The sequence below is a fragment of the Suncus etruscus genome, chromosome 9 (genome assembly GCF_024139225.1).
Source record: "Suncus etruscus isolate mSunEtr1 chromosome 9, mSunEtr1.pri.cur, whole genome shotgun sequence".
Taxonomy (NCBI): Eukaryota; Metazoa; Chordata; class Mammalia; order Eulipotyphla; family Soricidae; genus Suncus; species Suncus etruscus.
The window spans coordinates 47,414,473-47,691,601 of NC_064856.1; the positions used below are offsets into that span (position 1 = coordinate 47,414,473).

The 277,129-nt window shown below is 40.0% G+C and overlaps 1 protein-coding gene, 2 non-coding genes and 4 pseudogenes across 4 annotated transcripts; 2 read left to right on the forward strand and 5 right to left on the reverse strand.

The window, feature by feature from the left end:
* Positions 1-57,908: 57,908 nt before the first annotated feature.
* On the reverse strand, positions 57,909-59,186 carry LOC126018418 (RNA-binding protein 25-like; annotated as a pseudogene).
* Positions 59,187-59,400: 214 nt separating this feature from the next.
* On the reverse strand, positions 59,401-61,774 carry LOC126018287 (RNA-binding protein 25-like; annotated as a pseudogene).
* Positions 61,775-78,640: 16,866 nt separating this feature from the next.
* Positions 78,641-178,625, reverse strand: EMSY (EMSY transcriptional repressor, BRCA2 interacting). Of its 2 annotated transcripts, XM_049780251.1 has the most exons (21): positions 178,539-178,625; positions 176,481-176,589; positions 166,302-166,401; positions 163,674-163,748; positions 162,423-162,464; positions 158,851-159,026; positions 156,992-157,144; positions 154,783-155,042; positions 143,461-143,737; positions 135,710-135,964; positions 130,996-131,145; positions 126,683-126,853; positions 114,347-114,483; positions 111,710-111,883; positions 104,844-105,042; positions 93,865-94,029; positions 91,266-91,421; positions 86,483-86,634; positions 84,400-84,957; positions 82,055-82,555; positions 78,641-80,621 (listed from the first exon to the last, which is right to left on the reverse strand). In XM_049780251.1, exons 2-21 carry the CDS (start codon positions 176,548-176,550, stop codon positions 80,427-80,429), a joined length of 3,966 nt encoding a protein of 1,321 aa, XP_049636208.1. In that variant the 5' UTR covers positions 176,551-176,589; positions 178,539-178,625; the 3' UTR covers positions 78,641-80,426. The 2 variants fall into 2 exon arrangements, with proteins under 2 accessions (XP_049636208.1, XP_049636209.1); XM_049780252.1 differs by lacking the exons at positions 162,423-162,464; positions 166,302-166,401; positions 176,481-176,589; positions 178,539-178,625 and having other exon boundaries at positions 158,851-159,067; positions 163,674-163,699.
* Positions 178,626-206,242: 27,617 nt separating this feature from the next.
* Positions 206,243-206,406, reverse strand: LOC126019732 (U1 spliceosomal RNA). The gene has a single exon (XR_007499357.1). It is a non-coding gene; the product is annotated as a U1 spliceosomal RNA (small nuclear RNA).
* Positions 206,407-251,807: 45,401 nt separating this feature from the next.
* LOC126018303 (protein archease-like) lies at positions 251,808-252,308 on the forward strand (annotated as a pseudogene).
* Positions 252,309-256,782: 4,474 nt separating this feature from the next.
* LOC126018419 (adaptin ear-binding coat-associated protein 1-like) lies at positions 256,783-257,474 on the reverse strand (annotated as a pseudogene).
* Positions 257,475-266,935: 9,461 nt separating this feature from the next.
* Positions 266,936-267,041, forward strand: LOC126019784 (U6 spliceosomal RNA). Its single transcript, XR_007499407.1, has one exon. It is a non-coding gene; the product is annotated as a U6 spliceosomal RNA (small nuclear RNA).
* The last annotated feature ends 10,088 nt before the right edge of the window (positions 267,042-277,129 follow it).

The window sequence follows — 277,129 nt, forward strand, 5'->3', positions numbered from 1 at the left end:
TAACAGTAAACTGATTCACTTAGAAGGCTCCGGAAATAGGCCATCTGGAAGATTGGTCATCGGACACATTTGCTGTCCAGCAAATACCTTTCTAGGAACTTGACCTGGTGCCTCACTGATTGGCTTCCAGCCACCCTTTCCTCACCCTGTAGCCTCGAGCAGGTTGACCAGGGCCTGGCAAACAGTGTTGTAGGCGCTGGTGAATTTATTGCTAACTAAACCACACTTTGTAACTTTTTCTCCCTGTTGTGATGTTCTTTTTAGGGTCATACCCAGTGGTGCTCCAGGGCTACTCCTATTCAGTGCTTGAGGTTCTTTCCCGGTGGTGCTCAGGGAACCATGTAGATCTAGGGATAGCACAGAAAGTAGGCTCTTGACCCCTTGAGCTATTTCTCTGGCAAGGATATGAGATTCTAATTTGGAACTGGGCATCCTCAAGATTTGAGGGATTGGTGGGTTAGAACTGGCCAACCTGGTCACCTCCAGACACAGTAAAGTAAAGGTGTGGGGAAAACCCCTCACCTTTGCTCTTATGACAAACATCAGCTTGGGTCATAGTTTCCACTGTACCCATGAACAAAGAGCAGCTGGATGCTCTCCCACACACTCAGGGGCTGGGGGGTTTCAGGTGAAGAAGAATAAGGTGTCTGTGTTTCTAACCTTTGCCAGATTGGATATCAGTAATAGAGCTGGACAAGATAGAATCCACACATGGGTACTGTATTGGCATGCTTATGTGTGTACATGCAGAGATGAACATATGCATCTCTGAGTGTGTGTAGCTGGCCACATTGTGTGATGTATCATCACTGATCAGATATAGAGCAGTTGTTGTTGTGTATTGATGACTGTGAAGGCTACATACACACACAGACTTATGTTCGTGTGTACACCTGGTGCTGGCTTGAGTGTCATTTGGATACACTTACCTTAGGGTTGGTGGGGAATGGAACCCTGGTTGCTTACAGCATGATTTGAGAATGGGGGCATGTAGGAACTTGCCCATGTTTGTGCTGCTTTGTGCTTCTTGTGCAGACACATGTTCATGAGTTTCTGGTCACCCAAAGGAGGGTAGCAGGCAGGTGTGTCTTGTATCGAGAATGGCTAGAAGCTAGGGGGCATCTCTGGTGCTGTGAGTATGTATGATGCAAACACATGTAACTGGGATTGAGTGGTACCCAGGTGAGTATGAGTTTGTGTGTGTGTGTGTGTGTGTGTGTGTATGTGTGTGTGTAGCTCTATAGTACATAAGTATATATAAGTATATACTCCCCCAGGGGGGTAATGTTTGTAGGTGCAGAAGAGCCGATGGTTCTAGCAGGTGGACACTCAGATTCATCCAGGTCATCTTTCTTTTAGGCCACGTCTGATAGTGCTCAGGTCTTACTCCTGGCTCACTCCTGGGATCACCCCTAGTGGGGTTCAGTGGACCATATGAGGTGCTGAAAATGAAACCTGGGTCAACTGCATAACCTCCATGCAGCAAGCACCCTATCCTCAGTATGATCTCTCTGGCTGGACTTCTTTGTCTCCTGGAGAACTTCTAAACTAAAGTCAGTCTATGGTGGTAGCTTTTCCAGTAACTTAGATTTCACATCTGGAAAATAAGACTGTCAGAGGTTATCAGTGCTGAAGAGTGAGGCTGGAACTCATCTGGGGTTTGGGCATGGGCCCCAGGATATTGCTGTGGACTCATAACGATGCAGGTATGACACCTGGGGTCCCATTTAGCCATTTAGATGGTGCCCTAGGGTGTGTCACTGCTCAGATCTCCAGTCTGACAGTCAAAGGCTTTCAGAGCCCCCTCCCCTTGTTGTTTTTTGCCATTGGGACAAAAGAAAGCCTTAAAACTTTTGGGGCCAGAGCAATGGGATAGCAGGCAGAGTCCTTGCCTTGCACACAGTTGATCCAGGTTCAATCTTTGGCATCTCATAGTCCTCCAAGTCTGCTAGGACTTATCTCTGTGCACAGAATAACCAGGAATAACCCCTGTGCACTTCTGGGTGTGGCCCCCCAACCCAAACCCAAACAAAACAGAAAGGTTTCCCTCCATAGTAAGCAGCTAAATACATGGGCAATGCTGGAGCTAAAGGTGGAGGGGGCGGCTAGAAGAGGAGCCTCAATGAGTCCCACCTAGCTGGCCCTGACCCCTTCCCTCTGCATTCTAGGGTTTGAAAAATGTACCTCAATCGGGCATCTCAGCTAATTTTCCTTGGCCTGTTTGGGGTGGCTGTGGGGGCTGTGAGATGGGCCCTGCCAATGGGAGTAGCCCAACCTGACCTCAGGGAATCGCCCTTTGTCGTCACAAGTGGGCACTTCTTCTTCCAGGCTGGCCTAGGCCAGAGTAAATCTCACATGTGGTTCTGTGGTTGCGAACACAGGCCTAAAAATAACCACCCGGAGCTGGGGTTCTCCTTGGGGTGAAAGGCAGGACGCCTGCCCTTGGCCCTCTGTGCCCCATGGAGAGCAGGTGTGGGCGAAGAGTGAACTGGTGTCCAAGGGTTATTTTATACCATGAGATTGTGTTTGAAATTCTGTGGAGTTGAGTTCATGATTCCTTAACAGATAAGGAAATGGAAGGGAGGCTGGCTAGAGGAAGACTCTTGACAAACTGAACTTTCTTTTTTATTTTATTTGTTTTTGGGGAGAGGCACACCAGACAATGCTTGAGGGTTACTTCAGGCTCTGCATTCAGGAATTACTCCTAGTGGTACTTGGGGAACTATATGGGATATCAGGGATTGAACTCAGGCTAGCCTCATGCAAGACAAATGCCTTAACCTCTATGCAATCAATCCAGCCCTAATTCTCTGACCTGAACTCTCTGACCCCCTAGCCCTGCTCTTCATCTTTTGGCCTACCACAGCTACTACATCTTGGCTGAAGGCAGCTGGCATAGAAGTAATAGGAACAAACTACCTAGACTTGCTTATGACCCCAATCCTGCTGTGTCTTCTGCTGGCCTTGCTAGCCTCCTCAACTCTCTCAGCCTCAGTTTCCCTTATAATGAAGTGGGGGAATCCATTTGTAGAATCTCAGTGAGGATCAGTAAAAATGACCTCAAGTATCCCTACACCTGGCAGGTATAGTCTCAAGCCTGGTTTGGGATCAGGCTTACAAAGTTGAAGTAAAGGGCAATGCCAATCAAGCCTTGGAAAGCTTCTTGCCAGGGGACCAAGGAGAAATCAGGGCAATGTGGTCCAGGGGCATCATGTGTCTTCCAAAAAGGGCTTCCAGGATGGAAAGAGAACAGGAGTTAAAGTGCTTGCCTTGTATGGGACTGACCCCAGTTTGATCCCTAGCATCACTTATGTCTCCTGATCTCCACCAGGAGTGATCCCTGAGCACAGAACCAAGAATAAGACCTGAGCATAGCTGGGTGTGCCCAACACCCCAACCCCCAAAACAAAACAAAAATACCCTCAGAAGTGGTCACAGTTCCACCTACAGGAAGCTGGTCACTCTGGAGTAGCACTAGACTCTGTAGTAAACTTAGCATGACCTGATTGATTTGTGTCACTCTCAAACAGTGCACCCTCAAACAGTCTCTCAATGACATTGTCAGGTGATTGCAACCAAAAATTAAAAAAATAAAAAGATGATACCTCTGACCTTATGGTGCTCCTTGAACAGAATGGTGGCATGAACATATTCACCTTCCGAAGTCAAAGTGTAATAGTCATAGGGTTTCTGCCTGGCTGGCTGGTCAAGGACCAGGCCTTCCCTTCCAGCACCTCTTTCCAGCCCTTCTTCTCCAGTCCTTCCCACCATCTTTCCTTCCATCACTTCCCCCACCCAGTGATTTCCTCGGGGAATTTCCAGGCTTCTTGTATGCTGGACTATTTGGGACTATGCCTTTCTGAAGGCTCCCTCTGCTCTTGCTTCTCATCTCAAACTATGGTAGATTGAAATGAGCCTGGAGGTTGAACAGGAAGCAGAGTGTTTGTTAAGAGAATAGAACAAATTCCAGCTGCCAGGGGGCCAGAATTAGCTGCTCTCCAAGCAGCCCCCATGCAGCCCTGTCTCACCAGCAGTTGGTCTGGACCCTGTTCTAAGGAATTAGTCAGCTTCCAGGCTACAGACTAGACCAGGCCATGGCCTGGCTGTTTTGCCTGCCTACTCCCTAGGCCCCCTGAGTGGGAAGAAGCGGCTTGCAAGGCCAGAGGTTGTCCCTCCTACAGCATCAACGCCAATTCCCCAGGAAACACCCTCAGGCCCCAACATGGAGATACAGTGGCTGACTCTCAGTGATCTCTGGAATTCAGAAAGGCAGCTGGGAGCAGAGAAAACATAACTCTCATCTGGGGCTTTGTACAGAAGGCATCTCCTGGAAGAATAGCCCACCACTGTGATTTAGGCTGAACTCTGCTCAAAGCCAGCCCTTCACAGAAACTTCTGACTCCAATGTTCTCAAATTTCCATGGAACTCACCAATTAGCCTGGGGGTGTCCAGGCAGATGAAAGAAGGGAAGAGAACAGTCAAGCCTTGTCAGTGTCAAGCTGTTATTGAAGCCTCATCACTTGAATCCAAACCTTCCCCATACCTATGCCCTTGGAGTCCTCAGCCTGCTCCTTTGGACCACTGGCTATTCCTTCTTCTCCTCTTACTTCAGTGAACTCCTACGACTTGGACTTTTGGCTTTTTTAACTGAAAGGGACTTTCAGCCACAGAACCTTGCATATACAATCCTCTGAGCTACAAGGCTTACCCCAAGCTTCAGTGCCTTTTCTCTCCATAGTTAACATGCTGTTACTCTTACATCTTCTTTAATGGTAGCTTTATTGAGATATAATCCATATATCATGATTCACCTATTAAAAGATATCATTTAATGATAAAACTACAGTTCAGGTAACCATCAACACAATCAGATCCCTCAAATGCTGCACACATCCCACTCCCACATATACAATTTGCCAACCACTATTGCAATCGTTGTCTTGAAAGTTGTCAATATTTCCTATAAATGGAATCATTTATAATTATAAATACAATTGTCAATATTTCCTATAAATGGAATCATTTATAATTATAAATACAATTATAAATGCTCTTTGTGACTGACTTTTTTCACTCAGTATCATCTTTTTAAGATTCATTACACTATAGGTCAGCACACTGTCACATATTAGTCCAAGTTATAGATGATACAGCATTTTGTTTAGCCATTCATCAGTTGAATCAATTGAATGAGTCATTCATCAGTTGAATGAAATTTAGGTTGTTTTCAGCTTTGAGCCATCATGAACAATGCTGTTGGGAGAAATCCTGTATATGTTTTTATATGGACAAATAGTTTCATTTCTCTTGCCTATATTTTCAGGAACAGACGTGCTAGATCTGGTGACTCAGTTTGATTTCTACACAGTCTTCCAACTAACAAAGTCTTCTGGTTCCCATTTCTCCACACTCTCATTGAAGTTTTTCCTGAGCTGTCTTTAGGTTTTGAGTAGGTGTGAAATAGTATGTCCTTGTGGTTTTGAATTGCAGTTCTCTGAACCCTAGTAAGTCAGAGCACCTTTTCCTAGTGCCTAAGGCCAATTGGTATATCTTCCTTGGAAAAACGCCTCTCCAGAACTCTGTACAATTGGACTGCCCTTTTATGAGTGAGTTGTACAAATTTTGGTATAGTCTTGATATCTGTTCCTTCTGAGTTATAGTGACTTATAAACCTTTCTCCCTTATGGTTCTTGGAAATATATTTTTATTTTGATGATATCAAATATATCTAATATTCCTTTTATTGTCATTTGGCTTGCTGATCCAAAAAATCCTTACTAAACCCAGGGTCATCACAAAGATTTACATTTATATTTTCTTGTAAGAGTTGTAGTTTTTATGTTTCACAGACATCTTTGATCTATTCTGCATTCATTTCTGTGGAGCAAAGTAGGGGATGAGTGTCCATGTTTTACCTGTGGATAGTCCATTGTCCCAACATTTGTTACAAGATTATTTTTCTTTTTCTTTCTTTCTTTCTTTCTTTCTTTCTTTCTTTCTTTCTTTCTTTCTTTCTTTCTTTCTTTCTTTCTTTCTTTCTTTCTTTCTTTCTTTCTTTCTTTCTTTCTTTCTTTCTTTCTTTCTTTCTTTCTTTCTTTCCTTCCTTCCTTCTTTCTTTCTTTCTTTCTTTCTTCTTTCTTCCTTCTTCCTTCCTTCCTTCTTTCTTTCTCTTTTCTTCTTTCTTCATTCCTTCTTTTTCTTTCTTTTTCTCTTCTTTCTCTCTTCTTTTTCTTTCTCTCTTCTTTCTTTCTCTCTTCTCTTTCTTTTTCTTTCTCTCTTTTCTTCTCTTTCTTTCTTTCTCTTCGTTTCTTCCTTTCTTTCTTCGTTTCTTCCTTTCTTTCTTCCTTCCTTCCTTCCTTTCTTTCTTCCTTCCTTCCTTCCTTCCTTCTTTCCTTCTTCCTTCCTTCCTTCCTTCCTTCTTCCTTCCTTCCTTCCTCTTTCTTTCTTTCTTTCTTTCTTTCTTTCTTTCTTTCTTTCTTTCTTTCTTTCTTTCTTCTGTTTCCTTCTTTCCCATACCTGGCCATGCTAAGGGCTTACTTCTGGCTCTGCACTCAGCGATTACTCCCAGCAGAGCTCAGGGAACCATATGGGATGCCAGGGATCAAATCCAATTTGGTAATGTGCAAGACAAGCACTTTACCCTCTGTTCTATCTCTCCAGCTCCGTGAAAGGACTTTTTTTCTCATGGAACAGCCTTATCACCAATATAAAAAAACTAATTTTAAGTGTCATTGTTTTTTTTTTTTTTTTTTTTACTCAAACAGCGCATCTGCATTCTGCTTTGCTAATGGTCCCCTAAACTCACATAACTAAGTCCCCTGAATCTACCTGCACCTGGCGTAGCACCATCACAAAAAACTGATCCATGTAGTGCCAGAGTTCCATATATACACTGTGCAATGGTATAGCCCACCTTCTGATACTGGCTCTGCACTTTGCAGCTCCCAGGTATTTTGTTTCATTTCTCTGCTCCCACTGGACAGAGCTGACTTTCTTATTTAGATGTTGTGAAAGTCCATAGGTGTGAAGCAAGTGCATGGCAGCTGGAAACAAGGTCAAACATGCGAGTGCTTAGATGTCCAGATCTTGCCTTAGAAAATAAGTGTGAGGATAACAGTCCTGTCTTGTCCTTGAGGTCTCCATGGCCCTGACAGAAGCAAGTTCTCAGGGCTGGCTAGAGGGTAGATTGGGCATAAGGCCTGTGGACAGACTTCCAAGCCCACCACATTGTCAGTGGTGACTTTCTGCACTCTAGACCAGCCCGCGGGACATAGGTTCTTTGCTCCCTTTTCGTATTTGGATGCAGAGGTCTTTTCCTTCACTGGAATTAAGAAGAGCCAGATCCATAGCACAAATAAAAGCAAAGACTGTGAGACCATGGGTGGGGCCCAGAGCTCCACTTTTTCCTCCTGGGTCTCCCCAAGGTCTCCCCACCCCCAGAGCCTTGTAGGACAGAATCTGAGACTCATTGATGGGGACATGAGCCTTCGTGCAGCCCTGGCTCAGGGCAGATGTGATTCAGAGGCAGCTGACACTCTTAATTCGGCCCAAATGCTGGAGGACTGTCTCTTGCGGGGGTGGGAGTGAGGAGGTGGGGAGGCAGAAGGCCACATTCCAGAGGAGAAAGCTCTTCTTCCTGTGCCCTAGGGAGGGGCGCCATGTACCCTGAAGCTGCCTGAGTACAATGAGCACATCCGGACTCTCTTGCCTCCCTTTGTCCCTCTTTAGTTACTCTCTCAGATCCCAGAGTCCAGGTCATCAGCACCCAGCTTCCTGCTGCCTATCCTCCCTTCCATCTCAGGCCATACCTTTGCAGAGACAACCCACTTGGGCCTTCATTTTTCCCTGGGCTTAGAGAGGTGCTCCCCTTGCTAATGGCACAAAGAATAAGTGACAAAGATTCAAATCTGAGGCTCCTAACAACCAGGCCAGTCTCTTTCCTTCTTACCACCTTTTGCAAGTAAGTTGGCACCAGTTCCATTTAACCTAGGACTAGGATCAGACAGGAGGGCCCAGGGCCAAGCTCCAGGTGTCTAAGAGGAAAGAAGGGGCCTGAGAGATGCCCTCAAGGCAAGGCCTCTGGCACGAGTCAATGCTGTTTGGGGCCTCTCTTCACCAACCTGCCATGCACAGATCTGCAGGCCAGACTCACTATCCATCCCTCTCTGAACTTCAATTTAGCCCTGGCCTCCTACCTTGACTCCAAGACAGAAAGATGACAACCCCCCAAACTGGGCTGAGGGAATCTTTGGCCTCCTCCACCAAGGACTTGCACTAAGAAATTCCACTGCGGAATGCTGCTTCCTATCTGTTCCTGAGTTGATGCTGGAAGCACTCAGCTTGGTCTGTAGGAGTTCCATAAGGCTCCAGAAAACTTGCCTACCTCTGAATCCTGTTGTTCTTTTCTTACAGCTCCTCCTCTCTCCAGGAAAGGTTTCACCTTCTAGCCATGTGGAGGGAAGTGTTGGGGAGAGTTTCCCTCTCCGGATTACCTCAGAGAGACTCTTGGGCCCCATGTTCTATTTTCCTTTAGGACGATATAGCATTTGTCATGAAGATCAAAGAATGAGAGCTTGCTTAGGTTCCAGTGTCCACATCTCCTTGCTCTCAGTCCTTCTCTGCAAAGGACCCAGAGCAACTTATCCAACTCTGGGGTCATCCTCAGTAAAGAAAAGAGGAAGCAGAGATGTCGGCCAAGGCCAATCTGAGCACTGAGCTGGGTGCCTAGGAGGAGCCTGTGGAGAGTTTGTGGGCCTGTCCTTCTGCCTTCCCTTGTGGTCTGCTCTTCGTGCAGGCTTAGGCTCCCAGGTCTGTGGATGACTTAGGGCTGCCTGCAGTTGACACAGCTTCCTGGCTGTAGTAAGAGCCAGGTTCCCCAAGACTGGGACTCCTGCCTCCTGATTCCTTCACCCTTCAACCCACAGAAGGGTCAAGAGAAGGAGGGTCTGATTCACACCTGAATTATTATTCATCCAACAGGCCCCCTGTTGTGTATGTAAACATTTTAATGGGATTATTATGTTACTGACCCTACCCTGATCGGTGATTGTGCCCTACCCTAGGGTGTGACCTGGCATCATGCTTCCACCCGAGGGTGGTACCTGATTCTGCTTCCACCATTGGGTGGTATCTGATCCCACCATTGGGTGGTACCTGATTCGGGGGCATAAAAGCAAGGGAATGTGGAAGGCGAGAGGCTTTTTTCCTATGGCCTATTCTTAGGCCTTTTGGCTTCGGCCTCTTCACGGAATAAAGAACTGTTTTCTTCGGAAGCCTAACTGCCTGTTGGCTTTCTTCCCGCCGCATTCACCTCAGAACCGCAGATTGAACAGGGTAACAGACGCGTGGTCCAAGCTGGAGGAGAAAGGCCTTATCCTCCATCCCTTCATCAGTCAACCTCTTCAGGGGCTGACTTGCAACAGCCCCCCAAAGCCAGGTATAGTGAGAAATAAGGTAACAATCTGAGAGGTGTTCTAAGGGGCTGAGCCAGGACAAGGCCTCCACACTCCACTGCATGTCCCCTCCTTTGTTATTGTTGTTCTTTTTGTTAGGAGCGGAGTTGGGGGGGGGGAGATGTACAGGTGATGCTCAGGGCTTTCTCCAGGCTCTGCACATAGGAATTATTCCTGACTATACTTGAGGAACCAAATGGGATTCTGGGATTGAGCCCAGTTCAGCCACATGCAAGGCATCCTAATCACTGTACTCTCTCTTCAGCCCTCTCCTCCTTTCTTGCAACATGCTTCTTTCTGCTTTTGCCTTCTTTTCACAGGCAGGAGCTTGAGTGGGGGGAGGGTAGTGACCCCTCAATCTTGGGCCCTGGTAGGCAGGGGCATCTGTGTGTATGACTGGGGGGGGTACCCTTATGGCAGAAAGGACCCAACACCCCCATTGTTCATTAGAAGCATTGAATTGGGGAGGATACAGGTAAATCAAAATGTAGAAGGTGGGAGCTTGTAGGTGCAGAGGAAGGAGGTGGGCTAGGTGTGGAGAGGAACAGGTCTGTAAAGTGATGTAATGAGGCATCTTTGAGATACTCTTGAGGTCTAGAAAAGGGGTGTTGTTGATCCTAGACTCGCTGAGAATGTTCTGGTCTTGTGGAAAGTGAGTTGCCCCACTCTGAAACAGACCCTTAGAATGAGCTGCCTCAGAAACACCACCCTTCCAGTACTGGGCCTCCCGAGGGACACCTCTAAGGGAGCAGTATGTGGGGGTGATTCCTCATGATGCTGGGTACACCTCATCTCCAGAGGAGCGCCTCCTTTGCCACACTCTCTATGCACAGTTTGCTCTAACCCCCAGCCCTGCTGGCACTGCTCTCCTCTTTGACCTCTGCTCTTCCTGCCTCCCAGACAATGGCAGGTCCTGGAACACTCCCAGCATATCTAGGTCTCGGCAGCCAGGAAGGACCTTCCTGTGTGACTCTGATTAACCGTCCTGGCTCTGTGCGACATCACAACACAGACGATCACCAGGGCAACCTCCAGCGCCCCCTGGGGCGCCAGTCACCTGGCACTGGCCTCTGGCACCAGTATTTCCAGGACAGAGCTGGGTGGGATGCAGGACGCTGCTGTAGGAGAATAAGGCTGGTGCCTGGCCTGTAGGAGCAGAGAAGCAGCTCTTCTTTCCCTGAGGAGGCTCCCTCAGGGGTCTCATGGATCGTGAGCCTGGCAACAGCCCTTATCCTGGGGTTCTGACTCACCTCGCCCCCTCCAGCCCTCTCACACCCCAGCCCTCACACCTGCCTTTTCCCAAAACTCTGGCGCTCACCCATACTGAGCTTGGGCTGACCCCCCCCACCCCTCCACTCCAGGTATTCATTTCCACAGTAACCCCCACCTTCTCTCTTTCACACTCTGAGTCAAAGATAAATCTCACCCTCTCCAGGAAAAGCAAAGTTCATGTGGTCTAACTAATGTTTGCATTTAATTATCCATAAAGTATGCCCATATGCGACCTACAAATACACTGGCTGAGGTTTATGCTTAAAAATTAGAGAAAAGAATGAGAGTAGAGGCCGGCGAGGTGGCGCTAGAGGTAAGGTGTCTGCCTTGCAAGCTCTAGCCAAGGAAGGACTGAGGTTCGATCCCCCGGCGTCCCATATGGTCCCCCAAGCCAGGGGCAATTTCTGAGTGCTTAGCCAGAAGGAACCCCTGAGCATCAAACGGGTGTGGCCTGAAAAACCAAAAAAGAGAGAGAGAGAGAGAGAGAGAGAGAGAGAGAGAGAATGAGAATAAGAGTAAATAAATGTATATAGCGTTCTATACACTTTTATTCACTTGATTAATGGTTAAAAAAATGTTCTTGGGCTGGAGTGATAGCACAGCAGTAGGGCATTTGCCTTGTAAATGGCCAACTCAGGATGAACCCAGGTTTAATTCCCAGCATCCCATATGGTCCCTGAGCCTGCCAGGATGATTTCTGAGCACAGAGCCAGGTGTAACCCCTGAGCATCGCTGGCTGTGGTCCAAAACCCAAAACCAAAACAACAAAAAAAAACCCACTTCCTATTCTAACTATATATATCAAGGGCCCAAGAGATAGTCCAGTGGGCAGGTTGCTCATCTTACAGATGGCATACACAGGTTCAATCCCCCAAAACCCCATATCATCTCTCAAGCCCTGCCAGGACTGATACCTTTCTTTTGTATGTTCTCTCTCTCTCTCTTCTTTGTGTTGTGGTGGTAACCAGGGGTTACTTGCTTGACTAGGGTACTGAGATCCCAAAAGTAGTGCTGATAGATTACACACATGGCATGCGAGGCCTCACTCATGTCATACCTGTGTGCATGTGGATGTGTATGCATGAGTGGTATGTGTGTGCATATGGATGTGTGTATGTATGCATGTATGTGAGTATGTGCGTGGGGGTGGGGTGAGAGGCTGCAGATGGAGCTTCCACCCTCCCACTTGCTTTCTGGGTGCTGTGCCACTGAGCCATCTTTCTCCCCCAGTGCTGCCACTGGGGTCCTGTAGGACCCAAGATGCATCACATCCTCAGACCCTTGCATTGAGCTGATGTCCACCTCATCTCCACCTGAGAAACCTTGGTGGGTCATCTTTAGCATCCCCAGACTTCCTGAGCACCACTTTGGAGGATCCTCTCAAAAAAATCCATGATTCTTCAGAAGCCAACCTTCCATGAAGTCTTTTTTCCCTCTCAACAATTTAATAGTGCTGACTGAGCACATGACAGGCACTGGGGTGCAGCTGGTACTCAGCAGAGAAACAGGCAACACACCCCTCCCTGAGAGCTTCTATTCTGTGGGGTAGATGACCTTATTCATGTACCCACAGATGCTTTTTCATTTATAGTTCTGTCACCCCAAGAAAATATTTGTTCCTAAAACCAAGGATCTCTAATAGGAAAATCTGAGCACAACTCCTAGTTCAGAGTTTGATCAATAACAGAGAGTGTTTACTCATAAAACAGGGTCTGGGGCTGGAGGGATAACACAATGGGTAAGGTGCTTGCTTTGCATACAGATGATCAAGGTTCAATCCCCAGCACTTCAGATGTTCCCCTGATCACCACCAGGAGTAATTCCTGAGTGTGGAGCCAGAACTAACCCCTCAGCATCACTGGGTGTGGCCCAAAGTCAAACAAAAACAAAGCAAGAGTAAAATAAAATAGGGATTAACTCTGCTGGAACCCCACAATAGATGAATTTGACAATGAATCCAGACTGAAGTTCTCTGGGCCTGCTATAGGCCAGGCAGCTGCACTCAACCTCACAAACATAGTTCTCAGGCCCTGTGCCTAGCAGAAAGACCAGGATGGCCCCCTGTGGCTGGCAGGAACCACTTCCACCTCCAAGTGTCCCTATATTTAGCTCTTCTTGACCCTGTGGCCCTGTCCTCTACATGGCCCCAGGGAACTGCCCGGTTGCTTTGATGGCCTGTTTTCCCAGGCCCTGCTTCTGTTTCCCAGACCTCTGACCTCCCTGGAGGAGGTCGAGTCCTTACCCCAAGTCCCACTCAACAGGCAGGTTCTGCATCCTGAAATAGCACCCACATTTGGCAGGGGAAATCACCACCTGTCAGAACAGAGCTGGCTGGGATTGGTAGCATTGGAGGATGGGGTGATCAGGATAGGAACCTCCTAGCAACTCTGCATGGCACCTCCTTGTGTTTCCTGATCCCTCGGGGAATTTATTTCTGAACTCAATTCTTACAGTATACATTGAACTAACTGTTCATCATCCCACCAAAGGACATGAAGCTCCAGTTCCCATTACTTCCCCCCAGCACAGTAAACCTAAGTCATAACCACACTATTCTCCCCAAGTCCCAAATGAGTGTCCTACCTCTGACATTGCCCTGAGACAGCCTCCCTTCACATCCCAGTCCAGGGAACACTGAAATCCAATTGGCTTTCAGAGCCCCAAAGCTCAGGAGGGTAACGGATGTTCAGTTACACTCTTCTGATTCCTGTGGTGAATCAGGAGCCCCTACTCTGATGGCTCTTGAATATAGTCTCTGTCCTGCTGTGTGGCTCCAGGATGCTGCTCCCCATCCCAGCCTCTGGAACCCTGTCCAGGAAACAGAAATGCTGCATCACATTACTCTTGGGGACCACCCAGCATGGTGATCCTATGATTCTCCATCTCAAGGAGCAAGAGAACTTGGATAGAGGGAACTTTCCCAGACCCTGAGCTATTGGAGGTGTGATCCCATCTCTGCTCATTCCTTCCTTACTGAGCCTCACTGGCCCTGAGGCAGATGGGGTCTCCAGGCTGCTGTCAGTCAGATGGGGTATGTCGGGAGGCTGATGTCCAAGCCCAAGAGAAGGCCTCCCCTTGGTGTCTCTGGGGAAGCTGCCATCCATGTGGTTTCTCTGTTTCCTCTCAGCTGGAGCACTCAGCCCATGAGTCTTGCCAAACCGAATGAAATGGTCCAATCATGGCATTTTTGGGTTGTTGACTGCAGCGGGGCACAGGCCCAGAAGTTTTTCACAGGCCTCTGGAACTCAGTGGGATGCAGGAGAGCCTGACAAGAAGGTCCCTTAGGGAAGGGTTATTTTTTCACTGCTTTTCAGTGAAGTAGCAGAGATGCAGAGGCCTTTGAGGAGCCTGCATTTCTGAAGTCCTCTCTCCTTTGAAGAGAGTTGAGATGGCCTCAAGAATGTTACCCTTTAAAGGGCCCATTGAAACCAGACTGAGTGTTCCCAGAGCCAAGTAGGGGAATTAGGAAATGGCCTCCATGTGCCAAGCACTATTCTAGGCAGAGGGGGCTGAGTGAGTCAAACCCACAGACCATGTCCCTGTGGAACTGGCATTCTCGGGGAGGAACAAACAGATATAAAATTATTCAGGTACTGTACAGGAAAATGAGTGGGTCAGGGGGCTCCAGAAAAACTAGAGAAGGGGTGAGAATTTTAAGCCAGCCAGTATGGAACATACTTCTCTGGAAGCTGACATTGGAGTTCAAATGAAAGTATCACAGGCTCTCTGGAGGGGTGTTGCTGTTAATGGCTACCACCTATCCAAAGGCCCTGTGGCAAATGTAAGCTAGTCATGATAAAGGGGTGTAGTTCAGGGGCTGCAGCAAAGGGAAGGAGGTCAGAAGAGAAAGAGAGGAGCAGAGACGGAGGGCAGAGCCTTTTTTGTTTGTTTGTTTATTGCAATCAAACAAGGAAAAAATTGGTTTTATCTGCAATTCAATCTAGATTAAAAATAAAATTGAAGCAAACTTTTCATGAAACGTACCTTCATCAATCAATGTGTGAACTTATATGTTTCACTCTATCTTACCTAAAAGAAAGGAGAACACCAGTTATGGCTCTTAGTTTCCTCACCTTCCACAGTTTGAAAAGCACTGATCTAGGTCTTCACAAACCATTATAAAGAGAGCTTAGAGTCTCAGCACTCTTTCTGTTTTTGTTTTTTGTTTGTTTTCTTTTGCTTTGTTTTGTTTTTAGTTTTTTGGGTCACACCCAACAATGCTCAGGATTTACTCCAGAATATGTGCTCAGGAATCCAAGTAGGTTTAAGGAACCGTATAAGATGCTGGGATTGAATCCAGGTTGGCCATGTGCAAGGTAAGCCTCCTGCCCACTGTATCCATCATTATGGCCCCAAGATCCTCAGCAATTACTGAGGCCTATGCTGAGTAGTGAGTTATAAGATCTGTTTTGCTTTAATGTTCCACATTTTTATATTAATACAGAACTCCCATACAGTGAAGTACATCCTTTTATAATACAGTTCTATGAGTCTGAGAAAATGCATTTTTGTTTTGTTTTTATTTTTTTAATTTTATTATAATATCATGATTTATAGGTTGATCACAATACAGTCATTTCAGGCATTAAATGTTCAAAAACCAATACCACCACTAGTGTGACCATCTCTCCAACAGTATCCCCAGTCCTCCACCCTCCACCATGGCCTACTTTCATGAAAGAAAAAACCAAGTTACTTCATATTTCTTTTCTTTTTTTGGGGGGGGGGCACACCCGTTTGATGCTCAGGGGTTACTCCTGGCTATGCGCTCAGAAATCACTCCTGGCTTGGGGGGACCATATGGGATGCCAGGGGATCGAACCGCAGTCAGTCCTACGCTAGCACTTTTAAGGCAGACACCTTACCTCTAGCACCACCTTCCTGGCCCCAACTTCATATTTCTTGTTACAACACAAAGGGCACTGGAAATATTAAATCTTAAATCAATACAGGTCAATTTGAAATGATGTTATATCTCTCCATAATAGTAAAGTCAGTATTTAAGGATTTACTGGACTGTGGTTGGTGCTAGTTGAGCTAGCCATTAGGTTCATTAAGGGGGTTGGACTACTATGTAACTTTCCCATCAGATTTCTGATTATACGACTACACTGACACTACAGAATATTAAAGTGTTGCAAGGCTGCTTGCAGTTGCATGGGTCAGGATTTATAGATATAAAGCAACTTAGGTGGGTTGGAAGGTTGACAAGACCAAATTGTGGAGCTTGGCCCTTTCTCTTAGAGGGTATGACAGATGGCATTGGGCTGAGTAATTTGGGCAGAAAGGGGAATCTGTCCCCCTCCTTTCTGAGAAGGCTACAGTGGTGTCAGTGGGACAAGACTACCTGGGAAATATTGGTGGACATTATTCTCTTCTCACAGTTTGCTTATGAAAGTTTCTTGAGTAGAGACCAGCACAAGGAGTCAAGGATGGTCTCAGGGACACCAGCCAGAGGCTGAGGGAGGAGATAGTGCTGAGGGGCAAAGCTGGATAGGTCATAACCCAACCCCACTAAGTCACAGAATTACTTTTGTGGTGTGTGTGTGTGAGGGACAAACCTCTCTGTACTCATAGCTTATTTCTACTCTACTCAGGGATCATTCTTGGCTATGATTGAGAAACTTTAAGATATATTTGGGATTAAACAGAGTTGGTTATGTGCAAGGCAAATGCCCTACCTACTGAATGATCTCTGCCACCCCCACACCCCACATATACACTGTATTTCCAAATGCTGAACTGATAGAATTGGTTGCTACTTGACACATAGGCTATGAGAGAAAGGAAGCCCTCAAAATTGACTCAGAGTGACAGTGCAGTGAGTAGGGCACTTGCCTTGCAATTGGCCTATCTGGATGCAACCCCCACCATCCCATATGGTCTCCTGAGCCCCACTAAGAGAAATTCCTAAGCACAGGGTAATTCCTGAGCATCACCCCACACATGCACACACAAAATAACTTTCCTGGGGCCAGGGCTTTAGTACAGCAGATAGGGTGCTTACCTTACATGAGACCAAGTCAGGCTAGACCTCCAATATCCTGGTGGTTCTCTGAGCACTGCCAGAATTCCTGAGGGCAGAGTCAGGAGTAAGCCCCAAGCATTGCCAGGTGTGATCCCAAACAACCCCCAAACCACATACACACAAAAATTAAGAATGACTCCCAGGTTCTTGGCTGCATTGAGGGAAATTGAAGGTGGGGCGAAGATTTGTGGGAGAGAAACCATGAGTTCTAGTTTAGACAATGTGAAGGTCAATGAGACAACTAGGTGGGGGTGGCAGGAAGTGGGATAGTGGTCAGCTTGGGGTGGACTATTCACTATCATACCAGGAGTGGGTAGAGGGCAAGGCCTAAATGTGACCACATCAAAGTAGGAGGTGGTATTGAAGCCTTTTCAGCAGGAGAAGGACAATCAGCAGGTGCAGGGTGGGCAGAGAACAGAGCCTTTGAATTTGGAGGCAGAAACAAAGGACACGCTGTGGCTCTAACCTAATTCTATAGATCCCTTTGGCATGGTAGGTTGTGCTTAATTGTTTGAGATTTGTTTTTGTTTAGGGCCACACCAGGCCTTATTTAGGCTTTGTACTGGTTCTGCACTTAGGAATCACTCATGATGGTGCTTGGGGGACCAGAAGATGACATAGGGGATCAAATCCAGGTAATACTGGGGATTGAATGTGTTTTGGTTGCATTCAAGACAATTGTTCTACCAGCTGTACTATCACATGCACTGGCCCTGCCTTGTAGAATTTTGAGCAGGGAGAGACTCAGGTCAAGCTGTGATTTAGGAAATATATAATACAATGTTCTTAGTATTGGGGGCTACACCCAGCGGTGCTCAGGAGCTACTTCAGGCTCTGTGCTTGAATGGGGGTGGAGTGTTCTAGTGCTGTTTAAAGGGCAATGCAGTGCCAGGGGATCAAACCCAGACTCCTGTATGCAAAGCATGAATGAGCTACTTTTCTGCCCTCTGAGAATAATTATTTTAACCACTGATTAAATTTTCACCCTGTTGATGGTTCTGTGCTAATGCTCTGCACATGTCAATTCAGAAAACTATTGGTGTGCTTGTGGGAAGAGGTTCAATTCTCCTGACTTTGGGGAGGACATGACACTTCACTGACTTGACTGGAAGAAGGGACACGCAGTTCTGGAGGGGAAAACAACTGGAACTTGGGAGCCTAGCTGGGTTATCCTTCCTACTCATGCTTTTTATCTTGATATCAGTGGTCAGTCACTTTGATGTCATGACAGAGGTCTGAACTAGAGGGCAGAACTTGGTAGAGGCCTTGCTCCTAAAATCTATGCAGGGGCAGACAGAGCAACCCTAGAGCCCTGTGTGGGCTAGGAGGTGCAGGATTGTGGGTGTCTCCCTTCCTCCAACCCCCGTGGGGAATTTCCTGAAGAATCTGTTGCTGACTGGTCCCATGTGTGGCCTGTGGGTCTGTCTGGGGCCCCGGAGGATCACATTGCAGGCCAGAGTAATCATTACCAGAGGTGGAGAGTTGAGTTGGAGCAGAGGGAAGTGGCAGGGCTTCTTTCCCGGGGCCTAGAGATGAGGGAATGAGACAGAAGTAGAGATAGATGATAGAAGCAGAGAAAGAGATAGGTGAAAGGGAAGCATCAAGATTGAATAAAGCAAGATGAGCAGCAAGGACTGAGGCTGAAGGAACAGGAGTTTGACGGAGCCACCTGGAAGAGGACAGAGAGCACCAGGGAACTCTGAGCAGAGAAGAAACTCCATGGAGGGAGCAAGAAAGAGCAGGCTCAGAAAATGCCCTGTGGCTGCAGGAGCTGGGTGGAACATGGGATGGTTAGAGCCCACCGATGTAAGTGGGAGCAAGCCCAGTGTAGAGACTGCCCTGGGCAGTCTATCCTACGGAAGTCTGCTGTTACCTGCTCTGCTCTGAGAGCCCAGCCCCTGCCCTGAAGATCAGCTCTGCATCCCTCCTCCTGCACTCCCCTGTGCATAGATGTTACCTGGGATTGCCTGGGGCTGTCCCTAAAGTTGCCTTCCCCATTTGATTCCAGAAAACCTTTTATCAGAGGGTTGGCTGAGATGAAGGAGTTCTGGCCCATTTTTTAAATGAACCCCGACATTGAATGTTTGTAACTATGGTGTTTAAATAAATTAATTTTATAAAGAAATAAAAAAGAGTGCTGGTCCATGAACTGTTCTCCTGTCCCTGCCTTCCTTCTTCAGTTACCCCAGGAATTTCCATTCTTCCTTCTCTGACTCAGTCTTCTCATCTGTAATAAGGGCTGCACCCGCCCCTCCAGCTCCATGCTAATAGTCAGCATAGAACTAGGTACACAAGAAAGGCCTGTCACACATGACCATTGCCTTGATCCATTCACCCAGTCACACTCATGTATCTTCTCCTTCAGCCCTCTATCCTTTTTCTCTTTCATTTTCTTTTATATTCTTTTATTTCCATTTTCTCCTTTATTTTTCCTTCTCTCCTTCCTTTCTCTTTTTTCTCAAAACCATTCTCCTTTTCTCTTCTTTTCCTCTTTCTATCTCCCTTTCTTTCTTCCTTTCTTTTTTCTTTCTTCCTTTTTTCTCCCTTCTCTCACTCTCCCTTTTTCCTTGCTCTTTCCTTTTTCTCTCCCGTTCACTCTTTCTCTCTCCCTTTCTTTTCTGTTTCTTTTCTCTCTTCTTTTATTCATTTCTTCCTTCTTTTCTCTTTTTTCCTTTGATTTTACTTTCTCTTCCTCTCTTTTTTCTTTCTATTTCCCTTTCTCTCCCTTTATCTCCTTTTCCCTCTTTCTGTGTCTCTCTTCCTTTCTTTCTCTCTTTCTCCCTCCCTTTCTTTCTTGCTTGCTTTTCTGCTTGCTTGTTTTCTCCAGATCTCATGTATGAATAAGAGATCTCCTCTTACTTCCTCCCTTTTTCTCTGGCTCACAGCCCCTATCTTCACTCCATGTCCATTCTCCTGCCTCCCTTGTAGGTCCAGACATCTGCATCACCCTGGGTTGGCCTGATTTCTCCTAGGAGACTCATCAGAGACCTGGGGTGTGACCAGTTCAGTTCAGGACTAAAACACAATGTCTGGGGCCAGTTGGGGCAGATCAGACTTCAGCTGGACCCTGGCCTGGCTGACCTGCTTCCTCACAATTCTGCCTGAGGCTCGCTGTTCTGGATGCTGCCCGGAAGTTGCTCAGAGACCAGTGACCCAGGGCCTGCAGTTGGGTCACTTATTTTCCTGCTAGTCAGGGGTTGCTTTAAAGGAATGGGGACTTGCCCAAAGCTTCAGGCAGTCCCATCTTATTCACTCTTTACTTAATTTGGTCTGCTGAGGGGTTCAAGGACCGTACAAATGGCCTCCCCAGAGAGAAGGTAACCTTGGCCAGACCTTTGCTGAGTCAAGGCAAGTCTGGTGATGAGTAGTCAAAGTAAGATCACTGATGGGGTCCGAGTATTCAACTCTGTCCCCCAGCTTTCCCACACATCATAGGGAAAGAGGAAGGCTCTGGAGTGTCAGCACTGAAGCTGAGACAGAGAAGCAGGAGAGAAAGAGGCTAGGACCTGTGCCATCCCACATCTGCTGTGTGAGGGCAGGAAAAATTAGTCTTCATGTTCTCATGTTCTTCAGCCAGATAACCAGAGTGAGTGCCGGAACATGGATTCTCTATCTTTAGCTTAAGAAAAATCCAGGAGCAAGGGTGATAGTACAGCTAGAAGAGAACTTGACTTGCACATGACTGACCAGATTCGATCCCTGGCATCACATAATGCTTCCAGAGCACCACCAGGAGTGGCTCCTGAGAGTACAGCCAGGAGTAAACCTTTATAATTGCCATGTGTGTGTCTCCAAAACAAAACCAAGAAAACAGCATAGTATTTTCCAGAACAGTAGCATTAATTTAACATTCTCAGCAATGGTGCACAAAGTTTGCTTTTCCTCCTTCCCCTCTTCAACACTTGTTTTTATTGCTGCTTTTGATGTACCAGGTGAAGATTTTCAAAACAGAGGCCTAGGCTTCCCCCAAGAACAGAGTACAACAAGGAGCAGCAACCCACCCTTCTTGCTCTCTGTATTTCATTTCTGCTTGGCCAGTCCTACCTGCTCTGAGCTGACTCTTAGCAATTAAGTTTTTACTGATCTCCTCCTCGATGGAGCCCTAACTGATGTCAGAAGATATGCACACATATATGAACAGTCATACACATGTGTGCCTGACAAGACCCTGTACACATATGCATATAAGCACATGAATGCATGTGCATGAATATACACACACAAATACCTGTGTGCACATGTATATACATACATATTCATGTATGCAAATGTGAGCATATGTCCCCTTCATCAGAAGTTCCATAGTATGATTCAGCTACCCCCAGTGAAGCATAGCCAAAATGATTGTACACAATCAAAGAATGAAAATATAATTTTTATTATTCTCCATATCTATAATCATTATATTTTATTTCTCAGTATTATTAATCTCTTATGGTGCCTGATTTCTGATTAAACTTTCTCATGGTTATGGAGTGAGCAGTGGATTGTGGGGTTTAGTACTTTCTGCTGGGATCTTGGAAGACTCTTGCTGTGGGTAAGGGACAGCACAGTTGGAGAGAAACAGGGAGAGACACTGGACCATCATGAGTGTCAGTGCAGAGCTAGAGATTGGTCTGTGTGCAAAAGGAGCGCCAGACATGAAGCAGAACCTACCCCACAGGCTTCCTCCCCCCCACCCATTCCCCAACATCCTTCAGACCCCTTCAACCTGGGGACTCAGGCATGGGGACAGTGAGGCCTACAAGTCCTAGGGCTTTCAGCTCTCTGCTGAAAGGGTTCTCAGAACTAGTTCTACACACAGGCTCTGAGGTGCCAGTAAGACCAAACAAGCTTTCCTGGTCTCTTTTCATCTCTCATGGTACTTCCTGGGGTCACCTCCTAAACAAACTAGCTACATCCAAGTCCTAGGCTCTGGGCTACTGTGGGGGAAGCCAATTTAGGATAGAAACTAGAGACACTTTCTCTTATTGGTTCAATACCCACTGCAAGAAAGGGGCAAAGTCGGTAATTTTTTTCCTAGCTCTCAAGTCTGGCTCATCCCAGAAACCATTACACAGTATCCTGGCTCAGTGCATGTAAGGGAGAGCCCAGGTTGAGGATACTCCATAGATATCTGTGCCAGTTTAGCCTCAAACAAGTCCCTTCAGTTTCCTCATCTGAAGATGAACTGTCTGAGCTGAGTCTTTCATACCACCAAGATTTGTAGGAATTTTGAGAGGCACCCAGACCTGCACCTTAGCACCTGCCTTCTAAGTGGCTGGCTCACCCACTCCTTCCTGTCCTTTCACCAACTGCCACTAGAAACCAGGCAGCACTATGCTGGGGGCTGAGGCCAATGGTGCCCTGTAGAACCCCCTCAATTCACCAAGCAGGTACAAGACTGCACATTGTAGAAGAGAGAAGACAGCAGGGCAGAGAAGAGAGGTTTGGCTTTGCAAGACTGAGCCAAAGCCTGGTTTGCTGTCTGAATCTCTGCTGCCTGGGACCCTGTTCTGGAATACCATGCAGCCTCCCCCCAGGAGCGATAGGGGATTCCTTGGAGCTGACTCAGACCTGGGGTGAGGAAGCCACATCCCTGGTGCCTGTGGGGAGGGAGAAAGTGACGCCAACAGGCTTTGATGTTCTAACCAGAGTGGCCCCTGGGGTTTGCAGGCAGTGTGGGGTAAAGGGGGGCAGTTCACTTGTCCTGGGTATAGTCTTTCTGAGCTCCATCTAAGCCTCTTGGGAGGTTATATTATGTAGAGAGAACTTGGGAGGAGGGAGGAGACCCTGCAGAGTGTGCAGAATCCAGGGCCATCTGAGCTCAGACATTCCTCAGTGGCCGAAGCTCAGTGGAATTCAATGAGAATTCCAGAGCTTGCTTTTCCTGGGAGCTCCCAAGAAGATGCCCTGCAAATGGCCTTTCTGAGTTCCAGAACAGCAGGACACAGAAAATGTAATGCAATTCCCATAGGCTCTCCAGAATTGGAGCGCCAGGAGGAGGGGTAATGAAAAGTGAAATGAATGTTCCTGAGACATTTCATCTGGCCCATCCAAATCGCACCACTTGAGCAGGAAGATCTTTTCTGTGCTTTTCCTATTTCCTTGCAATCCTGTGTGTACTCGGAACCTACCTCTCCTCCCAGATAAGCAAATTCCCCTATTCCCACAGCTCTGCAGCTCAACAGGACAGCTGAGAACATGGTCATGAGATTGACTTTCTTAGCACGGAGGAAGAGAGAATAGGGTTCTAGGAATTGTTCATGCATCACTTCATCCTCTCATTCATCCTCAAGCCCCAGAAGCCACACTGGTTAGAACCTCAAAACCTAGTGGGGATTTCCCGACATCACTTTCTCTCTCCTCACAGACCCTACGAAGGGATGTGGCTTCATTGCAACAGGCCCTGAGTCAGCACCAACAGGTCCTATGCTCTCCAGGGGGACTCTGAGTGAGAAGTGGGTCCTTGGGACATTTGAGAGGCAAGCATGGTTTCCCCTCTTAGTGGCATGAGGAAGCCAGTTCAGAGAAGTCAAGAGGCTGAAACTATTCACTTGTGATTTTTTTTTCAGAATTTTAAACAAGACCTACTGCCAATCCTTTTCAAGCTCTTCCACAAAATTGAAAAACAGAATACTCCCAAACTATTTTTATGAAGATAATATCACCCTAATACCAAAAGAAGACAGAAAGACACCAAAAAGAGAGAGAAAGAGTGAAAGAATTATAACCTGATAACCTCAATGCAAAGATCTTCAACAAAACACTAGCAAATTGAATCTAACAATTCATCAAGAAGATCATATTACCATGACCAAGTAGGATACATCCCAAGGATGCAAAGATGTTTAACATACATAATGCAATCAGCATAATATAGCATATAAATAATAGGAAAAATTATACAATCATATCAATAGATGCAGAGTAAGAATTTTCGTGACATGATACTATATTTAGAAAATCCTAAAGACTTTACAAAAGACCCTACCAAAAAAAAAAAAAAAAAACTTCTAGTAGTAATAGATTTAGATAGTAAAGTGGTGGGTCCGGAGAGATAGCACAGTGGTGTTTGCCTTGCAAGCAGCCGCCCCTGGACCTAATGTGGTTGGCTCAAATCCCGGTGTCCCATATGGTCCCCCGTGCCTGCCAGGAGCTACTTCTGAGCAGATAGCCAGGAGTAACCCCTGAGCGCTGCCGGGTGTGGCCCAAAAACCAAAAAAAAAAAAAGATAGTAAAGTGGCAGGCTACAAAATTAATATGCAAAAACTATGGATTTTTATATGCAAATAATTAAAAATTATTAGAAATTAAAAAAACATTGATAAGATATTGGTAAGATCCAGTACTTGTTTATGATAAAAATTAAACTCTCAACAAGATGGGATTGAAGGAACTCCTCTTAATATGTAGTCAAAACCATGTACCACAAGCCCACAGCAAACTCATTATACTCAATGGATAAAAACTAAAGGCCTTTCCTTTAAAATGGCACAAAACAAGGTTTCCCACACTTGACACTTCTATTCAATACAGTGCTGGAAGTACTTGACATAGAAATTAGGCAAGAAAAAGTATTAAGAGCATCCACATAGGAAATAAAGAAGTCAAATTCTCACTAATTTGGTGATATGATACTATATTTAGAAAATTGTGAAGACTCTACAAAAAAATCTTCCAAAAACAATAGATTTGTATAGTAAAGTGGCAGACTACAAAATTAATATGCAAAAATACATGAATTTTCTATATATAAATAATAAAACAAAAGAAAGAGATAGTAAAAAAATCCCATTCACAGTTGTGCCTCAGAAAATTAATTGCCTTGGAATCAACTTCACTAAAGAGTGAAAGACATACAAAGAAAACTAAAAAACATTTCTTCAGGAAATGAAAGGGGACACAGGAAAATAGAAGCAAATCCCCTGCTCATGGATTAGGAGGATTAACATAATAAAAAATGCAATTCTCCCCCAAAGATTTAATGCAATCCCTATAAGGATACTCCATTAAAAATTATCAAACACTCCTGAAATTCACATAGAACAATAAACCTTCATAAAAGCAAAAGAAATCCTTGGAGGAAAAAAAGATGGGAGGCATCACTTCCCCTAACTTCAAACTGTATTATAAAGGGTTAGTAATTAAAATAGCATGGTATTGGAATAAAGACAGACCCTCAGATAAATGAGGGATTGGAATATCCTGAGCCAGATCCTCAGGTATATATGATCAAGAGGTCTTTAATAAAGGGGCAGGAAATAGAAAGTAGAGCAAAGAAAGTCTCTTCAATAAGCAGTGTTGGTTAACTACATGCAAAAAAATAAATAAAAAATAAAGAAATCAGACTTCTCTTTAATGTCATGCATGGAAGTCAAACCAAATTGGATTAAATATCTTGATATCATGCCTGAAACCATAAGGTACATAAAGTAAAATATAGGCAGAACTCTCCATAACACTGCAGTTAAAGGGATCTTCAAGGATGAAGCACCACTGACCAAGCAATTGGAAACAAAGATAAACAAACAAGATTATCTTAAACAAAGCAGCTTCTGATCCTCAAAGGAAATGGTGACCAAGATACAAAGACTGTCCATGGAATGTGAGAAACTAATCACATAATATCCATTTGATAAAGGGCTAATATCTGGGCCCAGAGAGATAGCACAGCGGTGTTTGCCTTGCAAGCAGCCGATCCAGGACCAAAGGTGGTTGGTTCGAATCCCGGTGTCCTATATGGTCCCCCGTGCCTGTCAGGAGCTATTTCTGAGCAGACAGCCAGGAGTAGCTCCTGAGCACCGCCGGGTGTGACCCAAAAACAAAAACAAAAAAAAAAAAAAGGGCTAATATCTAAGATATATAAGGTACTGGTAGAGCTCAACAAGAAAAATATCTAACCCATCACAAAATAAAGAAAAGAGATGTACAGAAATTTCCCCAAAGAAAAAATACAGATGGTCAAATGGAATGCATTTGAAAAATGCTCCACACCACTAAGTATCTGGAAGATGCAAATCAAAACAACAAGGAGATTTTATTTCACACCACAGAAACCTGACATACATTTAAAAAAAAAGCAAAAACAAAAACAAAAACAACTATCAGTGCTGATATGGACTGGAAGAGACAGGGACTCTCATTCACTGTTGGTGGGAACATTGACGGGTCTGAAAAAACAATCTGAACATTTATTCCTCAAAAAACTAGAAATGGGGGCCGGAGCAATAGTGCAGCAGTAGGGCATTTGTTTTGTACATGGCTGACCCAGGACAGACCTCGGTTCAATCCCCAGGATCCCATATGGTCCCCTAAGCCAGGAGCTATTTCTGAGTGTAAAGTCAGGAGTAACCCCTGAGCACTGCAAGGTGTGGCTCAGACAAAACAAACAAACAAACAAACAAACAAAAAAACAGAAATCACCCAGAAATGTCCCATAGAGGCCAAAAAAAACATAACACAAAAATGTCCTATGTTCCTTGCAACACTATTCACAATAGCCAGAATCTGGAAAAACCCCAAGTTCCCAAGAACAGATGAGTGGATAAAGAAAACTATGATATATCTACACAATGGAATAATATGAAGCTCTTAGGAAAGACTAAGTCATTGGAGAGGGATAGACATAGAATAGATAGACGGGATAGACATAGAATAATCTTACTCATTTGTGGGATATAAAAAAAGATAGTATGGTAATAATTCTCAAGACAATAAAGATGAGGACCAGGAGGACTGTCCATAGTAGGAAGCTTGCCACAAATAATGAGGAGTGCAGTTAGGACAGAGAAGAGGCCATTATAACAATGAGTGTTGAAAATGATCGCTCTGGACAAAAACTGTGTGTAGGAAGAAATACAATGATATATATGATACCCCATCCAGTAATAATATTGCAAACCAGAGTATCAAAATAAAGAAAACAAAAAATGAGAGGAGTGTGTGTGGTAAGAGAAAGTGAGAGAGAGAGAGAGAGAGAGAGAGAGAGAGAGAGAGATTCCATAGAGGAGAGGGTGAGAGGAAAACTGGGGACATTGGTGGCAAAAAATGTGCACCCATAAAGGATTGAGTGCTGGGCATTGTATGACTAAAACTCAAAACTCAATCATGTACAACTTTATAGCAGAAAAAAATAAAAGAAAGAAGCAAAGAAAGAAATAAAGAAAGAAAGAAAGAAAGAAATAAAGAAAGAAAGAAAGAAAGAAAGAAAGAAAGAAAGAAAGAAAGAAAGAAAGAAAGAAAGAGAAAGAATGAAGAAAGAAAGAAGAAAGAGAAAGAAAGAAAGAGAAAGAAAGAAAGAAAGAAGAAAGAAAGAAGAAAAAGAAAGAAAGAAAGAAAGAAAGAAAGAAAGAAAGAAAGAAAGAAAGAAAGAAAGAAAGAAAGAAAGAAAGAAAGAAAGAAAGAAAGAAAAAGGAAGAAAGAAAAGAAAGAAGAAAGAGAAAGAAAGAAAGAAAGAAAGAAAGAAAGAAAGAAAGAAAGAAAGAAAGAAAGAAAGAAAGAAAGAAAGAAAGAAAGAAAGAAAGAAAGAAAGAAAGAAAGAAAGAAAGAAAGAAAGGAAGGAAGGAAGGAAGGAAGGAAGGAAGGAAGGAAGGAAGGAAGGAAGGAAGGAAGGAAGGCAGGAAGGAAGGAAGGAAGAAAAAAAGGAAGGAAGGAAGGAAAGAAGGGAGGAAGGAAAGAAGGGAGGAAGGAAAGAAGGGAGGAAGGAAGGAAAGCAAGCTTTGTCTTGGAATCAAGAAGCTATTGAAAGGACTAGAGCATGTGCTTTATATGTGGAAATATTGTAATCTAGGTCCCACCCCTGAAATAATAAATAGGAAGAAAAAACAACAAAGAACCCACCTCCAGGCTGAGAAACAAGAGCCACTGATGATGCCTTTCACTAGAAAGCATCCAGTAGGGCATGACTGGGTTGTATACAGCTGACCCACATTCAATCCCCAGAACCCCATATGGTCCCCCAAGCCCCAAAACCAAAACTAGAAAAGAAAAAAGAAAAAGGTGTCCAGGTTCCTTTCCGTACTGCCTGGTTGGTTTCCTGAGCAGCACTGAGCAACCTCCAGTCCCTGAACACATGTAACCACAAGCATAGCCAAGAGTTGTGCAAACACCAATAAAGCTCTGAATCCACTTTTTCAGAATAGCTGAAGTGCCTCTTTTTGAGCCCAGGGTGTTCTTTACTCAAACTGAAGAAGGAAGCGGAGCCAGTAATTCTAACATTTGTGCTTTTTGGTTTTCTCCTTGCTTTTTACTTTTTTTTTTTTTTTTGCAAGGGTCAAGGGGGATTTTAGACTCAGGGAATTATGAGGCTATAGAAATCAAACTTGTTCTGTCACATACAGACAGGTACTCAACCCATTGAACTCTCAGTCTTTACTCTAGGAATATTGCCCACTGCATCCAGGGCTGGTGTGAGGAGCCATGGTTTCAAAAGCTGCATGGTGTCCTGGTTTCTGGTCTGGGGGTTGTGTTTCTGGTATGAACAGTTGGCAGTAGAACATGTGGAGAAAGCTGAGTTTTAGGTGTGGATGGGGAGTTGAGGGGAAGAGGCTTTGTTGAGGGCATAACCTATAGAGGATCTGAGACAGCATCCCTGTAGAGTGGGGTCTTATCTGTAGCACCTGCCTAGCAGACCTGTTCAAACTCCTGCCTCTGCCCCTTCCTGCCTATTTCCTCCCCTGGTATTTGCATTATGCATGTACTAGAGACCTCAGTGTCTCTTTCCTGGCTATGTGTCTGCTCCAGGAGGGGAATATGTTGCATCTACAGCTTATGTTTGTGGTTCCCTCCCTAAGTCTATGTGCTTACAGTGTTGCCTGCATCCAAGATGCAGGGATGAAGAACGTCTAAAGCATTGGGGTCCTTGGATTGAAGGTTGCAGAGGAGAGGATAACACATTGGTGAAAGGACACACAGCAGCCAATGTGACCCACAAGAGGAAAAGTCACTTTATAATCTCAAGTTTATGACTTCTGCTTTAACAAAGCAATGAACAGAGCAGCCTGAACTATACCAAGATTTCATCTCTCATCTTCAGAGGATTAAGTCCAGGGTCAAGGTGTCTGCAGGGCTGATTTCTTTGGAACACTGTGAAGGAAAATCAGTAGTTTGCTGAAAATCTTTGAGGTTCCTTTACTTGTAGGTATGTCAACCCAGTATCTGTCTCCATCTTCACTTTTCTCCTGTACTGGCTGTCTCTAGCCCCTTTTTGTAAGGTCCTATTAATCCCATAAAGACTCCCCAAAAGGTTGAAAAATCTAAGGGATTTCAACATATGAAGTTGAGGGACAATAGTTTAGCACATGACATGGGATAATATAAAGCTTATTGAAGAAGAATTTGGAAGAAAAGCAAAGTCATTTCTCAGCTAACCTCTTCACCTTTTTTATTTTTCTTTACCTCTCCCCCTTCTGACCTATTCTCCCTTCCTCCCCATGACTGGTCAGACTACACAGGGCCTATTAGGATGCATCTTGCTACACAGCGAACCCCATTCAAATGATGCCTCTTCCTGAGCCCTCATCTCAAAATTCTGGTTTGATTAGTTTGGGGTATGGTCTGGGATTAGTGTGGGACAGGTGATTCTGACAGGTGGAAACAAGTGTCAATTCCATAGATCCCATTGCTTTATCTGTGACCTTTACCTGGTTTACACCCCCACTTCCATCCCTTCTCCAATCTAGGTTGTTTAGAGCAGGGCTATGTGGGGATGAGCAGATGTGGAACTAAAAGGATTTGGCCCAAGCCCCACACCCCAGGATCTCTTAGGTGTACCTGAGAGAAGAGGATGCTTCTAGATGTGGCTATGGGTGACCTGTGGTAACAGTTAACACATTTGGGGTACACCAAAAAAAACTGCATGACAGCCTACAGTAGGATATCTTCCTGTCCTATGGGATAAAGGGAAAATCTGAACATGGAGAGAAAACAGGGTGGTGAAAGGGAAGGGGAGGGGCCGGGAGGTGGCGCAAGAGGTAAGGTGCCTGCCTTGCCTGCGCTAGCCTAGGACGGACCACGGTTCGATCCCCCGGTGTCCCATATGGTCCCCCAAGCCAGGAGCGACTTCTGAGTGCATAGCTAGGAGTAACCCCTGAGCGTCACCGGGTGTGGCCCAAAAACCAAAAAAAAAAAAAAAAAGAAAAGAAAGGGAAGGGGAAAGAGCAAGGGCTCCAAAGAGTGAGAGGCCACATGGTGTGTAGCCCCTGGCATCACATGTATGGGCCACTCTCTGATGTATGATCATTGGCAAACCAAGCCTCAGCTTCCACATATGTGAAATGGGACTTATTGCTAATATGCCTGTTCAGGTGCATGAATATGGGAGGGTCACATGAGTATCATTGCCTTCATGGACCTAAACTGCCCTTTACTTTAGTTCCAGCCTGTCAGTCATCTGTCTTGACACTGCCTAGTCCTACTGGGGATCTGGTGCTGTGGTCCCGAAGCCGCATAGCCTGTAGTGTTTTCACCTCCCTTCTCTCCAGGACACCCAAGGCTCTGGAGGGAGGGGCATGGGACTGGGCCCCAGGTTCCTACTCAGCAACCCAGATCTGAGAACTGCAGCTGAGATAAGCATCTCTGGGTCTTCTCAAGAAGTGCCTCAGCTTCGTTTTAACAGGTGCCAGAGATGTTCAGCTGGTGGGTAGATGGACTGTCAGTGCAGCCTTTGTGCTGCTTATTTAGAGGGTGGTGAGAACCACACCCAGTGGTGCTCACGGCTTATTCCTGGCCCTGCACTTAGGGACCACATTTGGCCTGGTTTGAGCGACCATATGGGATGCCAGAATTGAATACTGGTTGACCATTGTGCAAGGCTAGCAATCTTTTCTGCTATACTATAGCTTCAGCCCCCAATGCAGCCATCTGGGTAGGGGTCACACATACACATGGGATGTTCTTAAGACCCAAACATCTAAATAGCTGCTTCATTTCTCTGGGTACCCATCCTTCATGCCTGTCAGCAAACTGAAGGACAGTTGCTATGATTCAACATTGCTTTACAGACAAGGACACAGAGCATGAATGCGACCAACATCCTAGCCCTGACCCCATGACACTGGCCTCCAACCAGACCAGGAGCCCCTGTAAGGTAGGCACTGAATCCCTCTTTACTCCACTTCATATCTGTGCACATTCACACCCATCCCTCATGGAACCAGTTTAGCACAGACCCAGTTCACTCCATATGGAATGTTCTGTTATAGTGCTCAGGTTCTTGTCTTCTGGCAGTCAAGAGTGGAAGCAGAGGACCAGAATGAGATGGTCAAATTTGGTAGAAACTATATTTGAGAAGAGGAAGGTTGGAGAGTCCTCAAGTAGGAAGCTCAGAAATGTGGAAAACCTTCTCTTTTAATATTCTCTTTAAGAACTGGATGCTAAAAGGGGATAAAGTGACATGCATAACACCTCTTCGTTAATAATAGTGCAAACCACAGTGTCTAAAAAGAAAAGAGAGAAAGTGACAGAGAGAGATAGAGGAGAGAGAGAATAGAGAGAGAAAAGTTAAATGCCTGTCAAAGAAGCAGGCAGGGGAGGGTGAGTGTGAGGGAAGAAGGCATCAGGGAGGATGAAAGGGAAACTTGACATTGGTGGTGGGAAATGGGCACTGATGAAGGTTGTACACTGTATGACTTTAATCAATCATAAAAAACTTTATTTGTGAAAAACAAACTATTACGAATAACCTTGTAACCATAGTATTAAAATATATTTATGTATATATATATGTATATATATATATATATAATTTTTTGTCAGGAGAAAATGAAAACTTTGCATTGGGCTTAAGAGACGCCAGATGGAAAGACAAAGGGTGAGGGGAAGGGCAAGATGTGTTAGAGAATTAGCTTTTGTATATCCTGGGTTCAATCTCCAGAGTTTCCCTCTGGGGCCATTCTCTCTAATTTTACCCATCCCTTTTCTTCTTGTCCTTGTACTGCTATTTCTAGGTGAGGGAAGGAGTTAGAGAAAGCTAAGGGAATCCAAGATCTTGTGGCCTTTATACAAGCACAGAGAATATTAGGAAGCTGGGAGTGAAGGGCCTCCTGGGTAGGTACCAGGAGACAGTTGGGGTCCCTAGGTTGGGGACTTAGAGCTAGTTTGAGGCCGAGCTGGTGTTTACCTTCCCAGGTTCTTCAATGATGCATTACCATCACCAGTACCATATCATTATTATATTATCATCATGCAAATCTTGCCCTTTAGGAAGTGTCCTTGAGGGGCTGAGCCGTGAACAATAGCAAACATTCCTGGGTGTCTCCCAGTTGACTGGAAGTGGGGCTCACCTAATTCTGTTTTTTGTTTGTTTGTTTGTTTTGGTTTTGGTTTTTGGGCCACACCCTGCGGTGCTCAGGGGTTACTCCTGGCTGTCTGCTCAGAAATAGCTCCTGGCAGGCATGGGGGACTATATGGGACACCGGGATTCGAACCAACCACCTTTGGTCCTGGATCAGCTGCTTGCAAGGCAAACGCCTGTGCTATCTCTCCGGGCCCTAATTCTGTTAATCTTGCAACTAGCAGGATGCCTTGGCATTCTCTCTGATGTGCAAATAACCATCCTGAGGCACTCATGGCCCAAAATGAGAGAAAAATATCACTGAAAGTGACCTTACAGTGATGAAGCAATTCTGGTAAAGGCTCTGGTTGTCCAGCTTTTACCTAATGCCACTGAATTTTAATTCACAAAGGATTGAAGTGGCTACTTTTATGTCAGGGGTATCTTACCATAATTGGGCAAAAATGGTCTCAGTGAGATCTGTGCCTAGGATTCTGGGCATCGGCCTGATTAGTACTCCAATCCTTGGAAACTGCCCTGTTCCCCGAGCATTTTTGGCACACTAGGCCCATCCTTATTAGCAGATTGTACTATAGTCTTCACTGCTTCCAGGTCCAGGCTGAGTGCTGGTCACACAGGGAAGATGCAATTGACTTTGTCATTTGGTGTTTTTGCACAGAAATCCACAGAAAACAGCTTCCCCCTGTTTACAAATCTGGGAAAGCACTGAAGCCAGTGGCAGTTTCACATCCATCTACAGAAGCAAAACACCATCAAGGATGTCTCAGTGAGAAAGTGGCTTTATCTTCTATTGGGGGTAGAGGTTTGTAGTCACAAGGAGCAGTACTCAGAGCTCTGTGCTCTGGAGTGGTCCCTGGCAGTGATGGAGGGACCCCGTGGTGCTGGGATTTAAGCCAAGGTCATCAGCAGGATGCCAGAGCAAACTCTTTAGCCTTGTTCTAGTTCTGCAGCCCCAGGAGAAAGCAGGAGACCAGAGTACCAGCTCTTGCAAAGGCTCTTGCAAACTGGGTGGAGCCCAGCTCTGTCTCTCTTGTAGCAGTTTCTCTGAAACTTTCCCTCCAGCCCCCTCCTCCATGGTTGTGTTTTAGCTTCTAGTCCTCCAAGACCACAGACCAGGGTGGGAGGCCTTGAGCAGCACCAGCTCCAAGCTACAAAGTGGACCATGAGTTTGCTGAGTTTGAATACCCTCTTGTGTGCCAAGTGCCTAAATCCTTCTACCACTGTGGCATCATTTTACCCCTAGTAAGCCTGGGTGCTTTAAAGTGCTTTCTACAGAAAAGGGCATCAGGCATCGGAGGGAGTTCAGAATGCCGCTTCCTCCAGTTCTTAGGGCTGCCTGATATGAGTATCATGGCCTCCAGCCCCATCTTCTAGGGAGGATAAGCCATGTTCCCTGTACAGGAGCTTTTGCCCTTTGTTCTGCTGTCACACCAACCCCATTACTGCACAGGCTCTGCATAGTTGTCCTGCTCTGGGGACACTGAGGACTTGTAGACAGACGTAGTCAACAGTGGCTGAGTGCTGCTAGGGCCTCTGCTCCCTGCACTGGCCAGTAAGTCCCAAGGTTGGAGGGCCCTCCCTGTCCTTGTCACACTGTATTCAGCATGGTTCATCCTTTGGGCCCATACCTGTTTGAGTGGACACAGAATAAGTGACCCACTGATATAGCCTTGCCACCAGCAGCCACCAGGATAGGAACTAGGTCCTGGCCCCAGGAGTCATGGGACAGTGTGTCCCACTGGGTCCCTGTAGGAGAGAACAGACTCAAAAGAAAGGGTGGGAGGCAGAGGATTCTGGAAACCACCGACAGGGAGATGAGGTGAGTGGGATGATTTCTAGAGGTACCTGGTCAGTCATTCATTCACTCATTTGCTTGTTCAGCAACTTTCCTCAGGGACCTTCCCCTGTCCAGGGGTCCAGGGATATCATCAACCTCTCCACCATGGACATCTTCCTCAGGGGCACTAGAGTGAGAACAGAGCCACACAGGGATCTCCTCACACACACAGTGCTGCAGCCAGGAGCGTGGTTGACATGCAGGGACAGGGTAAGGGATCCAAATACCCTGAGATGTGACAGAGAATTCAGGGAACAGTGTCATTCAGGGAACAGCTGCAGAGATGGGGAATACTAGGCACCTGAGGAAGAACATAGAGGCAAGATATGGTTATGGAGCCACAGGGACTCAGAGGTAATTGGACATCCAGGGGGTCTCAGGAGGAGCTGACAAATAGGCCAGGCTTCCTGCCAAGGGGGCCCAATATAGTCCTGAGAAGTCTAGAGTGCCAAGGCCCTGAGCAGCTGAGCAGGCCCAAAGCTGCACCAGAGGAGAATCCTGTTGAGAGGAAGCACCTCCTGGGGCGACCAAGCTTCTTCCTCCCTCTGCCCTTGCTGTTGTGGGGAGCTGGGTCTTCGGGCCAAGAGGCACAGGCGCTTCCTGTGCATGGTACAGCAGAAGGAGGAAATCGCTTTATTAGCTCCGTGATGAAAAACAGGAAGTGAAGGCTGTGCCTCTGGCACCGGCTGCCTTTCACTCACACCTGGTTTCTAGGAAACTATGTAGCCTAGGTTGGGGCTTTCTTAGTCCTCTTTCTGGAAATGCCATGCTTTTTTTCAGGAAAAACCATGGTTCACCTGATTTAGGGGTAAAAGTGAGAGAAGGCATGGTTTCCCTTACCAGCCTCTTGCCCCCCAAAAGACCTGACTAACAATAGCTGACTTCCTCAGCACCTTCCACTGTGATACTGTTGAAAAACATGAATATAACAGTAATCACAAAAACAGGATAAAGACTTGGACTTTATTTCTTAAAAATAACTCTAAGAACACCAAATAAGTTGAAAATCAAAGGATGAGACAGATAAATATTAACCTACAAAAAACATGAGGAAGGACTGGAGCGATAGCACAGTGGTAGGGCTTTTGCCTTGCACGCTGCCAATCCAGGACGGACCTGGTTCGATCCCTGGCATCCCATATGGTGCCCCAAGCCAGGAGTGATTTCTGAGCGCATAGCCAGGAGTAACTCCTGAGCATCACTGGGTGTGGCCCAAAAGAAAAAAAACAAAAAGAAAAAAACAAAAAACATGAGGTAGTTGTATCAATATTAGATAACACAGATTTGGGCCAGAGAGATAGCATGGAGGTAGAGCGTTTTCCTTGCATGCAGAAAGACTGTGGTTCGAATCCCAGCATTCCATATGGTTCCCTGAGTCTGCCAGGTGCGATTTCTGAGCGTAGAGCCAGGAGTAATCCTTGAGCACTGCCGGGCGTGACCCCCCAAAAAAATAATAACACAGATTTGAAGACAGAAAGAATTTAGAGTTAAGGCAGACTGTTACAGCATGTAGATATGACTTTGATTCTCATAGCAAAACAGCATAGCTTAGTATACATACAGACATACAGTGGGCTATCTAGCTATGAGGATTTGAAAAATCATGTAAACAAAATAGAACTAAGAATTTGGGGGGCAGTTCTCCCAATTAGTTTCCAGGAGCCATCACAACAAGGTACAGTGCAGGCATGAGCTGTAGTCCTTTGACCCATCTCCCAGATCTTATAAGTATGATTTTAGCAATACCACTCAGCATATATATATATATGTATGTATGTATGTATGTATAAAATATATAATATAGAGAGAGGCACCATTCATATGTAGCATTTACATATAACATTATGTATTGAGAGAGCACCACACAGGTCATCTTTGTACACTGTTCATGCACAAGACCATAAAACAAGTTACTACAAATTGCAAAGAATCTCTTTTAGCCTCTTTTCTGACTGGAGCCATGAAAAGCACAGAACAGAAGAAGAAGGTTCCTGATATACCAGAAATCCTTCAAAAAAAGCAAAATGGGGGGGGGGGTTAAAAAAAAAGGCAAAAGATCAAGAACCCAAGAAATAAGTTTTCTTATTTTCTCAAAATATACTTTAAAAGGCACAAAGGAAGCTTCTCTATGAAAAAGCTAAACATTATTGCAAAGACTATAGGAAGATGTACAGAATGGAGATGCAAATGACTGAATAGCAAGAAAAACTGACCACTTTTACAAACCTGTAGAATCCAAATAGGTATTTATCATTAGATCAAATGTATGAAAGATTTAAGCCCTAAGGCACTGAAGTGCTCCACCTTTGCCAGATCTTCAAATGGCATCTTTGTTATGCTCAACAAGACCTAAGTGAACATGCTGAGAATTGTAGAACCATATAATGCAAAGGGGTTCTCAAGTCAAGTCAGAAGTCAATAAATAAACTGATTGATCTATAGCATGGTTATGAAAAAAATCCACAAGAAGCAAATTGATTTGATGGATCATGCAATGATATTTCTAGCTCTTAGTAAATATGGCAAGATATGCATGTATGACCTGAGCCATGAGATGTATTCTATTGGAGGCAAACAGATGCTAAAACCATGTATGTCTAAAGCCCAACTATGAAGGACTTCATAAATCATTTCAATTTAAATAAAATAAAAATATTTTGAAAGAAGCAAATAACTTCCTCTGGTCCTTCTAGTTATCTTTTTTATGAAGCAGAATGAAGAAAAAATTTAGAAATTTTGTAGAAGGTAGAGATGTTGCAATAGGGAGACAATACAACTGACTGATTATAAGAATGAACTCAGGCATCTACCGTATTTTAGTAATCTGGTCAGTTAATAACAACTACATACAAATTGAGAAGAAAAAAAGAATTAATTTTATTCAAATCATGTTCTCTTACCACAGTGTTCAAAATTAGAAAATCTCCAAGTGATTTATTTTCCTTAACACATTAAAGGAGGAAACAATTATTACATCAATAAATATATAGAAAACATCTAAATATATATAATTTAATACGGCTTACAGTTGAAAATAAAACTTATCAAATTAGTAATACAAATATTTTCTAAACCTGATATCTACAAAAAAATAACCTATGGGAAAGATCTTATTAAATTCTGAAACATTAAAAAATGACAAGTTTTCCTTTTATAAGCAGAAATATGGGGCCAGTAAGATAACTCAAAGGATGGGAGTGATGCTTGGCATGTGGGAAATCCCAGTTTTTGTCCCGAGGTACATGCCAGGAGTAGAGCCCAGCATGAGTTGTACTTCCCCCCAAAAATATCAGAAATAAGAGAGGATACCTACTATTGCCATTTATATTTAACATTTCACATCTTAGAAGTTCTAGAAAACAAAATAGTAAAAACAGAAGAAAAAAATGTCAGGTAGTATATGGGGGTAAGATACTTGTCTTGCATGTAGTTGACTCTGGTTCGATCCCTGGCACCACACATGGTTAGAAGTAAGCCCTGATATAATTGGGTGTGGCCCCAAAAGAAATAATAAGGAATAAATAAAACTGTATTTGATGTGATTTGATGTAGTTTTCTTTTTTTTTTTTTTTTTTTTTTGGTTTTTTTTTTTGGGGCCACACCCTGTGACGCTCAGGGGTTACTCCTGGCTATGTGCTCAGAAGTTGCTCCTGGCTTCTTGGGGCACCATATGGGACGCCGGGGGATCGAACCGCGGTCCGTCCTAGGCTAGCGCAGGCAAGGCAGGCACCTTACCTCCAGCGCCACCGCCCGGCCCCTGATGTAGTTTTCTGCTTAGAAAAACAAAATAATCTATAGCCAAATGATCAACGCTCCTTCTTTTTTAAATTTAGAAAATGTACTCTATAATAGCTACACTGAGAACTATCGTAACAATGTGAATGAATGAGGGAAGTAGAAAGCCTGTCTCAAGTACAGGTGTGGGTGGGATGGGGAGGAGGGAGATCTGGGAAATTGGTGGTGGGAATCTTGCACTGGTGAAGGGGGTGTTCTTTACATGACTGTAATCATACAACTACAATCATATTTGTAATCACGATGTTTAAATAAAGATAATTTAACAATAAAATTAAAAATAAAATGTACTCTAATTAGGGTACAATCTGTATTAGCAAAAAGAAAATATACAATATCAGAGTAAACCCAACAAGAGATGTAAAGTTTCATTTCAATTCTTTTGTTGATGTTATACTCAGCAGTACTCAGCGCTTACTTCTTGTTCTGCACTCAGGGATCACTGCTTGTGAGAGCTGAGAGACCATATGGAGTGCTGAGTTCAGCCATGTACAAGACAAACACACGTGTACTACTGTGTGGACCCATAATGTCGCTTTTTGGGGGCCACACCAGGCAGTACTCATGGTTTACTCCTGATTATTTAATCAGGGGGTTAGTTCTGACTCAAGGACCATATGGGGTGCTAGGGATTAAACCCAGGTAAGATCCATACAAGGCAAGTGTCCTACTCACTATACTATATTACTTTGGCTCAATATGTGCGATTTTTAAATAAAAATTGAGTGAAAGATATTAGAAGACCTAGAAAATTACACGTGCTTACATTTCTGAGTGGAAAAACTTTCCATTTTGAAGACATCACTCTTCCCCAAATTGACCTGCAGATTCACTACAATTCTCAATAAAATCCCCAAAGACCTTTTCTAGGCAAAATTCTCATGATTAGATTCTGATGGGAGGTTCCCACTAACCAAATTTTGAATCATTGGAAAAAGCAATCAGCATAATAACAGATTGAGATATATACATATTAACTGCTTTGTACTATTACATTAAAATAATCCTATTGGCCACCTTTGAAGGATGCTAGAAAACAAATTTATTTTCAATAAAATTTTGGCAATATAAGGAAAATAATTCTTTGCCTTGAATGGTTATTTAAAACTATATCTTGGTGGCCAGAGAGATAGTTCAATGGGCTGAGTACATGCTTTGATGTGGGAGGTCTGATTTGAGTCTCAGTACCATTGAGTCCTCTGGCATCACCAGAAGTGAGACACAAGCACCCAGTCAGGAGTAACCCCTGAGCACTGCTGGGTATGGCTAAAAAAAAATGAACATGAAAAATAAACTGTACCACAAGAAATGAATTGGTGCAGCTGATGAAAAAATTATTGCTGTTTTCTTTTTCTTTTTTTGTTTGAAAAAAAAGTAATTTTAGCTTATAAATAAAAAAATAATATAATTAAAAAATAATCATTTTGTAATTTCTTGGAGAAAGTCTGGTCAGGAGGAGAGGAACAGGAAAAATACAAATATGCCTGGAACATCTTGTTATGCCAGAAAACAAGGAAATATTCAAAGAATGATGGAGACTGAAGGAATTCCCACTGGTCAAACTGGAGACAATTCTAACAGCAGAATAAATAATGATAGCAAAATATTCAAATCCATTAACTACATACCGATGCAAACATGAACAAATGGAAAGTTTTGAAGAGGAATGAGATATTCATGTAGTTTCAAAGTATCTCAATATAAAATCATGAAGAAAAAAACTAACTTCTAGAATTGACTCGATTGTACAGCAGATAGGGCATTTGCCTTGCACACAGTTGACCTATGTTTGATCCTTGGCATCCCATATGGTTCCTGAGTATTTCTAGGAAGGATCCCTGAGTGCAGAACCAGGAGTAATCTCTGAGCACTATCAGGTGTGTCCTCAAAACAAAACAAACCAGCAACAACAAAAATAAATAAGCCAACAAACAAAAACAAAAATAAAGAAGATTGGTGAGCATCTCCAGAAACATCTTCAGCCACTGAACTGATCAAAACTGAGGCCACCACAGCTGGGCTGAGGAAAAAATATGGGTGCCTTCTGCCAGTTTCTGCTAAAGGTGCAGAACCAGGAGCCATGGTAGATACTCACACTGAGGTAGATAGATCAAATACCTTCTATTAAGTCTAGGCTTTACAAATTAAGTAAAGGCTGAGGAGCTTCTAGAATGAAGGACGCTAAAGAGACAAGATAACAAAATATCCAGTCAGTCACACTTAAAGAACTAAGTGGTCTTTGTAATGTACTTGAGTGTTTTTCAGAAGTTCATGGTTGTTACCAAAAATTAAGAATATTAGGCATGGAGGTATTAAAGTGGTAGGCATGTTCCTGTCCTGATTCCCAGCACATGATGCCCCAGCATGTCATCAGGTGTGACCCTGAAGGCTCCCACCACCACTGGAATGACCCAGGTGAAACTGGCCCCAAAGGACCACAGAGCTCTGCAGCCTCTTTCCTTGCACTGAAACACCAGCTTTATTGGCTGAGAATCAGAATGAGGTCTTTGGATCTCCTGACCACCACTCGAAAGGTCACAAAAAACAAAACAAAACAAAAAACCCTAGGAATTGAACTTCCATATAACCCAGAAATTTTAGTTGGAATTTACCCCACTGGCCTAACACACAAAGCAGAAAAGGCATTGGCAATCCTGTGATCACTGCAACACTATACATAATAGCCAAAGTTTGGGAACAACCAAAGTGTCCAAGAACAGATGAGTGGCTAAAGAAACTATAGTACATAATGGACTACATCAGCCTTATAACAGAAAGATGAACTCATACAATCTACTCCTATGTGAATGGATCTGATGGAAAGTATGTTGAGGGAAGATAGTCAGAGAGAGAAGGTTAGACCCAGAATAATCTCTCACATGTGTGGAGTACAAAAAAACACACTAGGGGGTAACAAATGCCCAAAGGCAGTAAATACAAAGAGCATGAAAACTGGTTTTCATTAGGAAGTTTGCCATCGGGATGGAAAGTTAGGGAAGGAAACAATACAACATTGGTGAAGGGAAGTGGTCACTCTGAAGGAGCACAAAGTGCTGAAAGGAGGTATAAAGTGGCTATTATAGAGGAAGGCTGGAATGGGGGGAAGGTAATTGGGGACATTGGTGGAAGGAAGTGAACATTAGTGAAGGAATTTGTATTGGAACATTGTATGGCTGAAATTTAATAATGATAACTTTATAACTCAGTGATTAAATGAAAAAAATCTTTTTAATAAGAACAATCAGGGTCACAATCAGAGATAGTGCAGCAGTAGGGCTCTTGCCTTGCAGAAAGCTGACTAGATCCTATCATCGGCATCACATATGGTCTTGGTGGCTTATTGCCAGGAATAAGACAAAAACACCCAGCCAGGAGTAACCCCTGAACATAGTTGGGTGTGACTAAAAAATACAACATAAACAAATTACTCTAAAATACAATTTTTTTTGTTTGTTTTTGGGTCACACCCAGCAATGCTCAGGGGTTACTCCTGGCTCTACTCTCAGAAATCGCTCCTGGCAGGCTCGGGGGACCATATGGGATGCCGGGATTCGAACCAATGACCTTCTGCATGAAAAGCAAATGCCTTACCTTCATGCTATCTAGCCAGCCCCTAAAATACAATTTTTAAATATTATTATGACCTTTATTCAAATAAATACTTATACACTTAAGTATATGCAACTATATGAGGACAAGCAGGAAAATTTGATACTAGATTTTTTTTTTTTTTTTTTTTTTTGGTTTTTGGGCCACGCCCGGCGGTGCTCAGGGGTTACTCCTGGCTGTCTGCTCAGAAATAGCTCCTGGCAGGCACGGGGGACCATATGGGACACCAGGATTCGAACCAATCACCTGTGGTCCTGGATCGGCTGCTTGCAAGGCAAACACCGCTGTGCTATCTCTCCAGGCCCTGATACTAGATTTTTAAGATTAGAAAAATCACAGATTCACAATATGTGTGTATATATATATATATATCAGGATTGAAGAGATAGTACAGTGGGAAGGGTGCTGGATTCTATCTTTGGTACTCCAAATAGTCCCCAACACAGAACCAGAACATTGAGCAACACCAGGAACCACACAAAGTTAAAAATTTTTTTTTTTATAATTCTTCTTTTTTTTTTTCTTTTCTTTTTTTTTTTTATTTAAACACCTTGATTACATACATGATTGTGTTTGGGTTTCAGTCATAAAAGGAACACCACCCATCACCAGTGCAACATTCCCATCACCCAAGTCCCAAATCTCCCTCCTCCCCACCCAACCCCCGCCTGTACTCTAAACAGGCTCTACATTTCGCAGAATGGTCTCACTCATCTATGGGTTTTAAGAAAAATGAAAGACATTCTTGCAATAATAAATTTCAGACACAAAAGAGAAAAGAGCTGGAAGTTCCAGCTCACCTCAGGAAGCTCACCACAAAGAGTGATGAGTTTAGTTAGAGAAATAACTACATTTTGAACTGTCCTAATATTGAGAATGTATGAGGGAAACAAAGTTAAAATTTAAAAAAAAAACTGCATATATATACCAAATGCTCACTTTCTCAGATATACAAATTTGAAAATAAATTATAAAAATTAATAATTAAAATTTCAGTATTTTAAGAAAATGTAAACCAACTATACTAAGAAAGTTTTAATGACCATTGATAGATGCAAAGGAAAAAGTAAAGACTTCCCATAAGAACAGATGGGGATAGGAGAATATTATGGGGGGTTGGAACAGTGGCGCAGTGGTATGGTGTTTGCCTTGCTGACCTAGGACAAACTGCAGTTTGATCCCCTGGCGTCCCATATGGTCCCCCAAGCCAGGAGTGATTTCTGAGTGCATAACCAGGAATAACCCTTGAGCATCACTGGGTGTGGCCCCCCAAAAAAAGAATACTATGGCATTAAGACCACAATAAGTAGCAATTAAGACTGTGAGATATTGATGCAGAAAGTTATTGCAGACACAATAATTATGGCCAATTGCTTAATGATATATTTTTGGGCCTCCCCAGCAGTGCCAGTGGAACCAGAACTGCATTCAGGTGGCCATGAAGTGCTGGGGGCACTCAGGGCTCTGTGCATCATGTAGTGTTCCAGCCCTTTGAGCCATCTCTCCAGATCACTTATCGACATTTTTATGACAAAAGATGAGCAGCCTAGCCTACACAAAAATCAATTTCAGGTGAATTAAAGACACGTATGTGGGAGATGTATTAGATTTTTTAAAAAAATAAAGAAGTCTCTTATACAACCTAGAATTATTTAAAAAGATAAAGCATAGAGCATTAAACAAAGATGTACATGGATGATTTTTTTGTTTTTGCTTTCGTTTTCTTTGGGGGGGGGTCACACCCTGCAGTGCTCAGGGGTTACTCCTGGCTCCATGCTCAGAAATTGCTCCTGGCAGGCACGGGGGACCATATGGGACGCCAGGATTCGAATCAATGACCTTCTGCATGAAAGGCAAACGCCTTACCTCCATGCTATCTCTCCGGCCCCTTTGCTTTCGTTTTTTGTTTTTTGGGGCCACACCTGGTGACGCTAAGGAGATACTCCTACCTATGTGCTCAGAAATCGTCCTGGCTTGAGGGACCATATGGGATGCCAGGGGATTGAACTTCGGTTCGTCCTAGGTCAACAAGGCAAATGCCCTACCACTGCACCATCGCTCAGGCCCCCATGGGTGATTTTTTCAATCATTTACTTTATTTTGGCACTGTGATATAAAAAACTTTTAATAGCAGAGTTTCAGACATTCATTGTTCTGATTCCAGGGGCCAGAGAGACTGATTCCAAACCCACTACCCAGCACCATTGACCTGAAGATTTCTACACTTCCCTACCTACCTTCTTTTTTTTTTTTTTTTTTGGTTTTTGGGCCACACCCGGTAACGCTCAGGGGTTACTCCTGGCTATGCGCTCAGAAGTTGCTCCTGGCTTGGGGGACCATATGGGACACCGGGGGATCGAACCGCGGTCCGTCCAAGCTAGCGCAGGCAAGGCAGGCACCTTACCTTTAGCGCCACCGCCCGGCCCCCCTACCTACCTTCTTAGCAATTATTTTAAACAATATTTTATTGTTTTAGTTTGGGCCACACTGCAATAGTATTGACCTTTATGGTTTTGATGTGCAGAATTACCTCAGCTCCAAACCATTGAAATGCCCTGTCCAGTGCACTTACTTAGTGTTCTTGTCATTTTGCCTCCTCATTCCACCACTACCCCCTACTTCTTCCTTAGCATTGTTATTCCTATAATGCAGGGCAAATAAATATGGATATACTTGACATTAAAATTAAGAACCTTTGCTCAGGAATCAGCTTAACAAAGGAGGTGGAAGACAAAGAAGACTATAAATCACTATTAAAAGAAATAAAAAAGAATGCAAGGAAGTGAAAACATGTCTGTATGGGTCAACTAATGACAATCTTACCCAAAACATTACACAAATTCAATACAGGCTCTATAAAAATATCCAGGACATTTTTTATAAATAATTTTTATTGTGGCCAAAGTGAATTACAAATCTTTCACAGTAATATTTAGGTACATAGTGACATTGAATCACGGGCATTCCCACCACCAGTGTAGTTCTCCCTCTGCCCCTGTTCCCAGCATGCATCCCATATCCCCTTCCTTTGCCCTCTGGGCTGCCAGTATAAGTGGTCCCCTCTGTGTCTAGCTTGTTGTAGATTGGGTATCAATTCTGTTGTTGTTAGCTTTGGATTTGGTGTTTAAGTCTGATCTTTTTTTTTTTTTTTTTTGGTTTTTGGGCCACACCCGGCGGTGCTCAGGGGTTACTCCTGGCTGTCTGCTCAGAAATAGCTCCTGGCAGGCACGGGGGACCATATGGGACACCGGGATTCGAACCAACCACCTTTGGTCCTGGATCGGCTGCTTGCAAGGCAAACGCCGCTGTGCTATCTCTCCGGGCCCAGATCTTTTTTTTTTTTCTACTCAATGTTCATATGACTGTTTGGTCTTGGTACCATCCATTTGTCCCTGCCACAATTTATGAGGCAGAACAAGATGGTTTAAGTTATGTGGTTCTGTATGAAGAAAAAAAAAAGGGAAAAAAAAAACCCAGGTGAAGTCTATCTAGAGGTTATAAATATCAATTTAAGAGAAGAAAGGGAAAAAAATAGAAAAACATAAAAGACAAAAAATACAAAACAACAACAAAAACAAAACAAACAAAACCAGACAAACAAGAAGAAAAACAATGTCAAAAAATCAAATAAACTGAAAAATACCACAGCAATAAAGACGAAAGCCAAACAATAACTATGATCCCTAAATAAAAAATAAAATAAATAAATAAAAATTGTGGTTTTTTTTTTTACATAGGCACAGTAAATATTGGGGAAATTAGAAAGAAAATCCCTTGGCCTAAGAGATACAGGGTTTCTTCGCCCTTGAAGTATACTGTCATGGGAATAACTATAGGCTCCGTACACGCTCTTTTTTCCTCCCCTAGGTCTTTTTATGGTGCCAGGAAACTTTCCGCTCAGTTGTGGATGATGAAAATCAGGCCTCTAACTAGAGATCTTGTTATTTGCACAGGTCATAGGCTGAAGCCTAAGAGAGAGTCTTTGCAGCTCTAGAAGTACTGTTCCATCACTGTTGTTTTAATCAGTCTTCTTTTATTGGTGGTCTTGTTTTTTGCACTTATCCTAAGACGAAGCCTAGGATAGAGTCTTTCATTATGTTTCCAGAAGTTCTGCTCAGTTGCAGTTGTCTCAGACAGACCTCTGGAATTAGAGATCTTGGTGGTTGTACAGATTGTAGGCCAAAGCTTAGGTTAGGGTCTTTCTTATTGGTCCCAGGATAAGTTCTGCCTATCATGGTTGTCACAGTCAGTTTTCTGTAGTTAGTGATATTGGTTTTTGCACAGATCAAAGGACGAAGTGTCTTCTGATTTCATCTTATCATTAGGTGATGAGATAAAACAACCTGCTCTTAGATCAAGTTGTTGCTATTTCCTCATTGTCAGGATGTCATATCAAAACTATCGCATGTTGGTGTCATAGCAGTATTAAGAATGTCCAGGACATACTTTAAAGACATAAATAAAACACTCTTTAAACTCATTGGAATCATCTCTTTCCTACCAAAGAGCCAAAGCAATTTTAGATAAAAAGAAGATGGGAGATATCTCTTTCCCCAACTCAAACTGTTCTTAAAGTTGTGGTTATCAAAACAGTGAGGTATGGAAAAAAGAAAGACCAAGAGAATAAAATTGAGAGTCCAGAGATAGTTCTTCAGATATATCAAAGGTTAATCTTTAATAAAGGAGCAAAAAGTATGGAGTAAAACAAGGAAAGCCTCTTTAATAATGATGTTGGGAAAACCAGTCAGTCACATGCAAAAAAATGAGAAACCTGTCCTGACACTACTCAAAAGTCAAATCAAATGGATTAAAGAACTTGATATCAGACCTGAATCCATAAATTATATGAAAGAAAACATAGGAAGAACACTTCAGTACATCAAGAGGTATCTTGAATGACTCATTGGCTAAGCAAAAGAAAGCAAAGATAAACAAATGAGACTATGTCAAAATAAGGGGCTGGAGCTATAGCACAGTGGTAGGGCATTTGCCTTGCATGTGGCCAACCCAGGACCAATTCAGGTTTGATTCCTGGTATCCCATATGGTCCCCTGAGCCTGCCAGAGGCAATTTCTGAGTGCAGAGCCAAGAATGAGCGATTTCTGAGTTCAGAGCTAGGAATTACTCCTGAATGCCGCCAGTGTGCCCCCAACACCACCACCCCAAACAAACGAACAAAAAAATATGCTTCTGCACTGCAAAAGAAATAGGAACAGAGTAAAATGACATTACATAGATTGGAAGTGGATATTTTCGTATCACTCATCAGGGCTAAAATTCTGGTAGAACTTTACACAATAAAACAACAACCCCATCAAAAAATGGGTGAAAAGATAAACAGAAATCTCAAAAAAGACATGCAGACATACAGATATGGATAAAGGAAATATGGAAAAAATGCATCAATGATCACCAGAAATGCAGATCAAAACAACAAGATACCATCTCAAACCAGTGAAAATGGCACATGCTACAAAGAACAAAAACAACCAGTGCTGGTATGGATGTAGGGGGTAAAGGAACCTTCATTTACTATTTACTAGTTAGAACGTCGATTGGTTGAACATTTGGGAAAATTATATGGACATCTCAAAAACTAGGAATTGAAGCTTCCATATGATTCAGCAACTCCATTTTAGCATCTACCCTAAGAACTCTATATGTATATGTGTCTATAAATATATATATATATATGTATTCAGAAAATGCATCTGCACTCTCATGTTCAATGTAGCACTGTTCACAATAGTGAAAAGAGGGAAACAACCAAATTTCCAAGAATAGATGACTGCTAAAGAAACTATAGTTCATTTGCACAATAGAATACTACCTGGCTATAAGAAAAGATGAGATCATAAAGTTCGCTGCTACATGGATGAATTATGCTGAAAGAAGTTAGAAAGAGACAGACAGGGGCCGGAGCGGTGGCACAGTGATAGGGCATTTGCCTTGCACGTGGCTGACCTAGAAAGGACCGAAGTTCAATCCCCCAGCGTTCTATATGGTCCGCCAAACCAGGAGAGATTTCTGAGTGCAGAGCCAGGAGTAACCTCTGAGCATCACCGGGTGTGGCCCAAAAACCAAAGAGAGAGAGAGAGAGAGACAGACAGACAGACAAAACCATGAATTGTTTTTCAATTGAAAGCTCACAACAGGAAATTAAAGAGAGGAATTTATTTTTGTGTGTGTTGTTTTTTTGTGTCACACCTAGCAGCACGCTCAGGGCTTACTCCTGGCTCTATGCTCAAAAACCACTCCTGCAGGCTCAGGGGACCATATGAGATGCTGGGATTCGAACCACTGTCCTTCTGCATGCAAGGCAAACACCCTACCTCCATGCTATCAAAGAGAGGTATTTTGATGGAAAGAGGACACTGGGATAATGATGAGGGAAGTGGACATTCAGAAAAGGGATTGTGTTGTGTATGAAACCCTATCATTAACAATATTGTAAACCATGGTACCTAAATTTTAAAAATATATATTATTTTTATTAAAATAAACCTGAAAGAATATGAAAAGACAAGGCCCAAATCAGTAAAAAAAAAAGATCAACTAAGTACCTAATTAATGTATTATCAAATAGATTAATCTTTTAATAGTCCTATATATAGCCTATGTACATTTAGGAAATCCAAGTTATATGGCTCCATATCTTCTTCCAAAGGCCAATCTTCCTCCCCAGAAGTAAAGCTGGACTGTGACTGGGAGGAAGGGCTTCTCCTAAGGAGGCAGAGAATTAAAACTTATGGCCTGAGTCTTGCTCAGCTTCCTGAGGCAACCAGACCATATTCAGGAGTCAGAGTTTGTTCAGACTACTTGGGCACCACAAACAGAGGCTTAAAACAATAGACATGCTCTGCCTTATCGTTCAGAAAGTTAGATATGCTGGCAGAACCACTCTGGCTCCAAATCCATTGAAAGAATTGTCCCAGGCTTTGTGCACGTTCTGGTACACAAACAGGAAATTAAAAAGGGGTATTTAGGATGGGGGAGGACATAATAATGAGGAAAGTGGACATTCTGGAAGTTCCTGGTGGTTCTTGGTTTGAAGCTTCTGCTCGAATTTAAATGGACTCATGGCCAATTTTACAAAAAAGCCACTGTTGCTGCAAACCTAGAAGGCTCAAGACTCCATGTTGCTTAATCATCCTAGTGATAGAGCCATGGGAGCACACATCACTTTTACTCCCATCTTCAAACATCTCCAGAAAGTTCAAAAGATCAGACAGTCCAGATAGAAACACAGAAAATTAGACGGGGAAGTTATGTAGAAGCCCACTAAACTCAGTTAGCAAAAACAATAGCACAAAAGACTCAACTAGCCCTTAATAGCTCAGAAAATCCTCAGACAAGAACTTTAGAAACATCATTAAGAGATATATGTTGTAACAAGCAATATAAAGTAAACAATATTTTTCCTGCATAGGGGGCAGAATGGGGATGGTTTGTGTGGGTAACTTGGAACATTGATGGAGGGAAAGTCACACTGGTGATGGGATCGAATGCCTGAAATGTCTGAAGTATGAACAACTTTGTAAATCATAGTGTTTAAATCAAGTTTCAAAAAGGAAAAAAGTAAACTATTGTCAGGGTTGATTAGGGATCAAATGAATAACTTTGTCTGAACATCTGCAAATACCTCATTTCCCACCAAGGTCACTCACATGGGTGTGAAGGTTAAGGTATAACTTTTAAAGGGTTACATTCAACCTAGAATATCAGCCTCCTTTCTTCCTTCCTGCTGATGCAGGATGAGAGTTTGGTGCACCAAAGTAAATGTTTGGCCTAATTTACTACACCCTCTGGTCACCAAGGGACCTCTAAGAGTATGTAAAGCATAGTCTGAAAGGCAAGGAAGACCAAATTCATTCAGGGGTCACCAAGCCTTGAGCAGCCATACTTACATGTGCCTGTTTCTCCTTCTGCTTCACCTTCTGAGATCGTGTTTCCATCATCTCCCTCCAAAGCTTGTTGTGAGGATCACATGGTATGAAGTTTGTGGATATGCCAGTACAGTTGGCTTCTTGAAAACATTGATATCCTCTCTGCCCTTCCCAGAAGCCGATCAGGAGGGGGAAGCCTAACCTGCCATCTTCCTGGGCACAAGTCTGTGTCACATGTTTTTCCATCCCCATAACGCCCCAGGGTTGTCCTTTCAGCATTGCTGGGGTTAGGGTAGTGACCCCTGGAAAAAGGCTGCATGATATCAAGAGAAGCCGGTTACCCCTGGGAAAACTGTGGGAGTCTGCACACTCAAGTCACAAAATTAAGTCTTGAGCCTCCAGAAAGGAGCTAAAAGGGCAGCAAGAGGCTCTCAGTGGGAGGCCCCCACCCCATTTGGAGTCTGGCCCCGTTGGGATTTGGGAATGTTTATTTTTGGGGGTGGGAAAGCAGAGGAGGATAAAATATCTCCGTGCGTCTGGATAAAACTATTTTGAGTCAGGCCAGCCGGGTGATGCTCATGGTGGTGAACACAGGCTGACCCAGGCTGGACCTTGATTTCTTCCCTCCCAGACCCAGATCCTGGCAGCTACTGGTCTGGTTTCCCCGCACAGTGACGTGATTCGTGATTCATACTGAGGAGGTCTGGGAGGGTCTCATGCAACACACCCACCCATGCTTCCTGAGTCTTTTCTCTCCCAAGGGAAACTGAGGCCTGTGCTGCCCCCTACTGGGAGTTTTGCTCAGAGGCACTCAGATCTTGGCTGTGAAGTTGCTGAGATCAGTAACAGAAGGGCCCCCTCAACCTGGTCAGCACCACATCCCAGACATGAAAGAACCTCTCAGAGCTCCTCCAAACCCATCAGGTTCCACACATCTAGTTGGGTCCTCTCAGCCATTCCACTCCAAGGCCATACTGGGGTTTTCTGAAAAGTTGGTTTGGCCCCAAATTCGTCTGTTTCTTTTCCTATCTCCTACAACCTCTAGGAAGAAGGCCCAGTAGGATCTCTCAACCTGTAAGTTTAGTGAGAGGGACAAGGCCTTAGGAGCCCCAAACTTCTCTTTCTTTGTGCACCGAATCCAGGACCTTGTGCATATCTCTGTCACTCAAGGGTACCTTTCCTGCTATTGCCTCAGTCACTTGGGGGTTCACTTCCTGCTACTGCCTCAATCACTCAGGGGTACAGCATAACTCCTGCATCCTCACCGCACCCACCCCTGTAACAGCTCCACATAACCCCAAAAGGGGAAGAGTCCAGAGTCCTCCACTCTCATCTTCACCTACCTGAAAGGTCCCAGTATCTGAATAAGGATGGGGCTGTCTCCTGAGAGGGGTTTAGGAGAATCTCCCCAACACTAGGTTGAGCAGGAACAAAAGGGGACAGAGGACTTCTTGAGCCTAAACCTAGAGAAAGAGAATGTACCCAGGGAGTAGTTCCAGGTGCTTCTGGATTGCTCCAGGGGCTGGGTCAGGGGTTGGAGGGCAAGAGCCATCACCAGGAAGCTTCATACCCCTCGAGTGTCTCCCACTGGTTAAGATACCCCAACCCTGCTAAATGGGATTCTATCCATTGACCAGACCCCAGCAAGTCCTAGCACAGGAGTGCTGAGAAGTAGTGATCCTGGAAGGACCCTCATTCTATAGCCAAGAGCATCATGCTCTGAGAGAAGACCCTCTCAATTCACACAGTGCATGAGGGTACCCTTCCTGGAGTCTTCCCTGCTGCCATCCAGTGCCATGTGGCACCTCCTGTGATCCCTTTGCAGGCATCCTCCTGCCTCCCTTCTTCCTGGGGGCTCAGAACAGAAGGGGCTGTGATGACAAAAGGGAAGGAGATAGGGGTATGTGAGCCTGAGTTAGGCAGACAAAGGCCTAGATTCCAGTCCTGGCTCTGCTCATTTTTCCAGTATAACCTGTGATCTTGGAGCCTCAGTTTCTCCTGAGACTGGCTGAGTTGGGGCTAGCGTGGTACAAACTCAACCATAGCTCTTTTCTTGTCACAGCTGGTGGGGGCCCTACTCTGTCATCTGCAGAGTCTGAGCCATACCCCTCAGCTCAGCTCTCCCTCCACCGGTTCTTTCAGCTCCCCACAGGCCGGGGGGCACTGGGCCCACAGCCAGCACCACATTCCTGGGCTGTGACTGGCAGCATATCTAAGGCCCAGGCTGGGGGCACCCAAAGGGTTCTGCTTGGCTGCAAGAGCCAGGCCTAGCTGACTGAGGTATTATGTGCATCTCTTCACTGATAGGGCTGCTGAGAGGACTCCAGAGCTGAGGGCAGAGTGAGGCTGGGACAAGGCCAGCAGTGAGCAGGTACCTGAAGGTAGAGGCAGGACGAAGCTGGGCTCAGGCAGATTGTCTGAGATGCAAGATGGGAAACCATCAGGCCAGAGTTACATGGATGCTAAACCAAACTCTGAAGTGTTATAGCTGTGTGACTGGGGCAAGTCTTCTACCCTCTCTGACTCCAAGTTTTATCTTACTGCAAGCAGTGAAACACAGCCTGGTTGGCACAGAGTAAGTACCATGTGGCCTGGATAAAACCAGAGCCTCATATGGCTCAGCCTTATGAGCCCTTGAGGAGCTGAGAGAGACAAAGGACACTACCTGGACAAATATTTGGAGTGCCTGGTACTCAGTTCTCTAAGAGAGAAAGTGACTAAAACATTCATTTAAGGCTGTCATCCTTCCTTGTCCACATTTATCTCCTCAAATGCCATTAGTCTCCTTCTCCCCAATACCTTCCTATGTAATAAGCAAGGCCACTGTCCAGAATGAACACTGGCATTTCAAACTGTGATTGGTCATGGATAATTAGTATAGGAGAGTTCATAGCTTCTCCAGGGTGTCAGAGCAATAGTACAGTAGTAGGGTAGGTAGGGTGCTTGCTTTGCATGCAGCCAACTCTGATCCCCTAAACCAGGAGTCCTCAAACTTTTTAAACAGGGGGCCAGTTCACTGTCCCTCAGACCACTGGAGGGTCTGACTATAGTAAAAACCAAACTTATGAACGAATTCTTATGCACACTGCATAGATCTTATTTTGCAATGAAGAAACAAAACAGATACAAATACTATATGTGGCCCGCGGGCCATAGTTTGAGGACCACTGCAACCTTGCAAGGAGAGATCTCAGAGTGGTAGAGATCAGGGCGTAGAGTCAGGGGTAAGCCCTGACAGGGGTAAGTCCAAAGCAAAATAAAACAAGAGCTTTTCTTTTTTTTTTAATGTTTCTCCATGAAGACTTAATACACAGATATAAGGAAATGATTATACTAGATATGCTTAGCATCTATATTCTTGTAGAACTACAATTTTTAAAAAGGTGAGAATTCTTAATATTTTTCTCTCTTCACATGTTCCGAGGCATCTCAAGGTCATGGTAACTGTAGCCCTCTTATTGTACAATGCATCTCTAACAAGAGCTTTTCTTTTTTTAAAATATTTATTTATTTATTTTGAATAAAATCTTTACTTAAGCACCATGATTACAAGCATGATTGTAGTTGGGTTTCAGTCATAAACAAAATGACTGAAACACAAGAGCTTTTATTAACTCAGCCCTTAACTAATCTCATCTTTCCCTTCCAAGTCTCCTTCCCTGTCATCTTTTACTTTGGGACTTGAGGATGGAGTGGAGGGTAGGCCAAAGGAAGCAGGTCTAAGAGCAGAAGGAGCAGAGGTGAAGGCAGCTGACTTTATTAAGAACACAGGAGGGGCCGGGAAGATGGCGCTAGAGGTAAGGTGTCTGCCTTGCAAGTGCTAGTGTAGGACGGACCGTGGTTCGATCCCCCGGTGTCCCACATGGTCCCCCCAAGCCAGGGACAATTTCTGAGCGCATAGCCAGGAGTAACCCCTGAGCATCAAAACGGGTGTGGCCCAAAAACCAAAAAAAAAAAAAACAAAAACAAAACAAAAAAAAAGAACACAGGAGGAAGATTTGGCTTCTGCCCAAGATCTTGAAAGATGGAAAGAACATTGGTTTCTTCCTCCCAAGAAAAAGAAAACCAAAACCAGGTAAGCTACGGATCACAACTGTTGTTTCCTCTTTCCCTATTTTTATTACTTCCCTTCCAAAGTTTCCACATTCCTCCACCATTAAATGTTTTTTAAATTTAATTATTGTTGTTTAGGTTCTATGTTTACACAAGTGTTGGCATATATAGTTTGAATATACACAGTTGCCACACCTTACCATATGGAGGGTGCCCATGCCCTCTACCGATGCCCTTGGGTTTCCTCCAGTCCATTTTTTCTCTCCACCTTTAACCTGGTGTTCTCCCCTAACCTGATGTTCTCTGGGCTTGTCAACTAATAGTTTATACCCTTGGTTATGCTGCCATTGGGAGGTGTAATGCCTATCAAGCATAGGATTTCCCTGGACACTTATATAAAGTGAGAGGGGAGAGGTGGCAGTCTCGAGAAGAACGTCTACCACTTCCCTTTCTCCTTATTTCAGTCACCTGGGAGTTTCCTGGGGGAAATTTAGCTCTAATGTGAGAGTCTGCACTGAACTTCTGAGGCCCTGAACAACAGACTTTGTTGATGTATTTAAGAGAATTAGTCAATGTACCTTTTTTTTTTTTTTGGTTTTTCGGGCCACACCCGTTTGATGCTCAGGGGTTATTCCTGGCTAAGCGCTCAGAAATTGCCCCTGGCTTGGGGGGACCATATGGGACGCCGGGGGATCGAACCGTGGTCCTTTCCTTGGCTAGCACTTGCAAGGCAGACACCTTGCCTCTAGCACCACCTCGCTGGCCCCTGTCAATGTACCTTTAAGGAATGATGATGCTCCCCTTGTGATGGCAGTTGGACTGGGACACACACCCCTGTAAATGACAACTGTTCTACTCTAAAAAGCAAAAAGCCTGACAGTTGGGGGGGGGGGGGCAGGGGTAAGATAAAGACCAGAGCAGAGCCTGTGGGGAAGCAACATTGGCAAGATGTTGCTCACTCCACTTCTATCCCCCTCTCTCCCTCTTTCTTAACCCAGAGCTACAGGTCTAAGCATATTGGCCTGGAGCTACAGGCCTCCTCCTCCTCCTTCTCTCAGCTCTCTGGTCAGTGATCTCTCTCTCCTAACTTAACCTCCACCCCACCCCCGCAAACTTCAGACTTCAGGAGATGTGCAGAAATAAATACAAATATGTTTCTAACTCTCTCTGTTTCTGGCCACTCTCTTTCTCTAGCCTCTCTCTTTCTCTAGCCCCCCCCCCTCACTCAGTGGTATGGTTCGCTATAGATTTCATGTCTCACCAGGCCCACAAAGCAGTTATCTAACCACATCTGGGTTCCACTGGTTCTCTCTGGAGTGGAAATGATCCCTGTGCCCCATTTCTCAGGGAGTCATGAAACCAGGCTAGAGTGAGGAATTGTTTGCAGGTAAAGTAAGTCCTAAACCTAACCCAGGGTTTCCAGGCCTATTGCCTTTCCTCACAGAGAATTTCAGGTAGAGATGAATGGTGAAGGAAGACACGTTTAATAGAAACATAAAAAAGCAGAAAAGAGGGGCCAGAGAGATAACACAGCAGTACAGAGCACAGTACATTTGCCTTGTACACAGCCGACCTGGATTCTATTCCCAGCATCCCATATGGTCCCCCTAGCCTGCCAGGAGTGATTTTTGAGTACATTTTGAGGGTAACATCTGAGTATGCTAGGTGTGGCCCCAAAACCAAACAAACAAAAAAAATAGAAAAGATAGAGCAGAGTGATAGTACTGCAGGAAGGTTCTTTACCTTGCACAAAGCCTACATGGATTCAATCTTATATTGTCCCCTGAGCCCTCCAGGAGTAATTCCTGAGTGCAGAACCAAAAGTAACTCCTAAGCACTACCAGGTGTGGCCCCAAACCAAAAAAATAGAGGGATAAGTGCTTAAGGTTGAAAAAAAAAATGCACATCTCCAGAATGAGAAAATGTGCCCTAAAGTAAAAAGTAAATATGGAGGGTGTAGGTAAATGCATCTGTTTTCCTTTTCTTAGTTTATATGTGATGTAACCAAACTGCTCCCCACAAAGTCCATTGCTAGGCTGGTTGTGAAGGAGGATGAGCTTGGGGTTTTTGATGGCTTTTTGATATTCCAGTATAGCTTTTGTTTCACAACTAGTGTATTTTTTCCCAGGGAAATGCAAACACATTCTGGGCTTAGAATTCTGTGAGGTGGTCTGGTGTCTTAAAGGCCTCCATGCATTTGGGCTGGTTCAGGTTACAGACAGTGTATTTCCCAATATCTGTTACCAGTCTCCCTCAACAATTCTTTGCCTGAACTCATTTCTTTTTCTATACACCACATATGAGATGAGTGAGATCATCTGGCATTTGTCCTTCTCCCTCTGGCTTGTTTCACTTAACATAACACCCTCTAATTCCATCCAAGTTGCAACAAATCCTATGATATCATCTCTTCTCGTGGATTCATAGTATTCCACTGTGTAAACATACCACAGCTTTTTTGTCCATTTATCTCTTGCTAAATATCTGGTGTGCTTCCCTATCTGGGCTATTGTACTGAGCGCTGCAATGAACATAGGTGAGATAACTTATCTTGAACTTATCAGAGATTAGAGGCCAAGCTTTGGAGAGTAGCCAAGTCTACGGAGTGACCCAGCACCTTCATGGAGAGATAAAAATCAGAGACTAACTGGCTAGTGACAGTTTAGGAGAAAGAGGCGCTAGTAATAATTATGTAAGCACATAAGAAGAAAATAACTGGGAGTGGAAAGAAGTGGAGAGAAGTGAAGCAACATCAGGACCGGGGTGGTACGTCTTGGACACTCTGGTGGTGGTGGTAGAACAGTAGCCAAGTTCACTATAACACAAATGCAAAAATCTATTGTGACCAACTTACTTCTGTGACAATGAAAGAAAATGAAAACAACCACTTGGTCATTGCAAACAGAGCCTTTGGGTGCTGGCTAGCTTGTGACTATAAAACCTCAGACTCGATGAGGGTTGTCCCTGACTTTCAGACTCTATTCCAGGTGCTGACATAAAGATTGGAAGAAAAGGTGAGACCACAGAGTGCCACCTCAGGGAGTACTAAAAGGCAGGAAGCTCAGAAGTCACCAGGAAAGCCTTCATCTCATAAGGAAAAAAAAATCCTTAGCAACTTGGGCAGAGGCAGTAAACTACATTGCCCCAAGAAGAGGCAACCCCAATGCTGACAAGAAAGCAGAAAGATTAAGGGATTGCAGAGATAGTGAGTAGGGAATTTGCATGCTGCAACCTGGCTTGATGTCTGGCATCCATCTGGTTTCCTATGCCCACCAGGAGTAATACTTGAGTACAGAATAAGGAGTAACCCCTAACCACCGCCAGGTGTGGCCTAGAAGCAAAATCAAACAGAGAGAGGATGGTGGAGGGCCAAAAACTATGCTGGACTCAGAGGTCTAAAATAGTACCTTCGGGCCAGAGAGATAGCATGGAGGTAGAACGTTTGCCTTGCATGCACAAGGACAGTGGTTCAAATCCCGGCATCCCATATGGTCCCCTGAGCCTGCCAGGAGCGATTTCTGAGCATAGAGCCAGGAGTAACCCCTGAGCGCTGCCAGGTGTGACCCAAAAACCAAAAACAATAACAACAACAACAACAACAACAAAAAAACAGTACCTTGAGAAGTCTTTGACTGATGGAAGTAGGCAGGAAACTCTACAGTATAAGACTGTGGAGAAGGCAGAGAAGGCAAAGCTGAGCCTGCTTGTCAGGGAATGGGCAGGAGCATCAAGAGTGAGGAGAGAGACAGAGAGTGACAGAAAGAGACAGAGAGAAAGAGAGATAAAGAGAGAGAGAGAGAGCCCTATATCAGAGACACAACAAACAGGGCCCATCTAGACTAAGGCTGGAACAAGACAGGGAGAAATTCTCCTTGGAGCCCTTCCAGCACCATCCACAGCTACACAAAGACACAGCAACTACCAAGAGCACAGGCATGACAAGAGCTGAGGAAGGGTTACTGAGAAATCCCCCCATCGTAGTTCCAATCCAAAGCATGAGATAATTCTATAGGAATGTGAAGTTGTAATACCTCAAAGATAGCCACAGAAACAGCAAAACTCCAAAGGCAGCTCCACTCCCACACTATAGACTAATGGCAAAATAGAAGGGGGACAAGCTTATTCCCGGGTGTGAATATGATTGAACTCAGTCTCCGCTGCTCTGCAACGATTAGTAAATATCTGCCAATAAACTAAATATTAATAATAATCATAAAAACTAAGCATTTAAAATATAATTACATTTAAAGTATTTTTCATTCAGATATGTTCACTATAACCAAAATGACATTCAAATCTACACTTATTAGAATGACTGAAAATTTTTTAAAACCAGAAATATACTAACTATTGATAATGATACAAAGTAATGAATGAATGAATGCTCATTCATTGCTGACAGAAGTGCAAGATGGTATAGTCAATTTAAAACTCAGTTTTTTTTTATTGGGGAGTCATTTTAATATTAACAAGAAGCAAATCAGCAGAACAAGATTATATCAGATAGTCTGTCTACAGTAGCTGTGGCTTATAAAACATACCAGTTATTTGTACCTGGTGAGTATAAAGAGAACCAAGGTAGGATCAGATGGCTTTACAACAAAGTATACAGGGCATCAACAAATTAGAAGACAAAAACAAATCATATTTTCTACATTAAAAAATGACAGATATCACAACTGCCTTTGAGGACAAAGAAAATTAAAAGTCCACTGAAGAATGGGAAGAAAGATTCTGAAAAGGAACAGTAAATGTAAAAAGTTTTACTTCAATTTTCTTGGCTTCTGTTTCATATATCAATCATCTCCATATTTTAACTATAAAAACTTCTGCTTCTTCATCAAGTATCATGGCAACATCATCTAAAATGCTCTTAGGTGAACTATGAGTCATAATCTTAGAACAACACACAAAATCTACTAACTTAACTTCTTCAGCTATGTATTCTATGATTTTTTATTAATCCCTGGCCATCAGTATAGAATCCACAATAGACCAATCCAGAGGATAAGTGAAGAGTTCAGATTTAGTTGTAGAGTTTTTTTTTTTTTTTTTTTTTTTTTGGATTTTGGGTCACACCCGACGGTGCTCAGGGGTTACTCCTGGCTGTCTGCTCAGAAATAGCTCCTGGCAGGCACGGGGGACCCTACGGGACACCGGGATTCGAACCAACCACCTTTGGTCCTGGATCGGCTGCTTGCAAGGCAAACGCCGCTGTGCTATCTCTCCGGGCCCAGTAGAGTTTTTTTTTTCAATGAAACTTTTAATGTGCGTGCGTTTTTCTTCAGTGTTTACAGTGCCTTTGGCAGCATTTTTATCATCTTCACCATAATCCAATGGGTCCAGTCTCCTTTTCTGGGGTACATCGTCACTGTCTTCATCTTCAAATTTGTTTAAGACATTATCTATAGGGAGTTTCTTTTTCTTCACAGAACTGGATTGCTATTGAAAGCACCAGTTTAAGACTCAGTCCTATTTTTGGCCTATGCTCCTCAGGTTGTTGCTGATCTGAATTTTTATGAGGAATAATAATACCACAAGGAGACTCATCCCCAGGAGTATTGGGGGTTGCATTGCCACTGGCAGAGGAAACAAATGGAGCAGAACTGATGAATATCAGAGTTGCTTTCAGACAGGGGTTTTTGCTCAGGCTCTTCTTCCTCTTCAACGAGTTCCTCTTGTTTTTCTTCTTTTTCTTGTTTTTCTTCTTCTTCCTCTGACTCTGGTTCTTGCTCTATTTGAGATTGTCTATGCCTTTTAGTCTCTTGTTCCATCCTCTGGAGTTCTCCATCTGATTTGGGGTGTCCTTCTGCCAGAAGGTACTGCCTAATTTCTTCCAGTTCTTCTTTCTCTTTTTTCTATCCCGTTCATTTGCTGTTTCCATTTCCCTTTCCCTATTAAGCAACCTTTTTTGAAGAGCACTGCCCCTGTATACTTGGGATCATCTCTACCATCATCATAATCTTCTAAGAATTCATTTAGTCAGGGCCCGGAGAGATAGCACAGCGGCGTTTGCCTTGCAAGCAGCCGATCCAGGACCAAAGGTGGTTGGTTCGAATCCCGGTGTCCCATATGGTCCCCTGTGCCTGCCAAGAGCTACTTCTGAGCAGACAGCCAGGAGTAACCCCTGAGCACCGCCGGGTGTGGCCCAAAAACCCAAAAAAAAAAAAAAAAAAAGAAAGAATTCATTTAGTCATTTACTTTCTTTTGCCATTTCTCTTCTTTGTTCTTCTCTTTCTGCTTCTTTCTCATATTCCCTTGTTTTCTTCCATTTTTTGATTTCCCAATTCTTTTTTTTTGGGGGGGGGGTCCCACACCCGGCGGTGCTCAGGACTTACTCCTGGCTGTCTGCTCAGAAATAGCTCCTGGAAGGCACGGGGGACCATATGGGACACTGGAATTCGAACCAACCACCTTTGGTCCTGGATCGGCTGCTTGCAAAGCAAATGCCGCTGGGTTATCTCTCCGGGCCCGATTTCCCAATTCTTAAGGAGCTCCTGATAGCAGCTTCTTTCTCTCATAGTTTCCTTTCAAGTTTCTTTGTTCATTATGCATCTTCTTCATCCTCTTCTGCAACCTCCTATGGGAGATCCCCCGACCCGCGAGGGTGTGGAAATGAAGGTTGCTAGTCATTCGCGGGTTTGCCCGAGCAGAACCGACCTGTAAAGAAAAAACTTGAGAAGTTAGTAAAAAGGGCCCTCAAGACAACGCATGCTGTTCAAAAAGGGATTTATTGTCGGGGGGGGGGGGGGGGAATCAGCTTTTAAGGGCTGAAATACGTCAGAGGGTGTTACAAGTTTTCCACCAATTACAACTGTGAGCACTCATTAGCATAAGCTGGGGGCAGGTAATAGGGAGGGGCAAAGAGGTAGACCTGAGCACATGTTTATACTAAGAGAGTTTATATAGAAAACACAAGATCCAAACAGAGTCCCACAAATTCCACTCAGCAAGCACAAATAAAACATCAGCTGTAATCCTAGTAACCTTTTGCTAACACAAAGACTCTATATTTTTCTTTCTGGCTGGATGTATTGAGCTGCTTTGAATTACTTTAGTATTTGTCTATTTCCTTTGTTCTCAAGGCATGGGCGCCTTTGGTCACGTGGGTGACCAGATTAGAATTACTGAGGTGTCCTATGTTCTAGGTTTCATTAGCTAGGCTCCCCACACTCTTCCCAGTCCCACTTCTTGTGTATTTCTCCCACTCTCGTTCTCGCTCTTTCTCGTTCTTTCATGTCCCCGTTCTCTCTCTCTCTCTCTCTCTCTCTCTCTCTCTCTCTCTCTCTCTCTCTCTCTCTCTCTCTCTCTCTCTCTCTCTCTCTCTCTCTCTCTCTCTCTCTCTCTCTCTCTCTCTCTCTCTCTCTCTCTCTCTCTCTCTCTCTCTCTCTCTCTCTCTCTCTCTTCCCTCTCTCTCAATCTCTTTCTTTTGTTGGGTCATGATCCCTATCTCGTTCTCGCTCCTGTTCCTTTTCCTTTTCTAGTTCCCTTTCCCTATCCTTTTCTCATTCCCTTTTATGCTCCCACCCTCTTTCTCAATTTCCAGTCTTTCTTTTTCCTTTTTGCCTTTCTCTTCCAGTTTCTTGTGCATGTATGAATTTGCTGATCTCTCGGGATATAAGGTCTCTTTTATCTTCTTCCACTTCTATAGTATTTATATTCTCCTTAGTGATGAGTGGATAAGGGATCAATGGGACCTCTTCTGGACTTTGATGTAGTTTCATTTGTTTATTTTTGCTTTTGTCTTCTCTGCCAATAGGGTCAAAGTGTTGAAGCTCTAATGTCAGTTTCTTTTCCTCTTTCTTTTCCTTCTTCCTCGGATGAGAATCTGACTCTTGTGAAGGGGCATTGTGCTCACTGGAATATTCACGTATTAAAACTACGGGGCTGGAGAGAGAGCATGGAGGTAAGGTGCTTGCCTTGCATGCAGAAGGACAGTGGTGCGAATCCCAGCATTCCACATGGTTCCCTGAGCCTGCCAGGAGCGATTTCTGAGCGTAGAACCAGGAGTAACCCCTGAGTGCTACCGGGTGTGACCCCAAAACAAAACAAAACAAAAAAACTTCAATGGCTCCTTTGATCATTTGATTTCTTCTTTTTGTTTCTTCATTTAAGGCTTGTTAATCATCATTTTTAGTAACAGTTTCTGGTCTGGCGTTCCCATTAGAAGCCTTCTTCTTTACTTTTCATTCATCCAACTGTGTTTCTGTTTTTGCATCAGCTTTAATAAGTAGCTTCTTCTCTCCAATCTGCAGGTCATGCAATAATCTAAGTGCACAGAGAGTAAACTCGGGCTCCTTATACTCACAGAATCCAAAGGCTTGAAGTCTTCCAGATACACCTGGCACTCTCTTCCAGCTCAAAACCAAGCCACATTCAGCAAGTAGCTCTCTTATAAACATGTCTGAGGCTTTCTCAGAAATGTTGCCAACAAAAACTGTAGTAGTTGGACCACAATTTTGGTCATTTTCTTTAGCCTTTAAACCTAATTGCTTTCCAACCATGAACACAGTGGGTACTAAAACAGCTGGAGCAGGGGCCACAATGCTCATTTGTACAGGAATCATTGGGGTCCCTAGAGGTATAGGTGGAGGAAAGACAGGAAACTGTGAGGGTGGATCCCTGGTGGGAGTGCTAGGATTCCCATAGGAGGATGATTCAAATGTAGGGGGAAAGACTACCACTAAGGAAACGGCACTATCTTAGCGGCCTTCTAAGCACCAGATTACGAGCCCAAGGTTTCTGCAACCTTCTCCCACAGACTGCAAACAGAGCTGTGCTGCTTAAAACTCAGTTTGATCATTTCATTTGTAATTGTGATAAACAGGAATCAACTTAAGTATGGAGGTGAAATACATATAATAATAATAATAATGTAACTATTAAGTAAGCCACTAGGAATAGATAACACAAGAAAATGGGAAAAATTTCATGTTCATGAACTGGAAGAATTATAATAGTCAGGATGACCAGTCTACTCAAAGCCTTATTATAACTTAATAAAATATCTATTAAAATATTTATATGATTTTTCAAGAGCATGAAATATGCTACAGGACTTTGTGTGGGATTATAAAACTTTCCAAATAGACAAAACAATCCTGAGATAAAGAGTAAAGATTCTTAAAATCCATACTATATAAAATTATAAACTTTAAACTACACTATAAATATTTAGTAATAAAAAAGTATTAGAATAAAAGTAGACTCTCAAATTAATGGAATATAATTGAGAGTCCAGAAATAAATCCTGAGGTATTTAACGTAGAGTTTAATCTATGACAAAGTAGCTAAAACTATCAAGAAAATGAATGTAGAAGGATCTCCTTCCTTCCTGGGAGCCGGGAGTCTGCCAGCATGGATTTCGGCAGACCTCCGTTGTGCCAAAGGCCTTTTTAACCAGGCCTAGGGTCTGGGTGCAGGACTTGGGTCACCCCAGCACCCCTCTACCTCCATCCTCCAGACTCCAGGGCTTCTCCTGGGCCACATGCCTGGGCAAGCCATCAAACTTAATAAACTCCCAAGCCGGCTCCAGAGGGAGGCTTAGGGTGCGGGCTTTGAACTTCCGGCCTCTCGGCTCGGGAAGGATCTCCTTCCTTCTTGGGAGCCGGGAGCCTATGTCAGCATGGATTTCGGCAGACCTCCATTGTGCCAAAGGCCTATTTTACACTTGGAGGAGCTTAACTGAGGGTGGCTGATAGTTGCTCGGTTGTACTAAGGCAGTCACTGGGAATTTCATACCAGTCTACATGTTTCAATATATATATATATCAATAGTACTCCTTATTCTTAAGGTATGTTTTTATGTATGCAGAATGTCCATTTTGTATTATGCTCTTTATCACACCCCTACAAAATTCACTTTTACTCTTTAACTCTCTCAACCAGATCCATCATTACCCCACATTTACCCTTTTTATCTTCAGCACTGCACCATCCAAAATCACAGACCAATGTGGTGCACTGGATTTAACACCCACCCAACTATTTCAAAAGCATAAAGCAGACAAGTATGCCCTTTGAATATTTTATATCTATTTTCTTTGACAGCTACATCTCTTACTAAATATTCTCTTATATAGTGAAGATTTCCCCTACTTTTTATCTTTTCTTCTCTTTGTGAAATGATCAATAAGGAATTTGGTGAAAGATTCCCACAGTTTATCACTTCTATATGAACTAAGTCACGGGGATTGTTGGACCTGTTCTTGCAGCCCCCATATGTACCAATAATGCCACGTAGCATTGTTTGCATAAGCACATTAAAATGGTGAAATTCTATACATACAAATAAGTTCTTATCTAATAGAGATGGGAACACACAAAACTTGTAGTGCAATTGGACCTTACACCCTGAACATTGACATAATGACTTGGCGCAGGCCTCAGAAGAATGGGCATTCTCAATTCACCCCTGAACTAGGGAAACTACCTACGAATCATCCAACATTGTCTATAACATCACCTGGAAGCAATCCTCTACCAGGGAAGACCCTACCGCTGCTCTGATATCAACCTACTCAAAAGAGACTTCCCTTAACACTGAGAAGACTTAAACAACAATAATGTCCTGCTTACTGGACAGGGCTCTCTGCATTGCCCTTTAATTGTGAGGTGAAACTAGAGGACACTCGACACCAGCCTGACTTCAATGTAGGATATGCAGATTCCAGGATCTTTTGCCAACAGAGACTGTTTGAAGAATAAAACTGTATTGGCACTACAGACAAGAACTTGGATTAGACAAACTATTTTGCTGGAGCCTAGAGCTGGTCTTATGCCAGGAAACTTCAGGGTTAGGGTCTCCTTGTATTTAGGCCAAAGCTTTCCCTTTCCATGTCACCCATATTTTGGTGGGCTTATGCAAACAATAATTGCCACTCTAACACCGTTTTTACTTTGCTCCTTTGACTCTAAACCTTAAATAAAAAAAACCTACTTAAACTTTTGAGGCTAACATAAACTAATATGCATATGCATGAAAATGTAAAAAAATACTATGCCTTCAATGTTTCAGGAGTTACACAAATATTAAGGCTTTAAATTGCTTTGTGTACCACTAAGAAATGCTATATTGTACATCTGGAGACTTAAGGGACAAAGTAATTGTACATGGGTTCTGTTTTATTTCTTCTTAATGTTCCTTGACTGTATGTTCAAAATTAAGGTGTCAGCAACGGGATTTCTTCTGAGAACTCTGCTTATTTGTGATTGTCCTTCCATGGTAACTTTACCTTGTCCTCTTCCTTTGCATCATTGTTCTCATAATTAAAAAAAAAATAACAAGCCAAAAAAAAAATAAGTGTAGGAGAAACTTTCTAACAAATGGAGTTGAAAAAATACATGTAAAGAAAATGAGACTGTATTTCAACTTCACACCACACACAGACATTAAAATGGATTAAAGACCTTTATGTTAGACTCGAATCCATATAATAAAATGAAGAAAGTATATTAGCTTGCTACATGAACTGACATTAGAGCTTCAACACTTTGACCCTATTGGCAGAGAAGACAAAAGCAAACATAAACAAATGGAACTACATTAAACTAAATAATTCTTTTGAAACTGTGACTACATTTTTTAAATGCACTCTGCCAAATGGGTGAAATATATATATATAAAGCACTCACAGAATGAACAATAGCAAAAGCAAATTACTCCATCAAAAAAATGGGGGAATGAATTGAAGAGATATTTTTCCAAATAAGACATACAGAGGGCAACAGACATATGAAAAAGTATGCGTCATTACCAATAATTGGGTGATAAAAATCAAAATGAGACATCACCTCACACAGTGAGGATGGCTGATATCAAAAAGTCCAGAAACAGAAACAAACCAAAAAATTGAGGCAAACAGAGTAGTAGCAGAGTCCTCTTTGTGACTCAGAAGAACCATTTCATACCCAGGTCAGTGTACTCCAAGGAGAGTGTGGCCTCCGAGTAAAGTGGAGCAACCACACATTTCTTCTAGTCAATGAGTCACACCACAATACATAATAAAAGCCATCAACATACTGCAACAGCCACAATTGGAGTCAACTAAAGCTCAGTACTTTAATTAGTAGTGTTCTTTCTAGATATGCATATGAATAAATCATGCTGAAGCTACTGTATGTGTAATGAGGTTGAATAAATAAACACATAGTGAATTTTGGGAGCCAGATTTCCTACTACTGGAAGGTGAAGTTAAAGATAACAAAGTAGGAAGGTTAGAATGAAAAGGGTGTTGGCGTTGAAGCAATAGCACAGCAGTAAGGCATTTACCTTGCATGTAGCTGACCAGGACGGACCTGGATTCAATTCCAAGCATCCCATATGGTCCCCTGAGCCTGGAGTACCAGGAATAACCCCTGAGTGTCATCGAGTGTGGCCCTGCCCCCCCCAAAAAAAAGAATGAGAAGTGTCTATCATAGAGGAGAGCAGAAGGAAAGGCTGGGGGGAGAGTGGGAAGCAAAATGGCAACATTGGTGACAGAAAATGTGCACTGAAGAGATGGGTGTTAGATATTGTATGACTGAAATTCAATCATGAAAGAATTTTGTAATCGTATCTCATGATGATTCAATTAAAATTTTATCTTGAAAGAATGAGCAGATAGCATTAACTTAGAGGCAAAGAGTCCAGGTTAGCTTCACACAGATACAAATGGTGATTATAACTGTTTTTACAGTTATGGGTTAGCATAAACACATAGCTTAGAAATTCATTAAACTTAGAAAGGAGTTATACATCTGAATCCAAGAAATTCAAAGAGTTTCAAGCAAAATAAATTTTAAACAGATGCATGCCAAGACACACTATAATAGTCTATCAAAGATAAAGGGAAATTATTAAAGCAGCAGGACAAGAGCAAATATTTATGTATAAAGGAAACTCTGGAAGACTGTGAGGCTATTTCTCCACAGAAACTACAGGTCAGCTGGAAGTGACATGATTTCTACAAAATTCTGAATGGATGAGCCCTTCAAGTATATTCTACACAGATAAGGTATCACTCGGATTTGGGGAGGAATAAGGAGTTTTTTAGACACACATAAATTAATCTTCACGGAACCATCTTTCCAAGAAATACATGAGGGAGTTCTTTGAAAAAAAAAAAAAGAAAGAAACATCATTCAGAAGTAGTAAGATACCTAAAAAACTAAAATGTGGGAGAGAAAAAGGACTAATATTAAGATATTTTAGAAAGAGTTCAAGATTTACTTGCTTTAGCGCTAGAGAGAGATAGTACAGCAAGTAGAGAACTTGCCTTGCATACACCCAACTCAGGCTCGATCCCCAGCACCCTAAATGATCCATGAAGCCTGCTAAGAGAAATCCCTGCATGCTGAGTAAGGAGTAAGACTCTGAGCACTGCCTAAAGACAAAATCAAAAGTATTTACTTGCCTTGTGACTTTAGGTATCAATCTAAAGACAAAAATACTTAGGAAAAATAATAAAAGGTAAATGGAACCTCACCACTCATAAGACATATCAAAGTACAGGAAAGAGAATAAGAGAAGTTCCAAAATGAAAGGCATACTAAACTAGTATTCCAAATATTCATATAGAAAAATTGACAATAAATTTCTTTATTTCAGCAATCCTGTTTAATGTAACTGATCTGCATATGCCAACCAAAAGGTATAGAGTGACAAGATAAAATCTGAAAACAAAATCCAACTTTCAGTTGTCTATAGAAGATATATTTACATTCCAAGTGAAAAGTTGAAAACAGATTTTTTTTTCTGGCTCATAAGAATGATGATTGGATGTTTATGCTTCTATGTGGTTTATGCCTTCCTTAAACATTGTCAATACTACAAGCCTCTGATGTAAAAAAATTACCCTTTGATGTGAAAATGAGGGGGAGGGACTGGGAAATAATCATATAGGCAAATTGTGGCCTAGAAAAGAAGCAGAGACAATAATGATATGTATAGAAAAGGCAACATGAAACAGAAAGGATATTAAGGGATCATTTATCAAGAGACCCCAGTGCTTATTAACATACATGTACAAAACAAGAGAGCATCAAAATACATACAGTAGTTACTAATGGAAGTGAAGAGAGATACTGACAGCCATGCAATAGTAGTTGAAGACTATAACACCCGCATCAATGGACAGATCAACTAGACAAAATCAACAAGGAAACACCAGCCTTAAACAATGTGTTGAGGACTGGCGCAATAGCACAGTGGGTTGGGTGTTTGCCTTGCATGCAGCTGACCATGTTGGATCCCTGGCATCCCATAGGTCCCCCTAGCATCACCAGGAGTAATTTCTTAGTGCAGAGGCAGGAGTAGCCCATGAGCACCACCAGGTGTGGCCTCAAAACAAAAACAAAAACAAAAACAAAAACAAAAAGCCACAATGAATTGAACCAGTGGGTTTATCATTTACAGGAATCTCAACTCCCTAATGCTGAAAACGCATTATTCTCTGATGCATATGAACATTCTCCAGAACAGATGTTGGTATACACACAATAAGTCAATAATTCCTGAAAAATGGAAATCTTTATCAGTTATCTTTACAGATCACAGCGCTGTAAAACTAAAAAAATGGAAAAACATTAAATATGGAAACTAAATAACATGCTATTGAATTGGTCAATTAATTAAATTATTTATTTATTTATTTATTTTATTTTTGAACCACAGATGGTGAGTCAGGGATTACTCCCGGCTATGTGCTCCGAAATTGATCCTGGCTTGGGGGACCATATGGGATGCTGGGATTCGAACCAACATCAGCGCTGGATCAGCCATTTGCAAGGCAAACACCCTACCACTGTGCTATCTCTCTGCCCCCTTTTTTTAGTATAATATTTTTATAAAGGTCAAAATAAAACTAAACAAGATTTTATTGCAAAAACAGTTTCATACTCATTTTATTCTCGAGAGTGTGGACCAAAAACAAAAACAGGGAACTTAGTAATGGATACTGGAGAGAAAATAAAGGGATAAGTACATACCTTCTATGCAACCAATCCCGTTTCATTCATTGGCACTACATATGGGCCCCTGAGCACCGCCAGGAGTTATCCCTAAGCATAAAACCAAATGTAATCCCTGAGCACAGCTAAGTGTGGCCCCAAATAAAAAACAAATAAATGAAAAAGTAAGCAATGTGTGGAAAGTTTTGTCATTTTCAGGGTGTTCTTTTTCTGTCTGTTTCCCTTCTCTTTTCTTTTTTTTTTTTTAATATTTTTTATTTCATCATAGTTGGGTTACAGTCACAAACAGAACACCCTCCTTCACCAGTGTAACATCCTCCCCTCCCTGCTTAACCCCTTTTCTCTTCTCAGGGCTCCAGATGAGACAATTTGAAGTTGTCTTACAAATAAATGATGGCTTGTTTATTACATTTTTATCTTCTTCTTTTTTTTTTTTTTTGGTTTTTTTTGGTCACACCCATTTGATGCTCAGGGGTTATTCCTGGCTAAGCACTCAGAAATCGCCCCTGGCTTGGGGGGACCATATGGGACGCCGGGAGATCGAACCGCGGTCCTTCCTTGGCTAGCGCTTGCAAGGCAGACACTTACCTCTAGCGCCACCTCACTGGCCCCACATTTTTATCTTCTTACTCTTTTTCATATTGGATAACTCCCATTATGATCAGTAAGTGCAAGTTTTCTACTGAAAAGTCTAATCTGCTGTTAATACCACTAGATATTGATCAATAATAGGTGATAGCTCAGATATTATAGCTTTTGTCTAAAATTCAATTTGGGTCTTCTAAGCTACTTTTTAATATCTCCATTTTACCTTTTGAATACTTACAAAAATGCAGTTATAACATATGTTTAAGATTCTTTCTGATATCTGTGAATCCTACTTTTAGAAACACCAGTTTTCTTAGCTGTAAGGAAAGAGAAGTCTTGTCTTTGACAACATGATGCAACTGGTATCATAATAAGCTAAATAAGTCAGAAGGAGAAAGACACATAACAAATCATCTCACTAATATGTGGCATATAAAGAACTAAAGTGAAGGAATGGATGATGCCCAATGAAAATAAATCCTCATTCTGCCCCGTGGTTGCCAAGGACCAGAGTAGAGTGGGCTGACAGGGCCCAGTGGTGGATGATGCTGACATTCAGGTAGTAGATGTGTTATAGTAACATTGTTCCCCTTCAAACATAAATGTATACTCTTATAAGCCAATGTTACCTCAGTAAAATTAAACTTTAGAAAAAGAGTAAGTCTTTAAACAATAATTATTTTAAGAATAATTACTTCATAAGATATAATCTTAAGCTTGTTAATTTTAGTTTATTTTGAACAATTTATTTTTTCTGTGCTGGAAATTGAACCCAGAACTTTACATGTGCAGGCAAGGTGACTGCAGTCACATCCCAGTAATTCTACCTCTTTTGTATGAGACTTTTCTCTTTAATTTTGTTTGTATTTTGGTTTGGGGGCTGGACCCAGGGGTGCCCATAGCTTATTTATTGCTCTGCACTCAGGGATTACTCATGGCAGGCTAGGGAGCTATATGGTTGTTGGGGACCAAACCCAGATCAACCATGTAAAAGGTTGAGTGCCTTACCAGCTTACTATCACTCCAGCCCCAGGAAGGAATTGTCTTAATGTGGAGAACCTGAGACAAAGAATTATGTGCAGTCATTAATTTATGTGTCCAGGAAGGGCCAGAGTGACAGTACAACAGGTAGGGCACTTGCATTAAGTTGACCTGAGTTCATTCCCTGGCACTGCATAGGATTGATTCCCCAAGCACCATCAGTAGGCTGAGGGCAGAGTCAAGAGAAATCCCCGAGTATCACCAGGTGTGACCCAAAAACAAACTAACCAAAAACTCAGGAAATAGTTATTGTTCAGAAGGGGAAGCTAGGCAGCAAGTAAAGGCAATTTCCCATTGTAGGCCATTGGGTTTCCTGTGGACTGCATCCGAATTACCTCAGATGAAGCACTGAGAGCTGAGTTCTTTTCATTAACTTCCATCACCTTCATTTGACTAGGGCCCCATATTTTAACGTTAGTGCCTAGATGAGTCAGAACAGGCCCTGTGTACAAGGAATGGAATACGGCTAGACTGTCCTAAAATGGAAAGTTTTACTGACCACGGATGGCACCACAAGCATCTCAGCCTATGCATCAGGTGGCCACTCTGAGTCCACATTTATGATCCCAAAGTTTAGTGTTTCCCACAAAAGGAAGTCATGGGCCTTGTTTGAAGTGAAGATTTGAGTGGAAAAATACCATGCTCCTAAGTGAAATTGTAGGCCCCATTGCTACAGCCATTGATCCAGTTTTCAGTTTAATAGAGAGACATGTGTGTGGTATAAGCAATCATATCCCTGCAGCAACCCCAATCCATTCGTCTGCAGCACAAATTGAGGGAGACAAACGCTATGGAATGAAGAGAACTAAATGCAAAGACAAGGACAATGGTTTGGCCTCTTATCTCTCTATGATGACAGGAACTGTTTTCCCAGCTGGAAAAATTAATAATGGCAAAAATAACTTCCTGATACTCTTGAGAACAGAAAAAAAGGCAAGGAAAGTTAAAGGTCACCCTATAAAGCTTTGTGTACTATGCACATGAAGTCACTGCCATGAGGTCACCTGCATTTGTAAGATGTACTATATGACCTCCCCTACTACCTACCTTCACAAGGTCATAAGGAATCATTGGGGAGGTCAACTGAAGACTTAGTGAAAATGTGGTCTGTGGTCCAATAGGCTTGACAGGGCCTAAAATCTTGTTTAAAATGCAGAAGTCAGGTGAGAGATTTTGTACAGCAGGGAAGGCATTTGGTTGCATGTTGCCTACTTGGTTTAGATTCCCAGCACCACAAAGTCCTCTGAGCATCTAGAATGATCCCTGAATACAGACCCAGAAGCACACACTAAGGACAACTAAGCTCCAAACCAGAAAGTAAACAAAACTATAAAAAAATGAAACAGAACTGTTTCCAGCTGAGTGGAACATGAGCCTACCAGATCAGAATTTAACTGCGAATACAAATTGCTGGCAGTGTGGCTATGTACTGGGACCCGAGTCTCTCTGGCCCTAATGTAGAGGTTGGCTCCTGCCTCCTTTCTCACTCATCCTGATTTATGGGGAAGCTCAAAAGCCTCCTCCATAGACCTGGTACTCTAATTTCAACCTGCTTCAGGGACATGCTGAGCCTGAATATACTCCCCAGCTTCCCTACCTCCTTACTGCTGAGCTAGAAAAATGGTCACAACACTGATTGGGAAGAAATGAGACTGCAATTACTTGTGTTCATAAGAGCTGGATGTTGCCAATTATCATCTAAAATGGTTCAAATAACAACAATGTCCTGTGCTTCATTTATTTAAGCTGTAATAATCCAGAAAATCATCAGTGCAAAAATAACTCATCCCCTGAGAGTTCTAAGTAAGATTCTAAAATCACCATCTAGGGTTTTCCTGCACCTTTAAGAAAAAAGAACCAATGATAGCAAGGATGAGCATTGTCCCCTGGGTTGGGTGGCTTATACAGATACTGCACAATACCATCCTAATCCAGAAAACGAATCAGAAATAAGGGTGCTGGGACTGGAGCGGTGGTACAAGTGGTAAGGCATCTATCTGCCTTGTTCATGCTAGCCTAGGACGGACGTTGGTTCGATCCCCTGACGTCCCATATGGTCCCCCAAGCCAGGAACGATTTCTGAGTGCATAGCCAGGAGTAACCCCTGAGCATCACCGGGTGTGGCCCCAAAATCAACCCCCCCCAAAAAAAGGTGTTACTCCTGGAATATGCTCATGCATTTTAGTTAACAAGTGCATGTGTGCCAGGAGGATGAGCCCCAGGTCCAGGATACCAGAGATGGGTGTGGAGGGGGTTGCAGAGTCAGCCAGGGGCTGGAGTGATAATACAGTGGGTTGGCTGGGTGCTTTGCATGCACCCTGGCATCCCATATGGTTCCCCAAGCCTGCCAAGAGTGATTCCAAAGCAGATTCAGGAACAATTCCTGACGGTCCAAAAAGCAAAAAACAAAACAAAACAGTCAGGAAGTTTATTATTGCCTTCCTACCAAGTCTTGTTCTGAGGACATGGGGGTAAAGTTGTTTTGCTCTAAGAGTAGTTTTAGAGCAAAACACATCTAGAGCAAAAATTGGGAGCCATGAAGGAGATATAGAAGAACCATAGAGCTTTTTTAGGTTTGGTTTTGTGCTATAACTGGAAATGCTCAAGGATCACACCTAGTGGTCCATGGGGGAACCATACAGAAGTGTTAGGGGGTTAAACCAGGGTTGGCTTCATGTAAATATCCTACTCATTGCACTCTCTCTCCAGCCCTGACAGAGATGGCTGTGCTTAGGACTTGCTCTCAGCAATCACTTTGGTAGGGCTCAGAGGACCAATAGGGGTACCAAGGAACAAACTCAGGTCAGCCAGGTGCAATCTCATGATATGGGGGGGACTCAATAAAAGTCGCTCTTCAAAACAATGGGTAACCGTGGATCATAATATATTGCTGTGTTGGCTTCCAGGTGTGGAATAGTCTCTGGATCTCACTAGTTCTCAGCTCTCTTTCCAAAGTCACTCCCCACCAAAGACCAGGTTCATACTTCATGTTTGGGATCTCTGCCAATTTCATCATTCCACTGCCTTACCTTTTGAGAGGTCTACCATCTTTCAGTCTTAGCCCTATGTTGCCTTTTTGTGTAGGGCTCTACTCTAACCCAAAACTTTACCTTTCCTTTCAGAATTGACTCAAAGACCACAAAGAGGTAGTAATACAGCAGAATGAATAAGGAAAAGTGCTTTTCTTATCTTAGTTTGGGAGAAGTTGTGGCTGTAGGGATTAAGTCAGGGATGTTTTAAGGCATGTAGAGCAGAAAGGGACTCTACATATGGAGACTCATCAGAATAATAAAGCAAGTGCCTCTATTCACTACCAGCTTCTGAAACTGCAGGGCTTTTTTTTTTTTTTTTTACTGTAATGAATGAATCATTCTGTCCCCTCTATAACAGCTGAGTTCAGTTCACCAACAGGCCTCTATCCTACATCTTTAATTTTCTTCTCTGCTGGACCTATCCCATAAATAATCCCAATTTGTTATTACACACACACACACACACACACACACACACACACACACACACACACAACTTCTCATTCCCACTTGTCTTTTCAGCAATTGCTTCATTTCTCTGCTCCTCTTTATAACTCACTGAATGTTTGAAAAAAAGTCACTGGGCAAATGGACATCTTTAACAAAATAAATAAGCACATGCATATGCACATATTCACACAATAATTATAACCATAAAAACCTGAGTCAAAGGAAAATATTTCCAATGACCATATCATATTTAAATGCTCACTTTCAACAATCAAGGTATCAAAACAGTCCAAGGGGCATAAAGAAAAAGAAACATGAGCACAGTGGTAGGGCATTTGCCTTGCACACAGCTGATCCAAGACAGATGGTGATTCGAATCCCGGCATCCCATTTGATCCCCCGAGCCTGCTAGGAGCGATTTCTGTGCAGAGCCAGGAGTAATCCTTGAGAGCTGCCGGGTGTGATCCAAAAACCAAAAACCAAAAAAAAAAAAAAAAAAAGAAATGTGAATAGAACCTAAAGAACTTGTGGAAAATCATAAAACAGATCAATCTAAACATTTATATGAGCTCCAGAAGACTGCACTAAGAATATTTAAATACAGTGGGTAAAGTGCTTCCCTGATCTAGAGTGCCAGATTAGGTTTGGGTTCTTGGCACTTGATATCACACACTCAAGCCCAACAGGAGTGATTTCTGAGTGAAGAGCCAAAAGTAAGCCCTGAACACTACCTGATGAGCTGCCCCACTCCACCCCCACTTAAAGGGTATGAGAGAAAAAGAACAAAGAAAGCTGTTTTTTCCACTTCAAGCTAATGTTTCAATGATTTCCTAGAATATTATATTCTAGGGATTTTGAAAGGCACATTGCAGGCCATTACCAAGGAAATCTCATATCATGTTGATGGGGTATCGCCTTACCCCAAAAGATGATCTTTATGCAAATAAATTCAATTGTAATTTATGGCAAATGTTAAGGAAATAAATTTCTTCCCCAAAGCTAAGAAAAACCCAGCAGTGGAGTGTATTGGATTCTCACTGAAAGAGATCTGGACCATCTCAGCCAAAGGTGGAATTCAAAAAGGACTGTGAGGAACGAGACTTTCAAATGTAGACATAATATGTGTATAGCAGAGAAAATTGGCAGTAGATAGAGAGGAAAGGGAAACAGACTATTAATCTGGAAATGTAGGTTTGGCTAAGACATGAAATCAATGAAGATGTTTGAGTAAAGAGGGGTAAAAGATCATATATTTTCCTATCTGAATGGACCAAGATAATTCGATGTTTTGTAATGTATTCATTTTTCCAAGTTCCAATGGCTTAAACTTTTTCAATTTCTCATTAAAATACACCTGAACTTTGATCAGAACTGATTAAGATCCACAGAGCTGTCTCTACTCCTATGATGCAGACACAGTGGTCTAGTCTAAGTTCCCTTCCACAAGAAGTCTTTATACTGCCATCCATCTGCCTAGGCCGCTCCCCCATTCTCTCAGCCCGGTTAAATTCTCTTCCTTCTGATCATTAAGCATTCATTCGTGAAACAAACCCCTGATGTCCTCATGCCATGCCACACTGCACTGCATCACACAGCATTCATTACTGAACATGTCCAATACGACCTTGAACATGTTTTCTGTGCTAAGATGATGCTCCCTGAGTAAGGCTTTCCCCTCTTCCCTCTATTCTTAAGTTTGAACATAGAGGGGACAGCGAGGTGGCGCTAGAGGTAAGATGTCTTCCTTGCAAGCGCTAGCCAAGGAAGGACCGAGGTTCAACCCCCCCCCCCCCCGGCGTCCCATATGGTCCCCCCAAGCCAGGGGCAATTTCTGAGCGCTTAGCCAGGAGTAACCCCTGAGCGTCAAATGGGTGTGGCCCAAAAAACAAAACAAAAACAAAAAACTTTGAACATAGAAAGTACCCAGTAATTACTGGTGAAAGAGAAGGAAAGGAATCATTATCAGGAAGAATTGTGGAGTAAAAAAAAAATATTTTCACTTTACTCTGCTGTAAACATCTTCTCCCAGACAGGGCCACCTCAGAGGTTGAAGTCAGCAAAACAGCTTTGTTTGCTGTAATTTTTGCTCTGTAATAAAAAAAAAAATTCTAGAAAATACATGGTCCCAGACTGTCATATTTACTAGCTGCTGGAAAGAGCATCAATAACACTCCTCACATACAAGGGCTTCTTTATAATGTCAAATAACTTTCGTTTCTTACATTTTCCCACATATACCTGACTGAATCAGGAATCACCTCCTTTATCAAGGATTATTTCCTTTATCAATTAGGAATACTAGAAACTATTCCTGAACTGAGAATGTTAGAAAATAGCTAGTCTTCTTTGTTGAAGAAAATTACATATTTACTCTATGTATAAAATCACCTAATCTGAGTTTGGGGGGTAAGTCATTCAGAGGTATCAAATGATGATTACACAAGCTTCTAAGAATGCTCCACCTGAATATTTCTCTATAAAACAATGAAGCTGTAAGGTGTAGTAATATAAATATTAGAGTAAAATAAAGCATGTAACTCTGTGCCAACCTTTAAAAAAAACAAAAAACACATGCTTGGGGCTCAAATTCAGGCATGACTCCTGCTTTCATTGTACTATGTTCTTTTTTTTTTTTTTTTTTTTTTGGGTCACACCCGGCGGTGCTCAGGGGTTACTCCTGGCTGTCTGCTCAGAAATAACTCCTGGCAGGCACAGGGGACCATATAGGACACCGGGATTCGAACCAACCACCTTTGGTCCTAGATCGGCTGCTTGCAAGGCAAACGCCACTGTGCTATCTCTCCGGGCCCTGTACTATGTTCTATATCAACACACTATTAAGAAAATGTATTTGTAAGCATTTTCACTCATAAACTATTACACAGTTTAAGAATGCTAAGTGGGGCCGAGTAGTATATATAGAGAGTAGGGAGCTTGGCTTGTACATGGCCAAGCTGGGTTCGAAACTAAGAGCCCATAAGCTTCCTGAGTAATTCCTGAGTACAGTCCCAAGGATAACCTGAGCATTGTCAGGTGCGAGTCCTTCCACAAAAATGTTAACAAATTTGTTATACTAGAGAGTAAGAACTAGAACCAATTTAAGAGTTTAAGTTCACACAGATTACTTTTCTCTGAAAAGTGGCTCCTTAATTTAAAAGATCCTTAATTTAAATGAAATTAAAAAATTCGACTTTAAAATGTGCAAGAGGGGCTGAAGAGATAGTACAGAGGGTAGGGTGCTTTCCTTGCATTGCCAGGTGTGGCCCCAAGACAAAACAAAAAAACAGAAAGTGCAAGACCTCAACAGTTTCTCCAAAAGAATACCATCAAATAAGTACATGAAAAGAAAATGTCGATCATTAGTCATTAGTAAATGTAAATCAGAACATTAAATCAATGCCACTTAACACATTACAGTAGTACACTATAAAGATGAAAAAGATAATAGAAAGAGTTGACAAGACTATAGAGAAAATTGAACTCTTCTGTACTGTTGGTGAGTATACAAAACATGGCCACTGCGAACCAAGTTGGCAGTTTCTCAAAAGGTTAGTTACCCTATGATCCAGCAACTGAACACTTAAGACATATACTCAAGAGAAATGAAAACATACAAATACCCAGAGCAGCATTACTTGTGAGACAAAGTAGAAACCATTTAAATATTCATCAACAGATAAATGAAATGTGGCACAATGACACAATGAAATATTACTGAGCTATGAAGAGGAACAAAGTACTAACCAATGATACCACAGGATGAACCTTTAGAAAACTATGCTAAGAAAAAAAGCCAGTTACTAAAGACTGTCTTATTTGACCCCCACTTACATGAAATGTGCAAAAATAGGCAAACCCACAGAAAAAAAGGTAATTATTTAATCGTTCTCTAGGGGTAGTGGTTAATTGAGGAGTGAGGTTGACATGGTAAGGGGTTTTATTTGGGGGTTATACAAGTTTTTAAAATTGTATTGATAGTTGTTTAACTTTGTACAGACATGAAAAACCACCAAGCTGTATGCTTGGAATGGATGAATTATATAAAAAGCTGTTAATATTTTTAAGTCCTCAAAATTAACATAAACACACCCACAGGACTGGAGAGAGGGTACAGGAAGAAAGGCACTTGCCTTGCATGTAGTTCTGACTGATGCAACCTTGATTCAAATCCCTAACACAACAATCCTTGAGCACTGGCAGAAGTCACTCCTGAGTACAAGAACAGAAGAGCCAAAAACAACCTGAGCTCCACTAGGTGTGGTCCAAAATTCCCAGCATCTATCCAACCCATATATATATATACATATATATTTATATATGTACATATTTATATATGATATAAAGCATACATAAAATATACATATTTATATATGATATAGAGCAGCTATCAAAATCACTTTAAATCAGAGGGTTTGAGGATTTTTTTCAGTATTGTTGGTTAGGATTCTAACAATTTTGTAGTAATTGCCTTGTATCCTCCAAATGTCTATCTGTGACATGACTTAGAATTTTATTTATGAATTATGTACAAGCAGATCTAATGCTCTTTTCATTACCTGAATGTCTTGGGAATCTATATATTTACAATACCATCCATCATTTAACCAAAAGAAAACTGCCGTTCTGTTTCTTCAGTTCTTCTTTCAGCCCTCACATTCGTTTCAACAGTAGGAAACCCTATGTAAATTTTGTTATAGATAGAATTTATCTTTAATTATTCACAGTGATGTTCCTGGTGTTTAGAACAGAACATGGCATGTAGAAGATGTTTAGCTAGTATTTGTTGAAAAGGGGTTATGTTCTTAAAATGAAACCCTCTAAGAAAAAAACAACAGGGCTACAGAAATAGTACAGTGAATAAGGAACATAATGTGCATGCAACCTGAGCACCACCTAAGTCAGTCAGTTTCCTGAGGATCACCAAGAAGAGCACAAGCTCTTCACACACTGGGTGTGATCCACCCATCTTGCCACTCCCTCCACCACCACCATGCCCCGCAAATTCATAGAACCATATCTCTAATACAAAGTAGCAATCAAAATCAAACCTAAGGTATTTTTTAAAGTATCATTGACAGTTAGGATTCTAATAATTTTATAGCATTTGCACTGTATTTTCTAAATATATAGTAAGGAGCAAGTCCTGACCACAGCTTGTGTGTGGCCAACTCCCATCCCCCAGATTAACTTCCTCATCTGACAATTTTTAAATTTATTTCTTCAAATGAAGACTACACAGAAGTTTTATTCGCTATTCCAATAGCTGAAACATATTGTGTAATTCTGAAAGGAACAGATATGCTATGCTGCTAGAATAGGTAGAAATAAAACATAATAACTTTATTCAAGTTTGCTCGTTACCTGATCCACAAATATTTAAAAGATATTTTATTTTATAAAAACTTACATTTGTAAGCAATGGATTGACCATAACAGAGGGCTTAACCTGGAATACATGGATAGGCTTAGAGGTTCATGGCCCCTAAGACGGTATGTAATGGTATCTTAGATGCATATTGGCAAATGTATCTTTTTGGTGAGAATTCATAATGCAATCATATTTTGAAAGAATTTTATGACCCGAGATTAAAAAATTACTTAACTAGAAACAGAGTCACAAAGTTTTTTAAACATGAGTTTGTACAATAAAATAATAACCAACAGCTCCATCTACGGGTGAGTCATTATCACCTACTAGAAATAATGACAACTACCAAAGATCAGTGCATCTTATGAATGCTTGTGTTTAAATCTTCAGTGTCACTCTAGTGGGGATTTATTAACTATAATATCACAGTTTTTTCCAGATACAGATGCAAAAATTAGGAGGCTGTTGATGAATTCTACTTACAGTACTTCAGCACCAAAAAATTGGGCAGTTATGCTGATATATGTGTATACACAGTTCAACATGTCAGTCTTAAAATGCTTATTTATAATGAAATCTATATAAAACCGTTAAAAACTTTTTCTATTTACATTTTTTAAAAAATGAGTATAGTTTCCTTTGCCATTACTTGTCAAAACTGACTCTTAACCTCCCACCCTCTTTACCCTCATCACTACTTGTGACAGACAAATCACAAGACCCAAACATATTGCTTAAACAAACTCTTCTAAAAAGATAGATTGCGTAAAAACATTCAGAACTGTAGATGAACTTTCATTTATACATTCCAAAGGGTGGTTCAACAAAAATATGGAAAGCCTTTTTCAAATTCTCAGTCCAACATGAATGTGCAATTTCAATGTAAAGATAGCATAATATGAATAATCTGTTTTCTTGAACATAACTGACACTTTTCCTCTGGGTGAGAAAATGTTTCTTCTCTGCTTCACAAGGAAAAAAATTTTAATAAGTTATCTTAAAGGAGGTGGAGGTGGAAGGAGGTGGGAAAGGTAGATAATTCTGGCTTCAGGAACTTTGTTAATAAGAAATATGGCCTGCTTGAAATGTTTACATTTAAATAAATAAAAGGCAAGTATGCTGCCTAAGCACAAAGGAACAACAATATAATAAATTAGCATATAATTGGTGAGAATGTACAAACCACCCAAAAAAACACTTCCTACCTACTGGTTAGTTAGGTTTCTGATTTCCACTATCCAACAAGAATTCTTTAATGCCAGTATTTTTCTAGTTATTTTATAAACTGAATTGAGCAAATGTTAAATGTAAAATGTTAACCAATTCAACACTTCCAAGGATCTTAAAAAACATTAAGATTAAAACAACAACAAAACTGTTCCTGACACACCAATTCAAAACACAAACTATTCACATTCTCCTTTTGGATGGTGTTTTGCTTAGTAGAAATCAGCGGAGGAACATTCACAGGAAAAGTCTCTTTCCATTGCAAGACAAACTTTTCCATTGGCCATGGTCCAAGAAAGAATTTCAGGTCTTACATCACTATAGATGTGCATTCTCTCTTTTTCCCTTTCTTCTTCTTCTTCCTTTTTTTAAAGTACATTCCCCTGTGAGTTTTATCTAGTTTTAAAATGCTGCTCCTGCAGCAATTGTTGAAACACTGCTGTTTCGAGGTCCACAACTTAAGTATGGGCAAAGTGCTCTCTACAGATTCCAAAATACAAGGGCTTCCCAGGACACTTGGTAACCAAGTAGGCTTTTAAAGTGCACTCCTATGTGTCCCAAATACTAGGATCGTTCAGCGGAACTCTGAGAGGGGCTGAGCTCAGTTCCATCCTCTGTGCTACTATCTATGTCCTGCTCCATTGCAGTCTCATCATCATCCAATTGCTGACTGGTGAAGTTATTAAGCTCAAGGAGCCCACTAGGCTCTACTACCACGTTGGAGCTGGCATGACAAGGAATAGCATATTGGGGAATAGCCTGGAAGAAAAAAACACAGAAGAGATTTTATGGTAAGAAAAGGCAATGAAGGAACTTTGTCAACAAAATTAAGAAAGGAAGAAACATTTATTGAATAATCATTACGCAGCAGAAACTGTGTTAGGTTCTTTTACATAAATCCTTCTAACTTAATTGGGTCACACCTGGAAGCCCCAGGCTTATTCCTAGTTTTACGCTCAATGGTTACTCCTGGCAGACTTGGTGGACCAGATGGGGTCTGAGGACTGAGCTCAGGTTGGCCATAGGAAAGGTAAATACCCAGGAGTTACTCCTGGCTCTATGCTCAGGCATCACTCCTGGCGAGCTCATATGCTATCCTGATAGCTCCATTTTCCAAGGCATTATCAATTTGGCAAAAAAAAAAAAAAAAAAAAAAAAAAAAAAATCAAGAAAACAATCTGCTACAATGCAAAGAGAAAGGGAAATAAAGTCTGATTTCTAATGGTCATTCTAGACTTAGTAATTCTTTAGTTGTAATCTATTTCTATGCATGGTGACAAATGAGTTTTAGAATGAAGAGAATACGACACACAGAAAGATCTGCTGCAATTGAATGATACTTCATTATGTTCACTAGCCTGTACTTACCAACGCAGGACAAGAGCTGCTACAAAGATTTTTAGTAACATTGAAACAAACAAACAAAAAAGCAAAATTTTATGGTTAATTCTCAAGTTAGATATAAAAATTACTAGTTAGAAGCATTCTCTTATATAGCATGCTTCTTTCTGATAATTAAGAAAGATCTTACTGATAGTCCCAGAAGCCATAAATTTGTATCAAGATTAGATGTGAATTTTCCTAAAAAATGGTCTTGAAGTTAAATTTACATAGATGTGAAATCTAATTATATATCATGAGTTTTTATTTCTTTGTTTTGGTTTTGGGGTCATACCTGGAGGTGCTCAAGGATTACTTCTGGCTCTGCATTGAGGAATTACAACTGGCAGTGCAGAGGGGACCATATGGAATATAGAATATTGAGCCTGGACTGGACATGTGCAAAGGCAAGTCCCCAATTGCAGTACTATTGCTACAGGTCCTCTCAAGAGTTTTTAAGCAGATTGGGGAGCCTAAACCTTTACCCCATAAAGTTGCTCAATTTTTGAGAGTTATCTGCTCAAACATGGGTAAGTATGACTTCCATGTACAAATAAAGCTGACATATGTTGTGTCAGCTGGTGTGGGGCTGATGACTACCTATCAAATGTGATATTTAGCAACAGCCAGTAATTTTCTATATAAATTTGCATATTTGTAATAGGTATTATGTCAAACTTGGCAAATGCCATCTTAGAGATATCTTTTTGCTATGTTAAACTGACTCTTCTTGTGATGTCCTAAAACACATCAAAATCCACAATCGTACCCCCACCCCTTCCAGACTTCTCATGTTCCTTCCAAATTCTTACCTGGATGATAATTTCTGCTGGGCTTTCTTCAGCTTTCTTTTGGCCTATATTCTGAATACGCATGAACTGGCCTGTCGTAGGCACTCCTGGCACATCGATTTTCCTTGTTGTTAGAGAAGGACCAACAGCAGATGGACTTGAACAGGACTCTCTACATTTCTGTTGTTGGGGAGTAGAATTCGCCATACCTGCTACCACCACATGAGTAGAAGGCAATGATCCTGCTTCACCAGCGAGCATACTAGTGGCAAGAGCCTTCTTTGGGGGATCCACTACCATATGCTCTACATTTGTATCGATCTGAGCTTCCATCAAAGACATTTTCAAAATGTCTGATACTGCTGTCTTCTCAGAGGACTGAATGGGAGATATGCTTGTGACTGGTGATGTCAGCTTAGGCACAGAACTGCCACCAGTTATCTTTGTAACTGTGGGAGGCTGGCGCCCCTCAAAAGTTATCTTTGTAACAGAGGATCCTTGGGTTATAACTGGCTGCTCCACCTGAAAATAAATTGGGATTGTGTGTGTTACAGCTACATATCTTTGAGAAAACTATCAAATATCCCAGACAATATGGCAATAAAAACATTTGTGAAGTACATATGGAAGACATTTTGAAGATCAGTGTTTTAATAAGACTGGATGGAAATAATATAATTTAAAAAAAACTAAAGAAAAGGAACGGTTGAAAGAACATTTGTTCAATCAGCCATGGTTCATAAAGGTAGAGAAGGTCGCAACAGCCCTATTTTCCTTTCAGATTTATATGCCCACACAGTTTACCTTCAACTCATCTCAAGTTACTTCAAATAATTTTGAGCTTTTTAAAAGATAAAAGGCAGGACTTTTTTCAATCTCTTAATTTAAATTACATTCATACAAATATATTCTATATGTATTTAGAAAATATACACACATACATATCCCTCCAATCCCACTGAATTCCCTAATATAATTACCTTTTGAATATCCACAGATAATTCCCTTGCAATCTAGAAAATAAATCTAGAAGCTAAATGTATTGACTAGGTAGTGACAATAGAAACTAAAAGAAGATCCTTATTGGGGTTCCTTAAAAGACTAGTTTACTTAGGATTATTACCATAAAAATGAGAGCTTACAAGGTACAAAAATAAACATATTTTACCTAAAAAATAAAAATGATTTATGACTATCAATTTTATGCACTGATCAATGCTGAACTGATTGAAATCTGCTTACAAAATTTTCATGTACGCCAAGTATATCCCGAAAAGTGTTTCAATATGCGCTAAATGAAAATTATCTGAATATTGTCACAAAATGAATTTTCCAACTCGATCCTGCACCAATCACTGCCAGGCTGCTCAGACCGCCTCTCTAACTCAGCCAATCCAAGCAGGCTTTTGATGCATGCAAATTAGACAATGTTTTGTACTGAATCTACACTGTCAAAAGCCTGCTCAGATTGGCCAGAGTCAGAGAGGAAGTCTGAATCTTTGCTTGTTGTGATTGGCTCACTGTGGTACACGAGCACAGGAACACATGCAGCACAGGAACGTTCTGTCTGATACAGCGAATATAGGCCTAAACCTATGTTTTAACTGCAAAATTGGGGGGTCGTCTTATACACCGGCAAATACGGTAACAATCAGAACTTGCCAGGGGCTCCTGAAAGCTGCTGTGGAATTGGTGTGAAACACTTCCATCTCTGGCCAATTTCACAATGGCCAAAAGAAATTAACTGACTTTCAATTTCAAAACCAGCATCTCTTGCAGTAAGGAACAGTTAATTTCTGGTTTCTTCTCCCAAAAGCCTAAGATATGGAAAGGTTTGAACCTTTACTTGCAAACTTTTGTTTTAAGTTTACAGATAAGATGGAGTATGCCTTGAGGGTACAGCCTAGGTGGAGACTGAGCTCTGTCTCTACTAGCCTGCAAACCACCCTTTAAAAAATGTGTTTCTCTAGTCTCTATTTCTATAAAACACACACACACACACAAACACACACACACACACATACACACCATACAAAACCCCTTCATATGACCATTCAAAAAAGATAGTTACTTTGAGGATAATAATCTCCTGGTTTCCAAACTGCTGACCTGTCAATAAAGCTATTTTATGGACTGGCAAAAAAAAAAAAAAAAAAAAAAAAAAAAAATTTTCATGTACTAAAGTGTGCATTTCTTTCTTAATGCCAACTTTCTAATGGGATTGAAAGTAATACCCGGGTAATGAGGCTTTTGAGTTTACTCTTGCCAGGAGAAAGCACTGCTAATCATGATATGCTTATGATGTTCTTATTTTGTTTTCCACGAACAGGGAAATTTAACTTTGCATGCTATCAATATTCTGTTACCTGGCTTGCCGGCTGTTTCTCTGATGAGGCTGGGAGCGGCATTTGGCTCTGGGGGGTTTGGGGTTGCACGTAGATTTTTGGTTGGTTCGGAGCCTGTTGCAGTTTAGGGAGTTGCTGCGTGGTTTTCACTGCAAGCACCTGTACTACAGTTTGCGGGGGCTGTGCCACTAAGGTAGGAAGCTGCCTGTCTTTGGCCACCATTGGATGTTGTGTGTGCTGTACATCTGGCTTGGGCTGTGCTTGTTCTTGCTGTAGAGGGGTGAGTTTTTGATGCCTGATGGAAAGCTGGGGCATTTGCGGGAGTTTGTGCTGGAGCTGGTCTGCCTGTAGGTGGATGGTTTGCTTCTGTTTAGTCTGGAAGCACTGTAGAGTTTTCACTTGTAGCTGAGTCTGTTCCAGCTGAGGCTGGCTAAGTTTCTGCTGTTTAGCTGACTGAGTCAGGGCAGATCGGTAAAACAGACCTGTCTGAGGGTCTAAGGTGTCCATCTCTTCAACCTCGCCCTCCTCTGTTCCAAGTTCCTCACTGTGTTTGGTAAAAGCAGTGTGACTGCTTAATGCCTAAGGAAAAGAGGCACAAAGTAAGAATGCAGTAAAAAAAACACCTAATATTGCTACAATTACTTCAAACCAGAAGGACTTGATTAGAAGATTCATTAATAATTTTCTGAAGAGTCTAAAAAGACAACTCTCAAGGTTTTCTAAACTAAGAGGGGCATTAGAATAAGGTTCTCAAAATAGGGATGGAAAGTTAGCACAGTGGGTATGGTATCTGCCTTGTACAAAGCTGACTGGGGTTTCAAATCCTAGCATTGTATTGGTCCCCATAGTCCCACAAGGAGAGATCCCTGAGCACAGAATCACAAGTAAAGCCTGAGCACAGGTAGACCTACCACCCACTTTCCTGAAAAACATTAACTCAGTACCACCCTGGGAAATCTTTCTTCTTTGAGTCAACTAAAAGGAAGTGCCTCTTAAGTGCACTTATTACTGCTTGCATAAATAGCTCTGGTGTCCCATGAGAGACAATAACAACCCACTTTGAGAACAATGGTCTGAGCCTCAATGGTGAAATTATGGCATGCGTGCCAGCTGTGGCACTCGAAGGCCTTACAGCTGGCACAATGGAAGGTCCGCAATTAAGATATGCAGCACAGTGGGAGCCGAGTGTACTGGTGTCTGCTTTGCAGCTCACCTGGCAACAGGGCCAGACTGGTCATTGGGAGGACCGGGCATTGGTGGCAGTTTGGGCAGTTGGGCTCAAAAAGGTTAGCCATCACTGGTCTAGAAGGTCAACATGTGAGGACCATGCCCATCCTGATCTTTGCAGAGTCTCTCTGCACCAAGAGGAGGCAGTTCATTAGTCTTCACCAAGCTGTGTCAACACAGACATCCTCTTCAGTCTGTTTCTACGCCTAAGGTAACAGCTTCCCATATACCCACCTTCCAGGAAGGCAGAAGACTGGGGACAGGGCCAGAACAATCCTATTTATGGGCAAAGAGTACCTGGAGGTAGTCACATAAATGTTGGAAGGAGGCAGTGTTCATGGGTGACATAATTAGGGCCAATCTATGTGACCTCTTCTAGTATTTTGAGAAAACAATGTCAGGTAGAATTCAATCTGATAAACAACATCATTTCTGGTTTCTTGACTCTCCTTAGTGACACAGTATCCACTGTATAGCCTTCATATATATACTTCTATTCTAAACTCAAAATCTTCTGAGATTTAATTGAAATCTCTCTCTCTCACACACACACACACAACCAACCCAACATTTTTCATTTCCCCAATACTCCTCTCTCCCTCTCTCTCTCCCCTCTCTCTCTCCCCTCCCTCTCTCCCCTTCCTCTCTCCCCTCCCTCCCTCTCTCCCCCCCCCACACAAATCAACCTGGGATTGAACCCAGGTCCATCCTGGATCAGCCACTTGCAAGGCAAACAGCCAACCAATGTGCTATTGCCCTGGCCCAGCAATTCAAGTATTTCTTTACCTATTTATTCATAATGTTCCCACTCTTATAACAGGAATAAGCTAAACCTTATTTCAGAGACAATTACAAAAAGGGAAAAAAGTGATACAACCTGTTGCATAATGTGGGTGATTGCTCCAGGAGAAGATGCCGGGATAGATTTTACCACCACCGATGTCTGTGTTGCAGTTTGTGACTGAGCCACATGTTGGAGAAGGGTCCGCTGAGGCTGGGAGGGCTGTTGGTGCTGGGAGCGATGGCTGACTGAAAATAGAGGAGGTGATGATATTTCTCCAGAAAACACCACGCATCTGTAATCAGTAGTCATTTTAATCAAATGTCTATGAAATTGTATCACTGAGAGAAAGTGTGAAGTTAGAGGCAGAAGATCAGAGTCTGCTCATCTATCATCTATGATTTAGACTGAGAAAATCAGTTATATCTGAGATTGTTTCCTCTGTAAAGTAGATTTTTAATTTTAAGGATGAGGTGGAAAATATATGCGGAAGTATTGTAAAAACTATCACAAAGGAGGAACAAATCTCTAAAAGTTATATCTACCTATGAACCTATGTACCCACTTTCCCCAACCTTTATCCTATAAAGGGTCACAAAAAAATCATCATTTTCCATTCTTAAATATCAAATACCTCAAAACAATTTCAAATACCTTTAATAATAATAATAATAATAATACAAAATTTTACTCTCTTGATCACAGTTCTAAATGCAATATAAACTCCAGAAGCACTCATTCCTTTATATAAAGATGAGCTATCTCATTGTCTAATAGTTCCTAAAGATATAAGAGGTGAAGAGAATAGTGCATCACAACCGGAGAGCTAACCAGCTGTTGAGGTCAACAGGCAGAGTGCATGTACCGTATAATCCGAGATAAAAGCTTAGTGCAAAGAGTTGGGAGAGCAGGCCCCAACTGGGTATGTCATCCTCCTTCCCCATAAAAATACTACAGAAAGAACCAGATTGAGAGTCACACCTATATTATGTCCCACTGTATCAATCATTAGCTATGTGAATTTGAAGATGTCATTTAACCATTAAAACCTAGTAATTCAAATCTCAAACTGTAGTGGGTTTTCTTTTTAAATATGCTTTAATATTTTTATTCTACCTAAAAGAAGACTGGATAAAATAATAGACTGAAAACAATTCTTAGGTAAACACTAAAATATATATCAACAAAATAATCAAAATATCATCCTCTCAAATTTAGCTTACCTGATAAAATGATTACAGTACCGCAACAAACAACTTTTATATACTTTTATTATAAAGATCTCATGGAGTAAACTATACGTTTATAGTTACACTATATGTATCTAAGTAAAACTAATTATCTACACAGATGCATTGTTTACCCACCTAAATTTAAACTTTTAAATAACAAGTATATACAGATTAAAAAATGCTAGTGTTCACTGGAAAGCCAACTTTGAAAAGCAGAAATACACAGAGCACAAGAAAAATCTGTAAGATTAAAGATTTGGAGAGGCTAGAGTGATAGTACAGCAAGTAGAGCATTTGCCTTCACATGGCCTATTAAGGTTTGATTCCTGGCATCCTTAATGGTTCCTCTGAGCACCACCAGGGGTAATTCTTGAGTGCAGCTGAGCCAGCATAACCTCTGAGCATCTCCAGGTATGCCCCCCCAATAATGATTAAATATTTTGAGAATTTTAAAACTCTTTCAACAATCCAAGTTTCTAATGTTTTTATACCTTGAACTACAATTTCAAATAGCAGTGATGCCATACTTATAAATCATAGTGGGGATTTTATTACCCAAAATTATTCCCAGTCAAAGATAAAATTACTAGAGAAATCAATATAAAAGTATCATTTCTATACCTTAAGTTTAAAACTTTACTTTCATAGAACTTTTAACCCTAGTTAGTGACATAAACCAGCTTCATTAATTTACACATTCTATATTTGCAAATGCAGTTTTCTATCATCGCTATTCATTTGCCTACATGTTGTAAGAAATTACATTGTCATCCAGTGATGTGTCTAAAAGATGTGCTATGATATAATAGCAAATTTCACAGTATGCTTTATTTGTACATTATGTTATGAATTAATAACAATGAATTTTAGTTAATAAAATTTTCCAAATATGCTCAATAAAACAAAAAAAAGTAATAGGGGTTTATTATTAAATTGACAAAGGTTAAAAATCAGTATGAGTGAGTAGGAGAAAACAAAAAAAATCCCACTTTTATAGAACTAACCAAACATTAATGTATTTTGATAGATAAATGACATTAGGGGCTGGAGAGAGAGCACAGAAGGTAAGCACTTGCATTGCACATGGCCGACCTGAGTTCGATTCCCAGAATTCCATATGATCCTTTGAGCCCACCAAGTGTGATTCCTGAGCTCAGAGCTGGGAGTAACCCCTGAGCACTGCTAGGTATGGCTCAAAAACAAAAAACAAACAAAAAAAATGATATTAATAAATTTGATGAAATTATCAAATAACATAATGTTATGCTGCCAATACTGATCTTTATAATTTTATATTAAAATATTTTTTATTAAAAATGAAATAGATTTTGGGTTAGAGCAATATACTGTGGTAGAGCACTTGTCTTGCACAGAACCAACCTGGGTTCAATCTCTGGGACCCATTGTATTTCCTTAAATCCTACCAGGAGTGATCCCTGAGCAACTGGGTGTGGCCCATAAAAAACAAACAAACAAAAAAAGAAATGAAATGGATTACCAAAATATTAACAAAAACCATTTAAAAATAATCCTTATTCAAAAACATAAATATCTTTATAGTAATTCCCCAGAAAACAGGACAGTTACAGAGCACTAATAAACCCTGTAGGAAGGGCCCGGAGAGATAGCACAGTGGCGTTTGCCTTGCAAGCAGCCGATCCAGGAGCAAAGGTGGTTGGTTCAAATCCCGGTGTCCCATATGGTCCCCCGTGCCTGCCAGGAGCTATTTCTGAACAGACAGCCAGGAGTAACCCCTGAGCACTGCCGGGTGTGGCCCAAAAATCAAAAACCCAAAAAAAAAAAAAAAAAACACCCTGTAGGATAACACAAGATGTCAGGAAGCTGATTTAGAAGTAAAAAATAAAGAGGGATTCAACAAAGCAAAGGACACAATAGTAGGTTATGAAGGAGGTCACAGGAGATTTATAAAAGAGATCACAGAGTATACATTCAGAAAACAGCTTAAGTGATCTTAATATACACCCAAACCAGTTCTTTACTTAAAGAACTATTTGTTTTTTACCCCAATGGCACAATGCTTATCTCTGAGAACAAATCGCATAATTTTCAAAGGAAAGGCTCTCTCTCCTTTTCATTGAGTAGAGCTTACCTTTCCTCTACCAGATCAGAGTAGAGTACATCCATTGAGTGGCACCCACTCAAACAATAATCTTTTTACCTTTGGTTAGCTTACAAATGGATGCACACCACTTACCTAGAAGGGGAAAGGCAACCTCTGTCCCCTCATCAGTGTGTTCTGAAAGGGATAAGTAAGGAAGAAATCATAGGTCTTTTCATCTATATACCATACAATCTACTCTGTCATCAGAGAATGACAGAATATTACTGTATATAGTATAGCCAATTATTTCCCCAATATTTCCCTTCTGCTTTATTTAGCTTTCTGCCAAATATCTCTAAAGAAAGAGAGACAGCTTTTATAACCTGAAGTGAAGTTTTCTTTTTAGGTCTTTTAAACATTAGCCTTTAGTAAGATCATCTCCTAAAAATGATACCAAAGAATTTGTTATGATTATATTTTTCTTGGAGGGGGTGTGTACGTGATACTCGGGAGGTCCAGGAGCCAATCCCAGCAATTCTCAGGCAATTGAGTCAGTTGATTTAATCCAAGGGCCCAAGGATACAGTGAGCCCAGGCGCTGTGTGCAAAGTACTACAATCTTAAATTGCTCAGGAGGCCACTAGATCCATGCCAGTTTGTGCTCAAGATAAGGTGATGCTCAGGGAACTACGTGGAGCCAGAGATCAAACCAAGGTTTCACACATACAAGACAAGTTCCCTAAATGCCATATTATCTCTTCAGCTCCTATTTTCTGCTTTGGTAGTTAACCCTTCACATATTTGTAACTTTATATTTTAAGTCACTGCTTAAGAGAACTTCAGAGAAATGTTCTTTACATACCATTCATAAGTTATAGCTCCTGATCCCTAATGATTCTTTTTACTATTCTATAAACTATTCCAAATTTTGAGATAATGGCGTATCCAAAACAGCAAGTGTTATTCTCAAGGTCACAATAAAGTCTGAGAAACAGAATCTATATATCTTACCTGCTCCCCATCCAAAAATCTCATCTGTATTTTATGCCAGATCACATTTTAAATAGAAACCTAATTAGATTTTCACCAGAACTTCTATGTATTTACAGATATAACACATTTTTGGTTTAAAAAAAGGTTCAGTTTAAACTTTCTTTTCCCATTGGCACATCTTCTTCCCTCAAAAATAAATTCAGATGCATAAAAAATTTTATTTTTAGATAAAATATATTCTATCTTTCTTTGATGGTGGTAAAGGTGAAGTAACTGTATATCAAAGCCATAGATGTTAACACTTTTGGTGTTAGATATTGGTTAAAATATATATTTTATCCTTTCTACAACTGTTACCCTCCCTATATTTAACAGATGCTATTCATGGCCAAATTTCAGTTTTATATTACTTGCAAACCTTGGGAATCATCTATTGAAGAGCCTCCTCCCCATGCCACTAAAGACATAGTTTTAATATCAAGGTCAACGTGAATTTGCTCAAACTAGAAATGACTGAGAAATATATTCTTCCCCAAACAACCATCCCATGAAATACAGAAAGGCAGCTTTCTTTTTTTTAAGAGTACACTTACCCGTAGTGATGTATTCAGCAACTAGTTCTGACTCTACCACAGCAATTGATGGACTCTCAGGAGAATGTCTCTTTTCCTGGGTCATCTGAATAGGCACTGCCATTTGACTCAAATCAATAGTCGGTTGTCTTGGTTTAGATTCCAATTTTTCCTTTACTGTATAAAAAAGTCAGAGAAAAATTAACTTTTATCACAAATAAGTAGCAAAAAGCAGGGTAGTCCATGGGAATAATGAATCAGACCACCTACTAGCAGTGAGTAGAAGACAGTGATTTGAAAGGAAAAGGAACAAACAAACTACTGTGTATGGCAGTAAAGTGCACACTTTGTAAAAGCCATACCCAGCAGTCTAGCAGGAAGGACTCATGTAATCTGACTAAATGTCTCTCTATTCTCACAAAGCCAATATATAATTGTTTCCCTTGTATACAACATTCCCCTTAAGACATCTCCTTTATCCTTCTTCAAGGTAGTCTGATATTTTTTAGTTCACAAACCTGAAAACAAAGGGTGAATAGATAGCATGATTTGTTCCAAACTTCTACCCAAATCAAGGCACAGTGATCAGTTTAATGTAAGCTAATGAAAATGAAATGTAATCTCCCAAAGAATTTGCTAATGTCTTCAATGACTCTTCAAGAATAAAAAATTTCAATGTTAGGGAAGATGGCGCCTCTGCTATAAAAATATCTTGTGGAATAATCAGGTATTAAGTAAGAATCACTTCTGTGGGAGGATGGGGAGATGGCCCAATGGGTTTGAGTACATGCTTTGCATATGGAATACCTGGGTGCCATCCCCAGTAACATAAGGTCCCTTGAGAACTAATAGGAGCAACCCCTAAGCACAAAGCTAGCAGTAATTTCTGAGCACCAACAGATATGGCACAAAAGCCAAACAATAGCCACCCCCAAATCAAGAATGGCTTCTGTAGGTACATTAGCTTTCTTTATACTATCTAAACATTTTCTATATTAGCTATTCATTTGGGTCCACACCTCAATAAAGAATTAAGAGAAATGACTGAGTATGTCAAAGACAAGACACTAAGAAAGTAGAAATACATGGGGCCAGAGAAACAGCATGGAGGTAAGGTGTTTGCCTTGCATGCAGAGGATGGTGGTTTGAATCCTGGCATCCCATATGATTCCCTGAGCCTGCCAGGAGCAACTTCTGAGTGTAGAGCCAGGAGTAAGCCCTGAGTGCTGCTGGGTGTGACTCAAAAACCAAAAAAAGAAAAAAAGAAAGTAGAAATACTTAAGGTCAAAATACTAACAGGAAAATTAATTTAATTAAATCAAAAATTAAATTTAATTAATTTAAGACTTAAATGCTAGTATTCCTTTGGTTATAAAGTGAATATTGTAACAAATGGTAATTAAATCCAATGAATGTGAAGCCCATTCAAATTATTTACATCAAGTATAAAATGTAATAAAATTGAAATAATCATTTTAAAACAAAGAAAGCAAAACAACCTCCCAAAATAACCAAATAAACAAAAATGTGTCTCCCTCATGTTAAAAGGCCACTAACTGGAAATAAAAGACATAGAATCCCTTGAGGCCAGAGCAATAGTATAGTGAGTAGGGAATTTGCATTGCATGCTGTCAACCCAGGTTCAATCCCCTACATACCATCTGACCCCCCTAAACCTGCCAAAAGTCATTCCTGAGTACAGAATGAGGAGTAACTTCTGAGCAACGAAACACAAAACAGAACAACAACAAAAAAGGGACATAGAATTCCACTCTGCCACTATTGAACTGGGTCATCTCTAGATTTTTTTTTTACTCAATCAACAACATGAAATTGGATGAAGTTGTATGAAGTTATTGCTAAGGTCCCTAGAAATCGCTAGCCTATTATAATAGAAAAGTCAATATAACACAAAGGTTTTGCTTAGTGTTTATTGATAATATTAATAACTATAAACATTGACAAGAATATTGTTTAATAAGGCAATGATGCATAGGAAATCAAATGGTCAATTGCAAATAAATAAAATGATAAAATTTAAACAAAACAATGCTGATAGACATGAATGGTGTTTTATGATCATAAAACTACTCTGCCAGCATTAAGGAAGATGGTAGAGATCCTTCAATCTTCCCCAAGTATTCTTTTGGGGGAAGGAGGCAGGGTGTCTCCATACCCACTGATGCTTAGGGGTCACCCCCCAACAAAGATTAGAGGAAAATATGGAGCCAGCGATCAAACCTGAGGCTCCCTCATGCAGAGCATGAACTCCAGACCTTTGTACTATCTCCCAAAAACTCCAACTAGTATTCTCCAGTAGAACCAGCACCTATACAACATCTATACTTATGCTTACAAGGAACAAACTTACTGTTTTGATGACAAAGGCTAATAAACAGAGGAAAGAGCTGTCAATTTTCCCTCCCTTCTGATTCCTATTCTTCAGTAGTTTTATATACATCTTAATGGACTGAGAAGTAAACAAAATATACCAATGATTATATACAAGTCCAGAGGGAGAAAATGTGCTCTAATGATAAAAATTAACAGTGGTAGTATCTTACAAAAACCCATCTCCAGAAAAAACATGCTTCATTCAACTGAGCATGTCAATTCATACCTGTTGTCTGTTGGAGTTCTAACAGAGCTTTGATTGTTGAAGTAGCTGATTGTGATTCACTGGATACATCCTGATAAATTATGGTGGGGCTAGTCTCCATAGCAATCTCATGCTCTGACCAATCCTGACGCCGGGAAGCAATTACATGAACTACAGGCTGGGAATCTGTTTTGTATTAGTTAAAAACAAAAACAAAACAAAACCCTATAAATAAAGTTTCTCTTAAAAAAGCAAAAACAAAATGTCTAGTTAATTTTTTTATTTACTATAAACTCCATGCTTTATCTCCCCAAGAAGATTGTAAGCCCCCAGAGGATATAACATCTTTTTCACTTGTATTTACTTACTATTAATCCATTACTGATTCAACCAGATAGACAACTATGTATGAGAGTATACATTTGACAATGAGGTTAGAAAGGAGCTCAGAGAATAATCAAAGGATGCTCAAGAAGCACACAATCTGGTTGAGGAGATAGACATGTACAATGACAAATCAAAATGACAATTTCAATGTGTTCACTGTAAGTGTACAATTCTAAACATGGGTGCCCATTTGTACATAAAACAAATAAAAACAAAATGCTGCATCGGGGTTATATTTCCCCCAATATATCTGAAAATGTGTTCTGCTTTATAGCCTGAATAATCAGTCAACATTAACTGGACAAGTAAGTTACTAACAGGAAATCCTGTCCACTGACAATAAGAATGTTTTAGGTCTAGAAGAAATAATAAAACATATTATTTCATTTGGGGTTCAAAGTCTTAAGTGACAGAATCCCTTCTTTATCATTTATTAGTAATTTAATTCTTTGGGTCTTAGTTTTATAGTTTAGAAACTGCTAACAATTAAATTAACTTTTTTTTTTTTTTTTTTTTTTTTTTTTTGGTTTTTGGGCCACACCTGGCAGTGCTCAGGGTTTACTCCTGGCTGTCTGCTCAGAAATAGCTCCTGGCAGGCACAGGGGACCATATGGGACACCAGGATTCGAACCAACCACCTTTGGTCCTGGATCGGCGGCTTTGCAAGGCAAACGCTACTGTGCTATCTCTCCGGGCCCAATTAAATTAACTTTCTATCTCATAGTTTTCCTGAGAATATAATGAATGTGTAAAAGAACTTTACAAATAATGTAGGAAATACTTTGTAGTTGTAGTGACCAGAAAGAGTAGTTTTAAGATTTTTCTGTAGTTTAAAAATAAATGACACTCATATTTTAAGGCTTATTATTCATCCTAGATGGATATTATAGGCAGCCCTAATTAAGGCTTATACTTATGAAGTACAGATATGTATACAAATGCTAAAAAGTGTATCAAATCAAGCAATGAATTATTTATTGGTTTTACCAATAAATTAGACTAAACTATTTTAAGTTTCTAAACTTATTTGTACAGATACTATAGAAGAAATTTGTCATATATAAAGGCATGCATGTTCATTATGGTAAAATTATAATGGAGAAGACAACTAAAGATATAGCTTTGTATTTTGGGAGTAAAACCAAACAAGTCCATAGAAAGTACAGATTGCTTTAAATTGGGATAGTGATTAAAAGTATTAGGTAAGAATGAAAAGAATATATTTCACAAACACAAAAGTAAAAAGAACTCAACCTTTTATAAATCTATTTTGGAAAAGCACCAAGTTGTCCAAAAAGACAGGGATAGGGAATAAATATTCAAAACAACCTTCCTCCAAATAACAAAATCAATATATAGCAGACCCAGAATTTTAAATTACCATGAGTAATTTGTATTTCCATTCTTACACACACAAAAAAACACCGAATAAGCGTATCAAATGTGCTGTGAAACATAAGTTTTTATGTACTCATTCTCTTACAGAGATTTTAAATCAAAGTGAAATAATAATATAAGGAATTATTCTATTTATATAACCTAACTTCTAAAATTTAAGAAATCCCTAAGATGATGTACTTCTTGGTTAGGTAAAGAACTTATAGTCAAAAATGACTAAAATTCAACTGTATAAAATATATTGAATAACCCAAAGAAAGTAGGGTTGGCTTTCTTCTGTTCAGAAGGAAGGTAAAAGAGAGACTGGAGAAGGAAAATAAGTCTTCACATAAGAAAACCTATAAAAGACATCAGCTAAAATACTATCATGTGTAGGGTCAGAGATTGCTTACTCTGCCCCATACTCAACAGCTGAGCATCAAAGCCTCCATGCAGTAACTATCCAATAGCTATGTGAAACAAGGGTGTGAAAATCATTCCAGGAGTGATTTTCTCCTCTCCTCTGGCATGTGCTTAGAGTAGATATACTGTCAATTCTAATGCTGGGGTCAAAAAAAAAAAAAAAAAAAAAAAAAGCCAAGCTGGGCATACCATGAAAGTGATCTCACATTTAATTATATTCTGGGTAGTCAACTAGACTTCTCTTCCTATTGAAGTTGGAAAGCTTTCCCCACAATTAATTGCTATTTAACAAATACTAAATGGATACTTACGTGGTAGGTTCTAGAAATACACAGAGCATTGTTACCATCCAAAAGCACACTTGAGCAGCCCCCAGGAAGACGGTCTCTTAAATCTTTATAAAATCTTTATATAAAAGTCACACTATCTAAAAGTTTGTTTAATGTTAACAACAATCCTATACAAAATCTTCACTAGGGTATATCCTACACTCCAGAAACTGTAGCAACCAAAAAACACTTTCCAAGAGTTTCCTCCCACCTCTACATATGACACAAGAAAATGTTTTTAAATGGAAATTTTATCCATATATCCACAAAAATCAACTTTTCTTTCTTTCACAGTGCAGTACTCAAGATAACTAGTGACAGCTTATACACCCTCCCCAACCAAACCTTCATTTTCTCCACATAAAAAATATCCGCTCCATCAACTTTTCCCCTCACATAAAATAATTTCCTTAAGCTTCTGTCAACTAAATTCAGGATGTCTACAGCCTTTCTGTGATCCAGTATGTACCGTTCTTCCCATTTAGAATATTTAATTGTTAAGACAGAATAGTCCAAAATGTGACAGGAGACATTAATTCCTCAAAATGCTTTGCAAAAGGCTACAATCATCAAAAAATTGGGTAGAACTGTACATTTTGCTCTAAGTCTCTCATAATATGTAAATGTAAAGCAGCTCTGGAAAAAAAAAAAACTGTTATGTTTATGTTGGAGTTACTTTCCACTTTAAAACTGACCTAACAAGATTATAAAACTCTGAAGCATGGTCTCTACTGGATCCATTTTTCAGTTAGTCTATGTCTTTTTCTTTTTCTTTTTTCTTTCTTTTTTTCAGAGGTTATTTATGACTCTACGCTCAGAAATCGCCCCCAGCAGGCTTGGGGGACCATATGGGATGCCAGAATTCAAACCACCATCCTTCTGCATTCAAGGCAAATGCCACACTGCTGTGCTACCTCTCTGGCCCCTTGTTCTATCTCATATGTTTATACTTAATTAATCTCCATATTTTCTCTCATTTTACTTGATAAAAATCTACAGTCTTTTGGATTTAAATAGAATATTAAAAAAGAAAATCCTGAGGACTGGAATATGCATAGTACACGTTGTAAGGTGCTTGCCTTACACACAACTGATCTGGGTTCCTCTATCACCTGGAAAACAGCTGAGTGATCCCTGCATGCAGAGCCAGGAGCTGGTACTGAATACTACCAGGTATGGCCCAAAAAACAAATAAACAAACAAAACTCCATAATATGTTCTTTCTTTTTTTTGTTTTGTTTTTGGGTTTTTTTGTTGTTGTTGTTTTTTTTGGCCACATCTGGTGATGCTCAGGGGTTACTCCTGGCTATGCACTCAGAAATTGCGCCTGGCTTGAGGGATCATATCTGGGGGGTGCGGTTCGTACTAGGCTACCGCTTTGCACCACCACTCCAGCCCTATTTTCTTTTTTAAATATGAAACTCACTGGCACTATGCTATTCCCAAGAAATAAAAGAAGACCCATTTAAGGCATATGGTCCAGTCCTCATTCACTGCCCAAAAATGTTTAGCACTGATCCATTAGGCTTGGTGACCTAGTAATCAGTATCTAAAATTATCGATAATATAGACCACTTAAAAGGCCCACAAAATAACACATTGGACTTAGGCAACAACAACAACAAAATATATATATAAGTATATATAATATAAAAATACATAAGTTTTATATAGCTTAAGATTAACCTTATTTCATAATTATGAAAATGTTGTTTTGTTTTGTTTTTGTTTTTAAGCCACACCTGGAAGTGACCCAGATTCTACTCTTAGAAATCACTCTGGCAGACTCAGGGGACCATATGGGATGCCAGGGATCAAACCCGGGTCAGCTGTGTGCAAGGCAAATACCCTAATCACTGTGTTATTGCTCCAGCCTCCATAGTTATGAAACTTTTACTGTGTGTATACTAAGTGCTAGTAATTTCTTGGCTAAATATTGGATATGTAAAATAAATATAAGCCTTGCCTCTAAGAAGAACAGATCCTAGTTGATATAAAAAGAATTATAATAAACAAACTAGCAGCTCTCTATCCATCCTCTCTTGAGCTGGAGGCTAGCTCTAGCTGGCATGGGGTTTGAGGAGACCCCATGTGGAAGGCCTTTTCCCTAACTTGGGTGCGCTGGGAGCCTTGATTGGCCCCCAAGCCTTCCCCTCTTCTGCCCCCAGCCTCCAGGGCTTCTGGGGTGGCAGCCCAGGAGGCCAGAAATGGTGGGTCCTAACTTGGGGTGTGCTGAGTTTTGCTCGGTTGCACTAAGTTTGTCACTGGCAATTTTACATATAGAAAACCGCGCGGGGGCTAGCGTCGCCGCGTGCACTGCATGTATTAAGAGTATCCCTTATCCTTATGTCAAGTTATGAGTATCCAGAATGTCTATTTTGTATTCTGACCTTTCCCACACTCCTACAAAACTAATTTTTACTCCTTAACTCTCACCCCCCCCAAACATCACTAACCCACATTACTTTTTTTTTTTTTTTTTTTTTTTGGTTTTTGGTTTTTGGGTCACACCCGGCAGTGCTCAGGGGTTACTCCTGGCTGTCTGCTCAGAAATAGCTCCTGGCAGGCATGGGGGACCATATGGGACACCGGAATTCGAACCAACCACCTTTGGTCCTGGATCGGCTGCTTGCAAGGCAAACGCCGCTATGCTATCTACTCTTTTTAACTTCAGTACTGCACAATCCTAATCACAGACCAAAGCCGTGCATTGTGTGTAACAACCCCAAACTGTTTCAAAAGACATAAAATGGACACATATTTCTTTCGAATATTTTGTATTTTTTCTCTGACAGCTATAAGTCTTACTAAATATTCCCTTATAATACACAAACTACAAAATAAGTAATCAATGATAAATCATTGCTGATAGTGCAAAGCAATTCTGGAAGCAGATTATAGAAGGAAAGGCAAACTCTGTTAGGGTGACAAGGAAAGAGTCACAAAAAGGTTAAGACAGAGAAACTTGCTAACCCATGAGGCAATTAAGAAATAAAGCCTAAACTACTTTACTTTGGGAATGAGTTATGAGGGAAAATTCAGAAACAAACAAAAAAACCTAGTTCGGCAGGTAGAGTGCTTGTCTTGCACACAGCCAACCTATGTTCGATCTCTAGCACCCCATTAGGAGTGATCCCTGAGTGCAGAACCAGGAGGTAAGCTCTGAGCACCATAGGGTAAGGCACTAAAACAACAACAAAAAACCCCAACCAAACAAAAAATATCAATACATTCCCTTGTCATAAGACATTATTGTAGCTGGAGAGATAGCATAGAGCATAGAGCCAGAAGTAAGCCCTGAGCAGTGCCGGGTGTGACCCAAAAACAAAACGAAAAAAACCAACAACAACAACAAAAAGATATTCTTATTTTTGTTTTGGGGCTGCACCTGGCAGCACTTAGGGTTACACCTGGCTCTGAGCTCAGAAATTACTCCTGCCAGGTTTGGGATACCGGGGATCAAACCTAGGTCAATCACATGCAAGCCAAATGCCCTACCTGCTGTGCTATTTCACTCCAGCCCCATAAAAGACATTCTTATTCCAGAACATGTGCATGGGAAGTTGCAAAAAAAATTTAATTAAATAAATAAAATAAAAAGATCTGAAGTCAGAAAAAAGAAATTTTATTCTATGGAAGAATGCCAATAATAAAAAAAACAATTATAATTTATATACTAGCATTGATATTTGATGAGAAACATAATACTTATAACGTATCACAAAGTACCTCTCCCACAATTACTATTAATCTCAAAGGGATAAATGGTAACATCATAATATGGGAAATCAATAGCTAAATGATCAATACCAATATCAATATTGGGGCAAAGTGGTATCATGTTTCTCTTGATAAAAATAAAGCCTACACATATTTGTTAAATTTTTACTGAATCGGGCCGGCTGAGGTGGCACTAGAGATAAGGTGTCTGTCTTGCAAGTGCTAGCCAAGGAAGGACTGCGGTTCGATCCCCCGGCATCCCATATGGTCTCCCCAAGCCAGGGGCAATTTCTGAGTGCTTAGCCAGGAGTAACCCCTAAGCATCAAACAGGTGTGGCCCCCAAAATAAACAAAACAAAAAAATCATCAAAAAAATTTTTTACTGAATCTAATCATGAGTACACAGTACATAAAACCAAATTAAAGAATATTCTACAAAGTAACTGAGTAATTGAGAATTGAAGAATTGAGTAATTCTACAAAGTAATTTAGTCTTCAAGAATATCAAAGCCAAAAAAGCAAAGAAAGGCTATGTATGATTCCAAATTAAAGAAAAATAAAGAACTATGACTAATGCAGTTAGAGGCAATTTATACTATGAAGTAAACTGTACAGGAGGTAAAAAGTATAAAGAACATTACTGAAGAACAGATAACATTTTAATGAATTGCAGATTATAGTATTTATATTAAATTCTAGATTTTACTAATTTCAGTTATGAAGACACTGTTAAGACATATAGACTAACAAAAGTTAAGTATTGAGGTTAGTTTAGCACATGATAAGTACAACTTGCATTCAAATGGTTAAGAAACAAAAATGTCATCAACATGCATAGCAAGGGAACTCAAAGGGCAAAAAGAATATACACCAACGAAAATTGGACAAAATAAACAATCTAGGTAAAATATGTAATATGTACAAAAATTATTTTTATACTTCCTCAAACTTTTTTCTAAATTTGCAATTATGTAAAATAAGTTACTTAAAAAGGCAGGAACTAGGGCCTGGAAGGTGGCGCTAGAGGCATGGTGTCTGCCTTGCAAGCGCTAGCATAGGACGGACGGACCGCGGTTCGATCCCCCAGCGTCCCATATGGTCCCCCCAAGCCAGGGGCGATTTCTGAGCGTATAGCTAGGAGTAACCCCTGAGCGTCAAATGGGTGTGGCCCAAAAACCAAAAAAAATAAAAAAGGCAGGAACTAGGGCTGGAGAGAGAGTACAACCGGCAGGGCATTTGCCTTGCAATGTGGTGACCTAGATTGAGTTTCAAATACCTCATATGGTTCCAACATTCCTGGACAGGAGTAATTCCTGAGCACAAAGCCAGGAGTAAGCCCCAAGTAATGCCAAATGTGTCCCCCAAATCTCCCAAAACAACATAGCTAAAAATTCAAATAATATAAAGGAAAATAATGATTTATTAAGTAATATTTACATTCCTAGCAGTCATTCTTTGTAAACTTGCATTATCTTGGACAGAGACCAAATTCTTTATCACTTTCTATTTAATCACATCCTATGATTCCTAACTCTTGTCTGAAAATATACTAAGGAGCAATAGAAGAATATTAGGGAAGAAGAAAGTGCAGATTATAACAATAGATTTTAATGCCAGAAATTATCCTTGAACCCTTGAGTATTGCTGGTTATAGGCCCAAAAAAATCAAACAAAAAACTAAAATGGGTTTTAGAGTAAAATGTATTAGATATGTTTACTATGAATTGTGACATTTTTGCTACAAATATTTTAAAAAGTAATATGCAATGAAAGATATAAAATGAATAAGTATAAGTAGATAAAGGTACATTAACTAACAGATCAGAGAGCAAAATATTCCATGATTTCTAAAAATGGCCAAACTGACCTACTCTTACTATGGAAACTGAAGATTTACCGATACAATGGCAGATTTAGATAATGATTAAACTGACCTTATAGCAGCTATTTTCAAAAGATAATTCACAATCATATTGAGACGATTTTTATTCATGTCATCCTTTAATAACTCATAAATTAAACATTTTACCTGACTATTATGAAGAGAATTCTTTTTTCTTTTTTTTTTTTTTTTTTTTTTTTTTTGGTTTTTGGTTTCTGGGCCACACCCGGCGGTGCTCAGGGGTTACTCCTGGCTGTCTGCTCAGAAATAGCTCCTGGCAGGCACGGGGGACCATATGGGACACCGCGAACCAACCACCTTTGGTCCTGGATCGGCTGCTTGCAAGGCAAACGCCGCTGTGCTATCTCTCCGGGCCCATGAAGAGAATTCTTAAAGGAGGAAAAATAAACTTAGTATTATTCAAGGAAGTGCAGGCTTAGGAAGAAAGAAAGAAAATCAGCTGGTGTGTTGAACTTAGAACATAATCTACCAGGGGTCTCAAACTCAATTTACCTGCAGGCCGCAGGAGGCAAAGTCGGGGTGATCCTTGAGAGCAAAGTCAGTAGTAAGCCTTGAACATTGAGGGGTGTGACCCAAACAACTAAAACAAAAAACAAAACAAAACAAAAAAGATTCCTCTCGGGCAGGGCCACAAAATGTTATATGGTGGGCCGTTTGTGGCCCGCGGGCCGCGAGTTTGAGACCCCTGGCAGTATGTTAAAAAAAAATAAAAGTGGGGCCGGGTGGTGGCGCTAAAGGTAAGGTGCCTGCCTTGCCTGCGCTAGCCTTGGACGGACCGCGGTTCGATCCACCGGTGTCCCATATGGTCCCCCAAGCCAGGAGCAACTTCTGAGCGCACAGCCAGGAGTAACCCCTGAGCGTTACCGGGTGTGGCCCAAAAACCAAAAAAAAATAAAATAAAATAAAATAAAAGCTTGAAAAATTCTGAAGCAAATAGTACCGTGTACGCTGAGTTTATCCCCAAAAATGTTTCAATATGCCGCTAAACGATAATTGTCTGAATACTGCCACAAAACGAATTTTCCAACTTGATCCTGCACCAATCACTGCAAGGCTGCTCGGACCGCCTCTCTAACTCAGCCAATCCAAGCAGGCTTTTTATGCATGCAAATTAGACAATGTTCTGGACCGAATCTACACTGTCAAAAGCCTGCTCAACTTGGCCAGAGTCAGAGAGGAAGTCTATTACAGTAGAACCTTTGAACCTTTGCTTGTTGTGATTGGCTCACTGTGGTACATACAGTTGCAGCACAGGAACATTCTTTCTGATACAGCAAATATAGGCCTAAACCTATGTTTTAACTGCAAAATTAGGGAGTCGTCTTATACGCCGGCAAATACGGTATATAAACTGACAATGTACTTTGTAAAATGAGTGCCATATTTGCTAAAAAACATTTAGATTTATTTTTAGGTGTAAAGTTTTCAAGGATCATTTCAAATTATATATATTTCCTTCTTGATGCCTCTTAACCTCCCTAAAGAGATCTTTCTACTTCTGGCGATCTCTATTTAGTAATAATAAAATCCTTATATAGAAGTTACAAATGTATTTTTTACATTTCCTTACACTGGATTTTAAGCTCTTAGATCTCTAGAACTAGATTTTACTCAACCTTTAGAGGTTCCAGTACAGAGTCCAAATTATATGGCCTATTGTCCATGGGGGGGGGGGGATTGCTCACTGAAAAAGCCCTTTATTAAAAAAAATAAATAAGGCCATAGCCAATGGATCATTTCCATGCCTGGGGGAAATGGGCCAGTCTCACCCACCTTCAGGAAACATTGATTTGGTGCAATGCTTAATACATATTTATTATAAAGCAATATATAACTGTGAAATGAAATTAATGAAATAATCAACAATTTGAACCATGTCAGTCTAGTCAGGGTAGTCGTCAACGTAGAGCTAAAAAATCATCCAGGGCTGATATGAAAAAAATCTGTACTAGAAAAGTGAAGATGCTAAGAAAGTTCTATGAAGATGATCAAGGGGAGGTAGAGAAAGAGAATGGGGGAGAAAGGATCAGGGAAAGAGACTTAGCTTTGCTTAGATGTACCAGAGTATACCTTATTGTTAGGTGATGACATGAGTATATCACCTAACCAGGGGAGAACAAAGGTAACAGAAATATATGTAATATAAATATATATGTAATATACCTGTGTTTCTGTTATCTCTTTACCTTCTGTTATATTATATTCTATTACCTTTTACCTAAAAAGCTTATGACCATGAGTTTGTTTCAAAAGATTCCCTGTAAGAACAATATAATTAAAATTGTACTATTGGGTCTAGCTTCACCGTTTTTTCTTATAAATGGGACAACTATAAAATTATCATTTAAACTAGGATACTACTAAAAGTAAAAGAAAATGTTACCAATAGTTAAACTAGAATAGACATAAACTGGAAATACTGTCATGGAAATGGCAATGTACAATCAACTTTAAATCCTACTAATTATCCACCTTTTCCACTTTGATTTTATTTCTCAAAATTCAGCAACAATCAATTCAAAATGTATTATCTTACTTTCTTGTACTCAAAGCAAACAGAAGGAAACACAAGCTCTAATCAGTTTGATAATAAATACATATTAAAATCATCACTTAAATTTTACCAATTATTTTTATAAACATGCCATGCAGAAAGATAATAAGTATTATCCAAAAGATTCAGCTTAATCAACTTTTAACATGCAGAACAAAAGAAAATCAAAAGAACTGACAAATCAAAGCAGGCATGTTTGCTTAAAATACCTGAAGGCAACTTCTCTTTTGGAACTAGGGAACTAGATTTACAGTCAATAAGTAATACTGTTTAATTAAAAATAATGAAATAATGAAATGGATCATACCTTGGGAACTTTGGGAAGACTCTGCAGAAGAGGAACTACTATCTGTATAATTCTGTGGTTCTTCCTTTCCCTCCTGAATAGATGAATTACCAGCCTCTGAAACCCTGGATGCTTGTTGTAATGTTTCTGTGACCAGTTGCCTTGTTTGTTCACTAACAACAGTGGCTTGAAATGTCACTGGTTTAGGTTTAATTAGAACCTAGAAGGAAAGAAGTATATCCAGTTTAAAGTACTCTCAAATAATACTTTCCTAACATGGGAAAACAACACTCTGTATTTATTATGCTTTGGGTATACCTCTGTCCAGCAAAGACTAACTTAATTTGGGTTTTTGTTTTGGGGGGCAACATCTGGCAATGTTCAGGTCTTACTCCTGGTTCTGTGCTCACATATCACTCCTGGTGGAGCTGGGGGAAAAGCATATGGTACTGGAAATAGAATACAGGTCAACTGCATCCAAGGCAAGCACCCTACCATTGTACTATTGCTCTGCCCTGACATTCACTGCTTTAAGTGCTATATAAGTCATAATTCTTGAAACCTTTGTTCTTGTTATTTTTCCCTGTCTATATGCTTTCAAGTTTCATTTTACAATTTGTATACTATATTGTAGAATGACTATAATATAGTCATTCCATTAATTCATTTCAATGACAACAATATAGTCTATATAATGATTGCAGACAACATAACCCATGTGGGGTCACAGCCAGGGTAGCAAGCAGGGCTCCAAATGCTGCTCCAAAATCTCCAAAGCTGCTAACTGCCTGAAATTAAACTCTACCCTCATATCCAGGTGATGTCATGCCTAGGGGTGGGGATACAAGACAATCTTAACTACATAAGCTCCCATGAGATCTCCCTGGCAGTAGAGAATACTAACAGTGACACAGGAGAGAAGCACCTTGAGATTACAAAAGCAAATCTGTATAATGTCTTATGGATGAAGACGGCAATTCTGCAAATCCAGTTAGTACTACTCCCCAACATAACTTCTGTGAAATGAAATTCAGAATGGAAATGCTTAGGATGTGCAATAGAATGTATTGCCAATAAAACACAGAGGGATATGAAGAGTAATCAGAAAAATACAAAAATGTCCCTATTAAAAAACCTGGTAAGCAAAATGAAAAAAATCATTGAAAGGCCTCACCAACAGAATAACATCTGCTGAGGACCAAATCAATGAGCCTGAAGACAGAGTGCAGAAAACCTCCAAAACATCAGTAGGAAATAGAAACAAGCCTCAAAAGAAGAAAACAAACAAACAAACAAACATAAGATGAAAAAAATCCTCAAAATAAATGAACATAAGATCTTCGGGGTTATTAGTTCAACAGAAACAACATAATAATCATTGGGCTCCCAGAGAGCCAGAAAGAAAACCCCTAGGAAGAAGGAACAATAAAATACATTGCTGAGAAATTCCCAGAGCTGATGAGCACATGCACACACACCCTGAATGCCCAAAGAGCACTAAGAGATTCAAAGAAAAACATCCCAAGGCACATACTGGCCACAGTGATGGAAAACCATAGATAGAGAACATTGAAAGCAGCAGGATCAAACAAGGAAAGTACATACAAAAAATCATCTTTCCCCTAAGTGACCATTCCCAACTGAATGTTGATAGTGATTTGCATGATACCTCTTCAGTATCCATATTGCAAACCACAATTTTTAAAAGATATATGTATATATATATATGAATGAAAAAGGAGGAGGAGAAGAAAGAGAAGAAAAAGGAGAAGGAGGAAGAGGAGAAGGAAGAAGAAGAAAAGGAGAGAGGCTTTCTCTCCTCCCCTTCTGCTTTTCTCCCTGCTCTAGCATCTCTTCCCTCCTCTTTCCTCCTTCCCTTCCTCCCCTCTCCCCTGGCACCTTCCCTCTCCCTCCTCCCTCTGTCTCCCAACTCTCCCCTCCCTGCGTAGCCTCCCTGCCTTCCCCTCCCCTCTCTGCCGCAAACAAAAAAGAAAAAAAAAAAGGAGAGAGGAGGAGGAGGAGGAGGAGGAGGAGGAGGAGAAGAAGAAGAAGAAGAAGAAGAAGAAGAAGAAGAAGAAGAAGAAGAAGAAGAAGAAGAAGAAGAAGAAGAAGAAGAAGAAGAAGAAGGAAGAAGTAGTAGTAGTAGTAGTAGTAGTAGTAGTAGTAGTAGTAGTAGTAGTAGTAGTAGTAGTAGTAGTAGTAGTTGCTGCCGTCGTCGTCATTGTCATTGTGGTCATCTCACAGAGGTAGGCAAGGTGGAGAGCCAGAGGGAAACTGAGGACCCTAATGGCTTGAATGCGCAGCACTGAAAATCATAAACAACTCTGCAACTAATCTAATGGTGATTAAATTAAAGCCTTTTTTTTAAAAGCTAAGTTTTACAGCAGATTTATCACAAGCAACAGACATTCCAGACCAAAGACAGTGATGGGATATAGTTAAACACAATGAAATGAATACCCCACCAAGAATACTTCATGCAGGGGCCAGAGAGATAACACAGTTGTAGGACATTTGCCTTGTACTTGGCCGATCCAGGACAGACCTGAGTTCGATTACAGGCATCCATATGGTCCCCAGAGCTTGCCAGGAGCAATTTCTGGATGCAGAGCCAGGAGTAACCCCTGAGAGCCACCTGATGTGGCCCCAAGCACCCCCCCAAAAAAAAACAAAAAAGAATACTTCATGCAGCTAGACTCACTCAGTTTTGAAGAATCAATAACCAATAACAGCTTTACAAATAAATTAACAGCTCAATATCTTTAGACTCAAAACCAACTTTAAAATAAAAACTAAAGGGGTAAAGTTAAGGCAAGACAAACACACCACAAACACCCCAAACTTCTACAAAAAGATGGCACACAATTCCACAACAATCATCTCTCAATGTCAATGGACCAAAAAAGACCAAATATCACCAAATAAACACAATAAAACACCAAATAAACACAGAAGGGCCAAATGGATCAGAAAACTGAATCCAACACATTGCTGCCTGCAAGAAACACATTTGAATAGTCATAGCAAACAGACTCAAAGGAAGACGATCAATCCTTCAAGAAAACAACTTCCTGAAAATGACTGGGGTGCCATACAAATACTGATGATAGACTTCAGGCTTAAAAAATGTTATAAGAGACAGAAAGGGTCATTTCTTAATAATCAAGGAATACGTACATCAGGAAATCATATTCTGAAACACCTATCATGCAATGATGGGGCCAGCAAAATACTTAAAACAATTGCTAATGGACTTGAAGAAAGAAATCAATAATAACACAACAGTAGTTTGAGATTTCAACACCATTCTGTCACCTCTTTCCAAATCATGGATGTATCATGGATGATAAGATACTATATTTAGAAAATTCTAGGGGAGAAAGGAAGAAAATAGGAGGAGAAAGGAGGGTAGGAAGGAAGTAGGGAAGGAAGGGAGAGGAGGAGATATGGAGGTATAAGAGAGGGAAGGAAGGTGGAAGGGAAGAAAAAAAGAAAATTTAAAGACTCAACAATAAAGCTTTTGAACCAATAATTCTGTATAGTAAAGTGGCAGGCTATAAAATTAATATGCAAAAATCCCTGCCTATATACAATATACTATATACAAATAATGAAGAGAAAAAAAGAGATATTAAAAAATCCCATTTACAATTGTGCACCAGAAAATCGAGTACCTTGGAATCAACGTAACTAATGAGGTGAAAGACCTATATGACGAAAACTACAAAACACTGCTTCAAGAAATAAAAGAGGACACAAGGAAATGAAAACACATCCCCTCCTGCTCATGGATTGGAAGAATTAACATCATTTAAATAGCAATACTCCCCCCCCAAAAAAAAAAGCACTGCACTAATTTAATACAATCCCTATAAGGATACCCATGACAAAGTTCAAAGAAATTGATGAAACACTTATAAAATTCATTATGGAATAAGAAACCTCCATAAATCTCCACAAATAGCTAACACTATTATTGGGTGTTTTTTTGGAGTGGTGTTTTCTTTTTCTGTGCAACACTTAGCAGTGCTTAGAAATCGCTTCTGGCAGGGTTGAGGGACAAATTGGGATAATGGGAATTAAACTCAGACTGGTCACATGAAAGGTAAGGGTCCTACCCCACTGTATTATGGCTCCAGCCCCTAAAAAGATCCTTGGGAAGAAGATGGGAGGCATCACCTTGCCCAATTCAAATTATACTATAAAGTGGTAGAAGTTTTATAGTAGGGTAGGTTTTATAGCAATAGGGACCGGAGTGATTGCACAGCAGTAAGGCAGTTGCCTTGCACACTTATGACCTGGGATGGACCCGGGTTCGATTTCTGGCATTCCATATAGTCCCCCACTGCCAGGAGCAATTTCTCAGCACAAAGCCAGGAATAACCCCTGAGCACCACTGGGTGTGGCCCAAAAACAAACAACCCCAAAACCCAGCATGGTATTGGAATAAAGACAAACTGTTAGATCAGTAGAAAAGACTTGAATATCTCGACACAAGTCCTCAGGTATATAATCAATTAATCTCTGATAAAGGAGCAAGAAATATGAAGTAGAACAATGAAAGCCTCTTCAACAATGGTGCTGAGAAAACTGGTATCTACATGCAAAAAACTGAACTTGGACCTCTTTTTAACACTGTGTATAAAAGTAAAAGTCATGGGGCCGGAGAGATAGCTTGAAGGTTTGGCCTTTGCCTTGCATGCAGAAGGATGGTGGTTCGAATCCCAGCATCCCATATGGTCCCCTGAGCCTGCCGGAAGCGATTTCTGAGCACAGAGCCAGGAGTAACCTCTGAGCGATGCTGTGTGTGACCCAAAAACCAAAACCAAACCAAAACAAAACAAAAAAGTAAAAGTAAAATCAAAACAAATTCAAGGGGCCAGAGGGGTAGTACAGTGGTAGGGCATTTACCTTGCATGCAGTTGACCCAGGACGGCAGGGATCCAGGAGCAATTTCTGAGTGCAGAACCAGAATAACCCCTGAGCACCACCAGGTGTGGCCCCAAAACAACAACAACAAAAATAGATTCAAGATTTTTGTATTGGACCTGAAACTATACGATACGTAGAGGAAAATTTAAGAACTCCATGACATTGAAGCTAAAGACATTTTCAAGGATAAAACACCTTTGGACCAAGCAAGTGAAAGTAAATGTAGGCTAATGAGTCTACATTAAACAAAGAAGATTTTGCACCTCAAAGGAAATGTGATTAGGATACAAAGACTTTCCACAAATTGGGAGAAACTGTTCACCCAAAACCCTTCTGATAAAAGGTTAATATCTAAGATATATAAGGCACTGGGGTACAACAACAACAACAACAAAAAATCATCTAACCACATACAAAAATGGGGGGTAGTGAACAAAAACTTTCTTCCTCAAAGAACTACAGATAAACAAAATGGAAATGAAAAATGCCCTACACATCATTAGTATCAGGAAGATGCAAATTAAACAAGGAGATATCATGTCACACTACAGAGATTGGCACACACATCCATATTGGCATGAATAGGGAAAGAGACTCTCATTCACTGCTGGTGGGGATGTCAACTGGTCCAACCTTTCTGAGAAACAATATGGCCATTTCCCAAAAATATGAAAATTGATTTCCCATATAATCCAGAAATACTACTTTTGGGAATATACCCTAGGAACCCAAAACTAAGATGAGAAAAGTTCTTTGCACTCTTTGCATTGCAGCACTATTCACAATAGCCAGATTCAGGAAACAACCCAAGTGCCCAAGTGGATAAACAATAGCACATCTACACAATTAAATACTACATTTAAGAAAAATGAGGTCATGAAGTTTGCTTTTACATGGATGAATATGGAGAGTATCAATTCTGAGCGAAATGAGTTATAGGCAGAGGGATACACATAGAATGAACACTAATTTGTGGAATATGAAAAAATAATAATATGGTAATAATTCCCAAAGACAGTGAAGACAAGGGTCAATGTAGAAAACGTGCTACAATGGAGCCGGAGAGATAGCATGGAGGTAAGGCATTTGCCTTGCATGCAGAAGGTTGATGGTTATAATCCTGGTCCCCTGAGCCAGCCAGGAGCGATTTCTGAGCATAGAGCCAGGAGTAACCCCTGAGTGCTGCTGGGTGTGATCCCCCCCCCCAAAAAAAAAAAAAAAACAGAAAAAAAAAATAAAAGAAAACTTGCTACAAATAGCAAGGGAGTACAGTTAGGGCAGAGAAGGGCTCATTATGACAATGAGAACTGCAAATGATTACTGGAAGGAGGTACAGTGATATGCATGACATCCTTTCAGTAACAATATTACAAACCACACTCTCAAAGGAAGGGGAGGAAAAAGAAAGAGTGAGAGCTAAAGAGAGAGAAGAAAAATTATCTGGCACAAAGGGAAACACAAAGGGGGGCAGGAGGGAAACTGGGGATACTGGTGGCAGGAAATGTGCACTGGTGAAGAATCAGGTGTTGGACATTGTAGAACTGAAATTCAATCATGAACAACTTTATAACTGTATCTAATGGTGATTCTATTTAAAAAATTATTTAAAAAGAAGTTTGGAACTGGAGAGATAGTATAGTGGATAGAGTGCTTGCCAAACCAGGTTCAATCCCCAGTATCCCATATGGTCCTCTGAGCATCATCAGATGCAATTCTGAGTGCAGAGCCAGGAGTAAGCATTGATTTGCCAGGTGTGACCCAAAGCAAACAATTTAAAACTTTATTTACTTTGAAATAAAGAAGTAACTTTTACAAAATTCTAAGATAGCATTTCTGAATCAAAGCTGATAATGGTGGGAGAGTATATGTACAAGAAGCTTGATTTGATGCCCAATAAAAAAAAAAAAGGACATTCACACAAACTAACAAAAAAATTACCAAATTTCAAAGCATACCTGTGTTTTACCTTGCTGGCCATAAACAATTTTTGTTGGGATAATCTTAGCTGCTGGTTGAACTGTGGAACCTAATCCCTTAGGTTGTGTTACAATCATTTTGGTGATGGGTCTTGTAGCCGTGATTATAGCTGGCTTTGCTCCAGTTGGTACAGTTTGTATAGTCTTTTCTCCCTAAATTAAAATCAATCAATAAATATAAAAGTAATTTGTATGCCATAAATAATGAAAACTGTCTGTTCACTAGTCATAAAGGTTTAGATAGGATGAAAAGAAAGAAAATATAAATTACATTATAAAGTTCCAAGTGGTTATAACTCATAGATTTGTAGCAATGATCATGTCATGCAATGATCATTAGTAAATGAAAATAATTACTAAATGTAATACTTATACCTATATTAAATTTTTTTAAATATATATTACAATGGTAACATTGGTTATCTCTAAAAGTAGGGTTACAAGTTTGCCCTGCTACTTTTGTTTTTAATTTATCTATAGTACATATTCATGTAATTTACAAATTACCCCAGTCACAAACACAGTTACCAGTAAGGTAACATACATAAGGCAAATTTCCTATTTCTCTAAATATAAAATTCTAATAATATATTTTTATCAGAATACCTATATGAAAAAATGACAGCCAAGAGATTAAATCAACATTTTTCTGAGGTTACATAGAAAAATACAAAGAAATTATTTTTGGCATTTGCCATGTTTTATTATATTAATATCCTCTAGTCTATTAACTAGATAACTTAAACTCATTAACATTTCCCCATTTTGATTTGCTTTATTCCCATGTACTATTATTTCATCATTCATATAGTTAATTTTGTTTTGTTTTGTTTTGGGGCCACACTCAGCGGTGCTCAGGGGTTACTCCTGGCTCTCTGCTCAGAAGTCACCTCTGGCAGGCACAGAGGATCATTTGGATGCCAGGATTTGAACCACCATTGGTCCTAGGATGGCTGCTTGCAAGGCAAATACCCTACTGCTGTGCTATCTCTCTGGCCCCAGTTAATTCTTGAAATTAAATTCAAATATAATGATTTAATATTATTTTAAAAACTAAAATCCAGGGCAAGAAAGGTAGCAAAGTGCTTGCCTTACACCCAGCCTCGTTCAATACCTAGTAATCCATATGGTTCCCTGAGCTCCACCAGGATTGATCCCTGAACACAGAGCTAGGAGGAAGCCCTGAGCACAGCTGGGGATAGCCCCAAAACAAAACCAAACAAAAATCCACAAAATTAAAAAGAATAAGTAATTTTTCATTGTATCAATTTTGTTTAGTTGTCATTTTATCTAAACATATGAACATCTAAATGTAGTAACAAGAAAAACAAAGCACCTTGATGAGTTGGCAGCAAGGCACATCACTTTTAAATCTAACTACAAAAAAAAACCCATAGGATTAACTCTTGCTGTAATTATCTACGGAAACATAAAGCACCTGTCAACTGTTTGACAGCATTATTTAATACACATTTTCATAGCAGCATCTCTGAAAAAAGCTTAGTTTGTGAAGAGCTTCTTCAATTTCAAGCAGCAAGCTCAATGGCATTTCACAGTTGATCAAAACTAAACAGCTTAAAAAAAAATGTCTTCTGTTGTGGGCTGGAGAGATGATAGTACAGCAGTTAAGGCACTTGCCATGCAGTCAGGTCACCCCAGCATTACATATAGTGCCCTGTGGTCAAAGCTCTGAGCACTGGCTTGGGTATGTGATCTCTACAAAACTAAACAAACAATGGAAAAAGTTCTGATGCAGCCCAGAGTATTAGTCCAATGGATAGGACTTGCCTTGCACCCAGCCAACCCAGGTTGGCTCCCTGGTACCACACATGATGCACAGAGCCAGGAATAGGTGCTGAGCACAGCTGATGTGTCCCCAAAACCGCAAGAATGAGAGATGTTGAATAAATCAGCTGAAGTCAGACAACTATGATAGAGACTATCTAAGTATGTACAGTCACAGATCTCTTAACGGTTATCTTCAGAACCATAAATATCCATTTGATTCTTTTTACTAACTGAAAGTCAAAATTGAATAATGAAATAACAAATTATCATCAATTAACTTAGTTTTAATCACAATGTTTCTCTTTTCCAGACTAGATCAAATTTTATACTATAATACTTACTTGTCATTAGCAAGAATAAGTATCCTCTAACAAAGGTAGAATAGTTCAGTTGAACCAAGCTAATCAAATGAAAAATGGTGACAAGCAAGCTGGTTATGAGCAATATGTTTAAGAAAGAGCTTAAGAAAATGTCATCCGGGGCCGGGCGGTGGCGCTAAAGGTAAGGTGCCTGCCTTGCCAGCGCTAGCCTCGGACGGACCGCAGTTCGATCCCCCGGCGTCCCATATGGTCCCCCAAGCCAGGAGCAACTTCTGAGCACATAGCCAGGAGTAACCCCTGAGCGTCACCGGGTGTGGCCCAAAAACCAAAAAAAAAAAAGAAAAGAAAATGTCATCCGTTGATATTATATTATACTATATTACAACAATTATATTACTGTAGTGATAAATCAAGATATTATTGCCACTGTGGGATTTTGAAGTTCTTAGGCAAATAGTCTTTAAAATCCGTAATGATTGCTAAATCTGTAGTTCATGCTCTTACTTACTCCAGCATTTAGCAAAGTTGTGACAACGTTTTTGCCAGGAAGGCCTGGAATGGTGGTTCCTTTTCCTGTAGTCTTCTGCACAACAATTACATTGGGCTTGGAAGTCATTGGAATTGTAGTGATTTTGGTAGTAGTTCCTTAAAGGGAGGAGAAAAACAGGCCTAAGATAAGAACTAATGATATTTAGTAATTTCTATTTAAGTTGTACACAATTAGAAGTCAGTCTCATTCCTAGATGACATTTCATCAAGATAATAGTAAAAGCAAAGCAATACAAATTGCCTAGAATGAGAGAATAATAAAAATTTCTTTTTTACAGCAGCCATCTTTTGGAATTTGAAGGTCTACACTCAAATTACTAAAATTACTATCAAGGGCAAGAGAGGTAGAAAAGTGAGCAAACACCTGCCTTACAGGTGGCCTGTATTCTATCCCTGGTAGCATATTTGTACCTTGACCATTACCACAAGTGATTACTGAGCATAGAAACAGAAAACAGACCCCCAAAACAGCCCAAATACCAAAAACAAGCAAACAAAAATACAGCTAGAGCCAAGAATTTTCATCTTGGAGCTGAAGAGCTAGTTCTGGGATTATGGTATTGCCATAATTTGCCTGATTTGATCTCTGGCATGGCATAAGGTCCCCTAAGCACCACTAGGAATTACCCTGAGTACAGAGTCAAAATAAGCTCTGAGTATTGATGAGAATGGTTCAAAAGTAAAAACTCAATTATCAATTTCCTCATCAACTTTCCTTTCCTGACCAGTAATTTGAAACAAGTCAAAATAATGACAAATATCTTACCCATACCCAGAATTAAAATGATGAAAAAATAAATATTCAAAAGTTACCTAGTTATCAAAATTCACGTAACACTCAATTCTAGAGAAAAATCAAAAGAAATAAATCATGTATCTTTGTTATCAGAGAGGAAATACCCTGACCAAGTCACAGATTAAATATGTACTCTGAAGAGTCTGAGGATGAGTCTCTAATTTCATATGTATTTAAGAAAATTTATATTGCAATCATTAAGATCAACTAATAAAATTTACACCTGCTAATCCAAATATTATTATCTTGTCCTCTCCTTTTATCATTCCACAGTTTGATTCTCTTTTACCTACCAATCTACTTACATATCAAATTAACACTGTATATTCTATAACATTCAAAGTTGGAAATGATGATACCAACTATTTGGTTCATATTGTGTCTTCATTCCTAACTTCCTGAAAGAAACTGAAGCATTGTGACATTAGGGCCTGTTTGTGAATCAAGATCAACATTTTACTCCCTCAGTCAGAACCCCCATGAAGAGCAAGGACAAGGGGAAGATGGCTAGCCATCCTGTGTTGGCTCCATCTAGCAGCAGATCCAAGAAAATGAGGCATCATGACATTGGGGCCCTGTTTGTGACTCAAGATTGCCATTTGGTTCCTCCAGGTCAGAATCCTCTCAAAAGCATGTGATCACTTCACCCTCTTTTTTTACCATTTCTTCACCTCTTCACACTTTACCATAAGCGAACAAAGACATCATACCTCTAGCCAGCCACACAAACACATTCAGATTACAAAAATCACAATGAGAAACCAACATAAAATCCTATCACATCTCAGTGAGAGAAGACTAAAGACTCAACCAGTAATAACTAGCTATATAACTTCTCTGATAAGGACTTTCGAGAGGAAATGTTGGGGATGTTCCCTTGAACATCTTTGAACATCTCAAAGAAACAATGGAACATAGAGCCAATAAAACACAAGAGGGAGCTAGAGCAATAGCACACTGTGTAGGTTGTTTGCCTTGATGGCCAACCGAGTTTGAGCACTGGCATCCCATATTTACCCCACCCTCCCCCCAGCACTGCCAGGAATAATCCAAGTGCCGAGCCAGGAGTAACCCTTGAGCACCACTAGGTGAAAACCCAAGAAAATATCAGAGCAAAAATAAAAAAGTTTCAAACAGAAATGGCAAAACTGAACAATTTTAGACAAAACAGAAAACAAACTGGTGTGTGTGGGGGTGAGTGGGAGAGAGCACAGCAGGTAAAGCATTTGCCTTGCATATAGCCTACCTGGGTTTGATCCCCAGAATCCCATATGGACCCCTGAGCCTACCAAAAGTGATTCCTGAGTGCAGAGCTAGGAGTAACCCAAGTACTATTAGGTGTGGTCCAAAAAACAATTAAAGAAAAAAAAAGTCACTGGAAGGCCTTGAACTGTAGAGTAACAGCTGCTGAAAAGAAAATCAGTGAGTTTCAAGAAAACCAGGCAACAGTGGAAGACGGAGGAGGGGGAGTAGTGGAAGATAAGGGGCTGGAGTGATAGTACAGTAGATAGGCTGCTTATATTGTACACTGCATACAGCCAACCCAGGTTCAACCCCCAGCATCTGATATAGTCCCCCAAGCACTGCCAGGAGTGATTCCTGAGTGCAGAGGCAGGAGTAAATCCTGCATACTAGTGGGTGTGGCCCATAAACAAAAACAAAAAGATATTTAAAAAAGAGAACTTTGGGATGAATTCGCGAGGAACAAAGAATAATCAAGGTCCTAGAATAGGGGTCCTCAAACTACGGTTTGTGGGCCACATATGGCCTGTTAAAGAAATTTATCGGGTCTGCGGGTGTTTTTGCCACTGCCTGTCCTGTCCTGGGATAATCCCAGGCCCGCAGTATGCATGTCTGAAATGTGTGCCACACTCTCTGGTTCCCCTCCTCTGTCTCTTGATGACCCTCTCAGTCTCGGGCAAGGGCCCTCAAACTACAGCCTGCCAAAAGTAGGCCCATAGTTCCCATTGAAATACTGTTAAGTTTGATTTAACTCCACTAGTTCTTCATTTTAAATATTGTATTTGTTCCCATTTTGTTTTTGTTTTTTTTTACTTCAAATAAGGAATGTGCAGTATGTATAGAGATTTGTTCATAGTTTTTTTTTTAATTATAGTCTGGACCTCCAATGGTCTCAAGGATAGTGAACTGATCCCCTGTTTAGAAAGTCTGAGTATCCCTGTCATAGAAGGCCAGAAAGGCAATCCTGATGAAGGTGCAATAATAAAGATATTATTACTGGGGCTAAAAAGATAGCATAGAGGTATGGCGTTTGTCTTGCATGCAGAAGGACGGTGGTTCAAATCCTGGCATACCATATGGTCCCCTGAGCCTACCAGGAGCTATTTCTGAGCATAGAGCCAGGAGTAACTCCTGAGCGCCACTGGGTTTGACCCAAAAAAAAAAAAAAGAAAGAAAAAAAAAGATATCATTGCTAAGAAGTTCCCAGAGGGCTGGAGAGATAGCATGGAGGTAAAGCATTTGCCTTGCATGCAGAGGGACAGTGGTTCGAATCCCAGCATCCCATATGGTTCCCTGAACCTGCCAGGAGCGATTTCTGAGCATAGAGCTCAGGAGCCCCTGAGCGCTGCCAGGTGTGAACCAAAAACCAAAAACCGAAAAAAAGAAGTTCCCAGAACTAGAGAGTGTGATGCCCAAAGGAAGCCAGCTAAAAGAGAAACAAATAAAAATACTCCTACAGACATCCTAATGAGACTGACAAAAACCATAGTGAATAATGAATGAAAGCAAAATAAAATTATATATAAAGGAATATTCTTAAGATTTACAGTTGATTTGCCAAAAGAAACACTCTTAGCTTGATGACAATGGTGAAATACAGTGGGGAAAGAAACTTCGACAAAATGACTGCCTCACCAAGAATACTTTACCCAGTCAGACTTTCAGGAACAATATACAACTTCACTGATTAACAATAGCACAGAACTTCATAAACTCAAAACCATTGTTACAAAAAGAACTAAAGGGGCGGGGGGGGGGGGTCGGAGAGATAACAGCAGTGTTTGCCTTGCAAGCAGCCGATCCAGGACCAAAGGTGGTTGGTTCGAATCCCGGTGTCCCATATGGTCCCCCGTGCCTGCCAGGAGCTATTTCTGAGCAGACAGCCAGGAGTAACCCCTGAGCACCGCTGGGTGTGGCCCAAAAACCAAAAAAAAAAAAAAAAAAAAAAAAAGAACTAAAGGGGGAACTTTAAGACAGGATGAATTCCATAAACAACACAAAATTCCTGCAGAAATATGACATAAAAGTCTATGACAATAAGCTTTCTCAGTGTCAAAGGGCTAATTGCACAAATTAAGAGAAATGGATTGAACAGGAAATCCCAATGTTCTGCTGCCTGCAAGAAACACATTTAAATAGAGCAAATACAGACTCCACGTCAAAGTTCAGGAGACAATTCTTCAAGCAAACAACTCTCTAAAAGTAACGATACTGTTATCAGACACCATGGACTGAAAAAGGTTTTAAGAGACAGTAACAATTCCTAATGATCAAGGGATATAAATAAATAAGGAAGAACTGGGGCCTGAGCTAAGTGATAACATTATGGCAGGGAGTTAGCTTTGCACACAGCAGACCCGGGATGATTCCTGGCATCCCATATGGTCCCCTGAGCCTGCCAGGAGCAAATTCTGAGAGCAGAGCCAGGAATAACCCCTGGGCACCGCTGGGTGTGACCCAAGATAAACAAACAAACAAAGAAGGAGGAGAACTCACACTTCTAAGTATCTAAGCATCTAATGAAGAACCAGAAAAATACTTCTAATTGCTAACAGACAGAGAAAGATATGACAGCAACACAGTAGTAGTTGGAGTCTTCAATACTGGTCTGTTACCTCTCAACAGATCAACTAGACTAAAGGTCAGTGAGGAAATACTTGCTTTGAGAGAAGAAATGAAAGAGGTAAGTTTAGTAGATATAGTAATTCACATGTTAAAACACAAAACATACCTACACAAAGTCAAGAGGACAGAAATTATACCAGCTATCTTCTCAGACCATGATGAACTGAAAATAGAATTACAAGCAGAAATGGAAAAACAATTCCAACACCTGGAAACTAAATAGCTTCTTACTGAGCAACCAGTGTAAGATGACACACAAAGAAGTATAAGACAAGGACATGGAAAAAGCTGATTGTTTTGAGAATATGTATGCACAATATGACCTTAAATGTTTTTACAGCCTATTTTTACTGTCCCTATGCAAAATAACAACCACTTTTATAAGTTCTAATCTATAAAAGATTCTGATCTTTTATAAGATCAGAATAATCTTATAACCTGATCCCACTTCTGGTTCCCACCTCTGGTGGAAAAAAAACAGAACAAAACTTTTATAGCTTTTCTCATTTTCTTTTTGTTTAGTTTTAAACTGAAAGGGTGGAATTGTAAGACAACACCCACCTATTAACCTAAAACAAAGGTGCCCCCCCCCCCATCTTCCTCATTCAATTAAATCTTTCTTCAGGATCACTTTGCCCTGCCCCGCCCAGGTGGATTTGGTTCTGGGATAATAAAAGTCAGTTTTGCCTTGGCGATTGGAAACAACACCAGGCGGCAGACACAGACTGGCTCCATGCTCTCCTAATTGGCTTGGCTCATTAATTCTTCACTGCTTCCCTACTTCTTCAGAGTCATCTGCATGGGGTTTAGAAACACGGTCACTGAGGTGATCTCACAACTTGTGGGTTTTATTTTACAAACTAGTAGATCAGAAAGGAAATCAAAGAGGAGTTATTAAATAATTCCTGCAAACAAATGAGAATGAAAACATGATCTATCAAATCTTGTAGAGATACAGTAAAAACAGTGTTGAGAAAAGTTCAGTGCTATGCAAGAATTGATTAGGAAGGAAGAAATAAAATAAATATAAATAAAATAAAAATAACTAACCTGACTGAACAATTTGAGAAACTGAAAAATGACCAACAAAAGCAGCCCAGAGCGGGCAGGAAGAAGGTAATAATAAAAGCATAAATTAATTAACTGGAATCCATACCATGTCTTCATTCCCTTGAGCTGTACATTGCATCTTTTCATGTCACTAATCCCTCAATGCAAAGACAATGTATGACAATTGCTTAAGTGATAGCTGTTCAGTATGTATGTGAATGAGCTCAATTTGTCACCAACACATCTTTCAAAATGTTGCTATTGTCATTAGACAGATTTCTTTTGGCTACCATACTACTGTCTCACTGTTTCAAGTGTTTCTAACATGCAAATAGTTCTGATGATCCCTATCAAAACAAACAACCTCAAAATAATTGATTTTATCTTCCCAGGTAGGACTGTCTAAGGGCTGAAAATTTCTGGGGTGTTCTCAGAATGGATGCGGGCAGATTCTGCCCACACCTCTTTTTCTCTTGCCAAAAAAACCAGCAATCTCCTTCCATACCTAACATGTTGTTGGAAGAAAATGGCCCAATTTCACAACTAGTCTCAAAAAAAAAAAAAAAAAAATATATATATATATATACACACTGAACCTTCTCAGTTAAACAGTTTTGTTCTGAAAATCTCAGGGTCTACTCAGAATGCAGGCAGGAAGATTCCCCTTTGTGCCTGAAGTCACAAAGCCAGAAGTCATACCAAACACCCTCTGGCAGTAAAAATACCCAGTTCTATAAATAAATTTCATCAAATGGCCACATTAACTACCTCCAAATTTCATAGTACTATTAAATTTCATAGTACTGGTACATAGTACCAATAAAATCATAGCAAATCTGATGAAAAAATTTCACAGAAGACCCCCAAGCTCAATGAACTAAAGCAACATAGAAGGCTCACCAGCACCAACCAGCCCTGCAAATTCTCAGACACTTTCAGTAATACCATTTTGAGATAAAATGATTACCGCAAATGGACTTTTATTTATCTAAGTGCTATTAATTCCATTTTCCTTTGTAACAAACAATATAGAATAAGGGGGCATGATAAAGGAGAAGATAATATGACAAAGGGACAGGGAACATGATACTATACTTAGAAAACCCTAGGACTATATAAATCCTACTAGGAACTATAAATAGTAAAGTGGTAAGCTACAAAATCAATACACATAAATCCATGGCATTTCTATATGCAGATAATGAAAAAGGAGAAAAATTAGATCAATATTCACAAATAGTGCAGAAAATCATGTACCTGAGAATCAGCTTAATGAAAGAGGTGAAAGGCAAAAAGAAATCTTTAAACCAGAGCTAAAGGAAATAAAAGACATAAAAAATGGAAGCACATCCCTTTGTTCATGGCTTGAAATGATTAATTTAAAGTCAAAAGTGACAATACTGCCATAAGCATTATTTAGATCAATGAAGTTCCTAAAAAATACCCATGATATTTTTCAGAAACATAGATCAAATGCTGCTTAAACTTACATGAACTGATACAAATTCCCAGAAAGGGCAAAGCAATCCTAGGGAAGAAAAAAGAAAGTTTCTCTTTTCCCAACTTTATACTATTCAGTGTAGTAAACAAAACAGTGTAGTACTAGAATAAGGAAGACTCTCAGAACAATTAAATAGAACAGAGACCCAAGAAAAATCAAATTCTCATGTTTATGGATAAGTAATCCATAAACATTTTCTGGAACAAGAAAAGTTTCTTCAACAAATGATGCTTGAAAACTGGTTGGTCAAATGTAGAAAGAAAAAAAAAAAGAGCTCAGATCTCTTTCTTACACCATGTAGAAAAGGTAATTTAAAATAAACTAAAACTAAAAGCCTCATTCAATATTATTCCTGAATCCAGAATTTATCTCAAGGAAAACATAGGCGGAATACTTTGTGACACTGAAGCAAGAGGTATCTTCAGTGACCAATGCTACTACAAGATAAATAAATAGGACTATATCAAACTAAGAAACTTCTGCACTACATAAGCGATGATGCCCAGAATAAAAAGACAACACAGACGGAAAGAGAATATTTGCCCATCACTCATCTCACAAAGAATTAATATTCAAGATATAAAAAGGACTGGTAGAAACTGACAGAAGAAAAAAATATATCAAAAAAAGGGTGAGGGGAAGAAAAGCCAAAGCAATAGCACAGCAGGTAAGGCATTTGCCTTACACAGCCTATCCAGGTTCAATGCCAGGCATACCATACAGTTCCTCGAATCTGCCAAGAGTGATTTCTGAGTTCAGAGCCAGGAGAAGCTCCTGAGTGTGCCAGGTGTCCCCTTCCCCACAAAAAATCGGAAGAGATGAACAGAAATTTCCATAAAGAAGGTAAACAGCTGGTCAAAGAACATGAAAAAATGTTCTGCATCACTTATTGTCAGAGACATGAAACTCAAACAAGGTATTCTCTCACATACAGTATTTTCCGGCGTATAAGACGACTCCCTAATTTTGCAGTTAAAACATAGGTTTAGGCCTATATTCACTGTATCAGACAGAACGTTCCTGTGCTGCAACTGTATGTACCACAGTGAGCCAATCACAACAAGCAAAGGTTCAAAGGTTCTACTGTAATAGACTTCCTCTCTGACTCTGGCCAATCTGAGCAGGCTTTTGACAGTGTAGATTCCGGTCCAGAACATTGTCTAATTTGCATGCATCAAAAGCCTGCTTGAATTGGCTGAGTTAGAGAGGCGGTCTGAGCAGCCTGGCAGTGATTGGTATAGGATCAAGTTGGAAAATTCGTTTTGTGGCAATATTCAGACAATTTTCGTTTAGTGGTATATTGAAACATTTTTCGGGATATACTCAGCGTATAAGAAGACCCCCGATCAGTTGACTTTTTTTTTTTTTGTTTCAAAAGTCGTCCTATATGCCAGAAAATACGGTAAGTGAGATTAGCATATATCACGAAGAACAAAAACACAAGCAAGTTAGTGGGAATGTGGAGAAAAAGGACCCTTCATTCACTCCTTGTGGGAATGTAAACTGGTCCAGCCTTTTGGGAAATATGGACATTCCCAAAATCTAGAAATGAAACTTCCATATAAACCTAAATTCCATTTCTTGAATCTAGCTCAAAGGTCTAAAAACTGTATTCTGGAGACATCTGCACTCCTACATTCATTGTAGCACTATTCATAAAAGCTAATTGGAAATCAATCTAAATATTAACAACAGATGACTGGATAAAGAAACAATGGTTTTTGTGCACACGTGCACACAGACAGACAGACATACACACACACACAAAACAATAAAATTTGGTTCTAAGAAAAGATGAAATCTTGCTATTTGCTGTTATGAGGATGGGTCTAAAATATCATGCTGAGCAAATTTAGTCAGGAATAGAATAATTTCTCTCTTATCTAAGATATAATAAAACATAGTAAGGAAATAATAAATACCCAAAGGCAACAGAAACTGAGAACTTGTCTTCAGTAGAAAGCTTAACAAAATAGCGAAGGATGTAGAATATAGTTGGGGAGAGCCAGGACAGGACTGGAACAATGGTGGAGGGAACTAAATACTCTGGTGGAGGGTATAATGCTGGAAGATTTTATGCATAAACTCCTACCATTAATAGTTTGTAAATAATGGTGCAGAAAATAAAACCGGAAGGGAAAAAAGTTTATCTTTAAAGAATCAAATCTTCTGAATAGGGGCCAGGAAGGTGGCGCTAGAGGTAAGGTGTCTGCCTTGCAAGTACTAGCGTAGGATGGACAGCAGTTGGATCCCCGGCGTCCCATATGGTTCCCCCAAGCCAGGGGTGATTTCTGAGTGCATAGCCAGGAGTAACCCCAGAGTGTCAAACGGGTGTGGCCCAAAAACCAAAAAAAAAAAAAATCTTCTGAATAAATTGGCATGATTCTTCAACCCTCAAAAAACACTCAAAAATCTTCCAAACCATTTATTTACCTATCTTCACACACACATGCACTCTATAGGATTAGATAGTACAAGGAGCAAGACACTTGCCTTGCATGCAGCAAACCCCTGGGTTTTTTAAGACATAAAAAAAAAGTGTTTCTATTCTTAAAGCTAGTTGTTGATGTGTATTTTTTTTAAAAAGCATTTCTTTTTCGTTTTGGGGAGTTTTATAGGCAGTGGGATAGATGGGGGCAGGGAGTCTAGGGTCCTGTTTGGAAATAAAAGTCAAAAAATGTCTATATGCATCCTATTGGGCTTACTAGTTTATTATGGATAACAATGAGAGCTCAAAATTACTAATTCATTAATCAATAATACTAGTGGAATAACAAAAATATTTTAAGAAAACTGTCTTGGTCTGGAGAGCTACATCTCCAGGTAGCGCAGGTGGAGGTATTTCTCAGGGTTGGGCGTACTACAGCACTTGCCTTGCACACTATCAGCCCGGGCTTGACGCCCAGCATCGCAAAAAGAACCCTCAATAACAGTAGGGGTGATCCTTAAGCAGAGTGAGGAATAATTCCTGAACACACCAAGGTGAGACAGGGCCCCAAACTTTTTAAATATAAGAATACTGATATGCAACAGAAACATCAGTTCAGAGAATTAAGAATTTTTTTAGCAGGGCCAGAACAACAGCACAGTGAGTGGGGCATTGCCTTGTACAGAGCCAACCTGAGTTCAATCTCTGGCAATCCATATGTGTCCCAGAGTCTGCCAGGAGTAAATTCTGAGCACAGAGACAGGAATAACCTCCCAAGTGCTGCCAAATGTGGCTCAAAACAAAAAAAAAAAAAAAAAATTCTTTAGAATATAAGTATTATGCATAAAGCAGAATTAAAGACAAGTAGTTTCATAAAACAAATACTATAGAGGGCCCAGAGTGTAGCACAGCCATAGAGTGTTTGCCTTACACACAGCTGACACAGGATGGACGTGGGTTCGATCCCCAGCATCTCATATGGTCCCCTGAGCCAGGAGCGATTTCTGAGTGCAGAGCCAGGAATAAAAACTGAGTGCCACTGGGTGTGGCCCCCCAAAACAGACAAACAAACAAACAAAAAATACTGTTGAGCTACACTGCATTAACTTACCCTCCAATCCTGGAAACCCTTCTCATGTACTTTCATAGGATTGAAATAGCAACTCACCAGCAGTTGTCTTACATTAAAATGTAAAGGTGGATTAATATATGACAAATATTTTCAATCACAATAATTGGGCCTCAAACAAACTTCATTGGTTACAAAACTTGCAATTGTGCAAAGCTTATATTTTAACCAGCTCTTTGCATCTAGCAAAATATTCTTGTTTATATTGCTCTAATCCAATATGAAGCAGCTAAATCATAAAGAAGGCCTGTACAGGCCCCATGACTTCAAGTTATATGGTACTATGAACACATATATAGGTAAAGAAATATGCTTAGTATCACTTTTGAAAAATGTTTGATTAAGTGCTCTATACTATTTAAAGATAGTCTGGTAATATGTTACAATTTGAGTTTTAAATGTTTTATTTGAAATAACTCTCTTAACTGAAGTAAGGTGATTCTTTCCCTCCTCACTTTAGCAAATGTTTAAACTTCTCACTTACATTTAAAAATACTGCCAAAATTAGCAGCTTCAAATAGAGAGTTTTATGCCAACACCATGCCCTGCTTTGTTTTTTTCTTCACGCTGAGTTATCAGCAACATCATATTACTGCCAGAAACTTCTATCCCATTAACTTTCAAGTATTTGAAGAACTCCCCTGGGGCATACAAAATATGGCTAGGCTATAAAAATTATATATTGTAAGAAGTCCAGAGAGGTTACTTAATCAGTTACTATTTACATCATTTTAATTAAAAAATAATAATTATGGATGCCATGTTAACAGCTTCATGAGTCACAACCCAAATACTGTAAGAATTAATAAACCAATAAAAACTGGTAGATTTCAAAATGCCAATAAACATGAGTCCATTGTCTAATTTACTTTTAAAGGTTAATAAATGATGAAAAATAAATAAAAATATTTAATTGATTTTTATTGTTTGTTTGTTTATCAAATATGGTGGTGCTCTGGAATTACTCCTGGTTTTACACTCAGGGATCACACCTTGGCAGGACCATATGGCATACTGGGGATGGAACCTGGGTTAGCCACACACAAGGCAAGCGTTCTATCTACTGCATTATCTCTCAAAATATCCAAATATTTAAGTTATGTTTTGGTGAGCTAAAGTGATATTAATAATTAAAATTGTGAGATAGGTACTCAAAATATATTTAAATGAGTACACTTTACTTATCCCACTATTTAACTTATGTGGTACTAAAGAGGTTTTCACCTCCCTAAACTCCCTAAATCCTATCTGTAACTAACTATAAAAGGATATGATAGATACCAACTATCTCAGAGTTCTGAGGTCAGAATAGGTTACCAAAAGAATGCTTTGAAAATTAAAAATGTTTATTTTGATACGGTATAATCTTTCCATTCTGATTTAAAGCAGGGGCAAGAGAGAACGCCACTGGAGTCCTATAAATTTTTACTGAAGAACAGTCTTTTTTACAAAACAGCATTTTTAGAGCACAGATGAGTCCAATGCTCCTGAAGAACTGCAATAATATATTCCAGATATACCTACCAGAAACTATATTACTGCTAATGATCTTGCCTCCTAAGGTGGCTAATGACTTAGGTACCACAGTGATGATGCTACCACTGGTAGTTTTCACGTAAGTTGCAGCTCCAGGGGTTGTGGCCATTCGACCTATGGATGGACTCACTGTGGGCCGGGTATAGGTTGCCTGTGTGCCTATAGAAGAGAAAAGCAAAAAAAAATATTTATCATGACTTATGGAAGAATGACAATTTATACTTTAACTATAATTGGATGTAATGTATATTGCTTAAACTCAAAAACAGAGTTTCAAGGTGTTACTCCATTAAGCAACAATTTATAGCGAATTTCCAATGCACATAGCAAGAAGCATAGCCAAGTTAATCTGAATTAAATTTTTATATAAAATTTTGTGATGTGTTGCATCAAATTACAACTGAAATAAAATGTATAAATAACTCCCGTTTATTTTATTTATTTTTTTTTTTTTTGGTTTTTGGGCCACACCCGGTGACGCTCAGGGGTTACTCCTGGCTATGCGCTCAGAAGTCGCTCCTGGCTTGGGGGACCATATGGGACGCTGGGGGATCGAACCGCGGTCCGTCCTAGGCTAGCGCAGGCAAGGCAGGCACCTTACCTCCAGCGCCACCGCCCGGCCCCACTCCCGTTTATTTTTTCATTTATCCTCTTTCTACTTACTTTTAAGTCAAAAGAAATTTAAAACTTAATCTTATCATTCCTGACAGAGCATTTTAAGTTGCAGTTATGTTAAGGTCTCTACATCTGTTTTATGTTACCTTAGTGAAAAAAACCAATGTCAGCACTCAGCATATAAAGCAATACTGTTTTTCTCTAAAATTTTATAAATTTTTACTCTTTTTCAACTGATGCCCTCTTAAATGTATTTGTCTTTTTAAAGAATTATTCTGACATTTTATTAGAGATAAAAGATGAAACTGTCAAGAATTATCATAAATATATTATTTAGTCTAACAAGTTCACTATTTATATATTTGCTCACCTTTAAGCGACCCTTTAGAGAATTTTTCTTCATGTCTACTGAAATATTTCATATTCTTCTACAATATTTCTACACCTTATTTCCCATATAGGAGTTAAAATCGAACCAGATAAAAGCCTGTTGTAGTGTCTTAAAACAAATTTCTTTAACTAAAAAACTATGCAAAAGAGTTATTAAAACAAATGAGTAGCTAAAGAAACTGTGGAGTATCTACACAATGGAATACTGCACAGCTGTTAGGAAAAATGAAGTAATGAAATTTGCTTATATGTGGAACATGGATGGATATGAAGATTATTATGCTAAGTGAAATGAGTCAGAGAGATAGGGATAGACACTGAATAATCTCACTCACTTGTGGAATATAAGAAAAATAAAAGATAGTATGGTATAAATATCCAGACACAATAGAGATGAGGATCAGGAGTGATTTCTGAGCTCAGAGTCCTGAGCATCACCGGATGTGGCCAAAAAAAAAAAAAAGACTAACATTCATATTATGCATATCAGGAAAAAAAAATGATTTAGTTAAACAGATCTAGGTAAAAATCCTAATTCTAACTCTACTGATTGTTAACTTGGGCAAATTGTTTAATACATTGATATTGAAACAAAGAGGTGATCAGACCTGTATACAGTTTAATTAACAAAAATTGAAGCATTAGTGTCAATATGTTAATCTGTTTTGTCACTAAAGACATAAATATTAACACATGATATTAAATCAAATGTATATATAATTTTTATATACTAGCCAATAAATGATATTGTATAAACTTGAGACATCTAATTATGGTATTCAGATTCTACCATCTGAATACTACTATTCTTCAAAAAGTTTAGTTAAGTTTTATAAATTTACAATAGTGGCTGGAGGGAGCTGAAGAGATAGCACAGCGGTAGGGCATTTGCCTTGCATGCAAAAGGACAGTGGTTCGAATCCTGGCATTCCATATGGTCCCCCAAGCCTGCCAGGAGCAATTTCTGAGCACAGAGCCAGGAGTAACCACTGACCGCTGCTGGGTGTGACTCAAAAACCAAAAAAAAAAAAAAGCTGTAAAGATAATACAGTGGGGGGCCGGGAAGGTGGCGCTAGAGGTAAGGTGTCTGCCTTGCAAGCGCTAGCGTAGGACGGACCACGGTTCGATCCCCCGGTGTCCCATATGGTCCCCCCAAGCCAGGGGCGATTTCTGAGCGCATAGCCAGGAGTAACCCCTGAGCATCAAACGGGTGTGGCCCAAAAACCCCAAAAAAAAAAAAGGGGGGGGGGGAGGGCCGGGCGGTGGCGCTAGAGGTAAGGTGCCTGCCTTGCCTGCGCTATCCTTGGATGGACCACGGTTCGATCCTCTGGCGTCCCATATGGTCCCCCAAGCCAGGAGCGACTTCTGAGCGCATAGCCAGGAGTAACCACTGAGCGTCACCAGGTGTGGCCCAAAAACCAAAAAAAAAAAAAAAGATAATACAGTGGATAGGACATTTGACTTGCATGTGGTCAACACAGGTTCAATTCCTAACTTCACATATGGTCCTCTGAGCGCAGTCAGGAAAAATAAATAAATAAATAAATAAATAAATAAATAAATAAATAAATAAATAAATAAATAAATAAATAAAATAACAGGATTTGAAAGATAATAAAGCAGTTAAGAGTGATTTCCTTGGGCCCGGAGAGATAGCACAGCGGTGTTTGCCATGCAAGCAGCCGATCCAGGACCAAAGGTGGTTGGTTTGAATCCTGGTGTCCCATATGGTCCCCCGTGCCTGCCAGGAGCTATTTCTGAGCAGACAGCCAGGAGTAACCCCTGAGCACTGCCGGGTGTGGCCCAAAAAGCAAAACAAAACAAAAAAATAGTGATTTCCTTGTACTCAACTGACCCTGATTCAATCTCTAGCACATGTGGGCCCCAAACACCTCCAAGAGTAATTCCTAAGCACAGAACCAGAAGTAAATCCTAAGCACTGCCATATAGGTTATACCTTATTTTACCTAAAACAAAGATCATCCCTGGTTCCTTTGTATGTTTATTTATAACTTGGATTTATCCCAAAACAGAGATTACCTTACTTGTAAACCTGGATGGGACTGGCTCAGGGTAGTCTGAGCTATCTGTCCTTATTTTACTACCCCACCCAGGGATGGTCTCTGTACTCAATAAAAACAGCAGTTCTGGGGGCCGGAGAGATAGCATGGAGGTAAGGTGTTTGCCTTGCATGCAGAAGGTCAGTGGTTCAAAACCCAGCATCCCATATGGTCCCCCGAGCATGCCAGAAGCGATTCCTGAGCATACAGCCAGGAGGAATCCCTGAGCACTGCCAGGTGTGACCCAAAAACCAAAACCAGAAACAAAACAAAACAAAAAAAAACCAAACCAAAAAGACCCAGCAGTACTAGCAGGCAGCTGGCACTCTCCATATGAGGTAGAAGACTCCTAGGCTACACATGTAGTATTTCACCCTCAGCCTGGTTTGGATTATTTCATATCACCCTGGTCCAGACTCATTCACCTGGGGTTGGAGATAGGTGATTTTACAGCCATGTGTCCAAAAAGAAAAAATAAATAAAATAAAAGTAAAATAAAATAATGACAATGGTTAATTGTATCAATTAATAATAGCTATTATGCATTCTTGCATTCTGCTGGGAATTTTATATTTAATTTCATTTACTACAGTGAAATTAAGATCTAAGTATAGTATAACTAAGATCTAATAGATGAAGAAAAATATATAAGGTGATATAAACTAATTCATGAACACAAGACACTATTGAAAATATTCTACACTACATTTCCTTGAGCAAATATTTACTTTATCTGAGAAAAATGTAAGTGTATATCCTCAGTCTGAGGAATGTGTGGTGCCAGATATTGAACTTGGGTTGGACACATGCAAGGCAAACAATCTAACCTTGTACAATTCCTCCAATCTTTTAACATCATCAGAGTGAGGTGCTTTGGGGGAGGGGTAGTGTTCATATTTACTCAATATTTATCATAAGATTTAAAAAACTACTTATAAAACCAGTTCTAACTATATATGGTATATAAAACTAAGGTGGCACCTGATCAGCACTAAGCTTATGCTTTAATTTGGGAAGCATTAAACAAAGAAATAAGAAATAATAGTTTTTGCTATAAAATAATAGAAAACCATTATTATAATGAGAGACAATATCAGTTACAAGGGAGGAAGTGAAGAAAAATTTGTTTGAACAACTGTCTAATCTGTATCCTTAGAGTCAAGCACATTGCTAATACAAGTGAATGCCTCAATGAATAAGTGATGACTAGATAGACAGATGCTCAGGAAAACTTACCAGTAGGGGTGGTTACCAGCTTAGTTGTCATAATTGCACCATTACTGCTAACCACCATTATAGGTGAATTGCTACTGGTGGGTAGAGTCGCTGTCACTGGTTTGGGCAAGATTTTACTTGGTTGAACTTGTTGTGTGATAATTTTAACACCTGTGAAAAAAGGAAAGATAAATATCAATACAAATTATTTTTGGAAAATATGCTTTATACCAAGGAGGTCAAAAGTTACACATTTACTGTCTTGCTTAAAAAAAATCTCTTTTTTTGTTGTTGTTGTTGGTTTTTGGGTCACACCCGGCAGCACTCAGGGGTTACTCCTGGATCTATGCTCAGAAATCATCCCTGGCAGGCACAGGGGACCATATGGGATGCCGGGATTCGAACTACCGTCCTTCTGCATGAAAGACAAACACCTTACCTCCATGCTATCTCTCTGGCCCCAGAAAATCTTTTTCATAATGAAATTCTTTATATTTTGTTTGCTTAATTTGGTGCTATATCCAGCAATGCTCAGGGGGTAACTTGTCTCTACATGCAAGAAAATGTAGAGTCCTATAGCTCTCTTGGCAGTGCTAGAAGACCATATTGGAAGATAAAGAATAAACCTGAGTGAACCATGCAAGGCAAGCACCTACCTGCTGTACTTTTGTTCTGGCCCAAAAAACCCTTTACATTTTTATTCCTCACATTTCTATCTTTCCTAATATCTCTCATACAATTAAAAACATTATAGACAATTTGGAGAGATAGCACAGCAATAGGGTGTTTGTTTTGCAAGCAGCCGATTCAGGACGAACAATGGTTCGAATCCCGGCATCCCATATGTTCCCCTGTGCCTGCCAGAAGTGATTTCTGAGCTCAGAGCCAGGAGTAACCCCTGAGCACTGCCAAAAATAAAATAAAATAAAATAAAATAAAATACCATTATAGATAATAGTAACAGAATTTTAGGGAAAAATAAAAATTTTTCTTATTTGTTTCTTATGATGTTACATCAAAATTTCATGCTAGAGGCCAAAACAACAGCACAGCAGGTAGAGCATTTCCCTTGCAAGCAGCCAACCAGAGTTTAATTCCCAGCACCCCATCTAGTCTCCTGAACACCTCTTGGAGTAATTTCTGAGTGCACAGTCAGGAGTAGTCCTTGAGTGCCACTAGGTGTGGCCCAAAAACCAAAACCAAAAAAAAGTTAAGTTTAGGACATCTAAGCATAAGTAGACAAATCTGTAGACTCAATTTTCTCAATCATTAAAGAAACTATAAAATATACTTCCAGAGCTTTTGTGAAGAACAAGACAAAATTTTAAGTCACTAATGTAAATTTTCAATAGTTTCATTACTATAGAAATTAACTATCATAAACACAATGATAGGAAAAATAACTTCTATATTATGTTGTTAATAATTCTCAAGGTGAAAAAAACCTTTGTAAGCTACAAACTTACTGGGTTAATCATTTCACAATATATAAAACTATCAAACCACAATGCTGTTTTACCTAAAACTAATACAATATTTTGTATTAATTATAACACTCAAAAACAGGGGTCTCACACTTGTGGCCCAAGGGCCGTTTGCGGCCCTCCGTATAACATTTTGTGGCCCTGCCCTAGAGGAATCTTTTGTTTTGTTTTGTTTTAGTTGTTTGGGTCACACCCCCCAATGTTCAAGGCTTACTACTGACTTTGCACTCAAGGATCACCCCGACTTTGCCTCCTGTGGCCCCCGGGTAAATTGAGTTTGAGACCCCTGCTCAAAAACAATTCTGGGGGCCAGAAAGATAGTAAAATGGGTAATGTGCCTGCCTTGTAGAGATTGAGGATTCACCCCATATGATCCTGACACTGGCAGGAGTGAACTCTGAGCATAGAGCCAGCAGTAAGCCCTGAGCACAGTCAGGTATGACCCCAAAACAAAAGAGGAGAGAGTGAGAGAATACACACGTATGGCACTTGCCATACAAGTGGTGACCTAAGTTCAAACTCTAATATTCCTTATAGTCCCGGGAGTCTGCTAGGAGTGATTCCTTAGTGCAGAGTAACTTCTTAGCAACACTAGATATGCCCCCTCTCTCCAAAAATATTAACTTCCTAGCAGAAAATTTTAAATGTTATAGCAGAGGATAGAATAAAATATATGAAGTAGTCAAAGAAAACAAACCGTCAGCCAAGAATTTGATATCCAGCAGAACTATCTTTCAAATGAAGGCAAACATATTATATAAATAAGACCACCTTTAAGACTCTGAATTAAAAGAAGTTCTATGAAAGAAAGAGCAAAAAAAGAGTTTTATTCCTGCTTCTTATATTCAACTTACTTTTAGAAATTTATAAATGACATAATTATCTACAAAGGACACCTGAAGAAATCTATGGAAACAATCCCAGAATAAATTAATTCAGTAAAGTGAAAACATTTTTTTGTTTGTTTTTGGACCACACCCAATGATGTTCAAGGATTACTCCTGGCTATGCACTCAGAAATCGCTCCTGGCTTGGGGGACCATATGGGACACCAGGGATTGAACCGTTTTGTCCGCCCTAGGTCAACCACGTACAAGGGAAATGCCCTACCGCTGCACCACTGCTCCGGGGCCCCAATAAAGTGAAACTTAACAATATCAATACCATTTTTGGATACTCAAATGAACATAGGGGACTGAAACTAAAAGCATATTAAAACGGGGCTAAAGTGATAGCACAGCGGGCAGGGCATTTACTTTGCATACATCTAATCACGTTTGATCCCCAACATCCCATACGGTCCCCCAAGCCTACCAGGAGCAATTTCTGAGTGCAGAGCCAGAAGTAACCCCTGAGCACTGCCAAGTCGAGACCCAAAATGCAAAAATTAAACAAATAAATAAATGCTTAAGTATTTCTAAATACACTACAACATATAAAGAAAGTATGGCTGAATGGTAAAACTGATAAAAAGAAGACAAAGATAGTCTACACAAATGGAAAGACATGTTTTCATGAACTGGAAATCTCAACAAGGTGGCAATTCTTCCCCCAAATTATTCTATAGTTTTAAGTATATTTCTAGAAAAATCCCCCCAAAATTTTAGTACTCAAACAAAGTTACATATATATGCAACAGAACTGAAATAACTAAATCTGAAATAAATAAAAAAAAAAAGTCGAAGGTATTACTCTATTCAATGCTAGGTCTTTCTACATATTTCCTGTAATCAAGACTGTGATACTAACAGGGAGATAGAAAAACAGATCAATGAAAGAATGGAGTACCTAGAAATAAGACCATACATAACCTAATAATTTTTGACAAAAATACCAAAACAATTCAATTAGTAATGAATGATGCTAAAGCAACTTAATAGGCATAACAAAATGATAATAAACCTGAACTTAACCATCGCATTTTATATAAAAAAAAGTTAACTGAAAATTAAGCAAAGATGTAAATGTAATATATTATCTATGATTTAGTTAAAAAAGGGAGAAAATGTTATGATTTAGGTGAATTTCTTTATCATGATACCAAAAGAATTACCTTAAAAGAGGAAACTGATAAATAGGAGTTCACCAAATTGTACATTAATAATCCAAACCTATTGTTACGATTTTTTTGTTGTTGTTGTTGTTTTTGGTTTTTGGGTCACACCTGGCAGCACTCAGGGGGTACTCCTGGCTCTATGCTCAGAAATTTCTCCTGGCAGGCTCAGGAGACCATATGGGATGCCGGGATTCGAACCACTGTCCTTCTGCATGCAAGGCAAATGCCTTACCCCTTGATATTTCTCCGGCCCCCTATTGTTATGATTTTATAACAGTCTCCACAATAAGAGATTTCTAAAAACAGTGAATGTGAATGAGCAATTTTAAGACTTACAACAATAAGGATTTAGAGAAATGAAGTGTGATAGGTTTATTTCTCCTAAGTATATAGGAAAAAAATCTTGCTGTGCAAATTGTTTTTGAAGTTTTCTATTCCCAAACTTCAATTGAGTCTATATCAAACTTGCAGCCTGCGGGCCGCAAATGGCCCTCCGTACAACATTTTGTGGCCCTGCCCTAGAGGAATCTTTTTTTGTTTTGTTTTGTTTTAGTTGTTTGGGTCACACCCCCGAATCAAGGCTTACTACTGACTTTGAACTCAAGTATCACCCTGACTTTGCCTCCTACGGCCTGCAGGTAAATTGAGTTTGAGACCCCCGGTCTATATAAATATTTCCAATAGCAAGGTCCCAAAATACAATTTAAATTAAAACTTGGGTGCTATATTCCACTGAATCAACAAAAAAACTCACATGAAGTCCAAACTACAACAACCAATTTTAAAATGTGCATATCAAGGAAGTAGGCTATCTATAGGGTGGAGAGAGAACCTGAAGATATTGGCAGAGGGAAGCTGAAACCGGTGATGGGACTGATGTTGGAAAACTATATTTCTGTTTTTTGGGGGTTTTTTTGGGCCACACCCATTTTATGCTCAGGGGTTACTCCGGGCTAAACGCTCAGAAATTGCCCCTGGCTTGGGGGACCATATGGGATGCCGGGGGATCGAACCGCAGTCCTTCCTTGGCTAGCGCCAACTCACCGGCCCCAGAAAACTATATTTCTAAAAAAACAGTAACAACACCTCATTTGCTTGAAGAAACTATATATGAAAAAAATCCATATGTATCAAGTCTTTACAGAACTATTGTCTGAGTAGAAATTAACCAATCTTGCAAGAATTTTGCAATTACCTGACTCCTGTTTGATTTGAATGGTAGGTTTGATACCAGGTGGCAAAGGAGACTGCTGAGGCTGTTGCTGATGAGATACAGGAGAAGGCTGGGCAACCTGCTGTTGTGTCTGTTGCTGTACTTGTTGTAACTGCTGCTTAGGAGACTGTTGATTATGTTTAGGAAACTGTGCAAGAATTTGAGTTGGGGCACCAACTAAGCTTTTGGGGGATGGAAGTCTGGTTGATGCCATTTTGATTGCTGATGTTGATACACCTGTAAAAGAGTAAGAGAAAACAAAACAGTAGATATAATTAAAGTCATTTCAAGTCATTATAATACAAATAGTTTAACGACCATAAAAAATAATCAAAAGTTGATTTATAATATTTACCTGGTAAATATTAGTCATATTGTATGGTATTTATTCATATTTGATATCTAGGTACCAGTTATACAGTTTTGATAACTAGAAACTGCAAAGGAGGCAACTTGCTCTCATATTGGGGGAAAAAATAACTTTCCTAAACTAAGAAATAAACGAGATAATCAAAGGGCTGGAGTGATAATGGGTAGGGCATATGCTTTGCACGCAGTCGACCTATATTTGATCCCCGGCATCCCATGTGTTCCCCTCCTAGACTGTCAATAGTAATTTCAGAGCACAGAGCTAGGAGTACTTCTTGATCACCAAATCAAAAAATAAATAAAGACAATCAGGACCAAAGCCATAGAACAGACAATATGGTGTTTGCTTTATACATAGTAGCACTTAATCTCCCAGAGCACTGATCCTTAAGCACAGAGCTATGGTAAATCCTACACTCTGATGTGTTTTACCCACAAAACCCATAAAAAAAATGTAAAAATCTGGAGAGATGGCTAGAGCGCATACTTTACACGCAGGAAGTCTGAGTTCTATCCCTGATACATGCAGCATCTCTGAGAAATGCATTGGAAAAGATGCATTCCATCCAGGGCCAGCCCAAAGAAAATAAATAGTACAAAAAGGAGTCTTAGCTCATACACTTAACTGGAAATAATTTAATAAAATCACAATCTTATGGAAATGTTTCTGGAGAATAACATGCTTCTAAAGAATTACAACTTAATCCATCACCCCACTTTAACTTCAAATTGAGCAGAAAATAAAAGGTCAGCAGAAGCCTGGAACAGTCATAACTCATGAGTCCACAAAAGAATAGGAGATAAAAGAAAATTTATTTTACCAAAAAAAGGACAATGAGGGCCAAAGAGATAGCACATCGGTAAGGCATTTGCCTTGCAAGCAGCCGATCCAGAATGGCCAGTGGTTCGAATCCCGACATCCCATATGGTCCCCTGAGCCTACAAGGGGCTATTTCTGAGTACAGAGCCAGGAGTAACCCCTGAGTGCTGCCAGGTGTGACCCAAAAAACAAACAAAAAAAAAAGAAGGGCAAAGTGAAAGAAATAAAATGTGATAATGCTCTCAAATAACTATTTTACCTTATATAAAGCACCTTTCAGTTATCCTCCTATCCTCCTTTTATATTACCAGTAAGCATTCTATAACCACTAAGTTAAAAATTATTCCCTCCAAAGAGAACATTGGTGAAGAGATGAACAATGTATAACAGAAACTCAATCATAAACAATTTTGTAGTCTTGGATCTCATGATATTCAATAAAATTTTTAAAAAAGAAAATGATCCCCTCTGCTTTGCCTTCTCAAGCCTGTGTTCTCCCTTGAACATGTAGCTTGCTTTTTTCATTTCGGAGAATGTTTTCTCTGAAATAATTATCTCTCTCTTTGTCTCACCTCATGTCTTTCATTCAATAAAAATGATCTGGCTTCACTAAAAAATAAATGATCCCTGCCACTCAATTCCAATAGCAAAGGAAATAAAAGCAAAAATAGATTAAATGACATCAAAAGATTTTGTACAACAAAATAAACTACTAAAATAGAAACTGGGGGAAGCTATTTGTATTTCTTATGTCTGATGAGGTTAATATCCAAAATATATAAATAACTCATACAACTCAACAGCAACAAAAAGAAAGATGATTTATATAGACATTTATATAAACATTTCATGTTTCCAAAAGGCACTTGAAAAAATTTCCAACTTAGGGCAAAAGCAATAGCACAACAGGTAGAGTATTTGCCTTGTAAATAGCCGACCCATGCTCAATCTTTGGCATCCCATATGGTCCCGGGAGGCTGGCTGAGCACAGAGCAAGAATAATCCCTGAGTGCCTCTGGGGGTGGCCCAAAATGCTCCCTCCCCCCAAAATATTTTCAATTCACTTATTATTAAAAAATGCAAGTGAAAACCACGATATTACCTCACACAAGTATATCACAAAGGTAAGAAAACAACATATGGGGCCGAAGTGATAGCACAGCGGAAAGGCATTTCTCTTGCATGCAGCCAACACAGGACAGACCCTGTTTTGATTTCCGGCATTCCATAGAGCCTGCCAGGAGCAACTTCTAAGTGCAGAGCCAGAAGTAACCCCTGAGCGGTGCTGGGAATGACCCCTCCCCACCAAAAAAGAAAACAACATATGCTGAGGAGAATGCTAAGGCAGTGTAGAAAGGAATATAAACTGTTATAGTAAACATTGTACAGATCCCATAAAAAAATTAAGAATAGCAAAACCACTTCTTAGATACTATGGCAAAAAATATAAAAACATGGTTTTAAAAAAATCACAACAGTATTATTCACAACAGCAGGACACGAAAACCTATATGACCATTCTCAAAAAACTGGATAAACAAGATACAGTCTCTATACTTAATAGAACACTACTCAGCTATTCAGAAAAAAATAAAATCTTGTCTTTTTCACCATGTGGCTAGAACTTTAGCTGACTATACTAAGCAAAAGTCATAGAATATATAACTACCATATTTCTCTCATCTGTGGAATACAAATAACCAAATCAGTCAAATAAACCAATTAACTGCTGTGATTCATAACAAAAAAATGAGACTTTTATAGAATATTTACCAGAGGAGGAAAGAAAGTGCTTGATGAGAATGAAAAGAAAGAGGAGTCAATCAGATTATATAAAGTAACATTTCAATAGCGGGTCTGAAGATGTATTTCTGCAATACTAAAAACTAATTTAAAAATTTGATGGGGATGGGGATTCCTTCAATTGGTGCTCAGGAGGCCCAGGGATCCATCCCAGTGCTTCTCAGCCAATCAGGCTGGCATGCCAAAATATGATGTGTTACTGGGGTCCTACAGTGCTCAGTATTACCTACATAACCCCCATTAGTACCTTAAACCTTGGTACTATCTCCCTATCTAATTTTGGGGGGATGGTGCCAGAGATTGAACACAGGGCCTCAGAAAAGCAAGGGCTCTATATCTAAATTGCATGCCTCGTTAAAATTTTTAAATAAAATTTCCCTTTCCAGGGCCAGAGACCGAATTTGATCCCAAATATCACACTGAAAGTAGCTCCCAAGCATCCTGGATGTGACCCAAAAACAGATGCAAAAGGAAAACTGTTCATTCCCTCAGTCTCCTTAAACAATCAGGCCTAAATATGATCCAACTTCTTGATTTAATTATCAGTTTTAAGGAAATATACTAAACAGAAAAACTTGTTAAACCACACCAGAGGAATAAAAATCAGTAAAATTTATATTATAAGAAAATCTCAGAAAAAAATGTTTTCAAAAAAATAAATTGCAAAGGAAAGAAAATAGGCTAAGAGACCGATCAATGAAAGAAAGCATATGTTTCAATACAATGTGAACATTACTGGAGCCCTAACTAAAAATAAAAAATGGCACATAATCAAGGAACTCTGAATACTAAATAAGTATTTCATAATGTTAAGAAACTGCTGTTATGAACTGGAGCACAGATCTTGCAATGCGCACTCAGTCAAATCCACATTTGATCCACTACACTACATATGGTCTAGGAAGCCTTCCTAGGAGTGGTTCCTAAGTGCAAAGCCAGGAGTAAACCAATCATATGGTTTAACTATCAGACCTAGCAATGCAATGCACTCAAGTGCAGCACTGTGATGCAGCACAGGTCCAACAGAGACTAGGACAATACTCTGATGACAGAGAGGAGATGGGTGGTATCAGGGAGGGGAAGGCTATCTGCTGCTGAGAATCACCCTAATCTTCCCTCAAGCAGGGAAGCCTTTGAGCTGTCTCCCAACCCAATTAATTATATTATCTTTTTATTATCCTTTCCTCTTGAAGATCAACTCACCATCCTGATCCAAAGATTTGTTATTGTTGTTACTGTATTATTAGTACTGAGAAGGAAAAATAACTATCAATAGGTAATGTGTAGAAAAACATATTATAGAGTCCTGGGTGGTGATGGATGGTGGTGAGATGGATGGTGAGGTCTTTCTCCCCAAGCCCGGGCCAGGCGCCTGCAACCCCCCTCCAGATGGGCCTCAGGGTTCAGGATAGCGATAGCAGCAAGGAAATGATCCACAGCAGTCAGGTTTCAGGAGACATCAGCTTTATTATGGCCCTAGCCACCATGTTTGGCTCCTAAGCTTAAACCTCTTAAGCAGGTTCCATAAGCAGCCCCGCACTTAAACCTGTCCCAGCCTCTCCAGCCGCTTCAATCTGTCTGACCCACCCTAGGCTAAATGCTAATATCACCTGAAGAGGCATACCAGCCCACTTATGGGAGGGGTCTATGGACGGTTACAAAGGGGTTGCCTGAGGGGTGTAAAAGGGAGAGAGAGGAAGAAGGAAGAAGTGGCTGGAGGACTTGGCAACATGGAGGGATACGAAACAGGTTTAAGTTCAGGGCAGCTGATGAGAGCCTGCTTAAAAGGTTTAAGCTTAGAAGCCACACATGGTGGCTGGGGCCTTAATAAAGCAAATGTCTCCTGAAATCTGACTGCTGTGGATCATTTCCTCACCACTACCCTGAACACGCAGACCCGCTGGCTGGTAGGGGTTGCAGGTGTATGGCCCGGGCTGGCAGAGAAAGGCCTCTCGCCATCCATCTCACCACCATCCACAACCATCCAGGACTCAATAATTAATATGTATTTTAACAGCAATGGCTTTAATTTAGGAGTCAATCGGGTGAAAAATCAGGTATTTTATCTTTTTCTCATCTTTAAAACCTGAAAAGATCATCTGTATACTTTTTACAATCAGCACTTATTTTATAGGTTCCTTGCCCAGCAGTAATACTAAGAGGGCTGGGTATACCCCCAGACATGCTCAGCACAGAGATGTAGGCCCAACTGTTCCAATGCTTGAACCAGGTAGTATAACGCTTGGAACCACTTAGCAGTGTCAGAGGACCACACAGTGTTAGGAATCAAAGTCAGGGTACTGCACATGCTAGATTTGTTGTTCTACCACATAAGTTATCTCCCTATTCTGCAATCAGCACTCTAAACAGATATTTGAGGGGGAAAAGTAGTATAATGGGTAGGGAGCTTACTTTGCATGTGGCCGATCCAGGTTTGACCCCTGGCACTCCATATAATTACCCAAACCCTGCCAGGAATGATCTGAGTGTAGAGCCAGTAATAAACTCTGAGCATCACCAGGTATGGTCCAAAACTAAACTAAACTAAACTAAAACAAACTTTTTGTACAAAATTCCTATATTAGTCTACTACCACATAAATAGAAATGTTGGATGTCTCATAAACGATTTAAGGTGGGGGCTGGAACAGTAGCACAGCAGTAAGGCATTTGCCTTGCATGTGGCCGACCTGCTTTTGATCCCTCGAATCTCAGATCGTCTCCCAGGCCTGCAATGAGTAACTTCTGAGCATACAGCCAAAAAACAAACAAACAAACAAAAAATTTATTTAAGGTAACAAAATTTCAAGCTATTTTTTTTTGCTGTCATTTCTTATCATTGAGTAAAACATTATAAGGGTTTTAGAGCTAATAGTAAAAGATTTCACAGGTTATCATTAAATTTGGAAGGAAAGGAATATTGACTTTATCGGTACCTATACTCTGCTAATAGTTATAAAGAACATATTAAACATTACTAAAGCGATTATTAAAATGTTTATTGCGGGGCCGGAGAGATAGCATGGAGGTAAGGCGTTTGCCTTTCATGCAGGAGGTCATCGGTTCGAATCCCGGCATCCCATATGGTCCCCTGTGCCTGCCAGGGGCAGTTTCTGAGCCTGGAGCCAGGAATAACCCCTGAGCACTGCCGGGTGTGACCCAAAAACCAAAAAAAAAAAAAAAAAAATGTAGAAAATGTTTATTGCATTCACCTCCCATTCATAAACCAGAATTTTAATAGGGAGTGAGGAGGTAGAATAGGGAATTGAGCCAAACCCAGTCGTGCTCAAGGCCTAAGTGCTCACTCTTGATTTCCCATATGAACATCCAAGAACCAGATGAGTAATTCCTGAGTGCAGAGCCAGGAGTGACTCATGAGCATCATTGAGTGAAGCCCAAAAACAAAAGAAGGGGTCAAAATAGTGGTGCAAATGGTAAGGCATTTGCCTAGCATGTGCTAACCTAGGACAGACCTCGATTCGATCCCCCGGCGTCCCATATGGTTCCCCAAGTCAGGAGCGATTTCTGAGCACATAGCCAGGAGTAACCCCTGAGTGTCACCAGGTGTGGCCCAGAAAACAAACAAAAAAAGAAACAAAAGAAAAAGCTTTCCTCTCATCCCTATCACGTGTGTGGGGGGGGTAGGGTGGGGGGGGGTAGGAATCAAAGCCAGAAGCTCACACATGCAAGGCAAGTGCTCTACCATTAAGCCACATTCCTAGCACCCTGGCCCTATCTTAAGACTAAAGGGAGTACGTTTTTACCATTCATATAAGAATAGCAAAGACAAGGATAAGCACTAAACTCATTTAAGATAACAAGAACATATTTCCTTCCCTCCATTAAAAAGTTATCCTAACAATGATAATGTCTGAGGGAAATAGAAAGCCTGTCTAGACTACAGGTGGGGGCGGGGTGGGGAGGAGGGATATTTGGGACATTGATGGTGGAAATGTTGCACTGGTAATGGGGGGTGTTCTCTTATATGACTGAAACCCAACCACAATCATATTTGTAGCCAAGGTGTTTAAATAAAAAATATAATTTAAAAAAAAAAGAAAAAAAGAAAAAAAAAAGTAACTGTCCATCAAACAACCCTATAGAAAAATTTAAGAGAATGTGAAAAAGATAAATCTTTTAAATCATTCTCTCCCCCACTACTTCTTATCATTAGGCAACTTACTTCGATAAGATTTAATATTTCTTATTTTTAAGAACCTATTGTAAAATGTTTTAAACTCTTTATTAGTCAATTTAACCACAGTAAAATTTTTATCTTATTATAAATTTCTTATAACAAGATGCAATCTACATTTTGTGACAGGTGATTGCTTATGTAACATAGTACTATGCATTTGAAAAGAAATCTTGGAGTAAGATAATATAAACAAATTAACCCAACTATCATGTCCTTTTCAAACTGGAGGAGAGTGCTACTGACATAATTATGGAGACGAGCACAGCACACATAATGCAGAAAAATAAATCATAAAAAATTTCCTTTTAAATTTCTATTCACAGGGCCGGAGAGATAGCAGAGCGGTAGGGCATTTGCCTTGCATGCGGCCAACCCGGAAGGAACCCGGTTCAATCCCCGGCATCTCATATGGCCCCCCTGCCTGCAGGGGCAATTTCTGAGTGCAGAGCCAGCAGTTACCCTGAGCATCTCTGGGTGTGGCCCCAAAACTAATCAATCAATCAATAATTAAAATTCTATTCACCTGAATCACTGCACTACTTACCTTGTGCTACTGTTGACATGACCACCGATGGTGTGGAAGATACCACAGCTGTGACTGCAACTGTATTAGGAATAGGTGATGGCGTAGAACTGCTGCTGCCACTGCTGCAACTACTGACCAGAGAGGACTGTGAAGCAGTTATGACCACTGGTGGCTTCTGAGTTGTGGAAGCAATAACTGATGTTGGCACAAGCTTAGTAACTGCTGCATAGTTATGGGATTTGGAGAGAATGTTGGGCACGAAGGTTGAACTTGGTGATGTGGTCACTATAATAACCTATGAAAGAAAAAATACGTTATTTACATGTAACTAATAACCAGTAATTTATCAAGATAAATTTATATACAATTCAAAATTATCTTATGAAACATGAAAAAGGAAGTTGCAAACTAAAACTATATGAAACTTTTCTTATTAGTAATCATCAATATGAACTTAAATTATTTTCCAATCAAGTACTTTAAAGATAGTATTTGATACTACACAATATATAGTGAAGTAATTTCAATATACTGCATAGGGAGTATAAAATGGCACAATTTTCCTAGAATGCAATATGGATAATTAATCATTTATAAATATATGTTGAGCATCTACTATGTGCCAGGCATGATTCTAGATGCTGGGGATCTATGAACAAAGCAAGATTTTTATTTTCAAGGAGTCACCTTCTGGTAGAAAGAGAAAAAAATAAACAAAAAAGATAAACCATGTGAAGATAAATGGAAGAAGCGATAAAGACAGAGAAGAAATAAAGGATTATGGAAGCAGTGTATGATTCTTTTTATATCTCAATCAATGAAGTTCTCTAATAAGACAAAATATGAACAGAAGCTAGAAATAAGTAGGTGTATGAACTATGATGCTACTTAGAATAAGAGCATCTACTGGCACAAGGAACAACAAATACAAAAAAGCTTCTGCTGAGGTAGAAACAAATCTGGTATACTCAAGAAACTTCCAAGATCTAACAAGCAAGATTACAATTATAACAATTGTAGGAGACAGAGTCAGAGGAATAATGAAGGATTGAAAGACATAAGATCATACTTACAGTATATACCACCCTTGAAATGATATAATATGATATGATACAATATGATGATGATGATGAAGAAAAGATACTTTATCTCTATGCCATTTATCAGTTAACCTTAACTATCCCATCAAAATTTTAGAACTCAAGTTTAACCATGGAATAAAATGACATATTCCAATAACGGGACATTTTACAAAATACTTGACTAGTATTCCTCAAAACTGTTAAGATCATCAAATACAAAGAAAGTGTGAGGAACTTCCATGGCCAAAGGGAATATAGCAGACATGATTAAAAAAAAAATGTAACAGAAAAGACAATATGTCAAAACTGAAGAAGTCAGGATATACCATGAACTTTTATTTATTATTATTGCCTCAAGATAAAATGTCAATAAAAGAAACTACAGAGTATATCATAACTCTGTAATATCATCAAATGTTTTCTAAATCTAATACTTTTCTACAAACCTAAAGTCTAAAACATTTTTAAAAACATTCCTTTATCAATCAGTTATGAAGTATAAGAGGACACAGAAATAAAAATAGGAAGAGCTCTCACAGCAAACCAAACAGAGACAATATGACTAAAATGATTAAGTAGTGAAAAGTTAATGGACTCTAAACATAGTTAAAAAGGTAAAACCACCAAGACATGTTCAGAGGTTGATACACAAAAGCGAAGAAAGGGGAAAAAAGAAAAAGTTAGTAATAAGAAACATTAGCTAGTATGGCTAGAAAAACTAGACTAAAAAACCTGCAGATTAAAGGAGAAAGCATTTGAGAGAGAGGAAAAAAGCAAGATGAAGTAAAAGACCTATCATGGGATATATTTAAAAAAAGAAAGCCAGTATAACAATAGCAAAAAAAGCATATAGGCGAAGAGGAATTTTTCTAAAAGAGAGCAGAGTCAGGTCAAATCTGCAAACTGAATTCTACATTAAATATAACAGAAAGTCATGTGATGATTCAATTAGGGAAACAACAAAATATGATTTGCATTTTAAAAGACCACTCTATCTGCTAGATGGTAAGAGGCACGACTGGAAAGCATGAGAGTAATTAAAAAAATAAAAAGCAACTATTGCTGTAGTCTAGGTAAGACTGATGAGGCTGCCCGGACTGGACTATTAGTAATGAAATAAAAGAAGACATTGGATGCAGATTATTTTGAGAAATAGTAGGACTTAATGTATGGAAATAACCAAGACAGAACAGAAGCATATGCTGAAGCTAATATGTATTGACTTAATTCTCTGAAAAATCCTATGCCACAAATAATATTATCCCCATTTTATAGTTGAAGACACAATTTGTTCCTAAATCTCTGACATAGTTTTGATCTTGGGTGAATATAATAAAGAGATGAGTGTTTTATCTCTTTCAACAAATGTATACAGGAAATTATTCTGAAAAATATAAATTTAAGATAGAAATTCTTTTCCATTTTTTCTTCTTTTTTTTTCTTTCTTTCTTTCTTTCTTTCTTTTTTTTTTTTTGCCACATCCAGTGATGGTCAGGCCTTACTCTGCACTCAGGAATCATTCCTGGCAGGATGCTGGGGATCAAACTCAGTCATATACAAGGCAAGGCCCCTCTTTTTCTCTTTTGCATTAGTCCTAACAGCCTGAACTTAAATAAGCTAGTCAAGATTTACTGAATATGTTTAAATTCAGTATCTGTCTCAAAGAAATCTTGACAATAATACTATTATAAATTTTCAATGTTATGAAAAATCATAAACTCTAAGCACATATACATAACTTTAACAAGTTTAATTATTTGGTGAGTCAAGAGAGACACAAGTCTTAAACAGCAAATAAATATACAGAATTAACCACCAGATTTCTATTTAGACTTGGTTAGGAAATACCTAAATGGCACTGACTTAAAAAAAAAAAATAAGAAAGAAAGAAAGAAAAAAGAAAGAAAATAAAAACCCAGGGGCCAGAGCAATAGCGTAGCAATAGGGAGTCTGCCTTGCATGTGGCTGACCCAGGAAGGACTGCAGTTTGATCCCCAGGCATCCCATGTGGTCCCCCAAGCCAGGATTGATTTCTGAGCGCATAGCCAGGAGTAAACCCTGAGTGTCACCAGGTGTGGCTCAAATCAAAAAAAAAAAAAAAGAAGAAAAAGAAAAAGAAAACCCAACCATTATATAAACTGAGAAGTAAAACAATTAGATAAAAAGACCAAAAATTTAAGTCAAATGAAACAGAATTTAAACTTAAGTAAAATGAAACAGAGCTTAGATCCTATTTATGCTATTGACTAACAGGTCCCTGAACAAATTAAAATCTTTATGCTCCAATTTTTATCTATAAAATGGGGATAATACCTACCTTACAAACAATTACAAGAATTAAATGAGATGATGTGAAGCATCTAACAGTGCTAGGCACATAGCAGGTGGTCAATATACATTGGTCAATAAACAGTACTGATTAGTAGCTGATTGTTACTGCTTAATAAATGTTTAAAGGCTGTCAGTAAAATCTTTACAGATGAAACCAATGTACATAATTTAGTATACTATTTTTGGTTCATTTAAAAATAACCATTTTCACAAATTCTGATATTCCTGAGATTCCAAGGAACTCAGAAGTATTACCATAGCCAAATCAATTAGAGTGGTAATTAGGTTTCAAATGTGTCAATTCCAAACTGCTTTCTGGACTACAGTGTTTAAAAGGACTCTGCAGTACAGATGAAGATTTACTAAGGCAGAAAAGTATGCCATAGTTAATTAGCCATGACTGTCATGGGGAGAAGTAGTAACACTTGTGTTGAGTATTTGCCATTTCAGAACTAGTGTGCATATTGGTGTCTAACATTAAGACAACAAAATTTCAGTGAAATAAAGATAGGGTCTTTAAAAGCATGTCTTGGGTTACAGAAACAATTATTGTGTTTTAAAATATTAGTCCATAAATGTACTTTTCATCTAAAAAATTTATCCATAATTAAGAGATTTACCTTGAAGAAAATTTACTATACTTTAAAGTCACTTATTACAATAGGGGAAATAAAGGGATTTTAAAACCAAGTGAATCAAACAGTGTTTATTCAGGCCATAATTCAAATTACTGACCTTCTAGCACTCACAAAAACGCCTTAAGAGTGCTGGGACTTGCACCCTAAGGATAAAATGAAAAATATCAATCAAGCACATGAAAGCATAAAGCTATATTCTGTTGCTTTGTTTATATAAGTGCTGTACAATTGTTATACTTAATATGAAGGCACCACATTAACACAGGTGGCAATTTGTCTACCCTAAAAATATACAACCTATTTGAATTTGAATCAAGTAACTCCACTAAATCACAAACAATTATACTCAATGTAAACACTTTACCTCAAATAATTATTAAAAGTGACTTATATAGAATTGAGAAACCCAAGGTAAAATAATGGTGACTGCCTTACAGATATCTTCCCAAAAATCCAATTACCCAGTAAATGGAAAACAAGAAGCAAACACAAATCCCACAAAATTATCTACCAGTCATTACCCACATCCACACTGGTCCAAAAAAACAATTAAAGCTATTGGCACTGAGTACACACTAAGTAAAAGATTAGTATGTTTTATATGCCAAACATTAGAATTAATAGATTTGTGAAATAAGTTTTATTTTTATGCAAATTTTGCTTTCTACTTTTTAAAACACAGTAGGACAAATCTAAAGTTTTGAGCCTACAATCTCAAGACATAAAAATATATAGTACTCTCAGAACAAAAATGACAATCATTATAACCTCAATCATCTATTAGCAAGTGATTCAAAAGGAAAAAGTATACGTAAATAGGATAAAGTCAATTAATTAAAGGTCATCAACTTTAGTATTTTTTTTTTTTTTTTGGTTTATGGTTTTTGGGTTACACCCGGCAGCGCTCAGAGGTTACTCCTGGCTCTACGCTCAGAAATCGCTCCTGACAGGCTCAGGGGATCATATGGGATGCCAGGATTCGAACCACTGTCCTTCGACATGCAAGGCAGATGCCCTACCTCCATGCTATCTTTCTGGCCCCTAGTTAATATTTTCTTTTCTTTTAGTGTTTGTTTTTGGGCAATACACATCAGTGCTCAGATCTGTGGTACTGGGAATTAAATCACAGTCAGTCACATGTCTTCTATACTCACTCTCTGGCCCCAAGAGTTTTTAAATAAATCTAGTAAAAAATGTTTGAAAGCTATCAATGTAGGTAACATTTCCTGAGCACTCATCATATGCATAAGATTAACTACTTTCCATAAATCACCTCACTTAGTTATCCTGATTAACTCTGGGAAATAAATGCTATTACAGTCTGTTTTATAAGGAAATGTAAGGCTCAAAAAGATGTCAAAGCCAGTATTGGAACAAATATTAAATAGCACACCTTACTACATTCAAACCACTGTTTTTAGCACTAGGAAATACAAAGTGAATTTGACAAAAATTCCACTCTTAACAAGTTGGCTGTCTGGGGGAGAGAGAAGAAATAAATATACAATGTAATGCTAACCTCAGTTATAAGCAAAATAAACAGGAGATGAATGAGAAGTGGGTACTCTTTAGCTATCATTTTGCTATACTTTTTCTCAAATGTCAAATTTTAAGACTAGATGCGAAACAAAGAAAAGAGAAAATTACTAACATGTGGCAAAGAAAGCAGCTACTAAAGTAGTCCCTGAACACCATCAACCCAAGCCCTCCTTTTAGGAAAAAGTATTATTCAGAGGGGCCAGGAAGTTAGTACTGCAGATAAGGCACTTGCCTGTCACATAGCTGATCCAAGATCAATCCCTGGTATTCCATAGGGTATCTCAAGCATCACCCAGAATAATCCCTGAGCACATAGCTGGAGTAAGCCCTGAGCACAGCTGGGTGAGAGCCAAACAAGCAAAAAAAAAATTTTCAAAGTATTATTCAGAAAGATTATATTAGTGGGACCCGAGCAATAGGAGAGTGATTGAGGTGTTTACCTGGCACACAGCTGACCCAGGTTTAGTCCCCTGTATCTCTTATAGTCTCCTGAGCACCACTATGAGTAATTCCTAAATGCAGAGCGAGGAATAAACCCTGAGCACTGCTGGGTATGGTCCCTCCAAAAAATAGCAATTACCTTAAATTCAACAAATATAAATGCAAATACGTGGGCCAAAGTTATAGTACAGTGAATAGTGTGCATATCTTATACACAACTGACCCAGGTTAGACCCCTGGCACCACATCTGGACTTCCAAGACTACCAGGAGTAATCCTTGAGCATAGAGTAAATAATAAGCCCCTAATATTACAGATGTGTCCCAAAAAGTAATGAATGAATAAATACCTATGTTCAGTGAAACACATAAAAACTTATCAAAATAGTCAATTTCTATAAAAAGGTAAGCTACAATTAAATGATCAACTTACTTCTCGGTAATAGCTAAATTGCAGTAACAAATAATTAAAACTATTTTTCTAAGATAAGTGAAGGAGGCTAATTTTTTTATTATTCTGCTTCCAGACTTTATTTGAAAATACTCAATTTCATTTACTTCTCATAATAACCTCTTAAGATTGGCATTATTGAGCCAGAAAGATTAGTACAAGATTTAAGATGTTTCTGTTGCATATAGACAACCCTAGTTCAAATCCCTGGCACCACATATGGTTCCTGGAGCATCACCAGGAGTAATAACTGAGAACAGAAGAACCAGAAGCGAATTCTAAGTATAGTTGATAGGGCCCAAAACAAACAATAAAATTTAACATAACTGTCATCTCACAGATGGATAAACTAAAAAACTTATTTGTCCCCATTACTCTGAAGAACTGGGGTTCCAACAGAGGCAAAAAAAACTACAAAAAACTTTTTTTGATTATAACACTCTACCAAGGCCTCTTCCTAAAACTGACAATAGAATTACATTCCATGGGTCAGTTATAATCACTTCCCAAATTGAGAAAATAATAACTTTTTATATATTAGATAATAACATCTTTCCAGGAAACTCAAGGAGGTTCTATAAAAATTATTATGGCGGGCCATTTTTGCTTAGAAATGCCCTGGGTTCAAACCCTGTGAACCATGCCAGAGCCCTCACATACCACTGGATAATGACACACACACATACACACACACTCCAATAAAATCTATGGGCCTGAAGACTTAATAGTTTAAATAAATGGACATTAAACACAAAAATTTACCCCAACTCCTGTCCCCAAATCCCAGTAAAAGAGTATGAGAGATTTTTTTTTCCCTCCTCCCTCCCTGAGGAATTTATTTTAAAGGGAAAATGGCATATAAATTATTTAATTCAAAATGAAAAGAACACACAAATTAAAGCTTTAGGAAACTGGAAAAGAACAGTCAAGAGCATAGTTTACTCTTACAGTCAAGAGCATATCAACCAGCATACTCAAGAAAGTAGAAACACAGATGGTAAAATGAACAACAGAAAATACAATAACTTGTGTCAGAGAACCCCCAGAAAGGGTAAATGCATGGAAAAGTAATTCAGAGATCCAAATACTTCTGAAGTGGGAGTTAAAAGTGAACAAGAGGAAGAAAAATGGGTTGAAAAACCATTTAAGAAACATTTAGATTCCCATTATCCCCTCCATGAAGACTACAAATTTAATCTCTGAGAGAGACTGACTGGAAGGGAATCTGATGACATCAGATTGAGAATTGTGGATGTTATTATGCTAAAATAAAGAGGTTAAGGAATGTCTATAAATTGAATGGTAAAATTATCTAGTCCTCTCCTTTAATATATTCCTAAAATACTGTTCAAGTTAGTTCCTATTTTCAGCAAAAGACGTACTGATTCTTCCCTAAGAAATCAAACCAGTACAAGAAAAAGCCCTACTCAGAGTGAAAATGGTAAAGGTAGAGGTGGATGGGTAGTGGGTGTGTCTCAACCAAATAATCCAGTTAGGTCAACCACAAAAGTCACCAGCCAACATGACCATTATACATTCAAAGCTTTCTGCCAGCCTGAGTGCCATTTTCAGACATAAACAGACAGAAAGCATTTAAGGAAACACTGAAATGAAGTGACAAAAACAAGTTACTTTAAAAGAATTCACAGGTTAGAAATATATAGGAAACCATTTAAAAATATAAATATCATGAGAGATCATTTCACAAAGGAAAAAAGGATGTTGTTTAAGAAAAGAAACTTTAGAGAAGAAAGTCCCTAAAAATTTCAAGTCTTAAAAGTAAAGATAAATTCATAGAACTAGTATAAATAAAAATTTTCAGAGCATTTACTATGTACTAGGTTTTATTCTAATTGTTTTACTTATTATCTTATTTATCTATATTCAAAATAAAAGGTATGCTAACTATTTTCCAAATGAGAAAACTCAAGTCTAGTATTTAGCTTTCTTATAGCCATATAGCTTGAAACTTGGTAAAAACTAGGACTGGAATCCACAGTTTATTTCCAAAATCAGAGTTTTAAACACTACACTTTAGGTCGTTAGGGCACTTGCCTAGCTGCGGCCAACCAGATTCAATATCTGCCTCTACATATGGTTCCCAGACCAACCAACCCCACCAGGAGTAATTCCTGAGCACAGTGCCAGGAATAAGTCCTGCACACCACTGGTTATTGGCCCCCAAACCAAAATAAATAAACATTATAATAAAAAAAGATGATTGAATCATGTCAATGGAATCATTGTAATTGTTCTTATGGCCCCCATACGCGCCAATAACACCATGTGGCATTGCTTCTTATTTGCATAGGCACATTAAAATGGGAAAATAGTATAAATACAAATAAGATCCTATCTAATAGAGATTAGAACACACAAACCTTGTAGTGCAAAGGGACCTTACACCCTGAACATTGACATAACGACCTGGCACAGACGTCAGAAGAAAGGGCATATTCCATTCTCCCCTGAACCAGGAAAGCCATCCACGAAACATCCAGGCTGGTCTATAACATCACTTGGAAGCAATCCTCTACCATGGAAGACCTACACTGCTCAGACTTCGACCTGCTCAAAAGAGACTTCCCTTAACACTGAGAAGACTTAACAACAACAACGACCGGCTTACAGGACAGGGCTCCCTGCATTGCCCTTTGATTGTGAGGTGAAAGGAGAGGATGCTCCACGTCCTGACTTCAATGTAAGATATGCAGATTCCAGGATCTTTAATACAGAAACATGATACCAACAACAGAGACTGTGTGAAAAATAAAAGTGTGTTGGCACTACAGACAATGTATTGGATTGGACGATCTAGCTTGCTTGGAGCCTAGACTTGGTCTTGTGCCAGGAAACTTCAGGGGTCTGGTCTCTTTGTACTTAGGCCAAGGTTATTTCTTTCCATGTTCCTCATATTTTGGTGAGCCTATGCAAACAACAATTGCCACTCTAACACCATTCTTACTGTGCTCCTTTAACTCTAATCCTTAAAAAAGAACTCACTTAAAATTTGAGGTTAACTTAAGCTAATATGCATGTATATGGAAATGTAAGAAAATACTATGCCTGTAATGTTTAAGGAGTTACGTAAGTTTTATGGCTTTAGATTGCCTTGTGTACTGTTAAGAAATATTATAATGTATTACAATCTGGGGACTTGAGGGACAAAGTAATTGTACATGGATTCTGTGTTATTTATCTTAATGTTCTTTGGCTGAAATTTCAAAGTTAATATATCAGCAAGGGGACTTCTGAGAATTATGTTATGGGTGATTGTCCTTCCACTGTAACTTTACCTTGTCCTCTTACTTTGCACCCTTGTTCTCATAATTAAAAATAAAAATTTAAAAAAAAAAAAAAAAATAAAAAAAGAAACCCACACACATATTTAAAAAATGGATATAATAAAAGTTTCAAAAAATCATTTTGGGCCAGAGAGATAGTACAGCTAGTGAAGCATTTGCCTTGCATGTGGCTGACCCAAGTTCAATTCCCAACATCTCATATGGTCCTCTGAGTCCAATAGAAGTGACACCTAAGCACAGAGCCATGAGTAAGCCCTGAGCACTGACAAGTGGCCCAAAAGAGAGAAAGGAAAAAAAAAAATAATAAGAGGTTCAAAAACCAAAGGTTCAAATCCAGATAATGCAAAAAACTGAGTAATAGGTGATTCCAAAAGGGAGAAAAAAGGAAAGTCAAATAATTCAAGAATTTTTTCAGAATTACAAGGCATGATAGTAAAGGATAGTTGAATGTGCAATTTAATGGTGAAAGTCAACACACCCCAACACACAAACAAGGAAAATTACCTTGAAATTTCAGAATTCTGAAAGTTACTAAGAGTTGTCAAAAAAGGAAAACATTATATCAAGTAAAATGCCATTCAATTTCCCAAAAGCAATCCTTGAAGTCAGAAGCTCAGATATCAGTATCTTAAAATTTCTAGGGCCAATGACTTCTAACCCAGAATACTTTATCTACGCAAAAATGAGAACATAGAATAAGAATATTTCAACCCATTAAAAAATGTCCCTTTGGAACGAAGTGATAGCATAATGGGTAGGGCGTTTGTGTTGCACATAGTCAACCCAGGTTCAATGATCATCATCTCATATGGTCCTGAGACTGCCAGAAGTAATTTCTGAGGACAGAGCCAGTAGTAAAGCCTGAATGCTGCTGGGTGTGGCCCAAAAACAAAAACAAAATGTCCTTTTTACCTAACCTTCACCCAAGAAACTACTACAGAATATGCTCCCAAAAATGAGTAAATAAAATCAGAAAGTTAGAAAGATCAAATGACAGCAATGAGAGTTCCCAAAATATAGGCAATACAAGTTCCGATAACCACCAGCAACCAGATTAGTACTGGAAGTTAGAGGATTAACATTTAATTCTAATAACATAAAATCAAAATGTTAATGAATTTAACATACTGAAAGAAAAGTTTAAGAATGAAGTAATGCCAGTATACAAGTTAAAAAAAATATTCACTTATTGTTTCCTTAGTTTCTTCTGTGAAATATCAGAGAACGTCTATAGCAAAAACCGAGTAAACTTATCCAAACAGAGGTGTACTATATCTTTTATATTTACAATTATCCCCAACTATGAAATAAAAAGGAAAGTCTTAAAAGTATATTTGTATCCTTTTAAAAGGCAACTCATTTAATACTTCTGAGCTTGACCTACTAAAAGTAAAGTAATACCTATTCTCAGTTTTATGTATAACTGAAATAAGAGATGTGAACATTCCCAGCATAATGCCAAGCACATAGTAAGCACTCAGTGCATGTTTATTAGATCTGACTAAACAAGATGAAAACAGCAACTGGCAGGCAGGGACTCCCTCTATCACATACCTTTTGTGTTGTTGTGTTTGTGGTCTGTGTTGATGGTTTGGTGAAGGTTATTTTGACAGGAGACATGTGGGGTGGTAAGGAGTTGGCAATGCTTTGCATGATGTTGCTCATCTTGGGACTGCCACTCACAGGCACAGTGATCGTCTTTGAGACAGGAACAACAGCTTTTGGAACTTCCTTTAAGACAACAGGAGAGGAACTAGAAGAGTTTGTTCTCCTTCGTTTTCTGGGTTTTTCATCTTCATCCGAACAGCTAACACCTATAAACCAATGACAATATTACCATATACACATGCATATATGTATATAAATACATATATATACATACACATATATACACCAATTTAACCTTGCACCTTATTTCAAAATCTTTGTGTCATCAGTCACCCTAGAACTCTCCCTTGGTAGTCATGCCTATCAGATGGTAAGTTCTATCTACTATCTAAATAGAACTTATCTCTAAATGCCTTTTTCCCTTTCATTAATCCAACATGTTATGCTTTCTTACTTCCTGCCTGTATTTCAATAACAACTTCTTAAAATATGTCCATTCATCTACTCTCTCCACTTTATCTCTCCATTTTATCCACCATTCAGTTATCAAAATAATATATACATATACATATACATATATACATATATACATATAATCATACTAGTAACCTGTCTCACGTCTTTTAGTAGTTATCTCCCTATAAGACATAAAATCATTACTCTATTAATTCCCCTATATCACCCAAGAATACAATATACTGTTCCATCCAATCCTATATGTCCTGACATACAAGTCTACTGTCAATTCTCCAGTCATCAGTCACATTCTATCAAACTGGACTTGCTATTTCCTTGGAAAATATCTCCTCCTATCAGTAACTACTTCACCATTCTGCAGTTATCATACTAGATGTCATCTATCTCTCAGTGAAGGTCACCTTCTTTCTCTTAATTAAGCAAAGTGAATCTGAACATTCTCTGAGTTTATTAAACATTGTGTTTATTCTCTTCAGGATCACTTACCCCAGGGGAATGAGACTGTTACTCTGAACATCTCTTATTAAGGTTATTTCCCAAGGGCAATGACTATGTCTTACTATGTTTTTTCTTTTGGTACATACAGTGCCTCTCATGTTCAGTAAAGGAATGCTTATAAAGCAAACTAATGTTATATGTATAACTTCTGAGAATAGCAACAAATTTCCTGTATTTCAAACCATTATGTAATACTTAAGACTCAATTTCAATGTTTTTTAAAAATTCAGTAAATAAGTTTCTATTAATTACTTTAATAGAACACCTACTAAATCTACAGAAATAGCTAGCAATTAAGTCACAGTCTTAGTTTTTTCTTTATGTACAAAGACTCAACTGTTTTTGCCAACTTTTAAAAAGTAAAGTGAGAAACACAAAACTTTGCAACATAAACAGGAAACCTTTAGAGAGCAGATATTTAAAAACTATACAGTATGACTCATGGAATTGGAAATAAAATAACTCCCTTACATATTCAGTTTTTAGATTCTAATTCAAACAAGACTGATGAGCTAAAATCATTCTGGCCTAAAACAGAAAATTCCTTCACTAAAATTACAAAGGAAGCAAGTTTATAGTTACACTGAAATATTAATGATTAAAAACCAACTATTAATAATCTCCAGCTGATAACAAAAGCAAAACAATAGTCATAAAAGACCCTACGAAATAAAACTGAACTGGACATCAAGAGTAGATTTCACAGTGTAGAATCAGAGGTTAATAACTGAAATAGACTTCAAAAAGTTAGTCAACTACATATCTAAAGATGAACTATTGAAAATGCTTCACTGAACCTAACAGAGGATGTGTTATATGAAATACTTCAGAAAACACTTCTAAGATTACAATTAGTAAAGCAATGAATATATCAACACAGACACAATTCCTTCCATTTCTGTTCATATTTCTATTATGATAATCAAAATAAGTGAATATGTGAAGGATAGTACTGTTCAAGGCAGGTTCTGCAGGAAACAACTCAAACCCAAGACCTGATTAAAAGGAATATATACCTAATCACATGTAAAGAAAAGATTTCTTTAGTACCTTCTAACGCTAACTACTACTAATAGCCAGTGAACCAATGATTTAATCAGGTAAGGCAAATCTAATCAGAGCCAAGACACTGCAGCATTTTAATCAAGACGGCCCTGATAACACTGAGAATATCACTTACTTTTGACATAAACAGTACTTCCACTTGGTAAGACAACTACATTGGAGGCAGGACTGGCAGGTCTTGGAGACTTAACCGTTGCTATGCTGCCACTTGGAACAGGGGTAGAGGTTGGGGTTGACGTGGTACTTGTGTAGGAATAGCAAACCACTACTGAAGGAACGATAAAAAATTTTGCTGTTAACTTTCACCAAAACTGTCCACGCATACAAAAAAATTATTTTACTGCAGATCAACTTTTGTTTTATTTTGGGGCTACAACCATGCTGCTGGATTACTCTCAGGTTATTGTTTTAAGGTTACTCCCAGTGGAGCTCAGGAGACCATGTGGTGCAAGGAGTCAAACCTGAGACTCCAGCATGCAAAGCATGAACTTACAAGCCCTTTCACCTATCTCCCTGACCTACTGCAGACTAATTTTAACATTCGCACATAAACAGAAAGTAGAAGCCATAGATAGTAGGTCCATAGATTAAAAAGTTTTTAATGAACTTTCCTGATAATCATCACTTGACTGGGTTTTTCCCAATTTTTTAATAGCTGTATACAGGTGACACTGCCAAAGAAATCAAAGGTGACACTACAAAGAAATCAAGCTTAAAACCATACTGAGAAAAGTGAAAGTCATTTTTCATGAATAGCAGTGGCTGTACAATAGATAAAACTTTTATTTCCTTTTTATGGTAATAGCACTAATGATGGAATGATAGATAATTTTTGCTAACCACAGAAATTCCAAGTGGCTACTGGAGACAACCAAGACAAGTTCCTTTATTATCAACAACTCACTAGTCACCGGTCAACCAAGCAATACACAAATAACTCAATACAAGTAATTTCAAAGACTAAATAACAAGACAATGAGAGGCTAGCATCATTTATTGAATTCCATGAGCTATGCTAAATTCTTGTTATACATAATCACTAATTCTCACAAAACCATATCCACATTTTAAAGATAAAGAACTAACCCAAGGCTCACGGAAGTGAAAATACTTGCTGGAAATACTTGTTGAAAATAGCAAACTAGAATTCAAGCACAGATAGGACTATTGAAAATCCTAAACCCTTCCCACTCTATGAGAAAACTGGCAGGAAAGAAAAATGTCACTACTATAACAAACAACCTAGTGGAGAATAAGTATATTATATATTGATGCCTTTGTGTCTAAATATCACTTTCTCTGACCTAAAACAGAGCCTAGCATGATAATTAAAGTATCTCACTGTAAACTACAGCCCACTGCTAGGTAAGAAAAGACAAGGTAGCTTGACAACTGATTATTTTCTATCATTTTCATGCAATACCAAACTAAGCTACAACAGTCAATCCAAATATATATACACAAATTTAAAATTACTATTTGGTAGCCTCAGGAGAATTAAAGGATTTGTAAACCATGTGTCAATTAGTACATTAAATAACAATAAGAAAACCTCTCCATCTGCCAATAGTCCCTAAAGAATTCAGTACATTGACTAGAGAGAAAGCATAAGCCATTGATTCCAGAAGACATAGAGCTTTATTTTCTAAAATATCAGTTCAGCATCTTTATCCCATAGCTTTTTCTCCAGTAGACATTTCTGTAACTTTATTTTCCAAATCCCCTAAAAAGGCTTCCATCCATTTCTAATAAGATAAGCTGATATCTATAATTCATTTCAAGAAGGTCTTTAAAAACTTTGTGATCATACTTAACTCTTTCAACACAAGGAAGATATAGCTTTGGCTGAACCTAAAATATGGGTTGTTCTCATTATTTAGCAAGTTTTGAACACTTAAAAAACACGAAATACAAGGTAACTTCTCTTAAAAATCTCACAAAAGTTATCCCTACATAAAATATTTTCCAACTCACCTTCCTTGCTTCCTGTTTCTGCAGGCACTGGAAGAGATGCATTGTGCTGGATAGCTGCATTGGCAACAGCATTCGCTGTGACAGTGAAGGCAGTTTGTGGAACCAGCCGGGGCATCAGTGGCACCAATCGGCGACCTTCAATGGACCATTCTGAAGAGCTATTAGGTCCAGACATACTAAACAAAAGAGAAAATGCTGCTACAAGGGTTCTCAACAACTGAAAATGAATCAAATATTCATGAAACACATATAACTGTTAAATCATTAAAGCATCCTGAGTATATAGAGGTTTTATTTTAGGCAAGCAAGATCAAAATTATGAATAATTAAAAGGCAGGAATTTTATATACACTTGGGTTCTTAAACTAAGGTTCAACTTATTAAGTTCTCTCTGGATCTTATAATATAACTGAAACTGAAAATTGTTGTCTTCTTTCTACATAACATTCATTCCATTAGCTTAAATTCAGCATAATTACTAATGAAAACCAGTTATTCAACTTTTAGAATTTTACTTTGTCACAAATCAAAAATGTTAGAAGTACTCATGATTTTAAAAATCAAGTCTTCTGTAATAATTAAGGTTGGAATTCACTGAACATCATCATTATCATCTAACTGCCTGCATGGCCAGAGGTTCTAAGGCTTTCAAACAAGGGAAACTGAGGCAGTAAACGAGGGAGATTATATACTGAGGAACAGAAATGAACTGTACATATTATGTGTTGCTAGCATGTTATATTATTATCGTTCCTGTTAAATAGACTATATGGAGGGCAATGGAAGAAATGTGCCACTATGCTATTTATACTGCCCTCTAATCTTGAGTATTTGTGTCTACTGTGTCTACTGAACTCGACTGAACTCTATTGTTTCACTACTCTATCAACTTCTAAAACCAATTTTATCCCAGAAATCCCCAGGATGAACTAGGGAAAGATAGTTGAGTTACTTCTCTTGGTCTGGTCCCCAAAAGGAAGCAATGCCACTCACTCCTCTTGAACAATGATTAATGTTGATGAGGTCTAATGTTCAAACAGAGGTAGAGCCTGGGATGTGTTGCTCAATGGTGAAACACATGTCTGGGATATCTGAGACCCTGGGCAGGATCCCCTTCCTAACTTCCAATATACACAAATAAATCAGAATCCATTTCTTTACTAAAACAGAAACATCTCTGAACTTTTTCGAAGACAAAACTTCTACGACTAACTCTAGATTTAAGACTTTGTATTTCTGTAGGTTGACTGACTTTCCAGATTTAGTACATAGATGTTGAGTCCACTTTAGTAGATTGTAAACTAATGATAATGATGGTAATGAAAGTTAACATCAATTAAATGCTTAATATATGCCAGGTATTTCATGTATTAACTAAAAATTGTCTTAACAATCCTATGGAATTGGTAATACCATGCCCATTTTTGTGGAAATTGCCCTCAACTCAGAACTAAATTTGCTTAGTCACAATACTGCTACTTAATGTTTCCTTCAACATTATGCAACTGAAATTATTCATTACATCATAAGTAGAAAGCATAAGTTTGTCAAATGTCTGTTATATTTACTATCTAACTACCAACTTTCACTAAATAGAACAAATATTTATTATACCTTGAGATGGTTGAACATTTAGTTCAGAAAGGAATTTCTAGAGTGTTATCTTGGGAAATCTATCAATTATTTAAGATGAAAAAAGGAGAATTCCTAAAACCCTAATATCCTTATAAAACTGTTATACTAAAGACTCTAATTTGGTATGGTTCTGTAAAATAGAATGGTACAAACAAGAGAGAAATAGAAGGGTAGTCAAAGAAAAAAATTCTAAAAGCTATTCATCATTTTACTGGTTTATTCCTATTTTGCTATCATTTGATTAAACTATACTAACAAATTTTCTTGGTCAATTTGCCAGACAAAAATTGCTATCTACACTTACCTGGTGTACATGGTGGCAGACGTTATGGAAAATTAATCATTTGAAACACATGAATATATGCTACTGAAAAAAAATTTGCAGTGGAAAAGAAACAACTGCAACTTTCAGTAAAATCTAAAATCCTCCAAATTTCTACTTCTACAAACTTGCTCCAACATTTTTGAAATGGGAAATTACTATCATGTTAGAATTTAATTAAAAAATCATATTTGCTTATCAATAAAAACATAAATATGCACTATTAAATAAATCATCTCACTTAAATATTACAGAATTTTGAAAGCATCTTATTTCTTCTGTGCTTTGTGGGATGTCTAAATTACAATAGATGAATGACTTTCTATACTGAGAATGGCAAGAAAAAGTAGAAACCTTGTTTCTATCCCTTTCCAGTGAAATCTGATAATAATGAACTACCCTGTGGCCCTCAGGATGCTTGCAGGACACCGGCAAGGCATTCTCATTTTCACACATAAACTCACACAGCACATGTCCTACTAATGTTTGGCTAATAGGGAAGGGATTAAGGGAATGGTAATTCCAGATATTTACTTTCTTTGAACTCCAGTGATAATGCTAGAGTAGCCCAATTAAAAAAAACCTGAAGCCCTCTTAACATTCCAATGCTGCAATATTCTGTTACGTTTCAAAACTTAATATCAGAGAGTATCAAATAATAATAAAAGTCTGAAGTTAAATAATAAAACACATATAATGCTTCAAAGCTTCAAGTAAGCCTTTTCTTTGATCCTAAATACTCCTCTCCTTTTGTTTCTACCTCTTTTGTGCTCAATCTTCTAGGCTTTCTTTACCTTTCAACCACATTCCTCTGGTCTAAGCAGCAGTTTTGAATAGGGGAGGAAAGGGAGAGGAGAAAGGGAATGCAGTCAATTCATATGCGTTCATTCCTCTTTGACAAGGGGTTGCTGTTTCACAGTCAGATTATTAAGCCCTCCAATAAATGATCTCTGGAAGGAGGTTTTGCACTGCCTCTGGTGTAACAGGATAATAGAGAATGAGAAATGATCTCAGCATTCCTCATTTTTTTTCTCCACTCACTGATTCCTGCACTCAATATGTAAATATAACATCTAAACTAGCTATAAGCACAATATAAAACATTAAAACAGGAAGAAATATGGAAAAATCTTAAGAAGCTTAAAATTATACACTGAAGCAAATTCTTCAAAAATTAAATTTATGTATTAAAGAAATCAGGAAAAAAGAGAAAAAGAGGAGACACAGGCAGATAAAAGCCAACTCTCAATTATCCATGCTAATAGAGAGAAGGGAAAAGGAGAGGCCAAACAGATTAAAGACATGCATAATTATCAAAAATTACTTTGGCAAAAGCTTATAAATTCTTCCACCAAAACTTTTCCAATGCAACTAACAAGTATTGAAATAGCTATTAAAATTTCACCTCCTCTCCCTTCCCACCCTCCATCTAGAAATACTCCCAAGCAGCAAAATGGCTAAAGGACGGGTAGTATTAGGAAGGGAAGAAGGAAAGAAAAGGAAAAGCAAGGGGCACGGTTAATTTGTAAATGGAATATGTGCCCCTGAATAATTGAGAGCTTCAATTTTAAAATAAATTTAAAAAGCCTGAAATAATAATAACCTATTTGCATACCTGTAACTTGGTCTTTCACCCAAATATAAGGATAAATTCATTCTTTAAAGGGGAAAAAAGGAAAAGGAAACTAAATAAATGTTATCCTTTAAGTATGAAACTGATGCATCAACTTACATCTAATTGCCCCACATTACTCCAATTATTTTAAGGTTGTAAAATGGTCTCTCGTACCTCTGAATGCAAACTATTGTTTACCACTTATTATTTAGCAAGTTTCCTACTACCAGTTTTACGAATCTAGGCCTTTATATTATTAGAGCATCATAATTCAAAAATTTAAAGCAAGTTAAAGAAGAAACACAATCTTTTAATGTTTCAACCATGCTGGTTTGATTGTAGACCTATCAGTAAAAATTCTGAAACTGAAATAGCTAAACTTTCTAACTACTCAGTTAAAAAGGTAGCACCCATTTTACAAGTTAAGCAAAATGAGGAACAGTTAAGCAAACAGTTAAGTCTTGTGGGTCAGTTCAAACACTAACAATTGTTTAAATGCCCTATTTATCACATTCTGTAAAGGCAATCATTTTTTTCTACTTCACATTAAATATAAAATGTTTTAAAACAAGTGAATTAGACTATGACATGTCTTATTTTATGAAGTGTTCCTATTATCTTATATTAATATTTAATGGAGATTTTAAGTTTCTTTCTATTCTTTACGAGGCACTATCTCCACCCCATGTTCTTTTAATGATAGATCCTGAGTTCATTACCCTCCACCCCATCTGTCAAATAATTATAATGCTCTTCAAACAATTTGATAATAACTCTTAATATTTTTATCTTTAAGTACATATTTCATTCATATTCTTAAAAACAGAAAATATAGATGACAATTTTTCTCTCTCAAAATACATAAAATATTAGTTATCAAAAATTTTATAATGCCTATTATAAAGCAATAACATATCAAATACCATTACAACATCTATGGGACAGTCAGATTCCAGAAGCACACTACTTTATTGTTCTACTTTGCTGTGGTGGCCTTTGGTTATACAGAAATTACAGTTACAGTATTTAACCTGAATATGTAAAGTTTGCCTGACCAAATGCAAAAAGCACAACCAACTAAATAAATAGTAAACATCTCCTTGGCCAGGATCCCTGAGTATAGAGATACTACTAGTTAGATTTAGAAAAAAATACTCAGGAATCTACTATACAATATGAAGATTGTTTCAAAACTATGTTATACTACTTAGTAAAAAAAAAAAGTCAGGGGTGGTATGACTAATGGCTTACTTATGTGCAATTGTTGTTAACCGTTCATCGTTTACTGCTCTCCGAACTTCAGCCCGGTGGCGTTCTGTTGAGATGCTATGAAAAAAAATAGCCATTATAGAACTCTGCCAAGCAGGCAGCTCTTCTCTATACTTTCATCTATGTTTAAGTCAACATTTTGCTTGAGAGGGGTGGCAAAAAATTCGTGAAAACAGGAGCCTAATATATATCTTCAAATACTTTAATGTCATAGGAAAGGATTCATCTGATTCTATATAACTGCAGAGAGAATTAATTGGAAATTAGAAATCACACTGGAAGACAAATTCAGCATACTTCCAAAACTGGACTGTCGAATCATGTCTAAATTACCAAGTTTCTCTTTATCAACATATGCAATCAGCTAATAACTCACCCCAATCACAATGATAAGAGGATTGACACTTAGCAGAAAGTCATCCAAGGTCTTTTACAAAGATTACGAGGCTAGAATTTTATGTTCAGTGAATATAATAAGGAAATCAAAGTGGGAAGATAATATGTTTCCTGTGGTTATATGCCATAAAACTTGACACCAAGGTATTACTTCTTTATTACTCAACACTTCAGCTTTGTGTATCTTCTACATTTCTTATTACCACCATGACAAAAATGTGCTTATACTGATCATGATTAATATACATAGTAAATACTAAACAACATAAAATAGCTAAATTCACACATACTTAATAAAATGATTACCAATTTTAAAGTTCAAGCTAAATATATACTAAGAACTAGAAAAAAGGGGCTAGAAAGCAGAATATAAGAAAATATTAGCAAATAAATATAAGTAGATATATTAGAAGACAGGATAAATAAAACAGGATTTTGTTTACTGATAACTTGACTAATTACATAAATGTTAAATATAAAAAATGCCTCTTCTGGGGCCAGAACAATAACACAGTGTACAGTAGGGCATTTGCTTTGTATGCAAAAAAGCCCATTTTGATCCCCTGTACCTCATGTGATACCCAAGTCTGCCAACACCTGAGCGCAGAGCTAGGAGCAACCTGAGTGCTGCTAGGTGTGCCCCCACCCCAAAATATGTCTCTTCCATATTTTCAGTTTAAAAAAGCAGGACAGGGGGCCAGAGAGATAGCATGAAGGTAGGGCATTTGCCTTGCATGCAGAAGGACAGTGTTTCGAATCCCAGCATCCCATATGGTCCCCCAAGCCTGCCAGGAGCAATTTCTGAGCACAGAACCAGGAGTAGTCCGAGTACTGCTGGGTGTGACCCAAAAACAAAAAAACAAAAAAACAAAAAAAAGAAAGCAGGACAGGGTCAGGGAGATAGTTTAAAAGGTTGGACTAAATGATTTGTATGAAAGAGCCTCCAAGTTCAATCCTCAGCATCTCGTGTTCCACTTGAGCACAGCAACATCTTGTCAGTGAGCACAGCAGGAAGAGATTTTAAGCACCACTGATCATGCTGGGTATGCTCCAACCACTTCTGCGCACACACACCCCAAAAAATAAAAAAGGATTTTAAATGTAGAAAGAAATATCAGTTAAAATAGAGGGCCAGAGGGCTGAAGAACAAGTACAGGATGCTTGCCTTGTACACAACTGACCAGAGTTTAATTTCTAGCACTCCATAAGGTCCCTCAAGTACTGCCAGGACTGATTCCTGACTGTGGAGCCACGATTAACCTCTAAGTATAACAGAGTGTGACAAAGATAAAAACAAAAAAGAGGGCAGAAGCTATATATAATACATATAATATAGTAGGTTGGCACTTGTCTCACTTGCAGCCAACTCAGATTCAATCCCAGGCACCAAATACACACACATACACCACTATACCCCATCCCTGCCAAGAACTGATCCTTGAGTATACAGCAAGGAGTAAAACATGAAAACTGTTGGATAAAATAAAATAATAATAACATTAATATAAAATAAAATATAACCTTTTCTGAAAGTGTTAAAAGTATCCAAGAACCTCTTGCAATACAATTTTAATGGATTCAACTGCTATTCTAGAAGCAATAAATTTTAAGATCATGTTTGTAACCAAGGTGTTTAAATAAAATAAAATATTATTAAAAAAAATACTATGATAATATAATCAACATCCATTTCTATTCTTAAAATAACTGCCTAATACCTTCTTCCAATCCAACAATGACACTCTATATATCCAATTGCTGCCAGCTCTTTTTTTTTTCTTTCACCCATGTCAAAAATATCTCCAGATGATTGAAGAAACAGTTCAGCAAGCTCAACACATTTTGGATGCAGCAGGCCCAGGTGTACTCCCCAGCACTATATTGTCCACTAGCACCACAGATGTAAAATATTCAGCACTAAGTCAAGAATAACCTCTGACCACGACCAGATAGGATCCCAAAACAAAACAACATCCCCCAACTGCAAAAAAAGAAGTTATTTTTTATATATATAGTTTTTCCAGATGATTCAATCCTAGAACAACCTGCCTTAAATTAGACTAGAGTATGATAAACTACATAATTTTCTATAACAAAGCATACAACCCAGATGGAATCTCTAAGCATCAACACCTATTATTCCACTTGAAAGTGAAAAACATTAAGCTCTTCAAAATGAACTTCCTAGAGTTACATCTCATAAGCATAATTTACCTAAGAACTTTTGAGAGTTCTCCAAGAAGATCTTTCTTTTCCTTGGTGAGATCGCCCTGTGCCCGAAGTGCACTGATAACTCCAGCATATGCCTCCAATTCTAGAAGAAAGTTTTATCAAGACAGCATTTAATATTTTAATAATACAATTACACGTAAGGTTCAAAGCAAGAAATCTAAAAATCAATAAATACATTTCTAGTTTTTAAAAAAATGTTAAGAAATCTATTAATATAGATTAATAAGTGATTTTATAATTTTGTTTCATTTTCATTTATTGCCTGTCAGAAGTCATGCATGTAAAATATTTAATTAAAAAATCTGCTGGTGGAGGAATCGAACTTCTACCAGGGAAGACCTTACTGCTGCGCTGGCATCAACTTACTCCAGAGAGGGTTCATATGACACCATGACGACTTGGTACCAGCAACAACCTGCTTTCAGGGCAGGATTCTCTGCATTGCCACCTAATGGTGAGATGAAACCAGCTCTGCATCACACTAACTTCTACATAGAAACTGTACAAAAACCAGGATCTCTAACTACCAAAACCTGACAGCAACAACTGTGATTGTGAAGAGCTTTTACTGTGACCACAGAGAAAGACTTTGGGGTTGGACAACCAACTATGCCTGGAGCCTGAAGTTGGTTTTATGCCAGAATAGATCATGGGTAAGGTCTCCCTTTCTATTTCTCCCATATTTTGCTGTGCCTATGCAAACAACAACAACTGACACACACACACACACACACACACACACACACACACACACACATCTTTCTTATTGTATTTTTATCTCCTATCTTAAAAAATAGCTTACTAAATTTTCTGCTATTGTATTAATGAGTTTATTGGAGATACAATAATTTTCACAAATATACTTGATCCTGAAGTTTTTCTTTTTCTCTTCTATTTTATTTTTTTTAGTTTTTATTTCTATTTTCTTTCTATTATTTAATAACTTTGCTTTCCATCATCTTGAAACAAATGCATTATGATCAATAATGTGAACCTGTGATGCATTTTCTTTAAATAAAAAAAATTTTTTTTTTTTGTCTTTGAGTCATACCCAGCAGTGCTCAGGGGTTACTCCTGGCTCTATGCCCAGAAATCGGCCCTGGCAGGCACAGGGAACCATATGAGATGTCAGGATTCGAACCACCGTCGCATGAAAGGCAAATGCCTTACCTCCATGCTATCTCTCGGAAGGAAGGAAGGAAGGAAGGAGGGAGAGAGGGAGGGAGGGGAGGGGAGGGGAGGGGAGGGGGGAGGGGAGGGGAGGGGAGGGGAGGGAGGGAGGGAGGGAGGGAGGGAGGGGAGGATGGGAGGGAGGGAGGAGGAGGAAGAAGAAGGAAGGGAAGGAAGGAAAGGAAGGAAGGAAGGAAGGACGGAAGGAAGGAAGGAAGGAAGGAAGGAAGGAAGGAAGGAAGGAAGGAAGGAAGGAAGGAAGGAAGGAAGGAAGGTACTTGCCTTTCACATGGCCATGCTGGGCTCAATCCCCAGCCTCCATAAGCCTGCCAAGAGTGATCCCTGAGCTCAAAGCCAGGAATAAAGCCCACTCCTGGGTGTGACACAAAACTAAAACAAAAGTCTTCTGGTAATTTTATCATACATTATCACTAAAAACCTTTTTTGTTGTTCTTTGGGGCAACTTAGCAGTGTTCAGGGCTTACTTCTGGCTCTGTACACAGGGGTCACTCCTAGTGGGGTTCAGGAACCATATGTGGTGCTGGGGATTAAACAACGGCAATTTATGTGCAAGGCAAGAACCCTACCCATTATACTCACCAGACTCATCACTGGATAAAGTTTAACAGTCAGGGGTCTCAAACTCAATTTACCTGGGGGCCGCAGGAGGCAAAGTCGGGGTGATCCTTGAGTGCAAAGTCAGTAGTAAGTCTTGAATATTGGGGTGTGACCCAAACAACTAAAAAAAAAAAAAAAAAAGATTCCTCTAGGGCAGGGCCACAAAATGTTGTACAGAGGGCCATTCGCGAGTTTGAGACCCCTGGAACTTTAACTCAAGGTCTGAGAAATAGTACAAGGAAGTAAAGTGTATGACTTGCATGTAGCCAAAGTCAGTTATATTCCCAGCACCACATGTAGTTCCAAAAACACAATTATCAAGGGTGACTCCTGAGCAGAGTGCCAGAAATAACTCCTGAGAACTACTAGAAATGGCCCCAAAATCCCCAAAAAGTTTTTAAGCCAGGGTTGGAGAGCAGCTAAATTAACTAAGTAAATGCACTGATTGCAGGGTTCACTCACCAACATCCCCTAGTACCACAAGCAGAGTAGACAGTAGTCCCAGAGCACCACCTTGTGCTGTACAATAAAAACTGTCATTCTTAAAAACTAAAAAATGCAAATGCTACCAAAACCTGAGAAAAGGCTTCAAATAATATCAACAATGCTTATGAAGACACTTTTAGCACTGTTAAAAGGTACCTTAACTAAATATTCCTTAAAATAATTTCTTAGTGGGGGTCGGAGTGATAGGGCAACGAGTAGGGGCTTGCCTTGCATTCAGTCATTCAAGTTCAACCCCCAGGCTCTCACATGGTCCCCCAAATACTGTCAGCAGTAATTTCTTAGTACAGAGCCAGGAGTAACCAAAGAGCATTATCAGGTGTGAACCGAAAATAAAAACAAAATCACAACAAAACTTTCTTAGTGAGCTAGAGACTAGGTTTACAACATTTGCCTTGCACACTATCAATCCCTGACACAGCACACAGTATCCCAAGAGCGTCTAGGATTGACCCTAAATATGCCCTGAGCTCCACAAGGTGTGGCCCAAAAACCAAAATAATAATAATGACTAATAGTAGTATTCTAGAGCTGCCACTTCCTATTTATGTGATATTGGATGAATACTTTCTCATCTCTGAGCCTGTTTCTTAATGTAGAATTAATTTTGAAGGTATCTCCTAGATCTTAGAACCTTTTTGCAACTGTAAGAACCAGGCTATGGTTTGGCTGGCCAAGGTAAATTAAAGAACACTAAATGGTTTTACAACAGCCAGATTACTGAATCCTCATGCCAAATAGCTCCATTTTATTTATTTCTACATAGCAACAACCATTACAAAATGAAACTAACAGATCTGAGAATTGATTAAACTATAAAAGTTAAAAATTCCTCCAAACTTGCCCCCCTGTGCACTACCAAGAGATAGTTCCCTCCCAGACTAACTCTGGGGTTTGGCATATATCTTCCTTAGTGGAACATCAGCATGTTTGCTACAAATATATGCTTATTAAGCATTTACACACAGGACCTTACCCTCTTGAAATCCTGGGACCATCATACTATGAGAACTTAAAAAAAAAAAAAAAAGGAGGAAGGAGAGAAGCTAAGCAAAACAGATAAACTACCAGATGAATACAACTACATGGGAGCTCAAGCATAACCAGAATTTCAGGGCCAGAGTTACAGCAGAAAGGGTTAGTAGGCCTTATATTTGGCTAATCTGGGTTTGATCAGAGATATGGCCACATAAGGACCCCTCCAAGCAACACCAGGATTGATCCCTGGGCTCAGAGCCAAGAGTAAGCCCTTAGCATCAGGAGATGTGCCTTTCCTCTCCCTCTCCAAAAAAATAACCTGAGCAATTCATAGAATCACAAAAATGAATAAAATAGTATTGTTTTACCGGGAGTGGGGGAATCTTTCTTCTGCCAAGGGCCATCTGTATATTTATAACATTAGCAAACCATATCATACAAGCAGATGGGTCTTGGGCAGCTAATGAAAAAATATAAGTGATCTTTCCTGTCAGAAACTAGGGTCAGAACACATAATTTCATAAGTCTTATATGACCTATTGTCAAATGTTTCCAACCTCCGTTCTCTAAAAGACAGGTACATCTGAGCAAATAAAATGAAAAAAATAATTGTCCAAATGAGTAATCGTCTAACTCAATTTAAATTACCTTTTGCTATTTGCCAATACCTAACTTAATCTTAACCAAATAGTGAAGGCACATATCCCTGCGAATTCTACACCAATAATAAACTAGTAGTTTAATTCATTTCATATTATTCACAATTCCAAGAGTTAAAAAAGAAAAAGAAAAAAACCTAAAAGAGTGAGATGCCTACATTAAATAGAAATTTCCTAACTCACTGTTCTTTTTTTTTTTAATTTTATTTAAACACCTTGATTACATACATAATTGTGTTTGGGTTTCAGTCATGTAAAGAACACCACTCATCACCAGTGCAACATTCCCATCACCAATGTTAACTGACTGTTCTTATCTTGTATAAACAACCAGCAAGTTCAATCAATGCTAGATACCATGTAGATATTTAATGGGGTCTTTATAGACAAACTTCCTAAGCTCTGGAGTAGTGAAATAAATTCTTAGTCCTAGAAAATATACAGCTTTTATCAAGACCTACCATAGAGTTAAGAAAAAAAATAGGAATTACCAACTAAGACATGCTGTAAATGTTCATGTCTCATTTATAGAATATATTCATAATTCATTCATAATGTATTCATCAAATCAATAATATTCTATTAAAGATACCAAATAGTATACTAGTATACTATACTATATAGTATACTATATAGAAACCCCTGAACATCACACAGTGTGACCCACAACCAAAAAAAAAAAAAAATAGTGATCAGGGAAATGGTGTACAGATGAGGGCTCATGCCTTGCCAAGGAATCAACCCCAATTCAATCTCCAGCACTGTATTCCCCCTGAGCATACTTGGATGTAGCTCTGAAGACACCAAGCACCACCTAAGTGTCGCTGGGGATCCCAGCACAAGATCCACACAGCACCACACACTCAGGACCCAACATTGAAATGTCAGGTTTAGTTAGACAAGAATTGCCAGGAGTGATAATTGGGACCCCTGAGCAATGCTCAGAAGGTCCCTTACCTCCTTAGTCTAGTTGAAAAATAATTTGTAACCAGACTAAGAAAACCTCTAATTATAATCTAAAAAGTTTTTCTTTGTTAGGACTCAGTAACTGATTATAGAAAGGATTATGGAAAGAAGACAGAAGTCAGATTTGCAGTTTACAAAATGTTTAGGAGATTGGAAATAGCATAAAAAGAAATGGTGAGGCATAGAAGTAGTTTGAGAAAAAACGAAAAGGCCACTCTTTGCCTCTGGATTAATGGTGCTCAAGATAATATCTCCAAAAATAGTGGAACTAAAGAAATGCGACAAAGAATTTTGACATTTAATCTCATTTCAGGGCCTGCCCCTGTGCATCAGAAGCCCCTGGAACACTTTAACGTGTGCTCCCAGTCTACACACACACACACACACACACACACACACACACACACACACACACACACACACACACAAAACGTGAAAAAAGAATATTTTAATCAAATCTCATTCCAACTCAAACTACAAAGTAAATAATGCACAAAAAAGGTCGAAATCTCCCATGAAAGTGGGACTCAAAACAGTTATCACAGATACACAATCTCAAGAAATTAACTCAGAATAAAGAACCTTTACAAGTCTCCCAATATCCATCACACTTGATTTCTATTCTGATGGTATCCTCAGAACCCAACAAATATTAAACTTAGTTCAATTTCTGAGGTTTCCTTTTTGAGGAAGGAGGGGAGAATGAACCTCCAAGTGGTACTCAGGAGGCCTGGGTGCTTCCCATAAGGAATCAACTAAACTCAAAGCCCTATGTTCAGGAAACCATGATGCCAAGGATAGAACCATGGGGTTGGTCATATTTAAGGCATGAGACTTAACCTTTGTACTAACTCTCTGGCCTCTGGTATTAGTTTTTGTTTGTTTATCTGTTTGGGGCTAGAGAGAGAGCACATTGGGTCAACACAATGGTACCTGGGACTTACCCACCTGGCCCTCTACTCAGGGATCGCCTTAGGTAACCAAATACAGTGTCATGATCGAACCTGGGTTAGCTATGTGTATTACATGGAAGGCATCTTACACACTATACTATCTCTCCAGTTCCCATAAGGTTTGTGTGTGTATGTGTGTGTGTATATGTATGTATTTTTAGTTATGGTTTTGGGGGTCACAGTCAGCTATGCTCAGGGCTCACTCCTGGCTCTGTGCTAGTACCATTATAACAGTAACTCCTAAGTGTAGTGCTAAAGAATAACCCCTGAGCATTACCAGCTGTGGCCCAAAACAAAACCAAAAAAAGCTAATCTTTCAAATATTTTAGGATATTTCTTAAATATAGCACCTTCTTTAACCTTAGGGCTTAGGGGTAGTGTCTGACTCTAAAACAATGTAAAGATTTCATTGCCACAACAATAAGCCAAGGAATGGGAAAGAAATTTCTACAAATAAGATCTTTCTATAAGTAAAAGCTCACCTCTGTAAGTAAAGGATCATTAAATATAATACTACCCTTTATAAAAAAAAAAAAACATTCTCTACCATACAAAAGAACGTCACAGCAAGATTATTCACACAATAATTATTAATTAGGAATTTAATTTCCAGGCCAGAGTGATAGCACAGCAGTAGGGCATTTGCCTTTCCCACAGATGACCTGGGATAGACCCAGGTTCGATTCCCCAGCATCCCATAGGGTCCCTGAGCTTGCCAGGAGCAATTTCTGAACGCTGACCAGGAGTAACCCCAGAGACCCACAGAGTGTAGCTCAACACCCCTACACACAAAAAATTAAATTCCTTAGTAATTAATTTAAAATTAATGAATTAATTAGAAATTAATTTAAAAAACTACTTTGGTTTTGTTGTTGTTGTTTTTGCTATTGTGCCATATCTAGCGGCCCTCAAGGGTTACTCTTCCTGGCTCTGCACTCAGAAATCACTCCTGGCAGGCTCTGAGGACCATATGGGATAATTAGGATCGAACCCTGGTCAGTCACGTGCAGGGCAAATAACCTACCCACTGTGCTATTGCTCTGGCCCCCAAAAATTATTATTTTAATATTTAAACAAGCTCTTAATCAAAAGCTCCCCAAATCAGAAACCTATTATATTTGTGATATGTTCCTCTGCATCATGTCAGTTATGAAATATAAATCCAACTTTTAATTAAAGCTACTGTAATTTTAATTACAAGTACTGTAATTTTTTAATTAAAATTACAGGGGTTGGAGAGATAGTACAGCCAGAGGGTAAAGTTGCTTGCTTGCCTTCCACAAGGTCTACCCAAATTCGATTCCCAGCAACCCATATGTTCCCAAGCACTGATAGGAGTAATTCTTGAGTGCCATGCCAGAAGTAAACTTTAAGCACTGCAATGTGGTTCCCCCCAAAAAAAACAACAAAAAGCAACCAATTACAGCTAACAATTACAGCAGTTGTTGCACAGAACAACATAGAAACTATTTTTAAATTAGTACTAACATTTTGTATGTTAGTTTAAAATATAATAAAGGAATGATGGACACATTTTTAAAAATCCTCTCTAGACTAAATTTAAAATAAGAAAATTCTCACAGTGGCCTGGAGAGGAAATAAAAAGGGCAAGGCTATTACAAGCTGAGCCTGAGAATCTTGGTTTCTAATTTACACAGGAATTCCAAAGATTTCTTCTGAAGAAAAACTAAATTAATGTCTGAGAGGAAAGAGCGATACTACAGTGGGGAAGACATTTGCTTTGCACATGGCCAACCAGAATTTGATCCCTAGCATCCCATATGGTCCCACGAGTGCCACCAGGAGTAAATCTTGAATGCAGAGCCAGAAGTAATTCGAGCACTGCCAGGTGTGGCCCAAAAATCAAATTTAATTATTTAATTAATTAACTAAGGTCTGAAAGCAACTGCTTAGAATATACTATACACTCAAATATTGGGCATTATGATAGGCCCTACTCACACAGTTAATCCACATGAATGACAAAGTGATATGATTCATTTGTAAGTGTTAATGATTTAGTGAGTTTAAATAACATGTCCTGGGCCATGCGGATCAATAGGAATAGAACCAAGATCCAACACTGCCTGAATTCAAAGTCCTTACTTTACCTTTTAAAACCCAAAGTTGGGGTCAAATAGATAATAGAGCCGGTAGGACGCTTGCCTTGCACACAGCCCAACGGGGTTTGATCATTGATTCCCAAACACCACGAGGAGTAATCCCTAAGTGCAGAGTCAGGAATAACCCCTGAGCATAGTGGAGAGTGGCCAAAAATAAATAAATAAACAGGTATGGGACCAGAGTGATAACAGTATAAAAATATACTTGCCTTGCATGCAGCCAACCCAGATTTGATACTTAGCACTCATGTGTTCCCTAGCCTTACCAGAAGTTATTCCTGAGCACCAGAGCCAAAAGTAAGCTCATAGTACCACCAAGTATGGCACCAAAAAACAAAAACAAAAAGAGGTGAGATGTTATAAAAGGGGATTGAGGAGCTTATCTTGCATATGACACATATGTTCCCAGAGTACAGTCAGAGTGATCCCTGAGCACATAGTCAGAAGTGTGTAAACCTTGCACACAGCCAAGTACAGCCCAAAAACAAAAACAAAAGAAAAAAAAATACATACTGTAGTAATTCTTTTTTTTTACATTTTTTTTTTACATTCTTTTTCAAATTACTTCTTATGTATTAAGCATCTACTAGTACCTTGAGAGAACAGTGGTAAATTAAACAACAAAAACTCCTTTTTTGGATCTAATCTACAATCTAATGCAGAATATCTCAACTAAGAATCCGCATTTGAACCACAAAATACAAAAACTTTGAGGACTAGGTGGGAAACACAGTGGTGCTCAGGGTCTGGCAATGCTCAGGACCATGTGATTCTAGAGGTCAAATTTGGTTCTCCCAAATGCAAAATATACATATACTTTGAGCTATCTCCTCAGCCCAGAAATTTTAAGTAATTCTTTTTCTCAATTTTTCCCAAAGATAGTAAATAACTAGTAACTTCTTAGATGCCTAGAACTAACTTCTTAATTTAGTTCATATTATAGAAGTATGTCAGCATTAGGACTTAGTTCAGTCCCTAGAGGATTGAGAAAGGCTACACTAAATAACTTCTAACAAGCATAAGGATAATGTATTACTGACAGTAAAATATAATCTGAGATGGAGCAGGCAAGGTGGCGCTAGAGGTAAGGTGTCTGCCTTGCAAGCGCTAGCCAAGGAAAGATCGCGACCGCAGTTCGATCCCCTGGCATCCCATATGGTCCCCCCAAGCCTGGGGCAATTTCTGAGTGCTTAGCCAGGAGTAACCCCTGAGCATCAAATGGGTGTGGCCCGAAACCCCCCCCCCCAAAAATAATAATAATCTGAGAAAATAGAATAGGTTTCATTAATTTACAATTCAGAAATATAACACAATTATTCATCAATGAAATTTAAAAGTAAAGTGAGTTGGAAGAGAAAAGAACAGAAAAAGGCAGATAGCTCAACAGCTAAGTGTGTGCTTTACATGCAGGAGGTCCACATATCCCCAACACCACCTTTCCTCCAGCACCTGTCAGAGGCCAAGTCCTGCTGAGTGTGGCCCAAAATAAATGAACTAAACCAAGTGAAACTAGAATCACATTTCTTGAGTTAAAATTCTGATGCTATGACTTAACTACTGGCATTACCCTGAGTTCTAAGCTTCAGTTATGTCATCAGTAAAATAGAGACCAAGAAATAACCTCCCTTTTCAGTTTGAATGAGGATTAAGAAGCTTTAAATGTAAGAAACAGAAGAGCCCAGCACCCCTCCTTAGCTGAGGCCAGAGGTTTTGTCTTGCGCCCTGCATGTGCAAGGAATTACGGTTCCTCAAGAGCCAACAGGAGACATCCCGAGCAAGACATCCAGGAGCAAACCCCAAGAACTATGCAGTATCACTCTAAAACAAACAAACAAAAAAAAGAACTCTTTTTTGTTTTGTTTTGTTTTTGTTCTTTTGGGCCACACCAGGTGATTCTCAGGGGTTACTCCTGGCTATGCGCTCAGAAATCACTCCTGGCTTGGGGGACCATATAGGATGCTGGGAGATCGAACCAATCTGTCCTAGGTTAGCGCATGAGTCAGACGCCCTACCCACTTGCGCCACTGCTTCAGCACCAGAACTCTTAAGCTAGTATTCAGCACTAAGGAAATAACAGGAGCGTATACCTATAAAGAATTTCTTATTCAGCATGAGAAATGATACCCATGCAAACCACCTACCTGAAAGAGAAAATTAATAGAGGCATAAGACATCACATTAAAAGCATACCCAATTTTCGAAGAATTCTTTTGCATTCATCCCTGCTGAGATCCAAAAGGGTTGGCCACACAACAGGCATTGCTGCTTCGTTTTGGTAGCCCCAAAGAGCTTGTCTTTCCTACCAAAACAAAACCAGAAAATCAAATTACTAAAGAACATTCAAAAGGGAAGTAACCTGGCCTACCAAGTCAGTCCAATAAGACCATCTCCCCACCGCATTTCACTACTGCATTGTCCAACTACTGGTGAATGCTCCTGTTTGGAGAGCTGACTAATCCAGCCCAAAATAGTAGAGAGAACTCCTCAGGCTTAAGTCAGGTGCTCCAAGTTCTAGTTCCAGTTTTCAACTTACGGGACATATGAATTAGGGGATAACGGTCTGAGCAAAATTTTACACACCAGAAAAAGAAAAGAACTACTAATTCATTATAAAGGTATGTGAAACCTTCAGAGACTGGTGATATATTATTTTTTAACAAACTGTTACTGCTTCCTGGATGACCCTGGGTGTTCCTTGACTTCTGTGGCTTTTCCTTCTTAAGAATCACATGAAGGGCCGAGAGATAGCATGGAGGTAAGGCGCTTGCCTTGCATGCAGAAAGACCGTGGTTCGAATCCCGGCATCCCATATGGTTCCCCCGAGCCTGCCAGGAGCTAGGAGTAACCCCTGAGCACTGGCACCCCCCCCCCCAAAAAAAACAAATAAAGAAGAATCATATGAGATAAAAATATATCAATTTATCTTGACGTGAGCTAATAAGGACTAATAGAACCAAGTAAAGACTTTCTCAAGTCTAACAATGAATGCATGAACTTGGGCCCGATAGTCCTAAAGCCATCACTTCCCAAAGGTCGAGATAGCTGGGGACTTACTTCCTAATGGGGATTCTCTGAGCAAATGTTTAAGATTAAAAAAAAAAAAGATAACCCGCCACGGACACAGTACCTGATCTGCACCCAGCGGGTAGAGAGGGGTAAAGCTCAGCAGCACGGATTTGCAAAAAACATAAATAAAAGGGACAAACACTGGCTAGAGAGCAGAATGAATGAAGAAGCGCGCGCAAGAGAGAGTGGCCGAGCACAGGGAGCCAGGAGTGCGAAACCTCTAAAAAAAGAAAAGAATTGCTGTAGCACCACCACGATCGTTCAGAGAACTGGGGGTGAACTTCTATTCTCCGCCCGGCAGGGGAGAGGAGAGGAGAGGCTACCCCAACAAACCCCACGCCCCTACTTCCCAGCGTCCTCTCTCTCTCTCTCTCTCTCTCACTCACTCAGTTCAAGAACCCAGCCCGGGCCGGGGGTGGGAGAAAAGCGGACAGACAGCGCGCCAGGGGCAGAATGACATAAAGAAAAGGAGAGGGGAGGAGAAAGAGGGGGGCCGAACCCCAAGGAATCCGCCGGCTGCTCCCTCCAACCAACCAACCAAGCAGCCAACCCACCAGTCCCCGCCTCCCGACCAGCCGGGCGAGGAGAGCCCGAGGCCCAAGCTAGCAATAATAGCAGCAGAAGCAGCAGCACCACCACGTCACTGCATCCCGATCCCGGGGCGTCCCGTCCCGGGCCCCCCACCTGGGCCAGCAGCAGCCTCCGGGGCTCCCCCGGCTCAAGTGTCAGAGCAGAGGCCGGCGCCCCGCCCCCGCCGAGCAGCACCGAGAGCCGAGCCCGCCGCCCCGATGTCAGTCAAGCCCTCCACCCCAGCCCCCGGGTCCCCAGCCCGATGCCCGGAGCCCCCCGAGAAGCAGCACCCCGCGCGCCCTCCCAGCGCACCGGGAGGACCGCGGAGAGCGGCGGGGAGGCGCGCGGACGGTCCAGCTGATAGATGCTCGGGACTCCCCGCGAGCTCCCGGGGCTCGAGCCCGGGACCCCGGCTCACCCCCGACACCCGCTTCTCCCGCTCAAGCCCACCCTGGGGGCCCCCAGTATCCCCCTGAGCAGACAACGGAACGGAGGATGGGGCTGGGGCGCCCCCAAAAAAATCCGGCTCCGGATGCCTTCCCCGCAAGGGGCTCTTCCAACCTAGCTGAACCTGCCATTTTGTTCCAAGCACCTGGCCTGAGAGTCACCCACCTGCCCGGCCTTTCGGGGCTCATCTAAAAGGCTCCTCCGCCAAGACTAAGGGAGAGACACCAGGAATTGGGGTTTGTTTGCGGTGTGCCTCCGAAGGGGGCAAGATGGCGACAGGCCTCAAGGCGCAGGCGCGAACGCGCGCAGGCTGTCGGGAAATGTAGTTCGCCTTTCCCGCCTTTCTGAGAAAGGACCCTACGAGGCCCCCGTCGTTTGCCCCCGTCCCGCTTTCGCGTTTGGAAAGGAAAGGAGAGGTCTGCGCAAGGAGTGCTGGGAGTTGTAGTTCCAACTTCTAACTCTCTCCGGGACGGCTGCGCGAGGAAGGCTGGGATTTGTAGTTTTTGCGGCTTCGCGCGCCTCTCGCTGTCGCCCTCCCTCGGCCAATCGACTGGCGCCCTCTCCGTAAGGGAGAGGCGTCACGCCTAAGGGATAAAAATGGCGCCGGCACCTGGAGCTGTTGGCTTACTGGCGACCTTTCCTCTAGGACTAGGTGATGTCCGGGGATGTAAGGAAACCAGTATGGTGCCTGAGGCGTGGAGGAAGATAAGCATCGGATTCCTCAGAGTCTTGGGAGCCACCCCCGGGAGTGATAACAGCCGCCTCCCAACACTCCTGAAGCTACTGGCGGAAAGAGAAATGGAACCGACTTAGTGGATTGAGCTCTCAGTTGCCTTTAGCCCAAAGCTGGGTGTTGCTGAGTTGCAAGTAGAGGAATGGCTCTCCGGGGTTCTGCACTTGGGGTCTCCACGTATAAGTGGGAGTGGGTGATGATCTTGCTCTGTCAAAGGCAAAAAGTGATCTGTCTTTAGAGGATTCCCATTCACCCCAGCCCAGTGTGATGGGGTCCCTCCTCGGCCTTTGTTCTCTTTTACACCCAGCCACATGCTTTGGGGAATGCTTGTCACCCCCAATTTTGCTAAAATTGAACAAAGGGCCTTGGTATATTCCTTGCGATCGTAAAACAAAAAGCAGTGTCTGGAATGATTGAAGCAAGTTCCTGCGAGCCCTCCCCTAATAGAATCTTGGAAAATAAAATGTGGTTAAGATAGTCAAATCAGAAGAGGTGGTTTTGGTTTTGAGACCATTTAGTGTGTATTCACAAGTCATCTATTTGAGTTCTGTTCCATTCATTATAGAATTGATTTTATTCAAGCCAAAGCCATACACCCAACATCTTCAACATAACGTGGAGCTTGAAACTACATTTTATTCTTGTGTGCATCATCTCACAAGTACTTAGCTTACACATAGTAGTGGTTCGAGGAAGGACAATGAAAAGAAACATAGTTTGGATCCTATCTTTTATCTATTTTGTTGTTGGCTTTTGTTTTGTTTTCGAGGTTTTTGTGGGAGTATTTTAACCAAAGAATCTAGGGGCTCCCACATGCAAGGCAAACATTCTGACTTAAATTCTGAATTCAGATTTTGAATTTGAATCCCTGCCTGCCGGTACTGCCCTATTGATTTTGTAACCTGGGCACAGTTTTTATCTACTTACGACGACCATTCACCTCTCTCTTCTACTCCTGTCAGGTAACCTTAACTACTCATTTTCACTCATCTGCCCATTGATTTTTCTAGCTGAAGTCATTCAATGTTTTATTTAATCTTTGACTTTGTATAAGTCTCTTTCTTGAGTTCTTTACATGGAAATATTTCTTTTTTTTTTAATTGCTAACTAGAATTTTGTAGTAGATATGTTTTCCAATCGTTTGAAGAGGAGGGGAGGAGACCAAAATCCATGAGCTTAGGGGTTACTCTTGGTCCTGCATTCAGGAATTAATCCTGGTAGTATTCAGGGGATTCATATGTGGTCTCGGGGGATGGAACCCCAATGGCCACGTTTAAGTTGAACACCTACCTGCTGTACTACTATCAGTGGGTTTTTCTCTTCATGTTTTCATGAACTTAGATGTGAGAGGGAAGTAGTTTTGCTGGATCTATAACTGCTTTGTCTTTATGCATTTTCCAAAGGATGCTCCTATTTGGGGTTCCCCCCACAGTACCGTGAGCAGTCTTTTCAGAACCCTCTACAGTACAGCAACTTGTTTGTTTGTTTGTTTATATGAGCTATTTCAAGTGACATCCCCTTGTTTTAATTTTCATTTCGGTGATAATTATTAATGATGAACATCTTTATATGGTAGTGATCCTGCTGTTGTAAAGGGGGATTTTCTGATATTAAAGATGTCTTTTATAAAGAGATTGATTCTGGGACCAGAGAAATAGTATCATGGATAAAGCCCTTGCTTTTTATGTGGCCAATCTTGGATTGATCCTTGGCACCACCTATGTTCTCTCAATCTTACCAGGAATAAGCACTGATCACTGTCAGATTACCCCCAACCTTCAAAAAAAAGTGGGGGGAGTTAATGCTACCCTAGGATAATGTGATACACAACTTAGAAAAAAGGGTATTTGTGAAGTGTGGGCCACTATAATTAAGAACATGTAAAACTATCTGTGCTCTTCAGTGGAGCTTTAGGAAAAGAATATAGCAGCATTAAAATTTCTAATGTTGGGGCCGGAGAGATAGCATGGAGGTAAGGTATTTGCCTTTCATGCAGAAGGTCATCGGTTCAAATCCCAGCATCCCATATGGTCCCCCATGCCTGCCAGGAGCAATTTCTGAGCATAGAGCCAGGAGTAACCCCTGAGCACTGCCGGGTGTGACCCAAAAACAAAAACAAATTTCTAATGCAATTTGCCATGTAGCTAAAATACTCTTGAGATGCAAGGAAATTATTGTTGAAACTCAAGCCCATCTCAAGTAAATTGTAAAATGGAACAGTGGATTTTTTTAATCTCTTTCCCACTAAATTAGTATATTGCCTGAACTTGGATGGTAGATGCCCTGATGTTATTCCTGAGCCAACACTGTGGTGTCCAGTTCAAACCTGAGTTTCTAAGACTCCTTTATCCCTGTAATATCTCTCCAGATGTGGTAGATGACATAATTATTATTTACTTTTGCATGTATCTTAACCCTTTCATTATCACTCTGTTCCATAAGTGAGATTTTCAAAGTTATTCATAGTTGATTTTTAGACATAGTTTTTAAACATACATACCAATCCCACAACCGGTGTCAACATCCCTCTACCTATGTTCCCAGTATCTATCCTGTTTCTCCCTCTCATCCCACACCACCTGCAATCTGCTATTATAACAGGCACACTTTAAAATTTGGTTGTTAAAGCTTAGGTCTTAAAATTTCAGTGTTGTTGACTCCATGGTTTGGATATTTAGTTCTGTCCTTCCTTAACAGCCCCAATGTGATTGAATCCCCTGTATCCTTGTCCCCCGTTATTTCACATCTTTCTCCTCCTTCACTCTGTTTCTTTCCTTTTTGCTGTATTCTAGGACCATGAGTGTCCTGAACAACCCCCATTTGAATCACAGCATTCCTTCCTGAAGTTATTCTAAATACCACATATAAGCCATATCCTTTATCCTTCTGGCTTCATTTAACATGGTATATTCCAGTTCTACCTATGTTGCAGTGAATTGTATATTTGAATCATTCCTTAGTTATGTAATATTTCATTGTATATGTGTATCATATCTTCATGATCCACTCATTTATTGTTGGATAACTAGGTTGATTCCAACTCTTAGCTATTGTACCAAGTGCTGCAATAAATACTGGTGTGCATGCATTCTTTTGAATTAATGCTTTGGTGTCCCGGGGATAGATATCCAAAAGTAAAACTGCTGACAATTTTAAAACAGGTGACTTTTTGGGGGGAGGTCACACCCAGCAGCACTCAGGGGTTCCTCCTGACTCTACACTCAAAAATCACTCCTGGCAGGCTCGGGGGACCATATGGGATGCCGGTATTTGAACCACCGTGCTTCTGCATGCAAGGCAAATGCCCTACCTCCATGCTATCTCTCCTGCCCCTCACATGACATTTTTAATTAAGCTATAGTTTAACATACTCTTTGATACCTCACAGAATATCAGTGAGACTGGTAGTCAATACTGTTCTTGTACTGTCAATAAGAAAAATATTCAAGAATTCAGAGTAACTAAAGGGAGCTGGGCTTTTGTAATTCCAAGTCTTCTGCTTTTATCTTTTGTATAAATGACAAAAGGTGATTAAGAAGTGGGAAAGGCAAGGTGCTTATAAAACAACCCTGGCCATAATAGGTAGCATAAATCAAGAGAGATCCTTGACCTTACTCTGTCAAATATTGTTCTAAGCCATTTCACATAGTGCATATAACAACTTGGTGAAGTAGTAGCCCAAATGACAAATGAGGAAAATGAAGCATAGAATAGGGTGAAATAGTTTGCCTGAAGTTGTACATTCTAAGTAAATGGTAAAGCCAAGATTTAAACCTAAGCGGCTTGCGTTCTGAGTCAACCCCAGATCTGCTGTGGCTCTTAAACTTTAATAGGAACCAGCTGAAGATTTTACTAAAATACAAAATTGGTTTGTATGGGTCTAGAGATCCAGTGTTTCATTAAATGAATTTGATGCTCTGTCATTAATTGCCTATAACCTACCACAAGCGTCTCTTTCTTCCTAGCTATACTATGTCTTCTGCAGCCAAATTGCCTTACCCATCCTTTTAACTACTCCATATTTCTAGATGGTCCCAACATCATATTTTCTTCTTTAAGATTAGTCTTGACCCTAGAGAAGTTTGTCCTGGACTAGGAAATCATTGCATAGGGCTTTGTCTGCTGTAACCCAGGATTCAATCCCCAGCACTTATTTAAGGAAGAGGACCATGCCACACCGGGTTGTGCTCAGGGCTCTTTACAATGCTTAGGGGACTGGATGTGGTACCAGGTATCAAACTAGGTCAGCTAAGGCAAGCACCCTAACCACTGTACTAGCACTGTGGCCCTACAATTTCTTTATCCCCTTGTATGTTGTTAGAAACTTAAGTTGTTTTTCTGATCTTGGCTGATGAACATAGGTGTGCATAATTTTCAGTTAGTGATTTTGTATTCTTGGGAGAGTTGCCAAGGAGTGGAAATACTAAAACACATGGAAGTTCTATTTTTAATTTTTTGAGAAGTCTGTACTGTTTATCCTATAGATCAAGCCAGATTATATTTCATGAAGTGGATATGGGTTCCTTTTTCACCAATTCATACTAGCTTTGGTTATTTCCAGGCCTTTTAGAAATTTGTTTCTGCTTTTGGGCTATACCTGGCAGTGCTTAGTGCTCACTTTTGGTTCTGTGCTCAGGGTTCTCTTCTGGTAGGTTTGGAGGACCATATGTGGCATTAGAGATTGAATTTGGACTAGGTACATGCAAGGCAAGCACCTAACCCATTGCACTATCTCCGTGGCCCCTCCAGGCCTTTTTAATTTAGGTAATATCATTATTTGATATTTTATCTTAACTATAATTTCAGTTTTTATTTTCCTAATATCCAGCAGTGATGAACACTTTGTTCTCTGTACTTCTTTAATAGGTGTACATGCAAAAACATGAACTGCAACCTCTTGGCCCTTTTTATGGTTTCTTTTGTAGTACAGGAGCTTTTTATTTTGATGTAGTCTTATTTTTTTGTGTGTTTTTGCTTGGTTTGCCATTGAAGCTGAATCACTGAAGTCAACTCTGAAGCTAGCATTATGGAGATTTCTTCCTATGTTTTCCTTGATGCATTTTATGGATTAGGTTTAACATTGGATCCTTTCGTATGTTTTGAATTGCCTTTTGTGTATAGTGTAACAGGATTTCTTTCTTTTCTTTTTTAAGGTTTTGTAACTTACTCAAAGCCCAGTGATCAAGAGACCATGAGCTGCCACAGATTGAACTCAGATTGGCTGCCTGCAAAGGAAAGCACATTACCTACTGTGCTGTCTCTGTAGCCCTAGATATAACTAATTTTAAAATATTGTGGGTTTTACTATGCACATAAAACATAAAATTTACCACTTAAATCCTTTTAGTGTGTCATTCATTGTCATTTTCATATGTAGTGTTGTACGATCATCAACTACTATGTATTTCCAAAACTGTTCACCAACAGTGGTTAAGGCGCTTGCCTTGCTTGCTACAGACCCAGGTCTGATCTTCAACATCCTGTATGGGCCTCCAAAGTATGTCATAAGTGATCCCCGAGTACAAAGCCAGCAGTAAACCCTAATTACTGCCAGGTGTAACCCCCCAAAAATTGGTCTCTGGGGCCGGAGTGGTGGCGCAGCGGTTTGGTGTTTGCCTTGCACACAGCTGACCTAGGACAGACCTCGCGGTTCGATCTTCCACAGCGTCCCATATGGTCCCCTGAGCCAGGAGCGATTTCTGAGCACATAGTCAAGAGTAACCACTGAGCGTCAGCGGATGTGGCCCAAAAAACCAAAACCAAAATAAAAAGGTCTCTAATAAATGTATAATAAAATAAGAGTCCCTTCCACTTATTTCCAAAGAAGAAAATTTAAAGCTTAAAAGGTTCAACCTTTATGGAAAGCAATATGGAGATTCCTCCAAAAAACTGGAAATCGAGCTCCCATACGATCCAGCTATACCACTCCTAGGAATATACCCTAGGAACACAAAAATACAATACAAAAAACCCCTTCCTTACACCTATATTCATTGCAGCACTATTTACCATAGCAAGACTCTGGAAACAACCAAGATGCCCTTCAACAGACGAATGGCTAAAGAAACTGTGGTACATATACACAATGGAATATTATGCAGCTGTCAGGAGAGATGAAGTCATGAAATTTTCCTATACATGGATGTACACAGAATCTATTATGCTGAGTGAAATAAGTCAGAGAGAGAGAGAGAGAGAGAAACGCAGAATGGTCTCACTCATCTATGGGTTTTAAGAAAAATGAAAGACATTCTTGTAATAATAACTTTCAGACACAAAAGAGAAAAGAGCTGGAAGTTCCAGCTCACCTCAGGAAGCTCACTACAAAGAGTGATGAGTTTAGTTAGAGAAATAACTACATTTTGTACTGTCCTAATAATGAGAATGTATGAGGGAAATGGAGAGCCTGTTTAGAGTACAGGCGGGGGTCGGGTGGGGAGGAGGGAGACTTGGGACATTAGTGATGGTAATGTTGCACTGGTGATGGGTGGTGTTCTTTACATGACTGAAACCCAAACACAATCATGTATGTAATCAAGGTGTTTAAATAAAAAAATATATATATATTCACAATAATGTGAGAAAAAAAAAAGTTTCCCATGGGGCCGGGAAGGTGGCGCTAGAGGTAAAGGTGTCTGCCTTGCTAGCGCTAGCCAAGGAAGGACAGAGGTTCGATCCCCCAGCATCCCAGTCCCATATGGTCCCCCCCAAGCCAGGGGGCAATTTCTGAGCTCTTAGCCAGAAGTAACCCCTGAGCGTCAAACGGGTGTGACCCAAAAACCCAAAAAAAAAAAAAAAAAAAAAAAAAAGCTTCCCAAATGTGGGTGCTACTAATAATTTTATTTTATTTTATTTTTTTTTGGTTTTTGGGCCACACCCGGCAGTGCTCAGGGGTTGCTCCTGGCTATCTGCTCAGAAATAGCTCCTGGCAGGCACGGGGGACCATATGGGACACCGGGATTCGAACCAACCACCTTTGGTCCTGGATCAGCTGCTTGCAAGGCAAACACCACTGTGCTATCTCTCCGGGCCCTGCTACTAATAATTTTAGGAACATGTATTGAAGTACTGTTCTCAAACTTCATCTTTCTATTGATTAAGCAGTCATGAAACAGCTTCAAGATGCCTATATTCACCATTCTGGTTTTGTAGATCTGTATAGCAAAATGGTAGATTTGACCATGATGATGAAAATGTAGCCATATAGTAGATTTTTCTATTATCATAAGAATATTTGTTATGCTTTAAGATATTATATAGAGAAGCAAATTTAAATGAATAAAACCTTTTTTTTTTTTTTTTTGGTTTTTGGGCCACACCCGGTGACGCTCAGGGGTTACTCCTGGCTATGCGCTCAGAAGTCGCTCCTGGCTTGGGGGACCATATGGGACGCCGGGGGATCGAACCGTGGTCCGTCCTAGGCTAGCGCAGGCAAGGCAGGCACCTTACCTCCAGCGCCACCGCCCGGCCCCATAAATGAATAAAACCTTAAAAATTCACTTTCTAATGAAAAAAATTTAGGTCCAAAGAAATCAAATGAGTTTTTACAGGCATTTTAGGGCAGTACTGGAATGAGAAGCAACTTTTCTAATATAGAGGCTGCTGAAACTTTGTTTTTTGTTTTGGGTGTTGGAGTTTTTGTTTGTTTGATTGTTTTTGAGATACAGCAGTGCTTGGAGGATCAATGTAATGGCAGGAAATGAACCTAGAACCTGTATGAAAACTTGAATTTATCCCTTTGGGCCACCTCCTTTGCCTACTTGGACTACTGCTCTTTCCACTCTACCACACAGTCTCTGGGGCCGGAGAGAGATAGCATGGAGGTAAGGGCGTTTGCCTTTCATGCAGAAGGTCATCAGTTCGAATCTGGCTTCCCATATGGTCCCCATGCCTGCCAGGAGCAATTTCTGAGTGTGGAGCCAGGAGTTTCCCCTGAGCGCTGCCAGGTGTGACCCAAAATCCACAAGGAAAAAAAAAAAAGGAAAACCACACAGTCCCTTAGATTTTGGACTTCCGCGGTTTGAATTATCACACCAGTAACATTCAAAGTAATGGAATAGAATCTGGGGATGTGACTACAGCAATTGAGCATCCTGCCTAGCCTATGTGAGGCACAAGATTTAATCCCTAGCACCAGGATGACCTCCAAGCAGTGCCAGATGAGCAAGGTAGAGACCTGAGCACCATTAGAATTGCCTTGGTGGTCCCCATTACCACCATTGCTGGACCACCACCATGTGCTCCTCAGGTCCACACATCTGGACTGAATATCCCTAGAGTGTGTCCTTCAGGCTCCTAAATAAATTTTTTTAAAAAAAGGCATTGTACTAATGGGCTGCTAGTGAGTGTTTTGCTTGTGTGGAGGATATTCCCAGCTCTCTCTCTCTCTCTCTCTCTCTCTCTCTATCTCTCTCTCTCTCTCTCATCTCTCTCCTCTCTCTTCTCTCTCTATCTCTCTCTCTCTCGAAGAAAGTCTCTGCACACCTTAGTGAGTGTTTTGCTTGTGTGGGAGGATATTCCCAGCTCTCTCTCTCCTCTCTCTCTCCACTCTCTCTCTCTCTCTCTCTATCTCTCTCTCTCTCTCTCTCTCTCATCTCTCTCTCTCTCTTCTCCTCTCTCTCTCTCTCTCACTCTCTCTCTCTCTCTCTGCCTCTCTCTCTCTCTCTCTCTCTCTCTCTCTCATCTCTCTCTCTCTCCTCTCTCTCTCTCTCTCTCACTCACTCTCTCTCTCTCTCTCGAAGAAAGTCTCTGCACACCTTACTTGGTGCAGCCAATCTCTGGCTCTACTTTCCTGGTGAATGCCAAGCTCATCAGCTTAATTGAAGTACAAATTTCCAGAGGCTTCCGATTGCCATTTGAAATGAAGTTCCAGCTTTTCACTAAGCAAGACAAAACTAAGGCAAAGAAAGTTTTTGCTTACCTAATCTTATCCCTGGTGGATATCACCTCTTTTGTCTACAATCAGGTTTTTCTTAAGTCTAAGGCTTTCTTTAAAGCTTCTCTAGTGGAATTTTTCCTTCACACTTCCTCAACCTTCCAGCTTTAATATATCGAGCCAGCAATGAAGTTTGTCATTTTTATGGTTGCTAGTTTCAGACTAACCACTCCATCATCAAGCCATACAATTGCCATTCAACCCTCCATCACTCCTGGGGGGAGATTTTTAAACCATCCTCTTCTATCAGTTAATTTTATTGTTCACACTACCCTTCTACACACCAGAAAGGCAAAAAAAAAAAAAAAAAAAAAAAACTCTCTATATCTCTGCTATTCAACCATACTTGTGTGACACACCCTATACTTTATTCTCGGGAATTCAGTAATCTAGATATGCAAGTTCCAAACAAAGCTTTCTTTAATTCCAGATTTCTTGCTCCTTCACTCTCACCAAACCTGTTCTTCAACTTCAGTGGTATCAGCTTGCAGTTTCCCAGTTTTCCAAGTCTATTCCTCTCTTTTGGCTCTTCTTTCTGCGCTAGACCCCATAATCAATCTCTCTCTTTTTGGATTTGGGAGGCTTAGGCCACACCCATTGGTGCTTGGGGGCTACTTTCAGCTCTGTACTCACTAGTCACTCCCAGCAAAACTCAGGGAACCATTGGTAATGGGTATGTTGGACCAGGATAGACCATATGCAAGGGCAATTGCCTGCATCCCTGTCTAGCTCTGATCCTGGGATAATTTATTTCAAATTCATTATCATCAGTATTTAAATCTTGATTCAATAGTGCAGCATAAATTACCCCAAACTTAGTAGCATAAAACTATTTTTTGTTTATTTGTTTTGGACCACACCTATGATGCTCAGGAGGTTACTCCTGGCTATGCGCTCAAAAATCGCTCCTGACTTGGGGGACCATATGGTATGCCTGGGATAGAACCGAGGTCCATCCTGGATCAACCACGTGCAAGGCAAAAGCCCTACCGCTGCGCCACTGCTTGGGCCCAAAACTTTTTTTTTTTTATTATATATTGGTTTTGGCCATTTCTATGGGAGTCAAGAGTAGTTTAGCTGGGAAGTTTTTTGTTTTTTTGTTTGGTTTTGGGATCACACCAACAGCGCTCCTGGCTCCACACTCAGAAATCCTGGCAGGCTCGGGGGAACCATATGGGATGAACTTGGGGGGACTATATGGGATGCCGGGATTCGAACTAATGACCTGCATGAAAGGCAAATGCCCTACCTCCATGCTATCTTTCCGGCCCCTAGCTGGGGATTTTTAAGTCATCTGAGAGCTGATGAATCTGGAACATCATATATGAGGTAGCTCAGCCACATGATTGGCAAGTTAATATGGCACAAAATCTTGGTTTTTTTCTTCATAGGTCTTCCTGTCTTCCTAGAAGACATAGTAATTCTCCCAGAACATGTGATCCGAGAGAGTAATGTGTGTACCATACATATGCATGGATTTGAGCCAGAAAGACAGTGCCAGAATTATGTTCTCTTGAACACAGAGCTAAGAGTAAGCTCTGAGTGTTGCTGGGTATGGCCCCAATGCCCCCCTCCCAAATATAACCACAGAAAACAGACTTTCTAGTGTTAGGGACCAGAGTCAAAGATGAGATAACACAATTGGAGTAAAGCAAAACTGAACTTTATTCCGTCAGCCTCAAGCCCCATACTGACCAATCAGGGCTGTCTCCCAGAGGAGACAACCCCAAGCCAGTTTATATAGGGAGGGGATGAGGAAGGTTCTAGCTTCTAGATAATCTTTAAAATGACTGGCTGCTGTCTAGGGTATCTCCTCCCACTCCTCCATGTCCTTTCCTTACCTGGTATGGACAGGTCACTCGGGTGGTGTTAATAGAAATTTAGGCTTCAGAAAGAGAAGCCTAAAATGTCTACAACATATGGTTCATTACAAAATGGCATCCCTCCTTGTTCAGAACTCAGAGCCTCACATTAGATATGCCTATAGTACCATATAATGTGTCTATAATATCACTGATTGGATTTGTAGAAAACAATAGGGCTAAACAATTTGATGGGAATAAGTTAAAATAATATTAAATAACATTTATTGAAGTTCTGTTATAAGAAAATAATCTTGTGTCTTCTTTAAATCCACAACATTCACATGACTAGGCCTTTTACTAAGGCCCAGAAGGAAAAATAATTTTCTAATGTCAGCTATTACCAGAATACACTGAGGTTAAGAAGGTCTGGTTATCCATGGTTACATAATAAACTATTACAGTAAATCATACTGTATTTCACTCATAAATCTCCAGTTCAAACAGGGCTTAGTGAGGGCAGCTCATCTCTATTCCTCTAGGCATTGACTAATACAACATGAAGACTAAGATCTGAAGACTCATTCATTCCTAACACCAGCAGTCTAAATTGGCTTTTGTTTGGGATCTTGGCTGGGATTACCAAGAGCATCTATATTTGGCTAAGACTTCCTTATATCATGTGGTCACGTTCCCTGGGAAATGACTGAAGGCAAGAAGAAACTATTTTTTTGTGATTAAGCTGTGGGATTTATAGCAATATTTCTTACCTATCATGACAGTCAAGAGGAAGAAGAAATGGATTCTATTTCAGAGTTCTAAAAATTAGAGGTAGAGAGGCTGGAACATATGCTTTGCAAGTGGAATACCCAGGGTTACTGATGACCCATGAATATAATTGGGAGCTGTCCTCCACCTCCAGTGTAGCCTAAAATAAACACACACACACACACACACACACACATACACGCATACACACTCTTACACACAAACAATGAAAGGTATAACAGGTAGGGCACTTGCTTTACATGCAGCCCACCTAGCTCTATCCCCTGCATCTCTTAAGGTCCTCTGAGCCCTATCACGCCTAATCCCTGAGTTCAAAGTCAGGAATAATGGAAGTCCTGAGCACCTTTATTTGGTTAAGATTCAGATTGGTTGCCCATTTTTTTCTTATTTGTTTTGTTTTGGGAGCCACATTTATAGGTGCTCAGGAATTCAGATTATGTCTCAGGGATCACTCCTAATAGTGTTCAGGAAACCAGGGATCAAAAACATGCCTGGCTGCATATAAGGCAAGCACCCTGACCACTGACTATCTCTACAACCCCACCATTCCGGCCCTATCTCTGGCTCTTATATTAATTTTTTTCTTAATTAGATCTGCCTATGTGAAGGAAAGTAAACTTTGGGCAATGCACTTTAGACTATAGTCTCGGCCTTATGTGGAAATATAAATACTTTCAAGGGGCTGGAAATGATAGCTCAGCCGGTAGGGGTGTTTACCTTGCACATGGCCAACCTGAGTTCAATTCCCAGCATCCCATATTGTGCCCCAAGCCTGCCAGGTATAACTTCTGAGTGCAGAGCCAGGAGTAACCCCTGAACACTGCCTGGTGTGGCCCAGCAATAAACAAAAAATATATATAAATACTTTAAAAAGTTCTCTACAGGGGTCTGAGCAGTAGCCCAGCAGTAGCGGTTGACCCAGGACTGACCTCGGTTTGATCCCTGGTGTCCTATATGGTTCCCCAAGCCAGGAGCGATTTCTGAGTGCCTAGCCAGGAGTAACTCCTGAGCATCACCCGGTGTGGCCCCAAAACAAACAAAAAGTTTACTACAATATATTTTTTTAAAAATCCCCATAATAATGTATGTAATAAATGGAAGATAGCCACAAATCTGGCATTCTCAAATAGCATGTGATTACTAATATTATGCCTCAAGGCAGCTTATACTTAATTATTTATACTTATTACTTAATTATACTAATTATTTGTGGGGAGATACACCTGGCTGCTTACGGCCTACTCCAGGCTCTGTTCTTGAGGATCATTCCTTACAGGCTTGGGGCATGATGTGGGATGCTGAGTTTCCTGAGTCAGCTGCATGTAAAGCAAAATCCTGCCTGCTATACTATGGCTCCAGCCCTTCTTTTAAATTATTTGTTGGTTTTTTTAATGGGTGGGCCACACCCAGCAGTGCACAGATTACTCCTGGCTCTGTGCTTAGGAATTATTCCTGGCTGTACTTAGGGGACTATATGGGTCACCGGAGATCGAACATAGGTCAGCTGTCGTGCAAGGCAAGCATTCTACCCACTGTTCTGGCCCCAATTCTTTTAAATTTTTTTTAACTAATTCAAAGGACTATTAAAATTAACATTAAAAGATTCCAGTATTCGGGTCTGGAGAGATAGCACAGCGGGTGTTTGCCTTGCAAGCAGTCAATCCAGGACCAAAGGTGGTTGGTTCGAATCCTTGTGTCCCATATGGTCCCCCGTGCCTGCCAGGAGCTATTTCTGAGCAGACAGCCAGGAGTAACCCCTGAGCACTGCCGGGTGTGATCCAAAAACAAAAAACAAAAAACGAAAAAAAAGATTCCAGTATTCACCCTAAGAATTAGCAGTCTTCACTGGCCTTTTCTCTTCTTCTTCCTTTTTCTTTTTTATTTCAGTTACTTGTAACTCAATTTCTTTTTTTTTTTTTTTTTGGGCCACACCTGGCAGTGCTCAGGGGTTACTCCTGGCTGTCTGCTCAGAAATAGCTCCTGGCAGGCACAGGGGACCATATGGGACACCGGGATTCGAACCAACCACCTTTGGTCCTGGATCGGCTGCTTGCAAGGCAAACGCCACTGCGCTATCTCTCCGGGCCTGTAACTCAATTTCTTTGGCAATATACTTCTACAAAGTTTAGTTATCTTAGAGAAAATTCACTATTTTTTCCACAAAACTGGACAACTTCTATCAATGATATCATTGCTAATTTGATAGCTTCATTGTCATTTGCTATAATATGATTTTGGGGGGAAAAGGAGATAGGTTGAGTGGAGGGATGAATATTCAGAAGTGCTTAATATTTACTCCAATCCAGGATCCCCACATGCAAGGTAACTGCCCTACCTGCTGTACTATCATTTCAGCCCTATATAATATTTTCTCTGTGATTCTTTACTTTTTTTTTTTTTTTGTGATTCTTTTTTTTTTTTGTTTTTTTGTGTTTTTTTTTGTGGTTTTTGGGTCACACCCGGCGGTGCTCAGGGGTTATTCCTGGCTCCAGGCTCAGAAATTGCTCCTGGCAGGCACGGGGGGGACCATATGGGACGCCGGGATTCGAACCGATGACCTCCTGCATGAAAGGCAAACGCCTTACCTCCATGCTATCTCTCCGGCCCCCTTTTCTGTGATTCTTTTCAATGAATTCTTGGGCAGTTTTAACCCTTCTACCTATTGTGAGCATTTAAGTAGTGGAGGAATCAGTTTGATATAATCTAGGGACACCATCAATGTCAAAACCTACAGTTTATGAGGACAGAGCAATAGCACAGTGGGTTAGGTGCTTGCCTTGCACGCAGCCTACCTGGGACCGACCTGGGTTTGATCCCCACATCCCAAATGGTCTCCTGAGCCTGCCAGTAGTGACTTCTTAGCTCAGAGCCAACAGTACTGAGCGATGCTGGGTGTAGCCCCAAAACAATAAAAACTACAGTTAAGGGGCCAGACCAGTAGCACAGCAGAAAAGCCTTTTTGCCTTGCAAACTGCCAACCTAGGTTTCATCTCGAGCATCTCATATTGTCCTATGAGCACCTTCAGGAGTGATTCCTGAGTGCAGAGGCAGGAGTAACCTATGAAAATAAATAAGGCAAAACTGTGATCTCAGAACTAAGTAAGGAAATTAGGTAATGGCTCTGCATATTACTCCATATACTATAGGAGACGCAACAACACTGGCATTTTTTGGGCTGTGGCACAAAACAATAAACCTACAGTTAAGGCAAAAACACCCAAAATCTTTGTCCAATGCTTGGAGTATATATAAATATAAATATATATATAAATATATATAATTAAGCTTACAGTGAAGTTATGTAGTCTGAAGTGACCAGGTCCTCAAATATATATTTATTCCTGGCACTCTACTTGGACTCTATTTGCTGCTCCCCCAGTATCAACAGTCCTGCAAAAGCAAGCAAATATTTTCCTCACTGCTTTTTCATCTTGAAGCTTGACTACAAATTTGTTTTTTTAATACCGGGAACTAAGATATATCAATTTTTTTTAATTCTAGTATATTTAGTAAAAAAAAAAAAATGTACTTCCTCGTGTACCATTAAACTAAGGACCTTATGTCTTTTTTTTTTTTTTTTTTTTTTTTTTGGTTTTTGGGCCACACCCGGCATTGTTCAGGGGTTACTCCTGGCTGTCTGCTCAGAAATAGCTCCTGGCAGGCACGGGGAACCATATGGGACACCGGGATTCGAACCAACCACCTTTGGTCCTGGATCGGCTGCCTGCAAGGCAAACGCCACTGTGCTATTTCTCCGGGCCCAGACCTTATGTCTTAACTGAGGGAAATCCCTAAGTTTCTGACTACATGGGACCCTCCACTGAGCAACTCCTGATACAGCAGCTGTATTTCATCACTATAAGGAAGTTCATGGAAATATTTTTAATGGAAGAAAATATGCCAAACAGTAATAGAGTCATAAAACTATGAGTTATTCTTTGTCCTTTATTCTCCAAATTTCCTTGTGCACATTTATATTATTGTTGTGATTTAATCATGTATTTTGTAAAACTATACTGTTACTAAAAAACATATTATTCTTACATGTATGGAGTAGAACCAAAGTAAATAAAGCCAAAATAAAATTATTAACTGCTATACCAGTTAATTTTGATAAAGGTCATATAACCTCAGAATTAAAAGAACCTCAGAGATAGTCTCTGTCATTTTACTGAAGACAAATCTCAGACTCAGACCTAGAGAGGTGAAGAAACTTGTATAGAGTCACAAGGAACTGGAGGACAGATCCTGATTTTAAAATATATTGATTGTGCCTATCAAGATTTAGATTTTTGGGGCCGGGAAGGTGGCGCTAGAGGTAAGGTGTCTGCCTTGCAAGCGCTAGCCAAAGAAAGATCGAGACTGCGGTTCAATCCCCCGGGCATCCCATTTGGTCTCCCCAAGCCAGGGGAATTTCTGAGCTTAGCCAGGAGTAGCCCTTGAGCATCAAATGGGTGTGGCCCAAAACAAACAAACAAACAAAAAATTAGATATTTTTTGTTTTGTTTTTGGGTCACACCCTGCATCGCTCAGGGGTTTCTCCTGGCTCTGCGCTCAGAAATCTCCTGGCAGGCTCTGGGGACCATATGGGATGCTGGGATTTAAACCATTGTCCTTCTGCATGCAAGGCAAATGGCCTACCTCCATTCTGTCTCTCCGGCCCCAAGATTTAGATTTTGTATAGTTTTCTGATTTCCTGAAAATATATCCTGAAATTCAAGGATTATCCAGTCTTCCATTGCTAATTCAAATTATAGCAGATACTATCACTTATTGGGAAAGTGATATTATTGCTGGGTTATCCTTGTACCACCACACACACAATTAAAAACTGGTATTAGAGGGGCCAGAGTGGTGGTGCAAGCAGTAAGGCATTTGCCTTGCACGCAGCTAACCTAGGATGGACCGTGATTCTATCCCCCGACATCCCATATGGTTCCCCGAGCCAGGAGCGATTTCTGAGCTCATAGCCAGGAGTAACCCCTGAGCGTCACTGGGTGTGGCCCAAAAAAACAAAACAAAACAACAAGATGGTATTAAGGGGTCAGAGAAAGTACAGCAGGTAAGGTGCTTGCCTTGCATGCAATCGACCCGGGTTTGATCCTCTAGAACCCTATAGGGTCCCTTGAGCACTGCCAGGAGTGATCCCTGAGTACAGTCAGTAGAAACTAAGCACAGTGAGATGTGGCCTAAAGAAAAAACAAAGTTGGTATGAAGGTTCATTAGGAATTTCACTTTCACATTCTTGCACATCTTTCTTTGTAATCAGCTTTATAAATAAATGCAGAAAGATTAAATCTGACTAAAATAAAGGGAACCAAGATTAAGTTTCTTTACCTTCTTGGATACCAAACCATCTCATTAATTAAATAAATGATATCAGACCCCCTGCCAAGCCCTGAAGATGTGAAGATGGAAAAGGCACAACTGTGATCCAAGAATTCACATGTAAGCTAGACAATTAATTGCTCTGTACATGACTCCATACACCATAGGAGACAGCAACAACAGGGTGCTTCTAAATTGAAGAAGCACCTGGCAGGTGGTGAGTCAGAGTTCTAGAACAGTGAGTTGCATTGGATGCTGCCAGCATAAATCCAATCCCCAACATCCCATATGGTCCCTAAATCCTACTAGAAGTGATCTCTGAGTATAGATACAGGAGAAAACCCAAGTGTAGCTAGGTGTGACCCTTAAACACCACCAAAAACAACAAGAAATAGAAGCCCCTGTGAGACTGGAATGATATCAGAGTAGGATAAGCACTTTTCTTTATGCAGTCAATCTGGGTTTTATCCCCAAAACCCTAAGCCCAGCCAGAAGTGATCCCTGACACAGAAACAGAAGGTCCTGGTACCACCTGGTATAGTCCCTAAAACCTAGAAAACAACAAAAAAGAAGCATCTCCTGGGAATCAGAGAGAAAAGAATTGTTTTCTTCACAGAAGATTTCATAGCAGAGATAGTATTTGGGCTGGACCTTAAAGTATGCACAGGACTACTATGTAGAGAAGTGAGGAGAAGGTATCAGCATAATACTATTTAGGAAATAGGAGATATGAATGCAAAAAAAAAATAAAAAGAGAGACATACATCAAATGTAACCTCTGGGGCCAGAGCAGTGGCGCAAGCAGTAGGATGTCTGCCTTGCATGCGCTAGCCTAGGACGGACCACAGTTAGATCTCCTAGCATCCCATCTGGTCCCCTAAGCCAGGAGCGATTTCTGAGCACATAGCCAGGAGTAACCCCTGTGCATCACCGGGTGTGGCCAAAAACAAAACAAAACAAAAGTAACCTCTCAAGTAAATTAAGGCTGTTGGACTGTTAGTTTTAGACTAGGAGCTTTGGAACAATTTGAGGAGCTCTATCTAACTTTAGATTATTGGGGTGTGCACCTCTGACTTAGAGAGTTTGTCAATTTTCTAATTAATAGTTTTTAGGTCTGTGACTACACAGTACTCAAAAGAACACCAGACAAAAGTATTACCATTTAATCCACATTGGAATCCAACTGGCAACAATATGTCTGTGTGCTGAATGGTGATTTGACACTGATTAATGAGTTGATCATTAGAAGGCCAAAGGGAATTGCAAATAAAAATAGAAATAAAGACATAATTTCACACATTGAGTTTTCCCTAGCTGATTTGGGGATGAGGGGACTTTTTTAGGTTCATCCAAATGCTAAAATGCCTCAGGTGAGGAACTGATGATAATCAGTAATTATACAAGGTGAGATCCAAGATACTTGGTAAAGATGGAAATAATAACCCTGTCAGAAGTGGAAATCAGCTATATTGGGGGAAGGGAGCTATAAATCCAAGCATAATATCCAACTTGTCTTCACCTCAGAGAGTTTCCAGCTGTTTATGACGTTTTGCTCTGATTTGCCAGAAGTGAAATGCATTTTTAAAAGCTGCTCCAACCAGCTGAACAAAAAGGCTTGGAGCCATTTTTTTTTCTAGAAGTGTTGAGCACTTGTGAAGTCTGCAGAGAAATAGTAGAAGGTGTCCGCTTTCTTGTCAGTTCCAGTGAAGATCTTTTTCTTACAAGTCTAGGTTTAATTGTTCTTTTGGTGTTTAGGGCCTTACCCAGAAGCTCTCAGGCCTTACTCCTGACTACACTCAGGGATCACCTCTGGTGGTGTTTGAGGAACCATATGCGGTGTTGAGGATCCAACTTGGGTCCACAAGACAAGTGCCTAACCACTGTACATCATCCTGTTGTTTTGTTTGTCTGTTTGTTTAGTTTGGTTTTGGGTCACACCCAGCTTTGCTCAGGGGTTACTCCTGGCTCTGTACTCAGGAATTACTCCTATGGTTGGAGAACATGTGAGATGCTGGGGATTGAGCCCAGGTCGACCATGTGCAAAGCAAGTACTCTACCTGCTATACTATCACTCTGACCCCCCCATTTACAGAAGTTATTACAGTCCTCCCCTCTAGAGATTTCCAAAGGGAGCAGACCTCCTCAGCCAGTTTTCACTTTACTTCCTTCCACTCGAGGATCTTCACTGTAAGTACCTTTGTGGTTGCAGTGGAGTGCCAGTGGACTGGCAGTCTCTTTGCTGCTGTGGAGCTCCTCTGAAGTGGGAAGGAGAGGCAGTAGCTTAGAGAAGGGAATCTGCCCCTGCTTTCTCTCTATCCACCTCTGCCATTAGGGGAAATAGCTGTTCATGCAAGGAAAGCAAAGTCAGACCTTACTCAGGCCTTTTGAGTCCATTGTCTACTCTCACATAATTAGGAGAAAAAGAACAGTGAAGTAAAAATAGTTTTTATATAGAAATTGTGAGAGGGGAAGAGACAAAGAAAGAGAGTAATGTGCTCAAGAGAGAGAACATGGGCTTCTTCAAAGGTGGAGAGGCCCTGTATTTATCCCAGTGTGAAAGCATGAAAGTGCACATCTCAAGAGAGGAGATGTGGGAAACATGTTCTTGGACACCATGGGCATAGGATAACACATGTACTTGATTATTATTTTTAAGTGAGCTGGTGAAAGATGAGGTCAGGTCTTTCTTGATTTGAAAGAGCATTTTTTGTTTGTTTTTTTTTGTTTTGTTTTGTTTCTTTTTACTTTTTTTGGGGGGGAGGGTGTTACTCCTGGCTCTGTGCTCAGAAGTCACTCCTGGCAGGCTCAGGGACCATTGGATTTGAACCACCATTCGTCCTAGCTAGGCTGTGTGCTAGGCAAATGCCCTACTGCTGTGTTATCTCTCTGGCCCTGTAGGAGCATTTGTTAAGATGCTTTGGGCTTTAAACTTACCACATCAAAATAAAATTTTAATAAAACTCATCACATCAAGATTAGCAATTCAAACTCAATAATAAAGATATGCTATATGGTCAACAGAGAGTCTAGGGAATAGATCATTGATAGCAATGTTGGGAATAAATGGTCCAAATAGTATATGTGTGAGTATGTATGTGAATGTGACACATGTGTGGACATTCTCACATACACATATACAACACATTCTTTCAGAAGTGCTTGGGATCATCAAGAACAGAGTATTATTAGTGCTCAGAAAAGCATGGATAAAGCCAGGGCCTCAAAAACAGTCACATCCTTAGGAACTAATTTTTTAAGCCTAGATCATACAGTTGCTGCTTAACCCAGCTGATACACATAAATTTAACACTTATAATAATTTTGGTAGGAGTGGTTTGGGACCTTTATCCAGACATGCTCATGAGTTACTCCTGGCTCTGCACTCAGGGATCACTCCTGGCTTGGCTCAGGGAACCATACAGGATGCCAGGGATGGAACCCAGGTCTATTGCATTGCAATACAACTGCTTCTTATCTACTGTGTTATTGCTCTCACCCAACACTATATTAATTTCTGTTTTCTATCAATTTTCTACAATGAAAGAAGATAGACTTTTTTTTTTTTTTTGGCTTTTTGGGTCACACCCAGCAGCACTCAGGGGTTACTCCTGGCTCTATGCTCAGAAATCGCTCCTGGCAGGCTCAGGGGACCATATGGGATGCCAGGATTCGAATCACCAACCCTCTGCATGCAAGGCAAATGCCTTACCTCCATGCTATCTCTCTGGCCCCAAGATAGACTTTTTTTTTAAAAAAAAAAGCTTCACTGAAGTACTGTAATTTATAGTATTGCTAAAGATAGTTTCATGCATATATCATTTCAATACCACTCCAACTACTAGGTTGCCCACTACTGTGTACCAAAAGGCCCCTCTTATTTCACCCACACACAATCCCACAACTACTAGAAGCTTGGTTCTGTTGATCAACCCTCCAGATCTGTTACATCTGGCCATTTTTGCTTACTTACTATGTGTCATTAAACTTTATATGCAAGAGCTCTGCTGTCCCTTTCTTTATGACTTTACTTTTAGCATGATCCCCTCTAGTTCTACCCAGGTAACAGCAAATTGCATAATTTGCTCTTTCTTACAGCTTCATACCACATGCATACCACAACCTCTTGATCCATTTATGCATAGTTGGACATTTGAGTTGTTTTCATATCTTAGCTATTATACAAAGTGCTGCTGCAGTGAACATCAATGTACATATATCCTTTCAAAGTAATGTTGTATTTGGGAAATAGATGCCAAGAAGTAGTCTTGCTGCATTACAATGGAGTTCTATTCCTACTCTCGAGAAATCTCCATGTTTCTTTCCATACAGATTAAACCAGACAACATTCTCACCAAGAGTGTATAAGGGTTCTTCTCCTTGCCTCACCCTTGCCAATACTGGTATTTTGATATATATATATGTGTGTGTGTGTGTGTGTGTGTGTGTGTGTGTGTGTATTTTGATATACTTTGACATTTTGATATATGCCTTTCTTACTAGCATGAGATATTGTCTCATTGTTTTGCATTTCCCTAATCATACTTGACAATGAGCACTCATTTAAATCAGTAGGCCTTGGGGCTGAGCTTATGCTCTGAATGCCAGGCCCCAGGTTCTAGCCCTAAAAACCACAGAGCTCCCAAGCACTGAACTGGGAGTGTACCCCAGTACTGCTGATATGGCTCCCAAATCAAAATAACAATATATAAGTACATAAAACTAAGAATTTAACTGTTTTTTGTTTGTTTTGTTTTGATATAGTTAGTACCTGGGATCTAACCAACAGCCTCACATATGCAAGGCAAGTGCTCTTCTTCTGAGCTACATCCTTCTCTTAAGTCATCATTCTGTCTCTCCCCTGGTGTGTGGCCTCGGGTTGATTATAATATGGAGGGCTTACTAGGTCTGTAACTTATTTACTGAGTTGCTCCCTATAAACGAAGAAGCCCTTGCTCTGTGTTACCATAGTCTTCTGCACTTCTCCCTACTTAGCATATATCAAATTTTCTTGTCATGATCTTTATTTGTATCAATTTCCTCCACCAGAATAAACCCTCAAGGACAGGGATCACTTCTGATTCCATCCTATTCTTTTAGTATCTTGAAATGAAGAACAGATAGCAATGTATCAGGAGCGGAAAATAAATAAATAAATAAAACTAAAAAGAGACTCATCGAGACCAGAGAAATAGAAAATAGGGTTTTTGGTAGGGTATTTGCCCTATATATAGCTGACCCGGGTTTGATCCCAGTATTCTATATGGTTCTGAAAGCATCAACAGGAGTTATTCTGAGTTCAGCAGGTGTGGCCAGATTCCTGGATAATTTCTTCCTGCATCTAAGCCTGCCATTTCCCCCACAGCATATCTAGATTTCAGACTGTATTAAGAGCTCGGAGCTTGGTTCTGAGAAGGCCCACACTGCATACAAGGCAAGTGCCCTCCTTGCTGTACTATCTCTCTGGCCCTTCTGCTACATATTTTGGGGTCAGGTCCATCTGAAGCCCTCAATCCTCGATGGAGTTTGCTCTACAAAGAGCATGAGTTAATGGGGTAATCTTCCTTGCTTTTCATAAACTCCTGAAATGTTCACAGACCATGAGAAGAATGGGCCTGGTGTGTTTGTTTTAAAGAATGTGCAGGTACTCATGGTTTATTGCAGCACCATTCCCAATAGTCAGATTTTGGAAACAACCTACCATAAAAGTCGAGGACAAATGAGTGGATAAAGAAACTTTGACACATTAAACAATGGCATATTACATAGTTATTAGGAAAAATCAAGTTGTAAAATTTGTTTATGGATGAATGGATATGGAGAGTATTATGGATATGGAAAGTATTATGCTATGCAGAATGAAATGAGTCAGAGGGAGGATAGACAGAATGCTCGCACTCATTTGTAGGAGATTAAAATAAAATGGTATAGTCTAGTAATAATACCCAAAGATGATAAATATGAGGATCAGGATGACTGGCCCATGGTAGGAAGGTTGTCACAAAGAGCAGGGGAGTGCAGTTAAGGCAGAGACTAGCATACGATGTCAATGATAGTTGGAAATGATCACTCTGAACAAGAACTAGGTGCTGAAAGGAAGTTTACTTTGATATACATGATATCCTTTCAATATTGCAAACTACAGCATTTAAAAGGGGTTAAAAAAAAAAAGAAGAGAGAGAAAGAGAAGAAAAATGTTTGCTATAGAGGTAGGCAGGCAGGTAAGATGGCAGGGAGGAAGGCGGGAGGGAAACTGGAGACACTGGTGGCAGGAAATGTGCACTGGGTGAAGGGGCGTTGTTCATGACTGAAAATCAATCATGAACAATGTTGTACCTGTGTCTCTCAGTGATTAAATAACAAAATTTTAATTTTATTGAAAATCTACTTTCACTCTCATATAATCCCAACATTATTACTATAAATGCATTTTCTTTTTTCATTTATAAAAGCAATGTGTATATATATACATATATATACATATACATATCTATATATATTGGGTTTTGGGCTACACCCGGTGACGCTCAGGGATTACTCCTGGCTATGCACTCAGAAATTGCTATCAATCAAGTCGCTATCAAATCGCTTATACAAGGCTGCCAACCCGCCCAGAATCTGGAACTTCTGCTTGGAGCTGCTCGCAATTGGCTAAGAGACTGCCTTGGGCTCCATGCGGGCCTCTGGTTTTCAATGATGATTCTCTGCAGCCTGGCTCCAGAAGTCTCATCTCTTTGCCCTTTATAACTGATCTGGGTCCTTGGCTCTGTCAGCACCACTGCTGCTGAGTGAATGTACCATAACTTTGTGCTCTGTAAGCTGGACAAACACAGTAAGGAGTGGGTTTCCTTCAAGGTCTGGAAGTTTCATTTCTTCAAGATGCTAGGTACTTGGGCTCTGGGGACCAGAGCGGTGGCGCAAGCGGTAGGTCTAGATCCCCCGGTATCCATATGGTCCCCTATGCCAGGAGCGATTTCTGAGCGCATAGCCCAGGAGTAACTCTGAGCATCAACGGTTGTGGCCCAAAAACCAACCCCCCCGCTAAAAAAAAAAAAAAAAAAAAAAAAAAAAAACAGCAAAGCTTCCACTTGGTGGCCAGGGAGAAGTGATTCCTAAAGTCTTCAGATCCGTCTCTCTGCTCCCCCCATTTTCCACATCAATTTTGCTGGGACCTGCTAAAGTCACTTGATCAAAGCATAATGCTATTATGCTTTATTTGTGATTTTTAAAAAAAAGCCATCATTGAGTGCAGGAGGACAGGAGGGAGGGTGCTTTTCTAGTAGTGACTGATTCAAGTTAAATCCTTGGCATACCATAGCAATCCCCTGAGCAGGGGCGGAAGTGATTCCTGAGTGCAGTGTCAGGAGTAAACCCTGAGCACCGCTGGGTGTGGCCGCAAAACCAAAAGAAGGAAAAAAACCAACAAACTATCATTGGTTCAATCCTTCCAAAGTCAAGACAAGGCAAGCAACTTCCTAGGTATATTTGACCATTCCCAGGATGACCCCACAAACATTTTTTTTAGATTTCTCTCCCACTATAAATACGAAACAGTTTAGGGGCTGGGGAGAACATATAAGGGTAAGGCTCTTGGTTTGCATTCAATGACCCCAGTTTTAATCCTCCACTACATATGATCCCCTAAGCACTGTTAGGAGTGATCCCTAAGCACAGAGCTTGGAGTAAGTCCTGAGCAATGTTTGATCTTAAAAAAAAAAAGAATATATATATATATATATATATATATATATATTTATATATATAATATATATATATAAACACTCCAGCTAGATTGACATTTGTTATTCTCCATAGACGTGTGTGTGTGTGTGTGTGTGTGTGTGTGTGTTTACCTTAATTGTTCTCTTCCTGCTTTTGTACCATTTCCATTTAACCAAACCCTACCCATTTCACCAATCTCATCTCAAAACCACTCATTGGGTCACTGTGGTCATACCTTGACTGCACTCATCATGATGCGAAGACCGTTTTCAATATTCCTAATGGCTTCAGTCTCATGTGACCTACCTCTTCTTGTTTGCATTTTCTGGTACACCAGAAAGTCAATCAAATACCTGATATGGATCTTATCTACATCTTTCTTGGAGAAGTGTTTATTCATCTTAATCCTGTTTTTATTTTATTTTAATTTTGGTTTTTGGGCCACACCCGGCGGTGCTCAGGGGTTACTCCTGGCTGTCTGCTCAGAAATAGCTCCTGGCAGGCACGGGGGACCATATGGGACACCAGGATTCGAACCAACCACCTTTGGTCCTGGATCGGCTGCTTGCCAGGCAAACTCCGCTGTGCTATCTCTCCGGGCCCAATCCTGTTTTTAGTTGGGGTTGCTGGATTGTTTTCTTTTTTTAGCTTTATGAGTGTTTTATATATCCTGGATATTAGCTTTTCATCTGATTTATTATGAGCATTTATTTGGTAGAGTGTCTTTTTATTTCAGTTTGAGGTTCTTTTGCCAGGTGAACCCTTTTAAATTTAATATAGTTCTATTTGTTCATTTTTGTTCTTGTCTGCTCTGTGGTCAGCTCATTAAAAACATCTCTGAGGTCTATTTCCTAGAGTGTTCTGCCTATTTTATTCCATGTATTTCATTGATTCTGATATAATACTGAGTTCTACAATCCATTTTGAATTTACTTTTGTGAATGGTGTGTGATATAGTTTCAATTTAATTGTTTTCACATGTGGCTATCTAGTTTGCCCAACACAGTTTGTTACATGATTTTCCTTGCTCCACCTCATGAACAAAAAATTTTGGTCATAAATTAACTGCACATAAATTTGAGGAATTATCTCAGGACTCTCCATTCTGTTCCATTGGTCTGTGAGTCTGTATCCTCCATAAGTCTGTTTATTCCAGTATCATGCAGTTTTGGTCTGTGAATCTATATATTATTCAGTAATACAGTTTTGATTATTATAGTTTTGTACAATTCATACTTGGGAACCACAATGACTCCCATCTTTTTTTCCTTAGAATTATTTTGGTGGAATTGAAGCAATGGCACAGTGGATAAGGTGCTTGTTTTGCATAGACCCCAGTTCTATCCCTGGCATCCCATATGGTCCTCTGAGAACCCCCAGGAGTAATCCTGGGTGAGAGCCAGAAGTAACTCATAAGCGTTGCTGGTGTGGTAAAAGAAAAAACAAAAAACAAAAACAAAAAACAAAACAAAAAAAACAAAAAAAATTGCTTTGACTATTTAGGGAGTTTCATGGTTTCAGACAAAATTTAGTTGAGTTTGTTCCATATCCTTATAGACATGACTAGAATTTTCTATATGGAACATGACTGAAGTTTGCATTGAATTTGTATAATGCTTTGGGTAAAAAAGTCATTTTGACAGCACTGATTCTTCCAGCCCATGAACCAGGAATACTTACCCATTTCCTAGTGTCTTCTTTTGTTCAACCGTAATTTATAATTTACACTGTATTAAGTCTTTTTCTGTTTTGTTTGTTTGTTTGCTTTTGGATCATACCAGGCAGCGCTCAAGGGTTACTCCTGGCTCTACGCTCAGAAATCACTCCTGGCAGGCTCGGGGGACCATATAGGATGCTGAGATTTGAACCATAGTCCCTCTGCATGCTAGGCAAATGCCCTACCTCCATGCTATCTCTCTTGATACCCTGTATTAAGTCTTTTACCTCTTTTGTTAAGATGACTCCAAAGCAGTTACTGTTTTGAGACACTATTTTAAAGGGGACCATGAATTTTTATTTTTTTTCTTCTGGTTCATTGTTTACATATAAACATGTCACTTTTGTTTGTTTTTGGGTCACACCTGGCAGCATTCAAGAGCCACTCCTGGCTCTATGCTCAGAAATCGCTCCTGGCAGGCTCGGGGGACCATATGGGTTGTCAGGATTTGAACCACCGTCCTTCTGCATGCATGGCCTTACCTCCATGCTACCTCTCCAGCCCAAACATGTCTTTTTTTTTGTGGATTAATTTTGTAGCCTGCTTGATAGGTTTATTGTTTCTAAGCGTTTTTTAGTATTATCCTTAGGGTTTGCTGTGTATATTATCATCTTATTTGCAAATAGTAATATTTTAACTTCTTTTGTGATTTGGATCTCTTTGATATCTTTTTATTGTTTATTGCTGTGGCAAGGACTTCCAGAATAACATGGAATAATAATAGTTCTGAAAGTGAACATGCTTTCCTATGACTGACCATAGGGAAAAGGCTTTCATGTTTTATCAAGGAGTATGATGTTGTTTATTAATTTGTTGTAATGCCATTAATTTCTTTTTTTATTTTTGTAGGGGAGAGCGTGAACGCAGTCCCCCACTACCACAAATTATACAGTCGAGTTTCCCACATTTGGGGAAATCGTAGGGGTCAGCACACCCGGAGTGCAATGGATAAAACTCACCCTGGGAAAACCACCTTCGTGATCATGGTATCTCCCCTGCCAGGTAAGTATGGCCATTATTTTTAGGGTTTGATCATGAATGGATGTTGGATCTTGTCAAAAGTCTTCTTGTGATTTATTATTTATTTTTGCATTTCTGAGGTATCTATTGCAACTTCTTCCCCTTTGCCTATTAATTTTTTTTTGTTTTTCGGCCACACCCATTTGATGCTCAGGGGTTACTCCTGACTAAGCACTCAGAAATTGCCCCTAGCTTGGGGGGACCATATGGGACGCCAGATGATTGAACCACGGTCCTTCCTTGGCTAGCGCTTGCAAGACAGACACCTTACCTCTAGCGCCACCTCGCCGGCCCCTATTGCCTATTAATTTTGTTTTTCAAATTTTTTCTTCATGAGTTTATCTAAAGGTTTGTAAATCACGTTTATCCTTTCAAAGAATCAGTCTTAATTTTACCAACCCTTTGTATTGTTTTCTATAGATTTGATTTTCAGGCTAATTTATTTTATTTTATCTTATTGAAACCATTGTGTTCTACAAAGTCTTTCATAGTTGAATTTCCAGATATACAGTGAGTCAGGGTCATTCCCACCACCAGTGTCAACCTTCTTCCACCAATAAATCCAGAGTGCATCTTATACCACCACCCTTTGCCCTGGCCTGCAGTATAATAGGCCCATTTTAGTTTAGATGGTTAAACTTTAGGTTTTTTTGATTCTATTGTTGTTGAGTTTGGCTTGGATATTATTTCCGTCCTTATTTTTTTCCACCAATGTATCTAAGACCACTTAGCCCCTGTTCCCAGGCTTTTTTCCCCCTTTCTTCTTTTTTTTTTTTTTTTTTGTTTTTTTTTTTGTTTTTTTGTTTTTGGGTCTCACCCGGCAGTGCTCAGGGGTTACTCCTGGCTCCACGCTCAGAAGTCGCTCCTGGCAGGCTCGGGGGACCATATGGGACGCCGGGATTCGAACCAATGACCTTCTGCATGAGAGGCAAACGCCTTACCTCCATGCTATCTCTCCGGCCCCCCCCCCTTTCTTCTTAAGAAAATGCAGAAATACATAGTAAAACAAAGTATTCTGCATCCCAGGAGCAGGAGCCTCTATATAAGAGATAAGAAATAAAAAGAAAAAAAGGGTGTGTGTCAGGGTGTTTGTTTGTTTGTTTGTTTGTTTGTTTGCTTGCATAGGCACAGGAAAAGATAGGGAAAATAGAAAGGAAAAACTTTTGGCCTTAAAACAGAGATTCTACCCATGAAGAATCCTTCCATAAGACCAACTACAGACTCTGGGCATACTAAATTGTCTTTCATTGTGGTCCCAATAAAAGTTCTTCTCAATAGTTGTTGCAACAGCAACAGTTGTTGCAGTCAGGTTTCTGTAGTTAGAGATACAGGTTTTTGCACAGATCCTATGTTGAAGTCAGGGTATCATGAAGTGTCTTCTGATTTCATCTCACCATTAGGTGGCAATGCAGGAAATCCTGCCCTGAAAATAAGTTATTGCTGTTTCCAAGTCACCAGAATGTCATATAAATCCACTCTGGAGCAAGTCCATTCCAGGGCAGAATGAGGCCCTTCCCCAATAGAAGTTCGATTCTTGGTGCTCATGCAGAAACCATGCTGGTTCCATAGATGGAATCCAATGACCAATGTTTGATCATCTGAATCCTATACCAAGTCACTATGACAAATGTTCAGGGTGTAAGGCCCCACTCCAATATAAAATTTAGGAGTTCCTATCCCTATTAGATAAGAACTTGTTTCCACACATAATATTTCCCCCATTTTACTGGTGCACCTGGGAGTAAAAATAACAAGCTAAAAAATCCCTATAACCTGGTTTAAACATAAACTCAGAACCCATGAAAAACTTATCTACTAGAATTTTCTACTAAACAGATCCAAAAAAAGGAATGGGTAAAACTACCTCCACATAAGGAAATAGACAATAAGAATTATACCTATTAAAGAAATATATCTAAAGAAATATATGAAGGAGATATACATATCCCCTTTAAGTTTTTTGAAATAGTCTGGGGGTTGGGGAATAAAATTCGGAGCACAGCTTCATCCTGCAACATAGTCTTGTGGAGTCCAAGAAATGGCTCCCAGCAGTCACATATCAGGAAACGTCTTCAAGCTGGAGGTTTCTCAAAAAACGAATCTGGTAGTGAGCAACAGTCCACAGCAAAGGGAACTGAGAGAAAAGGGGTCACTGAGAGCAAATCAGCAGCAGAGGTGGGGACAGCTCTTACTTGGGCCAAGGCAAGATGGGCTGGGAATCTGTCTTTTTGCTTTGGGAGCTGGTGGAAGCTGGTTGGAGCAGGGGGAACATTTTGGTTCCTGAGGAGTTAAGAACTGAAGGTAAAAAGAATTAAATAAGAAGAAATAACAGATGGGGGGTTTGAGAGAGTAAAAGGCTAGAAAGGATTTGTAAAGTGGTAAGTGGATATGGGGGGGAGGAAGGGTTATATACAAGGGGAAGGACAATATACAACATAGTCAGACATTATATAAATTACAGATGAACATTAGACAGACATTGAGGTGGCCAATACATACTCTTATGCACACACATAGACAGACACTGTGGATTGATCTATGGTTATAGTTGAAAAGCTGACCCTATCACTCTGGCCCGCAGAAAACATTGTTTTGGCCTCCTTGTCACCAGGTAATTTCCATAATGAACTTTATGACATAGACACTTAACCCTGTATCTCATAAATTAAAAATATTTCCAGGACAACCATCCCTGCTCACCTGTGTAGCCTATATTTCATCAGTTTTCTCCCAAAGAAGGAATGACCAGCTATACCTAAATAGACCCCATGGTCTTTGCCCTCCAAGACTTTGTATAGTCTACTTCCTCTGCCAGGGTCTGAGCCAACCCCATCCTTGCCAGGAAAAAATCCTCTTCACCTTTTAGTAAGAGGTTCAGGAAAGAAGCTCCTTCTTCTCTTTCTCTTACCTAAGGAAGGTTAAGTGATCCTAAAGCACCTTGTACTTATTTCTATCTTTGCAGGCATCACTCTGTATTGTAACTGACTTTTTGCTCCTTTTTTACCACTAGACTATTAGACCATCAGTTGAGGTCCATGTCCCTCAACTTAATCATTTCTTCATCCTCAGATGAATTGAGTGTTGAAGTGCTATCACAGCACTGACATCTTTTCTAGTGAAGGGAGAAGTGTAATTTCCAATGTAGTTGCCATGTGTATTATGAGGAATCCCAAATAACGTCACAGTATCATTCCATTTCTCTCCCCCTTCACCCTTAGAATCCCAACCACGACCAAATAACTTCCTTGGGAGACTTCCAGCAAGTGGAATGTTTCAATAAATAAACAATAAAGTGTGGAACAAATGGGAGCAGGAAATGTAGAGGCCCTCCAGAGGAGAATTGCTATCAGACTTGGCTAGAGTCTATAAATGCTTCTAAAGCTGATGGATTTATGACTAGGAATTTTGGGTTTCTGCATGGACTTTTCCTGCCTGCCTGCCTTTAGTCTACTAATGGACAGGGCTAGACATAGAGTTAATGTGATTTGGAGGAGATACGAAGACCAAGATTCATTTGGCTTGGAAAAACTATGAATTTTTATGCTTTGTCTTCAAATATAGGAGGCCTGAATGGTGTTGAGGGAGTATAGGTACTTTAGTGCATACAGGTGCTCTGCTTTCTTTCACCACCACCACCACCACTACTACTACTACTACTACTCTACTACTACTACTATGCTGCTGCTGCTGCTACAACTACTACTATTACACACACTTCAATATGCAAGTACTGATTTTTTTAAAAACCGTAATTATACTCTATCCCTCAAGAAATTAGATAGAAAAGACTGCATAACCTTCTTTTCTATTTTTCTGAAGCTCAGGAGGATTTAGGCAGTCCAGATTCTCCTATTTGTCTGAGTCAAACCAGATGTCTCCATTCCAAGTCTCAAAGTCCCCTGTCTTCCATTCATGTCCTAACTTTAATCCTAGAAACCTGGGAACCTGTGAGTTTTACTAACACTGTAATTCTACAGTCAGTTTTGGGTATGCAATCAAAAGTTTGGTCTTTGTTTTTAGTTATATTATTCCTTCAGGTATACTGGGTACAAGAAAAATTTGTAGTAGAGCCATAGTAAAAGATTCATTGAATGCGCTTAACCCTGAGAGTTAGCTGAAATTGTAATTCTGTCTCAATAAGCATTCAGAACTCAGTCAGAAGCCGCCAATCCATCTCAAAGTCCTTGGATCTCAGTGCTCACCATAATATAACAGGGTCTCCGAGAGACATTCCTTCACAAGGCACTTCATCTCAGAAAGTGATTTTAGATGCAGTTTTCTAGGGTTTTCAAGTCTCCCCTAGTATGTTCTTGTTTAAATTGCCACACTTCAAGATTTATTCATGATTCAACCTAGAGTCAGTTCTTTTTTCTTTGCCACACCCAAGTGTTCTCAGGCCTTACTCCTGGCTCTGCACACAGAGATCTCTTCTTGCAGGCTCAGGAACTATATGCCATGTCAGAGATCTAACCCAGGTCAGATGCATGCAAGGCAAATGTCCTTCCTGCTATACTATCCCTCTGGCATCTAGAGTCATTTCTGTAACTAATTATAAAGGCCATTTTAAAGATTAATAATTATTTTTTAAAAAGGCAATTAAATATATGAAGGTGAGCACATTGTTTTTCTTTCTTTTTTTTTTTTTTTTTTTTTTTTTTTGTTTTTGGGTCTCACCCGGCAGTGCCCAGGAGTTACTCCTGGCTCCATACTCAGAAATCGCTCCTGGCAAGCACAGGGGACCATATGGGACGCCGGGATTCGAACTGATAACCTTTTGCATGAGAGGCAAACGCCTTACCTCCATGCTATCTCTCCGAAGGTGAGCACATTGTGACCACTATACAATTATCTAGGCATTTGCTCTACAGTTCAGTCTCCTCCCTTGCTTGGGTCATGGGGTTTCTTTATTTCCACTTTGTTTTTTGTTGGAGATGGGCTCCCCACTGTTGCTGACAGCCACTAAGGTGAAACCTGGCTATTCAAAAGCCACGTGATCTCAGGAATCAGATTCAGGGGCCGGAGAGATAGCATAGAGGTAAGGTGTTTGCTTTTCATACAGAAGGTTGGTGGTTCGAATCATGACATCCATATGGTCCCCTGTGCCTGCCAGGGGGAGATTTCTGAGCATAGAGCCAGGAATAACCCCTGAGCACTGCTGGGTGTAAGCCCCCAAAAGAATCAGATTCTGGGCTCTGTATATGCCTTGTATACATTTCAGTCTTTTGAACCTATTTCCTGACCTGTTCCGTGATGCTCTTGTTGGTACTTTGTGAAATAAATATTCTTTGATCTATATCTTTTTTCTTTGCTCTGCTTGTCTTCTTTTGCTTCTCCCTTCCCCCTCCCTCTTCCCTTACCCTCCACTCTACTTCACTCCCTTCCCCCATGAGTAAATACTTCCCTGAAACCATATCTTATTTTCCACTTACAATAAGGTCATTGCTGAATTCAAGTTCAATCTAGTCTCACACTAGCCCTAGATTTCCATCTTTGAGGGTCAGTTTCCCAAAATCACTTTCCATACTTTCAATTACGCTAGCTACCATTGTCCCTTCAGAAAAAAAAAGAATCATTATAGATTAGCAATGTCTAGTATGATGTCCGCTAGCTACATGTGGCTATTAATAGTTTTATTATTATTAGTTTTAGGCCACACCCAGTGGAGCTCACAGTTTTCTCCTGGCTCTGCTTTCAGGTATCCCTCATGGCAGGATTCAGGGAACCAGACAGGGTGTTAGGAATCAAATCTAGATCCATTGAGTGCAAGGCAAGTGATTTACCCACTGTACCATCTCTCCAGTTCCTGCAGCTAAATTATGAAAATTAAATATGATTTTAAAATGGGGGTTGTGATCATACTTGTCATATTTCAGACAAGATTGGACATGTTCAGGGCAATACGGCTGTAGACAACTGGTCATATATCAAAGATCCAGTAGCTCCATAACTATTTTTAGATACTAAAATGTGTGGGAGCAGATTCCCCTCTCTGTGGGATGCCACAACAGCCCACTGCAACACCCCACACTCTCCAACAGCAGCTGCACAGCTCCACAACTTAACCTTATCAAACTGCCAAGCCACCAAGCTTGTTTGATTTTGGATGCATAACCAGCAGGGCTTAGGGACTATTCCTGGCTCAGTGCTCAGGACTGACTTCTGGAGGTGCCTAGGGTCTAGATGTGATGCCTGGGATCCAACCTGGGTTGGCTGGGGACCAGAACAATAGTAAAATTGGTAAGGCATTTGTTTTGCATGTGGCCAATCAGTGTTCAATCACCAGGCATTCCAGATAGTCCCCTGAACACCATCAGGAGTAATCCTTGAGTTCAGAGCCATCTCTGAGGCCAGCTGTGGTTGGTGCTAGTGGATCAAGGTAGCTTTTATTGAGTGAAATTTAGAGAGATGGGAGAAGAAAGAAGGATGTGTTCAAGAGAACACAGGCTTCTCCTAAGTAAAAGATGCGAGCAAGCAAAGAAGCATAGAGACAAGCAAGCAAGGTAAGTGTTCAAGGGAGAACATGGGCTTGAAGAGCAAACTGAGCTTGGTAAATTTATGTGTAACTTTCTCATCATTTCCTGTGAGACTACTAGACTGACACTACTAAGAAATTTTGAGATGCTGCCTGGTTGCTTGCAGCCATATAGTTCAGAATCTATGGATCTGAAACAAGCTTGGTGGCTTGGCAGTTTGATAAGGTTAAGTTGTGGAGCTGTGCAGCTGCTGTTGGAGAGTGTGGGGTGTTGCAGTGGGCTGTTGTGGCATCCCACAGAGAGGGGAATCTGCTCTCACACATTTTGAGAAGGTTCCAATGTAGCACCCCAAATCAGGCTGCTTGTAAGAACTAGAGACCATCATTTTCTTTTGGAGCTTAGTAGAAGAATGTATTCAGAATATTTATTGTCCATCTACTCTCACTAGAACATAATCTCCATGAGGCAGGACGCCTAGCTGTGTTGTTCGATGCCAGGCTTTCAAAATATGAGAAGAAACACTCAATAAATACATGTTTATTTTCATGATTATTTGCTGATGTAGACATATGTTGTCTTGGAGCCACAGAGAGAGAGTGCATGAGTTAAATCACTGGCCTTGCATGTGGTCAACCCCAGTTCAGTCTCCACTACCACAAGCACCATCAGGGGTGATCCCTGAGAGCTGAACAGATACTGAGCTCAAGAAGGAAGCATACATCTAGTCTAGCCCTAATGGAAACAATATGGAGATTCCTCAAAAAACTGGAAATTGAGTTCCCATATGTATCCCATATATCCTAGGGTTATACCCTAGGAACACAAAAATTAAATACAAAAGTCTCTTCCTCACACCTATATTCATCACAGTGCTATTGTATAGCCAGACTCTGGAAACAACCAAGATGCCTTGCAACAGATGAATGGCTAAAGAAACTGTGGTACATATACACAATGAAATATTATGCAGCCATCAGGAGAGATGAAGTCACGGAATTTTTCTATACATGGATGGACATTATGTTTGTAATTACGGTGCTAAATAAAGATAAAAACAAAAACAAAATTTTAAAAAATTAAAAAGAAAAGAAGTGAGCATAGCTAGTTGTGCCTCACAAACAAACAAAATGCTATCTGAACAAATAGATTCTATCTATTCTTCACATAGGAAATTTTTCCTGTGTCTTGAATAGGCTGAAGTATTTCCATCATGTGTTCCCACAGACTCCATGCTTTTTCAACTACACAACTGCAGTGTAGAGTGCTTAAGATATTGCTGGAAAAACTATTCTTGTTTTTGTTTGGGGGCAATACCTGGTTGTTCTCAGAACTTATATCTACCCTGTGCTCAGGGATCACTCCTGGCAGGACTCAGGAGATCAAATCTGGGTCAGTCACATGCAAGACAATCATTTTTCTCATTTTACTATTTCTCAAGACCCTAGAAAATACCTTATTTGATGTATTTGGCTATCATATTGATCTTATTGATCAAACTTGCTATATTGATCCCAGGAATTTGGGACATTTGGTGAATGGCATATTAAAAGCAAAAAGCAAGGCAATTGATTCTAAGAAAAATAAAAATCATTTTTTTATTCCAGTGCCAGAAATGGAACCCAGGTTTTCACACTTCAAATAAGCATTCAGCTATATTTCAGATTCCAAAATAAAAATCTTAACAATAATGGAAATATAATCATCAAGCCCCATGCAGCTTGGCTGTGAATATTATTTACATAGCCAGAACCAGGGCCCATAGGACTGTATGAGTTATAGCAGATTGTAGAGTTTTCTAGGTGCTGAAATTTTCTATTGGCTAGTAAATAGTGTCAAAGAACCCTGAGTACCTCACTTTCATGGCTCCAAATGGCCTCCAAATCCCTCTTAGATATCCCTTAACCTACTCAGCATCCCACAATAAAAGAGACAAATGCCTGGCATAGTCAGGGGCTCAATGACCCTATTCAAACCCTAGGTTTCTGGCATCATATATTTGCATCAGTAAGCACCTGTGTTAAAATGTTGGTCTCCTGACCTACATGTTGCTACCTTTGACTCTTCCAGAAGGCTTAGTTAAGCCCACTTGAGACCCATCAATGGCAGATTTACTGCTTCTCCACTAATCAGTTCTTTTCTTTATTTTTTTTTTTTTTATTTTTGAGTCATACCCGGCAACGCTCAGGGGTTACTCCTGGCTCTATGCTCAGAAATCGCTCCTGGCAGGCTTGGGGGACCATATGGGATGCCGAGATTCGAACCACCATCCTTCTGCACGCAAGGCAAACGTATTACCTCCATGCTATCTCTCCGACCCCCATCACTAATCAGTTCTTAACTTAAGTGTTCTTTCTTCCCCATCAGGCTCAGATCTCACAAAAGACAGAGCATCTCATGAAATGATGTTGGCATCTCAGAGGCCAACTATTTCAATGGTACACCTGTTAATAATATGTAAACACCATATAAAAATTTAAGCAAAATCGGTGATATTGGAGGTAGAGGAGAAAAATCGTTCATTGATCAAAGTTAATAGATAATGCCTAGCTTTCAAAATCAAGAAATATCATTGTAAGTATATATTCAGAAAACAAATGCAAATACAAAAATAAAAGAAGTTAAGAAAGGTGAAAGTGAATAGTTGTTTTTGAGAAGCAAGGTTTAGGGTAGAAAGGAATGGGACAAATCTACTAATTTTTATCAAAAGCCTTATAAAATTATTTTTGAATTATATATTTATATATATATATATATATTTACTCTTGTTTGTTTGGGTTATACTCATTTGTGCTCAAAGCTTACTCCTGGTTCTGTGCTCAATCTTGAAGGATCAAAAAACATATTGGAGAAAGGAAATGTGGTGGGAGGCAGAAGTGGGAGTTTGTGGCCAAAGCCCAAGTAGTCTTTTCTCTCAAACTGTCAGGGAAAAATTATTTGAAAATGTACATCAGAAAATTGCTCTAACCTCTGTAATGGGGATTGTTTCTAAAAACATCCTTTAAAAAAGTGGAGTGGGGGGTCGGGGACACACTGGTAGTGCTAATAACTTACTCTTGGGTCTCTGCTTAGGCAGCACTCATCCTGGTGCTCAGGGGACAATATGTGGTACCATAAATTCAACTGAGGTTAGCCACATACAAGAAAAAAAGCTTTAACCCTTAACACAGAAGGCTCAACTAACACCAACCACAGTCCAGTAAATTCTTAGACACTGACTTTAATAGCAATCATTTCAAATCGACCCTGTTGGTCTAAGTTTTGATGATTTCATTTGCCTTTGTGTTATAACGATGTGAAGTAAATTTGTTAGTGCCTGCATAGAGGCAGGCTATGGTGGTGAGTGGGAAATTGGGGACACAGGTGAAGGGAAGGTCACATTAGTGGTGTGATTGGTGATTGAACATTTCATACCAGAAAAGACTATATTATGAACAATTTGGTAAATCACAGTGTTAAAATAAAGATAATAGGGAAAAAACCCAAAAACTTAATATTGATGTACAACAGCAGAAAAAGGTAAAAGAAATGAAAACAGAAAATGTCTGACTGAGTACCTTTCTTTTATTTATTTTTTTTTCAGTTTTATTGACCCAATTAAAAAACAATGAAAAATGGAAGGGGAACTATAAATAGCACAGTGGGTAAGGCATACAGGCCTTGCATACAGCCAACCTAGATTTGATCACACACACACACACACACACACACACACACACACACACACACACACAAACACACACACACAGAGTTCCCTTTCCAAGCAGCTCAGAGAGCAGTGCTCATAGGCAGCACCCATAATGAAGACCTTTGAACAAGGGGTAAGGAACTTCCATGTTCTGCCATCATGTTTAAGTGTCTGGATCATTGCAATACGCATGTGAACGGCTTACAGGTACTGAAGAAAGTAGCAGTAGCCTCCGATCCTGGCCACCTTGCATTATATGCTGTTCACTCTTTGCTATTGATTTTCCTGCTATTAATTTTTCTGCTTCTTGCTATTGACATTCCTGGGAATAGAAAGTTGCAGGGGATGGGCAGGAAAGAGTTGGTTTTGGCTTCCCTGAAGGAAGAAACAGTATTAGATTATTTGATAAAGCGACAGAAACTCAGGTGACCTCAGCTAGCAAAGAACAAAATCTGGACCTGGATTTCAGACCTAGGACAATCATATCTTTTTTTTTTTTTCTTGGATGGTTCTAGGCTCAAGGGTTACTCCTGGCCATGTGTTGGGGCTGTGGGGAGGATTTCTGGATAGTGCTTGGAGATCATATGATGTTGGAGATAATATTTTGACCTTTAGAGGAGTCAGAGCAATAATAAAGCAGGTAGGGCATTTGCCTTTTGTGTGGATGACATGGGTTTGAGCTGAGCCATCCCCAATGATCCTCTGAGTCCATCAAAAGTGATTCCTGAATGAAGAACCAAAATTAACCCCCAAACACTAAGCATTGTCAAGTGTGGCCCCCCCCCCAAAAAAAAACATGGTCCTCCAGAATACAAAACCTATGCTCTAATCCTTTGGTCTTTCCCCACTCTCTCTTTCTCTCTCTCTCTTTTCTTTTTTCTTTCTTTCTTTCTTTCTTTCTTTCTTTCTTTCTTTCTTTCTTTCTTTCTTTCTTTCTTTCTTTCTTTCTTTCTTTCTTTCTTTCTTTCTTTCTTTCGTTCTTTCTTTCTTTCTTTCTTTCTTTCTTTCTTTCTTTCTTTCTTTCTTTCTTTCTTTCTTTCTTCTTTCTTTCTTTCCTTCCTTCCGTCCTTCCTTCTTTTCTTTCTTTCTTTCTTTCTTTCTTTCTTTCTTTCTTTCTTTCTTTCTTTCTTTCTTTCTTTCTTTCTTTCTTTCTTTCTTTCTTTCTTTTGCTTCTTTCTTTCTTTCTTTCTTCTTTCTTTCTTTTTCTCTCTCTGTCTGTTTCTTTTCTTTCTTTATTTCTTTCCTTTCTTTCTTCTTTCTTCCTTTCTTCATACTTCCTTCCTTCCTTCCTTCCTTCTTTCTTTCTTTCTTTCTTTCTTTCTTTCTTTCTTTCTTTCTTTCTTTCTTTCTTTCTTTCTTCTTTCTTTCTTTCTTTCTTCCTTCCTTTCTTTCATCTCTCTCCATCTCTTTTTCATCTCTCTTCTTTCCCCATCTCTCTCCTCTCCTCTCCCTCTTTTGTTCTCTCTTCTCTCTCCCTCTCTCCTCTCACTTCTCTCTCTTTTTTCTTTTCTCTCTCCCTCTCTCCTCTTCTCTCTCATCTCTTTCTCTCTCATCTCTTTTCCCCCCCTATGGCCAACCCTCTTGTTAGTTTCTTGTGCATTTTTGAAACAGGGAGGAATAGGAAGTAAATTAAAGCTATTTGTGAATTCCTATTCCAGAGTATTCAGTCAGACTGTTAGAGGCCATAAAAATATTTTTTAAATCACCTGTTTTACACCTGTTACTTCTTCAGGGTCTCATGAAGAGTCTTTGAAGTCACCTAGGTGGCAACATTTCCTGGTCTCAGAGTTAAAGTTAAGAAAACCAAGGTTGGGGCCGGAGAGATAGCATGGAAGTAAGGCATTTATCTTGCATGCAGAAGGATGGTGATTCGAATCCTGGCATCCCATATGGTCCCCTGAGCCTATGGAGCAATTTCTGAGTGTAGAGCCAGGAGTAACCCCCTGAGTGCTGCCGGGTGTGACCCAAAAAAACAAAAAGAAAAAAAAAACAAACAGAAAACCAAGACTCAGAGAAAAATAAAGTCCAGCCCAATATTACATAGACTCAAAGAACTTGAATTGTGCTTCTAGATCTGCCAAGCCCAAATCCTTGGTATTTAGGATTGCTGAGCTGACAAGGCAAGGCTCTCTTTTCCCTTAATTTCACCCTTAATAAGTAACCTGCATCAGAACACAGGCATATTCATTCTCCTGTCTTATGAGAGACATATAGTTTGCACATGTTCCTCCCCCATCTTGGTTGGGTTGGGTTTTCCATGTCTGCAAAATGAGAAGGCTAAGCTAGATGTTTCAATTGGGCCACATTCCCTCCAGCACCCAGCACAGTGCCTGATCCACAGTTTCCATCACCTTCCCAGTGGACAACTCCCTGCTCACACACTAGAGGCCTCCAGGTGCCAGCTGACATGACAGACTGTGTCCCCTGCACGTTGCAGCCTCTTCCCAGGCTGGCTGCAGAAACTGAGCCTCCTCCAGACAGCAGGACCACTTCACTTGCGCGAATCACGTTGGGAACTTCATTAGTCATGTCAGATGACATAGTTAACACTTGAGGCCTGCACAGCCAGTTCATCAAAAGCTCCTATGTGCCTGGCTCCAGCTCTGCAGCTGAGGAACTACTGTATGTGTGGAGCAGGCAGTACATCAGAGGAGCAGCGCCAGAGTGCTTCCAAATTGCTTTTGATTAATTGCATAGACATGTCTTTAATTGGTGCCAGGGTAGCGGCCAGAGAACTTATGGGAAAGCAGGATGTTATGTTTTCATTCCCTGAAGTCCCATAAAGCAGTGAAAGATGAGGAACAGCATCATTGCTCGTTGAAAATTTATCGACTGTGCAGACCCAGAAAACACAAATAACTATCTGAATCGAAACATAACCTCATTTTCCTAACCCATTGGAAGCCATGCATGTTCCCCTCCATGCCCCTGCCCACCTGCTGAGTTGTACAGCTGAGCAAAAGGTGTGATTTCTAAGAAATGAGGGCTTTAGCTTGGAGACAGCACTCTCAGCTCTTCCCAGATGGGCAGAAGTATCTGGAAAGGCTCCTTCCCTTGGAAACAGTTCGCTTCGGTTCATCACCATTCTATGAACTGATAGCAAAGACCAATTCACTGATTTATTTGCACAATGTTGAGCATTCATCTATTCTTTTTGTTATTGTTGTTGTTGTTGTTGGACCACACCCAGCGGTGCTCAGAGCTTACTCTTAGCACTATACTCAGGGATCTTTCCTGGCAGGGCTCAGGGGACTATTATTGGGTGCCAAGAATAGAATCCAGTTCAGCCATGTGTGAGGCAAGTAGGGACCCACTGTATTATCTTTCCAGCCTCATCACTCACTGATTCTTTCTCTTCCACCTTCTGAAGATCATACATATGCATTGAATGCATACTAAATACAAAGTGCAGTTGTGATGTCATGGAGATGCAGAATGGACAGAATGGTCTGTCCAGGTCTTTCCAGGACAGACTCATCCCTCAGGCATATAAACTACCTAGGATGAAAGAAAGAGTTTACATAACTAGCTTGTGACGGGTGTATCAGAGAGATGAATCACTGGCAACTGTCATCAGGAAGACTTGGATACTAGTTTCAGTACTGGATCTTATACTATGGTACCTAGTGCTTTGATTCTCAGAGTTTTCATTAGAGAACTGGATACTTATATTGCACATGGCAATATTTATGAACAATTATTAATATTATGCATACTTCTTAATCAATAATTATTAATCTTATGAATTATTATGAATAATTGTGAAATCTTAATCAATAATTATGAATCTTATAAGCACCAGCCTAGCTGAAGTACCCAGCATAGTGCCTAGCATTGATTAATAATAGATGACTGCTCATTCCAAATAAGCATCACTAGGAGGATTTTGATAGAGTACTGTGGGAAAGTTTAAATATTCAAGGAGCAAAAATTTATGGGTCACAGACCCTGCCTGGTCCTGTACTGGGCATTAGGGATGGGAGCTCTGTCCTACATAAGATTGAGGGATATTGAAGAGTAGCAATGTGGTAAGACTGGCAAAATGGAATAAATGTGCTGGCAGATATCTACTGTGTATCAGTGGAAGGAAAGGAGATAAAAAAATTTCTCTACCTGGACTAGCCAAGTAGAGTTTTTAGAAGAGGTTAAAAAGATAAGATTTTCATTTGCAGATAAAGCAAGAAAGTGGTGCTAGAGCAATAATATAGCAGGTAGTGTGCTTGCCTTACATGTGATTGACCTGAACTTAATGCCCAGCACTACATAAAGTGCTCTGATCCCCACCAGGGTTGATCTCTGAGCAGAAAGCCAGGAGTAAACCCTGAGTCAGTGAGTATATCCCCCCAAAATAAAATAAAAGTGAAAATAAAGCAAGAAAATTTCTCTCTCTTTTTTAAATCTTTTCTTTCTTCCTCCACCTTCTCCTCTTCAAACCAGTTAGTGCTTAGGGCTTACTCTTGACTTTGCACTCAGGAACCACTCCTAGAAGTATTCAGGGCAACATATAGCATGCCTGGGATAGAATCCAGTCAGCCTCTTGCAAAGAAAATGCCTTACTAACTGTAAAATCTCTCCAGCTCATTTTGTTCTTTTTAATTTTTAGAACAAGCAGGGCATGGTCCCTGGGATCTTGGTATCCACTGCTTTATTTATTCACTTATTTATTTGGTTTTGGGGTCACACCCAGAAACAGGAGTTACTTCTGGCTTTGTGCTCAGAAATCGCTCCTGGAAGGCTCAGGGGACCATAAGGGATGTGGGAATTGAACCTGGGTCGGTCCTGGATTGTCTGCGTGCAAGACAAATGCCCTACTGCTGTGCTATTGTGACCCTTCAATGATTTATTTAAAAGAAAATTTATTTACCTAGATTTTTCCACAACTGATCCCTTCTTGATATCTGTAACCTGGGTTTTCTTATTTGTTGTTTTGTTTATTGTGGATATACCAATTAGAAGGATGAGTACAGGAGAACCTTGACTGTTTCTTTCCTTTCCACACTGTTACATCATCTATCTTCTATTCTAGACCATTGTAGATGAGGTTTTGAATTGATGCTTGTTGCATGAGTGAATAAATAAATAAACAACAGGAGGGAAAATTGCAAAGAAGGAACCCTAAGTACACTGGCAGCTGCACAGCGAGCTTTCAATTTAGTTGCCTCATCAAATGGAGCAACGAGGAATTCCTGAGTCATAGGCTGAGGAATTGCAATGGGAGGTGCTGGAAGAGATGCCTATAAGTTGTACCCTGAAGTCTGTAGATGTGGATGCAGGACTCTGGTGATTAAATCAGATAACTGTTCAATCTCTTCCAATCTTGAGCATCTAAGGATTTTTCCCAAACAAATCATCTCCTGCCAACCATCTCAGAGCCCTGGTTCACAGGCCTGCTCGCCTCCCCCACGCTGGAGGCTGAAGGGACATCTGACACACCAAGTCCTGCCAATGTAAATCATGGGCTCTGTGAGGTGCTCAAGCTGGGTTTCCACTATCCCCACAGGCAGAGGAGGCCCAGAACCTCCAGGGAGGCCCCAGGCAAAGCCAGCTTTTCCATTGGGTGGCAACTGAGGAGGAATTGTTGACCCACCAGCACCTTCTTGGCTCTGCTCCCAGAGTATTTTACATCCTCGGGTGCTGATCTGTTCCTTACTTGGATGCACCTCACTTCACTTGCTGGAGCACTGAAGTGTGACTGTTTAACTGCCACTGCTTCCTGTCCCAGCAGTCTGGGTTGGGGAGGATGGGAAAGAGACAAGAAAAGGAGCTTTATGTGAAGCAAGCTTTGACAGAGTAATAAAGGCTTCAAAGTTACTTACATTTACATAGTGCTTCACAATTTACAAAACCCAAGAGAACTCCTATTCATCCTTCAAGACCCTGCAGAAATGTTACCACTGTTTCACTGTCAACTCTCCTAGGCAAAGATAATCCTTCCCTCCATGTTTTATAAAACCTCCAACTTTGTACTTTATAGTAAAGTTATTTGTAAACATGCCTCATTTTCTTCATTTCATCCGCAACTCAAAGGCAAATCTTTTTTATTTTTATTTAAAGAAAATGTATCACATAGTTAACCATAATATATTTTTTCCAGATAAGTGAGAGCAAAATTATTTTTAAAAGAATAGAAATAAAAAATAAAATGAGGGGCCAGAGAGATAGCTTGAAGGTAAGGCATTTGCCTTGCATGCAGAAGCATGGTGGTCCGAATCCCAGGATCCCATATGGTCCCCCGAGCCTGCCAGGAGCGATTTCTGAGTGTAGAGCAAGGAGTAACCTCTGAGCACTGCCGGGTGTGACCGACCCCCCAAAAAAAGAAAAAAAAAGAAAAAGAAAGAAAAAAAAATAAAAAAAAAGCACAATGGCAAGCAAATCTGTGAAAATGATTACACCTCCAATGAAGTCATTAATACAATGGCAAAAAATTTAGTAAGCTCTTGTTAATTGCCCATTCTGTTAAATTGGGATGACAGCATTGAACAAATGATATCCAGGGATTCAAAGCACTACTACTGACATCGCAGCTTTTAGGGGCATGTTCGCAGTTGCCAGGCCTCCCTGAAGTAGGATGCAGGGGAGGGCATTCCTAGTGGTGTTCCACAGTTGCTCCAAAAAAGCCCTGGTTATATCAGCCCAAATACCTGTATACTTTAAGTTTGGTCAGATTGGAGACCCCGAATTGAATTATAGAGGAGTGGTGGAGTAGGGACATAGGCAAATCAATGATTATGGGTGACGGATACAGAAGGTGGCTTCAGCAGGGTGGGGGTTTGGCCTGCCCTCTTTTCCCCAGGATTGCCAATTTTCTGCTATGTGGCTGGTGTATCCATGATTTTTCATGGCTTGATTTGCATTTCTTTCAAGGAAAAAGTGAGTCTACAGAGTTGGCCTGTTAGAACATTGTGAATGCATTTGTGGGTTTGGTTGCCAGGGGAAGGAAGATATGGAGGGAAGGTGCCCACTCTAACTCCAAAAAAGCCCTGGTGATTTCAGCCCAAATGTCGACATACCTGAAGATTTGTGTCTTTGGTGAAAATATTAGAGGAGTAGTGAGGCAAGGCCATAGGCAAAGCAGTGATTTTTGGGTGATGGATACAGTAGACTTGGCTTCAGCAGAGCAGGGGCTTGACCTGTCCTCTCTTCCAAAATTGCCAGCTTTTTTTTTTTTTATATAATATATTTATTTAAGCACCTTGATTACAGACATGATTGTAGTTGGGTTTCAGTCATATAAAGAACACCCCCCTTCACCAGTGCAGTATTTCCATCACCAATGGCCCCCATCTTCCTCTCCCCACCCCGCTGCCTGTATTCGAGACAGGTGTTCTATTTCTCTCACTCATTAACATTTTTGTGATAGTTCTCAGTGTAGTCATTTCTCTTAACTGCATTCACCACTCTTTGTAGTGAGCTTCATATCATCAGCCGGTCCTTCCAGCCCTCATCTCTATTGTCTCTGGGCATTATTACTATAATGTCTTTTATTTTTCTTTTCTTATTTTTCCCCCATTTCTTCCAGGATATCATATTTCATGGCATAGAGTTTCTCAAAGTAGTCTCTGACTTCCCTTTGGATCTCTGTATTGTCTGTAGTAATCTCCCCCTTTTCATTTCTAATCTGGTTTATCAAGTTTCTCTCTCTTCCTTTGTGAGTTTTGCTAATAGTTTATCATTTTTATTTTTTCAAAGAATCAACTTTTGCTGTTTTTGATCTTTTGGATATTTTTTGGATTTCTATTTTATTAATTTCTGCTCTAAGCTTTGTTATTTCCTCTGTCTACTTATTTTGGGTTCATTTTGTTGATCGTTTTTCTAATTTATAAGCTGTGTCATTAAGCTATTTATGTATGCTCCTTCTTCCTTCCTAATGCAACTTAGATTTTGAGTCTGTGTTTGTTCTGATTATTCAAATGTGTTTCTTGTAGACAACAGAATATTGGAGTCAGCTTATTGGTCCATTTTGCCACTCTGTGTCTCTTAACTGGTGCATTTAGCCCATTGATGTTGAGAGAGAATAATTGTCATGGGATTTAAAACTATCTTTGTGTAGAAGTTTGGTGTGTCTTTAAACCTGTCTTGTCTTGAAGTAGATCTTTCAGTTTATATTTTAAGGCAGGTTTTGAGTCTGTAAAGTGTCTGAGCTGCTGTTTATTTGTGAAGCTATGTATACTTCCTTCAAACCTGAAAGTGAGTCTGGCTGGGTGTAGTATTCTAGGTGAAGCATTCATTTCATTGTTTTATTGATATATCCCACCCCTGCCTTCTGGCCTTGAGGGTTTCTTGCGACAGGTCTGCTGTAAATCTTAAGGACACTGCTCCTTTGAATGTAATTTCCCATTTTAAGCTTGCTGCAGTATTCTATCCCTATCTGTGGGATTTGTCATGTGTCATGTGTCTTGGGGTGCTTTACTTCAGGTCTCTTTTAGCTGGTACTCTTCAGGCATGCAGGATTTGGTTTCAAGCAGTCTTTAGCTCTGGGAGTTTCTCTGTAATGATGGCCTTGACTATTTGTATTTCCTGGAGATTTTCTTCCTGGGTTTCTAGGACTCCAATGATTCTTTTTCTTTTTTTTTTTTTTTTTTTTTTTTTTTTTGGTTTTTGGGCCACACCCAGCATTGCTCAGGGGTTACTCCTGGCTGTCTGCTCAGAAATAGCTCCTGGCAGGCACGGGGGACCATATGAGACACCGGGATTCAAACCAAATACCTTTGGTCCTGGATTGGCTGCTTGCAAGGCAAATGCCGCTGTGCTATCTCTCCAGGCCTTATTCTTATGTTGTTTCTGTTGCATTTATCAAAGACTTCTATTTTCATCTGTTCACATTTTTTGAGGATTTTTTCCATTATCTGATCATTTGCTTTAAGGTTCTCTTTTAATCTCTTCTGCTGTATGGAGTGGTTCTGCATCTCATCCTCCAACTCACTGATTCTTTCCTCAGCCACTGCCACTCTGTTGGAGAGGCTTTCCATTGAGGCCTTAACCTCATCTACCAAGTTTTTCAGTCCTGTTACTTCAGCTTGAATTTTTTGATTTAAATCTTTGTGGTCTGTTCAGCCCAATCTATGCTTTCCTTGAGTTCTCTGAACATCCTCCATATTTTTACTCTAAATTTCCTATCTGAGGGGCTAACCAGGTGGTTGGTACTTTTCGGGTCATCAGAGCTGCCATCTTCATTCTCTATGCAAAGTGTTGTCTTTCTTTGTTTCCCTATTGCCACACTTGTAGTGTGGTTTTACTACATATTGTGGTGGGGTTCATGTACTAGAAGATGTGTGCAACAGCAGGGCAAAGCAGAGAGGCTGTGTTCCTCTGGCTCCACCCTTATTGGGCAGAGATAGCTTACCCTGTGCTAGACCCTGAAGAGATTATGTTCGCTGTCATCTTCTTGGCAGCTTCAAACTTGAAAGTAGGAAACCAGGCAGGGAGCGAGGCAGCAGCCTTTTATAATGGCTCTCTTGTGCCCAAACACACGGATTGCCAGGTTTCTGCTGCGTGGCCAATGTACCTAGGATTTTTTATGGCTTGGTTTACATCTCTTCTGAGAGTAAGTCTATGAAGCTGGCCCAATGTAAACATGGCGACTGCATTTGTGGATGTGGTTCAATGCAGATTATCTTGTTTAGCCCTGTAAAACTTGTTTTTTATTCAAAAAATAATTTTCTTTTTTCTTTTTAAAGTTTACTTTATTTAAATACTGTCATTTATGAAGTTGTTCATAAAACATATTACAATTATTTTTGCCTTTCAATGTTCCAACACCAATCCCAACCCTTGTGTAACATTCCTGCACAGTTGTCCCATTTCCCACCCACTCCCAGGTGTGAGCCCCTGACAGACACAGCATAATTTATGATATATTGCTTTTTATAACTAAATGACAATAGAATTATTGAAAAAACTTGTGTCGCAGAAAAATTTGAGTTATTTTATCCCACAAGGGGTCATTAAATCATTGTCTGAAAGTTTATTAAGCTGTTGTTAGTTGTGCATTCAGTGCTGTTTTTGTTTGTTGAGTTTGATGGTTTCTATAGTACTTTTAGATTAATTTATCATGTTTCTATTGGTGTGTTTGTATTGAGGAATTTAAAGGTGGCTGCATGCTCCAGGAATTTTAGCACTGGAGCTGGGCAGATGAGTTTAATTGCTGTGGCTATGGGATGTGGCTGCCAGAACTTCTGAAGTATAGAGGAGGGAAGGAGAAAGGTGACCTATCCCGATTCCAAGAGGACTCCAGAGTATTCAACCCCAAATACAGCGTACTTGAAAGTTTTGTTGGTTAAGTGTCTCTGCAGAGATAGTGATGTTGGGCCATTGGTGTAACATTGGGCAACTGCTATGGGTGTAAATGCAGCTGCCAGGGTTTCAGCAGGTCTGGGACTCAGCCTGGACTCCCCTTTTCCCCAGGGTGCCTTAGATTTTTTTAGTTGGGAAACTGCTGTATGCATGAAATTTTGCAGCTTGTTTTGTATCTCTTCTGAAAATAGTGTGAGTCTATGGAAGTGGCCTATAAGCTGACATAGAAACAGCTGTGGGAAGTTGGAAAGTAATTTTCACAGGTCCAGTGAGTAACTATGGAAGTTAAGGTGCTTGCAGGGGGCTGACCCACTTTTGATTTCCAGCACCCTGGGAGCAACCCTGAATACAGAACTGGGAGTAATCCTCAAGCACTGCTGGGCAGGCTCCCAAACAAACACAAAATAATTTTCATTTTGCATATGTTTTTAAATGATTAAAATAACATTTGAGGATCAGGAATGTGGCCCGAATATAAATTTTCTACTAGAATTTTATGTAACTATAAATTTTTTTTTTTTTGGTTTTTGGGTCACACCCAGCGGTGCTCAGGGGTTACTCCTGGCTGTCTGCTCAGAAATAGCTCCTGGCAGGCACCGGGGACCATATGGGACACCGGGATTTGAACCAACCACCTTTGGTCCTGGATTGGCTGCTTGCAAGGCAAACGCCACTGTGCTATCTCTCCGGGCCCCTATAATTTTAAATTAAATTTCATTAAAGTACATATCTTGCATGCATGAGATCTGGGTTCAATACCCAGCACTGAAGAAAAAAAAATATATACACACACATATATATATATATATATACATATATATCTTCAATGACCAAATATATGAAAAAAAAATTTTTTTTGTTTTTTTGGGTCACACCCATTTGATGCTCAGGGGTTACTCCTGGTTAAGCGCTCAGAAATTGCCTCTGGCTTGGGACGCCAGGGGATTGAACCGCGGTCCGTTCCTTGGCTAGCGCTTGCAAAGCAGACACCTTACCTCTAGCGCCACCTCGCTGGCCCCAGAAAAAATAATTTTTTTTAATTTTTATTTTGATCATACTGGCTTACATATCTTTCACAGTAGTATTTTAGATACATATTAACATTGAATCAGGGGAATACCCATCACCAAATTTGTCCTCCCCCATCCCTATTCCCTTCCTACAGCCATATCCCCTACCATCACCCCCTGGGCTGCTAGAGTAGGTGGTCCCCTCTTTGTCTAGCTTACTATTAGTGATCATATATCTGTTTGGTCCTGGTACCCTCCCTGTACCCTTTCTATTTGAGAGGTGGAGCTCAATAATTCGAGTTATGTGGTTTTGTTTGAAGAAAAGAAAAGCAATAGAATGGAGTAAAAAATAAGAAAAAATAAAAAATCAAATAAATCAAATAAGCTGAAAATGGTGGAGTCCTTCTAGAGGCTTTCAACCTCAATTTGAGCAAGGACATGAAAAAGGTAATTGAAACACCACATCAATACAGAAAGAAATATCAAATTAAATATCCAGTGAGCACTATAGCAATAAAGACAAGCACCACACAATAGTCTCGATTCTGAAATCAAACCATGCTGGAGTACAAAAAGAAAGAGAAAGAGAAAATAAAGTAAAATAAAATAAAATAAAATTGGAGACATCAACTTCAATATCTACACCAAAATAAAGACGTCAATAAAAATCGATCAATCAATAAATTTATATGTGGAAAAATGGTTATTTTGTGCTTTTTCTTTTTTTGTTTTTGTTTTTGTTTTTATTTTTAGGTCACACCCAGCCGTCCTCAGGGGTTACTCCTGGCTGTCTGCTCAGAAATAGCTCCTGGCAGGCACAGGGGATCATCTGGGACACCGGGACTCAAACCAACCACCTTTGGTCCTGGATTGGCTGCTTGCAAGGCAAACGCCGCTGTGCTATCTCTCCGGGCCCGTGCTTTTTCTTTCTTTTTCTCCCTGCATAGGCACAGTAACTATTGGGGATATTATAGAGGGAATTCCCTTGGCCTAGGAGATACAGGGTTTCTCCATCCCTGAAGTATACTGTCATGGGATTAACTATAGACTCCTTGCATGATCACTTACTCTCCCCTCGGTGCTTTTTTTTTTTTTTTTTTTGGTGTATAGAAGACCTCTGCTTCGTCATGGATGGTAAAATCGGACCTCTGTATCTAGAGATCTTGGTGTCTGTACAGCTCAAGGAATGGAGCTTATGATGAAGTCTTTCTTTGTGGTTCTAGCGGTTCTGCTTCTTCAGTGTCATTTTAATCCATCTTCTGTAGTTGGTGGTCTTGGTCATTACATTGCTCCTATGATGGAGCTTGGGATAGAGTCTTTCGTTATGCTTCTGGAAGACCCGTTCAGTTGCGATTGTCTTAGTCAGACCTCTGGAATTGGAGATCTTGTTTGTTGAACAGATCGTAGACCAAGAGCTAGGTTAGTGCTTTTTTGTTGTTGTTGTTGTTGTTGTTGGTCCCGGGATGCATACTGTCCAGTCCTGGTTGTAACAACCAGTCATCTGTATATAGCAATCTTGGCTTTTGTACAGATCAAAGAGTGACATGTCTTCTGATTTTATTTTATCGTTGGCTGGTGAGGAAGGACAACTTGCTCTTGGATCAAGTTATTCCCTTTTCTTTGTTGTCAGGTTATCAATTTAGAACTGGCGCATGTTGGTGTCAGAGCAGCATTATGGATGCCCTGGAGGGATTTGGTTCCCGGAGCTGTTGTGGAGAACTCTGTCATTTCTATGTCTGGGATCCAGGAGTCAGGGCTGGACAGTCAGTGCTTAATTCCCTAGGGTCTAAGTTGGTTCCACATGACATACGTTCAGGGTGGGAGATGCCCCGTGTTGTAAAAAAGTATAAGTTCTTATCCCTAGTAGATAAGAGCTTGTTTTTACACATAAAATTTCCCCTTTTTTAAATATGCCTTTGCAGGAAGAAGTGGTGTTACATTATATTGCTAGTGGATTTGGGGGTGGAGAGAGAAGAAAACAGACACAGGACAAAAACTAAAAATATATATCTAAAGAAAAAAATTTTAAAAGAGATTAAATAAAAGATGTAATTAAAGGAATAAAGTGGGGCCAGGAGAGATAGCATGGAGGCAGGGCATCTGTCCTTCCTGCAGAAGGACGGTGGCTCAAATCTCACATGGTCCCCTGTGCCCACCAGGGGTGATCTCCGAGCATAAAGCCAGGAGCACCCTCCGAGTGCCACCAGGTATGACCCAAAAGAATAAAAAACAAATCAAATCAAAAAACAAAAACAGGGGCCGGGAAGGTGGCGCTAGAGGTAAGGTGTCTGCCTTGCAAGCGCTAGCGTAGGATGGACCGCAGTTCGACCCCCAGGCATCCCATATGGTCCCCCTAAGCCAGGGGCGATTTCTGAGCGCATAGCCAGGAGTAACCCCTGAGCGTCAAATGGGTGTGGCCCCAAACAAAACAAAACAAAACAAAAACAAAAACCAAACAAAGAAAAAGAAAAAAAAACAAAAACAAACAAAAACGAGCAAGAAGAAAAAAAAAAACAAAGGAAAAGGGAGAAAGTGATACAGGAGATTACATTTGGGGGAAAACAGAATAAGAGGTAGTGTTATATAGGTCTATACTTATGATGAAAGTATAGGCTTCCCCCTTGTCTTTTGAGATTTCCTTGTGGGGTGTGGGCTCCAGGCAGGGAGGTCTTAGGTAGAGTTCTTGCAGTGGGAGTCCTTTTGGAGCTAGGTCCAGTATCAAGCCACAGTCCATATTAAGGAGAGGTGATTAGGAGGGCCACACTGCATGAGTCAGTCGGGGTGTTGGTTGTATTTTCTTGCCGGGAACGAGGTGTGAGTTTGAGTGGGAGTCTCTTCACTTGGGTACTGGGTACTGGATCGTTGGGGTAGGAGGTCGGTCTTGATGCCTAATGAATTAAGAACTGAGGGTGAAGAGTTATAATGTGGTGGGGATATCAGGGATGGGATTGAGGGGTGAAGGGATAGTCAGATTTCTGAAGCGGGGAGAGGGAATAGGGAGGGGTTATATAGGGTATAGATATGGGTTATTTGTGGTTTAGGTTTATCTCTTTTTTTTTTTTTTTGGTTTTTGGGCCACACCCGGCGGTGCTCAGGGGTTACTCCTGGCTGTCTGCTCAGAATGAGCTCCTGGCAGGCACGGGGGACCATATGGGACACCGGGATTTGAACCAACCACCTTTGGTCTTGGAGCGGCTGCTTGCAAGGCAAATGCCGCTGTGCTATCTCTCCGGGCCCAGGTTTATCTCTTAAGGAGGATCCCTATCTCTGTGTGCTCCTGCCCACATATAAATATATAGAAGTTAGCTTAGGTATATATTAATGTAGAGAGGTGGGGAGGGCAAGAGATGCACTGAGTACAGAAAGATAGGTAAGTAAAGTACTTGTAAGAAAAAGAAACTAATAGATCAACTTTTGGGTATGTAAAGGATTCGTGTCTCGAGTATTAACCCTCGTATTTGTGAGGTCTATCTATGTAGGTGTACTGCAATACTTTGCAGTATTGTCCACAGCATCCTATATGTCAGCTTTCCTTCCCTATAGAGGAGGTAAAATATATGAAGAAAAATTAAATCACCTATAATTCTGTTATTGGTAACATTTGTTTATATTTTGAGACTTTTTTTTAACATGTTAAAAGTGAAAATGATACTGTGTACTTTGTGTGATGTTTTTCATTTGGGGGAGGCCCACACCCAGCTATGCTCAGGGATCATTCCTGGAGGACTCAAGAGACCATATATAGTGCTGTATCAAACCTATTACTGCTATGGGAATGGTAAGCTCTCAACCCATTGTCCTCTATCTCTGGCTCTATAAATGTGGTTTGTTGTTGCTGTTGTTTTGTTTTTGAGTTACACCCAGCGGCATTTGGATTACTCCTGATTCTGCACTCAGAAATTGCTCCTGGCAGGCTTGCGGGACCATATTCGATGCCAGGGATCAAACCTGGGTTAATCAGGGGTTGGCCACATGCAAGGCAAACACCCTACCACTGTGCCATTATTTTGGCCCCATAAATGTGGTTTTACAATCTTATTTTATCATCTGTTTTACTTGTGAAAGTTCAAACATTATGACAAGCCTTAAAAATTACCATTTAAAATTTCTTCCTGAGTCCAGAGAGATAGTGCAAGTGAAAAGGCACATGCCTTTTATACAGCCAATTTCAGTTTGGCCCACTTGCACTACATTGGGTCTCCCAAGAACCTCCACTATGATCCCTGGGCACAGAGCCAGTAGTTAGCCCTGAGCACAATCAAGTGTAGGAAGAGAGAAAGAGAAAACAAATGAAAGACAGAGAAAGGAAGGAAGAGGCCACACAGACCCAAGAAACTTAGACAGAGTGGCAGCAGGTTCCTCTTTGTGACAAGAAGAGCAATTTGCACACACCTCAAGAAGAGCATAGCTGCATGGCAGCACATTTCTTCCAATGAGTCACACTACAACATGTAAAAAACACCACCATATTGCAATGGGAAAGCAATGCAGAACCCCACCATGGTTAGTGAATGAAGATAGTAGTTCTGAAGACCCAACTGGTATCAGCCACCTACATACCTCTCTGATAAGAACTTTGGAGAGGTAATATTAGGGATGTTCAAAGAACTCAAAGAAATGATGAAAAGAACAGCCAATAAAACTCAAGAGGATATGAGAGTAGAAATGAGTGTTGATTAAAATATAAAATATATAGTATATAGTCCACATGTATAGGCTGTGTATAGGCCGCCCCAGGCACCATGTTTCTAACACCTCAGGTGGACAGGTCTAATGAAGAAGGATAGAGACAAAGCAGTCAGTTAAAGTTTCATTGGAGTCAGTTTACTTTATTCCCTCATGGTTTTTTCTCTGCCATGAGTCTTAACTGCTATCTGCTTTCTTTTCTGAGCAGCTTCTCACTGCTTCTCTTCTGGCTCTCTGCCTTTTGCTGCTCCTCCTTTCCCCCTAGCCAAACTCTTTTAACCTTTATTCAAAACCACCTGCCCATCCCAGATGTGGGTGGGTCTGACCATCCAGGTGGACTTTTACATACTAAAAGAAAAAGTTAAGGAAACAGGAAGTTGGGACAGGGTTACAAATGAGAAAACTTCAAACAAATTATAGAACTGAAAAACCTGGTAGGTAAAATAAAATATTCTCTGGAAGGTCTCATCAAGAGAGTAACAGCTGATGAGGACAAAAATCAGTGTGCACAAAATGAGCAGTGTGGGGCTGGACAGATAACACAGCAGGTGGGGTATTTGCTTTTCATGCAGCTAAGCCAGGACCAACTGTGGTTCAAACCCTAGCATCCCATATGGTTCCCCAGCCTGGAGCAATTTCTGAGTGCAGAGCCAAGAATAACCCCTAAGAACCAACAGGTGTGGTCTGAACCCCTCCTTCCCATGAGCTGCTTAACACCACTAGACAATAACAATAGCAGAAGATAAACACCCATAAATAACTAAAGCAACCCTTAGTAAAAAGAAGATGGGAAGAATCATTTTTCCCAACTTTAAATTGTACTACAAAGCAAAAGTCACTAAGACTGCATGGTATTGGAATAAAGACAAACCTCAAATCAATGGAATAAACTTGAATTCAGAGAATGTCCCTCAGACAATCAATTAATCTTTGATAAAGGGGCAAAAAATGAAGTAAGGAGAGCCTTTTCAACAAGCGGTATTGGGACAACTGGTCAGCCACACGTAAAAATGTTAACCCAGACCTCTAACACCATGCACGAAGGTCAAATAAAAGTGGATCAAAGAAAGACCTTGATATCAGACCTGAAACTATATGGTGTATAGAAGAAAATATAGGTAAAACACTCCATGAAGTTGAGGCATCTTACAAGAGGAAAGACCACAGTCCAAATAAGTGGAAGCAGAGATAAACAAATGAGACTACATTAAACTGAGAAGTTTCTGCATGTCAAAGGAAACAGTTACGAGGATCCAAAGGCCACCCACAAAATGGAAGAAACTATTCACCCAATACCAATCAAATAAGAGCTAATATCAAAGATATACAAGGTACTGACAGAACTTAACAAGAAAAACAAAAAAAAAATCTAACCTCATCAAAAAATGGGGAGAAGAAATGAACAGACACTTTCTCAAAGAACAAATACAAATGGCCAAAAAGCACATGAAAAAATGCTCCACATCACTAATCATCAGGTAGATGCAAATCAAAACAACAATGAGGGCCAGCATGATAGCGCAGCAGTAGGGCATTTGCCTTGCATGCAGCAGATCCAGGACAGACCTGATTCTATCCCCTGTGTCCCATATGGTTACTCTAGCCAGGAATGATTTCTGAGCACATAGCCAGGAGTAACCCCTGAACGTAACCGGGTGTGGCCCAAAAACCAAAAAACAAAACAAAACAAAACAAAAAAACAAAAACAAAAAAAACAACCAAAATTTAAAACCAAAACCAAAAACAATGAGATACAATGAGATAACATCTCACACCATGGAGATTTGCACACGTCACAAAGAACAAAAACAACTGGTGCTGGCATAGATGCAGAGAGAAAGGAACTCTCATTCACTGTTGGTAGAAATCTCATCTAGTTCAGCCTTTCTGGAAAACAATACAGATATTCCTCATAAAACTGGAAATTGAGCTCCTATATTACACAGCAATACTACTACTAGGAATAAGCCCTAGGAACATAAAAACACAATACAAAAATGCTCTCTGCAAGGGCCGGAACAATGGCACAAGTGGTAAGGCGTCTGCCCACGCTAGCCTAGAACTGACCACTGTTTGATCCCCCAGCATCACATATGGTCCCCCAACCCAGGAGCGATTTCTGAGCACACAGCCAGGAGAAACCCCTGAGCATCACCAGTTGTGTCCCAAAAACCAAAAAAATAGAAAAGAAAAGAAAAGAAAAAGAAAAAGAGCTCTCTGCACTCCTATGTTCACTGCAGTACTATTTACAATATTCAGAATATGGAAAAAAAACACAGATGGCCAACAACAGATGAGTGGCTACATCTACACAATGGAATACTATGCAGCTGTTAGGAAAAATGAAGTCATGAAATTTGGCTATATGGATGGACATGGAGACTATAATGCTTAGTGAAATGAGTCAGAGGGAGAGAGATAGACAGAATAATCTCACTCATCTGTGGGATTTAAGAAAAATAAAAGCCAGTATGGTAATAATACCATGAGACAATAGAAATGTGGGCTGGAAGGACCAGCAAATGATATGAAGCTTACCACAAAGAGTGGTGAGTGCAGTTAGAGAAGTAACTCTACTAACAACTACCATGAAAATGATAGTGAGAGAGAAAAATAGAGTGCCTGTCTTGAAGATAGGATGGGGGCAGGAAGGAAAAAAAATGGGGAGCATCGGTAGTGGGAAAGTTACACACTGGTGAAGGGAGGTGACTGAAACCTAACATGAAAATTTTTGCAACCACGGTGCTTAAATAAAGAAATTATAAATAAAATTCTCCTGGGAATTATTGAGAAGGCATTTGCTTTACTGATGAAATAGGTCTATTCAGTTAAAATAATCTCTTCCCACCTTTTCCTGCCTTAACTTGAAGGTGAAGTTTAGGGACAGAGTAGTAAAGTCATTTGAAATCAAGCCAGAAAGGTCAAAGTAACACGTCTGGAATTTTTTTTGTTTAAAAAAATTTTTTTGGTCATTCCCGGTGGTGCTCAGGAATTACTCCCGGCTTTGTGCTAAAAATTGCTCCTGGCAGGTTCAGGGGACTATATGTGATGCCAGGGATCAAAACACATGCAAGGCAAATTTCCTATCCATTATGCTATCACTATATCCCCTGTTTTTTAAATTTTTAATAAGACACTGTGGTTAACAAAGTTGTTCAGAATAGAATTGTTTCAGGCATACAATATTCCAAAACCAATCCCACCACCAATGTTTCCTTCCTTCTATTGATATTCCCAGGTTCCCTGTCACCACCCTTCCAGCCTACTCCTTTAGGAGGCATATAACAAATTTCATCTAATAAACCTTAAAGGAATGGAAAATAGAATTACCAGGAAATAAATCAATAAAAGTCTATTTATAATGATTAATTACTATTTGTTTTTAACCTTTCTTTCTTTTTTGGGGGGTGGGTGGGTGGGCCATACCCGGCAGTGCTCAGGGGTTACTCCTGGCTGTCTGCTCAGAAATAGCTCCTGGCAGGCACTGGGGACCATATGGGACACCGGGATTCGAACCAACCACCTTAGGTCCTGGATTGGCTGCTTGCAAGGCAAACACCGCTGTGCTATCTCTCCGGGCCCTTTTTAACCTTTCTTAATCTAGTAAAGGACAATTATATGCACCATTAGTAAGTGCCATTCATACTCAATGCTACATGTTGGGACGTTTCCCCTATTCTTTAAAGGAGCTCTTTTTTTAATTTTATTTTATTGAATTAACCATGAGATACAGAGTTAAAAAGTTTATGTTAGTTCAATTTCAGGCATACAATGTTCCATACTCAATGTACATTTTCAGTCATCAATGTCCCAGTCCCCCTTCCCACTCCCAGCCTGGCTCTACTGTCTCTATGACATTCTGCACTCTCTCTCTCTCTCTCTCTCTCTCTCTCTCTCTCTCTCTCTCTCTCTCTCTCTCTCTCTCTCTCTCCCCTTAGGCACAGTGGTTTGCAATGGTGTTACTGACTGGGTATCATACATATCATTTTACCTCCTTTCAGCACCTAGTTCTTGTCCAGAGTGATGATTTCCATTCATCATTGTCATAATGGCCCCTTCTGTCATGACTTTACCCCTCCACCACTATGTGGCAAGCTTCCTACCATGAACCAGTCCTCCAGACCCTCATTTCTATTGTCTTTGGGTATTATTTGTATGCTTTGTTTTCTTCATATCCTGCAAATGAGTGCAATCTTTCTATGTCTGTTCCTCTCCCTCTAACTCATTCCACTCAACATGACACTTTCCATGTCTATTCATGTATTAGTAAATTTTATATGCTTCTTTTTTTAATCTCTCGTATGAATTATTTTTATCTATTTATTTATTTTAATTATAAGAACAATGATGCAAAGAAAGAGGACAAGGTAAAGTTACTGTGGAAGGACAATCACCAATAAACCGAGTTCTCAGAAGAAATCCCCTTGCTGACACCTTAATTTTGAACATAAAGTCAAGTAACATTAAGAAGAAATAAAACAGAACCCATGTACAATTACTTTGTCCCTCAAGTCTCCAGATATACATTATAACAATTTTTAGTGGTACACAAAGCAATTTAAAGCCATGATATTTGTGTAACTCCTTAAACATTGAAGGCATAGTATTTTTTACATTTCCATGTATATGCATATTAGTTTATGTTAAACTCAAAAGTTTAAGTATTTTTTTATTTAATGTTTAGAGTCAAAGGAGCAAAGTAAAAACGATGTTAGAGTGGCAATTATTGTTTGCATAGGCCCACCAAAATATGGGTGACATGAAAAGGAAAAACCTTGGCATAAATACAAGGAGACCCTACCCCTGAAGTTTCCTGGCTTAAGACCAGCTCTAGGTTCCGGCAGAATAGTTTGTCTAATCCAAGTCCTTGTCTGTAGTGCCAATACAGTTTTAATTTTCAAACAGTCTCTGTTGTTTGCAAAAGATCCTGAAATCTGCATATTCTACATTTAAGTCAGGCTGGTGTCGAGCGTCCTCTAGTTTCACCACACAATTAAAGGGCAATGCAGAGAGCCCTGTCCAGTAAGCAAGACATTATTGTTGTTAAGTCTTCTCAGTGTTAAGGGAAGTCTCTTTTGAGTAGGTCGATGTCAGAGCAGTGGTAGGGTCTTCCCTGGTAGAGGATTGCTTCCAGGTGATGTTATAGACAATGTTGGATGTTTCATAGGTGGCTTCCCTAGTTCAGGGGTGAATGGAGAATGCCCATTCTTCTGAGGCCTGTGTCAGGTAAATTTTATATACTTATCAAAAATGGGTTCAAGTCAATGAGTTCCTTAAGATGTTGCCTGTCCATGAAGCTCTATATTGTTCCTTCAAATCTGAATGATAATCTAGCTGGACAGAGTATTCTTGGAGAGGTGTTCATGATGAGATTTTGCATGATATCCCTCCATTCTCCTCTGGCTTGCAGGTTTTTCTTTTTATATATAGATCTGTTGTACATCTTATGGGCTTTCCTTTGTAGGTAAGTGTTCCCTTTTTTTATTATTGTTGCTTTCAATTTTTCTATCTTTATCTTTGGTCTTGTTATTTTGAGTATAATATATCTTGGGGAGTTTTCTTAGCTAGGTTTATTTTTGCTGGGATGCTTTGGACCTTTTGGATCTTGGTGCCTATAATCCTCAATTCTGGGAAATTCTTGTCAATGATTTATTTAATTATTATTTCTTCATCATATTTGCCTTCCTGTTATTCAGGAATTTAAGTGATTCTTGTGCTATTGCTCTTAAAATTCATCCCATAGTTCCCTGGTATGCTGTTCTTTTCTTTTCTTCTTAAACTATTTTCCACCTTCTACTGTTTCCTAGAGATTCTCTCCTTATTTTGGAGCTCCTCAATCTTTTTAAATTTTATTTTATTTTTATTTTGGGCCATACCAGGTGTGTTCAGGGGTTACTTCTGACTCTTCACTCAAAAAAAAAAATCCTGATGGGCTTAGGGGACCTTATAGAATACAAGGGATTGAAATCCTGGTTGGTCACATGTAAGGCAAGCATTCTACCCACTGTGCTATTGCTCCAGCCCAAACTCCTCAGTCTTTTGCTCAACCTCTATGATTCTGCTATTCAGAGCTTCTGTTGACATGTTTTTAACCAGTTACCATGTTCTTCATTTCTGTCTGTAGTCGCTGTATTTTTTTTTATTTCAATGCACTTACTTCTTTGTGCTTTGCTGACTGTCTATACTATCATTTCTTTGAACTCATAGAACATCCTCATAGTAGTGTCACTAAATACAGTATGAGGATTTATTAGTGTTATGTCTTTGCTGAGACTGTTTTTACTCATTGAGTTTGGTGGGCTTCTACGTGTTTTTCTCACTGGTTCTTGCTGTGCTGGAGCTGAGTTTTTGTAGTTAATGTCCCTGGGAGATGTTGAGGGATTAGACTGGAGCTTTATTTCTGTCTTCTCTGCTCATTCTCACAAAATAACAAGAAGCATAACTGTGAGCAGCAAGTAATTTTTTTGACTAAATATGTCTCTCAGCCTGTAGGAAGAGGCACTGACTCCCAAATTGAAATAGTCCTAGTAATGTCAGTTGAAGGTAGGCCTCACCTGGATTTGTGGAGCAACAAGCAGAAGATTAGAAAAGATACATGGTGTAGACCCTTAATCTGGCAACAGGCCAGGTGTTGAGCCTACTAAAACCTGCCTGATAAGGAAGAGCAATGCCTCTTGTTCGGGAATAGTCCCCGTGATGTCAGCGAGAGGCAAGCCTCACCTGGGTTAAGTGCCAAAGGTCTTTTTGGTTTTATTGTTTTTATTTCTAGTCACACCCCACTGTGATCAGGGCTTATTCCTGGCTCTGTGCTCAAGAATTAATTCTGGTGAATTCAGAGGAACATATGAAGTGTCTAGGATTTAATCCAGGTTGGCTCTATATAAGACAAGCACCCTATCCACTGTACTACACTGTGCCCAATGTCTGGATTTCTGGGTAAGATGGAGTAAGAGAGAAAATAACCACTTAATTTTAAGACCCAACTAATTATCATTACTTACAGCTAAAAACATCTAATACACACATGCAAAAGGTGCCCACAACAAGAGAGATGCTCAGTAAAGGGATTCTATTATATTCATATTCATATATAACCCTTTCATCCAGGGAACCAAAGATTTTAATGGTGGTTATCTCATATTTATGCAGCATTTGGCAACTTTCAAAGTTTTTCACATCTATTTGGTCTTTTAAGCCTAACATCTCTGTAGTCAAGGCACATTTTTTGGTGGGGCACACCTGGCAGTGCTCAGGAATTCTTCTGACTCAGCACTCAAAAATGACTCCTGGCAGGTTCAGTGAACTATATAAAATGCCAGGAATTGAACCCAGGTTGGCCCTGTGCAAGGTAAACAACCTAACTGCTGTGCTATTTCCCCAGTTTCAAAACACATTTCTTTTTCTTTTTTTTTTTTTTTTTTTTTTTTTTTTGTTTTTTGGGCCACGCCCGGCGGTGCTCAGGGGTTGCTCCTGTTTATCTGCTCAGAAGTAGCTCCTGGCAGGCACGGGGGACCATATGGGACACCGGGATTCGAACCAACCACTTTAGGTCCTGCATAGGCTGCTTGCAGGGCAAACACCGCTGTGCTATATCTCTGGCCCCTCAAAACACATTTTTAACCTAAAAACATTTTTTGTTTGTTTGGGAGGGGGAGGAGCACACCCAATGGTGTTCAGGGCTTACTCCTGGCTCTGTGCTCAGAAATCCCTCCTGGCAGGCTCAGGAACTATATGGAATGTTGAGAATTGAACTCCGCTTGGCCTCATGCAAGGCAAAAGCCATACCTGCATACAATCGCTCCAGCTCCCACAAAACTTTTTAATTGCAAAAAGATATGTAAGAAGCCCTCAAATATTTTTACATGTGGCTTGTCTTTTCATTTCTCTCTCTCTCTCTCTCTCTCTCTCTCTCTCTCTCTCTCTCTCTCTCTCTCTCTCTCCTCTTATATTCTTGTCATGGCTCTATTCTTCTCAGATATTCCTCAGCTTGTTTTTATCTCTACCTTGCTCAGTAACATAGAAAGATGAGACCATTTAATGTGTATACCCAGCCTCTTAATTCCAGCTGAATTTGGCTACAGGGAAATATTAACTAGCAGGCAACGAAGGAGACCTAAAGTCCACTGTTTCTTCTCCTCAGATGCCTTGGGTGACATCTCTGGCTACAAGTCCTCCTTGGTTGGCTCCAGGTAGCCCTGACAAGCCTGGAAATCTTAAGCTTCTGATCATCTGGCCCCTGGCTTCTTGCTGATGGTTTCTGAACCCTGGTAACACTGCCTCTTCCCTTCTGCCACTTAGCAAGAACCATGTTTCATTCTCTGAGTTCTGGGAGGCTTCCCTGTTCCCTATTCTCCCCTTCTCCACCTTCCTATGTTTTTTTCCAGTCCACTTCATGAAGGCACCCTGTTTTGACTACTTAGAGTCTTCTTTCTCTCAAATTAGACCCATCATCTACTACAGCATTTTTGCTGACACAGGTTCAATCTCTGACACCCCATTTGGTCCCTGAGTAAAATTGGATATAGTCCAGAAAGAAAAACAACAACAACAACAACAACAAAATAAAAGGAGTCAACAGACACAAGAAATTATAGTGGTAAAAGCTAAATCAAGTGAAAGTGACTATGGATTATAGTAATTAAAAATAAAGAGATGAGAAAAGGAATAGTACCAGAGGAAAAGCACCTGAGGTAAGATACTTGCCTTGCATGTGGCTACTTTGGCTGATCCTGGTTCAACCCCTGCACTGTAGTAGTTCCTTGAGTTTCTCCAGGGGTCAGTGCTGAGCACAGAGCCAGGAATAGCTCCCAAGCATTGCCAGGTGTGACCCAACTACAACCCTCTGTGTGTTGAGATTCACAATAAAAGAAGAAAACAATAAAATAGTATAAGAGGAATGAGAACAAATATTTAAAAAGATCCACTGAGAGTTTCCAGATATAAAAAAGCCAAAGAATGATCTAGATGACTTATATTAAACCTTATTGAAAAAGAATTAGAAGATAGAAGAAAATTACAGAAAGAGAAAACTTGAGCAAAAGTCTTAAGGGATTCAGAGATGGAGAGAGAGTACAGCAAGTAGGGGTTTGCCTTGCTGTAGCTGGCTGGTTCAACCCCTGGTACCCATATGGTACCCTGTCACAGAGTCAGAAGTAAACTTTGAGCATGACTGGGTATAGTCCCAAACCAAACCAAACCCAAATAAAACAAAAGTAGAAAAAGAAAAAGTCAAACCCAAAGCCAAATAAAACAAAAGTAGAGAAAGTCAAATATATACACATATTCTTTAATAGAAGTTAAAATATGTTCATTATAAAGAATAGTGAAAAATCATCACTATAAAGGTTGTACTAGGGCTCTCCACAGAAAATAAAACCAGCAAAACTTTGAGATAAATGACTTTTAGTATATATGCATACCTTCTATATACACATCCCACATATGTATACATTACATATTCCTCACAATCCATTCCTTTTTAAATATTCTACTACCACCCTGTTATTGTCTAAACTCTCATCCTATAATTATCTGGCTGGACTCCTGTGAAATAGTATCCTATTGTGTGGCTCTACCATCCCTTAAATTCAGTGATGGAACTATAATATTGAGTACTTATACTCCAGAAACCAACAAGTATTGAACATCAAAGCTCCCTTCATTCCTTCTTCATAAAATCTGATGTTCAAGAGTCATTCCCACTGACTCTTGGGAACTAAATGTGGTGACCAGGGAATGAACAGGAATTAGTTACAAGCAAAGCAAGCAGCTAAGCCCTGTCTTAAACTTTTTTAAATTTAGGGTTACTGGGCCACAACAAACTTGAGTAGTATGCTCAAGATTTATTGGGATCAAACCCAGTTTGGTCACATGCAAATCAAGAACCTTACCCACTGTACTATCACACCAGCCCATGGTCTTGAACTTTTGATTGCCTTTTAATCTTAAAATAAACTTTAGTTCTTCTTGGAGCTTCTTTTTTTGAGGGTTCCACCCTTCTCTGAGTGGTGCCTTCAGACCTTTGGTCTACTTCAGTGTTGGTAATTTGGCAGCTTCTTTAAATCACATCTTGATGATATTACTTTCTGAAAACTCATTACCAGGTCTCTGCCCTATCTATATGCCTGAAACAATATTAGCACAGATTTATATATGCCATAGAACTAAAGGTACATTTATGTAGAGATTGCGTATACAATAAGATCTATAGATTTTTTCTTTTTATATTATGTATGAATTTTTTTCTTTCCATAAACTTACATATAAAGAGATTTATTAGAAATTGGCTCATGCAATTATAGGAGCTGACAAGTCCCCAGATTTGCAGTTGGCAAGCTGGAGCCCCGTGAGAGCCAATGTCTAGTTTCAGTGCAAGTGTGGGGCCTGAGAACTAGGAGAACGATGGTTTAAGTTCCAGTCCCAAGAGAAGCTGATGTTTCAGCCTGAGTGTGAAGGCAGGAAAAGGTTCAGGCAGGCAAGAGGGGTTTCTTCTTACTCCTTTATACTCCTGGGAGGAGCTGTCTCTTTTTCTTTTCAGGTCTGATTGGATGTGGGCCACCCACATTAGGAGAGGCAATCTGCTGATTCTACTCCTCCAAAACAACATCCCAGACACAGGTAGGATAATGGAGACATAAAATCAACCATCACACAACTAGGGAAATAGCACATAGGGCTGAAGATGTGCTTTGCAAGTTTGATACCTGGCACTGTATGGTCCCATGAACATCACACAGGGAGTAACCCCTTAGCACCACTGGGTGTGGTCTCTATAAGCAAACAATTAAAGAGGCAAAAAAACCTCCACAATCTTTAGCATTCTACTCTGAACTCAGTTGTTCATTACAGCTTGGGGCATATAATTACTTGCAGCCATAGAGAGTTTAATAGGCTGAAACATATGCTTTGCACACAGGAAACCCGTGTTCCATTCCCAGATGGCATGTCCCTCTAAGCACTTCTGGAGTGGCTCCAGAGCACCAAAATTGGAGTCTCTCTTGAGCAGCACTAGGTGTGCCCCTTACTCCTTTGTAAGTCAACCATCACCATCACAAGGTCTGGCATGTGAGAGGCCTGAGAGATGCCTAAATGGTAGAGCATTTGCCTTGCATGCAAGAGATCTAGTATACAATCCCTGGCACTATAAGTAAATAAATAGTGGTGGTGGTTGCACAATTTTATAAGTACCCAAAAGACAAAGAAAGGACTTGTACACAGTTTAATTTTTTCATTTTTTAGTCACTCTCGTGTTACTAGGGGTTTTCTCCTGGCTCTCTTCAGGTATCACTCTTCATAGGTTTGGGGGAGGTTGCATTTGTGATCCTGGGTCTAGAATTAGGGTAGGCCATATGCAAGACAAGTGTCTTATCTGCAATACTATCACTCTGGCCCTTGTACACCTTTAAATTTTGTTTTGTTTTGTTTTTTGGGTCACACCTGGCGTTGCTCAGGGGTTACTCCTGGCTGTCTGCTCAGAAATAGCTCCTGGCAGGCACGGGGGACCATATGGGACACCGGGATTCGAACCAACCACCTTTGGTCCTGGATCGGCTGCTTGCAAGGCAAACGCCGCTGTGCTATCTCTCCAGGCCCTAAATTTTTTTTGATGGGGCTGGAACAATAGTACAGTGGTTAATGTGTTTGCTTTGCATGCAGCAGACCCAGGTTTAATTCGTGGCATTCCATATGATTTGTTCCCTGAACCTACCAAGAGTGATTCCTGAGTGCAGAGACAGGAGTAATCCCTGAATATCACCAGGGATGTCCCCATCCAAAACAAACAAACAAACAAACAAACAAAACAAACAAATGAAAACAACCTTAGGGGGAAGGCCAGAGTAATAAGTACAGCTAGTAGGAACTTGCCTTGCATGCAGCTAAACAGATTTCATTCCCAGCAACACAACTAAGGTACTGAGCATGTTAGGAATGATTCCTGAGTGCAGATCCAAGATTAAGCCTTGAGCACCACCAACTGTGGCCCAATATATAAAACAAAAAAGAAAATATTTTTTAAATTTTAGTGGTGATGGGTGTTTGACCACAACAAATACTACTCATGGATCATTTCTGGCTCTGTGCTCAGAAGTGGCCCCTGGCAGGACATGGGTGACCATATTTGGTGCTTAAGATTTGAACTGGGGTTGGTAGGATGGATGGTACCTGCTTTAATATTATACTTAATATTATACTTCTGGCCCCAATTTGTACTTTTTTTTTTAACAATGCAAACTTGTTTTATTTGGATTTGGTTTTATTTGGGGCCACACCAGGTAATGCTCATAGCTTATTTCTGACTCTGCACTTAGGAATCACTCCCAGTAGTACTCTAGGGAACCAAGCCCAGGATGGTCTGATAACCAACTTGCTATTATATAGATAGCAAGATTTGTACATTTTTGTTTGTTTGTTTGTTTTTTGGGGGGTCACACCCAGCAATGCTCAGGGCTTACTCCTGGCTCTGTGGTCAGAAATCGATCCTGGCAGGCTCAGGGGACCATATGGCATGCCGGGATTCGAACCACTGTCCTTCTGCATGAAAGGCAAACGCATTACCTTCATGCTATCTCTCCGGCCCCAAAATTTGTACATTTTTTAACAGGTAAATTTTATTATCTGTGAATTAAATTACTAGTAGAGAAATAACTACACTGACAACTATCATAACAATGTGAATGAAGTATGGGAATAAGGGAAGTAGGAAGCCTATCTAGAGTACAGGTGGGGGTGGGGTGGGGAGGAGGGAGATTTGGGGCACTGGTAGTGGGAATGTTGCACCGGTGAAGGGGGGTGTTCTATACATGACTGAAACCCAACTACAATTATATTTGTAATCAAGGTGTTTAAATAAAGATGTTAATTAAAAAACAAAAATAAAAATAAAATTACATCATATATTCAAGACAAAATATTACTATGAGATGTAAATAAAGATGGGCAAAGAAATCAATATGTAGTTATTGAGCTAAATAAAACTATCTCTTAAGATATCTAATGAAGGAGTGGTTGAAAGTAAATTGGGGACTGGAGAGATGGTAAAGGGATTAATGCACTTGCTTGCCTTGTATGAGGCTGGCCCAGATTTGATCCCCAGCAGTATTACATATGGTTCTATGACAACTGACAGGAATGATACCTGAGCACAAAATCAGGAATAAGCTCTAAGCACTACTATGTGTAGACCCCCCCTTCAATAAAAGGTAAATTAGAACAAAAATAATTATATGGGGAGGAGTCACCCCTGAGCACTAATGGATGTGACCCTAAAATCTAAAAGAAAAAAATATTCTTAGGGGACTGAGCATATATTTCAGTGGTAGAGCTACTTTACCCTGAGTTCTATCTCTGGCATTGAAAAAATATAGATAAATAATCTTATCTCATGCAATACTTACAATGAGCCACAGATAGTCATTCATTTTTCTTTGTTTGGGGGGGGTCACACCTGGTGACCAGACCCCTAAAAGCCATCACATTATCAATATTAGGTCAAGTATGCACAATAATAATATAAAATATGTACTGAAATAAAAATGGATAAGAATGTTTAATTTACAAAATACTAGTGAAAATAGAAAAGGAGTCAAACAATCATATCGAAAGATAGTGGAATAAAAGAAAAAAAAAAACTAAGAAAGCAAGGACCAACAAGATAGTACAGTTCTTGCTTTGATCTTTGTGAAGTTGGGTTTAATCCCAGGCACTGCATAAGATCCCTTATGCTTGCAAGGAATGATTCCTGACTACAGAGCCAGAAGTAAGCCCTGAGAACAGACAGGTGTTGCCCAAAAATTAAAGAAAAAAGGGTTTCTCAAATTGGATTTTTATTTTATATTATAGAGTGAATTTCTTGTTTAATTTTTAATTGAGGAATTATTATTTAATGTAGTATTGGGATCTAGTTGTAGTTTTTACTTTATTTAAAGAAACTGTACCACATAATACATTTGTTTCTATGTGAGAGCAAAGTTATTTTAAAAAGAATAGAAAGAAAAAGAAAAAGAAAGAGAAGAAAGAAAAAATTTTTTGTTTTGGTTTTTGGGTCACATCCGGCAGCACTCAGGGGTTACTCCTGGCTCTATGCTCAGAAATCACTCCTGGCAGGCTTAGGGGACCATATGGGATGCCCGGATTTGAATCACCGACCTTCTGCATGCAAGGCAAACATTTTACCTCCATGCTATCTCTCCGGCCCCAGAAAGAAAATTTTTTAAAAAGAGAAAAGAAAGAATTACAGTAACAAGCAAATTGTGCAAATTATTGTATCTTCAATGAAGTCATTAAGATAATGGCAGAAGGTTTAGTAAGCTCTTGATGTTAGCTATTCATTCTGTTATTTCATTTGTTTCCAAACATTATATGCCCTCAATTACACAATGGCATCTAAATTGGTGTGTTTCTATAAGGATGACAGCATCAAACAAATGAAGTTGTCCAGGAATTCAAAGCACTATTGCTGATATTGTGGGGGGTGTTCCCAGCTGCTAGGCCTCCTGGAAGAAGGAGGATACAGGGGGAGGGGACAGGGGAAGGGGCCTGAATTCCTCCATAAAAGCCCTGGTGATATCAGCCCTAATACTGGCAGATATAAAGTTTGGTCAGATTGCTGACTCTGAAGAGTATCGTAGAGGAGTGGTGAGGCAAGGCCACAGGTATGGCAGTGATTATGGGTGAAGGATGCAGCAGAAATGGCTTTAGCAGGATGGAGCTTAGCCAGCCTCTTCTCCCGAGATTGCCAGCTTTATCTTGTGTGGCTTGCGTACCCATGATTTTTTTTGGGGGGGTCACACCCGGCAGCACTTAAGGGTTACTCCTGGCTCTATGCTCAGAAATCGCTCCTGGCAGGCTCGGAGGACCATATGAGATGCCAGGATTCGAACCACCGTCCTTCTGCATGCAAGGCAAACACCTTACCTCCATGCTATCTCTCCGACCCCTATACCCATGATTTTTTATGGCTTGGTTTACTTGTCTTTTGGGAAAAGAGTAAGTCTATGGAGCTGGCCCAGTGCAAACATGGTGACTGTGTTTGTCAACATCAGTTTGTATTTTTAAAAATGTAACTTTATAATTGTAATAATACCTTCAAAGGATAATAACACAGATATATTGAGAGGATGAAGAAAACATATAAGGTAAATACTAAGTGAAATAATGTAATAATAATAAACTTCAAGGAAAAAGACATTATTACAAGTAGTGTTATATATCTTGGTGATAAAAGGAACAGTTCTTCAGAATTATGCAATGGCCAGAATTTCTCTGGGCCAAATGGCAACAATTACTATACATACCTTTCTTTTGACTGTATGATTTATTGATTTATTTATATTAATGGAAGATTTAAACAACAACTACCAAGTTCTTTCTATCTTTCCACACATATTTCTAGGCCTTTAAATTTCCTCTTCTTTGTTACTAAATATTGAATCATTCAAGCCTTATAGATTCTCGCTGTAAGTTGGTTCTATGCCAAAACTCTTTCATCCTATAGTGAATTTTTTGGCTCAAACTTCAACCACCTCTTGCTTGGACTATTACAATTATCTCCTAATTGGCCTCTTTATATTTATGAATAATAGCCCAAATGACAAGTGGCTCAGATGATTCATTTTGAAGCTATAAACTTTATTTTTAAATTAAGCCAGAGTAAAGGTACAGCTATATTTCAAATACTGCAGCAGAATTTTACTCAACTGAGCTTTGGCATAAAACTATTAGTTACTTAGAGGGATGGTAAAGATAACATCTTGAGAAATTCTGGCTGGTTTCTTACTCCAGGCACTCTTGTTTTTCCTTCTACTTTATTATTATTATCATTATTATTATTATTATTATTATTATTATTATTATATTTTTTCAGGGGTCATAACTAGAGGTGCTCAGGGCTTACTCCTGGTTCTGAGCTCAGAGATCATTCCAGGTAGGGTGTGAGGCTTGAACCTGGGTTGGCAAGTGCCCTACCCTCTGCACTATCTTACAGCCTCATATAGGATTCTCATATAGGAATCTTTAGGAGAAATATCCTGAAACTTGTATTTTTCCTTTTTTTTTTGGTTTTTGGGCCACACCTGGCGGTGCTCAGGGGTTACTCCTGACTGTCTGCTCAGAAATAGCTCCTGGCAAGCACGGGGGACCATATGGGACACCGGGATTCGAACCAACCACCTTTGGTCCTGGATCGACTGCTTGCAAGGCAAACGCCGCTGTGCTATCTCTCCAGGCCCGAAACTTGTATTTTTTCATAGCCAATTAATATGTTTTTATGGCCACAAACTCATGTAACTGATATTTTTTACTCTGTTAGAATTCCTGGAACTCACACAAATTTGATGGTTACTTTTAACAAGTACACAGGATAATAGTAGATACTATTTAGTAAACACTTGCTCTGAACCAATCTTGTTTCAAATGCTTTACAATACATCTATCAATATATTTAATCCATGTCTCTTATTCCAGTGAGACAGAATCAAACACTTTACTCTGTAAGCTGAAAAATTGAGACCCAGAAGGTTACATAAGCAGCCAAGGATATATAACTAGTAAAGTAGAAAGCCAGGATTTGAACCCACATAATGTGGGTCCAGAATCCATACTCTTAGCCACAGTCTGACAATAACTTTTGAAGTCTAATATGTCCTTTGTGCTTATCAAAATCTCTGATTGTACTTATTTCCTAATTTATATTCCTGTATCTGGTCAAGACATAAGAATAAGAATGGAATTTGTCTTTCCACTTAAGGCAGCTAAAAATATAAACATAACATATAAAACCATGTTTTATAAAGATATTGGAGGGACCAGTGAAATCACACAGCAGGGAGGTGTTTTCCTTGCATGCTGCTGACCAAGCTTCGATCCCTGGATTCCCATATAGTTCCCTGAGGTCTGCCAGAATTGATCCCTGAGCACAGAGCCATGATTAATCACTGAGCCAGGGTAGGTTCATATGACACCCTGACAAAAAAGAAAACAGCAATAACTTGATCTAAGGGCAGGTTTCCCTACCTTGCCACCTAATGGTGCGATGAAATCAGAAGACGCTCCAAGGAACCCAGGCTTCGTCCTAGGATCTGTGCAAAAACCAAGATCTCTAAAGGAGACTGACTATGATAACTGCAACTGAGTTGAACTTTTCCTAGGACCATAAAGAAAGACCTTGGGATTGGACAACTAATATGCCTGGAGCCTGTAGTTGGTCTTATGACAGTATGATTCATGGATAGAGACACCCTGTATCTCTTAGGCCAAGGGAATTTCCTTTATAATTTTCCCAACATTTACTGATCCTATGCAAAAACAAAACTAAACTAAACAGAGCATGCCACATCTGTCTCCCTCTTTTTAAAATTTTATTTAGATCTTCTAGTTAAGGGTTCTTGCCTTTTTCATAGAACTTTGGAAGATGAATCATTTTGTTTTGCCTCATATTTCTATGTCCTCCTACAAATTGAGAAAAGAAAAGAAAAAAGTGGATGGGATCCAGGGGTCCAGTGGTCTCAGGTACATTGAGTGGAAGAAAAATGGTCAGAACTAAATGCTCAAGCCAAAGTCAATGACAATAGAATCAAGAAATTCAAACTAGGGGCCGGGCGGTGGCACTAAAGGTAAGGTGCCTGCCTTGCCTGCGCTAGCCTTGGACGGACCGCGGTTCGATCCCCCGGTGTCCCATATGGTCCCCCAAGCCAGGAGCAACTTCTGAGCACATATCCAGGAGTAACCCCTGAGCGTTACCGGGTGTGGCCCAAAAACCAAAAAAAAAAAAAAAAAAGAAATTCAAACTATAACAAGCTAAACACAAAATGGAACTGTTATACTGGTAGACCAGAGCTATGGGTGGAAATACGGGATGCATGCTGGGAATGATGGTGGAGGGAGGTCAACACCAATGGTGGGAATGGTCCTAATTCACTGTCACTATATGCCTGAAATACAACTATGAAAGACTTGCAATTCACAATGGTCTCAGTAAAAAATTAAAAATGTGTATGGGACTATGTCAAAGAGAAGTTAATATATATATAACATTATATATAATATATATAACAAATATACATGATTCTAACAGTATAAAATATTACTTAGAAGATAACTCTTCCATATAGAATTTCAAATACTATATATTGTAATCTCTATCCCTTGGAATTAGACCTTAGACACTTTCCTCAACTGTAAAAATGAATGATAAACGTAGTAGATAAACATAGTAACTGCTTCCAAAAAGTTGACATAGAAAAGGAGTAGCTTCGTAGTAGAAAAGTGTAGCAAAACTACTTTAGTCACATATTAATGTTAACATTGCCAGTGTTCTGTGGATATTAAGTTCTCTCAAACTTAATAAAATGACACCTTGTTTCTATTTTATTGCTTCTATCTTATTGCTTCTATCTTATTACTATCTTCTAAGCATGAAAAAAATAACAAACACTTCCAAATTAAGGAATAGTCTATAAATATATATCCAGCACTCCTCAAAACTGTTAAGGACACAAAGAATAAGAAAATACTAAGAAACTGGAATGGATCATGAGACTAAAGAGAACAACAACTCAATTAAATATAATGTCCTTAATTCATCCTTAAAATAAAATTAAGATATATATTTTTGGTTTGTTTTTCAGCCACACCCAGCAGTGCTCAAGTCCTATTCCTGGCTTTGCTCTCAGGGATCACTCCTGGTGAGCTCTAGGTACCATATGGGATACTAGGATCAGTCACAGGATCCCAGATCAGTGCATGCAGAGCAAACATGCTATCCACTGTATCTTTTGAGGCCCAGGCCCAATATTGATATTTTTTTTTTTTTTTTTGGTTTTTGGGCCACACCCTGTGACACTCAGGGGTTACACCTGGCTATGCGCTCCGAAGTTGCTCCTGGCTTCTTGGGGGACCATATGGGACGCCGGGGGATCGAACCGCGGTCCGTCCTAGGCTAGCGCAGGCAAGGCAGGCACCTTACCTCCAGCGCCACCACCCGGCCCCCCCAATATTGATATTTGAATAAAGTGTAGAGTTCAGTTAATAGTTACAGGTTCATGTTGGTATCTTAGTTTTGATAAGTGAATACTATGATAATATAAATTAATATAATATTTGGTTTGTTTTTGGTTTGGTGCCACACTCAGCAGTGCTTAGGGATAACACCAGCTCTGAGCTCAGAGTTCACCCCTGGTTGGGCTCAAAAACAAAATAAACAAAAATATTTTAAAACACAAATGTGGGTGTTGTTCTTTATTGCAATCATGGCACAGGAAGTGGTTGATGTCCAAGATTATAATTTTAATGGAGAGCAAAAGGCGATTAAGGTCAAGTATTCTCCAGTCAACCAGAAATAGAAATATTTGGATCATACAGCAAATGTCCAGTTACATGCCTGGGGGAACACCTTGAAGGAAGCGTTTGAGCAGTGTGCGATTGCCATGTTTGGGTACATGACAGGTACTGGGAATGTGGAACCCCTCCAGACAGTAGAAGTAGAAACCCAAGGAAATGTCTTACAATCTCATCTCTTTCACTTGGTGGATGAATGGCTTTATAAGTTTAGTGCCAATGGATTCTTCATACCCCGGGAAGTGAAAGTGTTAGTATAGTTCAAAAGTTTCAAATTACAGTCAATCGGGTGGGGAGAAGAATTTTCATTATCTAAGCATCCTCAGGGAACTGAAGTTAAGGCAATAACATACTCAGCAATACAGGTCTACAATGAAGAAAAACCAGAAGTTTTTGTCATCATTGGCATTTAAGACACCAAAGAAGAAAACATGAAAAAGACTCAATGAAAATTACTTTGTCTCTTTTGTAGAAGATACCATAATATCAATCCTACTGTATCAGCTGATAGTGGAAAATTTTCAGATGGACATTTTTATATTTAAAGCATGACTCTCAGAAGTGAAAACAATCAGGCACAGTGTCAGTTTGTGTTATTCGAATGTTCAAATGTTTAAAAAGTCTTTATATGGTAACCGTGATTCTGTATGTGCTAATTCTCAGATGTGGCAGCATTTAACCTTTTTATAGAATTTAAGCCCCCCCCCCAGCCTGCTCCCCAGAAGGATCCCACCTAAGAGAAAGTTCAGGAATCTGCACAGCCTTTGAGCTCACCTTAACTACAATTTGGGGAAAAAAATAAATAAAAGAATAGTTCGAGAAACTTGACACCCAGGATTTTACTTTTCTCACACAGTGGTCAAGACATGTTTTTTTATTTGTTTGTTTTGTTTTTGTTTGAGGGCCATACAGATTTTACTTTTCTTACACAGTGGGCAAGACATGTTTTGTTTTTGTTTTGGGGCCATACAGGGCAGCTCTTAGGGGTTACTCCTGGCTCTGTATTCAGAAATTATTCCTGGTAGGCTGGGAGTGTGCATATAGGATGCTAGGAACTGAACCCAGGTCCTTTCCGGGTTGGCAGCTTGCAAGGCAAACGCCTTACTACTATGCTATCACTCTGTCTCCAAGACATATATTTTTAATATGGACATAAATATAGGTTGTGTGTCGTGTTTTGTGTATGGTGTTAGGTATCAAACTCAGGGCCTTACATGTGCATGGCAATGTTCTGCCACTGAACAATATCCCCAACCCCCAAACAACTTGTATTTAAATTGTGTAGGACGGGGTTAAAAAAAAGAACAACCACTATATTTCAGTTGATTTTTTTGTTGTTGTTTGTTTTGGGGCCACACCTGGCAGTGTTCAGGGGTTATTCCTGGCTCTGTGCCCAGAAATTGCTCCTGGAAGACACGGGGGACCATATGGGATGCCAGGATTTGAACCACCATCTGTCCTGGATAGGTTGTGTGCAAGGCAAATGCCCTACCACTGTACTATCTCTCCAGCCCTGTCATCTCACTTTTAATGCACTGAGAACAATCTGTTTTCCCATGCTTTTAGTAATTTTACAAATGGGCCCTTCTAGGGCTAGAAGATAGTATATGGGTAATGTACTTGCCTTACACACGGCCAACCGAGGTTTCAGTCCCTAATATCTCATACCCTGACCTTTCCAGGAGTAAGCCCTAAGCATAACTGAGTGTGGTCCCCAAAAAATAAAATAAAATAATTGCTTCCTCTTCCCTAGCCTTTTGCTATCCACTGGCCACGTATTGTACACACTTGTTTGCCATGCTGGTCAGGGTATGGCATTTATTGCTGGTTGTGGTTCACCAGAGATCATGAACACATCGTGTTGTGAATCACAAACAGCAATGCCACCTGGGATGATGCAGGGGTCAAACTCAAGTGACCTCAACTTGCTAACCATTCCAGACCTGTGATTTTAATTACCTTCATTAATCAATACCATCAACACTAATACTATTGTTACTGTGCTGCCTGAACTAAGATAAATAATAATTTTTCCATTAATAAAAATAATAAAAATAGGGGCCAAAGAGGTAGCACAGCGGTAGGGCATTTGCCTTGCATGCAGCTGACTCAGGATGGATGGTAGTTCGAATCCCAGCATCCCATATGGTCCACCATGTCTGTCAGGAGCGATTTCTGAGCTCAGAGTCAGGAGTAACCAGCCAGGTGTGACCCAACAACCAAATTAAATAAATTAAAAAAAGTGAGATGATAAACTTTTCAATAAATGATGCAAGAAAAAAACCCTAGATGTCCACATGAATGCTCATAGAAATTTTTTCTTATATTTTTAATTAGCATTATTGCATTAACACAGCATACTTATATATATCTTTCTCTTGTTTGATTTTGGGGATGCACCAGTGGTGCTCAGGGCTCTATACTCAGAAATTACTCCTGGCGGGCTCAGGGGACCATATGGGATCCGAGGATCAAATCCAGGTCAGATGCATGCAAGGCAAACACACTACCTGCTATGCTATTGTTCCGCCCCCTATAAACATGTATCTTAAACATCATTTTTAATTTTAAGTAATTCAGATACATATTATATTACCATTTTCATTTATTTTTTGCCATACCTGGCAGTGCTCCTGACTCCATACTCAGGGATCACTCCTGGCAGGGCTCTGAGGACCATAGAATACCAGGGATAAAATCCGGGTCAGCTGCATGGAAGACAAGTGCCCTACCCACTCTATTATCTCTCTGGCTCTGATCATCTTGAGAATACAAAAAAAAAAAAAAGAAAAAGAAAGAAAGGAAGGAAGGAAGGAAGGAAGGAAGGAAGGAAGGAAGGAAGGAAGGAAGGAAGGAAGGAAGGAAGGAAGGAAGGAAGGAAGGAAGAGAAAGAAAGAAAGAAAGAAAGAAAGAAAGAAAGAAAGAAAGAAAGAAAGAAAGAAAGAAAGAAAGAAAGAAAGAAAGAAAGAAAGAAAGAAAGAAAGAAAGAAAGAAAGAAAGAAAAAGAAAGAAAGAAAATTGAAAAAATAAGTTCCCATCATTAGTCATTAGTGATTCTAGCTAACTTTCTTCTTAGTGTTTCCAGTTGGAATTCTTTTTTTTTTTTTTTTTGGGTCACACCCGTCAGTGCTCAGGGGTTACTCCTGGCTCTGTGCTCAGAAATCGCTCTCCTGGCATGCGCAGGGGTCCATATGGGATGCCGAGATTTGAACCACCGACCTTCTGCATGAAAGGCAAATGCCTTACCTCCATGCTCTCTCTGGCCCCCAGTTGGAATTTTTAATGCCCTGCCATGGCTCTTTAATAATAGAGCTTCCTGGAAGGGAAGGCTATGAGAAAATTGAACCCCAACTTAAAAAAAGTCAAGAAAGAAATCCAGGAGAGAAAATATATTTAGAAATTAGGGGCTTCCTTCAGCAGGATGTCCACATCTAAATCAAGTCCTTCCATCTCATTCTTAAAACTGTCCACTAACAAATAACATTGATAGAACTCATTCACCTATGAAAAGGAAGTCTTTACAACATTGTAAAATGAATGGGTAGGAGCCAGAGCAATAGCAACAGTAGGTAGGGCATTTGCCTTGCACATGGCTGACCACAGCTTGATCCCCAGCATCCCATATGATCTTCTAAGCCTGCCAGGAGTGATTAGCACCACCGGGTGTGGCTTCCAAACAAGCAAATAACAACAACAACAAAAGGAATAGTGTATAGGACAAGGAAAGCAGAAGGAGAATAACTTGCTTTTAGATTACCTGGTGATGAGTATCAAAGATGTTGCTTTGGCAAAACCTCTCACAGCTAAAGCTGGAACTCTCCCACTTCCTTCAGAAATAAGTATATAGGTACTAGCAGTTTTCCATTAAAGAGCTCAGTGAACTGAAAAAATCAAATGTGCATGAAAAGAGTCTAGATACTCAGGCAGTAAGGAAACATGGGAATAAACCAGATTTCAGTGACTTCAACCTCTCTGCTATACAGAGAAGGTTAAAAACTAGAAGCCTTTCAACTTAGGTCGAAGAATGGACCCAATAGTCACTCAAGCTGTGTTTCAAACATAGTCACTGGATGCAGGGGCAAGAAAGTAATCATTTCTCTAGAACATAGCTCAGAAGCATAGCTCTCTTGAATCTCCTTCAGGAGATTCTTCTTCCAAGAATCTCCTTCCAGGAGACACCCTCTATCAGAAAAGCTGCACTAGTCAACAAAAAAACAAAATAGTGTAGATGCCACCAGCACGATCCTCTTGGCAAAGAGACACGTAAATACATGAGGGCAATGAAGTTGCCCTGATGCACACAGAAAAACAACCTGCAGAAGTTCCAGCAGAGCCTGGAGCAGGCCTTGTTTCACCCCTTTATTGAGGTCACTTTGCCCACTGTTAGTGTCCTATATTGGGGAGAAGGAATCTTCAAGATTTTCATCTGCCTCTCTTAAAATAGTTGAAGAGAGCATCACCAAGATGTACAAATAGGTCATGAAATATATTGAAACAAGTCAGAGAATTTGATAGACGGAAAAAGGTTTGCTACAGAGGCCAGTGGTTGTTTCCCCTTTGAAGAGACCCTAGTCTTCAAACCCTGTATTCAGCCACAGTTTGCGAACATCAGGAATAGGCGATATGATTTTTCTAGGCTTTGAGTAATTAAGGCAGCAGGTAAGAACAAAGAAGAGGGTTATAATTGATCTGGAACTCATTTATAAGATTGTCTGGTTGTTGTGGTTCTAGGGAGGGAAGAGGTGCCTAACTTCCCTTACAGATTGGTGCCCTCAAAGTCTTCCTTTTTACCTCTTCAAGTTTGTCCTAAATGTTCCTCATTGTTGTTCAGAACTGGACCTAGTTGGTCAGCTGTGGAGTCTGGTTTGGAACAGAGTGGATGCAGTGTTAAAAATCTCCCCACAAGTCATGCTTCCAGAAATTGGAGCTGGTGTTGGTGTTGTGACAGGAGCAGGGCAATCCAAATATAAAATGATATCCACATCTTTATTTCCATGATTAGATTTTGGAATGGGTGATAGAGTGACATGATTGCTGGCTGGGAAATGAAGTGGTGATGGGGGATAATGACTTTGCTTTCAGGTGGAGATGGAAATAAGTTCAGGCTCTCAGTTCCTGCAGACTCAGGTTTAGCATCACCTCTTTTCTTGTTTATAATGTTTCCAATACTCAAGTCCATGGTCTGACCTTCATTGAAGCCCAGATCCAACTTGGAACTATTGTCCATGTACTGAGATTCTTTGGAAATCTCAGGTTCCTGATTTACCCACTTAAAATGGTCTTATAAGGAGACATTGAAATTGAAGGTATCATCCCAGTCTGTGAAGCTAGTACCAAAGAAGGCACTGAACCAGTGTCATCCTGCATTTAGATTACAAAATCGTGGCTGGAATCTTTTGCTTTATCCACAGCAATCCCAGGGTAATATTCAACTGATGCCTCAGCAAAAACGCCCCTGAAACTTTATCTTTAAGTTTGGTAAAAAGCAATCTCCTCTTGGAGAGGACCAGAGTAGAATTCAACAGACACAGATGTCTGGCTTCACACACAAAAACAGACTCATACATCAACTTGGCCATCTTCTTGGCTCTCTGAATGCTCATTTTATATCATATATATCATATATAAAAAGTAGAAATATATAAAAATATCTAATGCAGGATATAGAAATATATATGAGAATCATATGCAATGACAATATAAATGGGGATGCAACTAGGACAAAAAAGGGATCAACATAAAAATAATAGTTGGAAATGATCATTCTGGACAAGAACTGGATGCTGAAAGGAGATAAAGTGATATGCATGACACCTTTTCAGTAACAGTCAATATTGCAAAATCAAGGTGCCTAAAAGAAAAAGAGAGAGAGATTGAGAAACTAAAAGTATTTTCCATAGAGGCAGGCTGTGGGTTTGGGGGACAAAAACTGGGGAAATTGGTGACAGAAAATGAATACTGGTGAAGAGATGGATGTTGGAGCATTGTATGAAGGAACTCAACAATCAACAACTTTTTTCTTTTTTCTTTTTTTTTTTTTTGGTTTTTGGGCCACACCCGGTAATGCTCAGGGGTTACTCCTGGCTATGCGCTCAGAAGTCGCTCCTGGCTTGGGGGACCATATGGGACGCCGGGGGAATCGAACCGCGGTCCGTCCGAGGCTAGCGCAGGCAAGGCAGGCACCTTACCTTTAGCGCCACCGCCCGGCCCCCAATCAACAACTTTTTAACTCTGTGTCGCATGGTGAGTCAATAAAAAAATTTAACTCAAGATAGATAAAAGGGCCGGAGAGATAGCACAGTGGTAGGGCATTTGCCTTGCAAGCAGCCAACCCAGGACCAACAGTGGTTAGAATCCCAGCATCCCATATGGTCCCCCATGCCTGCCAGGAGTGATTTCTGAGCACAGAACCAGGAGTAACCCCTCGCTGCTGGGTGTGGCCCCCAAAAAACAAAACAAAAAGATAGATAAAAGATTTAAATGTAATAGCTAAAACTATAAAACTCTTTTAAGAAAATGCAGGTGAAATTTTTCATAACTTTTTTGACAATGATTTATCAGTACAAACAATTAAAGAAAAAATTAGCTGGATTTCATCAAAATGAAAAACTTTTGAGCGTCAAAATGTACTATTAAGAAAGTGAAGAGACTGGAGCTGGAGAGATAACATGCAGGTAAGACGTTTGCCTTTCATGCAGAAGGTCATTGGTACGAATCCCAACATCCCATATGGTCCCCCGAGCCTGCCAGAAGTTATTTCTGAGCATAGAGCCAGGAGTAACCCCTGAGCACTGCCGGATGTGACCCAAAAACCAAACAAACAAACAAAAAAAGAAACTGAAGAGACAATGGAGAACTGGAGAGCTAGTACACTGGTTTGGGCACTTGCCCAAGTACTAACCCCAGTTTGGTCTCTAGTACTTTATATGGTTCTTTAAGCACTTCCAGGTACGGAGCATAGAGTAAGTCCTGAGTACTGGTAGGTATGGCCCAACAGAGAAAAAGGAAAAGAAAAGAAAGAGCAACTCACAAAATGAGAGAAAATATTTTCAAATATTATATCTAAAGATACAGTACCCAGAATAAGAGAATTTTTTTATTAATTTAATAATTACTTTACTTAAGCCTCATGGTTACAAAATTGTTCATAATTGGGGGCCGGTGAGGTTGTGCTAGAGGTAAGGTGTCTGCCTTGCAAACTCTAGCCAAGGAACGGACCGTGGTTCGATCCCCCGGCGTCCCATATGGTCCCCCCAAGCCAGGGGCGATTTCTGAGCGCTTAACCAGAAGTAACTCCTGAGCATTAAATGGGTGTGGCCCCCCCCCAAAAAAAAACACAAAAAAAATTGTTCATAATTGAGTTTTAGTCATAGAATGTACAACACCCTTCACCAGTGCACTTTTCCCGCTGATGTCCCTAGTTTCCCTCTCACCCACATATCCCCACCTGTCTCTGGAGCAGGCATTTAGCTTCTAAGATAATTCTTGTAACTCAGCAATAGAAAAACAAACAAAGTAAAATGCACAAAACAGACATTTCTTCTAAAAGGATATCATATGAAGGAGCCAAAGAGATAGTGTAAGTGGATGAGCACTTGCCTTGTACATAGCTGACCTGAACTTGAATCTCAGCAGCCCATATGGTTTCCCAAGTCCTGGTGGCAGTTATTTCTGAATGAAGAGCAAAGCATCAGCCCTGAGCATGACCAAGTATGACATAAAAACAAAAAAGTACATGAAAATTTCTTCCATATCTCAATAATCATTAAGATGCTAATTAAACATATAATGACACATCATTTAAAATATGTCATGATGGATTTTTTTAAAGGAAAAATAGTAAGTGTGAATAAAAATGAAGAGGAGCTAGAAAATGGTTCAGCTGCTGTGGAAAGTCAGGTGGTTCTTTATCAAGTTAAATATAGCATCTCAATTTATACATATATAAGACAAAGCAGGTATTCATGTAATACAAAATTCATGGACATACTATTCATTGGTCAAAAAGTTGGAAACAACCTAAATGTTATCAGTGAATGAATGAATAAACAAAATGTGGTATGTCAGTATATTGGAATAATATTTAGTTCTGAAAATAATAAAACGGGGCTGGAGATATAGTACAGTGGGTAAAGTGCTTGCCTTGTACATGACCAATGCAGGTTCAATCTGTGACATCCCAGATGATTCCTGAGCACTGCCAGAAGTGATTCCTGAATGCAAGCCAGGAATAAGTCCTGAGCATCACCAGGTGCACCCACACCCCAGAGAAAGAAAAAGAAAAGGAGAAAAAAGAAAAAGAACGAATTCCTGGATACATGGTAAAGAATGAATCTTGAAAACATTATTTCAACTTAATGAAGTCAGACAACAATCTGTACACCAGTTACAGATTATATATATATATATATATCTGTATATATAATATATGTGTGTGTTTAATTTCTAGAATCAGCAAATCCATCAATATAGAAAGTAGATAGAGCCTGCTAGGGACTTGAGTAGGAAAGGAATTGGAGAGAGTGCAAATTAAGTTCAAGATTTCCTTTTGGAGTGATGAAAATATTCTGAAACCAAGTCATGGTGATAGTTGTTCAACACAATACCACTGCCATGGATCTTGAAAAAGTGAAATTAATTATTATGAAAATTTAACAATAATCCCAGCTTCTTGAAGGATCTCTCCTTCCTGGGAGCCGGGAGTCTAGCAGTATGGGGTTCGGCAGGCCCCCGCCATGCCGGAGGCCTTCCTAACCAGGCCTAGTGGGGGTGCAGGACTTGGGTAACCCCAGCACCCCTCTACCGCCTTGCTCCAGATCTCCAGGGCTTCCCCGGGCCACATGCCTGGGCAAGCCGGTGAGTTGGGCCCCTTGGTGGAGCTTGAAGGTACTCTAGGCTTTCCCCCATTATCCATTCAGCTCCTTAGGGAGGGTCTGGGTGGGGCTCTGAACTTCTGGCCTCCCAGCTTCTTGAAGTCACTGGTAATCTCTGCCCAGTCTATATTTTCAAAGTACTCACTATCATTGAATTATATTTTTATGTACGCAGAATGTCCATTTTGTACTCTGCCCTTTTGCATGCCCCTTCATAAGATCATATTTCTCTTTAACTTCCTTAACTCCTATCATCATTACTCCTCATTTACCCTTTCTAACTTAAGTTCTGTAGAGTCTTAAGTCACAGACCAAAGTGGTGCCCTGGAGTTAACACCCACCCAACTATTTTAAAAGGCATAAAAAGGACACTTACGTCTTTTCAACATTTTATGGGTGTTTTCTTTGACGGCTATAATTTTTGCTGAATATTTTCTTATACAGTGACGATTCTCCCCCCCCCCCCCATATTTTTTATCTTTTCTTTGTAAACTGCTCAATATGGAATTTGGTGTGAAAGAATCCCTCAGTTTAATGCTTATGTTTGAACCAAGTCATGGGTATTGTTGGAAATGTTATTACGCCCCCATATATCTGATAGCACTACGTGGCTTTATTTCTTGTTTGCTTAGGCACACTAAAATGGGAAAATACTATACATACCAATAAGTTCTTATCTAATAGAGATGGGAACACACAAATCTTGTAGTGCAATGAGACCTTACACCCTGAACATTGACATAAAGACCTGGCACAGGCCTCAGAAGAATGGGCATTCTCCATTCACCCCTGATCTAGAGAAGACATCTACAAAACATCCAAGGTTGTATATAACATAACCTGGAGGCATTCCTCTACCAGGGAAGACCCTACAGCTGCTCTGACATTGATCTACTCAAAAGAGACTTCCCTTAACACTGAGAAGACTTAACAAGAACAATGACCTGCTTACTGGACAGGGCTTCCTGCATTGCCCTTTCATGGTGAGGTGAAACGAGAAGACACTCCACATCATGAATTCAATGTAGGATATGCAGATTCCAGAATCTTTAATACAGAAACATGATACCAACAACAGAGACTGTGTGAAAAGTGTGTTGGCACTACGGACAATGTCGTGGATCGGACGATAACTTGCCTGAAGCCTAGAGTTGGTCTTATGCCAGGAAACTTCAGGGGTAGGATCTCTTTGTATTTAGGCCAAGGTTATTCCTTTCCATGCCTCTCATATTTTGGTGGGCCTATGCAAACAACAATTGCCACTCTAACACTGTTTTTACTGTGCTCCTTTGACTCTAATCCTTAAAATGCACCCACTTAAAATTTGAGGTTAACTTAAGCTAATATGCATGTACATGGAAATGTAAAAAATACTATGCCTCTAAAGTTTAAGGAGTTACGTAAGTTTTATGGCTTTAGATTGCCTTGTGTGCTGTTAAGAAATATTATAATGTGCTACAATCTGGGGACTTTAGGGACAAAGTAATTGTACATGGATTCTGTTTTATTTATCTTAACTTTCTTTGGCTGAAAGTTCAAAGTTAAGATATCAGCAAGGGGACTTCTTCTGAGAATTATGTTATGGCTGATTGTCCTTCCACTGTAACTTTACCTTGTCCTCTTTCTTTGCATCTTTTGTTCTCATAATTCAAAATAAAAAAATAAAAAAAAGAAAATTTAACAATAATAAAAATGTTGATGTTTTTATTTATCTAGGAAACTGGATATGGGAAAGATCTCTCATATCCAGTCTTGGCTTTTGAGTGGTTCATGAGCTGGAGGAGAAGAAAAATATTCTACCCATAATTACTTTCATGTTACAGTTTCTTTGGCATATAAAGTGCATGGGAGAGAGGTGGGGTGGGTGAAACAGCTAAAGTAAGGCTAATGTTAAAGTGTTGAGTGGAAACTTCACAGGTGAATGACAGCATGAAGTTAGACAGCAGATGTTTTGAGGCTTTAATAAGCTCAAAATATCATTATCAAAAAAGCCTCATTGTCCAATAAACTCCAAACTAAATAGCATATTTATCTGCTACATAGTAGAGGATGGAGTTCAGGACAATGAGATGATAAGTGAGTGATCACCTAGTCCAGTGGTTGGCAACCTTTTTTTTTCAACTGAGCCAAATCTCACCAAAACCACAATTAAAATTTATTTTGAGAGCCACATTTTTTTCATAGTTTTTTTTTTTTGTTTGTTTTGTTTGTTTTGGCAGCACTCAGGGGTTACTCCTGGTTCTATGCTCAGAAATTGCTCCTGGTAGGCTCAGGGGACCATATGGGATGCCGGGATTTGAATCACCAACCTTCTGCATGAGAGGCAAATGCCTTACCTCCATACTGTCTCTCCAACCCCGAGAGCCACCTTTTTAAAACCGAAAATACATAGGATGGTACACTGTTTTTAGTTTCAGTAAGTTTTTATTGAGAATATTCTGCATGCAAGTATCCACATAGGTCGGGAGGATACAAATAACACAACTAATAAAATAAAAAATTTAGAATGATATTATTTATCGATAACATTAAATTCCATAAAATTTGCCTTACAATGTAGAGAAAATGAAATCCTGACAATGACTGACAAAGTCACAAACACTAATGTAAACATTGGCCTTGCATTTGCTTGGATAGTTTGAGTAAGTCAGGTTTGTATGTTGTTTTTAATTTTAGGCACGATTCCAGGTTCTCATCGATGACACGATTTCTCAATTTACTCTTGATAAGATTCATGCTTGAAAATGATTGTTAGCATCAATATGTAGACCCGAACAAGGAAAGAACAGCAAACGCTAGCTTTTTTAGTTGATTATGAGTTAGGAATACTATTCCAAGTGTTAAAAATCAACATATCTTCCTTTTCCAGTTCTTTTTTTTTTTTTTTTGGTTTTTGGCCCACACCCAGTGTTGCTCAGGGGTTACTCCTGGCTGTCTGCTCAGAAATAGCTCCTGGCAGGCACGGGGGACCATATGGGACACCGGGATTCAAACCAACCACCTTTGGTCCTGGATTGGCTGCTTGCAAGGCAAACGCTGCTGTGCTATCTCTCCAGGCCCTTCTCTAGGTTTTTCAAAGCAGACCACTTGTTCTGTGAACCAAGTTCACATTTGTGTTTCTCCAATCTTTCTAAATTAGCACAAAGACGTGCAAATTTCGAGCTCCACAGTTCTTTGTTTTTTAAATCCAGCAATTGCATTTCAAAGTTGCCAATATTGATATTAAAGGGAGAAAAATATAATTCTGTTACAGTGGCATCCAGAGCCAACGTCGCTATGCTGTTTCTGAAATCCTGAAACCTCTTGAGAAAAGCTTCCCTCATATTTAAAAGTGCTATTTTAAAATAGGTAATGTCAATATCAGAATTATTTTCTTGGCGATGTTTCAACAGGCTTGGAAGGTGAATCAAAGTTTCTCTGTCAAAATCTTGAGCAAAAACAGATCATTTGTTTTCAAACGAAATAACTTCTTCTAATATTGAAAAAATTGTGTTTCCTTTCCCCTGTAGTTTGTGATTAAGCTGATTTCGATGTGAAGTAACTCCACCATGAAATACAGTTTTTTAATCCACTGATCGTTTGTTAATTCTGGATAGTGAACACCCTTCTCGAGAAAAATGCTTTGATTTCTGATAAGTAAGCAAAACATTTCAGAACATTTTCTCTTGATAACCAAAATGTGCTAAAATTTGAAACCCTACAATATGGAGATGAAACAGGTAAAAGAGAAAAACCTTTTAACAATCTTTAAAAGCAAGGACAGTGTTCCAGAGAAAAGTAGAGATTTCACTGAAAGGAAAAAAAAATCTATTGACACTTTACTAAAGTTTAGTGTGTGTTGCAAGAAACCAAACTAAAATACACACAAAACCAAAAACGGCACTTTGTTAAAGGCATATGATATATCATAAAGGAATTATGATAGAGTGCCTGAAACATTTTTGTACAAAATTATTCAAAAATTTTGTACAAAATTATTCATACTTAAGTTTCAATCATAGAATGCACACCATCCTTCACCAGTGCACTTTCCCCACCACCAATGTCTCTTGTTTCCTTCCCCTTCACCCTCCTCTCCTATGTCAGGGCCAGGCATTTTGCTTTTTTTTTTTCCTCTATCTCTCTTTTCCTTTATGACATTGAGGTTTGCAAAATTTCCTTTGTGACACCGTGGTTTGCAATATTGTTAATTAAAGGGTACCATGCATGTCACTTATCCATTTTCAGCATCCAGTTCTTGTCCAGAGTGATATGTTCCAACTATCAATGTCATAATGTACCTTTCTCCATTCTAACTGAACTCACCACTTTTTATGGCAAGCTTCCTATCATGGACTAGTCCTCCTGTCCCTCATCCCTATTTTCTCTAGATATTACATATTTATTATAATGGCATATAATTTCTTATATGCCACAAATGATTATTCTGTGTCTACACCTCTCCTTCTGACTCATTTCACTCAGAATAATAATCTGATGTGTTGATGTATGTACAGATGATGCACTGTGCATGAAATCAGTGTTTTTGTGTAGTCACAAGAAACAGAAGTTGCACACCTGTACATTGTATCCACTCATTGTATGATAGACTGGATTCAAAAAAACTCCCTGCTGAACTAAACTCTGTGACAGATGACACAGTAAAGATAATTTGTGAAATTCACAATTGTGATCAAATCCAGGCTATTCACCACCCTGGGTGAGAGTATGGATGCCCACTACTAGCATCTTCTCCATGAAGAAGTGAAGTGGCTGTTCAGGGGAAGAGTGCTCTCTCACCTTGTTGTCAAGAGGAAAGAAGTAGTGCAGTTCCTGTGAGAGCAGAACTCTGACTTCGTACAGCCTCAGTTGGACAAGGAGTGGGGCCAGACAGATAGCACAACAGTAGGGTGTTTGCCTTGCAAGCGGCTGATCCAGGATCAACAGTGGTTTGGTTCCCGGCATCCCAAATGGTCCCCTGAGTCTTCCAGGGGCGATTTCTGAGCACAAAGCCGGAATAACCCCAAGTGTTGCCGGGTGTGGGCCAAAAACCAAAAAAAAATTTTGTTCACAAGGGTCACTAATTTGAAAATTACAGTCCTGGAATGATACTACAGCAGGTAGGGTGCTTGCTTTGCTTGCGATTGACCTTGGTTCCGTCCCTGGCCCCTAATATAGTCCCTAAAGTCTGCCAGGAGTGATTCCTGATTCTAGAGCCAGGAGTAAGTCCTGAGAACAGCAGGGTGTAGCCCCCAAATAAAAACAAAACAAGACCCTAAAATTTACATGCCTCCATGTGTGCATTCTTTTTTTTTAAATTTTATTTTAGTTCTTGTATTTGAAACCTTGGTCCCTTTTCCTTGGGCTTCCTGTTTTCCTATTTGAAATAGATGTTACTATGGAAATGTCATGGCACCATATAGTGGCATTAACCGGTGTAAAGAATTCTCAGAACATTTAGAAACACAAATCCAGGGTTTAGGAATATAGGCCTTAATGATGTGATAGCATTCATGCCTGCAGACACTGTCATAAATAAAAACATGCCTGGAAACTTGAGACAGCATTGAGGAGATAGTTGAGAACTTTATTAGGATTTATGTGCACAGATTTTTTAAATGTATTTGAGAAATATTAAAAACACAAACCTAACACATATCCTGGGAAGAACATCTGGAAAAAGTGAATGACAAAATGCCAACGTCTATTCATGAACATACTTATGGAAAGATCCAGAATCTGGATACCTCAGGGACACTTGAATCAAATCTTTGTACCACCTTTAGTGCCTAAAAATGTGAGCAACTCTTGGTAAATAGTAGTTATCAAATGTAAATGTGACTGCTATTTTAAAGCAAGTTTCAAAATTATAATTTTAGTAAAGAAAACTATTGCCAATGCAGTAATGAGAAAAAAACTCACTGAACTGAGTGAAATTCAAGGTCCTTCAATATTATCCTGGCTCTGCCACCAACTAGATGTGTGATTCAAAAAAAGTCACTTAACCTCCCTGGGCCAATTTCCTCATCTAATCTGGGCTGTAATTCTGAATTTTCTCTTATAGGATCTTAAAGCAAGCCTAATGTCCAGTTACTTCTCAGAAGATACTGCATATTAAAAGCTTGTATTTAGGAACTCTAAAACCTTTTGTTAGAAAAATAAATTAGTGTTAAAAAATAAATTAAATCGTGCTCGCTTCGGTAGCACATATACTAAAATTGGAACGACACAGAGAAGATTAGCATGGCCCCTGCACAAGAATGACACGCAAATTTTGAAGCATTTCATATTTTAAAATAATTAATTAATTAATTAAATCACTTACAATTGTTCTGTGTGCTTTGCCTTTTTAAAAAGATTATCTTAAGGGCCCGGAGAGATAGCACAGCGGTGTTTGCCTTGCAAGCAGCTAGCTGATCCAGGACCAAAGGTGGTTGGTTCGAATCCCGGTGTTCCATATGGTCCCCCCTGCCTGCCAGGAGCTATTTCTGAGCAGACAGCCAGGAGTAACCCCTGAGCAACGCCGGGTGTGGCCCAAAAACCAAAAAAAAAAAAAAAATACAAAAGATTATCTTAAATTTATATTTAAGCTCACTGTTTAAGCGATTTCTTAAAGTTCTGTTTTCCTACAGACAAATAATTACAAAATTACTTTTTTTGGTAATTATTTTTCTTTTTGGTAATGTACAGATTTAATAAGAACCACTTAAAAAAAAAAGGTTGATAAACATCCAGTGATGGACAGCGCTTATACTAGCCTGCACTCAGGTTAGGCTGAGGGGGTTATATAGGATCCTAGGCATCAAACTCAGGAGGGCTGAGTGCAAGGCAAATCCTAATCTTCCTAGTCCTGTGTTTTGCCTTTTATACATCCTACTTTTTCATTCTTACAACTATCATAAATGTAATGATTCCAAATGTTTGGTCTAAATTCTTTACAAAAGCTGCAAAAAAGTAAATTTCAGAGCTGTCTTTGGGGGAAAGATAGAAGCAGAAAGCAAGAGTCCATTCGTGGTCTCTGGACCACTCCCCATCTCCCAGGGATGCCCCCTGTGTAACAAGTACAGACCTGGGTCCAAAGAAGGAATTCAGGCAATTAGAGTTCACTGGATGTTTTCGAGGGAGCCAAGGCAGAGAGATGAGTCTGATAATATAGTTGAAACCTAGGGGGAAAACTTTTGACTGTTTCTTTTTTTGTGTTTGTCTGAGAGAGCTGGGATTTCCATAACACAAGTTTTGTGGAGAACGCTCTCACGTTGTCATAGGCAGCACTGATAAGCTGCCCCGGGCCTTGCAACATCTTGTTTAGTACGTTCAGCTTATGTGTGATGTCAACAAGAAAAGCTAAGTCCATGAGCCATTTGTGATCACTCAACTCAGAAACAGCATTCCCATCCTTCTCCATGAAGCTTTCACTTCAATCAACTCAAAAAATCTTTTCAGGACATTTCCCCTGCTGAGCCAACGTACCTCGGTGAAATAGAGCACATCTCCATATTCTGACTTCATTTCCTCTAAAAAGGCACGGAATCTCCTGTGCTTTAAGCCCCTGGATCTGATTCGGTTGATGCATTTCACAAAAACAGACATCACATTGTCATACGGCAGGCATTTACTGCAAAGGGCCTGCTGATGGATAATGCAGTGAAGAGCAATGGCCTTCTCTACACTCTCCTCTTCAAGTTTTTTTTGAACAAGTGCCACCAGTCCATTTTTCCTCCCTGTCATCATGGTGCTCCATTGGTTATTATTCCAACAAACCTCTTCCATGGCAAACCTGCATTCTCAATGGCATCACACAGATGCCGAAATATCTCATTAGTGGTGGTCTAGCCATGCATTGGAATTATTGTGAGCAGCTCCTCTGTCAATTCAAAAGTGCAATCATCACGACGGACATAAATTGTGAGCTGCGCAGTGTCTGTTATATCTGTCCCCTCATCAAGAGCAACTGAGTATGTATCAAAACATTTGGCTTTCTCACACAGTTAATGATAAATGCCACTTGACATGTCAGAAATGCACTCTGCCACAGTGTTGGCAGAAAGGCTGATTTTGCTAAACTGACCTTTCTTTTCTAGACATATACTTGCAAGGCTGTAACATGCATTTTTTAACAAACTCTCCTTCTGTGAATGGTTTCCCTGCCTTAGCAATCATCTCACTAACCATGTAACTAGCTTCGACTGATGCAACATTTTCTTTGGTTGCTTTCTTGAAGAAATCTTGTTGCCTCATTATACATGCTTTAAGACTGGCAACCTGCTTGGCTCTCTCCTTTTCTTGATATTTTGCACATTCCTCAGCATGTTTAGTTGAATAATGGTGTTTCAAGTTGTATTCCTTGTGCACTGCAACTTTCTCTGAGCAAATAAGACATATGGGGATGCCCCTGTGCTCAACAAAGAAATACTGTGTCTCTCACTTTTCCTGAAATTGTCTGTGCTCGTCATCAATCTTTCTCTTCACTGCAGGCTTTGATGAAGTCGTGATGAAGGTATGACAAAATCTAATTCTGTAATAAACTTCTCTCCCTTCTCTCCCTTAGGCCTCCAATAATGCAAGGGACAACGGGCAGGAGCAGCGGAAATGACATCTGCGCTAGGTGCAAAGTATTCGCAATTATTCGCTTACCGAATATTTGCAATAAAAAAATCACATTAGTAAGAAAAAAAATCGCAAAAAATCGCATTAAACATTTGCATACCCCGAACGGAACTGCTCGGGGTATGTGAATGTTTAATGCAATTTTTTTCTTACTAATGCGATTTTTATTGTGATTATTCGGTAAGCAAATAATCGCGAATACTGCGATATTTGAAGGCCGGCCGCGGGCCACAAAATGTTTTATGGAGGGCTGCAAACGGCCTGTAGGCTGCAAGTTTGAGACCTCTGGTCTAGATAGTATGGATGTTGAGAGTCAAACACATGTTGTCCACATGCAAGCAAATTCCCTACTCCCTGTACTATCACTCCATCCCCTTTTGACTGCTTCTTAAAATATTTTTAAACTTTTCAAATCTCCTACATAGAGCAAACCTAGAAATAAACCACAAATATGAAACCTTCCTTTCACTGGCTTCTTGTCAACACTTTGGTTTCTCATAAATGCAAACTTTGCCCAGTTCTCTAATGTTTGGAACAGGACAGAGGCACATATCATTTCTCTGAGAAACAGTCATGGCAGTCTCCTACTCTCTTTTGCTTAAACAGCAATGACACTGTGCATTTTGTCTTTGTGGACCTTACACCTGCCATCTAGATCCAGGCAAGGACCCCTGCCAATTGGCTCTAGAAAAGGTCATTTATCAACAGTGTTTTTGCACCACCTTGATTAATCTGCATACAGGAAGCACAAAAACCAAATGTAAGAATTCTTTTGTCTTCCTAAGTGAAAACAGGTTTAGACCTTACTAACTGGCAGGAGATAGAAGGCAATAGGTTAGGCTTTGGGCCAATTGCCATTTTTGGAGAGGAATTTGGGAATTGATAGGAAAGCTTTAAAAAGCAAAGGAAACTTCTACCCACTGAGGACTCATTATACACCAAGTCTTGTGATGAGCAGATTGGATATACATTGTTCAAAATAAACATCACAGCTAATAATCTCTATCTTATGTGCTGTGCTTTTACTCATGTATTGTATTTCTTGTGTTTTCACTAAAGCAAAGAATTATCAAGAAAAAAACATTTTGGGAGGAGGTCACTGTTATATTCTCAGTCTCTAGGACACTGTCAAATATACTGATTAAATATTTGTTAGTTGAGCAGAATGAACAACTCAGAAGATAGCTGTAATTACTCTCCTTTTGTAGAGGGAATATACAAAGTGCTCAGGTTTACATGAACTGTTCAAAGTCAGATGGTTCAGTATTGGGCAGAACTAAAACCTAAATCTTAATCCTTTGGTTCTTTCTACAGACCAAGAGTCTTAGTTTTAATCTTAAAAATTTATCCTAGCTTGAAAAATCTCCCATATCTTATTAAACATATAATTGCCTTGTACACTCATTTGAAACTTTTAAGTTTTACCAAGTGGTACATATTTGACATTTTAATAATAAACATTTTACTAAGGCTATTATGAAGACATCTTTCCAACAGAACAATTTCACCTATGACTAGGAATAATCTATTTCACTTTAAAGTACCTAAAAAGATTTCTCTTCAGACAAGGAGAGTCATTGTGAATTCTGACAAACTAACATTTGAAAGTTTAGGAGTTTTGTAAGTTACAATATTAAGATGACTAATGATATGTATGTGGTATTCCTAACACGGAACACCAAATATTCCCAATGTACCTCCATGATGCTCGAGAGTTTCAGTATGAAAGTGAATTTGGCACGTTCTTATCATAAAGAAATTTACATGGAAGAACTCTTCATAGAACCAAGTTTAATAAAATTCATCCTGAGAATATTCAATTTACATGAAAGACTAGATAAATTAAATAAAGGGTTATCCCATGAGAGTATCATATCTCCTTTCATGTGAGCTGAATATATTTGATCCATCCAGGATATTCCCTGCTTAGGACTACATTACAGGAACATGCCCCAGTTGCTTTTGTTTATTTGTTTGTGTGGGGATTTTAGCCACATCCATGATATACAAAAGGTGCTCCTGGTTCTGCTCTCAGGAATTACTCCTGGCAGTGCTTAGAGAGCCATTCAGGATGCTGGGGATTGAATCTGGGTCAGTTGCATGCAAGGCAAGTACCCTTCCATGCTGCACTATTTTTTCAGTCCCAGAATACCCCAGTTGTTCCTTCTCAAGCTAATATGTTTCCTTCTTATGCTATATATAGTTTTTCAGCTATATATTATTGCTGGTCTCATCCTCTTTTCCTCTGAGGAAGGCCCCTTGTCTTCTGTTCTTCTCTTACTACCAATACTGATTACTGAGTTTCCATGTCCACTCAGTAACTTTGTTCATGACCCAAACTAATGGTTTGGCTTCACTTTCTCAATCATCAACTCTTGACAATATTGTTCTAATCTAAGAAAAAATATTTTGGAGAAAAGAAATGGAAGGATAAGAAACAGGAACATTAAAAAAGTTTATAACCTAACTATCCAGAGTTATACCCTCTTTACAATCATTTTGAAACATACTTTGGGGCCTGAGAGATAGAGGTTAAGGTTCCTAACTGGTATGTGGCCATTCCCAGTTCTATATCCAGTACTGGGAGTTCCTCCGGACCTTGTTAGGTGTTGCCCTGAGACCCTTAATATGACCACTTTTTGTTGTAGAGACCCTGAGCACTGCCAGGAAAGCCTCAGTAACCTAGTACTAGAGGGAGCTAGAGCTCTGCATTCATTGACCCTCTGGCTCAGTTGGCTAAGTAAGAATCACCAGGAAAGGCCCTAGAAGTTTCCTGAACCATGTGATCACACCCTTGCCCCAGAACAAACATATATTGAATTTACAAATAAAATTTTTGTATATACTCCTTTCCTTTAACATCATAAGCATTTTGGCATGCTGTTTGTAACTTCATGAACATTAATTATATTGACTGTATAATGGTCTATTGTATAGTCATACGGTAATTTATTTAACCAATTTTCTACTGTTGGACTTCTGGATTGTTAAACATAAATTTTGCCCACATTTTAGTCTATTTCTTTAGGACAGATTCCCAGAAGTGGAATTAGAGGATCAGAAGATATAAACATTTTTAAAACTCTTGATAGATAGTGCCAAATTGCTTTTCAGAGAGCTGTTGCCAATTTACACTTCTAACTTTGCCAGTGTGTTTTTCTACCAATGTAGACCTATCTAAAGAATAATAATAAAATCAAGTGGAAAATACAGTCTTCAAATTATTAGTGCAGTTGGAGAGGCACCTTAAGCATAGCCCAGAAGCCTATGGGAAAGGTCATACCTATTTCCAGGTATAAAATTAACAATGAGTTAGTGAGAGCACATGGAACAGAAGTTTTGCAAGAGCAAAGAGGGATATAATTAGATTTCAGACAGTCACATCTAAGTTCTGTGTCTGTTTTGTCCATTGCTATACCCCAGCACACTGGACAGAGCCTGGCACATTCAGTCACCTAATAAAAATTTGTTAAATTAACACAAACTCTTCTTTCAGATGCAAGATTTTTAGCAGCTGCACAATTTAGTCACTCTTGGATTTAAGGGAGAAATGACTGGCTGCATTAAACATTCTGGTAAAGGTCTGTTCAATTCTGAGCTTCTATTTCAACTTTGGGAAGTCCACAATATAGCTCTTGAGGGGAAAAACAAGTCAAGATACCAGAGGTTATACATTTTCAATGGTTGCAAAAATATATACATACGTGCATACATAGGTATATATGTAATACAACAAATATGAGCATGCAAAATATAATTCAATGAGTTTTTGCTATCTCCATGGTATACACTTTCATATGTAAAAATAAATTTATTCCAACATTGCACATGGTCAAAGTGATTTTAAAATCACCTCAGATTCATTATTTTATTGTTGGTCATAGTTTGGCATGATTCATGGCATTCCAAAATTGGTTCTGAGATATTGCAAGTGCTTAACATTGTAGTAGTTTGAGTACTATTATTTTTTAGACCAAAATAGCACAAAACCCTTTCTGTGAAGCAGCTGTCAAGGTAAAATAGCACTAAGCTCAGTTTTCCTCTCACTTCAGTATTCTACAATTTCAATATAGTACATTGGTCAGATATTTCTAAATCAATTTGGCACTAGCAATGTTACTAACGGAAAAGAATAGATAGTTATTATATATACATACTTTTATGATCTGTGGCACATACCTGGCTCACCATTTTTTAAATTATTAATTTATTTTTGGTTTTGGGGTCACACCTGGCAGCACTCAGGGTTACTTCTGGTTCTTCATTCAGAAATTGTTCCTGGCAGGCTCAGAGGACCATATGGGATGCTGGGGATAGAACCCGGGTCCATCCTGGGTCAGCCGTGTGCAAGGCAAATGTCCTATTGCTGTGCTATCACTCCGGCCCATGGCTCACCATTTAAAAAAAAATTTCTTTGCATGTGGAGAGGCCTGGGTTTGACCACTAATACTGCATGGTTCTCTGCCCTGCTGGGAGCAATCACTGAGCAATATAAAAAGGTTATCCTCTGAGCATCTGCAGACATGCCCCTCACTAAAGAATTATGATAATAATTGTTGTTGTTATTATTATTATTGTTTTACTTTTGAAGTCATACCTGGTGGTCTTCAGAGCTTACTCCTTGCTCTGCAATTTATACTCATAGGTCACTTTATACTCATAGGCAGAGCTCGAGAGATCATATGTGAGGCTGAGATTGAACTCAAGTTGCTGAATACAAGACAAGAGCAACAGCCCAGAATATTAAATGCTGAAATAATAATATTTTGCAACAGAGAAAACTCTATAAAATCCATCAATAAAGATTTATTAGGACATAGCCATGCTCATCGACCTCTCATATTTTTGCAACAGAATATTGAGTATTTACAACAGAGATGGTACAGTTTCCAAAGTCTATGGTGTTTTCCTTCACAGCAAAAGTTTGCTGACCCATTCACGAAGCCTGAGTGACATCTAGGAATTATCGACTTCTTACTATAGATTTTGATTTCTGGATACTAATATGGGAACATGAGAACACAAAAGAGATATGACTTGCAAGAATCTGATAAGGCAGAGACTAGAGCCAATTAACATGAGAGCTGCCTGGTAAAATTTGGGATGTCTGATCCAACTAAGAATTCAGAGAACATGGTGTTATTTACAGTTCCAGCAGCAAAGTGGGGAGCTCATATTTAGTTACTTGAGAACTGGAGATAACCCAATTCCAAGGAGGCCAGTGAAACTTGCGGGCAATGTCTGCAAACAGCAGACTGGCTGAGAGTCAAGTGTGTGTGACACACAGTTCCCAGATGGTACCCACTCCTTCACAGGATGTCTACAAGTCATTTACCTTCCAGATTTATCCAATGGCATGTATGAGCTCTGGCCAAGAAAGGAATCTAAAAGAAAGACTTGGAAAGTCAGACTCAGGTACACATTCTTCCCCAATTACGCTGGTACCATAAATTTTTATTGAATAATTTTTAAACATTCGCAGACCTTCCCACTCCTATACAAGCTAACAAATTATGCCAGATAGAAACTTTTGAAAAGTGGGGAACCTGATTATTTGCAAAACTTTCATGACTTCTGAGTACCAGGGGTAACCAAATTGCTTCCTCAAGAACGTGGTAACATTAATTTCCACTGGGTTTGTGTGTGAGGAAGGGCAGTAGAACCCACAGTGGCTAAGGGTAGGAGGGAACATTTTTCCCTAGTTACACCCCTTACAACAACAAACAAACTGGGGTTGTGGAAATAGCTTACAAGACTGAAGAGCATGCTAGCATACAGGCTAGAATTTGGTCCCCCAGCACAGCATGGTTTCCTGAGCACTTCCAAGAGTGATGCCCCCAAGTACCTGCCATGAATAGAGCTTGAGTACTGCCAGGTATGTTCTCCAAACAACTGAAAATCCAAGACCCTACTCACCCCTCTAAAATAAAAACAAACCAAGAATGCATTGCCTAATATTGTGGTACTAACTTGCTTCTTTTTTATGTTTGTTATTTGGGAACCACACCGTGCTGTACTCAGGGTTTTTCTTTGTGCTCAAGTGTTGAAGAACCATATATGGTACCAGGTATCAAACTCTGGTTGGCTGCATGATGATAAGCACCTTACCCACTATACTATTACTTCAGCCCCCAACTTCTTAAGGGTTAGAAAATAACCTGGGGCCAGGATTAGAGTAGATAATTTCCTTACTCAAGATTTCAAAATTATGGCTACTAACAGTGATATCATACAGCAGTTGCCTAGCAATGGGGTTATCCTGGGTTATCCCAGGTTCAACAACCTTATCCTATGTGGTCCTCAGATCACTGCCTAGGCACAGAGCCAGAAGTAAGCCCTGAGCATTGCCAGGTATCACCAGAAATCAAAAACAAAAAGATTAGGATGGATGAGTGAGCAGGAAAAGATCCAAAAATCCAGTAAGGAGACAGCAGTAACTTACCAACACAGTTGGGTGTGCCCCTTCAAAATGAAGTAAAAATCAAAGGAGATATGTTACAAATAAAGTGGGAAACCACCAAAGTGGCCCAAGCAACTTATTAGAGGGTGATGTGGCCCAAAGTCAGAAGACAGGAGTAGGGACATAAGGGAGCAAGAGTCAATTGGTGGAGAACATGCTGAGTGGTGTCTGCAAAATGCCAAAGATAAGAGCCTGGGACTTGAAGTCTGGATGGATCTTTAAGATTAGAGGATCAGGAATTTAAGAGGCTTGAACAGCAAAATTCACTTTAGTAATAAAAATTGTAAGTGGTAGGTGGATACATAAGGGCTGATCACTCCCTTATTTGGTCAGTCCTAAGATTAGCTCTATAGTCTAGTGGTTCTGAGCAGCAGCTCTATGAAAGGTTGGCTATGAATGAGTGGTAAGGTTATAATTTCATTTCCTTCAAAACTGAGGCATCATCGTCTTAGTGAATATTTTCTGAGGAGCTTTGCAAAAGGGCAATGAGTTCAGGGAGTAGTTATACTTTACTCCACTCAGAATGTGATCTCAGGTGCGGCTGGAGGGATAGTACAGCAGGTAGGATGATTGCCTTGAACAAGATGACCTAGTGCTGACCCCTGGTACTCTGTATGGTCCCTTGAGCCCAACATAAATGAGCTCTGATGATGACCAAAATAAATAAATAAATAAATAAATAAATAAATAAAATAATCTGATCTAAAGTAATCAATTTAGACCTTTCCATTAGAACCATTTGAACTCACACACTTATTGCCTGGTTCTATTTTTCTCTGTGTTTAAGGCTGTTGTGGGCAACATGGTTTCTGAGCAACTTATTTTGAGGGAGGAGCTTAATCCCAGGAGTACCCAGGGGCTACCATGGCTACCCATGATAGTGCTGGGGGGTGGAAAGGAAGCAGTACCAGGGATCAAAACCAGAGCTTTGCACATGCAAAACACATGCTCCACCACTTCGGTACACCTTCAGTGCTCAACACTGGTACCCTATACTGCATGTTCTGCAACATGGCTTTGGTGAGTTCATGTGGCAGGGTCATTCCTTTTCTATTCACAGAATAGGGATAAACTCAGGAACAGGTTTTTTAAAGATAACTCCATTGCAACAGGTTGAAGGAAATAACTATAGGCATTAGTGTGAGCTTTGGGCCTAAACCTAGGAGCATAGAAATTTGCAACAATTATCACTGGGTCTGAGAAAGAATTATAGAGTGGTTTAGCAGAGTTGCAAGAGTAAATAGTACAGGTTTTGTTATAGAAGTGTAGGATCTCTGATGGAAAATGTCTGTGAGGAGCCCAGGCTTCATTTGGT

Bases quoted from the DNA above. Each gene is read 5' to 3' on its own strand.
- EMSY (XM_049780251.1), bottom strand. From the start codon at position 176,550: ATGCCTGTTGTGTGGCCAACCCTTTTGGATCTCAGCAGGGATGAATGC. The intron at 162,465-163,673 runs GTAAGCCATTAG...TCCCCTTTAAAG, and splicing joins TTAACAACAATTGCACATAA to AATGAATTTATCCTTATATT. The intron at 91,422-93,864 runs GTATGAATTGAC...TTTTTTATACAG, and splicing joins AGAACTCCAACAGACAACAG to TAAAGGAAAAATTGGAATCT.